The sequence below is a fragment of the Eulemur rufifrons genome, chromosome 8, assembly GCF_041146395.1.
Source record: "Eulemur rufifrons isolate Redbay chromosome 8, OSU_ERuf_1, whole genome shotgun sequence".
Taxonomy (NCBI): Eukaryota; Metazoa; Chordata; class Mammalia; order Primates; family Lemuridae; genus Eulemur; species Eulemur rufifrons.
In genome coordinates this window covers 9,668,127-9,914,731 of record NC_090990.1, presented here as the reverse complement: position 1 = coordinate 9,914,731, position 246,605 = coordinate 9,668,127, and the positions used below count along the sequence as shown (strand labels likewise).

The 246,605-nt window shown below is 49.1% G+C and overlaps 7 protein-coding genes and 1 non-coding gene across 19 annotated transcripts; 3 read left to right on the top strand and 5 right to left on the bottom strand.

Annotated features, from left to right (window-relative positions):
* Window positions 1–15,979: 15,979 nt before the first annotated feature.
* LOC138389176 (small ubiquitin-related modifier 1-like) lies at window positions 15,980–16,293 on the bottom strand. Its single transcript, XM_069477377.1, has 2 exons — window positions 16,141–16,293; window positions 15,980–16,069 (listed from the first exon to the last, which is right to left on the bottom strand). The coding sequence occupies exons 1-2, from the start codon at window positions 16,291–16,293 to the stop codon at window positions 15,980–15,982; spliced, it is 243 nt and encodes an 80-aa protein (XP_069333478.1).
* A 17,981-nt stretch (window positions 16,294–34,274) lies between these two features.
* On the top strand, window positions 34,275–49,785 carry FAM131C (family with sequence similarity 131 member C). The gene is made up of 7 exons (XM_069477376.1): window positions 34,275–34,309; window positions 44,589–44,704; window positions 45,517–45,552; window positions 45,807–45,900; window positions 47,761–47,943; window positions 48,214–48,324; window positions 49,131–49,785. The coding sequence occupies exons 1-7, from the start codon at window positions 34,288–34,290 to the stop codon at window positions 49,409–49,411; spliced, it is 843 nt and encodes a 280-aa protein (XP_069333477.1). The 5' UTR covers window positions 34,275–34,287; the 3' UTR covers window positions 49,412–49,785.
* A 1,126-nt stretch (window positions 49,786–50,911) lies between these two features.
* On the bottom strand, window positions 50,912–62,770 carry LOC138389174 (chloride channel protein ClC-Ka). Of its 2 annotated transcripts, XM_069477374.1 has the most exons (19): window positions 62,671–62,770; window positions 61,705–61,833; window positions 60,739–60,867; window positions 59,623–59,762; window positions 59,231–59,308; window positions 59,061–59,139; window positions 58,295–58,420; window positions 57,879–57,963; window positions 57,697–57,798; window positions 56,956–57,040; window positions 56,506–56,679; window positions 56,012–56,081; window positions 55,746–55,856; window positions 55,186–55,399; window positions 54,122–54,255; window positions 52,261–52,349; window positions 52,013–52,096; window positions 51,328–51,414; window positions 50,912–50,959 (listed from the first exon to the last, which is right to left on the bottom strand). In XM_069477374.1, the coding sequence occupies exons 1-19, from the start codon at window positions 62,768–62,770 to the stop codon at window positions 50,912–50,914; spliced, it is 2,064 nt and encodes a 687-aa protein (XP_069333475.1). The 2 variants fall into 2 exon arrangements, with proteins under 2 accessions (XP_069333475.1, XP_069333476.1); XM_069477375.1 differs by lacking the exon at window positions 60,739–60,867.
* Window positions 62,771–67,433: 4,663 nt separating this feature from the next.
* On the top strand, window positions 67,434–70,960 carry HSPB7 (heat shock protein family B (small) member 7). 7 transcript variants are annotated; one of them, XM_069477373.1, is made up of 3 exons: window positions 67,434–67,700; window positions 68,239–68,357; window positions 69,595–70,960. In XM_069477373.1, exons 1-3 carry the CDS (start codon window positions 67,499–67,501, stop codon window positions 69,772–69,774), a joined length of 501 nt encoding a protein of 166 aa, XP_069333474.1. In that variant the 5' UTR covers window positions 67,434–67,498; the 3' UTR covers window positions 69,775–70,960. The 7 variants fall into 7 exon arrangements, with proteins under 7 accessions (XP_069333474.1, XP_069333470.1, XP_069333473.1 ...); XM_069477369.1 differs by having other exon boundaries at window positions 67,447–67,698; window positions 68,255–68,372; XM_069477372.1 differs by having other exon boundaries at window positions 67,447–67,700; window positions 68,239–68,372; window positions 69,637–70,960.
* Window positions 70,961–83,773: 12,813 nt separating this feature from the next.
* On the bottom strand, window positions 83,774–85,581 carry SRARP (steroid receptor associated and regulated protein). Its single transcript, XM_069477571.1, has 2 exons — window positions 85,500–85,581; window positions 83,774–84,189 (listed from the first exon to the last, which is right to left on the bottom strand). Exons 1-2 carry the CDS (start codon window positions 85,579–85,581, stop codon window positions 83,774–83,776), a joined length of 498 nt encoding a protein of 165 aa, XP_069333672.1.
* A 9,080-nt stretch (window positions 85,582–94,661) lies between these two features.
* Window positions 94,662–123,281, top strand: ZBTB17 (zinc finger and BTB domain containing 17). Of its 3 annotated transcripts, none has more exons than XM_069479388.1 (15): window positions 94,662–94,761; window positions 117,243–117,449; window positions 118,189–118,377; window positions 118,953–119,093; window positions 119,468–119,593; window positions 120,078–120,322; window positions 120,403–120,545; window positions 120,633–120,933; window positions 121,272–121,359; window positions 121,452–121,568; window positions 121,658–121,778; window positions 121,979–122,109; window positions 122,448–122,657; window positions 122,764–122,853; window positions 122,934–123,281. In XM_069479388.1, exons 1-15 carry the CDS (start codon window positions 94,755–94,757, stop codon window positions 123,215–123,217), a joined length of 2,400 nt encoding a protein of 799 aa, XP_069335489.1. In that variant the 5' UTR covers window positions 94,662–94,754; the 3' UTR covers window positions 123,218–123,281. The 3 variants fall into 3 exon arrangements, with proteins under 3 accessions (XP_069335489.1, XP_069335488.1, XP_069335490.1); XM_069479387.1 differs by having other exon boundaries at window positions 122,743–122,853; XM_069479389.1 differs by lacking the exons at window positions 94,662–94,761; window positions 117,243–117,449 and having other exon boundaries at window positions 118,195–118,377; window positions 118,931–119,093.
* A 2,238-nt stretch (window positions 123,282–125,519) lies between these two features.
* SPEN (spen family transcriptional repressor) lies at window positions 125,520–207,973 on the bottom strand. 3 transcript variants are annotated; one of them, XM_069479384.1, is made up of 15 exons: window positions 207,662–207,973; window positions 185,222–185,542; window positions 181,477–181,953; window positions 153,959–154,119; window positions 150,746–150,946; window positions 146,678–146,829; window positions 143,704–143,829; window positions 143,244–143,357; window positions 141,781–141,894; window positions 140,450–140,550; window positions 127,955–136,115; window positions 126,984–127,496; window positions 126,632–126,826; window positions 126,158–126,316; window positions 125,520–125,708 (listed from the first exon to the last, which is right to left on the bottom strand). In XM_069479384.1, the coding sequence occupies exons 1-15, from the start codon at window positions 207,742–207,744 to the stop codon at window positions 125,577–125,579; spliced, it is 11,010 nt and encodes a 3,669-aa protein (XP_069335485.1). In that variant the 5' UTR covers window positions 207,745–207,973; the 3' UTR covers window positions 125,520–125,576. The 3 variants fall into 3 exon arrangements, with proteins under 3 accessions (XP_069335485.1, XP_069335486.1, XP_069335487.1); XM_069479385.1 differs by lacking the exons at window positions 185,222–185,542; window positions 207,662–207,973 and adding an exon at window positions 183,967–184,073; XM_069479386.1 differs by lacking the exons at window positions 181,477–181,953; window positions 185,222–185,542; window positions 207,662–207,973 and adding an exon at window positions 170,592–170,602.
* Window positions 151,136–151,238, bottom strand: LOC138391225 (small nucleolar RNA U13). The gene has a single exon (XR_011234833.1). It is a non-coding gene; the product is annotated as a small nucleolar RNA U13 (small nucleolar RNA).
* Window positions 207,974–246,605: the final 38,632 nt, after the last annotated feature.

Below are 246,605 nucleotides of genomic sequence, written 5' to 3'. Positions count from 1 at the left end.
GGAAGGCTCTGCGGTTTACAAAAGCTTTTTACAGGTTTTGGCTTGTTGGAGCCTCAGCACTGTGTTATGAGTTTTTGGGGTGGCCCCATTTTACAGAACAGGAAAACTGAGGCTGAGCCCAGTGACTGGGCTTGCTCAAGGCCACACAGCGCGTTAGGGGCAGAGGCCAGAATTGAAAGCGGGGCTGGGAATCCCGAGATGCTTCTCTCATAAATAAGGAAGACGGAGGCTCGGAGATATGCAGCGGTTGCCCAGTCACACGACAGAGGCCTGGAGGGAAGCCAGAGTCCCAGTTTCACACCCAAGCCTTCCCTACCAGCTCGCTGCCCTGCACGTCACGTCAGAGTCATTCACAGTGGGAGCTAGGAAGGCGTTGAACCAGGTGAGCAGAGACGATCTGGGGCCCAGGAGGAAGGATCCCTGGAGGTGACCCAGAGCTGAGACCTCAGGGACTAGCAGGAATTAACCACTGAAGCAGCGGGAGGGGCCCATGCAGGTAGAGTGGGATGCGGGGGTGTGAAACCACATGGTTGTGCAAGGGAACCACAAGCAATTTGGTGTTACTAAGGCGTGACGTGGTTTGCTGGAGAGGTCTCCAGGGCCTTGTAAGGCAGGACCAGGAGTGGGGATTTTAAGTTGCGGGAAATAGGGAGCCACTGAAGGTTTAAGCAGGGCGTGGCGTGATTGTTGTCACTGGTAGAGGCAGGCCGGGAATTCGGGCCTCCTGATCCCAGCCTGGAGCTGTGGCGAGATGGAAGGGAGACGCTGGCGAAGGCAGAAAGGCGCCAGCTCACCCTGGGGACTCCAGGCTGGCCTGCCCTGCCCCCCGCCCCTGCTGCTGCAGGAGAGCTGGCTCCCTCTGGGTCCCGCCCAGGCCCCCTGAGCAGCAGTGAGAGGCACCTGTGTCTGCTGGGGCTGAGGTTGGGGGAGGTGAGGGCGCACCTGCCGGCCCTTCCTCCTGTTAGCGCTGGGCCTCCTGGGCATGTGAGGTTGCACGGGCTTGTGAGGTTGCACAGGCCGGTGGGCCATAGACGGGGGTCCGGTGCTCGAAGGCCAGTGGGCAGCTGTCTGCAGTCTCCAATGGACCCCACAACTGGCAGGAGGGGACACTTTATTTTCAAATTAAAGCAAACCCGGATCTGTCTCCTAGAGGGCCTAGATGCAGTGCCACCTGTGTAGCAAGACGCTCACCCAGCCCAAGCCCTTTAGGTCCTGGTTCCTAAAAACCATTCCCCAATAAAAGGGACCAGAGCTCTTTAGAGAAATGGCCGATTCTAGGGCTGAGGCAGGGAACATACAAGATGAGCATCTTGTAATGTCAGAGAGTAAGGAGGCGCTCGAAAAATTAACAGGCGGGGCTGTGTCAGACAGACACAGGAGCCCACCTGCAAGGGCTCCCAGCGGCCAAAGCTGGAAGAGGTTGGGCAACACAACAAATAACCCGGGATTAGACCATGATCCAAAGTATAAAACACACCCGAGTCCATGCTGATGTAAATAAACAAATACATAAATGAGGAAAACTAGACAAATCTTCCTGACCGCTGAATTCCAAGTAATTCCTGTGGATTCTCCCTGCCCAGTAGGTGACACTGACTTTTCTTGCCACCTTGAGCGTGGACTGGTCACCCCTCCGAAGAAAGGAGGTGTGGAAGTATAGAAAGGGTTAAAAAGAAAAAAGAAAAGGTAACTTTACAGAGGAGAAACCTGGCAGACTCCACCGTAAGCAAGTGATCAAAGTCTATCATCAGTGAGAGAACAAAACCACCAGCCCAGAGCACGGGACATGCAGCTGGAATCCAAGATCGGGCGTCAGCAAGCACTGACACAAGGCTCGCTGGGCACCACCCCCCGTTCTGGGTGCTTTGCCTGTGTACTCACTTAATCCTTCCAGGTGGGCGCTGTTAGTCTCCCATCCTACAGGTCTGAACGCTGAGTGAGGGGTTGTGTAACTTACAGAGCCACTGTCGCTCCTCTGCCGTCACGGCCGCCTCCCTAGATAAGGTCTGAGAAGCTCTGGTTCTGGGGAAACGGAGGTGTTATAACCTGCCCACGGTCCCCAAATGCCACAGTGCCCCACGCCCCAGGTACCCAGATGGTTCATTGCTCTGTCCCTTCCCTCAGGGGTGGTTTCCTGTTCTGTGCCAGGCGGGGCCCTGGGCCGTGGAGATGGACACTGCCCCTCCCTGCCTTCATGGAGCTCTCAGTCTGGTGGGGGTGGCAGGGGTGATAGCATGGGACCCAGGCTAGGACAGGACAGGACAGAGCTGGGTGTTACAGGAGCCAGAGTGGGGAACCTGACCCAGCCTGGAAGACCCGGGCAGGCTTCCTGGAGGAGGAGCCATACAGCTGAGGCCCAAGTCCAAGTGGGAGTCCAACCAGGTAAGGGGAAAGTGTTCCAGGAGAGCCTGGCCCTCTCCTGATCTCCAGACCTCTGAGGGTGGGGTCTGAGTCTCCCCTCCAACACTTGGGCCCCCTGTGACTAGGACAAACCTCCTTTGCCTCCAATACCACCCAGCCCTCTGCTGTCACGCCATGAGCAGCCCGATGACACCACTTGCTCCCACTCCAAGCAGAACTTTCATCTCTGACATCAATCTTCTCAGCTGGGACGTGGGCCTGCTGCCCTCTCTGGGCTCTCAGCTGCAGGGGACTCGGCGGCCCTTCAATGCACCCAGCGAAGCCCTGAAGGAGGGAAGGCAGCAAGTTAAAACAGTGTGCGGCACCAGGCTGAGATTTCTAACTCGTTAGCAAATCCTAGAAAACGGCAAGCCCTCGGCCCCTCCTCCCCACTCACACCCCCTCAGCTCCAGCTGTGGCCTGGGGCCTGGGCTGGGGCCTGGTGCACAAGGGATTCTGCTAGAACAGAGGGTGGATGAGTGTGCTCCTGAGGCCTGGAGTCCTTGGCCCGGCTTGCTGCACCTTTGGCCACGATGCGCGTCCTGCCCCGATGGCCCCTGCTCAGAACAGTGTCTGGCATCCAGCGAGCCCTCAATAAGTGTTTGTTGAATAAAGGAATGAGGGGGACAGGGGCTGGGCTTTGGGGACCTGAGGGCCCAGGGGAGCCAGACGTGGGTACGGTGGTAAGTGCCTCACGGAGGGTCCTAGCGCCCACTCTCTGGCCGGGAGGAACATGCAGCAGGGGAGGGGGAGCAACCAAGCATGTCCGAAGACCTACTATGTGTCAGGGACCATGCCAAGCCCGAGGCCCACACTGTCTTATTGAAGGACCCCTTGTGCGTGGGCTTATCCCCATTTCACAGATGGGGACCCCGAGGCTCAGTGAGGCTGCAGTAATCAGAGGCAGGGCCCACAGCCGGAGGTGACAGAGTGGGATCTGAGACAGGGGCCGGCTCATCCCACTGCCTACTGCTGAGTGACTCTTGGGGACTGTAGGGGTTCGTCTCAGGAAGCAGCGGAGAGACCCTGACTTGGCTGAGTGCCCTGGGCATGTCCCTCGCTGTCGCTGGGGCTCAGTTTGTCCATCTGTAGCGAGGCGGCTGGAGGCAGAGCGTCCTGGCTGGGGGGCGGACCCTGCCCCCACACAGGCCGGCGCCCTCTCCCCAGGCGGCTGGGAGCAGGCCGGGCTCCAGCCCTCTGGGTCTGGCTTTCCAATCCAAACCTTGTCAGCCGGTCTCTGTCGGCAGAACCAGACCCGGTTTCTGGGAAGCTGCAGCCACATCCCCCCCCTGCCGGGGGAGGGGGCCCCCTTCCTCCCGCTGGGCCCGGTCCCCATTTCAGCAGCCTCATCACATTCCCCAGTGGCCTCACGGCCTGACGGACCCGATACAGTTTCCACACTGGTCTGGCAGGGCCCAGCGGCTGCCCGACCAGGTCTCCTGCCGGGCGGAGGGTCCTCCCCTAGGATCAGGCCTGACACACCGCCCCCAAGCCCCGCACCCTTCCCTGTACCCTGACTCAATCCAGGCTCCCCAGACTGGGCCTCCGTTCTCCGTCTGAGCCCTCGCCCGTCCCCACACGCATCTCCCCCGTTATTTCTGCCCGTGGAAACTGCACCCTCCCGACCAGACCCTACTCAAATCCCCTGTCCTCCAAGAGACCTTTGCAGAGCCTCGTCTGCTGCCACTGGTGGGGACACATCAGCCCCTCCACCCCCAGGCTCCTATGTCGGCTGCGGATCACAGCGGGCTCGGTGGTGCTCAGAGGTGTGTCTGTCTGTCGCTGACCCTCTCCCCTGAGCAGTGTGTGTGTGGGGGGGGGGGGAGATAAAATGATAACAACTAACAATTATTGGGCACGTGGCATGCGCCCTGCTGATCAAAGTGCTTCCCACGGGTTCATTCATTCAGTCTTCCCAGCGACATTCTGAGCTGGTGCCACTGCTTTCCCATGGGCTGGGGTACAGGGGCTGTATAGCCCATTCATCCAGCACAGTCCTGGCTTAGGCCTGTTGTCCTAGCGTAATTAGCAATCATGTCCCCTTTCACCTTCTGTCCGTATTTGGACAATAATTTATCTGGTCACCTGACCACGAGGCACAGAGAAGTGAGGGTCTTGCCACAGCCAGCAAGTGGCAGAGTCAGGATTCCAACCTGGTCCCTTGCCCCAGCGCTGAGTCCAAACTGTTGCTGGACTTCCAGGGAGCCAGCCTGGGCCTCCCCATCCTCCTCTCATTTCACATCATTCCTGAGAGCCTGCTAAGTGCCACCCACTGCCTGGAGCTCTTCCGCACGACCTTGGCATGACTTGATAGCTCATGTGACCCCAACACCCACCTTGAAGGTGCCCCCACCACCTTTCCTTCATGCCACTTCCGACTCTGCCACTGCAGGCTCTACCACTGCAGGCTCTCTTGCTGCAACACCTAATGTCATTGTCCCCTGTCTCCCGCTTGGTGGAGGCAGCCCCATGAGGGTGGGAACAGGCTGGCTTTCGGTCCTCTTGGACCTCCAGACATGACACCAGGTGGGTGCCCCGCATATTTGATGAAGGAATCAGTGAATGGTGCTCGGTGCTGGGGGGAGAGCAAGGAAGGGGCGGCCCAGGTGGTGGCCTCAGAGACCTCCCAGGAAACATTTAGAACACACAAAAGAGAGATTGTGTGATATGACAACATGGGGGCTTCGGGACCCAGAAAAAGAGCAATGTGCTCAGCCTGGGGAAGAGTCAGGGGAGGCTTCCTGGAGGTGGTGTCTGAGCTGAGACTTGAAGGATGAGGAATGGTGTTGGGGGTGGGGGGAACAGCAGGAGGGAGACTCAGAAGCTGAAGAAAGGCCAGTGTGGCTGAAGGCAGAAGGCAGGGGCCCGGTGGCGGTGGCGGGGAGGGTCAAGGCTGGGGGTGGGGCGGGGTCTGAACCAGGAGGGCCTTGTTGCCAATCGATGGTTCTTAACTGATGGGGGGTGGGGAGATAGGCAAGAGAACTACAACTTGTATTGTTTTTCAAAGCTGCACTGCCCCTCGTGAAAGAATTGTCTAAGCGTTGACTCATACCAAAGAAAAGTCCATTTATTTGCCTGCCCTTCCTGGAGCTGCAGCCAATGCCCGCGTGGCCCTGCCGGCCTGCTCTTCAGAGCCACTCCCAGGGCTCAGCCACGGAGGAGGACGCAGGTGTCCCAGCCCCGCCCCCACGACCCCGTCCCAGCCATCTGTCCCGCCCCTGCGCTGGGGTCTGGGAAGGTCCATTGTGGCGGCCTCTGACATCACGGCGGGGGGCAGCGTGATGTCACAGGGCCCCATTGTGGCCGCGCAGGAGGGTGCCCCCACCAGAGGCCCACTCCCCACCCCCGGACTCCAATCCTATTAAGCGCGGGCTGGGACAAAGGAGGGGGCTTTGTGTTGTAACCGTGTCTGAGGGAGGGGTGGCAAGAGGCTGTGCATTCCAGAGCCTGCCCCAGCCCTGGGCCTCGGAGCCGGAGCCGACTGGAGGCCCCACCGCCACCCCAGGGCTGTCTCCAGGGCCACCTCCCTCTGCAAGGGGGACAACAGAGATAAAGGAGCTCCAGGCCCCGAGCCTCCTGCCTGTGTCACCCTCAGTCTAGGACCAGCGTTCTGCAGGCAGGACTTGTGTGACGGGGGGGGGGGGGGGGGGGGGGGGGGCGGGGGGGGGCGGTCCTGGGGGCCTCTTGGGGCCATGGAGGCAGAGTCAGCGGGAGCCAGAGAGGCCCAAACTCTGAAAGACAGGTCTAGGGGAAGCAACCTCAGGGCACAGATGGGGGACAGAGGCCTGGAAAGGGACAGGACTTGTCACCCAGTGCACCAGGGAGCACTTATTAAACACCTACTGAGAACTCTGCTGGACTATGCCGCGGTCATGTGATCTCACAACCCTGGAAGGTGGTGGCTGGCACCAGCTCTGGCCACCCGGGACACGCACTCAGAGAGGGAGGCCTAGCTTGGGGACAACTCGGTGGCCCCTCCTCCCAGGCTTTGGGGTCAGAGGCCTGACCTGCACTAAATTGTGTGCCCTCCCTTTGCCGAGCCTTCATTTACACATCTGCAAAATGGGCCCAACAACACTCCTGTCACAGGATTGTTGTGGAGACTGGATGAGACAGTGTGAGCACCCGGGATGTTGCTTCAGATCCTTGGCCCCAGCTGGGGTGGGGGTATTTCCATAGTCCTGGCACCATCCCTCCTTGCTCTCCTTGGGCTCCAGTGCTCAGCCAAGCTGCCACCCACCCAGGCTGGCGTCTGCACCCTTGGACGGACCTGTCTGGGCCCCAGGCTGGGAGGAGGACGCAACTGACCAGGGACACCCAGGTCGGGGCAGGCAGCAGCTTCAGGAGAGGCCTGGGCACACTCCACCACCACAGTGTGGGTTTCTCCGGCCTTGGCGGAGTGCCCAGGCATGCAAGGAGGCCGGGGGCGGCTCAGTTTCGGGCAACAAAGCCCCCTTTCTCCCCAGCTTTAGGAATGCCTGGCACCCCCTCTCGCCCCTGCCTTGATCCGTATCTGCTACCTGGACCCGGGCCCCAGTGTTCACTTGGGGGACCCAGGCTGGAGCCCGGGAGGCAGCCCTGGCCCTTTACAGGGTGCGAGTGCCAGCCCTGCTCCTCCGCAATGACCCCACCCACCTTCACAAGCCCCCCCACAGGCACACACAAACACACACACACCCACAAAAGCATGCACACCCACAAACACAAGCACACCCATGCACACCCACAAAAGCACACACACAAACACACACACAAACACATACACACACACAAACACACAAACACTCACACCCACAAAAGCATGCACACCCACAAACACAAGCACACCCATGCACACCCACAAAAGCACACACTCATGCACACACACACATATGCACACACAAACACATACACATACATGCACACACACAAACACATCCACACAGACCCCTGACCTCCAAACAGCCCAGCCCTCGGGTTGCAGCCCTAAGCCCCATCCAGAATCCAAAACGTCCCCAGCTGGCTGTGAGAAAGGCCACAGAGCGCCACGAGGGCAGTGCCCTGCCTCACCTTGGCTGTTCTAAATATCCTAACTCAGCAAAGCAAAAAGTCACAGCCCACCCGTGCCTGCCCCAGTTTTTGTCGGTAATGGCTTGTGAAATCCCAGAGTCTGCCTCCCCGACTCAGCCCAAGCCCCTCATTTTCACCAAGCAGGGTGCAGAGGCCCAGAAAGGGCAGGGTTGGCCCCAGGCCACGGAGCCTGGAGGGTGGGGACTGGACGTGGGGAGGAATGGTGAAGGCCTCACAGTGCTCTGGTGCCCAAACCCGGACAGGGAGGAGCACTCGCCTCCCTGGCGATGCTGCACCCTTTGAACAGACGAGAACGCTGAGGCTCCAGGAGGAGAGGCCCAAGGTTACCCAGTAGGAGCTCCAGCCCTGGGCCCCGTGGGTGGAGGGGGTAGTCAGTCCTTGAGCCACCAGGTCTCCCCCCCGGGCACCACAGACCAGAACAGCCTCCAGCCTCCCTGGGATGAGCTGCTGCCCTGGTCTTGACCCCCGCCACCCAGGTGGGACCTGGCCCTCCTGGGCAGACTCTGCCCAGACACCTCAGGAATGCAGGGCGGGAACCCAGTGTAGATGGGGCCTGGGGTTTGGGGGTGCACAGAACAGCAAAGCCACGGGTCTCTCCCCGCACCCTCGGGCTGGACCACAGGTGGCAGAGTGAGGCCCCTGGGGAGGCTCAGGCATGTGTCCCCCTGTGCTGTGGGACCCTTGGTATACAGCTGCCCATCTCTGGTTTCCTGGGTTGCAAAATGGAGTTCCAGAGCCAGGGCTCCGAGGCAGAGGAGCCGCCGAAGCTCTGAGGTTGGGGTCCTGGCAGAGGGCAGGCTGAAGTGGGGGCCAGCCCCGGCGGGCTCCTCCCTCTGCCTCCTCCCACAGCCTCAGGAATCGCCTTAATTACAGCGTCAGCCTTGCTGCGCTTCCTGCCATAAACCCAGGAATCTAAATTAGAAGGCAGGAGGCCGGCCCCCCTTCCCTCCGACCCCCCAAGTCTGCCGGGAAATTCTCCTAGAGACAGGCCGCCAGCAGGGGCTAACCTCAGAGGTGCCCAGGGCCCAGACAGGGAGGCCTGAGAGGCTGTCCCCAGAACCCTCATGCCTGTCACTGCCCAGCATCCACTCCGTGTCAGCAATACTGCAAGACTGGCATAAAGATTCCCATTTACAGAGGAGGAAACTGAGGCACGTGCCCACGGTCTCCCAGGGTGATGGTGGCTGAGCTGGCTGGACCCGGGGCTCTGGCTCCCAGCTAGGGCTGGCCACCATTGCAGAAGGCAGAGGGATGTGTGGGGGACAGAGGAGATAGCCCCTCTACCTAGGGAAGGGGTCCTGACCTGTGAGTCCCCCCTCGGCCCCAGGGGAAGGTGGGAGGGAGGTGGTTGGGGGTGGGCAGGGTGCATTCTGAGCTGGGCCCCCCCATGGGGCTTTGCTCCCGCTCCCCTGGGACCTGGCTAGCTAGGCCAGGCCTGCACTGGGCCGGAGTGGGACAGGACGGCCTCAGATCCCGGCACAAACCAGCTGGAGAGCTGTGTGTGTGACGGAGCGTGTGCGAGTGTGTGTTTGTTCCCATGTGTATCTGTGTGTGTGTCTCTGTGCATTTTTGTGTGACTGAGTGAGCTTGTGCCTGTGTGGATTCGCGTGTGACCGCGAGTGTGTGCATGTGCGTGCGCGTGTGGTGGGGAGGTGAGGTCATCTGGGCAGAAGGGAACTGAGCGTGTCCAAACCACTGGAGCCACTGGGGGAGAGAGAGACAGACTCGGGAGGGGGGCAGGGGTGACGGAAGCCTGGAAGGCCGAGAGGGAAGGAGACCAAGGCAGGACGAGAGAGGCACAGGACAGAGGTGGGGGCAGACAGACGGGACATGGAGGATGTCGGGGCAGTGGCAAGGAGGCAACGACAGGCCCACGAAATGCCCAGAGAGAGGCTGCTTGAGAAAGAGGGTCCCAGAGATGTGGGGGCTGCTCCCTGGAGGGGGGGGGTCTTCCCAACTCCCCCTCCCCTTCGTGGAGGACTGAGGATCCTTTATGTTGTTTTTTTCTTCTGGTTCGTGGGTCTAAGGCGATTTTTGGAGGCTGTAACGTGCATCGCAGGGGTGGGCCTGCCTGAGGAACGGGGGCTCGGTGGAGAGCCAGGTGGCCCCGGGGCGCGGAGTCGGGGAGCCGTGGGGAGCGCAGGCGGGCCCTTCAGATGGAGCAGCCGCAGGAGGCTGGTGCAGAGCCAGGCCCAGGCAAGACCAGGGCAGGGGCCGGCTGTGCGCTCTCCCAGCCCCACTGGCCTCGTGACCTGGCGTGTTACCACCTCCCACAGGCTCCCTGACCCAGTGGTTTTCAACCAGAGGCAATTTTACCCTCCCCCTGCCCCAACCCGGGGGACATTTGTCTCCATCTGGAGACATTTTTGTTTGTAACAATTTGGTGCGTGTGGGGGGGGGAGGGGCAGTGCTACTGGCATCTAGTGGGTAGAGTCCGGGGAAGCTGCTAAATACCCTACAACAAAGAATTTTCCAGCGTATTCACTTCCCTTTGGTTCCCAGAGCACAGCACATTCGTTTCCGCCTCAGGGCCTTTGCACTTGCGGTTACCCTTGCTTGGAATGCTCTTTCCCCCAAATCATCACGCAGCTGCTTCCCTCTCGGTTTTTTTCAGAATCTGCTCACGTCACTTCCTCAGAGCAGTTTTCCCTGACCCCCACCCCCCGTCCCTCTTGCACGCTCTGTCACAAACCTCTGATTATTTCTTTCCCAGCACTTATCCCCAAATCACGAGGATCTTGTTTATTTGGATTCTCATTTATAGTTCGTCTACCCCTCTCTTGGGTCTGAGCTCCATGAGGACTTTGTTGGCCACTGAGTACTATGTGACAGACTGAGAGCTCAGAACAGCCGGGACGTGTGACTTAGAACTCTTTGCATGTTAACTGATCTCAGCCCTTTGAGGCAGGCACTGTAGTTATGCCCATTTCACAGATGGGGAAACTGAGGCTCAGAGGCATCAAGTGACTTGCCCAGAGTGACATAGCTCATCAATGTGTGCGCTGGGATTTAAATCCAGGCAGGCTGATGCCAGCACTCACGCCCTTGCCCACCCCATGACAACCTCTTTGTGAATGAGAGTTGAATGTGCGTCTGTCTCGGTCACCAGGAAGCATGTCCCGCAACCCAGGTCCCCGTCTCTCCCTCTCTCTGAGAAAGCCTCCCTGCACCCCCAGGTCTGGAGCGTACTGTCCTCAGAGCTGTGGCTTCCAGGAGAAAGGAAGGGGACACTTTCCACTCCAGGTCAGTGGGGAGATAAGGCCCTTCTTGGCAGATTCCTACAATGAGGAGACTCGGGGTTCCTCACCGCAGGGAGCCCAGGTCTTAGTCACTGCAGTGGGGCCACAACCACGCTGTTGACTCTTCCAGGCCCTAGATGTGCCAGCTTGTGACAGCCCTGCCCTCCTCTGGACCCAGAGCTGGGTGGGAGGCACCTGCCTGGGGACAGGGAGGAACATACCCCTTCCTCATGTCCCCCCTCACCGGGTAGTGAGGACTGAGCCCTGCACTGGGGACCCTGAGTCGCCAAGGAGGCCCCCCGCAGCTGGCATCCCCTAATAAGGAACTGCAACCAAGAAGCAGGGTCACAGCTGAGACACCAGGAAGATGTGGCTGCAGGCTGGGGCACCCTTGCCTTTGAGGTCGGGGAGGGACTTAGAAGTCTGCCCAGATTCCCAGCCAAGGGGCTCCAGCCAGCCCAGAGCCCACTGACTGCCCCCTGCCAGGCACGGGTACCCCCAGACTATCCCACCAGCTGCACAGTCCTGTCCCAGTCTCCCCAAAACCTCTTTCCCTGTTCCTGTCCCCTCCCCCAACATCCGTGGTGGCTCCAGTCAAGGGACAGTCCAGGCCTGGGACCTGTCAGGGAAGTCCTAATTCTCATCCATTCATTTACCCGTCAGTTCCAGTGCGGGGCCAAGGCGGAGGCTAGATCCGCACGGCTGTGTCAATGTTTTGCTTCACCACTCACTGGCTGTGTGACTCCGGGCAAATCTCTTCATCTCTCTGAGCCCCCGGTTTCGCAACAGTAAAAAGGGCAAGGTCGATAGATGTTTAGGAGGCTGCACGGGGGTGAGGCACGTAGTGTGGAGCGCAACGCCCACTTGCGGTGCGTGCTCCATCCATGGGAGCTGCTTTTGTTTGGATTTTCTACAAAGACTCCCTGAGGCCTCTAGACATGCAGAAGAAGGGCCTCTCGTGTCTGGAGAACCAGGTAGTGACAGCCAGCAGCAACCCCCGGCCCATGCAGGACCCGACTCTGAGGGCATCGTGGGGGGAGGGGGCTGGGAGGCCCGAGTCCTGGGTTCCCAGCCTGGCTTTGCTGCCGGGTGGTCCTATGACCTGGGCAAGGCCTCCCCCATCGAGTCTCAGGCTCGTCGTCTGAACGATGATGGTTTGGCTTGGTGGTCGCCGAGAAGCAGGACTGTGAAGACTGCCTGGGTTCGAGTCCTGCCTCTACCACTTACCACCTGTGACCTCTCTCTGTCTCAGTGTTCATCTGTAAAATGGAACAATAATAGCACCAGCCTATAGGAGCGCCAAGAGGAAGGAGTGAGTTAATCCATCCACTTAGAACAAGCTTAACAGATGTTAGCCATTACTACTACTAGCTGACACTATCTCTAAGGATCTGTTTTTTATTGAGATATAACTCACATACCATAATATTCACCCTTTTAAAAATATACTTTGGTGTTTTTAAAAAATATCGTATTTACAAGGTTGTGCAACCATCACAGGTGTAATTTCAGAACGTGTTTGTCACCCCACAATGAAGCCCTGTACCTCTCAGTCACTCCCCGTTCTCTGCCCCTCACCCCTGGCACCACTAATCTACTTTTGTCTCTAAGATCTGCCAATTCTGGACATTTCACATAAATGGAATATCCAGTCTGTGGCCTTTGGGGCCAGGCTTCCTCCACTCAGCCTAATGTTTTCAAGTTCACTTGCGATGTGGCCCACTCCAGGACTTCATTCCTTTTTCACGGCTAAGTAATATTCCACTGTACAGCTTGTCAACCGAAAAGTGAAATATCAGGCACTAGACCTTAGAGAAATCACGGTTAGATTTATTCCGAGCCGCGCCCGAGGGAACACACACTCAGTATAGACTGAGAACGTGTCCCACGGTAGGGGACGTGAGACGCTGTGTGTATGTATTTTCTTATACACGGCGAGGAGGCAGGAGGTGCGGGGAGTGAAGCAACAATTCCATTCTTGTGACGCTGCACGGAAGATAAGGCGAGCACGTGCTGGCCGGGGAGGAAGACAGGGCAGGCGTCTGGGGGTCTGGGGCGGGGTCGGGCGGACTTTGTCCCACATCTGATAAGCAGGTTTATAACCAGTGCCTGTCAGCGAAATATTCAACGAACTCCAGCTACCCAGGCAAGAGGTCAGCTGTAGATCACTGCCTAGATTTCATTACCCACACGCCCGACTGCAGCCACTGGGGGCCGCTGCTAAAGTTCCTTGTGAATTTTCCTGTGTTTCTGACAGGATATGCCATATTTTATCGAGCATCCATCAGCGTCTGGACATTTGAGTCGCTTCCAGTTTGGGGCCATTATGAGCAATGCCGTTACGAGCACCGTGGATCGGTGTGTGTTCATGCGCTCTTCGTTCTCTGGGGTATTGCTAGGAGTGGAATTGCTGGATCACGTGGTAACTTCATGTGTAGCTTTTTGAGGAACTGCCAAATTGTTTTCCAAAGTGGCGGCACCATTTTATATTGCCACCTGCAACGCAAAAGGGTTCCAATTTCTCCACACCCTTGACAACACTTCTTGTTGTCTGTCTTTTTGGTTGTAACCATCTTAGTGCGTATGAAGTGGGATCTCACAGTGGTTTTGATTTGTATTTTCCTGATAACTAATGGTAGTGTATTAGCTCAGGTTACTATAACAAAAATGTCAGCTTAAACAACAGAAATCTATTTCTCACGCTTCTAGAAGTGGGAAGTCCAAGATCAGGGTGCCAGTGTGGTTGGAGTCTGCTGAAGGCTCTCTTCCCGGTTCACAGTCTGCCGTCTCCTTCTTGTATCACAAGCTCTTGTGTATGTTCTTTTTTTTTTTTTTGAGACAGAGTCTCTAGCCCCAGGCTAGAGCGTGGATGGCGTCAGCCTAGCTCACAGCAACCTCAAACTCCTGGGCTCAAGCGATCCTCCTGCCTCAGCCTCCAGAGTAGCTGGGACTACAGGCATGCGCCACCATGCCCCACTAATATTTTCTATGGTCTCACTCTTGCTTGGGCTGGTCTCGAGCTCCTGACCTCCAGCGATCCTCCCATCTTGGCCTCCCAGAGTGCTAGGATTACAGGCTGTGTCTATGTTCTTATAAGGGTGCTAATCCCATCTGTGAGGGCTCTGCCTTTGTGAGCTAATCACCCTCCAAATCACCCCCCTCCTAATCCCATCACGTTGGGGGTTAGAATTTCAATATATGAATTTGGTGAAGAAGGGGCACAGGCATTCTGTCTGTGACACTGTAAAATATATATTTGGTCTTTGACCCTGTTTCCTGGCACACAACTCCTAAAATCGTTAGAATTCCAAAGCGATGTCTTTTGGTATGCTAATAAGTTGACTGCTGGCTGGCTGCCTCTAGGTAGCTTTAGGATTGGGGCTGGTCACCAGAAAGGCCAAGGCAGGATTAGAGTGTTGGGACTTTCAGCTCCAACCCCCAACCTTTGGGCAGGAGAGAGGGACTGATGTTAAACTGAACACCAGTGACCAATGGTTTAATCAATCATGTCTTTGTAATGAAGTCTTCATAAAAACCCAAAAGGAGAACTCCCGGACAGCTGCACATGTAGAGGTTCCTGCAAGGTGGTGCACCCAGGGAGGGCGTGGAAGCTGCCCCCCTTCCCCCCACTTCACCCCACACGTCTCTGCACCTGTATCCTTTGTAATATCCTTTATAATAAACCTGTTGGCCGGGTGCGGTGGCTCACGCCTGTAATTCTAGCACTCTGGGAGGTCGGGGTGGGAGGATCGCTCGAGCTCAGGAGTTCGAGACCAGCCTGAGCAAGAGCGAGACCCCGTCTCTACTAACAATAGAAAAAATAGCTGGGCATCATGGTGCCTGACTGTAGTCCCAGCTACTCAGAAGGCTGAGGCAGAAGGATTGCTTGAGCCCAGGAGTTTGAGGTTGCTGTGAGCTGGGCTGACACCACCCACGGCACTCTACTCAGGGCAATGGAGTGAGACGGTCTCAAAACAAATAAATAAATAAAATAAACCAGTAAAGGTGTCTCCCTGAGTTCTGTAAGCTGCTCTAGCCAATTAATCAAACCCAAAGAGGGGGATGTGGAAACCCCAATTTGAAGCTGGTCAGTCAGAAGTTGTGGAGCCCCAGACTTGCAAGATTGGTGTCTCGGTGGGGGACAGTCTTGGGGACTGAGCCCTCACCCCCTGGGATCTGACACTGCCTCTAGCTTGACAGTGTCAGAATTGGATTGGAGGACATCTCGCTGACGTCCACGGCAGAGCTGATTGCTGGCTTGGTGTCAGGGGGACATTCCCTCCCCTCCCAGTCTGGTCACAGAAGTCTTCCGCGCTGATTGTCGTCGTGGTGTGAGAGCAGAGGAAACACGACTAGAGTTTGTCCTAGTGTCAGACAGTCCGTAGCAGATACTGAGCATCTCTTCACGCACATATTGGTCATTCATACATCGTCTCTGGAGCAATGTATTCAAATCCCTTGCCCATTTTTAAATTGGGTCATTTGTCATTTTGTTAATTTTTTTATTTTTACAAATATTGTTTAATTTAATGAAGCTGGTAAAGACAATGTCCATTTAAAACCCATATCCCAGGCCAAAAAGTACAAATAAAATCAAAAAGAGCAGCGTTCTGTTGTGTACACTTCTGCATGAATAACTTTATTAATTGCTAATGAAAATTAGAACTTTTCTGGGATCTTCTGGCAAGATTTTTTTCTTAATCTTAACGTGCCTTCTCTTCAGTGAGGCCACCGTCGGAGTTAGCCATGACTCTCACCTTACCTGTCATCCCGACTCCAACTGGATGTTCCTCTTCCTTTGGTCCAGACCCTCAAATTTTAAAAGTAACTTTGAGTTAAAGAAAGGTCATTTTTCCACAGCTCAGTTGTCTGAAAAACTTCCGTCTCCACGGAAAGTGGCAGGGGTGAAGCAATCGCGTGCTAGCCCTGGGCCAGGGGAAAGTCGTCACAAACACCTGCATCGGTGGGTCCTGTCTGTCACCACAAGCCTGAAAATGCACAGTCCTGGCAACGGTGGCCTCTCTGTGCACACGTGTCACTTTTGAAAAGGAGCTGGCAATGTGAAGGGGACTGAGGCTTGATCACCAAAAGTCAGCACAAGGGACACAAACAATGATGAATGAATAGGGAGCACTAGAATTCAAATTACCAGATGTGCTAAAGACATGGGGTGCCGGTTTTCAATGCCATTGTGAACATCACGTTACAAAAGAACTATTTTTAAAAATAAAAAAGTATTGAGGGAAAAGAAAAAAATATGAAAAGAATATCTAAACTGTTGAGTGACCTCCCCCGACCCCCATTTGTTTCTGATAAACTTCAATCACATCCTCTTCCTCCATTCCCAGTTCCTTTGGAGTCTGATGGTCACCAATTTGCCGACCTCCACAGAGAAACCTGAGTGAATTCATTGGAACTGCCCGTCTTTGACGTCTGATTCCTTGAGTTTCTTGAGTTGTGTTGCCATTTTCACTTTGAAGTGACTTTCACTGCTATCCTGTCTAGTGACTTTGAGTTTAATGTACTCTCTGTCCTTCTTTTCCCCCAAGTCCTCGGTTGAAAATTTTGCCTCCTGGTCAGACATGGTGACGTTGGCTTCACCTGGGGGTCTCCACACAGCAGCGGCCTCAGGTAGGTGGAACCTCGCTCTGGGGTTTACAAATCCGTCTCCCTCCTTCACAACACAATCCTGCGGCTGCCTGTTTTATTGTTGAGTTGTAAGAGTTCTTTACATGTTCCGGGTACTATACCCTGATTGGATATTTGAATTACAAACATTTTCTCCCATGCTGGGGGCTGTCTTTTCCCTTCTCGATAGTGTCTTCTGAAGCACCACAGTTTTAAATTTGATCAAGTCCAATTTGTCTATTTTTTTCTCTGCTTGTACTTAGATGTCATATCTAAGAAATCATTGCCAAATCCAAGGTCACGAAGATTTACACCTGTTTTCTTCTGAGAGTTTTATCATTTTAGCTCTTAGATTTAGGTCTTTGATCCATTTTGAGTTAATGGTGTGTGTGGTGTGTATGGTGTGTGGTAGAGGTACAACGTCACTCTTTTGCATTTGAAAATCTGGTTGACCCAACATAATTTGTTGAAAACCATCCCCCCATTGAATTTCCTTGGCACCCTTGTCAAAATGCAATTGAGTATAAATATATGGGTTTATCTCTGGACTCTCAATTATATTCTATTGATCTATATTTCTATTCTCATGCCACTACCACACCTGTCTTGATTATAGTAGCTTTGCAGTAAATTTTTGAATCAGGAACTGTGAATTCTCCAAATTTGTTCTTTTTTCAAGATAATTTTGGCTATTGTGGGTCCCTTATGTTTCCATATGAATTTTAGGATCAGCTTGTCCACGGGGATCTTTGAACCTGTGATTCTAAGGCCATAATTTCTGATAATTCCAATATCTGAAGTCATTATGGTCTATTTCTGTTGTCTTTTGTTTGTGCTGATTCTTGCTCATTGTGTCTTATTTCCTTGTGTGCCTGGTTATCTGTGACTGTTTTTTGCTCACTGTATTTGAAAATTATTTGAGAGAATAATTGGAGGCTTAGGATGATAACATCTCCCTTCAGACAAGTTTTTTGTTTGCTTCTAACCAGCACCTGGGGATATTAGCAATCCAAGGGAATTTTGATTCCCATTCAAGGCTTGAGTGTCTTGAATCACTTGTGTGACGGGGCTCAAGGCTTGGTTTTCTGCTGGTTCACGCTTATTTAGAGGACGTCTCAACTTAAAGATGATGTGGGTATCAGAGTCCTCAGCTTGGACGGAAGGCTGGGCTTACCTTTTGTCCTGTCCCTCTCACCCCTCCGTGAGGCTATCAAAGCCACAGCTCAGTTTCAAAGCTGTTTCTTCCAGATTGGCAAATGCCTTCAGGGAAAATGTAGCCCTCCACACTGGGATTTCCTCTCCGGATTCTTTCCTTCTCCTAGATTCTTACTGTGGAATTCTTTACTGCCTTGTTAATTTTTTGACAGTCTTAAGAAGATGATTTTTAAAAAATTGGATCTAAGGACTTTAGTTGTCCTCAGCAGGGGTGTTGGTCCAAATTACCTATCTCACCATTACTTGAAGCAGAAGACCCTGAAAAGCCACGATTTCCCACTGGCGTGTCCTCACCTTTGCCCAGGCTGTGCATAGCCCAGGATGACCCCTCTCTCTCCCTCTCTCAGGCATCCTGAAACCAAAGCCCTGCACAGAACTTTGCCACCAGAAGCTGTCCTAACTCAAGGTCTCTTGCTTTCAGCTCTGGTCACTAGGGTTCACATGTCCATTGCTGTGATCATTCATCATCAAACATTTATGTGGCACCTACAGTATGCCAGGCCCATCCCAGGCACTGGGGACTCAGCTGTGAACAAGACAGAGGCTGGTGCTTACCCTCGAGGAGGGTAACAGAAGGTTCAACCCAGTGTGATCAAGGTTGGGAGGGACAAGCAGAGAGAGCCTTGGGATGCATTGCAAGGAGATCCGACAGGGGGCGGCTTCCCAGAGGAAGTAATATTTAAGCTGAGGCTTGAAGGATGTGTAGCAATTACCAGGCAAACAGGGATGTGGGTGGGGAGGGTGTTCCAGGCAGAGTGAAGGACATCTGTGAAGGCCCGGAGGGGACATGGTGCATGAGGACCGAGCGTGGGGGAGGAGGGTGCCAACAGGGGACGGGGGAGGTGGTTCAGCACCCCTGCCCGCCTTACGGATTCTCCTCTTCCCTCTTCCCTCTCCCCCTACCTAAGATGGAGCTGGAAGCGTGGAGGACCCCACGCTGGAGGGAAAGCAAACTCATTTGATCTTCTCTGCTAAACGATCCCTTTTTGGAAAGGTCACCGTCCTTGGCTCTCACGTCAGTCCCTTAGCTTCTGCCTCCTTCCTCTCTTCCTGCCCGGGAGGATGGAGGATGCCACATCCCCTTGGCATGCGAGGCAGGATTCAGGGCTGAATGAAGCTACAGAGACTGTCTTCCTCAACGGCCCTGCCAGGGTGTCCTCCTCACGAGCCCTGAGGCTCTGCCGGGCCCTTCCTGTGGCACCTCCGGCTCTGTCCTGACCATCCTGTTTGGCTTGGATGAGGTCCCTGATCCCAGGAGCGAGGGGGGATGGAGATGGAAGGGCACAGAGCCCCGAGCCCTGAGCCCTTGGAAACGGTCACAAGCAACACTTCTCCCTACCCAGCCAGGGGTCTGGTGATTGGGACCATACAGGATCCCTGGACCTCACCTGTTCCTCAAGTCACCCCAGTGTCAAGACTCAAAGGGGGAGGCTGGGTTAACCCTCAGTGAACCAGGGGTTGAAAGGGAGAGACTAGAAGATTCGTTGTCTGACGACCAAAGGGTTTATAGTGGGGAGTTGAGTTGAGTCCTAAACGAGGAAGGGTCCCTTCAATCATTTATCCCACTAGGCTCCAGCCGAGCCCATTGTCCAGATGGATAAACTGACACTCGGCCACATGACAAAGGAGAGGCAGAGACCTGAACCCGGTCTCCTGACTCCTGACCCAGTGCTTGTTCCCCTCTTCTGTCCCCTCCATGGTGGTGGTGGCAGTGGTGGGGATTTCAAGGCTCACATTTGGGCTGTGGAGGATAGGGCTGGTGGGGCTGCAGGGCCACCAAGGGGTTAACCTTCTCCAGCCCCAGAGCCTTCTCTGGGAGGAGATTCCAGGCTCCTCTCCCACCTGGTCAGGCTTCACTGGAGGCCGACACTTTCCTGGCCCGGGCTCCAGAGGCATCAACAAAATGGGCTGAACAAAACGTGTCTTGTTCAGTTGTTCTAAGACCTTGTCAGTGCCTTGCAGCCAAAGACCACCAGAAACACACCCGAACAGAGTCGGGTTTTCTGCTCTTTGAGACAGAGGAGGATGCACAATCAGAGAAAGCGTGGGGCGTCTAAGTAAGAGGGGGTCGGAGGAATTTGCAAGATTTGGGCTGGTGCTGGAGGCTTTTGAGGAGGGGTCGAGGAAGTGGAGCTTTGCTCTGGATCGGATGCCATTGCGAAGGGGAGATAATTCTGTGATTGGAGATCTCAGCGATTTTTATCTACAAGGGAAGAGGAAGGAACGGAAGCCAAAGCTATGACTGGCAAAGAAGCCACTCATTTAGCCAGGAGAGAGGGACATTTGGTCATTTTTGTGGTTTGGACATGATTGTGCATTCAGACATGATTGCAAAGTGGTCTCGTTTTCTGTCTTGATCATCACGGTCATAGAGTGGCTGTGTCTGTTGTCGGTGATCTGTGAAATTGATTCTGTTTAACAGGATCACACCAAGGCCGAGCCGGGAGGGCCAGGTCCGCTCCAGCTGTCAGGGCTGTTTCCCTGTTTCTCCATTGGAAACGAAACCGCGTGGAGCCCTGAACGCTGGCCCCACCCCACGATGTGCCCATGAGGGGCAAATGTCAGCCATGTCTGTGGGCCCCAAAGCTGCAGGGGAAGCTCGGCCGAGGTCGGGAAGCAGGAGAGCCTTTGACGTCAGTCCTGGGTTCAAATCCTGACGCTGCTCACGGTTTTGGACAAGTTACTTCCCCCACTTGCCACATCATCTCTTGACAAATACTTAGTGAATGACCACTGTATGGCCAGGGACTGGGGACCTTGGGCCAGTGCCTTAACTCTCTGGGACTCAGTTTATTCCTCTCGAAAATGGAATAAACTTCCAAAATAACCCCCAAGGTTGCTGTGAGGTCAGATGACAAGCTGTGTGCAGAGTGTCAGGCTCACGGTTTGGCACATAGGAGTCCTCCAGACCACCCTGACCACCTAGTGGGACCTTTACTAGTAGAGAAGCAGGAGGACCCCATCCCAGATTCCACCTACTCTGGAGAGCAAGTCCCCTGTGCTCCTGCCCAGGGACCTGAGTCCCCAGCTGGTCCCCATGCAGGCCTGGGGCTGCGCACAGCAGGAGGAGGAGATCCTGGGGTTCTGGCCCCCTGCTCTGCACTGCCAGCTGTTCCCCAAGGCTGGGCACGTGGCACAGCAGGGAGATGGTCCTGCATGTTGGAACTGCCTTGCAGGCAGCCGGGCCCCTGGCACTGCCCAGGCACCAGCTCTACCCCCGCAGACACAGTGTTTCCTTGGGCCCAAGTCTGACCCTGCGTACGCCAGGGGGTGCCTTCCAGCAGGGACATTCTGTGGTTCTCTGGCCTTCCCGAGAGCAGTCCTGGTGCCAGTGTGCCTGCTGGGGCCTGGGGAGGCAGAGAGGGCACCGGGGCAGTGGGGGTGGAAGAGGACATGTGCGGTCCTGCCTCCCCAGGCGTGGAGGAGGGGTGGTGACAGAGGAGGGTGTGAGACCGGCACAGGAGGAAGTTTGTTTACCCATCAGAGGTGGCAGGGGAGGGCCCAGTGCATGGGCTTGAGTGGCGTGGGCGGCAGGAGCCCTCCACTGGGGGTGTGTGCATAGGCGTGCCACATGGGTGTAGGTGCCTGTGTGCGGGCAGGACTCTGGCGCAGGCTGAGTGCACACTCGTGTGTGCGTGTGTGATGCCCCCACCTCTGTGAGTGGGTCTCAGAAGCAACCTGGGTGTAGGATTCACACTGGCCTGAGTCGATTCCCAGTTGAGCTTCTTTCTGGCTGTGTGACTTCAGCATGGTCACTTGCCCTCTCTGAGCCTCATTCACCCACTCCACAAGTACACCTCAAGATCTTGCGTGTGCAGCAGCACACAAGGGGGAGAGGGTCCAAGCCCTCATGCAACTGGTGGTCTTGCCTCAGTTTCCCTGTCTTTAAAGTGAGGGTGGCAGTACCCAACGTCTGTAAAGGGCATCAGGTCTAAGTACTCAGTGTAAATCTGTGTTCTTCCTCCTTCTGGAAACCTCAGTGCTGCTCCCCTTCTTCCAAGGGATACAGCTCTCAGCTGGTGGGAACAGGAAGCCAAGGGCCCCCCTCAGAACACGATCCAGCTCCCAGACTGCCCTTGCTCTGTTCTGCTGGGGGGCCCTGGGAGTGAGAGGCAAAGGCATCTGGGTAGGTGAGTGAGGTGGGGGCCTCGGCATTCCAAGAGGCCTGGCACCTCCCCAGTGCCAGCCAAGGGGAGAAGCGGGGGGGTGGTGGCGGGAGTGGAGGACAAAGATTCTCTGTGGGCCCCCATCAGTCTCTCCCACACACACGCCCAGTGTGGGCACAGGTGTGCAATGGAAACTCCTCCAACAAGTTGGGACACCCTCTTTCTCCGGCGGGTGGGGCTCACGAGGAGGGGGCTGGGGATGGGGCAGAGGAGGTGCCAACTTCCCACTGGGCTGCTGTTTACACCCAAGCGATGAGCTGGCTCTTGGCTCCATTGCCTGCTCACCTGGCCAGGTGTGCTAGGTTCCTGCCTGGCCCCAGTCGGCATTCACAGCTCCGGCCCTGCTGGGTTCTGGCAATGGTAGGGGTGGCCAGAGGACGCTGACTCCAGTCCCTTGCTTAGAACCAGACATGAGGTTTCCTTCTCGGGCCCACGACAAGCCCTGAGTGTCAGGAGCGGCAGTTCCCTCTGCAGGGGAGGCCGGCAGAGCTTTAGGGCGTCACCTGGAGAAGGGGTTGGTGACTTGCCTTTTGTACTTCAAGGGGGATCTTGACAAGGGTGGCTGCTGTTCACCAGCCCAGAAGGCAGGTGGCAAGGAAGCATTGTGCAGCCAAACTAGGAAGGACTCAAGTTAGCCCCAAGCGCGTCCTTGCAGCCCAGGGAGGGATGCTGGAGTCGGAAAGGGGTGCTTCCCCTCGGGGCCTGCCTCTGGTGGGGTGGGAGGTGGGAGAGAGGCCAGGAGAGACAGGAGGAAGGGGCTGGGTGCCCTGTTGCTCCTGCCAGGTGGAGGGCGTGTGGATCCTGCACCCACCCACCCTTTTCTTTCCACGCTGCCAGCCATCACGGCCGAGAGAACCCAGGCTCGGGAGTTGCATAGTTGGAATTGCTGAGTGAACATGAGTAAGTCCCTTGAACCTCTCTGAGCCTCAGTTTGCCTCTTCTGCATGTTGGGCAGAGGTATTTGCCCCTCAGGGCCCATGGGAGACCAGAGTGTCACACTGGCAGCCAGACGTGCCAGGCACTGGTAGATGCCACGCACCCTTGCTTGCGGCATCCACGATCCCTCGCACCGGCCCTCCGAGGCAGGCGCCGCCATGGCTCAGTTTTACAGCTGAGGAAGTTGGGACTTACAGAGAGACTAAGGAGGACACGGGGCAAGCTGGGAGATGCCGTCCGTCCCATGGGGGCCCTGTCCTGTCAGAGAGCAGGCAAGGGAGGCACAGTCACAGATGGTGGCTGCAGAAGGAGAGGCTGGTCACTCGGCTCGGGGCTGAGGCTGGCCCATCTGGGGGGAGTCCTTGTAACCCAGGCAGGGTGTCCTCTCCCGGTCACCTTCCAAAGTTTCATTTCCTGAAGCTACGGGTCACAGCGGCAGAGTCGGTCTGCCCTAATAAGGACGTGGGGACATGGGCACGTAGGCCCCAGGTTCTGCCCAATGCCCACCATCCTCAGCTCAAAGGGCTGCCCCCAGGGACACCTGCCCCCTCACTGGCCCCTCTGCTCTCCAGGCGAGAGCTCCGGCCCCTAGTCCCGTGGCTGGTCCCTGCTCCCTGTGCCCACTGCTGGGCTCTGGGCTTCCTCCGCCCAGGGTCTTTGGTGCTGGGGTGTCCAGAGAGAGGCAGGAGGCTCTCTGTTCTGCCCTGGCTCCAACCCCACTTGGGTTTTGTTACATTCAAAGAACAGGAGGGATGGGATCTAATGCACCAGCAGGTACGCGGGGTGACAGGCCACTGGGAAGAGGAGGGGCCAGGCTGAGAGCCCAGGCAGCCGACTCCAGTGCCCGCACTTCCTAGTTCCTTACTTTCCTCTCCCCATCATCCGCTCAGCCTCCGCTAGACCTTATTCCCGCACCCCTCTCCTGTCATCTTGCGATGCCCCAGGTGTGGCCTCCTCCTCTCTCCTGGACTTCACCCACCTCCCTCTGGCCTCCCAGCCCCACCCGACCACCTCCCAGCCCCATGCTGAATCCCTCAGTGGCTCCCCCGTTGCCTCCTGCTGAAATCCCAACTGGTGGGTCTGGCGTTCAGGGCCTGCGCCGTTCATTGGCCAAGCCATGAACCCCCGAGGCCTGTAGGGCCTTCTTCCAGAAGCTTCCCTGCTCTGAGTCAGCCTGTGTGTAGAGGTGACGGCGGCAATGGTTTCGTGAGTCGCTAAGGGGAGCTGAGGCCCACCGTGCTCCGAGTGCCATGGCAGGGAGGCTCCGCAGAGGCCCAGCCCCTCTCCCTCGGGCCTTGCAGCCACGGGCACCAAGCGGCCCTGGGCAGGGCTGAGCCCTCCTTGGCGGTTGCCTGCCCCAATCTCCATAAATCAGAGCTAACAAGCGGGTGGCTCCTGTGCAAATCACCCGAGGTGCTGCGTGTGCCCATTGGCCCCGCTGCCCGCCCACGTGCCCGCCGCCCCCTCGCAGGCAGGTCTGGGGCACCGGCCCGAGGCCTCCTCCCAGCTCCGTCCTGGGGGAAGGCCCACTTCCCCTCTCCGGGCAGCCAGGTCTCTACCCCCGGCCCTGCCCAGGCGGCCCCCAACACGTTGTTTTCCCTGCTGGGTCTGGCTCAGCCTCCAGGGCCTGCCGGTCACGTAGCCAAACTTGTTCCTCCTCTCGGGCCGCCCAGGCTGCTGAGCACAGCAGTTTCCTGCTGGGAGAGCACAATGGAGCCTGCCCCAAGGGACCCGCCCTGGGGAGGCGCCAGCCGCCTCTGAGTGCTGTGTGACCCCGGACGGGACCCACGCCCTCTCTGAGCCCTGGTTTCCTTCATGAGAAGTGAGAGGTGAGACAAGGTCACGTGTGGCCACTCCAATTAGGGCAGCAGCACAGCATGGGCACATGCCAGGCCCGCATCCTCACAGGTCAGGACAGAGGGAGGCTAACTCACCCGGCCACAGCCGAACCCCCTTTTTCTGTCCACCATCCCCACTTCTTCCCAGGCTCCTGCCTGGGGGTCAGCTCTCCCTGTCCCTATCCCACCCCCACCCCACAGCCTCCTCCTCCTCCTCCCAGGAGGGCCCGCTGGGCTGGGGTGGAGGAAGTGTTAAAAGGTACAAATTAGATTGGGGGCACCAGCCAGCTGCCCCCCCACCGCTGGCAGCAGGGAAGGTTAGGGGGCTGTGGGCAGAGGCAGGAGGGAGAGCCACCGAGAGCTGGAGATAAACTTCAGGCCCACGGTGGGGGGGGAGGGAGCCAGCCAGTTTGGGGCCAAGAATCACTTGACAAGCCCCCAGCAAGGAGTTCCTGAGGCTGGGAGAAGAGGCCGTCCAGAGCTCTGTTCCTCCCGCCTGCCCGTCTCCCTCTGCCGTGCCATCAGCCGCAGCCTGGACAACCTCTTATCTCCACATTTGGACTGGGTTCTCCAACCCCCAAATCCTGAGACCCAAGGCCTGACCCTGGACCTCCGCTTCTCAATGGTGGGTGGATGGGGAGGGCCACAGCCCCCTGGGGAGTGACACTTCCCCAGGACGTAAAAATGAGCCCAGATGCCCCTGCCTGCCTGGGCCATGGGTCAGGGTCTGCCCCCAAATAGTGTGTCCCCAAAGGAAGGCCTTCCTCAGAGCACTGCAGAGGTTTCCAGGTGAGAACCGGGGTGATTGGGAGGGTGAGCCCTTCCTTGGCAGGGTCTGGGAGGCTCCCTGGGGTGCGGGGTATGGGGGAGAAGAAGTGGCTACTATTCCCAAAGCCCCATCTCTCCCCTCCCCGGTTCAGTGTCCAAGGCCTGGCAAACACGCCTGAAGCCCACCACCCCAGCCTCCCAGGGTCAGAGGCTTGGCCTGGCCACCACTCAGCCCTGACCTCCGCCCTGGCCCCCCCAGGCCCTGCAAGTGTGGCCAGCAGTCCCACTCTGGAGCTCAGGGTCCCACAGGGAGCCGGCCGAGCCCTCCTCCCTCCTCCCCTCCCGTCCCAGCCCTACTCCGGGTGCTCTCAGGCAGACTAGGCAGACGGGATTTGGAATCCTAGCACTTGCCTCTCCGGGCCTCAGTTTCCTCATCTGCACGGCCGTCCTCGGCTGGTCGCGAGGACTCAAAGGCACAGCGAACACAGCAGGCTCACCCCTGGGAGCTGTGGAGTCACAGGAATCTTCGTTTCTGGAGGGTCCTGCCCTTCTCTCCTGCACTTCCGCCCTCCTCGTTCCACTGTTGCCACCTCTTCGGCCTCCAAGTCTGTGGAAGTTCCCCCCTTCCTCACACAGGGCCTGCCCCACCCCCGCCCCCTCCCCAAACTGGCATCTGTGCTTCCCAGAGGTTCTCAAAGCCCAGTTTGGGGGGCCAGGCGTGGGCCCAGCTATTCAGGAGGCTGAGGCAAGAGGACAGCTTGAGCCTGGGAGTTCGAGGCTGCAGAGTGCTATTTACAAAAAAGCCCAGTTTGGGGACCTCCTACATCAGCTGTCCCTGGGGGGGTTCAGACACCTCACCGGCCTCAGGGAATCGGGACCTGGGTGGCAGGGAGTGGGGGAGGGCTGGGTTCTGATGGCTGCCGCTGTTCTGTGCAGGGAGGAGTCTCACCTCTCAGGTGAGCCTGGGGTCTGCCCCTCAGTGGGCACTACCCCGGCCCCCTCCCGCATCCCTGCTGGGAAAACCGCTTTCCCAGAGTGTCGGTTTCTCCCCGCACCCGCCCCACCCGCTTCCCAGGCTGGGAGGGCGGGGCTGGGCTGGGCAGGGCTGGGCAGGGGAGACCAGCTGGGCTGTGTTTGTTTTTGGGGTTTTCCTCTTAGACTGGTTCTCTAAACAAAAGGGCTGGGTGGTGGTGGGGACAGAGCCAGCCCCAGCCCCTTGGGGAGCCACGGGGGTTCCCATAGACTCCTTAGACTCCTCCCTGGGCCAGGCTGTCTTAGGGAACCTGTGATACAGCAGCTGTTTCCCCAGTTTATAGAGGAGGAGACTGAGGCTCAGAGAGGCCTGGTGACATGCTCAAGGGCACACAGCTGACGAGTGGGGCTGGTGGCCCGGGGGGCAGAGAGGGTGGGACGACTCAGCAGGAGCTTGGCGTGGGGCGGCCCAATGCCGGCACCCCCTCCTCCCTCCCGCCACCGCCACCGGGCCTTGCTCCCCCAAATCTCTCTTCTGCAGGCAGCTCCACCTCAGCCTTGTCCTCGTCAGTCTCCCAGGCTGGGCACAAACCCCTCGTGGCTCCAGCTCCAGCATGCAAAGCCTTGACATCGGCCGTAACAGTGACACTCCAGGAGTTTGCGTGGGCCAAGCTCTGTTCTGAGAGGCGTTACCGAGATCAGCTGACTTAATCCTCCTGATGGCTCGGTGAGGTGGGTACTGACTGTCATAATTCCCATTTGCAGGTGAGGAACCTGAGGCCCAGGGCGGTGGAGTAACTTGACCACAGGCAGCAGAGGCAGAGTCACACCCAGGCAGCCTGGCCCCGGAGCCCACGCACTGGATTTCTCCGTGTTTCGCCTCTGGCTCTCCAGCCTGGACCTCTGACCTGGGCATCAGGTGGACCCCTCTCCCCGATTTCCTGTGGGCTCCCAGGATAAGGGGGTCACTGTCCCTGGCTGGTCCCCACTGTAACTCCCATCTCACTCCACCCTGAGGCCTGTGGACTCCATGTCCCCAGCCCATTGTCTTGGGGCCCACTCATTCATGCCGTGTCCCCACGCCCAGCACTGCAGGTGTCGCACACAGTAGGGCCTCTCAGAGGGGCGAAGTGGATTCCAGCCCAGGAGCCGGCCCCAGCTTCCCCACAGTGCCCTCTGCTGGTCAGACCCGGCACCGCCCCGGGGCCTCGCGGCCATTAGCCAGGGCTTGATCCGGGATCACCTAATAACCCCCTGGGTTTATAGCGCTCCTTTCTTCCACCGAGCTCAAAGCACTTTCCCATCTGTGATCTCCCTGGCCGGGGACAAGCCCCAGGAGTGTGGGAGGGCCCACCATTCATCTCCCCATTTTACAGAGACAGACCAAGGCCTGGAGAGGGATGGGGCGAGCCCCGGCGTGCTGCTGGCAGATGCAGAAAAGAACTAAAAGATCCACTTATCCAGCCCTCTCGGTCACAGACGAACAAACACAGGGAGGCCCAGAAGGGAACCAACTTGCCCAAATGAGCCCTGGGCTAGAACTCCGCTGTCCTAAACACCGTCCAGGGCTTTCCCACGACAGCGAGATCTCTGCCTGCAGAGACACGGAGCAAGGCCTCGGCCAAGTCATCAAACATACCAAGTCCCTGTTGTCCCATGTGAACTTCCCACCCCTGCCTACCTCCCAGGAGGTGGCAGCTGGGGATGGGCTCATGGGCTGTGAAGGCTGTGAAGCCAGGTGAGGCCAGGAGAGACCGAATGAGACCCGGGAAAGCCAGGTAGGGCAAAGGTGGGAAAATGAGAGCATTGGTTCACACTGCAGATTCCAGCAGGACCCTCAGCCCCGCCCGCCCGGCATAAACACCACCCAGCAGGAGACGCCAGGCCAAGGCTTGACCCTCTGAGGGACCAGCATGTCGCATGCCGCCCACATCCTGCCAGGTCATCAAAAATGGGAAGCAACGGTCAACCAGTCTGACCGTAAGTCTCAATCTCCCTGTTGAGCCCCTCCTGGCACTTCTCATGATTTGTCAATTTATATATTTACTCCAGTGACTTGCCAATGTCTGTCTCCTCTGCCAGACTCGAGGCGTCTGCAAACTTTTTCTGTAAAGGGCCGGAGGGGAAATAGTTTCGTCTTTGAGAGCCGAACCATCTCTGTCACAACTATACCACTCTGCCGTGGGGTGGCAGAGCAGCCAGAGCCAACACGTAAACTAATGAGCATGGATGTTTCGATAAAACTTTATTTACAAAAACAGACTGAGGGGCCATGTTTGTCCCGTGGGCTATAGTTTGCTGACACCTACTGGAATTCCCAAGACAGCTGGTCCACATCTGTTTGCTCTCAGCTGTGTCCCATTGTGTGGGCAGACAGCGCACTGTAGGCGCTGCTTAAATCAATATTTGAGGATCAAGAGAGTGAAACAGGCAAGACTCCTGTGGGTAGGGCTGGATGGTCACGTCCGGTGTGGGCTGACCAGGGTGGGAGGGGGCACAGCTTGTGCAAACATCCAGAGGCAGGAATGGAGGGGACACTGCCTGTCCTGAGGCCCCAGGAGTTTCCAGGCTCGGAATCACCCCAGAGGTCAAGATAGAGGGGAATGCTGGGAGGCTAAGGGCTGTCCCAGCAAGGCCATAGCTCGGACCCCCCTCCTAGGGTTACTGGGAGGGTTAAACATGGCAGGAGGGGTAAGGGTCTCTGCCCTGCACCTGACACACAAAAGGGCCTCAGCTGCCATGATTATTTTTGGTGTTGTTATTAACCCGCACACCTGAAATTGCTCCTCAGCCTCCCCCCAGTGGCCCTGCCGAGGTCAGCAGGGCTCTCCCCGCCGGGGTGGGTCCTCACAATGACCCTGAGGATGCCTGTCTCTGCAGCAGCTGGGGACCTCCATCCCAGTGCTGGGGACTCCTCAGCACCTGTTTAGTCACCAGGCTGGAAGCCTCCCCAGGGCAGGAGCTGGTCTCATCCCAGTGTCCCCTGTGCTCAGGTCATGGCCTGGCAAAGTGGCCGTGTCTCCCCCGTCAGACTGGGAGCTTGCCCTCCGTCTCCCCATGCCACCTAGTCCCGCTGGTTGCCGGGGCAGGACACTGACCTGACATCCAACTCCATCTGGCAGCCTCCAATCCCGAGCCTGGAACAGAGAGTGGGCACATTCCAAGGTCAGCCTGTGACTTTCTCAGGCTCCTAGAAAGGCCCCAAGCCTCAGGGACCCCCAGGCAGGGCCAGGACACCAGAAGTGGCACCCAGCGCCTGAAACCTCCAGATCGGAGCAGGGAGTCCTGCTGGCTGTGAGTTCCTTTCCTGGGTCTCAGTCTCCACATCTGTACAGTGGGGGTGAGGACCAGGTGATGTCTGACTCCAGGAGTATGGGGAGTCTATACAGGACTTTGTGCAGATTTTAAAAAGGCCTCCCCTCTGGGTAGAGGCAGCCTTGTGGTGCACAGCTTAGAGATGACACCTTTGTGCTAAGAAAAGGCCCTGTGGTGGAGCTCAGGACTTGGTGACCAGAATATGGGCAGGGTTTCAGTCCCCCTTGCCCTCGGCTGGGCACCTTTGTGCAGGGCATGGGAGGCACACCGTGAGGCATGGCTGGGTCTGAGTCGCCCGTGTGGTGCTTTCTGGGTCAATCGGCCAAGGGAGGACTGAAAACGAACGCAGGAGAGAATAACGCTGTCTCAGGCTGCCCCCTGCCGGCCAGATGCTGCATCACACCCACAGCGCAGAAAAGTCAACTCAGGTGAGCCTTTCTCTGGCCTCTGCCGGGGCCTGCAGGAGCGTCCTCCTGCCGGCAGAGACCCTGGACCCAGGAGTCAGGCTACCAGGCCTCTGCGGTAGTTCTGGCTATCTCGGACTCCGACGTTCATGCCGGTCAGTTCCACACTGACTCAATCCTCTCGTTGTACAGATTGGTGCTCAGAGAGGGGCAGGGGCTTGCCAAAGTCACACAGCAAACAAATGGCAGAGTAGAGACTAGAACCCAGGCCTCCTGCCTGTCATCTCAGCCCCTCTGAGGAGGGGATCCTGTCACGAGGACCAGCCCTGGGCCAGGCATCTTACAGCTGAATCCCGTGAACCTGTTCACTCAGCGGGCTGGAAGCTCCCCCAGCGCCCAGCACAGTGGCTGTGTCTCCTCCATCAGACTTGCAGCCCCCCAAGGGCTTACCCTTCTCTCTCTCCCTCTCCTGTCTCATCTAGCTGGTTGCCTGGGGGTGAGGCAGGGAGAAGACCTGACTCCCAGCTCTAGCCGGAAGCCCCCAACGCTGAGCCTGAGGTCAGCCAGTGGCCTTTTTCTCAGGCCCCAATCCCTGGCCCCTGGGACCCCCAGGCAGGGCTGGGCCTCCAGAGAAACAGGGAGCTGTAAGGGGAAACGCCCAGGCCTCCGCCCCACTGGAGAATGAATGGGAGGGGGCTTGGTGTACAGATGAGGAAAGAGAAGGTGGGTCTTCTTAGTGTTCTTTGGACAAAGACCAGGTCCCACTGTGAGGCCCTGCGGGAGCTGGTTCCTGCCTCCTCTTTCCCTCCTCCTCCTGGGACCCGGCCTTCCTCTCACTTCCAGACGCCGGCCACGGTCCACACTGTTCCCGCTCCCTCTGTCTGCCTAGCCACGGCCCACTGATCTGCCAGCAGTGGGTGCAGTCACTGTCACCTCCGCTGGCTCTGCCCTCCATGCCCAAGACCAGATCAAGTCCCTTTTCCACTCTCAAGGGCTCTTTCCTAGCGCTCCCAGGGACAAGTTCCAAACGTATCTGGGTTACTATTGGGTTAACACCTGCCTCCCCGACCAGACCGTAGACTCCGATGAGCAGGGACCTGGTCCGTCTCGTTGACGCTGTCATCTCAGAATGTAGGAGGCGCTCAGTGAGTATGTGCTGGATGAATGAAAGTTCGAATCAGTCCTGATGGGGGACCTTGGACAAGTCTCACTTTCTTGCATTCATTCAACAAATACTTATTCAACATCTTCTATGTATCGTTCTGGGCATAGGATTCAGATCCGGATTCATCTGGCTGCCAGCTCTGTTCTAGTGTGCTGAACAAGCTCTGCCCTTCCAGAGATGTCCGAGGCCTGGGAAGGACACCCTCTGCCCACCCTCGCTCTCTGCCACTGGTCCCCTGGACGTTGTATATGCCAGTTCGCTGCGGGCCCCCAGGTGTCCCCACCTTCAAACCTTTCTGCACACCAAGGCCCCCCGCCCACTGCCAACAGCCCACTCAACCTTCAGACTCCACTTCCAGGGCCACAGTTGCCTGGAAGCCATCCCCACGGCCCTTGGCAGAAGTGACTCTCCTCTCACTTGGCTGGCATGGAGAGCAGCACTGATCCCCTGACCCCGAGCTATTTATGCACGTGGCTCCTGCAGTGTCCCCGCCCCACCCCCAGGAGTGCCCGGGCAGCAGCGGCTCTGATTCATTGCCGTAATGGCTCCTGTTGATTAATCTCGCTCCGGCCAAACCCTGCGGCATCTCCACGCTCCAGCGCCCACACCGGGGCGGGCACTCAGGGCTTGATGAACAGGAGTAAGGCCGCAGGAGTGGGGGCGCTGCCTGGATCCCCAAAATCATGACAGGCGAAGGGGATGCGAGCTGTGAAGGGCACAGCCTGGACGCTCTGTCCCAAGGCCCCTCACCCACGGTAGGCTCCTGTCCCCTCTCCCCCACGAGTGGGCACAGCAAGGAGGGCGCTGGGGCAGGCAGTGGAAGGTCACAGGGCAGATGGGGTGAGCTGGGAAAGGACAGCCTGCCCCGGGGGAGGACAAGCACACATCTTGGAGCTGTCTGGACACTGTCCGCTTCAGCAGAATTCCAAGGACTGGGAAGGTGAACATGCGCGTGTGAGGGGAGCTGCCGCCCCTGCATGGCCCAGGCCGGGCTGGTGCCAGGGCTGGGCTGACAGGCAGGAGACCTGGGTTCTAGTCCCCACTCTGCCATCAATGTGCTGTGTGACCTTGGGCAAGGCCGTGCCCCTCTCTGAGCAGCAGTCAGTACAATGAGAGGATTGAGTCAGTGTGGAACTGACCGGCATGAACGCCAGAGGCCGGGAGAGCCAGAACCAGCGCAGCCCAGCCCAGCCATATCTCTGAGCCGGTCAGCAAGGGACCCTGGGTGGGTCACTGGCCAACCTCATCCTCCTGTGTCTGGCTTAGGCTGAAGGGGGCACAGTGGGGTCTCCAGGCATCCTCCCCGCTGTGAGCAACCCTGTCTTCTCTGCAGGGGTCCCCCTCTCTGGTCCCTCTGCTGCCAGAGCCACCAGGCTTGCAGCTGGGAACATCAGCAGTCGTGACAGAGTGTCCTGCGTCACGGTGAGTCAGAGCCTCCTTCCACGCCAGATCTAGTCACTCCACCCCAGGAAGAAGAGGAAGGACACCTCTGCTTCCTCAAGCCTGGGCCACACAGGACGGGACCCCAGAGCCTGGCCACAGGCAGACCTGTCTTTCCTTCCCCACACAAGGGCGGGCACACACCTGGCACTGGGCAAGGCACCGGGTGTCCACGGTGATCACAGGCTGTCCCTTCAGAGTGTGGGGGGAGCTCGTCACACCTGTGACTGTATACAGCACTGGCCTGAGGACCTCACACTGGCGCGTGGCAGGCACTTCACACCTACTGAATGGAGGTTCTCAGGACAGGGGAGCTGTGCGGAGGTGATGATAGGTCATATTTATATTCGCTGTCACTACTATGAATACTTATCTTTGGCCCTAAGCTAAGGACCCACTAAGTGCTGGTCATTTCGTGTATGTTATTTCACTGGCCCTCCCAGCAATCCCACGGGGGGAGATTTTTATCTTCACATAACTGAAAAAACGGTGGCTCAGGGAGGTGAAGCAACTTGCCCAAGGTCACACAGCTTGTGTGAGCCAAGTCCTCACTCACACCCAGGTCTGCTGACACCAAGGCCAGGCACAGAACCACGCTCCACCAGGACACGACTCAGCAGAGGACACCTGGCTTAGAGCAAGAAAAAGAGGACAACACCCACCCCCTGGGCCCAACTGCCCTGCAGCCCCCCAGGCCCAAATCCTGCCCTGCCAGGGGCCTCCAGCTCCGCCCCAGGCCCCTGCCTCAAACCCTTCCAAACCCTGCTGGGCCGTTCCTGGTAAACCACGATGCACAGGGACACGTGAGGATGGAGCAAGATGCAGTCTGTGACAGCGAGTGCCGCGGACGCTGAGTGCCACGTGCACGGGAAGGTTGGCTAAGGGACCTCGAGTCACCGTCCCCAGGAAATGGAGTGTGTGTAGAGGCACGTGTGCATAGATGCGTGTGTGACTCAGCGTGTGGGCGTGTGTGTAAGTGTGAGTGTGTGAGTGTGCGTGATCCAGGCCGTCGGGCTTGGGAAAAGGACCCGTGCCTCAGCTTGCTGTGCCCTAGACCAGCCCGGAGAGGCAGCCTCGCCCCTCCCTGCAGCCACTGCCGGAGACCCCTCTTCCAGCAATGGGGCCACAAGTGCACTGTTCCCACCCTCTGCACCCCTACCCCTGGGCCGGTGTCCTCCAAACGAGGCGTGACAAAGTCATTGATGCCCACAGCTAAAGGCTCTCCAGAAAGGCCTCTGACTTCTGTAGCCTCAGTGTCTTCCTCTGCAAAATGGGCCTAATGGAATTATCTTAATTGTGCACAGCCCAGTGCTGGCTGTCGCTGCGCTAAGTTAATGTTGTTTATGCTGTGCCCCAAATGCCAGAACCTCCCCGCCCCCTCCGTCCCCTTCCCTGACCTTCAGCCGGGTCCCCCACGGGGCCCCCTGCCGCCCCGCCCGGGCCCTGGCAACAGGTGCGCCCCCGCCTCCCGCGCCGCGCCGCGCCCGCCCCGCGGAGTCGCCCGCCCCTGGCAGCAGCGGGCGCGGCGCGGGAGGCGGCGGCGCTAGGCGAGCGGGGCGCGCGGCAGCGGCGGCGGGGACGGCCCGGCGGGAGCGGAGGCCGAGCCGGCAGAGCCGAGCGCGCCCACGCCCCTTCCCCGCGCCCGCCGCCCGCAGCCCCGGCCCGCGGAGACATGAGCGCCCGGCGGCCCGACGCACCCCAGGCGCAGCGGCGCGGCCCCGCGGCCCCGTGATGGGCTCCTGCGTGTCACGAGGTGAGGGGGCCGCGGGCGGGTGGGGTCGGGCTCCCGAGACCCGCGCGCGACCTGTCCCCTCGCCGCTCCAGGGGAACTGGGGGGTGAGAGCGGTGACCCGCCCTTCACGGACCGGCCGCACCCCCAAGGGACACGGTTCCCCGAGGGGGACAGGGATGGTGCGGGATGGGGGTGCAGCGCAGAGAAGGAGCGTGTGGAGGTCACCGCATCCCCGCCCCCGGCAGGTGCCACGCAGCAGGGTCCCCGTACCATGCTTCCTTCCGGGCAGCCACACACCCCCTGCCGCGTGCCTGGAAGGGGAGGGAGGCTCTGGTTCTTCCTGGCTTCCCTGGAGGGACTTGGGGCAGGGCCACCTGGAGTGCCAGTAGACCCTCCCTCTCCCACACCCCCACGAGACACAGACCTGCTGGCTTACCGCCCTCCCCCAGCTCCTTCCCGCCCCTTGCCCCGCGGGTTCATGGTGGTGAACAGGTTATAAAGAAGATTCCCCTTCCTCCACCTTTATCCCTAACTCCTCATCCCCACCCCCATCCCTGGTCGGAGACAGGAAGCGACAGAGGACAGCTGATGTTCCCAGTTACCCCTGGACCTTTCTCTGTCTCTGACCTGGCACCTTTTGCTCTCCCTAAGGTGGTCCCCAGGGAGCTGGAGGGACCTGCCCCTGCCTGGGTGCCCGGAGCAGGTTCGGGCCTCTTCAGTCCTCAGTAGGGTGTGCAGAGTCTTACACAGGGATGGGGGAGGGGCAGGTTGGTCTTGGGAGCCCTCTGGCCACCAGCGTCCCAACAGGCTGCTGAGCAACATCCTAGCCAAGAGGTCAGACTGGGCTGTTCTCCCGCTTGGTCTCTTCACCCCACAGTGGGACGGGGCAATGCTGGAAGTGGGGGTGACTTTGGCCTTGGCTCAGGCTCTGCAGACTGAGGCAAAGCCCACTGACCCCAGTGACAGGGTCTTGGGGGACCACCACATCCGTCACCCCCCGTAGCTTACTCAGGTATGAACCGGCCTTGGGAGGAGCTGGGCAGGCCCCAGAGGGGACCTTGTCGTGGGGGGTGTTGAGGAAGGAGCATAACACCCCTCCCCCACCCTCTGGACTCTGAAGGGTTCTGTTCACTAGTTCGTGTGGGGCATCCAGGTAAGTGGCTCAGGATGTTTCTGGAAGGTGTCAGGAGTGGGATCGTGGTGGGGGAGGGGAAGGAACAAGGCCAGGCTGTGTCAGGTTCTTTTACTCATTCCATTCACTGCGCTGATGTTAACATGGTACCTGCTGTGTGCCAGGCACCATGTACACCAGGTGTGGGGATCTGGACGTTTCCTCAGTCACTGTGTCCCTTCCTTATCACTTGGCCATCCCCTGCTGGGCGCTGTGGAGACCCAGCCCCAGATGGACTGGCCTGTGAGCTGAGGACCCACTGAGCACATGACAGAGGCCTGAGAGGAAGACACGCCTACTAAAGTCACCCTGTGAGGCTGAGGCCCGGGTCCTGTGACCCCGCACCTGGTGCCGCTCCACAGCACCCTCTGCCAGGGCTGTTTGAGGTCACACCAGCCAAGACATATTCTCTCCACCCTTCCTTCTGCAGCCTGGGCTTCCTGAGTGCCACCCCCAGATCTAGTTGTGTATCCCAACCTTGTGCCCCTCCTGAGCGGATGGGGCCCCTGAGAGTCTCAACATGCACCCAGGAAAGTTGGATATAAGTTAAAGGAGGTGTGCGGAACCACATGGGCAGAGGACACCCATCGCCCCAGAAACTCTGGGTGGCTGAACCACGGAACCACCCACCCCTCTACTTGTCACTAGTACTCACTCTCCGAGTGCTTACAGCTTACCAGGCACTAGTCTGAAAGTTTTAGGCACAAAAATCTAATTTGGGATATACACTAACATAGTACTCACTTTGTAAGTGGGCAAACTGAGGCACAGGGCAGTTGAGTGGCTTGCCCAGGGCCACATAGCTTAGGAAATTGCAAAGCCAAGATTAAACCCTGGCATACCGACTCCAGAGCCTGGGTCCAGAGCACACAGCGAGCTCTCAGCCCTGTTGCCTGCGCTCGCTCGTGCTACCTTCCTGAAGCTGCATCTGGTCCCCACACCTGCAGCACTCGCTAATGACAGCCCCCACGTGCCAAGTGCGTCCCTGGGCCAGGTACGCAGCCTGAAGCTGAGGCCAGGGATTGTGAGCCTCACGCTGAGCCTGGAGCCTGCACCCAGCTGGGTCCGCCCCGCCAAACCCCTAACTCCAGCCTCAGGCCACAACTGGGAGAGCCAGCCCATCCCAGCCTCCCTCCTCCACCATTCACTAGCTCTGTGGCCTCCACAAGTTACGGAACCTGGTGTGCGTGTGTCTCGGTTCTCATCGCTAAAATGGGAATCGTAACAGTAGCAATGTCATAGGGTTTCTGCGGGGCATTAAGTGGCTGAATTCTTGTAAAACACTCAGAGAGTACCTGACACATAGTAAGGGTGTGTAAATATCAGCTATTACTCTCATTTTTAATTTTTATTGTCACCTGTCTGCCAACAGCTAATGCAGATCTTCCTGGCTGGGAAAGGGGAAGCCACAGAGGCTTCAAGCCCTGTCCTACCTGGGGTAAAAGGAGCAGGTGGCAGGCACTTGAGCTGCAGAGGACATCGGGAAAGTGACCGGGACCAAATTGAGGCAACAAACTCTGTTTCCAGGAGCTATTTTGTGTTCATTATCTATTTTTAAGCCACCATTTGTTTTGAGCACTTATCCCGAGCCAGGCTGAGCCTTTGCTCCCCTGACCTAGTTAGTTCTCATTCAACCCTGGGAGGGGGACATGGGGCTCAGAGATGGGAGGGTCTTACCCCAGGCCACACAGCCAGGCATGGAGAGGCAGGACACGAATCCAGGTCCATGTGACCCCAGTGTCCTCTGCGTCCTCATGTCCCCACATAGAGGCACTGAGGGCGTGGCCAATGCTTAAAAAAAAAACCTTCTGGAATAACTCAAATGGTTCATGTCTGGTTGGGGCCTGGGGCTCTGCCGCCACCACCAGCGGTGGTCTGCGTGGAGCAAAGAGGAAGTTACTACCTGCCCCGCTTCTGTCCAGCTCCAGGGTCTCCAGAGTGTCAGCACCCCCTCCATGCCCTTGGTGCTGTGCCGGCTCTGCCTGCCCCTCCCCCAGCTCTCTCCTGCAGGCCAACCCATCAGCCTCCTGGCCCCACCCTGGGGGTCTCCAAGACACCAGGCACTGGGGGGTTGTGAGAGCAGAAATTAGAGATGGGGGATCTTCTTTTGGAAGGTCAGACATCTGACTATGTCTGGGAAAAAGCACAAGCTCTAGGGGCTGACCATGGCCACCCACCGTACCCACCGTGCCCAAGTCCTGTCCTGCCATGGCCCTGGCCTTGCTGGTGAGCAGTCGTACTCTGGCACTGGGGAGACTGAGGAAAGGGCAGCTGGGACTCTGCCCTTGAGGAGCTCACAGTCCGATGAGAGAGCCACGGCTTTACCCTTGGAGTGGCCTGATGGGGCAGGCAGGACACACGCACACTTGGAAAAATGACTTGAGGACCCTCTCTGGAGATTGGCCCTGGTTAGAGGTCGGAGCACATGCTTTGGAGTTTCCCACTGGCCTAGGTTTGAACGTTGCATAAGTGACTTAGCCTCTCCTAGCCTCAGTTTCCCTATCCGTAAAGTGAGCATGATAGTACCTACTTCACAGGGTCGCCGTGAGGGTCGAATGAGGGATCATGGGTGAAAAGGCCGAGGACAATACCTGACACATAGTAAGTGTTCAGTAAACAGTGGCAGCAATCACTGCAGACCACACCTTGCCCATTAGGGCTGCTTGTGAGGGAGTCACCTAATATGGCAGAGACCAATCTGGGAAGGCTGCCTGGAGGAGGTGAGGCCAGAGATGGCAGAGGAAGTGGAAAGGCGCTGGGGTATGTGGAAGTCCTGGAGAGGAGCCTGTTGTCTGTCTCCGTCCTTGCTTGGGGATGGAAAGGGACCCCTTTGGGCAGCCCTGAGCTGCACCAACCCACTGATGAAGCTACCATCATGGCCCAGGTGACCTGTAAACAAATGTCCTGGAAGCAGGGGACACTTAGTCCACTTGAGGCTTGGCCTCTGCCAAGCTCTGTGGCCTGTGCCCATGGCTGTAACTCACCAGGTAGAGAGGCCAAGGACTCATCCTCAATGGCCTCTCTCTGCAAAGCCCCCAGGGCAAGCTCCAGCCCTGGGGACAGGACCAGAGGAGTGGCTGACCGAGATCTGTCCCATTGTCCAGAAAGAGAAACTGAGGGCTGAGGAATGGAGCGGCTTATGAGCACTTCCTCCCCACGACGACCCTTACTGGACAGGTGTTATGTCACAGATGAGAATCTGCGAGCCACAGCCCAGAGCTGGCAGGGAGAGGCTGTAAACCCAGGGCAGCGAGTGTGAGCGGAACGCCCTGGACACTGCATTCTCTTCAGAGCCCAGGGCAGAGCCTCGGGCAGAGCCTCGGGCAGTGCCCGCGGGGCAGCGGGGGGCTGAGGGACTGCATCGTGCATCCGGCGCAGGTGCCCCGAGAAGCTGGGAGGAGAAGCCCGCGGCTGGCCAGGGAGGCGCATCATAGGGGCCTGGGCCCAGGGTGCTGCTGAGTGACCGCGTGGTTCCAGGAGGTTTCCCTTCTCTGGCTGCTGGGAAGGAGCAGGGTTAAACATGGGCCTCTCTGCCCTCCAGGGCTGTGGAGCCCCGGGAGACACTCCAGGGGGAGATGGCAACCACGGTGACTAATGGGCTGGGACAGAGAGCCCCAAAGAACAGCTCAAGGAGCTGGATGACGCTGAAGCAAGAGGAGCCCGAGGGGTTGTGCTGCAGACTTACCCAAGGAACGAGCTCAGAAGACTAGTGTGGGAGCTTTGCAGCAAGAGGGGTTTGGGTTAGACATCAGGAGGAACTGTCTGGGTGGTCAGGCTCTAAAGCAGATTGACGAGGAGCTGGCATCGGAAGGCGGGACGCAGCCGTGATAAGCAGAGGAGAAGCTCTGGTTGAAGGCAGAGGGATGGAGGAGACATCTGGATGACACCCCTCTCCTTGAAGGATCAAGATGGCCCTCTCCCGGTTGCCATGGCAGCCAGAGGCCTGTCACTCCCGTGGACAGAGGAAGTGGAGGAGGGAGCGGATCTGAGAAAGGGGCTCAGACCTTGAGGTCAGGACAGCAGGGTGTGGACTGGGAAAGAAAGGGGGCGCCCCCGACAGCTCCCTTGGGAGAGGGGCTAGTGGTCTCCTCGGGCTACCCCCCAGCCCCCACCCCACATGAAACTCTGTGTTTTTCCAGTTGCTGGTGGTGACGTGGCCACCGGTCCCAGCTGGGCGAAGAACAGCCTGTAATTTCACCCAGGGCTGGTTCATTACCTGACATCTCCATGGCAACCAGCCTGTGACATCACGGGGCCAAAGTCCTCAGGGGGAGCAGGCGGCTTTGGGGCTTTGGCGGAGGCACCTGCACCCCAACTGAGGTGGGAGGCGGCAGGCTGGGGAGGGGGTGGGAGCCAGGAGTCCTCCAAGCCCACCACCCCCTCGATGACCTTGTTCAGGTCATGTCTTCTCCAGGCTCTGACCTCACGACCAGCCTCCTGCCCGTCAACCTCACTCCCTGGCCTGCGGCTGGAGAGTTTTCAAACAGCTTCAGGTGACAACCAGGGGCCCTAGAAATAGTCCAGCACCTCTGAAAGTTCCCAGGGGCAGCCTGTAGCCAGTGCCACCCTGTCCTCGGTGACACACAACATGCAGAATTTCCAGATTCTCAAGATCGGCGACTTTCAAACTTTTTTGACCGGATCCGTAGGAATAAATGTATTTTGCATCATAGCCCAGTACTCACACACAGAAAATTCTTACCATTTGTGCGTGTGTCCGCACACGTGTGAACATGCTCGGATGTCTGCATAGTTTAAACAATACTTAACCCAGCTCTGCAGTGGGCTCTGATACTTTCCATTCTATTCAATTCTCTCTCTCTCTCTCTCTCTTTCTTTCCTTTCCTTTTCTTTCTCGACAGGGTCTCACTCTGTCACCCAGGCTGGAGTGCAGTGGCTGGATCATAGCTCCCTGCAGCCTCAAACTCCTGGGCTCAAGCAATCCTCCTGCCTCAGCTTCCTGAGTAGCTGGGACTGCAGGGGCACACCACCACACCCGGCTAATTTGTTTTTTACTTTTCGTAGAGACAGGGTCTTGCTGTGTTGGCCAGGCTGGTCTCAAACTCCTGGCTTCAAGCAATCCTCCTGCCTTGGCCTCCCAAAGTGCTGAGACTGCAAGCATGAGCCACCGCACGCAGCCTCCTATTTCACTTTTTAAAGATAAGACCTAGTAAATGTCTTGCATGACTCACTGAAGTGTGCACCCTGCATTTGAGCACTGCCTTGGAGGGGCCTCTGTAGAGAACGTGGCCTTTGTCGAGATGGAGACTCTGGAGCCCAGAGAGGGGCAGGACTAGCTCAGGGTCACACGGGGGGACTTGGGATGAAGATGAGCACGGTTCGGCTGTCCTGGCTGTCGTCCCCCCTCGTACCTGGGTCACCTGCCTTCCTGTTCTCCAGCCCCCACCCAGCCGGGCTTTCTCCAGCCTCCCTGACTGGTCCATCTGTTTACAACCTTTGGGCAGATCCCAGAACTCTTCCCATCCAGTGTGGAGGAGGACGTTAATCTCGCATCCGGTTCAGTGCTCACCTTCTTCCTTCCAGCCAGGGCTGGCCACGTTTCCCTCTGTGCACTCCTTTCCCCTCCGGGGGTTCCTCTCTCCTCTGACCTGTGGGGGCTCTGGCATGCGGGACTCGAGAGAAAGGGCCAAGAGGTTTTTATTTATCGGGTGCTCCAGTGGCCTCGCTTGGCCAGCCCTGGCTCGCCGCTGAGGCCCCTGCGTGGCAGGCACCAAACATTGGTGCCTTCATTCTTAGGACAGATGGGTAGTGAGCGCTCACCACCGGCCAGGCAGGTGCTAGCGCTGTCATGGTGAATTAAACAGATGAGGTCCCAACCCGCATAGAGCGTGTGTCCTAGTGAGAGACAACTAACGAGGAGATGGACACGATGAGGAGAGTGATGGGTGCTGTGACCCAAAGCAGGGTGAGGGAGGGAGACGGGCTCGGGTGTCGCAGCGAGTCAGATGGTTGGGGGAGGCTGGCTGAGGTCACAGCACTTGAGCAGGGGCCTGGGTGGAGTGAGGGAGTGAACCTGTGGCTCTCTGGGAGGAGGGCGCTCCAGATGGAGGGTGGGAACAGCCAGTGCAAAGGCCCTGAGGCAGGGTGTGCTGGCCGTGTTTGAGGAAGCCAAGGAGAGTGATCAGTGTGGCCGTAGTGGAGACAGGGGAGTGTGGTGGGGAATAAGGTGGGCCGGGGGGGCCACGGGTCTCCCAGGTTAGCATGTGTGAGTTATCTGGGGGGCAATTTGGGGGCCTCACAACTACAGAGCCCCTGATCTGGGGGATCTGACCTGGCTTGACCTCTTCCATTCCCTGCCCTACTCACCTCTTCTCCTAAAGTGTTCCACCCTGCAGCCTCTGGGGGCTGGAGACCCCTTGCCGTGCAAGCAGCCCTCTTAGGGGATGCCAGCAAGACCCAAACATGGCCCCTTCCTCCTTGTCCACTTGACCCTTGAAGAAAAACTCCCAGTCCTTGCGGTAGCAGAGGTGGGAGGGCCAGCTGCCTCCCTGCCCAGCCCGCCCCACAGTCCCTCATTGGCTGTGCCGACACCTATTATACTAAGACCTCCCCTCTGCAGGTGGTTCTGGGGAACAGCCTCATTTAGCGTGTGGGGAGAGCGGGCGGGCGGTCTGGGTCAGGAGTGCGGCCGGCCGACGGCTGGGGGAACAGGGCCTCTGCCTTGGAGAGGGGTCTTGCTCCCTCCACCCCATCCACAGCGGCTTGCTGCAAACGCAGGGTCCTCAATGCCTCTTGGCTCTCAGTCTTGGACCCTGCTAGACAGTCGTGAAGAACAGGAACAGTCTCCCCCAGCTGCCCATTTTACAGATGAGGAAATGGAGGCTTGGAGCGATGAAGGCATTCACTCAAGGTCCCGTAGGTGGTAAAGGGCAGGGCCGGGGTTTGAACCCACAGTCTGGCTCCAGATCCTTACCGGGTCTCTGGAGCAGTTGCTCAGATGCAGACCCTGGAATGAGGGTTTGGGCACAGCTGCTAGGAAGGGAATCTCCCAGAGGAAACCAGTAAGGGACGGGGTGAGCCGGCCAGAGGAGACCAGCCATGCGAGGGTGTGGTCTCGGGCACAGTCCTCGCCTGGTCCTGCGGGGGACATTGGAGTGTCAGCAAAGCTGAATTTGCTGATCCCAGACAAAGGAGCTGGAGTCCTCCTGCACCTGCCGGTCATTGGGCCGCTCCGGGTGGGGCCAATAGAGCCTCAGGTATTTTCAGCTCGGAGGCCGTGTGGAGAGAGCCGCAGGTGCTGCCTGTTGTCAGCAAAGCACATGGGTGCCGGGGAGGGGGCACAAAACCAGGAGAAAGGAATTGGGTGGAGCCCCCTGCTGCTCCCTGACCCCGCCCCCTTCCCCCCCCCCCAGTGACAGTCTGGCCTGGAGCGTAAAGTCCGTGTGCTGCCGGGCAGAGAGTGGAGCACAGGGGCCGGGCTGCCCAGGGAGAGTGGGGGTCGGGGCGTGGCGCGGTGGGGGGTGCAGATCTGGAGTGGACGTCGGAGTCGGCCCACAGGAGCTGCCGGCGGATTGGATGGCACCGGGGAGAAGGGGGGGGAGGCAGGACCCCGAGAAGACTCCTGGAGTTGTGGCTGGAGCAGCAGGGTGGACACTTACGTCATTTTCTAAAATTGGGGAAAGGGGGCAAGAGGGACATGGGTTTGGGAGGTTCTGTTTTGCCCGTGTTTGCTTGAGGTGCCCATTGGGCATCCACGTGGAGAGTTGGAAATTCGGTTTCGAGCTCAAGTGAGGAGTCAGGGCTGGAGCGGGGGTGGGGTGCATGTGGGTGCCAAGAGTGTTCAGGGGAGACCTGGGGAGAGACGGTGGAGAAGGGCCGGCACAGAGGTGTGGTGCAGGCCAGCAGGGAGGTGAACCAGGAGAAGCCAGGAGGGGACCCTGGGAGCAGCCAGAGAGGCAGGAGGGGCCGGGAGGAGAGGGCCGGTAAGAGGGTGGCAGGCCGGGCAGGGTCCTGGGCTGCTGAGAGTCCAGGGAGAAGAGGCTACAGCTGTCCCCACTGGACTTGGCCGCACGCAGGTTCCTGGCAGCTTGGCGAGGGCTGTCTCGTGAAAGCCTGCCTGGGTGGGCCGAGGGGAAAGTGGGAGAGGAGGACGCAGAGGCCGTGCACAACTGTCTCTGTAGGTCTGGCCGTGAAGGGCGCAGAGGAACAGGCACGTCGCTGGAGGGAGGCAGTGGCCAGAAGGTTTTTAAAAGTCAGGAGATGCTTGGCTGCTGGTGGTGACCCAGTGGTTTGGGGACTTGCTGAGGACAGGGAGAGAGAAAGCTGGAAAAGGCCCCTGAGCAGAAGAGGCCTCGCGGCGCGGGCGATCCTGACGGACGGACTCCAGGCTGATGGAGTTGAGAGGGAACCCGGGGGACGAGGGAGAGAGACAGAGCCTCGGGTGGAGGGCAGGGCGGGTCCGGCCCCGGGATGGTCTTGGATGGAGCAGGGACGGCTCTTCCTTTGTTACAGGAGGGAATGGAGAGGACATGGGCAAAGGTCAAGCAGGGTGGTGATTTGGGGTGGAAAAATCCAGATGACGCCTTCCCAAGGCTTCTGGGCCCAGGAGAGGCCAGCAGCAGGGCCAGTGGGGCAGCGCTGAGGTCTGGGAGGGAAAGACAAGTGCGGGAAGCAAACCCCGCAGGAAATGGAGACACGGGATTCGGGGCAGTGTCCTGCGCGGCCAGAGATCAGCAGTTTCTCACGAGGCCAGTGACTTTCTCCAGCTCCTGGGTCCGCGCACAGAGCAGGAGGGTTAGAGGCCAGGGCGTCTGCCAGCAGAGTGCAGAGGACAGGCGGGGACAGCTGGGCCGGAAGGGGAGCTGGGACGTGGGAAGCTAGTGGGAGAGTCGGAGGAGAAACGGATTGAGATCTCCGTGAGGTGGAGAACTGCTGGAGTGGGGGCGCCAGAATCAGTGGAAACGGGGTACAAAGAAGATGGGGCCGAACACTGATTCCCACCACCCAGGGGAGCAGGAGGAGATCTGGCCGGACCCCTCCCCTGCTGTGGACTCGAGCGGTTTCCATGGATAACGAGGCAATGCCTGTCTCGCAGGGCTGGCTCGAACGCGCTGTGTAAGCGGGAGAGGGCCGGGCTCTTCTAAGTTCCTCCTGTCCTCTTGTTTCCAGATCTGTTCATAAGTGCCCACAAGGACGTCCCCATGCCCCAGGGCACGGACGCCCTGAACCCAGACATGCCCTCCGGCCACCCACCCTCCATTGCTCCAGACCATGTCACTGGCAAGGTAACAGGTCCTCATCCCTGCTCCTGCCTGTGCTCCGGTGCCCGCCTGTCCCCTACAGCTGTTCACAGGGAACAGCCACCATTCTAACCTCCTCCTTCCCTGCCAAACCCCGCTTCTCCCCGTGGGATCAGGCCCACTGAGGTCTGAATTGAGCACCTTGAGGGTCTGGATAGGACGGAGCATCCAGGCATCGGACCAGGCTTGCTTGGTCCTGTCCAAGTTAGCTCAGCCTAGCAGGCGGCACATTCCGCTGCCAGCCCAGACTCCTGAGCAGCCTCAAGGATAAAAGGAATGGAATTCTCAGTCCAGACAGGTTAGGAAGATGTTGCCAGGGGCCCCAATCCTGGTGCATAATTCCTACCCTTGCCCCAGGGGCCGTGGCGGGAACCCAGCAGTTGATATAATTACTTCCCCGCCCGGCACATACCACCTGCTAAGCACTTCACCTACTTTAAGTCTTTTATGCTTTGCCACAACCCGTGAGGTAAATGGCATTGTCACCATTTTACAGAGGAAGACACTGGTGTCCTGAGCTGTTAAGGACAGTCTCAGGAGACCCAGCTAGGAAATGGCAAAGTGAAAACCCAAACCCGAGTCGGCTCTAAAAGCTGCACCTGCCGCCCCTCCTCGCAGCGCCGCCACTGCCCCCTCCCGCCTCTGCATGCCAGGGACGCCAGCACGTGACCCCTGAGTGGGCAGACCCTGACCTCATGGAGCAGCAGGAGGCCGACCCCACCCCGCCAGGCTCCAGGACGGGTGCCATCTGCGGGCACAGCAGGGCCCTGCCTGACCCTCTTCCCCTCTCGTTTCAGGACAAACAGATGGATTTCTGTTGGGATCCTTGGCAGGTCAGTGCGTTTGTCTGTCCCCCAGTCTGGCCAGCCCCAGCTGACGCCATTACCCCGCCCTCCGCCCAGCCCAGGCACACTGTCCTGCCAGCCCGGGGGAGGGGGTCCGAGGACAACTGTCGGGGGGGCTGTGGGAGTTGGTGGTATCTGCCTGGCTTTACCTGCCCTGTCCCTGCCCAGAGAGGGAGTGGGCCTGCGGGGAGATGGCGTCTGGCGGTCTGCCCCACCCTGCTGTCCCCTCCCCCTTCCTCTAGAGGTGCTTCCAGACCACCAATGGCTACCTGTCCAACTCCAGATCCTGCTCCAGCAACTACAACGTGGCAGCCCTGGCCACCTCGTCCCTCGTGGGTAGGTGCCAGCTGCCCCTCTCGTGCCCTTGGAGTTTGCACGGCCCCCCTGCATCCCCCCGTGCCCCCCACCCACACTAGCTGTGGGGAGAGCAAGGCTGAGTTGCAGCTGGGAGGATTGCAGCCCGTTCCTAAATGCCAGGCTCCAAGCTGGGCTCTGTGGGTCACCGCGGGGACCAGTGCCTCAGGGTTCCTGCTCCATGGGTTACATGGCTGGGTCCTCAAGAAGCTCCCAGGGGGTGGGCCAGAGTGTTGAGATGTCTGTCTGGCGTGGTCTCCCTGCCTCTCTGCCAGCCACGTCACCTTAAGTCGGGTTCCCTAGACGCAGGGGCCGAGACGGGAGTTGTGATTCGGGGAGGGGGGCTCTCAGGAGAAACGCACAGGGAGTGAGGGGAGCAGGGGGCCGGGCAGGGCGCCCACAAAGACGCAGCTGCAGGAGTCTAGCCTTTCCCAGCCTGATCCCTCGGGAGCGTGACCGGCACCACAGAACTGATGGCACTTGAAGGCAGGGTGGCTGGACTCATGTCCCCCACTGGTCAGTCACTGGCCGCCCCTGGGGGTGGACTCTGCAGCACCCATTAGCTCAGGGCAGGTCTCTGGAGAAGGGTGCAGGTGTGAGTCCACAGCAGCGACGCCTGGAGCAGCCGGGCACGGGCACGCCGGCCAGGAGAGGGGATCTCGGCGGCTACCACGGCATCTGCCCCAGGTGGCCCCAACCCGGCCTTCCAGGCCGGCGTTCTCAGACCGCTAGCCTCTCTGCCCTTCCGGCTCCCCCCAACACCCCGCGGGGCTCCAGAGACAGCCCCCTGTGGCCCTGCCTGCCCACGTGGGCCTGTGCCGTTTCCCGCCCCTGAAACACCTTCTCTCCCCTCGCCTGCGGTGACACCGCCACGTCCCCCACACACCGTCTCTGATGCCAACGCTCCCCAACTGGCGGGTCTCCCCCTTCTTCCTCACCCCCATCTTTCCCATTTTCTCAGAGCTCTAGTTTCCCTTGTCAGACCCAACCTTCTTAAATCTTGTCATTCCTCACATCACGGCTTCAGGGACCCTGGTGACTCCCAGTTCTGTGTCCTCAGCCTTGGCTAATGGAGATGTCTCGTTCCTGACAACCCCTGTCCATCTCTGTCCACACCCAACGGGTCCACTCATCCCTGCGATGGCCCCTGACCCTCTAAGTAGGGTGCTCTTCCTAAATGGGGCTCTTCCCTGTCACCTCCTGCTTCCTGGTGGCTCCCTGCTGTAAGAGCATCTGCGCCCTCGGCCTGGCTCTCGGCCCCTGTCCTAGCGCTGCCCCAGGTCCCCCTGGTGGTCCTGGACTCACACCAGGCTCTTCCTCCCTCATCCTCGTCTCATCTCTCAAACAGCCCAGTCTTGCTTCCGTCGGTCCAAACCCAACCCACTTTCTAAGCCCAATGCCAGGCCTCCTCTCCCAGGAAGCCTTCCCTGCCTGCTGCACTCACCAAGGCCTCACCCTCAGCAGGGCCAGCCCCCGCCAGAGATGCACTCGGAGCGTGTTAATTAATGGATAACGGGGAGGGCTGGGGGATCATGGTGGTCCTTGAGTGCATCTCTGGGGGCAGAAGGGTCTGAACTTGGTCAGAAAGGGAGTGAGGGGTGTGGCCGGTCTGGGGAGAAGCACCCGGTGGGCAGGAACACTGACTGGGAGAGGGGCACTGGGAGGGAGAGGCCTGCCAGTGGGAGGGGGCCGTAGAGCTTGGGGGGCACGGGGCAGGGGGTGGGTACGTGGTGCCGGCTGCGCGTGGGGCACTGGGGAGGTGCAGGCCCTTGGGGAGGTGCAGGCATTGGGTGGTGCGGGGCCTGTGTCAGGGTGGTCGCCCGCTGCCCTCTGTGCCCCCAGGGGTGGTGCAGAGCATCAAGGACCACATCACAAAGCCCACAGCCATGGCACGAGGCCGCGTGGCCCACCTCATCGAGTGGAAGGGCTGGAGTGCCCAGCGGTCAGGCTGGGAGCTGTCCCCGGCCGAGGACGAGCATTACTGCTGCCTCCCGGACGAGCTGCGCGAGGCCCGTTTTGCTGCAGGTCAGTGCGGGGCTGGGGCTGGCCGGGGCCCTGCAGGGGCGAAGCTGGGTCCTCAGAGGACCCTGGTCTCCGTGTGGGCATTGTCTGGGCAGAGAAATAATGGCATCGTGTGGACGGGGCATTAAGTGGGCACTCTTGGTCACCGGGCATGGATGGGCAGCCCAGAGAGGGGACCTCCGTTCAGCCTGTCCCGGCGCCAGCCTGTTCTGGCACTAAGGCCCCCCCCAACCGCCTGTGCCACCACGGAGCCGGGTCTTGCTGTCCCCGCAGGGGTTGCTGAGCAGTTTGCCATCACAGAGGCCACACTGAGCGCCTGGTCCTCACTGGACGACGAGGAGCTGCAGCTCGAGAGCAGCCCCCAGGACACCGTCCAGCTCCAGGGTACGGCCCGGCGGGCACCAGGGGCGTGGGCGGAACAGAGCTGAGGCCGGATGCCTGCTCTGCCACCAAATGCAGTGTGACCTTGGGCAAGCCCCTCCCTGCCTTAGTTTCTTTATCTGTAAAATGGGGCCAGTCGTCCTTGCCCTGCCCGTTGCCCTGCCAGGGGGTGCCACGAGCATGAAGGGGAGAGTACTCACCGTGGATAAGTGAATCGAGTGCTCCCTGCGCTAAGGGCTATGCACGTGGTATTTCACACAGTCCTCGCCACAGCCCTGGGAAGTGGGACCCGTTGTCCCCATTTTACAAATAAGGAAACTGAGGCACTGAGAGGTTCAGAAATTTGCCCTGGATTGCACAGCTAGAGACGTCAGAGCCAGGATCTGAAACTTACTGCCAGGCACAACCAACCACCTTTCCAGAACTCGGGTTCCTACTGAGGGCCCCAAGGAGCCTGGGTCCTGGGCGAAGCCTGCATATGCACTACTGTGTTTAACCCTCCCTCTGACCAGGAGGGGAAGGATGGGAGGGGATGGGAGGGGACGGAGGCCCAGGAGGAGCCCTGGTTGTCCCAGTTCTCAGAGTGCACAGGCTGGCTCTGAGCCTACTCCTGACTATTCCACTTACTGTCTGGAGGAGGAAACTGGGCTCAGAGAGGTTCAGTGACTTGCCGAAGGTCACACAGCTCGGCAGTGACATGGGGATTTGGAGGCAGGTCTTCTGCCCCTTGCCCTCCCTCTCACACCCAGAAAGGGTGAGGGGCAGGATCCAGGATGTCGTCCCCTCCCCACACCCCATTGCTTTTCCAGATCTGGAGAGCATCCACCTGCAGGACAGCCTCCAGAGCCGCCCCTCCCAGGATGACAGCCTTCTGGCCTTCTCCTCCCCCGGCCTCTCCCCCGACGCCTGGCCCTCTCCCGAGGAGCCCCCCATCACAGCCGCCGACCTGCAGCCCCCCAGCCCAGCCCAGCAGCACTGGCAGCAGCTGCCAGGAGCCTTGGGGCCTGAGGGTGGGGCCCGCCCACCGGGCTCCCTCCGGTCGGTGGACAGCGGCTCCCTCTGGGAGGAGGACGAGGTGTTCTACAACTGAGGCGGGGGCTGCTGGGTCCGGTGCCTGCGCACGCCACGACCTTGCCTGGCGGGCAGCCCGGGCATGTCGGGACCCCGCGGTCCAGGCCTGGGCATCTCTTGACCCGTCCGGGGCAGACAGAGGGTGTGCGGGGAGCCAGCACTCCTGTGGACCACTCTGTGCCTCCGTGGACCTGCCTCCAGCAGTGGGAGCCACAGCCCCCTCCTCCCTTCGTCACTTGGCTCAGGTGGGTACCTCCCCCAGCGGGGTGTCTGCCTTCAGGCAGCTGAAGGACTCTCCGCAGACACCAGGGCAGCCGGCCCCAGGGGAGCGACAGCCAGGGCCCCAGGTGGACACTTGCAGTGGGCCCTGGAGTGAGGCCTGGACCCTGGGGCTCAGTCACCCCCCACCCCTCTGTATATCTGCCCCCATCAAAGAGGGGGTAGCCACTTCACTTCTGGTAGCTAACTCTCACTCCTCAGCTCCTCACGACGACGTCTGTCTCTCCCAGTGTCTGTCTGTCCCCCACCCTCTGAGCCTGCTTCCTTGGTGCCCGTGTACCCCATTCAGGGAGCCCACTCACCTCCTGGTCCCCTTCCCACCTCCCCAAGGTTCTCTGAAGACATTAAAGTCGTGGATTCACCTGGATGAACTTGGCCTGGTCTCTGCTGGGAAAGGCGTGATCTCGGGCCCCTGGGCAGAGGGTCCAGAGGGACTTAGGGGAGGACCTCAGCCCCCAACACGCACACACAGCTGGTCAACCTGCAACCACCCAGCCAGGAGAGGCCCCATGGAAGATGCCAGAGGCTCTGTGGACTCCCCAAGGAACCATACCAGGGGACCTCACTTTATCAGCTGTGGCTCAGCCCAAGAGGGGACCAGGGCCAGCGTGAAAATCACAGAGCCACAGGGTCCTGCTTATGCATGAGGACATCATAAGACCTGGTGGGAGACCCTCTCTCCCAGACATCTCCCTGCTAGGAGGAGGGGCAGGAGGAAGAGACCAGGGACCCAGCCCTGCAGCACCGTGTGGCCACCTCGGCCCCAGGAGCTGACTCTGGGCCAGCACAGGGAAGGAGCTCAGGTGTCAGGACACCCTTGGAGCTGAGTTGAGGGGACCAGCTTTATTTTTCTCTGGAGCCTCTGGCTGGGAAGCAGACAACCCCCAGCTGTGCCTGCCCTTGGTGACAGCGTACTCCAATCTCTTCATTCACGAGTTGGATGAACATTCACTGAGCATCTGCCTTGTGCTGTCCTTTTTTTTTTTTTTTTGCCATCTCACACTCTGAGCTCTGTCCAAGGTGAGATTTGTTCTTCAAAGCAGTAGCCGTTGTCCCACCCAGGATGGGGCAGAGTGAACACAGCACCCTGTTCAGGGCTAGGTTAGAGCTGCCTGCTCTGCCAAGGAGTGGAGCGGGGCTGGCGGGGAGGGTGTGTTGTGATGGGGGAGGAGAGGCCGGGTCTCTGCCCAGCCTCGGTCACAGGGCAGCTGCGGTGCCTGTTTCGTCTTGGTAGCCTGGCTCACTTTGGGGCTGGTGGATTTGTCAGGTTGGAAATTGCCTTCTTCATCTAGAACAGAAAAAAGAGTTTTTTGTTTGTTTGTTTGTTTGTTTGTTTGTTTTGGAGGAAGGATGTCGAGGAGGTTGAGAGTAGGGGCGTCAACTCCCCTAATAGTCAATTCTGGGTGACTGGGAGAGCCAGTGCCTCCCCATTGCATAGACGGGATCACTGAGGCCCAGAGAGGGCCAGGCTGGCCACTGGCCACAATACAAGGTAGGGATGGCTAGGCCCAGTGGCTACTCTGGGCCGGGAAGTGGGGCTCATCAGAATCCTGTGAGGCCCCCCAAATTTCTATGGGAGGGTGCCGGTGCCCCCCACCTCCCCAGTCTGCTCGAGCAGGGTTCCTCTGCTTCCCTCCGCCCTGGGGACCCCTGTACCTCGGCCCAGGACACGGAGCCCACAGCTCGGCCCCGCGACGTCACGAAGAGCAGCTGAAGGTTCAACAGCTCGAAGAGGTGGTGCGCCTGCAGGGGAAGGTCAGGAAGCACTGGAGGGCAGGGGGCATCCACGCTGCCCCTCTGGCCCGCTGCCCGCGTCCCTGTGCCAGGAGCGGGGCGGGGCCTGGTGTGCGCGAAAGACCGGGGACTCGGGCCTGCGATGCCCAGAGTGGCCACGAGGGGGCGCCAGAGTCCGCGCGAGGGGCTGGGCGGGGCTGGGCGGGGCTGGGGGAGGGCCCGTCAGCCAGCGTCATCAGGCCGCTGAGGGCTGGAGCCACCCCTAGGTGCCCGGCCTGCTTCCGGCCCGAGTGGTTAAGCAGTTTGTGCAAGATCACATAGGGAGAATGTGGGCCGGGAATTGAAACCCGCGTGCGCCTTGATGCAACACCACTCTCTCTCCGCCCAGAGGCTAGTTCCTGAGCCCTCCCCACTGCCCTGGTCTCTCTGCATCACCGGGCGGACAGGCAGGAACGCTACGCCCATTCTGCAGATGAGGAAGCAGGTCCAGGAGGAGCAGGAAGCAACATGGCGAGGTAGGGGAGCTGGAGCCTGGGTTTCCCCGTCGGGCTCTTCCCCTCCACCCCAGGGACCTCGTCTACCTGCACTGCTGAATTCCCCGCATTACCTGATGCAGAGAGGTCTCTGGCGACAGCTGCAGGGTCACTGGCTCTGTGGGGCAGCCCCCAGCCAAGATGTCCTGGAGACACCGCTGGGGATGGGGGAAGGGTTAGGGGCGATTGGGCCAGCCTCCCCCTTCCCCAGGCTGCCCCTCTCAGACCACCTGCCCCACAGGAGATCAGCCACCCCCCTCACAGCCCTGCCGCCTGCCCAGCCCCACCCCAGCCGGTCCCAACACCCCTCACGAGTACCCACCTGGTGTCCTGGAGCCCAGGAAGGGGACTCAGCCTGGAGAGCCTGAACCAGCTGGGCCCTTCCCACGATGCCCACCAGGATCTGAGACTCTGGCAAGTGGAGAGGGAGAGGGAGAGGGAGAGGGAGACAGGCACATCGTGAAGATGAAGGAACTCACATTTCCTTCTATGTGCCAAGAACTGTGCTGGGTGTTCGCACATCTCCTGGGAACCTAACAGCAGCCTACAGGTCTATTATAACTATTATCACCCATTTTACAGGATAGGAAACTGAGGTTCAGAGGCACAGAGAGGCTAATTGTCTTGCCCAAGATCACTCAGCTCCTAATGTGGAGGTGGGGGGTTAGGCTGCAGGGGGCACAAGAGAGACCCTGGCCGCCACTGAGATTCCCCATGTTGCAGGGCCTGAAGGCAGGAGCAAGCTGGGGACACCTGTGTGATGCCGTCTGTGTGTCAGGGCTGGGCTTGCTCCTTTGTTTCCCCACAGGAGGTTCCGTGTCTGGCTCTGCCCAGTGAAGCGTGGGTCCCCCTGTGTGCTGGGGGCTCGGCAAGCTTCGCTCTGGCCCTGGGGTACAACTAGAATTTGCGAGCATTCAGTTTTAAGGGGCCAGTTCGGGGTTTTTGCTTTCTGTTGGGTAAAATAAAAACTTGACCACTAGACATATAAATGCTCCTCTTCTTTTCTTTACCCATAAAGTTATATTTTATATTTTATATTTTTTTATTTTAATACATTTGTGGGTACAAGTTGAATTCTGTTATATGTCTATACCGTGTGTGGTGGAGTCTGGGCTTTGGTGCACCCATCACCCAAGCAGCGTACATTGTACCCATAGGTAAGTTTTCATGCCTCATCCCTTCCCCACCCTCCCCTTTTAATAAACAATTAAATCTGTTTCTTGAGGGAGCAGTAGGGTCCCACAGCCTGGGCCTGCACTGGCTGGGAGCTTTGCTTCCTGTGGCTCAAAGGGTAGAAAAGGACTTTGTCGCTGAGGCCAATTCTCTCTGTGTTCCAGGAGGTGAAGCCTCTTGTTGGGGCCATCCATATGTAAAAGTTTTCAAATGGGATGTTTGGTATGTTCTGTAGCATTAATGCTAAAAGGCCTACATTTGGGGTGAGAGCCTCTGGCAACCCTATACTATATTGATCCCTATCTTCCAGATGAGGAAACTGCAGCTCGTAGAGCTTATGTGATTTACTCACAGTTCTTCAGCTCATAAATGTCTTTATTCCTCTTGGAGTAGGCATAGGAGTGACCTGTATGGTTGTACAGGTTGTTCACTGCAGAAAGTGCCTGCTCAAATGGTAAGCGGGGACCCAGATCTAGCCATGCTATGCTCACCAAATGTGCACCTTGTCTCCTTTGTACAAAGGGGACATATGGGCTGACAATAGCCCTGAGTGTCATTTGTCTTTAAAAAGATGCTTTTCTCATGATCAAGGGCTGGGCACGGGGACTCAGGTGGGGAAAGGTTGAAGGGAAGCCTGAGGGAAGCTTCTGGAAGACAGTAGTGTCCCCATCATCCTACCCCACACATCGGGCCTGGTTTCTAGAATCCCAAGAGCTGTTCCTGGAGTGTATCACAAGCACCCTCGCGTCTTCCATTTAGACACGTCGGCCACCCCAAAGTAGGATCGTTATTATTTCCATTTTATTGATGAGGAGACTGAAGCTCAGAGAGGTGAAGTGACTTGCCCAAGGTCACACAGTTGCTAAGTCACAGAGCCTGGATTCAGATTCCAGTCTGCCTGCCAGGCCCAATGCCCTGCTTACCCTTTCCTGGGCCTGACCCTCCAGGGTCCACGAGGAAGGCAGAGGGACCCCCCAGTCCCCACATCCTCCTCCCTTCCTGCTGGGCACCTGTGCTCTCCACCAGGGGGTACTCAGCCACGTCTGTGGAGGTCACGACCTTGACCACCTCCTCCAGCGGCGTGTCCTTGGCCAGCGTGGTGACGGTGCGGTTCATGAAATGCTCCACAGTCACGCGGTGGGAGCTATGGGCAGAGGGAGGCTCCCCTCAGGTCCTGGGCTGGGGGGATATCGGAGCCCAGGATGGGCAGGGACACCTGGGGGCGCTTTGCTGGGACCAGGGACCCATGACTCTCCAGTGTGGGCAGGGACTGAGAGGTTCCTGGAATGAGGGACTCCCAGAACCTGGGTGGGAAGGAACCTGGGGCCCACCTCACTGATGGCCCAGTTCTGAACCCCCAGCTCCCGGGACCCCGTGCCCCTGGGACCCCATGCCCCAGACCAGCTCCACTTTGGTCTGTTTTAGACACAGCCTTCCCTGGAGAGAATTCCATTTGAAGAAAAGTTAATGCAAAACAAAAAACCCAAAACACTTTAAACTCTACTGGAGTAACCACCCCCATTTTACAGATTTTACAGAACAGGTCTGACAGGGTGGCAGCTTGCACATGTTGGAGCTGGGCCTGGGACCCAGGGACTCCCAGAGCCTCAGCCCTGCTCCTCTCGGGCCAGAAGCTGCCCTGGTCCTGTCTGGTCCAGTGAGGACCTCAGAGCCCGTTTCTAGTTCCACCTCCAGCTCCCAACATCCCAGTGAGAACAGCAGGAGTGGAGAGCGGGGAGGGGACCTCCTAGATCCGGTGCTGACTCTCCATGTGACCTGGAGCAAGACATGGCACCTCTCTGAGCCCCAGTTTCCTCATCTGGCAAATGGGGCCATATCTGTCCTGCTCCAGAGACCATCTGATGACCAGTAAGACATTGAGGCCTGGGGGCCAAGGACGTGCCCAGGGTCACAGGGTGCTGGGGGGAGCAGAGACCAGCTGTATGTCAGCCCTTCCCACTGCCCCATGTCCAAGGTCAACTGCAGTGGCATTTCCTTTGGGAGGGGCCCTCCGACCCCAGCCCACCCTGGACACCGTCACCCCATTAGCCGGCCCGAGGCCAGCGCTGCTCACCCGATCTTGCGGCCACGGATCCGCGGCAGGTACGGCAGCTTCTTAACGATGATGGTGCCATCGTAAAAGGAGGGCTGGCAGCTCTGGGCGATGGCGTTGGCTGCCAGCACCGCCATCAGCACAGGCAGTGAGTGCACAATCTGGCCAGTCAGCTCAAAGGCAAGCAGTGCCGTGGAGATGGTGTGGGTCACCGCCCCCGAGAAGGCCGCAGCCCCTGCGTGGCAGAGCCGGCAGGGAGGCTCAGGCTGGAGGCCAGCCTCACTTGGAGGACAAGGCTGCGTGCTATGGCCAGGGGCTAGGGTGGGAACTGTCCAGAGGCCACACCCTGGGCACTGTCAGAAGTGCCCCAACGCCTGGGCTTGCTTGGTAAGAGGAGAAGGGGAGGGGAGGGTGTGGGGGTGGGCGTCGGACAGGATCCAAGAGTGCAATGGGCTCAGGGGTGGTGGGGCTCAGAGGGTGGCCCAGGGACCGCTCCAGCCCCTCCAGAGCCACCAACTGATCTCCCAAGGCCAGCCCAGCCCCACGATGTTGCCCATCCAGCAGGGACCCAACCCACTCACCTGCCAGGGCGTACGCCCCAGGCACGATAGGGTTGGTGACCCCTCCAGCCACGATGCCCTCGGGGAAGGCGACAGAGAGGGCCTCCCCCAAGAGGCGCCCAGTGGCAGCTCCTGACCAGAGACTTAGGGTGAGGGGAGCCCGGCTGACCCAGCCCCCTCCATCCCTGGGCACCATCCTGACCACCCTGGGGAGGGGGGTGAACCAGGCGCCGTGGCCCTGCCCCAGTGGCCCCAAACCTCTCAGAGCCTCAGGACCCCAGACTCACCGAAGATGAATATGGGCATGAAGTACCCGGCGGGTATGGGGATCGTGGTGGCCAAAATCAGCATCCAGAACTGCGGGCGGCGGGAGACCCGAGGGGCGGAAGTGAGAGACAACTGGGCAAGGCGCGGACAAGGGAGGGGCGGGACAGGGACGGGAAGAGGGAGAGGGTTCCCAGGCACGTGCCCATTACCAGCATCTGGTGCTGGGGAAGGAACCTCACCCTGATAACGTGCCCACTGTGTGCCCGGCACCATGCCAGTCACTTTCCCTCCTCCCCGCTCTGCCCCCCTTTGTGGTGGAGACAGTAATTATTACCTCATATCAAGGGTGAGGAGACCCAGGCTCAGAGAGCTCAAGCAACTTGCCCAGGACCACACAGCGGGCAGAGTGGGGGTGCTGTGTGAGGCCTGGTCCCCTGCTACATGCTGCGGGCAGCCCCGTCCTGACCTAAGCTGGCCTCGGCTCCGTGCACACTCGGGGGCCCACGGTGCCCACCTTCATAACCAGGAAGAAGGCGAGGGTCCCAAAGATGGTGAACCGCGGGTGGTACCATTCAAGCCACAGGTTCTCGGGGTCGGGCTCCGTGGGCCAGGGTGGGGACGAGTTCCTGGTCATCAGTGCCCAGGCATTGTTGTCGAACAGCGAGTCCAGATGCTCACTCATGGACAGCTGGGGCGGGGAGGTCGGAATCGGCACGAGGGGGCTGAGCCTCGGTCCCCAGCCCCCCCTCACTGCCTGACCCCGCCTCAAATCCTACTCTGGCACCTCCCAGCTGGGGGACCCTGGGCACAGCTCTGACCTCGCTGAGCTGTGGGTTTTTTGTCTATAAAAGGAGCCCAGGCATCTCCCCTACGGGGCGTTGCAGGGATAAGTGAGATAACGCACAAAAGGAGGGGCCACAGTGGGGCTCCCGTCTCCCGCCACCCCCGGCTCAGCGCCCCTTACCCGAGAAGCTAGGAAGCGGCCGGCGCCGGGCGGGTAGGTGATGGAGGCGAGAACCAAGGCCGCCAGGGCGGAGTACAGAGGCTTGCTGTTGGGGGGGGAGCTCCAGTGCCGGCCCTCCTCCTCCCCCACCCCACGGGGGGAGACCGGCCCCTGCCCAGGCAGGAGCAGGCCCCCACCCTAGGGCTGACTCCAAGGCAAGAACTGGGGGCAGGAAGGGCAGGAGGGGGACATGGGCTCCAGGCCCTGGGTCGTGGGATCAGTCCCATACTCGGGTGGTGTGACCAGTGCAGGGCCCGGGGGTTGCAGGGGGGTGGGAAAGAGCTCGGGGCAAGGGCAGGCTGGAGGGAGGACAGAGTGGGGCCAGGCTGGGGTGGGGCTTATGCATCCTGGGGCAGAAGGAGGGCTGCCCAACGCCAAGGCCAGGGGGCAGACAAGGTTTAGGAAGGAGGGGGCTACCGAGGGGGCTGGGGCTCAGTGAGGGGTGGGGGCTCAAGGCAGGGGTTGGGGCTTCAGTGAGGTGGGAGGGCAGCCCAGTAAGGTGGGAGGGGCAGTGACCATGGGGGCTTGGAGAGGGGGGTTAGCAATGAGGGCTGGGGGCTCCACACATGGGGTGTGGGCTGGGGAGAGGTTTGGGGGCTCAGTGGGAGGACAGGGGCTCAGGCGGGGGTGGGGCTTTCTATATAAGGTCGGGAGTCCAGGGGGGCTCCCTGAGAGGTCCCCGGGCCCCAGCCCAGAGCTCACCTGGTGGCCAGCAGTTTGGAGAAGAACCAGTTGGTCTTGGTGAAGCCGAGGAAGGTTCGCTGGCAGAAGAGGTAAGCGCAGCTCAGGACACCGCAGATGGCCCTGGGGGCGGGGGGAGGTGAGTCCAGAGCCCTCCCCAGTGCCAGGGCAGCAGTCCAAGCCTGGGGGAGGCCCCGACTCACCCCAGTGCCACAAAAAAGAAGATCTCTGGCAGGTCGTAGGGGATGTCCACCGGGAAACTGGTCTTGAAGAGGCAGGTGATGGTCTCTGGGGAAGGAGGGACGTGGGGAACGGCGATGGCACTGCTACCCCACCCAACCCAAGTCCCAGATCAACAGGCCGCGGTGGAGGAGGTGCCAGGTCCTGACCCCAGGTATCTGTTTCCTGGCATTCGAGGCCCCCACGCCCCCTGCCCAGCGGTTCCGCTCACCCCACCCTGCATGCTCAGTAAGGTCCGTTCCCTCCCAGGCTCCTAGAAGGTGGGGGAGGGAAGAAGGAGGGGGAGGAAGGGAGGGCGAAGGGGCAGGGAAAGGAACGGGAGGCGAGGAGGAGGGAAGAGGGGAAGCGCCAGGGGTTGCGCAGCCCCCGTGGGGCTCACCTTCCTCGCTGTTGAAGACCGACAGCAGCCGGAACGTGAAGGCCCCGCAGGTGGCAGCGAAGAAGCCCCTCCAGTAATCCCAGACGGAGAAGTGGGAAGACATGACCTCGATGCTGAACAGGACGCCTGGGGGCGACACTGAGCTCAGACGGACCCCCCCTCCCCACCCACCGCAATCCCTGGATGCAGGGTCCAGTATCCCCTCCTCCCTGCCCCTCCGCCCTGCTGCCCTACAGCGGGGACACACAGCAGGAGGGAAGGGCCTGGGCCCGGAGGACCCCGCTGACCAGAGAGCAGGTCCAGCCAGCCCTGCCGTCCAATGCCCGTATGTGCCGTTCTCCTCACCATGGGGCAGGGGCTATTATGACCCCCGTTTTACAGAGGAGGAAACCGGGCTCAGAGAGACCAGCTGGCTGGGGTTGCACAGGTCTGCCCAATGTAACCCTGAAGCCCCTCGACACCCCTCACTCCTGGGTGGCTGTGCCCAAGGCAGAACTGAAGTGAGAACTAGAATTAGACCCAGTCCCCACTCCAGGCCTTGGCTGGGCAGAGAGAGGACAGGAGTGTGAGGGGGCCCCAGGGTGCAGAGGGAGGGGTATGAGTGGTCCCAGGGTGCCCGGGAGAAGTGTGAGGGGCCCAGGGTGCAGGGGGAGGGGTGTGAGAGGTCCCAGGGTGCACAGGGAAGGGTGTAAGAGAGCCCCAATAAACAGGGGCAGGGGCGTGAAGGAGCCCCAGGGTGCAGGGGGTGTGAGAGAGAGGGTCTCACCGCTGAAGGGTGCTGCGAAGACTGTGGCCACGCCCACCGCTGCCCCTGCCACCAGCATTTCATTTTGCTTGCTCTTGTTCTGGGGGGATGGGAGTCCTGGGCTCAGAGTCAGCCCCTCCCTCCCCTCCCTCCTTCCCACTCCTCCACGGAAGCCCACCCTGAGCCCTTACCCCAGGCTCCCCGATGGTCTTGGTGCGCACACGGCCCAGGTAGGCAGCAATCATCACAGACAGGTGCACGAAGGGGCCCTGCAGTGGTGAGGTGTGGGCACAGGGCACAGGGCACAGGGACAGGGCACAGGGACGCTCCCTGGGGCCCAGGGTAAGGGGAGCAGAGGGAGCCTCACCCAGAGACAGCATGGCCTCCCCCCTCCTCCATCTCCCCGACCTCCAGGGATGTCCTGGGGTGACTTTTGTCACACTCTGGGGACCTGGCCTGTCTCTTCCCCTAAGTCTGAGCTCCCTGAGGCAGGGATAGGCCTGAGTCCCCTCCGACCCTGCTTTGGTGGGTGATGAGGGAAAGGGGGCAGGGGCAGGCAGGGTGCCCTTGTGCCTGCCCGTACCACTTTGCCCAGGAAGATGGTGCTGCCGGCGGCCAGGGTGCAGGAGAGGCCCACCACCTTGGCCCCGAAGTTCGTGATATCCAGGTAGTCTTCCAGGACCACCCCTGACAAGATGGTCTTCAGCTCTGGGATTCCAGAACCTGGGTGGGGGGCAGGCAGGGGCAAGACAGGGAGAGTTGCTAGATCAAAACTCCTAACACTCTACAGTGTTTTCACATTTTGCTCTGGCGGATCCTCATAGACCCTCTGACACTGGGATTCACAAACTCGTTTTGCAGATGAGGAAACTGAGCTGTCCCTGTTCGTCCAGCTGGTCCTGGCAGACAGCTGTGGCAGCGTGGGGGAACCCAGGATAGAATCTCAGGCCACCCCTGGACACATCCCTGGAGCTCCCATCTGCTGGCCTGGAGCTGGAGGCATTGCTGAGAGGCCTGGGAGAGCTGTGTCCCCTGCACCAGCCCTTCCCTGGCATCAGCCACTGGCGCAGACCCTGCAGGGGAACCTGCCCCGGTCCTCCTGCCCCGGCCCCGAGGAGCCCTTGGAAAGCAGGTAGAGCCAGCAATGACTCAACAATCAGGTTCTGGCTTTTGCTGTGTGACTTTGGGCAAGTGACATGACTTTTTTTCCTTTACTTTCTTTATTTTATATTTTTTCTTTATTTATTTTTTTTTCTTTAGAGACAAGGTCTCACTCTATTGCCCAGGCTGGAGTGTAGTGGTGTGATTCTTCTAGCTCATTGCAGCCTTGAACTCCTGGGCTCAAGCGATCCTCCTGCCTCAGCTTCCTGAGCAGCTGGGACTACTGGCATGTGCCACCACACCTGGCTAATGTTTTCTTTTATTTTCTTTCTTTTTTTTTTTTTTTTGTAGGGATGGATCTCACTATGTTGCCCAGGCTGGTCTCAAACTCCTGGCCTCAAACAATTCTCCCGCCTCAGCCTCCCAAAGCACTGGGATTACAGGCATGAGCCATGGCACTTGGCCTCGACATGACCTTTCTGAGCCTCCTTCTCCAGCTATGAAATGAGGCTGCTGCCTCCTGTCCTCCCGGTCAGAAGCACCATGAGGGATGAAAAGGTTTCGCCCGTGGGGACTGGCGTGACGACTGTGGACTCACCTCCAGAGAAGGGCGTGATGCTCTGGGAGAAGCCCGAGGAGAAGGAGACGAGGGCCACAGGGTACACGGTCCAGGAGAGATACCGGAGCAGGTGGCTGTCCCCAATCTCCCGGTACAGCCACTCATGCGCTGGGGACAGCCAGGTATCAGGGAGCCACCCACAGCCTCTGAAGCCCTCAGGGCCAGACCCTCACTGACCAGAAAATGGAAGCTCAGAGAGGGGAGGCCCAGGGCCACCCGGTGAGTGGTAGACCCTCAAGAAGAGGCGGGATCACAACCCTGGGTCCACATCTTGGTTTTGCCACTTCCTAGCTGAGTGTCCTTCGGCAAGCGACTCAACCTCTCTGAGCCTCTGTTTCCCCATCTATCAAATGGGCTAGTGATGAAATCTCCCTCCCAGGTCACTGACGGCCAAGGGAGACCTACTGAGAACTAAATGAGGCAGGGCGTGGAGCACCAAAGTCCATAGTGGGTCCCCATTAAGGCAGCTAAGAGTCTCCAGAGAAAGTGTCTTGGGCCCTTCCTGCCCCATGTCCCATACCCCATGTCCTCTCCTCCAGGGAGGCCTCAGGGTGGAGACAGGCTGCTGAAGGTAGGGAAAAAAAGATCTATGCTTGGTGGTCTAGGCAAGTGCCCCCCCCACCAGCCCTAGCCCCAGGGTAGCTGAGCTGAGAGCAGGAGGGCACAGGAACAGGGGTGGCATGAGCAGGGCGGGGAGCTCAGAGGAGGAAGTGCTCTCGGCACATTCTTGTCTTTCTCCCTTGTTGTGCAGGTGAGGAGACTGAGGCCCAGAGTGGGGCAGGAGCCTGCCCAGGGTCACACAGCAAGTCAGGAGCAAAGCCAGGGCCAGAGCCCCACCCACAGCCCTCCCCCCGCCCCCGCTGCACCCGAGGCCCACATGGCATCCCCAAGAGCGTGCCGGAATGCCATGGTCCAGAGCAGGGCGTGCGTGCCGGGGAAGGTTACCTTGGACCACACGCCCGATGGCGAAGTTCATGGCGTAGCTGATCAGGGCCATGAGCACCCCCAGGGTCATGAGGAAGTACCAGTCCTCGCCCACGCGGAACAGCTTCTGTTTCAGCCACTCCAGGCCACCTGGGGCGGGAGCATGGGGGGGCACAGCTTAGGGTGGGGCAGGGTGGGGCTGGGACCACGCATGGAGTCTAGCGTGGTCCAGAGTGGGCTCTGCCTCACACGAGGGGCCGAGCAGGATTTGTGGCAGTGATGGTGGCGGCACAGTGGCTGCCAGGCCTGCTGCCCCTGCCCGCCCTCCCTCCCCACCCCTGCCCATACTGGGGCCTTACGGGAGATGACTGGGGGCAGGGGCCTAGGAAGGGGAGCTGGCAGCTATAGCTTCAGCAGGGTCCGCAGCTCAGAGAGCGTGAGGGTCTAGCACGACTCCTGCGTTGTCCCAGGGCCTGTGGCGTCGTCCCTCCTAGGAGCCCCCAGCAACGCCCGGCCCCCTGGCTGCCAGCCCAGCCCGGAAGCTGACCCTCACTGGCTGTGGGCATCAGACCCTGGGGCTGCACTTAGCCTCCTTCTGGGGTCTCTGCCTTCTCTGCCCCTTAGCTAAGGGGACAGCCAGATCTCAAAGTAAACAATGGACGTGGGGCTCCAAAGAAAGATGTCAAGTCCACAGTGGCCCCAGCTGTCCTGGCCGCTGCCCCTCAGAGCCCCTCACTGGCACAGGCGGGTGAGGGTAGAGGCCTGGGTAGAGGGTGGCACAGTGACCAGGCCTTGGGCTGGATCTCCCCAAAGGCAGAGTGCAGACGCCTGGCCCATCTGACCCACAGACAGATGGACAGACAGATCCCTTCCCCCTGTGCCCCAGGGCAGCACGTCCTGGGACAAATGAAAAGAGGAGGTGGGTGCCTGGGCAGGGGTGATGTCCTGAGGGGTCTTCCGTGGGGAGGGAGGGGACCTGGCTCTCACCTCGGATGCCTCGGCGGATGCGGGGACACGGGCCCCACAGCTCCTGCAGAGTCACGGGGTCCCCCGAGGAGCCCTCACGCAGGCCCACCAGCTCCTCCATCGGGTCCCTGGGGGCGCAGACGGAGGGCTGGACCCTGGCGAGCTGCTCAGTGTCCTCGCCCTGCCTCTCGGCCTCCCCATACTCTCCCTCCCAGATAAAAAGGAAAGGCCGTGTCTTCTGTGTGTGTGCGGGTGTGTGGAGTTATCCAGAGGACACGCAGGCCTGCGTGTGCCCTCATCACTGAGGGTCTGCCGCCGAGGGTGAGTGCCTGTGTGTGTCAAGGGGCGGGAGTGGGGGGCTTCTAGGTGTCCCCTGCCCTGTGTCCAGCAGCAGATTGGATCCCAAGCCCTTCTGAGGCCACCACTCCCACCCTTCTGGGATGCTGGCTGCTCCCACTGCCTGGAGCAGTCTCTTTGCCCAGGGCTGTCACTGTCTCTCTGCAGGTCCCCGTGGACGGCTCTGCCTCCCTGTGCCTGAGCACCCTCCCCCGCCACACTCAGGCCACAGAGGCAGGAAAACCCCAGGTCCAGAAGGAGACCCCGCCAAGGGTCAAAGTGAAATGCTGGCTCCTGCCCCTCCCCACCTCTGCCCTGCCCACCCTGGCCCTGGCAGGCCCGTGCCCCAGCCTCAGCCCTGCGCCAGCGGCCCCTCACCTGGCAGTCCGCCCTGCTGTGTCCGGGGCCGGCCCTTCTCTAACACAGCCTCCTTGGCCTCCAGCTCCGGTGCACCTGGACAGGTGTGTGCTCCACCAATCAACAACCCCCCCACCCCCCTGCCCGGGGTTTACTGTGGCCATTAGGAATGTCCTTGACAAACCAACCAGAACTGCCCAGGCTGGAGCGGTACAGGGCGGAGCTGCCCAGGTGGGGGAGCGGGGCTTCCCTTACCCCCCAGAGCACCGCAGAGGTGGGGGCGCCGATGACCCCTGGGCGAGGGGCCTGGGAGGGGGAGCGCGTGCACACAGCAGGGCCGTGAGGGGTCATCTGCTGCGGCCAGGCTCAGGGCACTGGGTTCTCAGAGCTGGACACGAAAGGGTTTGGAAAAGCAGAGAAGGGAGAGGGGAGGAGGCTGGGAGCAGGGGAAAGCTGGGCAGAGGTGAGTGGGGGGCACCATGACTGCACCCCCCTGTGTGCCAGGCCGACATGACCCTCCCTGAAATCACCCTGAGTGCTCAGGAAACCCGAGGTGGGCAGGGTTATCCCATTGTAAAGAAACGGCGTCTTGGAGAGATGAAGCTGTTTATCCAAGATCACAGAGGCCAAGGGCACCGCCAGGGCCCCACCCCACACTGTCCTCCGCCGTCCCGCCTCAGTGGCCCGTCTCGGCCAGGCTGGGGGGAGGTCAGCAAGCTGGAGCGAGGCGGTGGACTGTGGTGGCCGTGGCCCGCGAGGCCCAGTGAGGGACTTGGACTTGATCTTTGTGTGCAGACTCTGCAGTCCCAGGAAACTCAACTCTCGAACCACAGCGTCCAAGGGGCTTCTGCATAAAAGCCACAGAGTTTGCCCCACTCCAACAGAGGGCGGCAGCTTGGGTGTGCAGGGACATGGCAAGGGAACAAGCACGGGTTGCGCGCCAGCTACATGCCAGGAGCTTTACATGTGCAGCTCCGTTCCTCCTCCCTGTGCCCTGTGAGTTGGGGATAGCATTACCATTTTGCAGAGGATGCAGGAGGGTCAGAGAGGTACAGTCACTCACCCACAGTCACACAGCAGAGGCTGAGCCCAAACCTAGAGCTTCCTCTACCGCAAGCTCCTCCAGCTCCTGAGGCTTAATTGGGGCCGTGGTTTGGGCACAAAGCAGAAGATTTGTGTCTTGATGCCACTTCTGGAATATTTGGGCAAGAGATCTGGGGCAGTTGCCCCCCACCCCAGACAAAGCCACCTCTCTGAACATCATGATGACCGGTCAAGGATTTGTTAAAATCTGGGACCATGAGCTACCCTCTACCCCGGATGCCGGGTCAAGTCAGTTGAGAACAGGAGCAGGGGTGTGTGTTGTGGGCGGTGGGGTTGGGGTTTGCTGCTCTCTATGGGCCCGGGCCCACCTCACCTTGGCCACCCCAACCCATCAACTGCTCACGGTAACAGGATAACTGGCTGCCTGTTAACATCCCAAGCCCCGGTCTCTGCTCTTGGGCAGCCACTGGCTACGGTCCCACCCTTTTTTGCGCACCCTGGCAATAAGTGCCAGGAAACTGAGGACCGCAAGGGGGCACAGTGCCCAGGGCAAGTCCCTTCCAAAGCCATTGCCCCCACGTGCCAGCCCCCAATTTCTCCCTCTTCCACATCACGTGCCCAGCAGTAGTGGAGGTGGCTGAGGTGGGGAGACAGCAGGTTTGAAGCCAAAGCAGCTCTGCCACCCCTAACTCCTTCGCCACCTGGACCCTCAGTTTCCTCTTCTGTCCAATGAGGAGAGCCCAGGGGCAGGAGCCTGTCTCTACCTCATTCATCACTGAGTCCTTCCAGAGCCTAGAACAGTGCCCCTCACACAGCAGGTGCTCAGCAAATACTGCTGGACCATGAGTGGTTTCCGGACATTGGCCGTGAGCTGGCCGTGTGGGGAGCCGATGGGAACAGATTCCGGGTCCCTTCCCAAGACCCCAAATCAGAATCTTGGGGTGCAGAGGGAAGAGTCTTTGTTAAAATCTCCCCTGGGTGATTAGGATTCCAGGGATTGGATCATCTTTGAAGCTCCTTCTGTCCCCGTGATCCGAAGGGAGAGACAATGCCCGGAGACAGGGGAATGGCCTCAGTGACCTTTCGAGGTCCCTCCTGGCCACTGAAGCTGGAGGATGCAGTGTTTGTGTGGGTGATGCCTCGGGAATGGGGGGAAGGAGGAGGAATGGTGGGCGGGGGTGGGTAACGGGATCTGACACCCAGGAGCAGTGACTCAGGCCCTCAGCACCATGACTGTGTGTCTGCATTTAGCCACTGGCTCCTATTTCCCTGGCGAGCGGCAGGCTTCTGGGCCCCCCACCTGCCCCCACCCTCACTCCACCTCACCTTAGTGCTGGTGACTTCCCGGCAGCCCTAGGGCCCCCTTGGCCAGGAAAGGTGACACAGCCCCAGACCCGGCAGGAATCTCCAGGAGAGGTGACAGACCCTCTTGTCCCAGGCACCACCCTGGCCCCCAGCTGTGCCCTGCCCTGCCCCCACTTCACATAGCACCGGCACCACTAATACCCCCGTGGACGGAGCCCCCCAAGGATGAAGCTCCAGACTGGGTTCTGTGGGGCCAGACAAAGGGAAAGAGTCCCCACCTCCCCAGTCTAATGCGGAGACAGGTGAACCCTTGCCCCAGGGGAACTGCCAGTGGGATAGGGGAGAGGGGACACATGTCACACTGCCAGGGGCTGGGGATGGCCAGTGAAGTGGGCATCTGGGGGAGGGGGCTGTGTGGGTAGGAGCAATCAGAGAGGCCTCCCTGGGGGAGGGGGAACTGGCGCTGATCTGGGAGGAAGGGCAAGAGTTGCAGGAGAGCAGAGGCCCCACACTGTGGCCCGGGCAGAGCAGGGGACCTGCCACCTCCCTGGCTTCTGCCCCGGCCCCGCACTATGTCAGTTCCAGCTCTGCAGACCAGTGGGCGGGAGACAGGGGCTTCTTGGGTCCTCCAGGCAGTCTGTCTCCATGCACTTACGTTCACTTCACCCGGCCTCTGGGAGGGTTTGGATCCAACACATCCGGGTTCGAATCTCAGCTCTGCCACTTACACAAGTGTGAGCCCCTCCCCCGGCCCCTTTCTGCAAGGTTCCCTGTCTATAAAATGGGCATAATGTCTGCTCCTTCCAGCTGTGTGGGGATCCAAAGGGGCCGCGCTGGACAGCCTGCAGCTGGGAGCCTGTGCCCGAAGAGCTGCAGGAGTGAGGGCTGGAATAACTGGAATAACTGTCTTCCGGAGCGCTCCTCTACGTCTAACCGAAACCCCGTCTGCTGCGGGCCGAGCCATCTCCCCTGAGGGGGTCAAGCAGAGAGTTGCTGGGAACGTAACCTTCTAGATCTTCGAGGACAGTTATTAAATGATCTACCTCCTCCCCCCGAGTCTGGGCCCAAGCCCCAGCTTCGGCTCGAGCTGCCAGCTTTCTCCTCTTGGGACCCCTAAATGTTCCGAGAATCGGTGGGGGAGTGTGAGCATGGGAGCTGGCAGGGGGACAGCTGCACATCCTCAGCCCCCTCCAGGGCTGTCTCACCCCTTCCTTAGAGATGGGCTGTAAACAGTGTCTGCCCTGCGGGAAGGAGCCCCTCACTTCAGTGGGGGCGGGTGTGGAGGGGGCTTCACCTACCCCTGTCCCAAGGAGCTTGAGTCTGCCTGGGGAAGGCGCAGCCCGCAGAGAAGCAGAGTCTGAAGGGCGGGCACAGTCCTTAGAGAGCCCCTAGGCTGATGGGACAGACAGAAGACTCGAGAAACACCAAACCCACAAGGTCGTGGGGCAGGCGCGGGAGTCCGAGTGAGTGGCAGGGGACAGAGTCCAGCCCGCTGCTCGGTGGCGTGCAGGCCCCTGGGGCTGCAGTGATCGGCCTGGAATGCCAGGCCGTGAGCTCAGCCGTCCCGGCCTGCGTGTGTCGGGCTGTCAGCAGGGCCGGCTCACGGGAGAAGATTTCCAGCCCCCTCCGGGCCACGGAGAGGCCTAAATTTAGCTAGTAGACAAGGGGCTGGCCCTGAGCCCAGGGACAGTCGGGCCTTATAAAGCGCCAGCAGTCGGGGCCCGGCACGCTCCCCCGGAGGCCTGTGCCCACACCCCTCTCCTGTCCAGCCCCTGCCCGCCTGGACGGGGCCGGCGCCTGCCCGCGGATGAGCCACAGGACTTCCTCCACCTTCAGAGCGGAGAGAAGTTTCCATTCCTCCTCCTCTTCCTCCTCTTCCTCCTCTTCCTCCTCCTCCGCCTCCCGTGCCCTGCCGGCCCAGGACCCACCCATGGAGAAGTCCTTGAGCATGTTTTCTGAGGATTTTGGCAGCTTCATGAGGCCGCACTCAGAGCCTCTGGCCTTCCCAGGCAAGTGCTGCGGGCTCCGAGGGGAGGGGAGATGCACAGGTAGGGGACATCTGCTTCAGGGCACCACCGAGTGCACTGTGGCTGCAGATCTGCCAGGAACAGGTGCTGCACAGCCCACAGCCACGTGTGGTGGCCCAGACAGATGTGGCCGCAGGGACAGATGTGGCCATGAAAACAGGTGGGGCTCTAAGGAACAGTAAATGCCCCAGGGCTCAGATGGCTCCAGTGGCTACCCATGGCCTGGTCCTAGCCGGAGCCCTGGAGGGCTGGATGGGGTTGAGGGGTGGGGCAGCCCCCAGCCTCCAGGCCCGGGGTGGCATTGTTACAGACTGTCAGGTACACACACACACCACCTGTGTTGGGTGAGGCCCCATCCCCACCTCGGAAAGGTGGGCTGCAAGAGCAAGGAGGGGCTTAGAAGCTAGGGGGGAGGTCGGGCCTGGGGGAGCAGCCCTTTGTCCCAGGGGAAGGAGCCAGAAACCCAGGTCCTGGATGCCAGCCCTGCCCCATGCCCCACTGACAGCAGCCCTCCCCACAGCCCGCTCTGGGGGGCAGGGCAACATCAAGACCCTGGGAGACGCCTATGAGTTTGTGGTGGACGTGAGAGACTTCTCACCCGAAGACATCATTGTCACCACCTCCAACAACCACATCGAGGTGCGGGCTGAGAAGGTGAGCCTGGCCCCGCCCCACCCCTGGGTGCCCCTGCCCTGTTCCTTCCGCCTAGTCCATCTCCTGCCTGTGTCCCCCACTCCCACCTCCCATCCTGGGCCCCCACACCCTGGCCAGTGTCCCTTCCCCACCCAAACTCCCCCAGAGCGAACCAAAGGCCTTGCCCCATGTAGCTCATGGGCCAGGGGACCCCCTCACTGCCTCCCTCTGCCCCAAGGAGCCCAGGGCAGCCGAGGGAGCTTCGGGGAACGTAAGAGGGCTGGAGGGATGTGCAGAGGGAGACCCGAGGGGGTGGGCCCGAGGGTGTGGATGACCGGAGGGAGACGGCGATGGGGGCATGAGGACAGCTGCTCTGGCAGCCCATGGGGGGATGTGGGTAGCAGGGGGACTCACCTGGGCAGCAGTGGAGGGGTCTCCCCCCATGACACGCCTCCAGCCCTGTCCCAGCCCAGAGCCAGAGGCCCAGCTCCCACCCTGGGGACCCAGAATTAGGCTCAAGGCTGCGCAGGGACCCTGCAGTTTGGGGTCACGCACACTCCAGCCCACACACTCCCTCCATTCACAGGTCTCAGGTCACTGGGTCCCCGGGGTCTCTGAGTCCGAGCTCCCAGGAGGCACTGACGCCTCCACCCTGGAGAGGGTGTGACCAGGCCTGAGCAGGGATGCTGCCCTTGGCCTCTCCCTGATCCCCTATGGGCCGGCTTCAGCCCCGAGCATGCGAGGGTGGACTGCTGGGCGTCCCTGCCAGGATGCCAAGGGCTGTGGGCACGTGCCAGCCCTGCCACCCCCGACAGTGACTCAGCTGCCCCAAATGCCTCTGGACACCATGTGCTGGCTGAACTGTGGGGGAGGGGCTGGCGGGTGGACACCGATGTGTCTGGGTATCCAGAGGGCATGGCTCTCCTCTGTGTCATCTTCTCCCGCCTTGCTCGGGAGGCCCAGATTCCAAGCCACTGCCGGAGAGCCTCCTCCCCCCCTGAGTCCCACCCGTCGCCAAGCCCCTTGCCTCCCCTTGGAACTACTGGAGCTCCTGTAGGCACCCTGCCCTGTCCCTACACATCCTGTGGCCATCACCACCCTGGCCAGCCCCTCTGCACCAGAAAGCAGAGCCCCTCAGCAGGTGGGGCCCAGCCAGGAGAGAGTGGGGAGAAGGGGACTCTGGCTTGTCACAAGCAGCACGGGCTGGGGAGCAGCCCATCCTGACCTGTCACCCCTTCCCCAGCTGGCGGCTGATGGCACAGTCATGAACACCTTTGCTCACAAGTGCCAGCTGCCGGACGACGTGGACCCTACATCGGTGACCTCGGCCCTGCGGGAGGATGGCAGCCTCACCATCCGGGCACGGCGTCACCCGCACACAGAGCACGTCCAGCAGACCTTCCGGACGGAGATAAAAATCTGAGGGCCTCCCCTTCCCCTGCCCTCCCCGCTCCCCACTGGCTGCCAGCAAGCCTTCCTAACCCCTTCCCACAGTCCCTAGGACACCAGCCAGGGTTCCAGCCCTGATGCCCCTCAGTCCCCAGGTGGGCCACCGCCCAAACTAGGACCCTCCACTCTGCCCAGGGCAGGCCAGGGACCCCTTGGCCTCCCCTGTGGTGCTCAGATTTCAGATATGACCTCCCTCACTTAATCCAGAATAGAAGGTTGGGGTGGAGGAAGGGAGATCCCAAAGAACCCAGTCTAGGGAGGAGGAGGGGGACAAGCAGGGCATCTGGGCAAATGATCTGCAGGACAGACAGACAGACAAGTCCTTTGATCTCTGCAGTCTCTGCAGGGCAGGGGCAGGGGGACCAGGGACCTGGGACCCCCTTGGCCAAGGGGAGTGGAAGAGGCACAAGGAAGCCATAGGCAGAGGTGCCTATCTAAGTGGAACTGCCCGAGGGCTCAAGGAGGCCAGGAGACAGCAGTGACGGTAACCCCCCTCCACCAGTCTCCAAGCCCCAAACCAGCTGGCAGGCTGCCCGCCAGCCCTGTGCCCCCAGCCAGCCAGCTGTGCCAGGGCAGGGCCATGCTGCATCTGTACATATCGTAGGTGGGGTTTTTCCAATACAGCCTGTTGGTGAGAAACTGTGTGAAACTCCTGCAGCGCGTTACCTGCTGGTGCCTCCAGGAGGGTAGGGCCAGGGTGGGGCTGGTCCTGCTCCCTCCCATCCACAGGCGGGGCTCCTGGGGCTGCACCCACTGCAGACAGGCTCACCCAACCGCAGTGGAAGCCAGAGCATGGATGGGGCTCTGGGTCTTCAGGGTTGGACCCCAGATTCTTGCAGCCTTCTCCTCTGCGCAGTCACCTCCCCCTCCTTCTTCCTTCTTAATCTATGAATCTACAGGTTTAGTGTGTGTATAACACACACACACACACACACACACACCCCATCATTGTCTTTCAAATACTCAGCATTACCATTGGTTGAGGCCAAATGCAGAGCATTGTAAAATCAGATTTACAATCCCCATTTTCATCAATGGGGAAACTGAGTCTGAGCTGTTGAGTGCCTAGCTTTGTCATTGAAGGTTGGATCTGAACCCAGGGTGTCAACAGCTGCTCTCAACCCCCCACTACTGGGCACTAAGGAGGGTCTCCCCTCACTCTGCCTCTCTAGGACTGTGTACCCCCCCCCCCAGGGCTTCCTGCCAGGGGACAGGGAGAATCATCAAAAAGCCCCTAAGCCCATTCCCTCCTGGTCCCCAGTCCGGGGCAGGGAACTCCACCAGCCTCAACCCTGGGGAACACTTGCTGCTCCCAGCAACCGGCTCAGCCTGCCACATACAGAAGGGGTGAGGGGTAGGGGTGGTTTGTGGGTAGACAGGGTCCCCAGGGCAAGTGGCAGGGCCAGCCTCTGCCCTTTGAGCCTCTCTGGTCAGTGTGCTATAGGGTGACCTCTCACTCCTGCTATTCTGGGGCCCTTGGGGGAAGCCGGGGAGCGGGGCCTCGGGAGGTCCCCGGCACTGGAACCTGTACACACAATAAATGACCCTCTCACAGACTTCTGGAGACCACCTGCCTGAAGTTCTCAAGCTCGGGGCAGGGCTGGAGGCAGCCGCTGGGAAACCCCAGGATAAACAAACTCACCTTCCTTGAGATCTGGGGGTGGAGAGGTAGCTCAAGTTAAAGCTTAAGACTTCACAGAAATGTGGGTGTCCTTGGCCTCCTCGGGTGGCTCCCCAGACCCATGGGGCAGGAACCCCATGATTAGTTCTGTGAAGCCCTTGCAGCACCTGTCTTCCGACTGCCCTCCCTGTCCTTCCCTTTCATTCATTCTTTCATCCGAGAGATATATGTCGTCCTGCCACTATGTGCCAGGCATTGTGCCAAGCACTGTCCCAGGCACAGAGACACAAAGGTGGGCAGGCTGCACCAGGTCGCCTGCCTTCCTGAAGCCCTTCTTGTACAGGATGCCAGCGCTGAGGCCCAGAGAGGCTGCATGACTGGCCCAGGGCCACACAGCCCCTGGGGTAGAGCTGGTTGGAATGGGGGGGGAAGGGGGGGGACGAGGCTGGGGGTGTGTGTGTGTGTGTGTGTGTGTGTGTGTCTGCTGGCTGGTTCAGGGAGCCTGGGGGACTCTCTGGAGGGACCCGCACCCCGCACCCCCAGGCGCGCTCCCCAGGGCGGCTCCCGCGGGCTGCGGTCAGGAGGAGGGGGGCGGAGGAGAGGGGGTGCGGTATTTCCAGCCTCCGTGACTCACTGATTCCACTGGGCTATTTGCAGCCCCGACACTCATCAGCGCGAGGTTGGGGGGAGGGGCCGGCTAGCTCCCCTCCTGCGCCCCCCACCGGGGCAGGCTCACCTGGGCGTCCCGATCCCAGCGAGGCCCCGACCTGGCCGGCCGGGCCTCGGAGCTGGGCCGCGGGCAGGCGGGCTGGGAAGGGGCAGCTTCCCCGTGCGGCTGAACACCCCCCCGCCCCAGCCGCCCCTTCCCCAGCCCGCAGTTTGGCGGTGATGAGGGCTGCGCTGGGGACAAGTGGCCGCCGGGGACAGGGCACGTCGGGTCTAAGGGAACCCAAGGTGACCCCGCGGGAGGGGAGGGCGGGACGGCCGCCGGTCTTTCGTCGGCTCCGCCCCCAGGCGCCCGGGCTGGCGGAGGCTCTTTGTCTCCCGGAGCCCCCACCCCTCTCCCGGCTAAATATAGGCCTGGCCGCGGGCCCTCGGCCCGCCCCCACCCGGAAGAGTAATTATAGCAGCCCCATTCATTGAGCGCCTAGTGTGTGCCTGGCGCACGCTCATCCCCACGCAAGCCCTGCAAGGTAGGTACTATTAATATCGCTGTTCCGAGAAGGACAGGGACGTTCAGAGAGGTCAAGCAGCTGGCCCAAGGTCACCCAGCTTGGCAGTGGCACGGCTGGGATTGAATCTTGCTGTGGCTGTGGAAAGCCTTCCACTGGGTCAACACGGATCAGTCCCCACCACTGGCAGCCCCGCAGGGAAAGGGGGCTCCCCCATCTGGAGGCTTTTTGGGCAAGAGACAGGGGAAATTGAAAAGATGCGGCCCTCTGGGGTCCGAGACCTGTGGGAGAGTCCAAGACACGTAAGAGGGGGAGCCACAACTCTTCGGCGTTTTCCTCTTTCGAACAAGATTTCCATACAGTATTAATAAGAGATAATACAAGATTCTGTTTACCTTTTGAGTAAACTGCAGAAAAAAAAAAGGGGGGGGGAGAGTTTTATCAGGTCTTTTGATTGAAAACTGAGTCTCCCGTCTACCCAAGGGTAAAGGTTCCAAGGCAGTGGGTCTATCACTGTCGTCTGGGGCCTGTAGATGCGCCTGGTCTCCGAGAGGCCACTGGGGTTGGCGTCCGCGTCTGGTCTCACCGTAGGCCCGGGCGCCGCTGGGCGCCACCGTGGTGCCCAGGTTGAGAGGCCTGGCGTCTCCCCCTAGTCCCAGCCTGGATTCGGCTGGAGACTGGCGTGCCCAGGAGGTGTGGCCTGAGTTTTTCTTCCCGCGCTTGTGGCTGGCGTGATCAGGAATTCAGACTGAGGTCAGAAGCCATAGAAACGCGCCCCGGTTTCTCAATTTGCTCTGAGGCCGCCGGACACAGTGCCTGGGAGAGGCGGGAATCGCTTTCTAATGCTTAAGTGCTGCTTTTTTTTCTCGGTTCTTTGGTTTCCGATCTCACTGATTCGCTCCTGGGATTAAACAACCTCTGGGGTCGCTGGCTGCGAGGGAAGGCCCCTTAGTGGAGGGATGCGGGTGGGACGTGCAGAGGCGGCGCAGTTCTCCTTTGCAGGGCTGCGTAGCCAAGGTTGGGGCTACACACTCTACACGTGGTCTTCACCTCACTTCGGGGGAAGTGAAAAATGAAGCAGTTCTCTTTGAGGGTCCAGGACTCCAAGTCAAGTGTTCCACTGGGAAGAACTTACATAGACTGGGAAGCTACCTAAGGTTGGTTAATATCACCTGAGTTACACGGAACCCTGTGTAGTTACTGTGAACCCAGTGAGTTGCAGAAGCAGTTTAGCACTAGTGAGGTGGTGCTTATCATCCGGTCTTAGTTGCCATCTTGGGCCAGTTATTGAATCGTTTATGGCTTTGAGTCTCTCATTTCGAACACGATATGAAAAGCAGTAGGCACCACCAAGGGGTATTTGTTAAGCTTTTTGATGCTGAAGAAGGTGTGTAACACAGGTTCTGGTGACTTTTACATCTTAAAGAGTAGGTATGATTATAAATCAGTTATTAGGAAGTTAAGTTTACAGGACAAGTAGAGAGACTTGCGTTTCCAGTTTGCTCTGAGAAACATAATAATCCATTTTATATTTGCTTTCTGATAGTCTGAATCTTTATGCCTTTCTGGTGAATGATGTCTGTAATTAGTTTGTAATTAGTAATGGCCTTACCAGACATGGTTTAGTTACATATAAACTGTCACAGGGGCCAGTTTTGGCTGTTTTAGATCATACTTTTACTCCACGTCAGTTTTTTTCCCTCCAAAAAAAAAACCCAAAGAATAAAGGTTCTTGCTTTTGGAAACCTTTGAATTATCACTTTGGCTAAATGAATGACTATTATTTTACAGTAACCTGCGACTCTATTTTGATCAAGTATTTTATTTTATTTTTTTTTTTTTTTGAGACAGAGTCTCACTCTGTTGCCCAGGCTAGAGTGAGTGCCGTGGCGTCAGCCTAGCTCACAGCAACCTCAAACTCCTGAGCTCAAGCGATCCTCCTGTCTCAGCCTCCCGAGTAGCTGGGACTACAGGCATGCGCCACCATGCCCGGCTAATTTTTTCTATATATATTTTTAGCTGTCCATATAATTTCTTTCTATTTTTAGTAGAGGTGGGGTCTCGCTCTTGCTCAGGCTGGTCTTGAACTCCTGAGCTCAAAGGATCCGCCCACCTCGGCCTCCCAGAGTGCTAGGATTACAGGCGTGAGCCACCGCGCCCGGCCAATCAAGTATTTTAAACCTTTGATATTTGACAAACTTCCCTAAATCAAATTTCAAATTCTAAAATTAAGTATTTTCTAAAAGAAACCCCTGGAAATCTAAGAGAGACATATTAGGCTTATTTGGTATGTTAAAATCATACGGGGAGCATTGTCAAATAAGAAATGGTATTTAACTTTCTTTGAGTTATATTTGTGTGGGTATGTTATTAACATGTGTTTAAAAATGATATTGGCCGGGCACGGTGGCTCACGCCTGTAATCCTAGCACTATGGGAGGCCGAGGTGGGCGGATCGTTTGAGCTCAGGAGTTCGAGACCAGCCTGAGCAAGAGCGAGACCCCATCTCTACTAAAAACAGAAAGAAATTATATGGACAGCTAAAAAATATATATAGAAAAAAGCTGGGCATGGTGGTGCATGCCTGTAGTCCCAGCTACTTGGGAGGCTGAGACAGGAGGATCCCTTGAGCTCAGGAGTTTGAGGTTGCTGTGAGCTAGGCTGACGCCACGGCACTCACTCTAGCCTGGGCAACAAAGTGAGACTCTGTCTCAAAAAAAAAAATAAATAAATAAAAATAAAATAAAAATAAAAAAAATAAAAACTATATGAGATTCCTAAGATTCTGATATGTCTTGATATATGTTGTCAGACAATTATAGTTATTGTTATTATTTTGAGACAAGGTCTCACTCACTCTGTTGCCCAGGCTAAAGTGCAGCGGCACCATCATAGCTCACTGCAACCTCAAACTTCTGTGCTCAAGCAATCCTCCTGCCTCAGCCTCCCAAGTGTTATAGTTGGGACTACAGGCGTGCACCACCATGCCTGGATAATTTTTCTATTTTTTATAGAGGTGGGTTCTCACTGTGTTGCTCAGGCTACTCTTGAACTCCTGGCCTCAAGCGATCCTCCCATCTTGACCTCCTAAAGTGCTAGGATTACAGGTATGAGCTACCTCGCCTGGCCATGGTTATTATTTTAAGTTGTTGTATGCCACAGAAACAACCAAATTTCCTCATCAATTATATCTCTAACCATGGCTACACTAAGTCTTTTATCATCCACAGGCAATTATCGTTTTACTTTGACTCTTCTCAAAAAGTGGTTTATAATCAGCTACAGTTAAAAATTTGCTTTTTCTTGAAGGAAATTCATGAAAAAAGACCCTGACAAGCACTCTTGAATACAGATTTGTGGTGACTTTGGAGATCATATCATTGGACTGAGTAAAAACTTGCAGAACTGTAATGAAAAACTGATGGGTGCGTGAAATCGCTAACCCAGCCTCAAGCACACAAGATTCATTACGTGGAACTGAAGTGACAGGGGACCGAAATGATTTTTATGCCTTTTTGTTTGAAACGTTGCTGATCCTTTTTATATTTTGTTTTCCAGGCTTGAGAAAACTTTTTCTTTTGAGCTATTTGTGGCTAACAGCAATTGGGTAAAAGATACCTTTGTGAACAAAATTGAAACGTTTGCCTTTCTCTCTACCTGATTACTCCAAAATTTGGAAAGTATTTGTGAGTATTCTCATTTTATGGCAATATAATTATTTGTGTACGTTCGATAGGAATCTGTTTTCTTTTGTAACAGGACACGTTGGATACCCTAAGGACACATTGGATACACTCGTTATTTTACCAAGGCTTTGACAAGAATGACATTATTTTGAGATAGGACCAGACTGCTTTGAGGAATTGAGGTTGACTTTATAAAACTGATAAAAAGTCCCTGGAGAAGACTGGCCTGCAGGCTTGTCTGTAAGCTTCCTGACCTTGCAGTAAGTAAAGAATGTTACTTTCTGACAAGCCTGGAAACCGCAGGATATTTTGAGGCCTCAAGAAGACAGGAATTCACCCCATTTGTACAGGTGTTACAGGCAGGTCTAAAGGCAATCCTGGGCGTGGCTTCCTAGCCTTGAGGCTCTTAAAAGTCTAATGTGAAATTCCGTATGAAAGTTCCAGCAAAGGCCACTTACAAGAGCCTATATGACCAATCACTATTGTCGTTGCCCTTTATGGAAGCAACCGGGCCGAGCATAATATTAAAACTTCTTTTGCAAGCAAATTGGTCCTAGTAAGATTCATCTTTGGTAGAAATGGGGAACTGGAGAGAGAAAAATTGCGTTTCAAAGGAAAACTATAGCACACCTGTCATTAGATTCCAGCCCTGACCACTGTGTTTGAGTTTTTATTATTTTCCTACAATGTGGCCTAAATCCTGAATTATTATATTTCTTGGCTACAAATCTCTAAAAGGACTGGGTTTTCATTTTCTTCGTGATATTTGTTGTTGGCTCCTTCATGGAATAGGTTTTTTTTTCATTCTGGTGTGCAAATTCTCTTTTTTGATTATAGTCATGTGAGTTATATTTCTACTATGTATCTCTTGTTTTACATCTTCTGGAAACTAAACTCATGGTATTCTGAAGACTAGAAATGATTCAACAGGGATAGCAGCTATATAAACCAGGGACTTGACTGAGGTCTCATTTTGCCACCCCGTGATGCCATCCAGTTCAGTTTTTGGCGCCCTTAAAATTCCTCCTTGGGACGTATCCTCCTCTCGCCCTCAACGTGGGACGTGAGCTGCCTGAGCACCGAGGGGTGAAGGACGTCTGTTACTCTAACCTAAGCAGCGACTGAGCATCAGTGCTTCCACGGGAAGATTCTTCATCAAAAGGAGGGAAATGAGAAAAGAAAAATAGCTCAGAGCAGTCTGAGCTATGTGAGGCATGCAAAATTTATCAGGCCCAGAGAGACATGAGTATGGGACTTCGGTCACGTCCACCCCCTGTCCCTCCCCCGCCCCAGCCTGGGTTTAAAGGCATGTTTGTTCCTGACTAGCTTCTCCACCCATGATCTTCATGTTCCTGGAACTTGTGGTACAAAGAACAATGTGTAGCCAATCAATAGCTTATGTTACTTTATTTTATTTTATTTTTATAGATTTAGGGGGAACAAGTGTAGTCTGTTACATGGATGCGTTGCGTAGTGGTGCAGTCTGGCCTTTTACGGTAGCCCTCACCTGAATAGTGTCACTGGACCCAGTGAGTGGTTTCTCTGCCCTCACCGCCCCTTCTGAATCTCCAGCGTCTATTATTCCCTCCTCTGTGGCCACGTGTGCGTATGTTATGTTAACGTAAATTCTTGGTAAGCAGTTTAGGAACTGCCTCTTCTTTTCCTTTAAAAATCCACTTGTAACTGCTGCTAATCAGAGTATATTCAGGGCAACTTGAATCTCTGCTTCCAGGTTGCAGTCCTCAAACTTGGCCCAGATAAACTCTCTACTTACATTAATTTGCCCCGGTGTTGTCCTTTAGGTAGCCAAGTGCTCAGCATGTGGTAGCTGACCGGAGCTCACGTGCACCTGCGCTGAAAAATGCCCAGGAGGGCTCAGCTGCTGGTATTTCTTTTATTTTTATTTTTATTTATTTATTTTTTTTGAGACAGAGTGTCACTCTGTTGCCTGGGCTAGAGTGCCGTGGCGTCAGCCTAGCTCACAGCAACCTCAAACTCCTGGGCTCAAGCCATCCTTCTGCCTCAGCCTCCCGAGTAGCTGGGACTACAGGCATGCGCCACCGCACCCGGCCTTGTTATTTCTTTTAGATTTGAATCCTGACATCCCCAGTGTCACCCACACTGTCCCTGGCCCCATCAAGACCTTGCCTTGGGCTGGAGGGGCAAAGGAGCGTCCCCGCTCCCTTGCCTCCCCAACCTGGAAAAGTAGGAGCTTGAAGGTTCTGTCCTTCTCAGAAGATCCTGTCTGGGCCCTGGGAGTGGGGTGGGGAATGGAAGTCCCTGGAAGCCTTAGTGGCCACATTCATCAACAAAGACCAAGTATCATCCTCCCAGGGCTGTTGTGAGGAACCAGAAGGAGCTGGTGTTTCAGTGTGTGCTCAGGGAATGCTAAGCTCTGGTTGAAATTGTTGTGGACAAGGAAGACCAAGATTCCACCCACCCAGCTCTGACCTCAGACAGGAGGGGGAGGGCGTGGGGAGTTGAGTCTGCTGGGCTGGTGCCTCTGGGCAGAGGAAGGGGCGATGTTTATAGTCAGCACAGCTGGGCCACCCCCCAGCTGGCCTGGGCTCCAGGTGGTAGGTATGCTGAGCAGCACGCAGAGGCCCATCCGAGCTCTGGGGCCCTCTGGGGCCTGGATCCAGGGACAGCCTTCTGTGGGAGTCTGGGGGCTGCTGGAAGGGGTGGGGGTCCTCTGGGTGCCTCCCTGAAGGGCACAAAGCCAGGCTGTTGGCCCCGGGGAGCCAGAGAGGAGAGGGCAGGACTGAAGGCCTGCTTGTTCCTCCCTCCCTCCTTCCCTCCTGCCCTTCCTTGCTCCCTCCCTCACTCACTCCTTTCCTTCCTTCCTTCCTTCCTTCCTTCTCACGCCATTTTTGGCCACCTACTATGTACCAGGTGCTGTAAGGCACTGGGGACACAGTCCTGAGTTAAGCACAGCTGCCAACCTAGAAACACATTCACTTATTCGCACTTTCACTCACTGATTCAATAAAGTCTTAATTTATTGATCCATTCCCTCAACTGTAAGTTCCTACAGCGTGGTCAGCAGGTAAAAACTTTGAGGTCAGACTACCTCTGTTTCATCCCTGGCTCTGCCAGTTACTAGTTGTGTGGCCTTGGGCCAGCCACTTAACCTACCTGAGCCTCAGTTTCCTCATCTGTAAAATGGGACAGCACCTTACAGGGTTGCGTGAAAACTAATTGAGCTATTCTTTTGAGAGAGCTTAGAGTGGGGGCTGGCACATGGAAAGCACTCAGCAAATGTTATTTTATTATTTAGTTTTACAAATTGTTTGATTTCTAGAACTTTGTTTCCTTTTGCATTTCTCTCTCTCTCCTCTCTCTCCCCTCCCAGCCACTTTGTTATGGTTTTACCCTACCTCTCGGACTGTACCTCTCTCTCTTTCTTCTTTCTTTTCTCTGTTATAGAATAAGGTAAAAAATAACAGAAAAATGAAATCATGACTCATAAAATGAACATGTGTTAAAGGGTTTTTATTTTTATTATTGAGGTAAAAGCCACATGACATAAAATCAACCATCTTAAAGCACACAACTCAGTGGCATTTAGTACATTTACAATGTCATACAACCATCACTATATCTAGTTTCAGAACATTTTCCGCACCCTCAGAGGAGATCCTGCACCCGTTAAGTAATCACTTTCCACTTCCTTCCCCACCCCCAGCTACTGGTAACCACTAATCTGGTTTCTGTCTCTATGGATTTAACTATTCTGGACATTTCATATCAATGGAATAATATGATATGTGACATTTTGTGTTGGACACCTTTCACTTAGCAGTGAAATGTTTTTGAGATTCATCCACGTGGGTGCATGAATCAGAGCTGCATCCCTCTTTAAGGCTGAGTAGCGCTCCGTTGTGTGGATGTACCGCAGTCCACTCGTCCACTCAGCGAGCGATGGACGCTGGGTTCTTTCCACCCTCTGGCTGTTGGGCATGGTGCTGTGTGTGTTCACATGCCGGTTTTTGTGCGTAGATTTTCCCCTCTTCTGGGTACATACCTAGGAGTGGAGTGGCTGGATAATGTGGAAACACTATGTTTGTTTGAAGAACTGCCAGACTCTTTTCCAGAACGGCTGTACCATTTTACATTCCCACTAAGGATTTTACTTAACTCATGACTAACGAGGGGACCAGTAAGACGTTACGACCAGTTCACAGGAGAAGTCAAAGAACAGATATGTTTGTAGATGAGGGAATATTGAAGGGAATGTGCAAATGGAGGTACAACTGGCATCTTCCACAGGAGGGGAGGAGTCCACTGGGCTTCTATAAGACAGGACAGGATCTGCTTGTCTGTAGACAAGAAGTATGTTGCGTTCCTATCAGTTATTTACAATATACAGGGTTGTAAAATAGCTTGAAGGCAACAAAAGGTGCACAGCCCCCAGACAATCAGACAGTGCATAGATTGTGTTGGAAACACCCAGGGGTATTTTTTGCTTATTCCAAATTTTCTTACACCTCCTTAACCTCGGGCCTGCTGGTCTGGTCTCAGGCCATGCTTTCCTTGAGTGGCTTCAGTCACCAACCTCTCTACCGATGGCTCCCCTGTTGCCAGCCTCAGCCCTGACCAGGGCTCTAGTGGGAATGGGCCACCACCTGCCAGCATCTCCCCGCATGTCCCACAGGGCTCTCACGTGACATGTCCCCTCCTGAACCTGTCGTCTCTCCCTGTCCCCACTCACCTGTGTGCCCCATCTCAGTGAGGCCCACACCCCCTCAGTCCCCAGACGCTCCCCACACATTGCCAGGCCAGGGCTGGGCCCTGGGAAAACACTCATTCGTCACGCACTCATTGCACGCGTGTGACCAGAGTGCCTGCAGCACAGTGAGGGGTACAAACCGGGGTGCGCAGTCACTCTGCCTGGGGTTTGGATTTGGGCTCTGCCTCTTTCTAGTTAGTGACCTTGGGCAAAGTATTTAACCTCTCTGGGCCTCAGTTTCCTCCTCTATAAAATGGCAATAAAATCGTACCCACGGGACGGAGGTGGGGTGAACTGATGTGGCATGTGGTGCATAGAAACAGGTAATGACAACTTCTTTTACCAAGCAAATAAGAGCCTGATGTCTCTGAATCCGTACCGAGACCCCACAGTTAAATTCTGAAATGTCACCTCGATGGGTGCCTGGCGTAGAGTAAATGCTCAGTATTCCGGATGAAAGGCGTGTTGGTCAGAATGAAAGTTTGGCTTCTGAAAACACAGACCCGCTGGGCAGCTGGCCCGGTGGCTCTGGCCCCAGGCCCAGCGGGTCCCCTCCCTCGGTGGCCGGGCCTGGACCCCCCGCCCTGCAGTCTGATGATAGGGCGACACCTGCTGGTGCAGAGGTGGATGTGCAGCCGCAGACCGGCTTCCTGGGGGCCTCAAACTCCCAGTGCAGCCTTGTCTTTGGGGCTCTTCTAGTCCAGTGTTTCTCAACAGAGGGCGGGGAGGGGCTTTCCTGATGGGCACATGTCATCCAGACTTCACTGTCACCTCCCCTCTAGTCCAAACCCTCGCTCCCCTTTGCCGGGATTAAAGCCCACCCTCTGCAGGCAGAAGAGCCGGAGGATTCTCTTCAAAGCCAAGTCTGGCCGAGTCACTCTCCTTGCGATTTCCAGCAGTCTCATCTCAGAATAAAATCTAAAGGCCTCGCCGGCGCCTGCCAGGGCTCCGTGCTGTGCTCCTGCCCCTGCTCTGATCTTTGTTTTGTTTGTGTGCATTGCCTGTCTTCCCAACTAGACGGGCAGCTCCTTCGTGGCTGGGCCTTGTCTGGCTTATTCATGGCTCCATCCCAGGGTCCAGCCCCGAGCCTGGCATACAGTGGGTGCCCAGTAAATACGTGGCGAATAAATGAGTGACTGATCACCCCAGCCAGGCTGAATGACTCTGGTCCTTCTGACTCCCCACCCTGGCTTCTCCCCCTTTGTATAGGGCTCAGATCACTTCCCATGGGAAGCTCTCCCTGGTTTCCTGTCCCAAGTGGGCTGGGCACCCCCTTCTGTGCCCCAACATCACGTTGTGTTGCCCTTAGTGCTGGGCTTATCAGAAGCTGCAGATTGTCTGCTTCCTCTTGTCTCCCCCACCCGGCTGAGGTCCCCGAGGACAGGGTGATGTCTGTGCTCTCTGGGTTCGCTCTGTCGAGAAGAGAACCTGCCAGGACCAGATGCTGCGTGCTCTACAGCTAGGAGCAAGAACTTGGGCCCGGGCTTGCCTGGGTTCTAATCTCGGCTGTACCAGTCTGTGGGACTTTGCCTTCCTCAACCTCTCTGTGCCTCAGTTCCCTGACCTGCAAAATGGGTACAAACATGGTGCTTCCCTATACTAGCGCTGTGAGAGTGTCTTTTCTCTGACACAGAACAAATGGTCGATACGTGTTGGTGGCTAGTGTTTGTAGGGACCTAGTAAAATGGTCATTGAATAAACAAATATTCAACAATTTTTATCTGGGAGCCTTGAGACACGCTTCCTCATATAGGTTGATGTGGAATTTCACAGTGCGGAGCATCTCTTGGGCTTCCACAGCCCCCACACCCAGGCCGGCGACACCACCAGGATTGCCCTGCGGGGCAGGGACCGAGCTCCTCCACTGCCCTTTTTTCTGTACCCCTGGGGGGCAGCATGAGCCTGGCGTCCACGGGCAGTAGATGCTCAGTAAGTACTATCTTGTTTTCTTTTGCTGGAATACGACGTTCTGTCTGACTTCCGGCTCCTCTTCTCCCTGGGAGAATCCCGTTTCCCTCATTTCCCAGTGCCGGGTCCCACCCCAGCTGCCTTCTGGGATGCAGTCTCCTGTTCCCAACCTCCCTGAGCCTCCCAACCCCCACCGCCATGCCCTCGGATCTCCCTGCCAGCGTCCCCTGCCCTGTCAGTGTCCCAAGATGTCACGCTGGGCCATGCTGACCACCCTCCCTGGTCTGCCCCGGGATAAAATGCCAGCAGGTGGCGCTGGGGAGCGTGGATTTTTGCAGGGCTGGGCCCTTCTCAATTTTTGGATCATACTTTGTTCCCTGCTCAGAGAAACCTTTCTCAAGCACTGTATCAGCAAAGCTCTTACCCAGTTACTCTCCAGCCTAGCGTCTTGTTTTAGTTCCCGCACCGCACTCGTCACTGTTCAAAATCATCTTTATTCATTTGGATACTTGTTTAACCCTTGGCCCCTTCCCCTGCCCCCAAGAACAGAAGCTCCAAAAAAACTGTACTGTCTTCGCCACTTTGCAGGGCAGGGCCCGGCACGGAGAAGACTCCATTAGCGTTTGCTGCAAGAAAGAATTAGCCTTATCCTGCCTCTGCTGAAAGGCTGGCAAAGGTTGGGAGGAAGTAGGGTGCACGTGATGGCTGTTTCGGGTGTCCTTTAGTGGCTGCAATGTTCTTTCATTGGCTCAGGCAGGAAAGATTGCCGCTTGGCCGAGGAATCCGGGGCAGGCCCTGACAATTGCAGCCCTGGGCATTAGAGCCCGGTGTGCCAGCCTCCTCCCCTGGGCTTCCGGCTAATCCACCTGCCCACAGACACAGGAGGAGAGAGCTCTGAGGGAGTCCTTGACTGTGCCCCAGGTTGAAGACCTCACAGGCACAGCCTTCGAGGGTCTCCCCTTAGCCTCAGGAACCTCTTGGGGGCCTGCTGGGGAGGAAGCCGGGGCTGCCATCCCTCTGCAGGGCGGCTGTGTGGCCCTGGCCTGGGCCAGGCCTCCGCCACCCAGGGTGGTCTCCTGAGTCAGACGGGGCTGGTTTTCCCCACAGAACACAATGTAGGTCTTCATTGGCGGGGTGACAGGCCCTCGGTGGGGGCTGGAGGCTCGGGGCGGCACAGGTGCTGCCAGGGAGAGGTGCTTCCCACGGGCACAGTCGATAACAAACGTTAGGTGAGCCGTGGGGACAGTCTTCGGATGGCCAGCCGGCTTCCCACCTGGAAGGGAGGAAAAGACCAAAGGTTTGTGCTAGCACAAGCAAGGGACAAAAGAGGTTTCATTAATTCATTTGTTCGTTCATTCAATAGGGTTTAAGCGCATGTTGGTGGATACACGAAGACAGGACAGTTTGAGAGCATGGATTTCAGCATCAGAGAGACCCAGAGTTTCGATGTCCACTTATCAGCCATCTGCCTTCCAGGAGCCCTGTGTCCACTGCATCCGTGCCTCTCAACTTTGCTGTTCCCACGAAACTCCTGGTAGCTTGTTCAAATGCAGAGTCCGATGCAGTGGGTCTGAGGTGGGGCCTGGGATTCTGCATTTCTAACGAGCTCCCAGGGGATGCCAGTTCTGGTGGTCCATGGAATAGCAAGGCCTTCAACCCAAGAGGAAGGCCCTGGCTACCTTTGCAGATGAGGAAACCGAGGCTCAGCTTGCACAAGTGTTGCTGGTCCTCAGGGAGCACCACGCTCCTGTCCCCCTCCCCACATAATCTTGTTCACAGCCTCAGTGGACAAGTCCCATGTGCCCTGGAGATCCCTGTTCTTTCCTGCTTATGTGCCCCACCCCAGCTCAGAGCCCCTCGGAGAGTAGAAGAATGAATGAACCAGGCAACAGATTTATCAGTGAAGCAGGTATCAGAGCAGGTCTGTCTAAATCCAAAGCCTACACTCTTTATTTTTAATATGAAGGGGTTGGGGGCTGAGAGGAGGGGTGTTCAGTTGCCTTGTTTGTTTTTGTTGAGACAGAGTCTCACTCTGTCGCCCTGGGTAGAGTGCAGTGGTATCTTTGTAGCTCACTGCAACCTCTAACTCCTGGGCTTTAAGTGATCCTTCTGCCTCAGCCTCCCAGGTAGCTGGGAGTACAGGCACGCGCCGCAATGCCCGGCTGGGTTTTTTTTTTTTTCCCCCTTTCTTTTTGGTACAGACGGGGTCTCACTCTTGCTCAGGCTGGTCTCAAACCTGAGCTCAAGTGAGCCTCCCGCCTCGGCCTCCCGGAGTGCTAGGATTACAGGCATGAGCTACCACACCCGGCCTAAACCCTGTACTTTTAAAAAAGTAATTTTTTGAGTTACCCAAATAACGCACACATCTGTTCTCTTAACTACGTGCTCTTAACCACGACATGGGCTCAGAAGGAAGCCTGTGTCCTGGGAGGTTGGCTGACACAGGAAATAAACGAAGTCCACCCAAGCCTTGAGAATCCCGGCTACCCCGAGGGAGGGGGGATGTCTGCCATTGGGTCCCGCCTCCCACCTCCCCTCGGCTGGTCTTTCTGCGGGGCTGAGGGACCCTCTGCCACCTCTTACCTGAGCTGGTCCCCAGGTCTGTCTCAAGGCTGGGGCCTTTGCGGCTGGCTCTCCAGTCCCTGGGGTTTTCTGACGGGGCCATGCCACTGCTGTGGTGCCTGCCTAGCTCTGGCAGGAGAGAAGCTGTCCTTGGCCACCTCTTCCAGGATGTAGCTCCCTCACGCTGGGACCAGACCTTTTATATTTACCGGATCCGGATCCGGATCCTCTGAGTGCATTTCCACCAGGAGCCAAAGGAACTGGCCTGGGGCAGTTAGAGGATTGCTTTGATTAACAGGGTTATGTCAACAGGATTTTTGTTGGGTGGCTGGGAGGCAGGCCTCCTACCAAACAGATACTATTTCTTCCAACTCCAGCTACTTCCTGATTGGGGATAGGCCTCTGGAATCTTCTCACCCAGGCCTCAGTTTCCCCACTGCTTCACCAGTTCAGTGGTTTGTTTTTTTCTAAGAACTGTATGTACCTGAACTTTTGTAGCCCCCCATGATGATAAGCTGAAATAAAAAAAAAAAAAAAGACCTGTATGTAATACCACCTACTTAACACATCCTTGAAGTCAGCCAACTTTTTACTGAAAAAGAAATGTACTTTCAAAGGAAAGTTGGTCTTGCTGCATTAAATGGAAACAGGGCCACTTCCATAAATAAGAGGTAACTGTGTCCGGCAGGCAGGTAGGCCACCAAAGACGTTCCCGCCCTAATCCCAGAGCCTGTGAATGTGTTACCTTGCATGGCAAAAGGGATTTTGCAGATGTGATTAAGAGTGTGACTTTGAGATGAGGAGATTATCCTGGATTAGGCGGGGTAGTGCAATCTAATCACAGGAATTCCTACGATCAGAAAACCTTTCCCAGCTGGATTGGGGGAATGATGTGACATGGAAGAAGGCCAGAGAGACATCAAGTGAGAAGGACTCAAGACTTGTTGCTGGCTTTGGGGGTGGAGGAGGGGTCCCGAGCTGAGGGATGCGAGTGGCATCTAGAAGCTGGGAAAGGTCAGGAAAGGGATGCTTCCCTAGAAATGCCACAGGGAACCTTCCTGCCAACACTTTGACTTTAGCCCAGTGAGACCCACATTGGGCTTCTGATCTACAGAGAATAAATTTGTGTTGCTTTTCTTTTTTTTTTCTTTAGAACCAGAGTCTCACTCTGATTCTCACAGGCTGGAGTGCAGTGATGTGATCACAGCTCGCTGCAACCTCAAACTCCTGGGCTCAAGTGGTCCTCCTGCCTCAGCCTCCCGAGTGGCTGGGACTACAGGTGCACGTAACCACACTTGAATAATTTTTTGCATTTTGGTCTTGCTATGTTGCCCAGGCGGGTCTCAAACTCCTGGTCTCAAACAATCCTCCCACCTTTGGCTTCCCAAAGCACCAGGACTACAGGCGTGAGCCACCACACTGGGCTTTGTATTGCTTTAAACTGTTAAATCGTGCTACCTGGGCACATGTGATAGTTTGCACCCTGATACCACATGACCAGAAAGGTACTTTACATCTATCGTGTCCTTTTCCCAAACCCATAACCCCAGTCTAAGCATGGGAAAAACATTGGGCAAATCTGAACTGAGGAAGAGTCTGTAAAATACTGCTATAGCACCCCTCAAACTGTCAGGAACATAAAAAACAAGGGGAGACAGAAGACCTGTCATAGTCCAGAGGAGACCAAGGAGACATGAATACTTACACAGTGAAGTACCCTGGGCTGCACCCTGGAAAAGACATTAGCAGAAAAGCTGGTGAAACCCGAATAAAGCCTGGAGTGTAGACCTAGTAATGTACCGATGTTGCTTCTTTAGTTTTGACAAATGTCCCATGGTCACGTAAGATGTTAACAATATTGTAAACTGGCTGCAGTGTGTACAGGCTCTGTACAATCTTGGCAACTTTTCAATAAATCTAGAATTTTAAAACTATTTTTTAAAAAGGGTGTGGGGAGAACCTTCATTGGCCACCAGTGGAAGTACCAGAACACCTTCTTCTTATGCTGAAAATTATAAATTAAAATAAAATAAACATAAAAAAGACAGACAATAACAAGCGTTAGTGAGGACGCGGAGAAACTGGAACCCTCATAGATTGCTGGTGGGAATGTAAAATGATGCAGCCACTTTGGAAAGCAGTTCATCAGTTCTTCAAAATGTTAAAATGGCTATAAGATCCAGAAATTTCACTCCTCGGTATATGCCCTAAAGAAATGAAAACATATGTCCATGCAGAAACTGTACACAAGTGTTCATAGCAGCACTATTCACAACAGCAAAAGGGAGAACAAGCCAAATGTCCCCACGTGTTGGTCCCCTGATGAATAGATAAATCAATGATGGTATATCCACACAATGGAATATTGTTTGACAATAAAAAAGAATGAAGTATTGACACATGCTACAGTGTGGCTGAACCTTGAAAATGAAGTGAAAGGAGCCAGTCACAAAAGACCACGTGTTATATGGAAGGCCCAGAATAGGCAAATTAATAAATACAGGAAGGAGATCAGTGGTTGTCGGGAGCTAGGGGGGGAGGCAGGAAGGGGGAGTGTGTGCTAATGGATATGGGGTTTCTTCTACAGGTGATGAAAATGTTCTGAAGTTAGATAGCAGTGACAGTTGCACAACTCTGAATATTCTAAAAACCACTGAATTGTGGGGGAGGAGGGGATGGGTATATACACATCTAATGGGTGTCGTGTGCACCGTCTGGGGGATGGACACGCTTGAAACTCTGACTCGGGCGGGGCAAAGGCAATATGTGTAACCTAAACATTTGTACCCCTGTAATATGCTGAAATTAAAAAAATTTAAAAAACCCACTGAATTGTACACTTTAAAATGATGAATTATTATATGGTATGTGAATTATATCTCAATAAGTTGTTATTTTTTAAAAAAAGAAATAAGCTCTATCCTGCTCAATGAACTATATTTCCAGGTAAACACATAGCCCTAGTTGATGTAGGGAAATTCTTGTTTCCAGCTAATAAACGTAGAAGGAATGATAGAATCAGAAATGCATTGGCTGGGCGTGGTGGCTCACGCCTATAATCCTAGCACTCTGGGAGGCTGAGGCAGGTGGATTGTTTGAGCTCAGGAGTTTGAGACCAGCCTGAGCAAGAGCGAGACTCCATTTCTACTAAAAATAGAAAAATTAGCTGGGTGTTGTGCACACCTGTAGTCCCAGCTACTCTACAGACTGAGGCAGGAGGATCACTTGAGTCCAGGAGTTTGAGGTTGCTATGAGCTAGGCTGATGCCACAGCACTCTAGCCTGGTCACCAGAGTGAAACTGTCTAAAAAAAAAAAAAAAGTATATACCAAGGATGTCTGGGAAAAGTTATGGAAACCATTTCATGACAAGCGAGCAAAGGGGAAAAAAGCAGCGTTTATAAATTAATATACTGCTATGTTAGAGCATTCATGATTCTCAAGATTTGCATAATCAAATTGATAAACTAGATTGTATAAATAGCCATTTGTCAATTTAACTACAGCTCTTCAAGTTTACAGCTACAAGATGGCCAACCACTCAGAAAATTCTCCTTATTGGGAAAACGCAGAGCTGCACATAGGTGAATACTAACTGAGCTTTGGGAGGGCAGCAGGCAGCAAGTGGACGAGGTTTAGGCTGGAGAGTCTGCAAATGGTGACAGGCCCCCGGCATCACGCCGGCAGCTGAGCGGGTACACTGGAGGGGAGGGCCTGGGGGCTGAGGGACCTGGTTAGTAACATACTGAAGCAATGGCCCCTAATGAGAAACCAGGCAAGTCCTAACATTCACTCATTCAATCAACACACCTATACTTAGTCCCTGCCCTGTCCCAGCCATCTAGTCCAAATTCTTAGACGACTTCTTCTATATTATTATTCCAAGGAGTTTCTGGCATCTCAACTTCATTTTATAAAGGCCACTGTTGAGTCCGGATTTTAATTAACCAATTGTGCTGTTAGAACCATTTCCAGCTGAAACATCAAAACCCCAAATCTTTGTAATGTGCACTTTTATTTACCCAAATCTAATGTTACATTTTTTTCTTCTCTGACCTAGAACCTCTAGAATCCGATTGCACCCATATTCCCTAGGTTTCAGCTCATTTAGTTAGCTAAGGCTTGTTTGTTTGTTGTGTTGTGTTGTGTAAGCCTGTGGTCCCCAACCCCCCAACCCCCAGGCCACGAATCATTACTAGTCCGTGGCCTGTCCGTGGCCTGTTAGGAACCTGGCGAGTGAAGCTTCATCTGTATTTACGGCCACTCCCCATCAATCGAATCATCGCCTGAGTTCCGCCTCCTGTCAGATCAGCGGTGGCCTTAGTTACAGAAGAACAACTCAGGGCTCCCACTGATTCTGTACTATGGTGAGTTGTATAATTATTTCATTATAAATTACAATGTAATAATAATAGAAATAAAGTGTATGATAAATGTAATACGCTTGAATCATCCCCAAACTATCCCCCACCCCCCAAGTCCGTGGAAAAATTATCTCCCATGAAACTGGTCCCTGGTGCCAAAAAGGTTGGGGACCACTGGTGTAAGCCATGTCCTCCTTGGTTAGACTCTGTGCTTGTCTCCTGTGGCATTCTCCTTATAGATCTGGAAACAACTGAAGGATGTTGGTGCGGTCTCAGGAAATTAGCATCCCCTTGCAAAATAACTTCCTCAGGTGAGATCATTACACACTCTCCGGGGAAAGCAGGATCAGCCTTGCGAGATGGGAGGAGCAGCCGCTTCCATCGTCAAGGGAGTCAGTCGGATTTGGATTTTGGGAGTCAGGTAAGGCAGAGTCATCTGCATCCACCCAGACACCCTCATTTCAGTTCCTGGGTGCTCACCTTCCAGTTCCATGCACCTGGCCAGGCTGTGCGTACAGCTTGTATAGCAACTCGATTACGAACCAGCAACCTGCAGGATCAGCTCCTGTTCAGTTTTTAGCTACATGAGCCCTGTAGCTACAAGAGATGTTACATTTTTTACAGCAGTCAGGAATGGTCCCTGCTTCTCTGACCCTGTCCCAAGCTGAGGATTTAAACCCCAAATCTTTGTTTTTTGAAGTTCTTCAGTGCTTTTATAAACAGCCAGTCCACCCTACAGTCCGTAAAGCCCTGTTGCCACCATAATGGTCAATTGCAGCAAACACTCCACCTACCAAAGCCTTGTCCTCAGGAGGCACATTTTCTCCAGGCAGCAATACTTACTGTGATAGTGACAATTTATTTAGCTCCTTCTTTACCTGCATGAAACAGATTAGATCCGTGTCACCTTTGAATTCAATCCCCTGATTTCTGCCCTTGAGGGTCATTTGCCTGCAGAAATCTCATCCAGTTTTCTTTTCTTTCTTTCTTTCTTTCTTTTTTTTTTTTTTTTGAGACAGAGTCTCACTCTGTTGCCCAGGCTAGAGTGAGTGCCGTGGCATCAGCCTAGCTCATAGCAACCTCAAACTCCTGAGCTCAAGCCATCCTCCTGTCTCAGCCTCCCAAGTAGCTGGGACTACAGGCATGCGCCACCATGCCCGGCTAATTTTTTCTATATATATTTTTAGCTGTCCATATAATTTCTTTCTATTTTTAGTAGAGGTGGGGTCTCGCTCTTGCTCAGGCTGGTCTCGAACTCCTGAGCTCAAACGATCCGCCCACCTCGGCCTCCCAGAGTGCTAGGATTACAGGCGTGAGCCACCGCGCCCGGCCTCTTTTTTTTTTTTTTTGAGACAGAGTCTTGCTTTGTCACCAGGGCTAGAGTGCAGTGACATCATCATAGCTCACTGCAGCCTCAAATTCCTGGGCTCAAGTGATCCTTTTGCTTCAGCCTCCCAAATAGCTGGGACTACAGGTGTGCACCACCACACCTGGCTAATTTTTCTATTTTTTAATTTATTTTTTATTTTATTTTTTTGAGACAGGGTCTTACTTTGTTGTCCATGATAGAGTGCAGTGTCATCAGCATAGCTCACTATAACCTCACACTCCTGGGCTCAAGTGATTCTCTCACCTGAGCCTCCTGAGCAGCTGGGACTACAGGCATGCACCACTGTGCCAGGCTAATTTTTCTATTTTTTGTAGACATGAGGTCTTGCTTTTGCTCAGGTTGGTCTCGAACTCCTGGCCTCAAGTGATCCTCCCTCTTTGGCCTCCCAGAATGGTAGGATTACAAGTGTGAACTACAGCCCCTGGCTGAGCTTTCTTTTAAATTAAACTTTTTATTTTGAAATTGTAGGTTCACCTGCAATTGTAAGAAATAATACAGAGAGAGTCCTTTGTATCCTTACTCAGTTCTCCCCAATGGTAACATCTTGTAAATCTATAGTACAATATCATGAGGACATTGACATCCACACAGTCAAGGTAACAGAATATTTCCATCACCAACAGGGATGCAACAAGGATCCCTTATGTTGTCTCTAGGCTTCTTTTAAGCAGAGAGGAATTTAATACAGAGAATTAGGTTGGGCGAGGTAGCTCACACCTTGAGGTCAGGAGGTCAAGAGCAGCCTGAGCAAGAGTGAGGCCCCCTCTCTACTAAAAATAGAAAAAATTAGCTGGGTGTCATGGCGAGCCTGTAGTCCCAGCTATTTGGGAGGCTGAAGCAGGAGGATCACCTGAGCCCAGTAGTTTGGGGCTGCAGTGAGCAATGATGATAGCATTGCACTTTAGCCAGACAGAGTGAGACTCTGTCTCAAAAAAAAAAAAAATATATATATATATATATATATATGGAGAATTAAGTTATAAAGTTATTGATGGGGAGGGAGGCTGAAGGAATTGTCTCTACCATGGGCCTCCAGTGGTGGTCACCATAGAATTCACCAATCAGGAAATATTGCTTCTGCCACAATCAGGAAGATGGAGAATCAAGAGGCCACCACTAGAATTACTGCATTCAAGAACACATCATCAGAGCAGGGATGCATGCAGCTAGAGTTGGACCAGAAGCTGGTTCCCGGGCACTGGAATGCTGAGTTTGGCTGTCACCCCTGAGCTGTTGCTTCTGAACACTCATGAAGTGGAGACTGGCCACCATACACTGCTACAAACCTCTATATCAGTTATCTCTTTAGACTCTGGAAAGAATGGATGCTAAGTCCTGACTGATTACATCCAACACAGATGGACACAGAGTTAGATTTGTATGCTTAGTATTGGGAAGACGAGAGGGTTCCTATCAGATCTGCTATTATTTTCCCAGTAGAACAAGAGGTAAAAGACCAGTGTGGCAAGGATGTGGAGAAACTAGAACCCTTGTGCACTATTGGTGGGAGTGCAAAATGGTGCAGCCACTATGAAAAACAGTATAGAGATTCCTCAAAAAATGAAAAATAAAACTACCATAGGATCCAGAAACCCCACTTCTGGGTCTTCATCCAACAAATCAGGATATTGAAGAGATATTAGGACTCCTATGTTCATTGCAGCATTACTCATCGCCAAAATGTGGAAACAACCCAAGGTCCATCAACAAATGGAACGATAAACAAAATGTGGTATATACATACAATAGAATATTGTTCAACCTTTGTTTATTTATTTTTTATTTTTATTTTTTTTAGTAGAGTCGGAGTATCACTCTTGCTCAGGCTGGTCTTGAACTCCTGAGCTCAGGAGATCCTCCCACCCTGGCCTCCCAGAATGCTAGGATTACAGGCCTGTGCCACTGCGCCCCACCCAACCTTTAAAAAGAAAGAGGAAAGTCTGCAATATTCAACAACAAAAGATAAACCTCAGCTGGGTGTGGTAGCTCATGCTTGTAATTCCAGCGCTTTGGGAGGCTGAGGTGGGAGGATTGCCCGAGGCCAGGAGTTCAAGGTTGCAGTGAGCTATGATCCCGTGACTGTACTCCAGCCTGTGCAACAGAGGTAGACCCTGTGTCTAAAAAAATAAAAATAAATAAATTTTAAAAAGATAAACCTTGAGGGCATTGTGCTATGTGAAATAAGCCAGTCATAGAAGGACAAATAATGTGTGATTCCATTTATATGAAATATCTAAAAATAGTCAAACTCATAGAAACAGAGAGTAGAATTGTGGTTGCCAGGGGCTGTGTAGGGGGTGGGGGAAAATAGGGAGTTGCTTGCTAATCAATGGGCATAAAGTCTCAATTATGCAAGATGAGTAAATTCTAGAAATCTGCTGTACAACATTGTCCCTACGGTTAACAATGCTATATTGTACACTTAAAATTTAAGAGGATAGATCTTATGTTAAGTGTTCTTACTACAATAATTTTTTTTTTTAAAGAAGGGATTAAGTCAACTGCTGAGCTTTTTCATTTGTCTAGTCATTGTGAAGAAAGGAGTAGTGAGTTGGCCAGACTGACATTTGTTGTAGCCTCACTTAAGGCTAGCGGTCATGAATTTGTAGGGAATGAATGGTCTCCCCACTGGGTACTTTCTCCAGCTGTGCTTGGCTATTTGGATGCAGGTGAAGAGAAAAAGGGCAATTGGATTCACGCAGGGTTGGAATTCTTACCAATCCATGCGACAAAAAGACAAGGGAGCAAAAGGGTATACAGTGGTGGCAAAAGTGTTGTTAAAATTATGGATTATAGAAAATAAACAGGCTCAGAAGCGAAGAAAGGAGAAAACCCACTAACTGTGAGGAAGTAAAGAAGTCAATGGTCTAGAGGTACCCCCAAACCGAAAAAGAGGTCAAGAGGGGCTGTGCAAGTCTGCAGGCACTTGTTTTAGGAGACCTTCTTTCACAACCCCGGCTAATCCTGGATCCGCCTAAATAGGGGAGAGGGTAATAGTTGGTTCAGAAGCTAGAAAAACATAATCTGGATCCGCCGCTTTGGAGCCACAACTGGATTCCCATCTCTGTTTCATCACTTACAAGATGTGTGACTATGGGCAATTCATTTACCCTTTTTGCGTCTCTGTTTTACCTTGTTCAAAATAGGGAGAATAATATTATCTTATGATTGATGTGGGGACTTCATGAGATAATGCACGTAGAGAGCTTAGCACAGTGCCAGGCAGCACACAGTAACGCTGAACACACGAAGCTGTTAGTCGTACTGGGAACAGAAATCCAAGACAGGGTTGCAATAAACAGAAGTACTGTGATGCACAACTTTTAGATAGCTAGGCGCATGCGCCTGTTCGCGGTCGCTTATTTAGTGCGGACGCTATGCATGCGCCGGAAGTTGCAGCCGGGAAGCCAGCGAGGTCGGTTCCGCCCGACTCTAACATGGCGGCGCCCTTTGTCTGCTCTGGAGTGCCGTCCCCGGCCTTCTCGCGGCCGTGATGCACCTCCCTCTGCGGTGGGGTCCGGGACATGGCAGGTGAGGATCAGCAAGTGTCCGGGGCCGGGGGAGTCCCAGGAGTCGGAACGCAGGCGGCGGAGGATGGGGCGCGGCGGAACGCTGAGGACGGTTGTGTGGGGGAGGGGAGGGAAGTGGAATGGGACGCGAACCCAGGCTGAGGGGACACCACAGGGCAGTAGTCTGTGGGGCAGCTGGGCTGGGGGCGTCTCCGGGCGAGAGGGCGAGGAGTGGGCGGCGGAAGCGCCTGCCTCGGCCAGGGGGGTTGGAATCGCCTCCCGGGCTGGGTGACATCCCAGCTGGTAGCATCTCCGCCCCCGCCGCCTGGCTGTCACCGCCCCTTGACCCCGCGCGCCGCGGCGGGTGGGCGTTCTGCTGCCGTGAGGGAGCGAAGTGCCGGGGCCACTCACGTCAGCCGGCCGGGGCGGGAGGGCACAGGTCTGCCAGGGCCTAGGAGGTGCTGGCGGAGTGGGAGCCCAGCACTGGCCTTCTAGAAAATTATTTCATTCATTCATTTGTGCTACAGACGGTGGTTGAGCACCCAGTAGGTCCTGAGGCTAGAGCAAGTGATCCAGGTAGACCCGATCCTGACGTAGTGGTGAGGAGTGCGAGTGAACCGTGAGGCCTGGCGGCGAGGTTCGAATCCCCACTCTGCTGTGTCATTAGGCACTTTTGGCTCTTTCTCTCTGCCTTGGTTTCCTCATCCTTAAAGCACGCATAATAAAATCTGCCTCGTAAGACTGTTACAAAGGTCAAATGAGGTAATAGGTGTAAAGTGCTTGAAACAGTTATTGACACAAAGTAAATGCTGTTAAGTGTTTGCTGCTGCTGTTATTCTTATCATCATGATCACCCAGAGCTCAGAGCCTCATGTGGGAGACATACAGATAGATAAGCAATTCTGATACTGCTATGATGGAAGAAATGCACTCCTTGCTCTGGGAGCACAAAGTAGAGGCACTTCACTCAGTCGAGGTGAATCCAGGGAGGTTCTGCCCCCAGAAAGCTGACACCTAAAGGAAGCTTAGGGGGGAGTGAGGCAGGAGAAGGGGAATATTCTCAGTTGAAGGAGCAGGGGTTTGTGAGAAAGCTCAAGTCTAGGGGGCGGGGGCAGGAGAGATATAAGGCTAGAGAAACAGGCTGTAGTCCCGTCTTAGGGGACCTTGTAAATCTACTTAAGGATTGTACATTTTAGGTTAATGGGAAGCCATTTAAAAATCAGATTTGTGAATTAGAAAGATCACTCTGGCTATGTGAAGAATGGATCAAAGGTACTGAACCTGGAGGCCAATTAAGAGGCTGCTAGAATAATCCAGATGAGAATTGAGGGTGGCCTTGAGTTAGGTTAGAGGCAGAGGGTGGGAAGAGTTGGTTGTGGAGGTAGAATTGACAAAACATGGTGATTACTTTGATGAGAGAGTTAGGGGCAGGGAGGAGTCAAGATTACCCCAGTTTTTTTTTTTTTGTTTTTTTTTTTGTTTTTTTTTTTTGAGACAGAGTCTTGCTCTGTTGCCCGGGCTAGAGGGCCGTGGCATCATCGTAGTTCACTGCAACCTCAAATTCCTGGGCTCAAGCCATCCTCCTGCCTCAGCCTCCCGAGTAGCTGGGACTACAGGCATGTGCCACCATGCTTGGCTAATTTTTTCTATATATTTTTAGTTGTCCAGCTAATTTCTTTCTATTTTTTTAGTAGAGATGGGGGGGTCTCACTCTTGCTCAGGCTGGTCTCGAACTCCTGAGCTCAAAGGGTCCGCCCACTTCAGCCTCCCAGAGTGCTAGGATTACAGGCATGAGCCACCGCGCCCGGCCTCACACCTTGTTTTAATTAGGTATATCCTAAAGTGCTCCAACAAAGCAATCCCAAAATACAATGGCTGAAACAGAAGTTTATTTCTGGCTCCTTAACATTCTGGAAGTATGCAGCCCAGAGCTGGTGGAGCAGCTTGCTCTGTTGTGAGAGATCATCTGAAAGCAGGGTTCCTTTGTTCATGTGGCTTTCCTTGCTCAAATCTGGGCTTCCATTTCGTGGTCCAAACCGTGGTCCAAACTGGCTGCTCCAGCTCCTGCCATCACATATGAACTCTGACTAGCAAAAAGGGAAAGAGAGCAGGGAGCACATGCACATTTATTCTAAGGTTCTAATGTTTAAAGAAACACATTTTTGTACAACATGGTCCCCAAACATAAGCCAGCTACTACACATGGTGTATAAAAAGCAAAGAACAAATCATGACTGTTCCAGTCCTGGAGGAAAAGTTGGCTGAGACAACCTCCTCTGTCCTCTGTGTGACTGGTTTACTGACTTGGGGCGCGATCCCAGCCTGAGGGGAAGTCCACTGAACTTGTGAAAAAGGCAGGGTGTATTGCCCGGGCTGTCTTCCCAAGGCAGGCTGCTCTGGCTGTGGGTGGGTTCATGGTGGTGGGGCCCGGGGAGTCCAGACGTGTTCATGCATTCAGCGTTTTCTGGGCCTAGTGTGTCAGACACTGCTTGGTGCTGGGGATAGGGACATGTGTAAGACTGGGTCCCGGGAGCAAGGTGAGGCTGGTCGTGTGGATACTCACAGTGCAGTGTAAGAAATACCGCAGGTCTGGTCAAGAGCGTGGGTCTCAGAGGGAGACTGACTGATGCTGGGAGGCCTCACTGAGGTGGTGAAGACAGAGGGAATGGCACGGTTTGGATTGATGACTATGAAGTTCCCCTCAGATAGAGAGAGGCAGCGAGGACTCTGGAGTCAAGTGTGAGTCCTTGCTCCCTTGTTTAGTGGCTCTTTGTCCTGAGGGCCAGTTACTTCATCACTGAGCCTCAGTTTCCCCATCTGTAATACAGGGATAACAACATCTACCTTGTGGAATTGTTTTGAGAATTACATGAGGTCAGGCAGGTAATCCACAGGATCTGCTGTGTCGTGTTAAATGTCACTTACCTCCTGCTGCAAGGTGCAGGGTGGTTTGGAGCCAAAGAGGCAAGTTAACATTGCAGTTGAAGAAGGCCTGGACCTTCGGGGCAGCCAGGTTGCCGTCCTTCGGAAGCAGGGATCAGCCGGCTTGTACCTGGAGAGTCAGAGACTGCTCTGTGCCCTCCCTGTTTGCTCAGGAGTTCCCCCAAGCTTTCTCATTAAAGTCATTTAGCTTTGGATTCTCAGAGACCATGCCCTGAGAGAGGCGCATGCTCTGGTGAGGGGCCTTTTGAGAAGGAGAGAATTCTCTCTGCCTGTTTAATTTCTTCAAGTTCAAATGCTTCTGGGAAGCATTTTCTGAGCCCTACCCAGCCTCCCAACCCAGCTGAGTTTGGAGTCCCTCCTCTTAGCATCCCATTCTGATCTCTATTTTCTGTCTTGTTTTTTGTTTTTCTGAGACAGGGTCTTGCTCTGTCACCCCAGCTAGAGTGCAGTGGCAGGATCACAGCTCACTGCAACCTTAGACTCCGGGGCTCAACAAATCCTCCTGCCTCAGCCTCCCGAGTAGCTGGGACTACAGACATGCGCCATCACACCTGGCTAATTTTTCTATTTTTTGTCGGGACGGGGTCTCACTCTTGCTCAGCCGGTCTTGAACTCTTGACCTCAAGCAGTTCTCCCACCTTGGCCTCCCAGAGTGCTAGGATTACAAGTGTGAGCTACTGCACTCAGCCTCTGATCTCTTTTCACACATTTTCACCTCAATTATAGTTGAAGGTTTCCTTGCCTGTTTCCCTGTTAGACCATCAGCATCTTGGATGCAGGGACAGGGTCTTATATATCCTGGTATTCCTACTGTGTAGCTCACTTCTTGGCACAAATCTGGTGCTCAGCAAATGTTGGATGGGTGGCTGATCAGCCTCAGTTGGCTGAAGAGGAACTGGCAGTTGGGGCTGGAGAGAACTCCAGTGTGATAAGGCACTGGGCATGCTGACAGTTTATTGGGTTTCTGGCTGTAATATGAGGCATAGACATGGTGAACTCTGACCTAAACTATGAGGGTTTTGGTCAGAAGATAATTTCTCTGTCTTTTTGTCTTGTTCCAGTATAGCATTATTGATATTTGGGGCTGGATGAGTCTTCGTTGTGGGGGGTTGTCCTGTAGCATCCCTGACCTTTACCCATAGATGCCTGTAGTCCAGCCGAGATGACCAAAAATGTCTCCATACATTGCCAAATGCCTCCTAGGGCAAAATTATCCCCAGTTATGAACCTTTGCAAAATAGGGTACCAGTTAGAAACGTGAACTAAGCCAGAGATGGCTGGGCTGATACCTGATTCTTAGACTTACTGGCCATAAGGCGTGTGGTATTAGTCTTTGGGCAAAGTACTTGACCTCTGTAAGTCTCAGTTTCCTCGGTTGTAAAATGGGGCTAATGGTTACCTTGCATATAACTTTATTGGGTGGAATTATTAATGAGGTAATGCATATAAAGTGCTTAGTTGAGTCCCTGACTCCATAATTGGCAATTAGTATTATTAGGAGAAGACCCTTGAGAGAGTCGAGAAAGAAAATGTGTGGAGTTGAGGAAGAAAACAGTGTTTGGAATAGGAACACATACATAAGGTAGAAAAATCATTTCGTTCTGCTCTGACTATAGTTATTTCTTTTCTTCTGCTAGGTTTGGGGGTGGTTTGCTCTTCCTTTTCCAATTCCTTGAGACAATTCATTAGATTGTTGATTTGTGATCTTTTTGTCTTTTGGATGTGGGCATTTATGGCTATGAATTTTCCTCTTATGACTCTTTTGCTGAATCCCACAGATTTTGATAACTAGTGCCCCCTTTGTCATTTAGTTTGAAGAATCTTTTGATTTCCATCTTAATTTCCTGACAAAGTAGAGAAATCACGAGGTTCTAAACGTGACTCAGTAGTATCTGTGTGCCCTCCCAGGGCCATTCTGTGCCTACGTGTGTTCGTCCACATATACAAGGAAGACCATTTTTTAAGAAAGTCAAATGGCTTGAGTTTGCACATATACAGATGTGCACAGGCCTTTCAAGTGCTTGGCCTTGGCACCATTTTGAACACTGAAAGGGCAGCTCTGTGGGTAGAGCTTCAGAGTTCTGTTTACCTGGAAAAAGACTAGGTGGCCCATTCTTTCTTGTTCTAGAATTCCTCCATGGATGGTGCCTGCGTGGGTGGCACACAGGTGTGCAGATGTGGTGTCTGGCAGGGTGACGCGTTGTTGGGTATTGGACATTACAGCACAGAGGGACCCCAACCTCAGAGAAAACAAAACACTCCAAATATGTTTTGTGCTCAAAGCGTATTGTCCTGGAGATTGTAATCTACTTCTTTTGCTGGCCCCAAGTTTTAAATGATTGAAATAACAGAGGTCTAAGAGTAAGCGTATGGCATGAAGTGATTCAGCACTTGCTGAGTATGTGCGTGGAGTGTCAGCATGTGTGCCTGGCACTTGGAGCTCCTCGTGGACATCAGCAGCTTGATTAGTCCCAGGGTGAATTACGGTCGACCTCAATCATGTAATCAGCACAGGTAAATGTAGAAAACCAAGACTTGGACTCTTGGATTCAGATGTGCTTTTTATAAATTGGAGAGAGATGGTTCTTAGGGCTTGGGCTTCAAAGGAAGGAAGCAAGCAAGCAAAGGCCATGGTTAGAATGGAGAGTTGCTCACTCATGTCTAAACAGCAGCGTGGACAGAGGCTGAGAGGTGGGAATTCCAGCTGAGAGTGCAGACCAGGCCAGAAGCAGGCGGGGTCGGTTCATTGTAACATCAAAACGTCCTCAGCTTCTGGTCTTAAAAGGTCTGGCAGTTGACTCTGTTCTCCACCCCTTCGCCACCCCAGCACCACTTCCTATACTGGAACTATTAATCTAAGCAGTCACCTTCCTGTCCGGTTTGAAAGGCTCTACTCTGGTTTTGTGACCTGCCCCGTGGGAAGCTGTGTCTCTATAGCTCAGAAGCCATGGCTCAGAGTGAAGTACTTCTCATTTCAGTAGTCTCAGGGCCACTGGGCCTCTCTCAGGGATTCCCCCTCACCCCCAACTGCCATGGTTACTGTAGCCCAGTCAGTTGCCCAAGGCAAGCTAATGCTTCGCAACATTGGTTCAAGTAAGAAAGAACATTGATTTTGTAAGTTGTTTCTCTTAACTATCAAGTAGATACAAAAGAACAGGTTCAATATAAAGAATGAGGATCCAGGGCCGGTCAGGCCAGGTGCGGTGGCTCACACCTGTCATCTTAGCACTCTGGGAGGCTAAGGTGGGAGGGAGGATCGCTTGAGCTCAGGAGGTGGAGACCAACCTGAACAAGAGCGAGACCCTGTCTCTACTAAAAAATAGAAAAATTAGCTGGGAGTTGTGGCACACACCTGTAGTCCCAGCTACTCGGGAGGCTGAGGCAGGAAGATTGCTTGAGCCCAGTAGTTCCAGGTTGCTGTGAGCTATGATGACACTACTGTACCCTACCCCTGGGACAGAGCGAGACTCTGTCTTTAAAAAAAAATGAGGATTCAAGGGCCCACCCACGTAGCCATTGGCCCATTCATGAAAAGGAACCTTAGCTTTGGTGTCCCCTGTGTTCCTGTCCTCATCCTGTCCCATCCTTCCCCCAGGTCATCCCTGAGTTTTGCTTTTATCATTCTCTTACTTTTCTTTATAGTTTTACCACGTGTTTGTATTGCTTAATAATTTGTTTAATCTTGCATGTTTTTGAACTTAATATTGCTGTGTTTTTTTTCAGTGACTTAAATTTTTTGTTTAAATGTTCTTGAGATTAATCCATGTTGCATAGGGTTGTATTTCATTTTCATTGATGAATAATGTTCCATTGTCTAAGAATTTATTTATCCTTTCTATTGTTGGTGGACATTTGGGTTGTTTCCAGTATTTTGCTGAGACAAACGGTGCCGCTGTGCACCTTCCTGGGACACACGTGGACGGGGTCTGTAGCTGGGAGTGGAATGAATCATGGGGTATGTGCATCACCAATTTGACCAAATAATGCAAATTGCTTCCAAAACCATTTCCCCAATTCAACAATTCTGTTTGCTTTACATCCCTTAACAATGGTATCATCAAACTTTAAAATACTTTTACTAATTTGTACTGCACCATTTACCAGTACAATGGTTATCTCCTGTGGTTTAGATTTGCATTTTCCTGATTATTAGTGAGTTAGGCATTTTTTCATATACTTATTGGCCATTCAGATTTCAGCTTCTCCGAAACACTCGTTTAATCTTTTGCTCATTTTTTATTGGGTTGTCTTTAGACTTTTTGTTTGTAGCTTTTTCTTATTTTGGATACTAATCCTTTGTCAGTTATATATGTCGTAACTGTCCACTTCCAGTTTGTGGCTTGTCTTTTCACTTGAGGGTTTTTTGTATTTTTTTAATGAACAGAAATTCTTAATTTTAATGTAATTTATCAATTTTTTTCTTTTATGGCTAGCACTTTGTTTCTTTTTCAGAATTTCTTCCCTACTTTTCAAGTTTATAAAGATATTCCCATATATATGTATTATAGTCTTCCAAACATACTATTATTTTGCTTTTACCTTGAGGTCTTTAATCCATTTATAATTATTTTTGTGTGTGGTGTGAGATGGGGGGCTAGAGACCAGTGGCTTCATAGCTCATGCTGCCTCCAACTCCTGGCCTCAAACAATCCTCCTGCCTCAGCCTCCCAAAGTGCTAGGATTACAGGTGTGAGCCACCAGGCCTGACCCCTTTTTCTTTTTTCTGTAAGTGTACCAAATTGTCCCAGTACCATTTATTAAAAACATACACTCTTTTCATGTGGATCTGTAATGTCACCAGAAACCATAAGCATATATCAAGTGTCCACAAATGTGTAGGTCTATTTGTGGGCTCTTTACTATTTGTTCTCTATCTCTGTGTAAATACAACACTGGCTGAATTACTATGATTTTAGAACCACTCTTGGTGTCTGGTAATGCCTTGGCCCTTTGCTCTTCTATCTTTGTTTTAGATCATGTTTGTCAGATGCCATAAAAATTATTGGATGTTTTATTAGAATTACTTTGAATTTATTATATATCAGTTTGAGTAAGTTGACATTTTTATGATAGAGCCTTCTGATCCATGAACATGGTAAAACTTTCAATTTACATAACTTGTCACAGTCTAAATTTAGTCAGGGTCTTTACACCTTACTCTCAGTTAACGATCTTAGAACACTTTAATTCCTGTCACTCCCCCCTCCACTTTTATCCTGCAGGTGTGTTTCAGTTCTTGTTAAACTTTAACAAGACACCATTAGTTCAGTGTTTGTTTAAATTTACTCACTTTCCTTCTCGGATCACTTTTCATCCTCCAGAAGTGTATCTTTTATTATGTGAGAATTTGGGCTGCACACTGGTTCCACATTCTCAGGGAAGATTTTCAGCGCCGAGGTTGGATATAGGCAGTTTTCTGTGTAGTCTTCTCTCCGCTGAGGTCCTGTGATGGGATGGGGATGGGGAGCTCAAGCTTGCTCAGTTCTGCAAATACCCTTGATACCCAACCTGGAAGCTCCACTTGCTGTCTGGATTCCAGCCCTTGCCTGGTTTTCGTTTGATCTCTTAGTATTGCTTACTGACCTGTCAGTTCTTTGATACATTTTAAAACATGTGTTATAACTTTTCTTCAGCCTTTGTAACTATTTGCAGTTGAGAGAGTTGGCCAGGGTACCAGGTGTGCCATGCTTCCAAAATTGAGACATTTTGTAGTTTTAATTTTTTATTTCATCTAGCATCAGCAAACTCTGAATATTAGAACTAAGACTTAGTAATGTTCACTTCTAGATTTTTAATTTTATTTTTAGAGATGAGGTTTCACTGTGTTGCCCAGGCTGGTCTCAAACTCCCACCTCAGCCTCCTGAATTGCTGGGATTACAGGTGTGAACCACTGTGCCCCACTATCTTTGATTTGTTGATTAATTTTTAAGAATAGCTTGAGATAAAATTTATATACCATACAGTTCACCCCTTTAAAGTGTACGGTTCGATGGCTTTCAGTATATTCACAGAGTTGTGCAACCATCACCACTATCTAATTTCAGAACAGTTTTGTTATCCCACAAAGAAGCCCCACACCCATTAGCAGTCACCCCTCATTTACCTCCACCTCCCCCCTCCCCCACCATAAACGACTACTCATCTACTTTCTGTCTTTATGGATTTGCCTCTTCTGGGCACTTTATGTAAATAGGATCATGTAACTTGGTCTTTTGTGAATGTCTTCTTTCACTTAGCATAGTAATTTCAAGGTTCATCCACGTAGCATGTATCAGTACTTCTTTTTTATTGTCAAGTAATAGTTCACTGCATGGACATCCCATGTTTTGTTTTTAATCCATTTATTGTTTGGGCATTTGGGTTGTTTCCACCTTTCAGCCATTGCGAATAATGTTGCCACGAACATTTCTGTGCAAGCTTTTGTGTGGACATAGGTTTTCCTGGCTGATCAATGTTTAAGAGCCTTTTGAATCACGCTATTACCCCTTATTTATCGTACGGACTATAAGTATTCTCCCCGGGTTTATATTTGTATTTGGGAAGTAGAGAAGATAAACGTAGAAATGTAAATGCATCAGAACATTTAGATTTCTGACCAGTCTTTCCCACAGTTAAGTTATGTAGGGTTCCCCTAGGCCCCTGTCCCCACTGGGCCCCTGCTAGCTCTGTCTCCATCTCCGCTGCGCCCCCACCCACCCAGGCTTCCTGTCCTAGGACTGGGAGCCAGGCCGCACTCGGGGGTGGTTTCCAAGTTGCTCTCAGAAGCTCACACTTCAAAGTGGCTGGCTGAAAAACTGCCAGGGCCGCAAGTCATCCATTTCAAGGCTCAGCTTCCGAGCAGCTTTGCTGATTCACTGCTGCTACAGGTGCTGGGGATTGGAGGGGCCGGAGGTCGGCAGCTCAGTTTGTTGAAGGACAAGCCGGGGCCCTGAGCCTCTCCTAATCCTCACAAGGCTGCTGTCTAAAAACTCTCGTGTTGGGGAGCAGGCCTTCAGCATCTGGATTTGAGGAGCCTAGCCGTTTTTAAAAATTACGGAAATTGAGACATTGAGTTCTTGACCACTTTTTATGCAACCCTCATTTAAGGTTTTGAGATCCCCAGAATATTCCTCTAAAATAGCCTCTGACCCATTTAGTTTTTCCCAATGAAGTTTCATAAAATCTTAACTTAGTTTAATCCTATTTGTTATAGTAAATATAAAATTTGATGTTGACTTCTGCCATATATATTTCATAGTTGATGTTCATTGTCCTGTATGTTCATAGTTAGAAATCTTAAAGATGATACTCTAGGAAAAGTTTAAATGAAGAAAGATCTGCCAAATGCTAGGTAGGTAAATCTCTTCTCTTTTTTGGGGGGCGAGAGGAGGACAGGGTCTCACTCTGTCACCCAGGCTGGAGTGCAGTGCCACAATCATAGCTTGCTGCAACCTCAAACTCCTGGGCTCAAGTGATCCTCCACCTCAGCCTCCAGAGTAGCTGGGACTACAGGCACGTGCCACAACGCACGGCTAACTTTTCAAAAAAATTTTTGTAGAAACAAGGTCTCACTATGTTGCCCAGGCTGGTCTCAAACTTCTGGCCTCCCAAAGTGCTGGGATTACAGGTATGAGCCACCTCACATGGCCAACATCTCATTTTTATTGTCATTCACTCTGTATGTTTTATACTTTGAGTACATACATTTGTAATCTAGCAGTCTCATTAATGAAATCATCCATTCATTTATTCAACATTTGTTAAATCTGCCGGGCGTGGTTGCTCACGCCTGTAATCCTAGCACTCTGGGAGGCTAAGGTGGGCAGATCGTTTGAGCTCAAGAGTTCAAGACCAGCCTGAGCAAGAGCGAGACCCCATCTCTACTAAAAAAAAATAGGAAGAAATTAGCTGGACAACTAAAAATATATAGACAAAATTAGCCAAGCATGGTGGCGCATGCCTGTAGTCCCAGCTACTTGGGAGGCTGAGGCAGGAGGATCGCTTGAGCCCAGGAGTTTGAGGTTGCTGTGAGCTAGGCTGATGCCACAGCACTCTAGCCCGGGCAACAGAGTGAAACTGTCTCAAAAAAAAAACAAAAACATTCGTTAAATCCTAACACTAGAAGGGACCTTAACAGTTACCTCATCCTAATGAGGATACACACCTAGAAACAGGCACACGTGAAGTGCTACGTTGAAGTCCAACGACATCCATTTCCAATTTATATTTAACCTACCTTTTTCTTTTGGATTCTTGATTTTCAGTAGTATCACGAGACAACTACTCCTTCCTTTGGAATTGTCATGTTCTATCTTCTTTCTTAATGAAAGCCTCTTTGGTCCTCCAGAGTCATTGTGTCCCTTGTAGAAAGAAGATGGCATTTGCCATCAAGTATTAAGCATTTGTGCCTTTTGTTCTGGTTACAGTGGAGTGGAGTAAGCATTGCAGTGTGTGGGCCTTTCCTGGTTTTGTTTTTCAGGTTGAAACTTCATCTGTGATGGGTGCCTGGCTTACTGATGCAATTTTTATGTCCATTTTTAGAAGATAGGACAAGGATTAGAGCATGAGGCTCCCTTTTTTTTCCCCTGTAATTTACCAACATTGCTGGCACGGGTTTATGTGTGATAATAAGGATGATGATGGCCAACAGCAGCTTTATGAAATGGGAACTTTCATCATCTCCATTTTACAGACAGGAAATTGAGGTGCCAAGATTGCAGTACTCCTGCCCAGGGTGCTTAACTAGCTTTGGGCAGATTCCAAGGCAGGAGTTTTTAACTGGGTCCAGGGAGCAGTAAGCTCCTGGCGAGTGGGTGCAGAATTGTGTGGTGGCCTCCCTGGGAGACAGCGTCCGAGGGCTTCATCTGTGTCTGAAAACGAGGACACCAACTGCTGTGCTGGGGGCAGCCCCTTAAGAAATTTGTGTTCGTAATCTTTTCCTGAGTGATATATTCTCTCTCTGCAAATTACCATAATTTTCCATTTCCCTTATGAGAAATTTTTTCCTTGAGAAGTTTCCAGTCACCAGGTCTTGTAGAAAATGTCTTAAAGATTGTATGGTAGAAACAAAGAACTCAGATCTGACTTGGTGGGCATTTATTCCTCCCTCCTTCCTCCCTCCCTCCCTCCCTTCCTTCTCTCCTTCCTTCTCTCCTTCCTTCTTTCCCTTCTTCCTTCTTTCCTTTCCTCCATCCTTCTTTTTTTAACTTTCTCAGTTTTAATTTTTTAATAGATAATATTTACAAGTGGCAAAAAAAGAAAAAGAAATATAGGAAGGATCTGTAGTGAAAAGTCCTTCGCCAGCTCCTCTGAGGGGCTTTCTGTTTCCAGTTTCGTCTATACCCTTCAGAGATGTGGATATTTTGTTTTAAATTTAAGGAAAAGACATAACTTCTCAGCTTGGGTTTATGGTTGTGGACAAACAGACCGGCCTGGCTTCCACTAGGAAGGGTCAGTGTGAAATGTTGTTAAGGGACCTTGAGCTACTCCAAGAGGAGGCACTGAAAACTCTCAGAGGGTTTTGTAGTTAGTGGGAGGGCACTGCACAGGCTGCTCAGAAAGATCCCTGTGTGTGTGTGTTGGATTCTGGGCCCCAGCTAAACCCTCCCGGGGCCACCTAGGGGTGACATTGGCCCATTTTTCCCCATCCTAAGGGTCCGACGCAGTGGGACTTCCTAACTTGTTTTTGTGCTTCTGCTCTCCTCCTTTAAAACCCCGGCATGGCTCCGACTGTGGAGGATGTCACTGAGTCCTGGTGTGGTGGTCCCTGCCCTGCCCCTGGCCCCAGCCTGGCCCTCCAGCTGCCCCCCTGCACCACCTTCTCCACTCACTCCTCCCCCTGTGGTGCGAGGCCCTCCCCCTCCACTTAGTCCCCCAGCCCTTCACCACTTTGCTGTCTTCTGCCTGACGTTGTTCTTGCCTTTGTGTGTCTTTTTAGAAAGGGCAGCACCCTTTCAGCACTCATCACATTGTCTTCCCTGGTGAAGGTCCCCGAGGGTGGGGCTCACACCTGGCCTTATTCCCTGTGGAGCCGCCAGCTGCCAGCAGGGCACCTGGCACCAGGTAGTGCTCTGCAGTTGACTTTGAAGTAAACGTCCACTACACTAACTCCTCAGCCCACCGGATACAGAGATTGGACCCCCGAATCCGTCCATATTGAACTTTTTTTTTTTTTAGTTTGGAGACAGAGTCTCACTCTCTTGCCCAGGGTAGAGTGCCGTGGTGTCAGCCTCGCTCACTGCAACCTCAGACTCCTGGGCTCAGGCGATCCTTCTGCCTCAGCCTCCTGAGTAGCTGGGACTACAGGCATGCGCCACCATGCCCGGCTAATTTTTTTCTATATATATTTTTAGCTGTCCAGATAATTTCTTTCTATTTTTAGTAGAGACGGGGTCTCGCTGTTGCTCAGGCTGGTCTCGAACTCCTGACCTCGAGCCATCCACCTGCCTCGGCCTGGGATTACAGGCATGAGCCACCGCGCCCGGCCCATATTGAACTTGAGTGGGTGCCCTTCCCGGCTTTCTGCCCTAAGTTGCACAATAACAAAAGCCTGACAGCAGAAGCTTGAAGCCAGGTAGAAATAATACCTGTGTGCTTTTCTGTCACATTGGACCAGGCTGTGGCTCCTTTACCCTCTACCAACTGCCTTCCCAAGGCTTGGACCTCCTGCTGTTGGAGAGGAGCCCCATGCTTTTCTGGTCAAGGGAGTTCACTTGGGATAATCTGGTTTTGTTTTTGTTTTTTAAGACAGAGTCTTGCTCTGTCACCCAAGCTAGACTACAGTGGCATCATCGTAGCTTATAGCAACCTCAAACTCCCGGGCTCAAGTGATCCTCCTGCCTCAGCCTCCCAAGTAACTGGGACTACAGATGGGCATCACCACGCCTGGCTAATTCTTAAAATTTTTTTGTAGAGACGGTGTCTCACTATGTTGCCCATGCTGGTCTTGAACCCTTGGACTCAAGCAATCCTCCTGCCTTGGCCCCTTAAAGTGCTAGCTAGGATTACAGCTGTGAGCCACTGCACCCAGCCCTGTTTTTGTTTTAGTTATTCATCATTTTCCCTTTTGTTTTAACTATGACCTGTTAGACCTGTGTTAGAGAAGTAATATCGAATTCTACTTTTGCCGATATTTGGGCAATACTTCCTATGTGTTGTTTAACTTATTTAATCCTCACAATCGTCATGTTTATGGTGTTTTCCTATTTTATGGGTGAGCAATCTAAAACTCAGAGAAACCTGTCTGAGGTTACCCTGCAAGTGCTGGAGTTGGGATTCTGAGTCCATTGGTCTCGTGTTCTCCTTGTCCAATATCCACTCCCACAGATCCTCAGTCTGTATTGTGCCTTTAATCACCATCTCTACAAGCTGACATCTCGAGGTTATTGGCCAGAATGCAACTCTGATTCCCCCAGTAAATCTTTTCCGCCACTGTGGTTTCTTACCCCACTACGTGGCCCCACCATGAGGCCAGTCTCTCAAGCCAAAAAATTTTAGCATCATTCTTGACTCCTTTCTTTGTGTTGCAACCCACATCTCCTTGATCAGCTACTTGTGTTGGCTCGGCCACACATACCCCGAAACTGACCACATCTCCCTTTTACTGCACCACCTTGGTGAGGCCACCACCATCTCTTGCTGCAGTAGCCTAACTGGTGTTCCTCTCCCCACTCTTGGCTCCTTGCAGCCTCTCTTTGCACCGCAGTTGAGATGGTCCTTTAAAGTGTCACTCTTCTGCTCTCAACTCTCCCAAGGAATCCAGTGTACTTAGAAGAAACTCTACAGTCTAATGTGCCCCGAAGACCCTGGGTGATCTTGGCCCCTGCTGCTGCCAGCCCCCCTGTTCATTCTCCCGCTCACCTGCTCCTCTCCGGACACACCAGCCCCTTTGCCAAGGTCATGCCCATCTCAGGGTCTTTGCATCTGCTCTTCCTAGTGTCTGTAGTGGTCCCTGGGTTTATAGTGGCATGGCTTGTTCTCGTACCTCATTCAGGTCTTTGCTCAAATGCCATCTCCTCAGAGGTCCTCCTTGACTCCTTTCTTAAATACTAAATAGCCTCTGCCTCTCTACCCCCTCAGCTTGCTCTCATGTCTCCACGGCACTTAGTGTAATACCTGCCATTGTATCTCAGTGATTTATTGCCTGGCCTCTCCGCTAGGCTCAAAGCTGTAACACAGCACGTAAGACAGGCACAGGGTAGGTGCTCATTAGATGTCTGTGAAGTTCATTAGTCTTTTCTCTGTACCTATTAATATTTCCTAATTTCTAGGCTGAGCACCCCTAGAGGGCAATGCAATAATTATGAGTAGTTGTGCTGCTATATCTATCACCCCACTGATTTTTCTCTATATTGGGGAAATTTCATAGCCATATACATAGAATTATTTCTCAAATGCATATAGATGCTGTTGTGATTGATAGAATGGAAATTCATTTTTTCATAGTGGCTTTCATCTATTATTTTTTCAGTTAACAAGCACCAAAAGTATGACTGTTATTTCATAAGTGTCTATGGAATATTTTGACATTGAGTTAGTCATATTCAAAAAAGGCCAGAGACCTGTGCTCCCTGCTAGGCCTGTTCCCGGACTTGTTCTGTAACCACTTGAGAGCAAGGTCCTGGGTGAGGTGCTATAAGCAGCTGCAGGGAAAAAATAAGCAGTAGTTCCACCTGGCTGTGAGTTTATTAAACTGGTAGGAGAGAGGAGGTGACATACTATGTCATTTCAGTGTCAGTGTGGACTAGGGGAGTGTTTGTGGTCGGTGTGGGGCGAGTCGGGGAATGGTCAGACACTGCCCAGTCCCATGGATGCATGTTCTGATTTTGTCTTTTTGGTAGGAAGTCCCTGAATTTACCCTGTGTTGAGCCTTAAGAGCCCCTGGAACAAATACTAGCATAATGGACTCTCAACTGGCCTGGGCTGCCTGGGACCCTGGAGAGCTCTTGCACAGGGCCCGCCAGCCTTCCTGCTCAGCCTCAGGCCTAGAGCAGTGGGTCCTTCAGTAGCGTGCCTAAATCTTAGAGCTGGTGGCAGTAGTAGAGTTTGAAAAGCAAAGTCAGTATCATACTTTCATTTTATATTTAGATTGTTTTAGATTTTAAAAAATCTGTTTTTTAATAATATAAACATCAGAAAACACTATTGACCCTTGGCCGGTAGGACTGCGTAGAGGACCGCAGCGATTTTCAAGGTTGGAGTGAGCACTGCCCAGTGGGAGGAAGTACCAGAATCTGGGGTATCAGGAGCTAAGTCAGATTCGTATGTTTATCTGAAGGGGAAATTGCTCGTAAAAGTTTGAGAAACACAATGTTAGTACAAGAAGAGTGTTTGCTGGGCAAGGAAGAAAGTGACTACAGGACTGGTCTCTTTGATCTTTGCTCCTCTGCTGTGTTGCAGTCAAAGGGACAGGTTCTCAAAGCAGGGTGGGTGGCGGGGTCCGGCAGGTTTCACGCTCACAAGGCTGGCCTGGTGTGAACTGCCATCTCGGGCCTGATTTATTTAGGTATGTTGAGCCGCCTGTATTTCTAGAAAATCAGGAATACTGAGCAACTGGAAGCAAAATGGTGATCTCTCACTTGCCCTCAGGTTCCTCAAGATACTGGGACGTGGGATGGCTGTGCTCACGTGGAGGCCCGGGGCCGGGTGCGGGATGTCCCGGGAGCCAGGGCTTGTTGGTGAAGGCCAGCGTCTCCTGGTGGTGGGCCAGTTGTTTCTCCGCTTAATGGCTTCCCTCTCGGTGGCAGTTTGGAAACCTGCCTGCAGCTTAGTGCTTGCTAATAACCTGGGTAATATTTCACGTTTGACAGGTGCCCATTTGACTGTAACATGGAGCTTTGCTCTGTGGGGCCACTTAGTGCCCTGGGCAGGCGCTGCAGCCTTCACCCGGGAGCACCCTTGGGGCTTAACAGAACAGTCGTTCGATACAAAGTGCCGCCCGATCGAGAAAATCACTCTGAGAGGCTTTTTGCTCAGCGCCCCCTCCCTTCCGCCCTCCCGCTCTTCAGGCTAATTGTGCTCTGGGATTTTTCCAGATTGCATTTAGGAGGAATAATGGGTTATGATTACAACTTCTTAACAAGGTCAAGTCACCAAATGGTTTTTGAATGCCCTCTAGGTACCCAGCATAAAATGGTGTGTAGAAATCATCTGGTAAGGTCTTTGGCCTAAAAACCCCTGTCATCTACATGTGCACTCTCTAATGACAGAATTGTTTTGCATAGTTACCATGTGCCCAGCACTGTACAGGGCCTTCACATATGTTATGTATTTTATTTTATTTTTATTGATCTGAACGAAGACGGATATTCGATTTAATCCGGTAACAAATCTGGGAAGTTGTGCCAGGAGCCGTCTGCAGTGGAGCAGCCGTGCTGCAGATCGCTGGCTCGTAGGTGGCGGGCGCTGGAGTCATGTCACGGTGTTAATCTGCGTCCTGAATCCCTGAGTCTTGAAGGCAGCGAAGTGGACTTGGTGCTGGGGGGCCACGTTCTTAGCTGTCAGGTGACCAGGCCATGTCAGGCCGGGCACTGTGTTGCTTGGCATGTGGAAAAGACTGTAAGTGCCATCTCGCTGTTGAATTGAGCAGCGTGGATTTCACAACCCAAGGAGAAACCCTTCCTACATGGCAAGGACGCTTTGGAACTGAAGGACAGACGCGATGGATTGTGTTTTCTGCGGCCAGCCCTTCTGAATCCCGCCCACGTGAGCCTTCGCGACCCTTTTAGCTCCACTAAACCGGAGCTAAAGGAGCCGCATGCTGCTGTCCCTGGGCCATGGGCCTCAGGATAGCCCTGGCGAGAGCAGCCAGGAGCATGGCTGGAAACTACCCCATCTTTGCACATGCGTTCCACGCCATGACCCGATTGAGTCTGGCACCTCTACGTCACTTTTTACTTATTAAAAATTTTATTAAATTTTGAACTGTCTCCATACCAAAGTATATGAAATGTACACGTTTAGTTTAAATAGCAAGTCCAGGCGTATCCAGAGAAGAAGTAGAATGCTCCCAGGACCTTAGACGGCCCTGACTGCCCTCCGCCACCATCCCGAGTCCTCGGTTAAGCATTCCCTTTGCTGCATGGTTCGCCATCTGTCTCAGTTCTCTCTAGCTGTTAGCAAACACCCCAGAATTTAGTGGCTTAAGCCACACGTGATTCAGTATTTCTCACAATTTTGTGGGTCGACTGGGCATTTGTTTGCTCCCCAGGGTGTTGGTTGTAGCTGTTCATGTGACAGCGTGCAGCTGGCAGCTGGGCCGGCGGTCCCAGCAAGCGTCTCTGTCATGCAGAACCTCCGTGCCGTCAGCTGGGCACCTCTGCTCTTCTCCCTGTGCCTCGCCACGTTGCTGTCTCCCCCCGAGCCTCTCCATGTGTTACCCTCTCAACCGGGGGAGCCTGGGCTTCCTGGGAGTGTGGCGGCTGGATTGCCAAGGAGCCAGGGAGGAATCTTCAGGCTGCTGTAGGTCCAGGTCTGGAACAGATGCAGTCCCTGCATCCTGGTGGGTAGAGCTGTCACTGGGCCCATCTAGGTCCCACCGGAAGGGAGAGAGGCTCCGTCTCCACAGAAGGTGTGGCAGACACTGGCAGGGAGGGGAGGCACTGGCCCCACAGCATCCTTGTCCGCTTGCCGAGTTGGGCCCGTCTGGACTCACACTGCAGGTGCTCCTCAAGGCCTCACTCTCCTTCCCCAGTGAATTCCTTGCGAGACGGGCCCGGGCTGTGTGTCCAGCCAGGCTGCTGGTCATCAGGCGAGCATCCCAGCTCTCACACCTGAGGTCAAGGGTAAAAACTGGGCACCTGGAGGTGTCACAGGGAAGGTGCCTGATTGCGGTCAGGACTTTGTGTGGGACAGTCAGCTCGGTGTCTGGGCAAGCCATGTGCCGTTTGGGGGCTTCATTTTCTGCATCTAAAGTGAGGACTCTGGGCTTGATGGGCTCTCTGGTCTTGTTCTGTTTGCATTTTCTGTGGTTCTGAGATTTTAGGGTCTTTCTTGGAAGTGGCTTTGACTAGTGCCCACGTTGTTGCCAGTCCAGGAAGATGAGGTAGAGATGGAGGGATCCCCACCGTGTGCTTGCGTGAAGGGCGCCACATCCTGGGGGCCGGCAGGAGCACTGCTTCATCACCCCCCGTGTCACCTTGCCAGGGGATGGTGAGAGCGGGCTGGCTGGCAGTCCTGTTGTCGTGGGCAAGTCTCCCCAGGCAGCACCCCTTAGCGTGCACCCAGGACGGGGTGCTCCTGAGACGTGTACAGCCCCTCAGCTTCTACGCTCTCGGCTCTTTCTGTACCTGTCCAAGCCTGGCCGTCCTGCTGGGCTCCTATCGCTGGGGGGTACATAAAAGGGGAAACAGGACACAGGCTGGTGATCATTCTAGAGCATTTCTTGTGGGTTTGGAGGTGGGGGGCCGCCTAGTTTTTTAACTCTGCCCCTCTGAGGGAATGACGAGAAACCGTGCCTTGGGCAGAGGGGCTACTGGAGCTTCCTGGCAGGCAGCCAGCTGGGGAGGCAGAGCTGGGACCAGCCTGGGGCCTCTGAGCTCCACCTGCCAGGATGGTGGGGACGGGGGGGTCAGATGTAAAGTCCACAGCGACGATGCAGTTCTGTGGGTGACACCATTTAGTACTGGGCACCCCACTTCTCCCCACTTCGCAGTCCCTGGGGTGGTCGGATTGTGCTGGTGGCCCTTGAGCTGCCGTTTTGCTTTTCTCCCTTCCCCAGCTCTCGTCCTCCCCTCCACCCCTTTATTTTCCCCATCTTCGCTTCTTCCTTCTCCCTATTTATCCTCTCTCCTATTTTCTCTCTTTTCTTTGATTTTGTTAGAACAGATGCCTTGTAGGTGCATTTCTCTGTTGGAGCAGCCTCAGAGGCCTCTGGTTTCTCCTCCTAACACCCACACGTGGGAGGAGCCACCCCTGGGTGGGCAGCTCGCACCGGAAGAGGGCGGTTGGCATGGGCGGAAGACGTTGCTCGTGGGCACACAGCTGCGCTCTCCCGCGTGTGGGGGGTGGAGGTGCTGGGCCACCATGCACTCTGTCGCCGGCCTTTATTGGTCTTCTGGACCCCAAGGGCTTGGGGCGTGAGGGCCCCCAGGAGAGCTCTGTGCTGGGCTTTGCCGTCCTTCCCTGGAAGCTCCAGGGTCTGTGGCTCGTGGCAGCCGTGGGCTCCAGACAAGGCAGATGGATCACCTGGCCTTTGAGCTGGGCCCCTCCATCCTGTTGGCCAGGAGTCTCTTCTCAAGTTTATCTTCCTGGCGAGTCAGATCATTTACCTGCTGGAAGGTTCTGCTTTCGGCAGGCTCCAGCCAAGGGGGCCAGGGAACAACTGTGTGCTTCGAGGGTGAGAGAGTTTGGCTGAAGCTGCCCTGGTTGTTTTAGGGCTGGGAGACACTCCCACCCAGCTTGGGGCTTGCAAGTTCCAAAGGGCCTGATTCCAGAGCTGACTGAGGATTTTGCCCTAGGGGGGCCCTGGTCTTCCCTCCCTTTCTGCACTCGGGAGACAGTTCACTTGGCGCTCCTGAGGACGCACAGGGTGACGGGATTGAGGCCGGGCTGGCCCACCACACTCCTGTCTGCTCACATGACCTTTTCCACAGCAGAGAGAAGAGGGTGGATTTGCCCCAGGCCGGTGCTTGCTCCTGCCCTTGGTTTCTTTATACCTTGCCTGGTGTGTACACCCTTCAGGTCCCAGGCCCAAGTGTGCCCTGGTGTGAGTCTTAACCCACGGACTGGATGTTGGTTTTCTTCCAGAAAACTGCACTGCTCAGAAACAGTGCAGCCAAGATCCTCCTTTGCGTTTCTTCAGGTCACAGATGGGAACTTCTTTTTCCAGGGACCGAAGACGTTAGAGGAAGATGCCTTTGTGAGGTGTGGCCTGCGGCAGCGGCAGTCTTTGCTCTGGGGAGCTCTGCTGCTGTGGCTGGCTGGGCTCCGGAGCGGCACCTTACCTCTTGACCAGGGCTGGCCCCTGGCTCCTGCTCCTTCCCTCGCACGCGAGAGCTCTAGCCACAGGCATTTGTGAAAATAAGTGAGAGGGCTGAGAAGCTTCTGCTCCGGGAGCTTGTTCGTGGACGTGTGGAGGAAGGGAGAGAGAGGGTGTTTCTGGGTCTCGGGCAGCAGCAACTCTGAACTCACGCTCAGAGGCTGGCACGCTGTGACCCACGGCCTGTCGCCACTGCCACGGCCCCCCAGCTCAGCAAATGCATATCCCCACTTGTGAACAGTTTCTAGACGTCACAGGGTGGCTGGACTTGGCATCCTCCAAGGCTGACCTGTGTTGGTGTGAGGGGGCGTGGCTTTCATTGTGGCTCATCCCAGCCCGACAGCCATACATGGTCACTGTGGCTCCAAGCTGCAGCAGTGACTCACCCCCAGGAGGCTGATGTAACAGGGGAGCAGCCAGAGCCAGGGAGGAGCTGCTGACACCTGGGGGTGCAAAGCCCCAAGTGTCCCTCTCCCCTGCCCAGAAGCAGCCGGGCAGCTCTGTGTGCCCCCGGGCCTCAGAGAAGAGGTCCTAACGTGGTTCCAGAGTGGCTGGCAGAGAACCACTGCTGCTTACCAGATTCCGGGCCGGGCGGGACAGCCTTGCCCCTGTTGGCTCTGTATAATATGGTCTGACAGCAGGTGTTGGCTTTTATTTTGAAACATTCCAAAATTGGTTCTTTCTAGAAAGGAAGGCCTGCTTATTTTCCCTAGAAAATTGCTGATCTTAAGACTGATTCTGGAGTGGTGCTGGTGGGAGGGGAGCTGGTTTAGATACTTATTTAGTCATGGCTTGGGCAGTTCACGACTATTCGGCACCGGGCCATGGAATTTTTCTGAGCATTTTCACTTGAGACAGTTGTGGGACTTCCAGGCATTAAGTGAGGGCCTTGACAGAGAACTGTGGCCAGCCCAGCAGCTCCTGGGATCAGGATCAGAGTTAACTGTTTCCCTAGGGACAGCCACCAGGACAGAGGTTTTACTGGCGGCAGAGGACCTCCCAACATTATCTAGGCCCCGGGCCCATGAATCAGGAGAGCGAGCTGTACTTTGGCGGGGGATGAGGGAACTTGCACAGAGCCCGTGGGTGCAGCAGGAGGCGGCCAAGTTCTGAAACGCTGGGTGAGATGAAACATCCACCTTGTCTTCACCCGCCCATGACAGAATGAGAAAAACAACAAAATCAAAAGGTTTTCCAAAAGCCAGCTGTGTCCAATTGAAACATCTGTCCTTTATTCTGAGATTGTCATGTGTTCTTTTGTAAAAAAAAAAAAAAAAAAAGCTAAACTGACCATGTCTTTTGTTTTTTTGAAACAACAGTAATCAGTGCTTTGTGTTTGTTTGCATTTTTGACTTTTTAATGTCATTACCTGGCTAGATAGAAAGGTTTTGTATTGGTGCCTTGATGCTTTCTGGTTTGGGGCACTTTTCCTGGCCAGTAAACCCAGGAATCAGGGAGCTGCTGGTCAGTCTTGGCTTGCAGGGGTCTCTGGAGTTACCTGCCCTTTTGTGGCAGAAATGCCTTAATCCCCGCCGCCCCCCCCCCCCCCCCCCCGCATGTCCCACCGTGTCTGTGCTAACACAAGGCCCTTTGGTCTCCGCAGCCATGGACTTCCCCCAGCACAGCCAGCACGTCTTGGAGCAGCTGAACCAGCAGCGGCAGCTGGGGCTTCTCTGTGACTGCACCTTTGTGGTGGACGGTGTTGACTTCAAGGCCCATAAAGCGGTGCTGGCAGCCTGCAGCGAGTACTTCAAGATGCTCTTTGTGGACCAGAAGGACGTGGTGCACCTGGACATCAGTAACGCGGCAGGTACCCCTTCAGGGCCAGGGCGAGCTTGCTAAGGGCCGGAAGCCATGGGGGGCGCTCAGGCCATAGGCCTGTGTGACAGGGAGTGGAGCAGGGAGGGCTCAGTGATAAGCTCCAGGCCACAGTGAACTTGTCCACTTGTCCGGAGGGACAGAGAGCAGGCAGGCCTCTGGCCTCTGCCCATATCTGGGTCAGTCCTGCAGCCTCTACCCCAGTGCTAACCAGGAGTGGGGAGCAATGATTGGTGAGGGGGATGGCCAGGGTGGGGCTAGGAATAATGTCAGGAAGGCCTGGTCCTGGATTCAGGCTTCTAGGCCAGAGTGGCATGCCATGCCACAAAAGGGACATGCAAGCTGGTATAGATGTGGAACCTGAGACCCAAGGGGGGTCTGGGTGCCAGTCAAATAGAGAGTTGGTTAGCAGAGCCATAATGTAAGCCAGTGCTGACACAGTGGCGTTAGAGCGTCCTTCAGTGGTGAAGTGCAGTGGATGGGTAGAGGGTGTGCAGGACAGGCGTTCACACCCCAGGGCTGGTGTTCACACCCTCAGTGGGTGTACTTCATTTCAGAGGCTGTTGGCTGGGCTGAGAACCCCCAGATTGCCTGCCTCTCCCCCAGCGCGGGAGGTAGAGACAGCCACTCAGCTTTTTCTGAATCCCTGGGTCTTGCTGCCGAGTGGCGTGGGGCAGGCTGCCGGTGCTGGGCCCTGGTGTGGTCTGTGATGGCTGTCCCGTCCTCGGCAGGCCTGGGGCAGGTGCTGGAGTTTATGTACACGGCCAAGCTGAGCCTGAGCCCTGAGAACGTGGATGATGTGCTGGCCGTGGCCAGCTTCCTCCAGATGCAGGACATCATCACGGCCTGCCATGCCCTCAAGTCACTCGCTGAGCCAGCCACCGGCCCTGGGGGAAGTGCGGAGGCCTTGGCCACAGGAGGTAAGCTGACTGGCAGGCCGTTCCTGAGCCGGTGGCCAGAGACCTGCTTTTGATGGGGGCTTTGCCTCTGACTCTCTGGCTCGCCTCTCTGGGTCTCAGTTTCCTTGTCTGGCCCTGCCTCGTGCTAGGGTGCTGGTGAGGGTCAGCCACGGCCAGCTGGGAGAGCAGCCCCGCTGCCCGCCCGTGTCCTACCTTTCCCCAGCAGAGGACCAGGAGCCGTGCCTGGTTCAGCGCCTTCGCGCGAGGGCAGGTCTCCTCCCAAACCCTCCCGCGGCTCTGTTCTCCAAGCCCTTCCCGCACCCCGACACCTGCTGTGGGCTGGCTTCCTTGTTGTACACTTTCAAAGGACCGTGTTCCTCCCTTCCAAGCACTGACCTTTCTAACGTGTGAAGTCTTCTCCCCTGCGCACCCTGCAGAAGCAGGCACCATCACTGTTCCCAGTGCCCGTGGCAGCCTGGCATTTAGATGTATCCCCAGGGAAGATCTGGAAGAGCTAGCAAGTTCTGAGCCACCTCACCCCTGCAAGTGGTGGGCACTTGATGGGAAATGGCAGGTCTGTCCTATTCCATTTCCAGGAGAGGACAAGAGAGCCAAAGAGGAGAAGGCTGCTGCCACCATGCTGAACAGACTGGACCAAGTGGGGAGCAGTCCACCCACAGGCCCAGGCAGGGAGCTCAAAGAGGAGCGAGGTGGCCAGGCCGAGAGTGCAGCCCCCGGTGAGTTGTGATGCCGAGGACCCGCTGGCTGCCCTGGAGGGGGCGGGGGCAGCAGGAAACCAGAACACCTGTCCCATCACCTGCCAGCAGCCTGGGCCTAGGGTATGAGGGCTGCCTCACGGCGAGGTAGCACAGGCACCTGCATTTTTTGAGCTCACGTTACCCAGGAAAGGTGCATTGTTTGTTCCGTGGGGTCGGGGGCGGGGGGTGATTCTATTCCAGCCAGAGCAGAGTCACCAGCAGCCTGAGCTTGGGTGTGCTGGGGCCTCCCTTCCTGGGCCACAGCCACCACCAGGGGCCCGGTCCAGCAGAGCAGTCTGGCCCCAGACAGAGGGTCCTGACTCAGCCTCCGGTACATCCTCATCCTGCCCCAGGTGCAGAGCAGACGGAGAAGGCCGATGCCCCCCGGGAGCCGCTGCCTGTGGAGCTCAAGCCAGACCCCACGAGTGGCATGGCTGCCGCAGAAGCAGAGGCTGCGTTATCAGAGAGCTCAGAGCAAGGTACCCGCCCAGCCAGGGCCAGCTCGGCTCCCACCCGGACCTCCCTCTCCTCCTGCCTCCAGCTGACCCCACTCAGAGCCACCACTCACTTCATCTTCCGGACAGACTTCATCTTCTCTTGTCCCGGAATCTCGAGATCCGTTCCTTGGTTGAACATCCTGGCCACGTTTCTGTTAGCATGGAAGTGTCCTACACAGCTGTGAGCTTCTGCTCCTGCCCAGCTCTGAGCACCGTGCAGGGCGTGCCTTGCTGCCCACGGCACCCCTGAGTGGGACAGGGCCCACACCTGCACCCCCCGAGTAGCAGATACCCAGGTCACAAACCCTTAGGTGCTTTTCCTGGCCAATGCTGGGGATCATTTACTTGTCACTCCCGGACGGTGCCAGAGCCCCTGGGCTCAAGCAGAGAAAGCGTGTGTGGAGGCGCCAGGTGCCCTGCACTCTGTCCCCTCCCAGTGCCTCAGCGCCTGCTCGTCTCTTCTCAGAAATGGAGGTGGAGCCGGCCAGGAAGGGAGAAGAGGAGCCGGAGGAGGAGGAGGGTGCAGAGCCTGCCGAGGTCAAGGAGGAGGGGCCGCAGCTGGAGAACGGCGAGACCCCTGAAGAGAACGAAGAGTCGGCGGGCACAGACTCTGGGCAGGAGCTCGGCACAGAGGCCCGGAGCCTGCGCTCGGGCACCTACGGCGACCGCACAGAGTCCAAGGCCTACGGCTCCATCATCCACAAGTGCGAGGTGCGGGCTGTGGCGGGCCAGCCCTCCCCTTCCCTGCGCCCCGCAGCCCCTCACACACCCGCTCCCTGCTGTGCCCGCAGGACTGTGGGAAGGAGTTCACGCACACGGGGAACTTCAAGCGCCACATCCGCATCCACACAGGCGAGAAGCCCTTCTCGTGCCGGGAGTGCAGCAAGGCCTTCTCTGACCCGGCCGCCTGCAAGGCCCACGAGAAGACGCATAGGTACTGCCCCGGGCCGCCCCCTCGCCCCTGGCCTCGGCCCCCGGGCCCTGCGAGCCCTCCTCTCCCTGTCGCCCTCTGACCATGCAGCCCTCTGAAGCCGTATGGCTGCGAGGAGTGTGGCAAGAGCTACCGGCTCATCAGCCTGCTGAACCTGCACAAGAAGCGGCACTCGGGCGAGGCGCGCTACCGCTGCGAGGACTGTGGCAAGCTCTTCACCACCTCGGGCAACCTCAAGCGCCACCAGCTGGTGCACAGTGGGGAGAAGCCCTACCAGTGCGACTACTGCAGCCGCTCCTTCTCCGACCCCACCTCCAAGATGCGCCACCTGGAGACCCATGACACTGACAAGGAGCACAAGTGCCCACACTGCGACAAGAAGTTCAACCAGGTGTGCGGACCCCTATCCTCCTGGAGCTCCCTCCTGGTGGCACCTAGGGGACACAGGGCAAGTGGGGAGCAGCTGCTGTGCCTGCGGAAAATGACTCTCCCTGGGGTCAGCTCCCAACCGCTCGGTGGAGGCAAGCGGGAGGGCAGGCGGAGTCAGGCTGGGCTGTGCGTGGTTTTACCTTTCTCTGCTGGGATCTGGAATAGTCCACTGGCCCGAGGAGAGAGGGAGCCATCCAAGGGTCCCCGGGAGGCCTGCGCGTTGACCGCTGCCTGGCGGGAGGGCTGGTAAGGGGCCAGGGCTGAGTGTGAACGGCGCTGCTGACCCCTGCCTGGGCACAGGTGGGGAATCTGAAGGCCCACCTGAAGATCCACATCGCGGACGGGCCCCTCAAGTGCCGGGAGTGCGGGAAGCAGTTCACCACCTCAGGTAGGGCCAGGGCTGCCCTGGCTGTCCTCACACCCTGCTCCTCGGCCACCTGGTGGTGCCCCATGCCAGGCCTGCCCTTGTTCTCACCACAGGGAACCTCAAGCGGCACCTGCGGATCCACAGCGGGGAGAAGCCCTATGTGTGCATCCACTGCCAGCGGCAGTTTGCCGACCCCGGCGCTCTGCAGCGGCACGTCCGCATCCACACGGGTGGGTGTCGGCCCGGCGCTGCCACGGGCTGGGGAGGGAGCCGGGGGCGGGGAGTGGGCACCAACGCCTTCTCCTGCCCCCTTCCCCAGGCGAGAAGCCGTGCCAGTGCGTGATGTGCGGCAAGGCCTTCACCCAGGCCAGCTCCCTCATCGCCCACGTGCGCCAGCACACCGGGGAGAAGCCCTACGTCTGCGAGCGCTGCGGCAAGAGGTCCTGCCCACCCCTGCCCAGGCCCAGGGTGCTGTGGGGGTCCAGGCACTTTGCAGTGCGGGGGTCAGAAAACAAACTGGGGGCTCGGTTGGGACCTGGGCAGACTGCTGCCCAAGCCCAGGCTCCCGTCCAGTCGAGATGAGGCAGGAGGCCCCAGGCCGGGGCAGTTCCATGTGAGCCCCTCTCTTGCCGCCCCGCAGATTTGTCCAGTCCAGCCAGCTGGCAAATCACATCCGCCACCATGACAACATCCGCCCACACAAGTGCAGCGTGTGCAGCAAGGCCTTTGTGAACGTGGGGGACCTGTCCAAGCACATCATCATCCACACGGGTGAGCCTGTGCCCGCTGCCCCACCTGTCCCTTCCCAGCCCTGCTCTCAGGTGGGGGCGCAGGGGGAGGGAGGTGCCCCCAGACCACAGCCTTGGGTGCTGGCACTTGCTGCAGGTGGCTTTGAAGGCAGTTTACTTCAAAGGAGGACCCCATTTTCCTAGAGCTTCCAGGGGTGCCAGTGCCACCAGGGGTGTCTGTGCAGTGCTGGTGGCCACCTTAAAGCACTTCTTGCTGGAAAAGACAGGGCTGCTGGGCAAGCTGGAGGCATTGAGGTCCTCCCACCCCCACCCCTGCTGCCCCTTCCCCCAAAAGCAGGAGAGAACCTTGCCTCCCCCCAGGAGAGAAGCCTTACCTGTGTGACAAGTGCGGTCGTGGCTTCAACCGGGTAGACAACCTGCGTTCCCACGTGAAGACTGTGCACCAGGGCAAGGCAGGCATCAAGATCCTGGAGCCCGAGGAGGGCGGTGAGGTCAGCGTGGTCACTGTGGACGACATGGTCACGCTGGCCACTGAGGCCCTGGCCGCCACGGCTGTCACTCAGCTCACAGGTACGGGCTGCGGGCAGCAGAGGGAAGCACGGCCGGTTGCCCCTAGGCGGCAGACGTGGGACAGGTGCTGTGGCCTTCGCCTTAGGCCCTGTGATTGTGCCCACAGTGGTACCAGTAGGGGCTGCGGTGACAGCCGACGAGACGGAAGTACTTAAAGCCGAGATCAGCAAAGCTGTGAAGCAAGTGCAGGAAGAAGGTGAGAGGGGCCACCCAGGGTGTGAATGCTGGTGGACCCCAGGGTCCTTCCCACCCTGACCACAGCCCCCACCTCCACAGACCCCAACACTCACATCCTCTACGCCTGTGACTCCTGTGGGGACAAATTCCTGGACGCCAACAGCCTGGCTCAGCACGTGCGAATCCATACGGCCCAGGCACTGGTCATGTTCCAGACGGACGCGGACTTCTACCAGCAGTACGGGCCAGGCAGCACGTGGCCGGCCGGGCAGGTGCTGCAGGCTGGGGAGCTGGTCTTCCGCCCTCGGGACGGGGCCGACGGCCAGCCCGCACTGGCAGAGACCCCCCCCACAGCTCCTGAATGTCCACCACCTGCTGAGTGAGTGGGCAGCCCTTCTCCTGACTGTTTATTTAAAGATGGATGGCATCCTGGAACTGAGACGGGTGGCTCCATTCCCTAGAGAGAATAAATTTGATTATTTTCTAATGCTGCCTTTAGGTCCCTGTGGGGTGGGTGGGGAGCTGGTAGCTACGGCCGATGCAACAGAAGCACTGCACTACCAAGGGGCTGGCCTCCTGGGAAAGCCCGGCTGTCCCTTCTGCTCAATGGGACTGGAACCGCAAGACCTGTCTCAAGCCAGGCTGGCTGCTTTGCCCTGAGTTGGGCTGTGGGTGGCATTTGGACCCGAGAGACCACAGCAGCATGTGACCCATCTCATCCAGTCTCCTCCTTAGAGGCTTCTCACCTGTTTGACTTTGGGACCCAGCCTCCCCCTCTGCTCCCAGCAGGGGCCACAGCTGCTTACCAGGGCCTGGCAACCCAGAGGGAGCCTGGCCCCAAGGCCAAAATGGCTTTGCCCCTTTCGGCCCAGGCCACTTCTGCCAGGCCCAGCTCAGAGGTCCTTTCAGCCAGAGCAGCGGGCCAGGCCCAAGCCACCAGCCCAGTTCTGATGGGCCCAGGGAGCAGGAGGGCTCCGCACTTGCTGTAATTACCAGTAACCCTGGTCTGAGGACTGAGGCCAAGTCAGTGCCGTCTTTTGGGAGCTTTCACTCGCACTCCATCAGTGCAGTCTCTGCCACCAGGCCAAGGCCCTGGAGGGACAGGAAGAAGCAGCTGGAAGTTTCCCTGGGGAGCTGGGAGCACAGCAGGCAGGGCCGGTGGAGCAGCTTCCTCTCCCCCATCAGAGTTGCTGTCTCGGCCCCTTCTCCACCGTTCCCCCCCAGCAGCTGTGATCCCTCGTTCAGAGGGGACACTTACCATCTTCCTGCACCAAAAGTCTAGGCCTGTTTGTCCGGCCACATCGGTACTGTGAGGGAGACCACCAACTCCAGCCCCATGTCCCTGTTCCCATCCCAATCCACAGCTTGTCGTGGAGCCAGCTGCAGGGCATCCTCCTGTCTGGAAGCAGAAACAGGATTAACCGAGCCCAAGGAGCTCTGCCCCTGGAGCTACGCCGCGGGGTCGGAGCACCTTCCACACTGAGAACCAGTCAGGACCCTGCAGTTTCACAGATACAGCACAACACTAGAAACTGGTTAAGTTCAGCACCCCTGACAAAATCGCTTTTGTACAAGGTAAACTGGTACTTGGGAAGACAGAGGCAGAAAGGAAACAGGTCCCACATACAGACTTGGGGAAGGACCCAAAAGTGAGATGAGGGTTAGCCGTTCTCCACCCAAGTAACAATCACATTCACACTTGACGTGTTTTGTATTTTTTAATAAAGTTTGTAATCCAATGGACACACAAAACAAAACTGCGCTGAGAAAAACAGTTTCATAAATTAATAAGTGTTAGGAAGTTGGGGGAGAGGTCAAGGTAACAGGAAGAGGGGGTTAGCCAGTCTGTCTGTACAGGTGCTGTGTGACACTTCCACATCGCCGGAGCAGGGCCCGTGCTGTATTGAAGCGCATTTATACAAATGAGTGACAATACAAAGTCTGAGTATGAAAATAAGATTTTCTCTGAAAACACATTTTTGGCACAGATTAAAAAAAATGTATGTCAGGGGGAATTTGATTTTTTAAGTCAGTATTATATATATTTATATATATTATATATTTATATATACACACATCCCAAGTTCTGCATATCCCACCAAGAAAGAAAATCCTTCTGTTTGCTCTTTTTCAACCGTAAACTGTACATCCCGGTGAATCAAAACGGTGGCCAGCAGGAGAATTCAGAAAGATGATGCATCCAAGTGAGCAAGGGGAAGGGAGGGGAGGGGACAAAAAAACCCAATGAAATGTTCCTTGACCCCAAGGTCTCAGCAGAAGTTAAAGGTCCTTCCTGCATTAGAGTCCGCGATGTGTGTTCACGTACACCAAGATATCCAGAGTGTCACAGCCTGTCTTCACTGTGCAAGAGTCCAAGTCACTAATTTAGTGCAAAGGCAGTTCTGTTTTCTTGTTTCTTAAAAACAAAAAAAATTCATTCCACTGCCCTGTTCCTTTTCTCCAAAAAGAGGAGAGAGAAACCCAGCCCCAGGTGTCTGCGAGTACGTCGGTTGGTGGTCTGTCCTTGGGCTGAAGCGTCATGTAAACATACAAGGTAGCAGCACCACTGCCCAGAGAAGTCTGTCCGACTGAGCCGGGCAGGCAGGAGAGCAAGAGGCTGGCCGGCTGGCAGTGGAGTCTGTCCCCTTCAGCAGCTGCTTCTCCACATGGCTGGGTTGTCCTGTGTTTATTTTTGCTGTAGAGCCTCGGAAAGTACACTGAGGTGCAGGACCATTCAGTGGCTCACACAGAGGCAATGACAATCATGAGGTGGGGAGAAATGTTGGAGATGCTGGCAAGGAGATCTGGGGCCAGACGGGACAGGTGACTCTCAGAAAACTCGCAGGGCGGGAAGATCTGCAGCACATAGGCAGGCTGGAGATGGGGACGAGAGAGCAAAGTGGGACCCTCTGTCTTCACAGCACCCACCCCACATTCCATTTCCAACAAGGCCCCGCAGAAGCCCAGTGCAGAAAGCCAGGCCAATTTGCCCCGACCAGCAAATACCTCCACAACTACGTCCACCAGAAGACACTTAGCAGGTGTCAGAAAACTATGAACATGAACACCCTGGGGCCCTCTTCATCATTAAGCTCAAGGAAAATCTCTGCTCTCGACGGTTCCCTTGGTTCTCCCCAGAATGCGCAGTGGTGGCCCCTCCCACATGCTCTGCTGGCTTCCTCTGTCCAAAATACCCTTTGGCCCATCTCCTCTGAGAAACTCCTAGACTATTCTAGTTGGCACCAGATTAGCCAGCCTGCTCGCATGCCACCTGTGCGTGCATGTGCAGAGGAAGGATCTGGGAAGGGCACGGGACAACCAACCTGATTGGAGCCAGGGTTGGGGACGTTGATGATCCCTGCTGCCTGCTTGGCCTGCAGGTAAGTGATGAAGGCAGCCTTGAGGGACTCGGTCTGGCTCACAACATCCTCTTGGTCACGGCCACAGGGCAGAGCTAACAGCAGACAGTAATCTGTCTCCACCTGGGGCAGAAGCAGCCATCAGTGATCAGGGGCCTCCTAGCCTAACAGCAACCCATGTCCAGCCCAGGGTATCAAGTCCACAGAAACTCCCATCTCTGAGATGACTTTAAAGTCTACTCTTTGTTGAATGAAAAAAGCCTTGTTTCTGGGTCTGGAAGCATTTTACACTTGCAAATAGAAACACCATGTGCCCACGTCGAGAGTATCAGTCGAGAATATCATTTCTGTGTTTGTTCTATGACAGCCCAGGGAGAAGGGACAGAGGGGACCACCTAGGCCTTCCCTCCCTGTTGCCCACCTGGGCCTGAGTCTTACCGTCATCCTTCGGGCAACCCCTTCCAGCTGCGAGGCCTCCAGCCGCATCCTCTGGGCGATCCTCAGTGGGGGTCCTCCTTCAGAGAGGGGCAGGGACCGATGGGCCAGAACGTTGTTGCCGGAGACGAAGTGGAGCTGCACAGCAGCTGTGTCATTCTTGAGGGCTAGGAGGCCCTGCCACACGATGGGGTACTTCTGCTCCCAGGGAAACAAACAGGAAGTGAGCACGTGGCTGGAGAGCTGGGCCATGCTGCACATGGCCCCAGGCAGCATCAACTGGGGAAATCTTAGGACATTTTTAGCACACCACAAAATGTGGGGGACAGGTGGGGCGCCCCCTGCCCATTCTTACCTTCAGAAGCTGAACCATATCCACAGGTCTCTGGGAAGTCAAGTGTGGAGACCCATCCTGTTTGGGGGTTGGCTGGGCTTCCGTGTGTGGCAGAGCCAGTCCTGGCGGGGTGCTGGGGTCCGGGGTTGTGGGTACAAACAATGGCTGCTTTGGGGCAGCCTGAGCAGGAAGAGGGGCTGGGAGGTCAGGCTTCATGGACACAGCCACGGGGGAAGGGTAGGAAGTCGGGCCTGTTTCCACTTGCGCCCTCTGAACCTGTGCGTGAGGCTCAGGCGGCCTGTTTGCAGGGCCAGCTGGGAGGCGAGGCTGCTCTGTGCCTCCTGTCTGGGTCCCCTTTGCCTCCTGGGAGACTTGAGGCATCTTGCTGCTCGGTGGCTGGCCAGGCTGGCTGAGCTGGGAGGGTGGGCAGGATGGCGCAGGTTGGGCAGGCTGTGTAGACTGCACGGGCGGGGCAGGCTGTGTGGACTGCGAGGGCTGAGCAGGCTGCAAGGGCTCGCCTTCAGGAGGAGGGCCCTGGGGTTGGGAGGAAGGCAAAAAGGGATGCAGTCAGTCTGTTGTGCACTAGCCCCTGGCCCCAACAAATGGCCCAAAGGCCACAGGAAAAGGGTCAGATGTGGGACGTCTCCTCTAAGTCAAGCCCACAGAGGGAGCCTGATCAATGGTGCTGCTCTCAGGAGTTCAGGTAACAAGTCACCTGTTAGCTCCCTCCCCACCCCTGCAGCAGGAGCCACCACACCCGCCCTTCCCACAGAGAGCTCCTCCCCGTATCTGGAGGTCTCTGATGCGATCTGATCCTTTCACCCCAAAGGCTCCTCTTTAAACCCACAAAAAGATAGGCGTATTTTAGGGGCTATCTGACCCATTCATTGCACTGCAACCACGACTTTCTTTGACTGAAAGGCTGGCTTTTGCTTAAAAGCCCGCCAAGGCCCCAGGCATGAGTGGACGGGGGAGACGCCCAGCTCTCTCACCTGCGCAGGAGTCTTGGTCCGGGCAGGCAGGCCAATGGAGGAAGCAGCAGGAAACTGAGTTTGCTTTAGCTGAGCCGGGGCATGGTAGGTGCGGATGTCGCCGTACCTGTATTCTTGAAACAGCTCCCCACTGGAGTGCACGATCTGCACCCCGTGGGTCACCACCACAGGGGGGGTCAGAGGCAGCCCCTGGAGTTGTTTGCTGGGGGTGACTGTGAGGATGCGGGCCTCACCGTGGGGGGCAGGGGCAGGGGCTGCTTTGGCATCTGATGTCTTGGTGGCTTCTTTCCCTGGCTGCGGAGGGGCCTTGCTGGCCACCGGCACCTTCACCACCCCATCTGCTGTCCGGGGCTGCTCGCTGACAGCCGTCACGTGCGGATGCACCATGATCCGCACGTCCCGGGGCACGGTGTACGGGTGCAGCCGGTACTCAGACTGCATGACCAGTACCTCAGACTGCACGGGGGCTGCCGCTCGGGCAACGGGGAGGTGGTAATGCACTTCCTCCTCGGGAGGGTGCTGGGAGGCGAGCGCAGGCACACCAGCTGTGGCCGGCTGGGGGGTACCGGCCCGCTGCGGCGCCCTTATCTCTATTTGCTGGGGCTTCAGGGGGGCCCGAGGAGAGTGAAGCGTCTCTGGCCGGATGCTGTAGGTGATGCTGGGTAGCGTGGGTGTGTTCATTCTCACCTCGCCCTGGGACAAGTGGCTCAGAGACACAGTCTGAGTGATGCTATGGGGTGGCATGATGACAGACTGCTCTGGGTGTATGCTAGAAATGAACTGAGGCACTGGGATGCCTGCAGCCAGCATGACTGTGGCGTTGGTTGACAGTGCCGTGGACGTGGTGCTGCTGGGGTGGTTTGCCCTCGGGAACGGGGCCGGAGCAGGTCCGCTGGGTCGAGGAGCATGTGCATCTGGCTTTGTGGCTGCCAAGTGGGAGACGGTTCGATCCGTCGGGGTGCTGGGCCCTGAGGGGACGTGGTTCACTTCTGCAGGCAGTTTGCTGGGCAGAGCAGGAGGGTGGTGCGGTGTCAGAGTGGACCCCAGGTTAGCCGGCTGGAGGACCTTGGTCTCGATTTTGAGGGTGACGGGGTCAGCAAGCTTTTTATTTGTGGTCACTATGCTTGGGGTGAGGACCAATTGGTTGTGAACCAGCACTGGGGGTGTGTTTATGCCCTGGGTGAGAACCTTCACTGTGCCCCCCTGAGTGACAGGTGTGGACACTGAGAGGTGTATGGGCTCGGGCTTCTCCAAGGATGGGCGGTCGGCCTTCACAGACGAAATCACGGGAGACGCGTTGTACGTCTGGGCAGTCAGTACCAGCGTGGAATGGGTGGCCACGTTTGCGTAGCCTGCAGGGGCCTGAGGGCCTTTGGGTGGAGGCTGTGATGGGGTGACAGAATCGGGTTTGACCTGGGACTTGGACACTGACTGCTGAAATTCAATGTCCATCGCACTGGCTGGGGGGATCTGGCTGATCTTTGCACTGATCCTCTGTGGGCCTTCGGTCTTCTGCCCCGAATAGCTCAGGAGCACGACCCCTTCTGAGGTGTTCACGCGTAGCCCCGCACCAGAGCCTGCGTCTGCCGGACGATCGTCAATCACAGACATAGACCCCGGAGGGAACCGACTGTTTTCGTTAGTGCTCGATCTCTGTTTGCACTTTGCAATCACTGCGCCTCCCATAGTCACTGCACCTGTTGTGGCAGTCACACCACCAGATGTGGCAGCAACTGCACCTGCAGTGACCGTCACTGCATTTGCGGTGGCATTCACTGCACCTGCTGCAGCATTGACTGTGCCCGTGGCAGCACTCACCACCCCCGTGGCTGCGTTCACTGTGCCCACGGTGGCGTTCACCGGAGTAGTGAGAACGTTCACTGGCCCAGTGAGAACGTTCACAGGCCCCTTCAGGACGTTCACGGGCCCAGCGGGGGTGCTCACCAAACCTTTCAGCGTGGCCACCGGGCCCTTCACGGGGCCTTTCAGGGCATTGACTGGGACCAGGGAGACGTTCACCAGGCCAGTCAGGGCGCTCACCAGGCCGGTCAGGGTCTGAGGAGCTGGTTTTGCCAGGGTTATCTTTTGCGAGTTCTCCAAATCAATACTGACAGGCATTCGACTAATAACAGAAGTAATTTTGGGAGCAATGACTGGAACCACTTTTTCTTTGTCAGGAGCTGCTGGAACCTCTGAGGCTTGTGTGTCAGAGGAGTTTGTAACTGGAGCTGTTTTTTCTTCTAAAAGAGGCTTTTTAGATTCAACTGGAGGGGGTGGTGCCTCATGCAGGCAAGGGGCCGCGCTGACGGGCTCTGCAATGGCCGTGGTGACACTCGTGGAAGTGACACTCGGTGCAGACACGTACTTGGGATCCATGAGAATCTTCCTCAGTGTGCTGGAGCTGGTGTCTACATCAGAGGCCTTTGTGTCTGGGGGAAGAGCTGGAGACGGGGTGGACTGAGCCCGTGGCTCCTCCTGCCTTGTGATCCACTCTGTCACCTTGGCAGGGGGGCTCTGGTGTGGGTTGCCCCCAGAGGTGACAGGGGTTGGGAGCTTTGCTGCAGTTACAGAAGGAAGCATGGGTGTGGGCATGCTGAGATCGCCGGGCGGTGTCACTGGGTCACTCTCAATGACGGAATGCACCCTGAAGCTGGCTTGAGGATCACCATCTACTGGTGCCGGCTGCGAGGAAGCGGGCAGGTCTGGGGGCACAGACACTTTGGTTGGAGTCTTTTCTTCAACTCTGCTTTCTTGGGACACATTCTCTGCACATGCAGTCTTGCCTGGGTCAGGAGCACACGGCTGCGGGGAAGGGGAATGCGGTTTTTCGCTCTGCTTTTCTTCCTGTGGAGGTTCTGGGGGTTGCACCACTGTCGCCTCACTCGCAGCAGGACCCTTGCTTTGAGCCTGGTCAGATTCTGGTACATGGGGCTCCACAGGGGCCCCCGCTTTCTTGCTCATATTGCGTTTGCGGCGTGACCGGGTTGTCTTCTGGCGCCCTTTGTCTTTTCGAACAAGAGCAACTTCTGCGTCTTTGGACGCTTTGGCTTTCTGCACCGAGTGAGGGGTTTCACTGCTACTCTCTCTGGCTTCCTTGCTATCTGCTGGGCCTGATGAGGGGTCAGGGGCACTGACTGGCGGCCCAGAAGATTCTGTAGCAGCCTCGGTTTCCAAGAGGCCAGACACAGCCTCGTTGGTCTCAGGCTCCATTCCTTCCTCAGGAGGCCGCAACGGTTGTGCGTGGGGCTGCGTGTCTGTCTGAGATTCTGCCGGGTAAGGTGCAGGGGCCGGGAAGTTTTCTGGCTCCCCCCCAGAAATGTCATTGATGATGGAGCCAATGGCTGCAGCCAGCTCTGTTTCACTTGCTTGGTGTGCAGGCTTGTCCCTGTCCTCTGCGGCGAGGCCCTCTGCTGTATCCGCGGTGGCCGCCTTGTAGGCTGCGTTGGCGGAGGTTTCCGTGAGCTTTGCGATGTTCTCCACTGCCTGCTCCAGCTCCATCTGCTTGGCTAACTGAGTGGCTTCCGGGGACAGCTGAGAGGCAGACACATCTTCCTTCTCTGCTTCCTTGTCTGGATCAACTGGATCACTTTTCAACTGGGATGATGAGCCACCTTCTTTTTGGGGACTCTCACTTTTCTCGGGGGAGACTGCCACCACCACGGCTTCCTTCTCCTCTGCCTGTCCTGCTGCTCCAGCAGCCCCCCTGGGGCTGACAGCAACACCCACATTTTCCAGACTCGCAGATTTGTCCACTGCTGATCTCGAGTTTCGAGATCTTCCTCTTTTTGATTTGGAGGGTTTCTCGGGGGCTGGCTTTTTCTCCACCACTTTAGCGGGGGCGGTCGCAGGGGGATGCTTGTCTGTGCCGGCTTCTTTGCTGTCGCGTTTCTGCTGGCTCCCTGCCTCCTCCTCCCCAGACTTAGCTGCTGTGTGACTCTCTCTCCCACCTGTTTGGGGGCCCACCTCAGTGGTGGCCTCAGGACATGCAGCATCAACCTTCGGTTCATTTTTCCCCTTCTTCCCCTGGGGACCACCAGTGGCTGTGTTCTTTTGAGATCGGGGAGATCGCCACCCCTCAGCTGGCTTGACTGTTTCTGTGGGCTCTTTGGCCTCGTTCTCATCCTCTTCATCAGCTCGACGGCGTGTTTTTGGAGGCCTTCCCCTCCGAGGGGTGGTGGGAGCTGCCGCAGCCTCCTGGAGCTCTCGCTCCAACCTCTTTCTGGTCACTCTCAGTTGCTCGACAGGCTCCTTGACTGGAGAGCGTCTCTCGTGGTCAGCCATGGTCGCATAAACACTCCTTACGTTCCGCCGCCTCGTTCGGCTGAGAGGCAAACTCGGTTCGGGGTGTTCAGGATCCACAGCAGAGTTTTTAGAAGCAGTCCTTGTGATCTTCTCTGCCTCCATCTTCAATTCTAAAAGCTTCTGTGCTTCCCCCCGGGGAGAACTAGACCGCTTTAGTTTCTCCCGGTCTATTCTCTCGCTCTTCCTCGTGACGGGCTTCTCCACGACACTTGCTGCAGCTGCCTGAACTGAGGACTTGGAACGCTTACTTTTGTTGGGCTTTTTATCTTTTGTAGTAACTGGAGGATCGACTTCCAAATCTTCAGAAGCTTGAGGCTGAACCTCAGGGGCAACTTCAGCTTTCTGATGTGCAGTGGACTCCGCGTCAGCAGCTGGGTCCAGCTTTTTGGCTTGTGGCTCATTGGCTTCCTCGGGCTTCTGAGTTGGTTTAGAAAGTGGCTGGGTGCTGTCAGGTTCTGGGTCTGTGCTGCTCTCTGCCTGGGAAAACGAGGCGCCAGGAGTTGGAGGCTTGGCATCTAGATAAGGCAGCTGGTCACTCGATGAACCTTCTTCAACAGCTGAAGGGGCTGTGGCAGCATCTTTACTGGTGTCCCCTCCTGGGGGCAGGTCTGCTTGCTCGGGCTGTTCCACGGGGGCAGCAGCCAGTTCAGCCGCCGGCTTGGCTTCTTCTGAGACGGAGGCCGGCTCCACGGTCCCCTCTTCTGTTACCGGAGGCACCTCCGCTGTTTTGTCACTAGTCATCTTCTCCAGTGCTGATGACACTGAGTCTGGAGTTACAGCTATGACACTAGGAGGCCCAACTGAAGGTGGCGTTTTCAGTTCTGACTCTTTATTCTCAGAAGCAGATTCCGGGGTCTTAGGATGATTCTCTGTATCTTCCTGTTTCTCAACCTCTTTGGGTTTTTGGTCTTTTTCCTTTTCTTTCTGTTGCATTCGTGTGAGCTCCATAAATCTGCTATGGAATAGAACTACTGGCTCTTGAATTAACTCAGCCGTGCTGTTTGCTCCGTCAGACGTCTGCCTACCATATAATCTACCAGAAATGAAGTCAGAGTCTTCATCTTTTCTCTCTAGATGCTGCAGTCGCTTGGAGTCCTGTTCAAAGATTGAACTGTGCAAGAAACGAGAAGCAAATAGTTCTTGCCTTTCCTGCTCTTCTTCCTTGTGATCATCTTTTTTATCATCCATTTTCCCTTCTGAATCAGTCCTGATTTTCTTCTTTTTCATGTACCAGGAAGGAATAGGTCTCGGAGCAGAGTCGACCTTTTCTTTATCTTTGTTGTTCCGAAAATTAGCAAATCGAGAGTCCCAATCAAGAAAAGACCAATTTTCTTCTCGAGATGAAGAGAGGGATTTCGCTCTTTCAAGCAAAGCTTTAGTATCTGGTGTGATTGTCTTATCCAATGCAAAAGAATAAAATTTGTTCCTTTCTAAAGAACTAGAGAGTCTTTCATCTCGCTCACGTAGTTTGTCTTCTCTGTCCCTCAATAAAAAAGATAATCGGGAACTTTCAAATAAAGCAGAGGCTCTTGGTGAGTGGGATTTGTGTTCACCATCTTCATCAGAATCAGAAGGCACCTCCCCAGGTTCCAGATCTCGTACAGACCTTTTCCGAAGGCTGTCTCTCTTAATTATGCTGTTTGGGAAACTCACGTCAAATCTGCTGGCATCTTGTTTCATTTGAGAGTCCCAACGATTTAGTTCATCTTCAGAATTCAAGACAGACAGCTTTATTTTGGCAATGTCTGCCATCTGTTCTCTCCTACTAGAATCATAAGGATTAAATTTTAAAGACTCTTCCCTCACTGTTATGTTAGAATAGGGGAGACCTTTTTCATCTACTTTAGGAGACCCTTTTACTGACATTAGCCTAGGGGAGCCTATGGGATCATCGTCTTCATGGAAGGAACCATGTCGTATACTGGGGGAACAACCAGTCCTTTCAGAATCTTCGCTGATTTGGCGTGAACTTCTGTAATTCCTCTCTCTCTTGGTGCAGATATCAAAATCAACGTGATCCATCCTTTTCTTTTTGCTGGGAGGCGAGTCATCGGTGACATCTTGAGGGGGTTTGCCTACCTCGTGAACAAGGCTGCGTCTTTCATATTCATCTACATCCTTTTTAGGACTGCCAAACTTCTCAGACTTGGCTATTTCCATCTCCATCTGCTGTTTTCTACGACTCTGCTCCATTTGTTTTCGGTAACTCTGTGTGTGATCAATGTCAATGCCAATTTTTTCTTCAGTATTTACTGAATGTGATTTCTCTTGGCCTGATTTATGTTCAGGTGTTTCATCACGAAGACTGCAATAGTTTTTCCTAACATCCTCTCTCTCTGATCCTTGATCATCTAATAGCTGTAGCTGCTTGAGCAGCGGTTTTGAGTGGATGGGTTTTTTTGATTGGATTTCTTGATTTTCCACAGGTTCACCTACTGGCTCTCCCAGTCTTGCTTGTAGGTCTGCACTAGGCCTTGAGCCAGAACCCACAGGAAGACTGGTAAGCTCCTGACAGTCTTTGGGGCTGGGAATAGCATTTAGTCTGTCCAGTTTGATTTTTTTGGATTCTCTTTTAAGAATTTCTTTCCTCACAGGCTTTCTTTCAGACTCTCCTTCCCTCAGCAGGATGACATCTCTAGACGATACGTCAGGCTGTTTTTTTAAAAGCACTCGAGCATCCTCCGTCTCTGGACTGCTTTTCTTGACTTCTGGTTTTTGCCTCTCTGCTTTCAAATTGGAATCTGCAAAACGCCTTTTCCTTGCTTCCAGCTTCTCCAGATCCACAGCGCTCACCCCGTCGGCAGGCTGCTCGGGTTTCAGGTGCTTCCTGGTTTTCAGCCTGCTGTCCTTGTCTACTACTTCAATGTGGCTCGAAAGCCCCTTTTCCTTTAGCACTTTCACTCTAACAGATTCCAGTTTGGACGAGTCAGACTTCGCAGGCTCAGTTTGAGAGACCTGAAGTTTCTGATCCAGGGCAGACGACTTGCCAGCGTCACTGTCAGGCCTGGCTTTCAGCTTTTCCACAGGAGCGTGGTCAATGACCTTTCCCTCTTTTTCTTTCACTCGGGTCAAAACCACACAAGGCATGAGTTCCAGGCGGTTTCTTGCTATTCCTTCTTTGTCAGCTTTCTCTCTGCTCAGTTTATTAGAACTCCTTGGCTTTTCAGGGCTCTGTTCTTTCTCGTTTTCTTGGTCTGTTTCTGAAGACTGAGAACTAGGGGAGTGAATTTTTGCTTTTCGTTTCTGCTTCTCAGTTTTGTCCTTTTCCAATTTTTCCTTCCGTATTAAGCGTCTCTCTCTCTCCACTCTCTCAAGATCAAAAGTTCGTTCTTTTTCTGTCTTTTCATTTTTTGTATAGCGCTCCAGACGAGATTTGTCAAGTTTATCATACCTCGGAGGAGAGAGTGAGCTACAGCTGCCACTCCGGTCTGAGGATCGGCTGTAGAGCCTCCTCTCGGAATCGCTCGGCAGCCGCTCTGACTGGGAGGGAGAAGCTCCGGGACTCTGTGGCCGGCGCAAGTGCACGGGACTCTGACTTCGTTCAATTGGCCTCCTCTCATGGTCTCTGTCCCGGTCAGACTCAAATCTTTCGCGTTCTCTTTCCCGCTCCCTTTGCCTGTAACTGTATTCCCGAATATCTTGTTCATAAGGATCATTCCTGTAATCCCTGTATTCCCGAGGATCATCATAATAGCGTGATTCGTAGTAGTCTCCTTGGTAAGTTTCCCATTCTGAATAAAATTCTCTCCCTCGAGCTGGATAGTCCCGCCTGGAATCCTCAGGGTATGTGCCCGGAGTCCGCACATTCTCATAGTATGTACGATCCTGGTTATAGTCGTAGGATCCCCTTCGCTCCTCTCTGCCAAAAAATAAAAGACCTTAGTAGTTCTTTTGTTTCTTTATCACTTATGCCATTACATCATGTGCGTATAAACATTTTTGACATTATTTCATCATTTGTTAACTGATTAAATCACAGCGACTGTCCAATACAGCAGCCACTAGCCACATGCGGCTACTGAGTGCTTGAAATCTGGCCAGTCCAAATTGAGGTGTAAGTGTAAAATACACGCCAGATTTTGTAGACTTAGTTTAAAAAAAAAATAATAATAATTTATTTAGATTGACTATATGTTGAAATAATATTTTAGATATATTAAGTTAAATAAAATTAATTTCACCTCTTCCTTTTTATTGTGGCTACTAGAAATTTTAAATGACATATGTATCTTGCATTACGTTTCTATTGGCAGTGGTGGCTCAGGCTTTTTTCATTCTTTTGGTTGGTGACTCTGGTGTAGTGATGAAACAGACACCACTAGTTACTGAACAGTATCAGACCCCCTCATTTCTAAATCTTTCATTACTTTTATACCAAAAAATATTCTTACCACAATGTAGGAAATAAATGCACTGTTTAGAAAAACAGATAAAATTTTTAATGAAAATCTCACCACCTTTGTGACCTGTATGATATTGTTAACACCTCTATCTCAATTCACAATTAAAACAATATATTTTGGGGGCTGGCTAAACTCTCTGAGCTCAGTCCCTTCACTCATAAATTGATGGTAGCTTCTCCTCAGAAGGCTCGTAGAAGGTTAAGATAACATCTGTAAAAGCCTTCCTAGCATAATCCTAGGCACACACTCGGCCCTCAGTAAATGTTGTCACTTTCCCCCAACTGCGAACTTGCACATGAGGCAGGACTGCAAGCACTGTGAGAGGACTCCTCCACTGCAAAGGAACTCACCACAGTTTGCTCTCACAAGGACCTGTCTGGTACACTTAAAACATGATTAAATTTATACACAAGAACACATGTGTTACAAAAAATTAAATACACCTGTATTAGAAGCCAATTAACTCCTTCACTTGTTCATTCACATGAATTTTTGTTCTCTCAGGTACGTGTGGCATATTCATTCTAGACAAGATTGCCATTAGTAGCTCATTAAAACACAACAATACTAAAAAACTTAAGCCGTTTAAACGAACAGGCTTTGTCTTCTTAGACACAATTTCTCTAGCTCTTACAACAGTGCTTGTTTCATAGTAGGCACTCAAATATTTGCTGAAAGAATGAACTTCAGAAAAATACATCAAAACTGCTACTAGGTGATGTTCTAACCCTTTTAAACAGCAAATGAAGCCTCTAGACTGACCATTCAAACACTGGAAGCATCAATAACACATTATTACATGTATTTATACTGAACTTTCTCAGTTCAAAGTCAATATTTTATATCTATGATATTTGGTTTAATCGAATTCCAGATACTCTTTCTACAGCTCCATAGGAATCACATTCTTTGCCTAAATAGTGACCAGCCATCTTGTAAATAAATGTTACTGGGCATGGAATTAGGCTAATTTAACTCATTACCACCATAAATACATACTTCAAGGAAGTACCATTTTCCTATATGAAGGTGGACACATGACATGCCTTCTAATATCATAAAGCGAATAAGATGCCTAAAATGGGCACATCTCTAGTCTCCGGCCCACATTAAAATATGAATAGTAACATTCATATTTTAAAAACACAGTATCAAGATATCTTTTAAAATTAAGCAAACTAAAACTATATCCGAAAGCATGAAAAAACTTGCAGAAATCACAGATATTTGTGTAAACATTTGTGCTAAAGCACTGTTCAGTTTAATGAATACTAATTTTGGCTGTTGGGTATGATGGCTCACACCTGTAATCCTAGCACTTTGGGAGGCCAAAGTGGGAGAATTGCTTGAGGCCAGCAGTTTAAGACCAGCCTGGGCAACATAGTGAGAACCCTGTCTCTACAAAAAATAGAAAAATTAGCCAGACATGGTGATGCACACCTGTAGTCCCAGCTACTCGGGAGGCTAACACAAGAGAATAGCTTCTTGAGCCCAAGAGTATGAGGTTGCAGGGAGCAATGATCTCAGCAATGTTTTCTAGCTGGAGTGACAGAGTGAGACCCTGTCTCACAAAACAAAAATAAGTAAGTATGAATTTTGCTGGGCCTCATGACCATAAAAAGAAATGAGCAGTCCTGCCCTCAAGGAACTCAACAACTTAAGCAGGGGACAACATAACTGAGCACTTGAGCTAGAGGGGCTCTGGCAGGGGTGTGTACAGAGGGACACAGAGGAACTACAGAGAGTCAGGTTGGGGAGAGGATGCTGTTCACATCACTGCACAATATCCAAACTACCATAAGTAGATGAGAAAATCACCTAAATCATAATGGGATCCTGTAAATTCATCTTGAGAATTACTCTGGTAAAACGTAAGCTCAATGCACTAGTGGGTAGTAACCATGGGTTTATCCTCGGCCCAACCATTTAGTAGCCTGTGACCTTATCAGCAAGTCATCTGATCTTCAGTTCCCTCCATAAAACAGAACACAGTGCCCTACCTGACAGAGTATTTGAGGGATCAAATGAAATACTACTTTGTAAATGGCAAAGCCTTGTGAAAACAGAGTTATTGTTTGCATTCCTAAGCTTAATTATCACTAGAGTTAAACCATTTTTGTTCATTCATGCGGCAACTATTCAGTGGGATAACTTCCTCCTGCTCTATGCAAAAGGCATAGATCCTCAAGTTCTACTGCCAGGAATGCATTCCACAGGCACTGCCACCTGAAACCCGACAGGCCAAACCTGGGTCCCAGCAAAAGCCCTCCTGCTTCCTACATTAGGAGATAACCACCATTCAACAGAGATAAATTACCCTGGGAAAGAACCAAATAACAAAGCCAGAGCCAGATCATCACGGAAATGAATGAATTTTAAGTAGTAATATACAAAAATTAACACCCACACTATATTACCCAATCCTCACAAGACACTGCTTTTTAAAAAATATTTAAGGTACACAGAGGATTTTAATGGATTTTTTCTCTCTTAGGTACAACCAGGCCTCCAACACACTTTCATGCACTTATGGATAAGAATTCCCCTAAGCACTTAATGTATTAACAATGACTTCAAACTGCTACTTGGGGAGCCAGGACCCAGAACATTTTTTTCCTCTCCCAACAGACACATACATTCTCTTGCATGTGCACACACAGCTTCATGCTCAGTCTCACTCTTATATTCACACAACTGAGACGCAACAGCCTATCAACACTGATGACCTGTGATCTTTTAGGATTTGGATTCTGATATACTAGTGAGAAACAATCGAAACCTTAGAAGTTAAAGCTTTTGGGAATCTGACTGTGGGGGACATTGTTCATTTAAAGAGCTCCAAGTATTCAATGATTACTACACAATACTGCACTACAAAATGACTCAAAGTGACATACACTCTCTATAATTTAAGCAAAAATGAACTTGTAAGGACAGGCAGTAGGAAGGGAATGCGTTCAACAGGATCCCAGCAGCACAATTTGGCCTTGGCTAATCCTGGTCAGAGAGCCCTTTTCATACTAGAACTGAAGTGTCTAAAGGCATTATTCACACAAAGCCTTCTGTCTAACACATGGGGACAGGGGTGGAGACCTGCTGGTAACATTCTAGGAGACTTAATCATAGAGGTGTGTCTGGACAAACAGCTCGATCATATGGACAATAGCTTCCATTTTCACATGTAATCAGTTAATTGAAGAAACTGGTGACATTATGTTAAAATGTTTTAATATATTTGGTCTATTTGGCAGAAAAAAATATCAAATACTACACTATCGTGACTGAAAATATTAACAAGGGGAAATGAGTTTTGCCCAAGTCACCAACTTATGTATATACTTTGGCTTATTGAGTCACAATGTATTTAAGAGATTCAAATTTAAAATAAAGCTCTTGATGTTCTTTTGGAAGTTTTTGTTTTTTCGTTAAATGTATGAGGACATATGTGGTGACATCCTGGATGTTGTCATTACTAAGGCATTTAACAGTTCATAATGTACTCTAACATATGTTATCAAATTTATTTTAAACTGTAAAGCAGAATGATTTATATTTATAATTAATGGTACATAAAATTATACTCTGGCAAAACAGTTAACTCTTTCAAATTGTAGGAGCTTTCAGTAAGAAATCTAAAAACTGGCTTCATAAAAATAAACCTGTGTTTCCACACAAGATGTAAGTTTTTTAAGGGGTGGGAGTTGCGGTAAGGGCTAAAAAATAAAACTTCATCCCATCTAAAGTTGATGTATTCAAACTCCAGCTACACTGATAGGGTTAAAATACATACCTTCTTTCTATTAAGGTTTCATAAAAGTCTCTGATATCTTGACCAGATTTCTCCATGCAGTGATAAAATGCCAGCTGGCTTTCACGATTTGCAAAATCCACCTTAAGAAAAAAAAGGACAGCAGGTGTTTGTTGCAAGTTTCAGATTTTAAAGATGGAAAATGTTATCAAATTTGAAAATCCTTCACAATATAGCCCTTCTGGACAAATTTCAGGAAAGAACAATCTATCTCAAGTGAAACAGTCCTCATAACGAAACTATATTGTGTTAACCTGAAATTTCCCAAATTCTATGAATACACAAATCCTGATAAAGAAATGTAATTTAAAGTTTCAGACCCAACCCTGAAGGAGTGAAAAGGCAAGATGGAAAACTGAAATGGCAATTAAAAATCAAATGAAGTCAGGCATGGTGGCTCATTCCTGTAATCCCAGTGCTTTGGGAGGCTAGGGTGGGAGGACTGCTTGAGCCCAGGAGTTCAAAACCAGTCTGGACAACATAGCAAGACTCCCATTGTCTACAAAAAAATAAAAAAGTTCGCTGAGCATGGTGGCAGCATTCCTATAGTCCCAGCTACTCAGGAGGCTGAGGCAGGAGGATCACTTGAGACCAGGAGTTTGAGATTACAGTGGGCTATAGTCAAGCCAAAAAACAAACAAACAAACAAACAAAAAAATCAAATGAACTAAATCCAGCATCTCTGATGAGCATAATAAATTTGCTGGAACCACAGTTAGAACATAAAATATGGAAGAACATTAAAACTTCACTCACAGCTGGGCTTAAAAGTCATTAAAACATATGACACCCATCAATCAATCTTATTTCATTTTGAAAAGAGTTGTTTCAATCTAACCATCATAGGTATTAAGCATATAAATTTCTTCAAACTACCATGAATACCAAATTTTAAAAACATACACCAGACCAAAAAAAATTCAGCTTTCGGTGGTTACCCACTCTTTAGAAGAGGAAGACAGGATCATTTGCAAAGCTGGACTGATACTTTCAGCCCCTGGGTGTGCAGATACCGACAGGTAACAGTGGGTGGGCCTGTACTGAGAGTGTCCACAGGTACCAAGAGCGTTGAGAGGCATACTTCTTTGAGGAGATTTTTAGGGAAGGATCTGTGGCTAATGGTTTTTAAAAAAGACCCTCTGCCCATAAGTAGCTGAGCACAAAAATCATAATATTCCCCTTAAACACTGCAGACATATACTGCATGTCTTGTAAACCACTGTCCTTGCTGGCAATCTACAAATGCCAGTTACTGAGACGGTGAGATTTGAATACGATTTTGTTTTGTTTCTCTTTAAAGTCATTCTGCACACCTTAATTTTATTCCCACCGATTTTCCTCCCCTTGGTCTCTTTTACAGCTGCTTGTGCATATTCAATTTCATTGTAGAGAACCAGGGCCATGCCTTTTAAGCGATCAAATACCACCTGTAAAAAACAAAACAGAAACCAAATAAGGGCCTCATCCACTGGACTTAGTGTCAGTCCCAACAAAATCCTAAGTCACAAGGACAATGACAAGAAAAAATATAATTTTATGTACTTTATCCTAGAAAAAATTTCAAGCCTTTTCTGATGATGCACGTTGCAGTGAACATACACTAAATATGCAGGGACTGTTTAGAATCATGGAAATTACAGCCTGAGGTATATTACACCTTTATTTTATTTTTCTGTATTTTGTTTGTTTTCCATGTTGACTAAGTAAAAGCATTTTTTTTATTTGTTTTGGCTTTAAAAAAAAAAAACCGGCCAGGCGCGGTGGCTCACGCCTGTAATCCTAGCACTCTGGGAGGCCGAGGCGGGTGGATTGCTCAAGGTCAGGAGTTCGAGACCAGCCTGAGCGAGACCCCGTCTCTACTAAAAATAGAAAGACATTATATGGACAACTAAAAATCTATATAGAAAAAATTAGCCGGGCATAGTGGCGCATGCCTGTAGTCCCAGCTACTCGGGAGGCTGAGGCAGTAGGATCGCTTAAGCCGAGGAGTCTGAGGTTGCTGTGAGCTAAGCTGACGCCACGGCACTCACTCTAGCCTGGGCAACAAAGTGAGACTCTGTCTCAACAAAAAAAACAAAAACAAACAAAAAAAAAACCTTGAAAGGGAGAAAAGAAATGTAAAGAATACTGAATCTACAAAGAATGTCAGTAAATTGTGATTGTAAGTAGCACTACTGTCCTAAAGCTGGATTTTTTATTTTTAAGATGTATATTTCTCCAAACAACAGAAGCTACATTTAAAGAAATGTCCAAGTTATGCAACATACCCATCACTGAGTAAACAACATGCTTTTAAGGAGTTAAAGTTTTACATTCACATAATGGAACTGGGTCCAAAGACCCTTTTCCTGTTGTTTGTGGGTGTGTCATACAATAAACATTGGTTAGATGCATACTCAGTTGTGTGACTGTCCCTTCAAAGTCACCATCTTTTAAAAAAAAAAGTCTAATTACATATTTTGTGTAAATGTAAATAATTATATAACTAGGCTAATTGTGAGATAAAATTATAAAAGTCCCTAAGAAACATTCTATTTAATTCTATTTAAGTGTACTATGAGAATAATTTCAAAACCAATCATCCCAGATGGTTCAAAACAATTTTTCAAAATACTAATATCTTAAGGTAATAAATGCAAATGCCCTTGTAGACCAAATTTCAGCAAAGATAATTTTAATGTGCGAGTTACTAAAAAAATTGGGACTGAAAAGATGGAATACCAAGAAAAAGGAGTCAGAAGTAAAGTTGAAACACATATCAAAACCTCCCACCTACCTTTACTACAGGCCCGTATCGGCAGAAATGACGTGTTAAATACTGATCTGACACATTTGAAGAAAGCCCATCTAACCATACGCAGTTTGTAGGCATGCTCTTTCCAAAACCCAGCTGAATATAAAAGGCAAAATTTCTATTAGTAAAATTCACAATTACTATTCAACTACAGAATTCTCAGAAAACTAGTTTTCTTTTGTAGGAATCTTAGCAAATCAATATCTTAAATGCGAACCATTTGGTTAAAATCAAATAGAAATTTACAAAAAAGCAATCCTGCCTGGCTAATCAAGTATTGATTCAGATTATAGTATAATTGGATGGGGATACAAAGAAGTGTATCACCTTTATGGTTGATACACTTACTGCGATCTTAATCAGATATATGCATCAAAAAACGCCAAATCTTAAAAAACAATGCAAATCACAACAGCACAATAATTTATGCAAATACATTTACCTTGAGGCGATTATTTCCAAGGTATTCCCCATCCATCTTCTTAATAGCTTTACAAACACTGGCAATATCACAGTATTGCAAGAATGCATACTGAGGAACTCCATTTACTTTCTTAATATCAATATCCTGAAAAAGCCAATCAACACCACTTAGTCATATGCCAACAAGAAAATAAATCAGAATAAATCAAGTCCATACAGGTATTTATTTCGCAAAAAAGCTGTATTTCCAATAATCATTTTCTTAGTTAAAATTATACATCTTAATACATCTGAATATTAGTAGTTTAAATGTGCATAGCACAGCATTTGTAGTCACAAACCATGAAATCCTTCCCATATGAGGCTCTTTGCAGAGGAAGAAACTGTATTGCAACTCTAAATTCAAAATTTTAAATCCATAACATCAGTATTAAGAAAGAAATTTATCATAATAAAGAAAAGGTAGCCTATTTAATGAAATCCTAAGAAATAATTCTCTTCTGCAATATCTAAAATCTGTATTGGGGCCATGCCACTTAAAATGTAATAGCTGAGAAGAGTAAGAATGATAAATCAAGTTTTCAAAAAGTAATTTAAAACATGCAATCTTGAATGAGAAGACTCATTCTATCAGTATATTCAACTGAACCAAGGCTGGTGATTGATAAATATGATAATAATCTCTCATATCCAGAATGAATAGATATATAAATACCTGAGCTACTCTGTGAAGACCCACCAGAACAGCATCCCTGGATTAAAGAAACACTTATAAAAGAAACCCCTATCTCTTCTGGAAAGCACAAAACCTGCAGTTGTACCTGACACTCCCATCCTGCCTACTAAGAGGAGGCGGTGAAAAAACTTGGCTTAAACATAAAAATGGTCCAGAGAAACCACACAGTTAGATGGCAAAAATCTGTATTTAAAAAATAATGACCTGGGCCATGTATTGCAGAATCAAGTATTGTGAGATTATATAACTATCCTTAAAGGTCGTCACAAGCCAATAATCAAAACTCAAAACAGCAAAATGAGTAATACATTTAAAGAGCTGTTCAATGGGTACTAAAAAAAGCAATGACCTATACTCAAAATTACTCAAAGTAATGCTAAATAGGAGTTGATTTTCACCATGATATAGAATATAAAAACCCAGGATAACTCCACTTAAGAGAATATCTCCAAAGAAAACTGGTGGGTAGACTCAATAACTAGGTTCTTTTGGCTATGGCTTAATCTGTTATCAATAAGCAGCAGGGCATTTTTCCAAAGCGAATGTGTCATTTAAAACAGTGACACTCATCAGCAATTGCTACCATGATGAGATTACGATTTTCAAACAGAATACTGACATGTCTACATTATTGAGAACCATAGCTCTTAAAACACAATCATTCCATTTTTAGCAATCTTCATGATGAGATGCATCCATGTACCCAAATTACATCTTCTCACACTGCTCCAAAATTTGAAGTAGTAGCCACATTCAAATAAAAGTATGTCTGAAAGTTTTATCAACTCATAAACTTATGAATGCCAAACAGCAAATTAAGTAATAGATAACTGTGTAAAGACAAAAGAAGCTAGGGGCCAGACAGGTTAGTAAACTCCACACCACCTGTCTAGGCAGGCAGCAGAACTGAATGGAATTACGGTAGCACTACTCTCACAAAAGAAATTGAAAAATCAAAATAACTGAAAAAGAAAGGAAGATGAATGTTTTGCTGGTATATTTCTCTAAATATATAGCTTTTCTATTTTCTCCGTCTTTTCTACCAACCATTTCTATTTCTTGCCCCTAGCTCCTATATGATGAGGTTGAGATCAGCCACAAGCACAAACAATATTTTAAAAGACTAGATTATGTCATTAAAAAAAAAACCAACAATCTTTTGCTTAGAGCAATGATACATAAACAAGAATGGATAGACAAATGAACAGATACATGGACACATACTCACACCCATGAAAGATGAACTATTCCTACTCAAAACATTTTTTACTCCCTGAAGTCCAAATATATACTACAGCACTTTCTGCAATGTTTATTATTAACAAAGAGAGTATCAGAAAGACAGAATTTCCCTATTTTTTCTAACACAGCACAAAATAGTATACCCCAAATATAAAGCTGTGATCAAATATCTTCACTATAAATTGACTCAAGTTTTAAGTCACAGGGAACAGAAAAACCATTGTATCCCTAAATCTAACAATGACTTGTATAACATAAAAAGTGATTCGGGCTAGGTGTAGTAGCTCATGCCTGTAATCTCAACACTTTGGAGAGCTGAGGTGGGAGGATCACTTGAGACCAGGAATTCAAGACCAGCCTGGGCAACAAAGCGAGACCCCCATTACTAAAAATAAATTTTTTTCTTTTAATTATTTGAGCATGGTGGCATGCACTTATAGTCCTAGCTACTTAAGAGGCTGAGGTGGGAGGATCACTTGAGCCCATGAGTTTGAGACTGTAGTGAGCTCTGATCACACCTTTTTACCACTCCAGCCTGGGCAACAAAGCTGGACTCTGTCTCTTAAAGAAAAAAAAAAAAAAAATGATTCAAATTAAAACTTCCAAACAGAATTGAACTTAACTTCCAACACACAACATCCAAATTCTAGTAATCCTTGACATATTTCTGATGGGTATTGTGATTACACAATAATCATATACTAATTTGCTGCTTCTTTTTTTACAAACATGTTTTTCTCTTCCAGACTGTTCTTTCAACCCACAGCACTAGAGAGAGCATTAAAATAGAAATCGATGGACAAAGAAAGATACAAATGTATAAAAATATATGTATGTACAAACAAAATAGACAAACATATAATATCCAATGGGCTTCTCTAAATCATCTTTTAGCAGGAGTAAAAACACATAGAACACTACACCATTATGTGCCATATCTCCAAATATAATCTGTATTATGCTTTAGGTTTTATGACAAAGATCTAAAATTGTTTTCTTTGTAAAAGAAACACACCACAATCTCTCCAAAGCGCTGGAAGATGTTGCGAAGGTCATGATAAGTAGTGGTTTTCTCAAGGTTGCCAATAAAGAGAGTTCTTGTTGCTTTGGGGTGAAATTCATCTATCCTTTCATCCAAGGGGCGAAACTCATTTTCACTTTCTGTTTCTGTAAGCGGGATGGGGACAGAGTGAAAAGAGAAGACAGGGTTTTAATTTATATTTATATACCATGGGAAAAATCAACATTTAAAAAATAAAATGTCTGAAATAATGGGCTTGAATACTCACAAAAACTGAAATATCATAAACACTTTCAGAAATAGCTGACCCTTGTTAACTCCAAAGCAAACGAAGAATACAAAGGCTAAAGAAACTTGTCAAAAAAATTAAGGATAAAGTAACACTTTGTTTAACTTTTAAAACAAAAATGGGTTGAATTTAAATATACTAAGTTGATTTGGTTTAAAAAACAATCACTGACAAAGAAATAGATTTTAAGCCCTAGCAAAAATAATTATTTGAACCTAATCTTAGGTTACAAAATTATGTAGCAGGCTCTCAATTTAGGGTATAAAACTACAATCTGAAATAGACATAAAAACTCACCTGAAAATAGTCCAGTTTCATTATTTAACTTCATTTACTTTTCAACATTTTGCAAGATATTTAGCATTTCATGTTTATCTAATTAACAACTATCTAAATGTAGGAATTTTAGATTCAAGAATACTGTATGAAAACTGACCGAAGCAACATTTATCAAATATCTTCTTTTGGTATTATATGGTCCCCACTGACAAACAAAAAGAGGTTAAATGATATTTAAGATTTCTATTTTTTATGATCAAAAGCCCTGGCTTAATTTCTAATTCAATCATAGCCTTTCTCTGAAGCTCCATTTATGAACTTGGTCTAGGGCAGGGACATATAAGGTTTTGTTGATAACAATTATAGCACAGTAACTGCATGTTCTCTTGTCTTTTTTTTCCTTAATGTAAAACAAAGCCATCCCCTCAAAATTAATATTTAATCAACTTTACTGAAACAAAGTGTTTAGTGCCAGCTATTGAACATTACTGATGATGTCAATGCAACATTGGTATTAAAAAGCTCAACTTCAGAACCACTGAGTGAATTTGGCCAGAATATACCCCACTTCTGACTCCAGATTGATGGTTCTAATGGTAGTTCAGCTTAATCTTAACCAGTTTCATCAAAGAATATGTACTTTAACAGAGTTAGGACCCAGAAACTGCCCAGAGCTCATACTAGCTGTCTCCATACTTTCACCATATCTCAAAGGGGTATATTTTACTTTAAGTTCAACTCAGTCTTCTTGAAACTATCTAATAGTGGGCATTTAACAATATTTCCAAAAAAAAAAATGCAATAGAAAAAATAATTCAGATGCATCTTGAGGTTTATACTCTGAAGGGCAAAATAAGAAGGGAAAGGCATGATTTGCAACCATTAAGACCTGTCATGGCTTCATTCCCACCAAACAGCTTGGTAAATTTTCAAAATCGGAAATGCAGTGAGCAAAGAAAACAAAGGTGTTTTCCACAGGTAGTCTATTTAACCTTCGTGACCTGTCAAAATCTTAATGGCTACACGTATTTGGAAAAACCTCATTTATCCTGTAATTTCACGTTTAGGGGATTCTAATGCTAGGCATAGGATTAAGAAAGTAAAAGTACAATCTTAGAAGCCACCAGGTGTCTATCAGCAAAGTTAGGTTCCTTGGATTTGGATCTTTTTAAAAGGTCCTTGAGGGCTGCCCAGGCAACAGAGAGAAAGACCCTGTCTTTATTTAAAAAAAAAAGAAAGAAAGAAAGAAAGAAAAGTCCTTGACCTGAGCAATCATTTCAATATAACATATGCAAGTGCTTTCAAATATCCCATTAAACTGGTATTTAGTGTTGTCCCATCTGAGAAAAGTCTTCAGCTTTCCAATGCTTGAACCAACTAAACTTCCCAAAATCTTCACTAGCAAGTGGTTAAAAGCTCAACTATTTCCTGGATGCTAAATAGTTAGGTGAAAAGCTTTTTACAGTAAAAATCTCAGGCTAGCCCTATCATTTGGAGACCAGAGTCACCTACTGAATGCCCCTGGATAAGATCTTCATTACTCAATTATGATTAGCTCTAAAAACTTCCATAAATTATATGACATTCTAAATAGTCCTCAAGCAGTTCTGACCCATTCTGTATGTGTTAAATTTTAAGAATGAGAGTTGTCTTAGCGCAGTGTAATTTAGGGTAGAACATCTCAAAACTTGATAGAGGAAGGAATGTGAAGGCACAACCTACAAATTCCTTTGAAAAGATAATATTCCTTTGAATTCCTATGTTTCGTTGTAAAATTAGGCACATTCTGCAGTATTCACTCTAACTCTGTGTCTATTTTAATATATAAATAACATTTACGGCCGGGCGCGATCGCTCACGCCTGTAATCCTAGCACTCTGGGAGGCCAAGGCGGGCAGATTGTTTGAGCTCAGGAGTTCGAGACCAGCCTGAGCAAGAGCCAGATCCCCGTCTCTCCTAAAAATAGAAAGAAATTATATGGACAGCTAAAAAAAAATAGAAAAATTAGCCAGGCATGGTCATGCATGCCTGTAGTCCCAGGTACTTGGGAGGCTGAGGCAGGAGGCTTGCCTAAGCCCAGGAGTTTGAGGTTGCTATGAGCTAGGCTGACGCCATGGCACTCTAGCCTGGGCAACAGAGTGAGACTCTGTCTCAAAAAAATAAATAAATAAAATAACATTTACATGTCCTTATCAGGAAAATTATATTTTTCCTCTTAATTGTCAAATAAAATGAATATTTCAAGAATATTCATGTTTACTCTATAAATGGGCCATGTTTACACTATAAATTCCACCCAAAGTCTTAGTCTTAAACCTCAATTGTCTCAGTTTCATAAGGTACGAGCAGAATTTTAATGTTTTTGTTCATTCCTTTACAAATTTACCCACAAGTTGCCTTAAATAAGGGGTTCCCAAACTTGAGTGTGTAAATTCTCAATCAGTAAGCTGAAGTAGGGTCAGTAGACCCTGCCCTTTTTTTTTTTCCCTTAACTCACCACTATATATTGGCTAGGCGCGGTGGCTCATGCCTGTAATCCTAGCACTCTGGGAGGCCGAGGCGGGCGGATCGCTGGAGCTCAGGAGTTCGAGACCAGCCTGAGCAACAGTGAGACCCCGTCTCTACTAAAAAAAGAAAAAAAAGAAAAAGAAAAAATAAAATAAAAACAACTCACCACTATACAAAAATGAGGAATCTGCATTTTTAAATAAATATTACTGATGGTTCTGAAACAGGAGAAACACTGACCCAAGCCATGCCTGAAAAGACTTCCTGCCTTGCAGTATGTCTTACAGGTAGGTTCAAGCTAATTAAAATGTTTCCCTGAAATTCTCAATGGGTTGCACCCATAAGCCTTAGTCCTACTTCTGTCACCATCTTTTAAGGTCACACAAGCTAGAATAACAGATCCGATTTATGTTGGGCATAACAGAAATAAAACAGGTCTAATTAGTCCCTCAAAATGATATTAAGAGGGGGGTGGGTGGAAAAAAATGATATTAAGAAGTCATCTGCTTTCTAATTCAGGATAATTCTGTTGTCATTGTCCAAGGAACTATCTCCTAATTTTAACCAATTCAATCCTTTTGGGAAGGCTGGACTCAACAAGGGCCTCAAGCTCTTCCTTTCAGACTCTTAAAAGAACAGAAAAATCCTTACACCCTACCTCACTAAAATAATGTTTTTTTATTAAGTTGAACAGTAAGTCTTAGTCTTAAAGCTCAATTGTCTCCGCTTCACAAAGAGCAGAATTTTAATGTTTCTATTCATTCCTTTACAAATTTACTCATAAGTTGCCTTCAATCAGGGGTTCCCAAACTTCAGTGTGTAAATTCTCAATCAGTAACCCTTGAAAATAGAAGACACTGGAAGTACGACAATAAATAAAGCTAGAATAGGGTCCATATTCAGGATAATGTGCTACCTCTTCTCATAAACTACAATAGAAATAATGTATGTAATTTGTAATTAAACTCGGCTTCCACCGCACTTACCTGGTCCTATCCATGCTGTTACTTCAATCTGCATGCCAAAGAAAAGTTTTCCTTTTGATGCAGTCAATGCTTTTTCTTGGTCCTCTTGCTGCCGAAAAAATACCAGACCATACCTCTCTTCTGAAGCTCCATGTATCTGCACTGAAGTCACCTTTCCAAATTTCTTAAATTCATGAAAAAGGCCATCTTTAAGGCTTGTATCTAAAACCCCAAACAAAAACAAGTTATTTGTTTTTCTAATAAATTACAATTCAATCGAGGTTATATAGTGAGCTATGACTGTGCCACTATACTCCAGCCTGGGCAACAGAGCAAGACTCCGTCTCCAAAAAAGAAAAATTACAACTTTGTAAGCAAGCTACTAAATCTTTAGCCTGATTTTTTTTTTCACATCAGACAGGTAATGTGCCAGTGTCATAAGAAGGTTAGAAGGAGGCATGCTCATATGTTAGTGTGAAAACCCAATCATCACGCTTATGAACCACAAAAGTTTCTAGCCTGATTTTTGACCTAAGTTTTGTTATCATTAAAACATTACTTTTGGCCAGGCGCGGTGGCTTACGCCTGCAATCCTAGCACTCTGGGAGGCCGAGGCAGGAGGATCGCTCGAGGTCAGGAGTTCTAAGACCAGCCTGGGCAAGAGCGAGACCTCATCTCTACTAAACAATAGAAAGAAATTATCTGGACAACTAAAAATATATATAGAAAAAATTAGCCAGGCATGGTGGCACATGCCTGTAGTCGCAGCTACTCGGGAGGCTGAGGCAGAAGGATTGCTTAAGCCCAGGAGTTTGAGGTTGCTGTGAGCTAGGCTCACGCCACAGCACTCTATCCAGGGCAAAAAAGAGCAAGACTGTCTCAAAAAAACATTACTTTTTCAAATTAAGAAAAAACTCTAAAGACATTTTGAAGATTACTACACAATTCTGCAAATAAAGTAAGTATTATATGATGGTATGGATTATATGTTATGTAAGAATGATACTGTGGCTATCCAGAAAAATGCCCTTATATTTTATGGATATATACAAAAGTATGTATCTTTAAGTAGGTATGAAATGATATAACATTGTGGATTCAATTTAAAATTAAAAACAAAAAGACTCAAGAACAGGAAAGGAGGAACACAGGAGACAGTTGAAGCAAGAATGGCAAAATGTTGATAATTTCTGAATCTATGGTAAGGGGGAGTTCATCTTGCTAATCTGTCTACTTTGGGGTATGTTTAAAACTTAATAAAATAGGCTGGGGGCGGTGGCTCACACCTATAATCATAGCACTCTGGGAGGTCGAAGTGGGAGGATGGCTGGAGCTCAGGAGTTCGAGGCCAGCCTCAGCGGGAGCAAGACCTCATTTCTATCAGAAAAATAGAAAAAATTAGCCAGATGTGGTGGAGCACACCTGTAGTCTCAGCTACTGGGAAGGCTGAGTCAGGACGATCGCGTGAGCCCAGCAGTTTGAGGCTGTAGTGAGCTATGATGACATCACTGCCCTCTAGCCTGGGTGACAGAGTGAAACTCTATCTCAAAAAAACCAAAAAACAAGACACAAAAAAAAAGCCTCTTAAATATAAAAATTTTACATATGGATTTATCATAAAACTGTGTTAAACAATTAAGAAGGAAAGCCATATTTCTAGCTTTTCAAGTATCATCTCAATGATAAAATTGTGTAAGAAGTGTCATGTAGGCCGGGCACGGTGGCTCACGCCTGTAATCCTAGCTCTCTGGGAGGCCGAGGTGGGCGGATCGTTTGAGCTCAGGAGTTCGAGACCAGCCTGAGCAAGAGCGAGACCCCATCTCTACTAAAAATAGAAAGAAATTATATGGACAGCTAAAAATATATATAGAAAAAATTAGCCGGGCATGGTGGTGCATGCCTGTAGTCCCAGCTACTCGGGAGGCTGAGACAGGAGGATCACTTGAGCCCAGGAGTTTGAGGTTGCTGTGAGCTAGGCTGACGCCACGGCACTCACTCTATCCGGGCAACAGAGTGAGACTCTGTCTCAAAAAAAAAAAAAAAAAAAAAAAAGAAGTGTCATGTAACATGCTAAACAATTTTGATATCTTTTACATATGAATCATACTATCTGGGGGGTCCTGTGTTAATTTGCTTCATTATAAAAATGAAAGGTATACAAAAAGGCAAGCTAATTTTACCCCTTCTCCGTTTCTAAATTACCCATCTAAATCAAAAGCTCATCAACTTTTTTTTTTTCCTCTCTTTTTTTTTTTTTTTTTTTTTTTTGAGACAGAGTCTCGCTTTGTTGCCCAGGCTAGAGTGAGTGCCGTGGCGTCAGCCTAGCTCACAGCAACCTCAAACTTCTGAGCTTAAGCAATCCTACTGCCTCAGCCTCCCGAGTAGCTGGGACTACAGGCATGCGCCACCATGCCCGGCTAGAAAGCTCATCAACTTTTGTATCTTATTATCTCTATTCGCAAACCTGGTATATAAGTTTCATAGGCAATTTTAACAAATAATTTAAATTATCACTGAAATACCTACTTAGCCAAGAAATACTTAATTTGGTCTTTGTTGGTTTGACTGTGTACTGAGAGTTCTAGCTTGTGTACGTGGTTAATATGCCCCATGTAAGAACAACGCATCTACTGTCAACTGTCAATTAAAAACATCATGAGTAGAGACTACAGAATAGTTTTTAACTGGACTTTTACATTATTCATGGCATTCCTCATTTAAAATGCTAGTATTTTAAAATGGGTTTCCTATAAGAATTTTATGTTGGAAATTCCTTTCATGTAAGGCAGGACTTTAGGCCAACATAATAAATCTAACTGAAAATAGTAGCAGTATTTCATCATACCAAATTTCCTCCAATACCAACATATTTAATCCAGAAACATTTATTCAAAAATAAACAATGCTTTCTTTATATATCATCCATGCTCATACAATCCTTATATGTATATACATATGCACATAATAGATAAACAATGTTTATGTAGATATGTATGTGTATATAGTATGTATAAGGAAAATATCTACCATGGTATCTTTATATATGCACATGGACAACAAACTAAAACTACATAAAGTTATAATAATCACTTCCTTTTTCTTACATTGAATTAAATGTTAATGAATCACTAAAGGAAAACTTGTTTTCACTACAAAGTATAAAATTCAAGTTGCCCCATCTATCTCATTCCTCAGCACTAGCACTCAGGTAAGTACAGTCATACAAAATTTTACCTGTAGAGCGTACTGGAAGATTCTGAACCTTGATCCCAAAACTTTTACGGGGCTCATCTTTTTCCAAAGATGAAAGCAACTGGGAAGTGGGTGCCGGTACTGCTGCCGACTGAACTGATCGTGCGGGAGAGTCATCACTTGAACTACTGCTGGAATCAGTGCTGCAGAAGGGCAACAACAACAAACTTTAGTGAAAAGACAGAGAAAACGGGCAGTATATTAAACTTCTTAAAATTGACAAGTAGCAATAACTACCAGGCTAAACTTTAGGACTAGGATTTCTGGAGGCCCTATATTCTCCACATCTATCTCATACTCCACCTTGAGAGATGGCAGAGACAGTAAAAGTGGAAGCAAAAGTAACATTCTTTTACCACCACAGGCCATCTAACAGGCAATTGTTGCATTCTACAAATAATTTTTTTCAAATGAAATAATACTAGTGAATGCAATTCAATTAGTATAATAATAATAGAATAGTGGATATATTGGTTTTGGATTCATAGATCTAGATTCAAATCTTGGCTCCGACATAAAACACGTGTCCTTGGACAAATCACTTAACCTCTTGCTAAGCCTCAGTAAAACTGGTTTCCTATCATAATTTTATACCCAAAGTTATTTCATGTAACAGGACTCCAGGCCAACATAATAAAACTAAATGAAAATAGTATTTCTAAAATTTCTTCATACCAAATTTCCCCTAATACTAAATGTATAAAATCTCTAACTGCACAAAAGTTTGAGTGGCAAGAACAAAAAAAAAATACCAAATGTATAAAATAGAAATAGTAATAATGGTACCTATATCTCACAGGCTTAAGAATTAAATAAAACAACCCACAGGTTTAGAGAGTTTGGAATATGACAGGGACTCAATAGATGAAGGAGCACTGCTCTGTTACTATTAGTTGTAGTAGTAGCAATACTACTACCTCATGGGTAAACTGATTTTTAGGAAAACAAATATCCAAAATAATCTTCCAGGTAATTATAATTTTTAAATCTTTAAAGGACTAATGAAGAAATATTATTTAAGTTACTGGAATCTTGTTAGTTTAGGCTCTCTTCCCTGTGGACAATGTGGGAAGGGAGAGTTAATGAAACGGAATTTATTACTCTTCAGTTTAATAAAATAATCAAAGGGGGAGACAGTCAATTGAAAGACAGGAAGAAAATGTAACCTACACAATCAGATTAAGAGAGGAATTTATTTAAATAAGTTCATTATGCCTAAGAACTACATGAGAACATAAAATTCTCTTTTCAGCACTAGATGTGCCAGACTGCTACGGTTTTAACTTCTTTTAGGGCATTCTCAAATAGATTAATAAAAAGCTATTTACAGATGATGATGCTGTCTTTCTGAAATTTTGTTTCATACCCTCCTCCCCACTGTGGAAGTCTTATCTTACAAGCAAATAACTCTGAGTGGTTAGTCCATCTTAAGCACACAAGCTAGAGGAAAAGACCTATGGTGGTTTTTGTCATTTGTACTAAAACTACAAGACCTTATAGCCAAGACAATCACTAATGCACCCAGACAAATGAGTCTAAGCCTAGGCTGAGAAAAATTTGCTACTGCTTTTTTTTTTTTTTTTGAAGAAATAAATACTGCAAGTGTTTTCTTATTGAAAACTAAAGATGTTTCTAGAAAATTGAGAATTTACACAGCATTTTTATTTAGATCTCACAAGCTAAGGCAAAAAGGATGAGAAAAATTAATGAGGTTATCAGAACCTTCTGCAGTTTAAAATGTAGGGAAACAAACCTGGGTCAGTAAGAGCCCAAATGAGGTAGCTGAGGTACAAAAATGCAAACTACTGGGGATAAAAACCTTGAGACAGAACCACAAGCTATCATTGCCAGGCCTCTCATAATTGACTGGGCTTCAGTTTTCCCATCTATAAAAAGAATTTTTTTTTTTTAGATCATCCAACAAAAGCAATATTACTAGTACTAAGTAAATAGAATACTATATTATCATTGAAATTAAGGGTTAACAAAATTAATCTCTTGTTTTTAACACAGAAGAAAAAAATGCTTGTTATATGTGTTAAATACTCCAAGTAATACAAGATTATTCACAAGACTACCAGATGACTACAATATAGAATATGTTGTATGACTTATCAACTTAGTATATGCCAACAAAGTAAGCATTAAGGAAAATATTTAAATTACAATACTACCAATACCGTATACACCAAAATTCCTTAGCAACAATGGTAAAGAAGTAAACAAATATGGGCAAAGCCAGAATTTCTGGTTACTGAAATAATTAACGAGACAATAAAACAAGTTTGATACAAGTTTGTGTTATAAAAATGGAGAGAAAGATGATCAATGGTAATAACGATTTTAAAATAAAGCACAAAATAGCAACAGAGATTAGATTTGTTATAAATGTCATCACACTCTTGGTGAATACCACAATTTTGCAACAGGATGTAGAATTTAACTGTCAGAATAGACTGATAACCAATTTGAAATGGTAACTGGAAGGGGCAATAGGTTTTAAAATGAATCATGAAATGATAAAATGGTACAAGTTTTGAGTTTGCATTCTGACATACTAACCTAAACTGCAATGTACATCTCCAATACAGTATATTAATATTAAATGCACTATGGATTTAGAGATCCTGAATCAAAATAAAGACACAAATTTTAGACCTCCAAATACTTTTCAGTCCTACTAAACTGACAGAAAGCCCAAATGCCCAGAATGTGTCAATATTTGTTTTAAAAAGTCAATTTTTACTTTTTAAAAATTTTTTTGTTTTCACAGTTTTATTAAAACTAAAGAATCACAACAGTTCATCAAACCATGTGATACAGTATTCAATTGTTTCTAAGGCCAAAAATAGTTAACATGCTGGGTGCAGTGGCTCATGCCTGTAATCCTAGCACTCTGGGAGGCTGAGGTGGGAGGATCACTCAAGGTCAGGAGTTCAAGACCAGCCTGAGCAAGAATGAGACCCTATCTCTACTAAAAATAGAAAAAATTAGCTGGGCATGGTGGCACACGTCTGTAGTCCCAGCGACTCGGGAGGCTGAGGCAGGAGGATCCCTTGAGCCCAGGAGTTTTTGAGGTAGCAGTGAGCTATGATGACGCCACTGCACTCTAGCCAGGACTGTATCTCAATCAATCAATCAATCAATATAAAAGTAAAAAATACATGAGCAATTAAAGCAATTAGAAAACTTTGCAATTAAAAGAGAGGGCCCATTTGTTAAAAGCATACATAATCTCAAGTGACAATTTTCCAACAAACTCCCTTAACATAATCAATATCTAAGCTTGGGTCAAGAGGAAAAATGTTCATATTGCTTTCCATCAGGCTTGGGCTATTCAAAATGTGTCCACTAGTCCTTGGTGCTTCCCTCACATGAGAGGGGAAAAAAATCTCCTAATTTCTTGAATGGAATGCATTACCACACCAGGTAATAATCCCTCTAGATCCCACTATTTTACAAGTCAAAATCAGTACAGCAATCCTCTAAGTGTGGTTTGAGGAACTGTGAGGACCCAAGATCCTCTTACGGGATCTATGAGATCCTCCTTATTTCAACTACATTATCTGTGTGAGGCCAGATTTTCTTCATATACTTTGCCCAAAAAACCTTATAATCACAGTGTAAATACAGAATTAGTCACTAGTTATTTGGGCCCAGGAGTTCAAGACTAGCCTGGGCAACATAGTAAGACCCTGTCTCTACAAAAAAATTTAAAAAATTAGCTGGGCTTGGTGGCACATGCCTGTAGCCCTGGCTACTCAGGAAGCTGAGGCAGGAAGATTGCCTGCACCCAGGAATTCAAGGCTACAGTGAGCTATGATCATGCCACCACATTCCAGCCTGGGCAACAGAGTGAGACCCTATCTCAAAAAAAATTTAATTTAATTTAAATTAAAATGCAAAAGGGTCCTGAACCTAGAAAGTTTTAAAAACAAGCAAAAAACTGGCCAGGCACATCACGCCTGTAATCCTAGCACTCTGGGAGGCCGAGGCGGATGGATTGTTTGAGCTCAGGAGTTCGAGACCAGCCTGAGCAAGAGCAAAACCCCATCTCTACTAAAAAAAAAAAAAAAACAGAAAGAAAGTGGGCCGGGCGCGGTGGCTCACGCCTGTAATCCTAGCACTCTGGGAGGCCGAGGCGGGTGGATTGCTCAAGGTCAGGAGTTCGAGACCAGCCTGAGCGAGACCCCGTCTCTACTAAAAATAGAACGACATTATATGGACAACTAAAAATCTATATAGAAAAAATTAGCCGGGCATAGTGGCGCATGCCTGTAGTCCCAGCTACTCGGGAGGCTGAGGCAGTAGGATCGCTTAAGCCGAGGAGTCTGAGGTTGCTGTGAGCTAAGCTGACGCCACGGCACTCACTCTAGCCTGGGCAACAAAGTGAGACTCTGTCTCAACAACAAAAAAAAAAAAAAAAAAAAAAAAAAAAGAAAGTGGCTGGACAACTAAAAACATATATTAAAAAAAATTAGCCAGGCATGGTGGTGCATGCCTGTAGTCCCAGCTATTTGGGAGGCTGAGTCAGGAGGATTGCTTGAGCCCAGGAGTTTGAGGTTGCTGTGAGCTAGACTGACGCCACGGCACTCTAGCCCGGGCAACAGAGTAAGACTCTGTCTTAAAAAACAAAAAACAAACAAACAAAAAAAAACACCAAAACACAAGCAATAAACTACTAGTTTAGTAGACAGTCTGTGACACCACTACCATTTGCAACTCCACCACTTCTGATGTAAGCTGAATTAAGTCTCTCCAACTCCTGGGCTCAAGTGATCCTCCCACCTCAGGCTCCTGAGTAGCTGTGACTACAGGTGTGTGCCACCATGCCTAGCTCAAACCTCTATTTTTTTTTTTTTAATCAGAAAAATAGGAAGGAAACACTCAAGTGGGTAGCCTAGTAAGGCACCTCATTTTTGCCTCTCTAAACTTCAATCTGCCTGGTGGATTATCAGACCTCATGATCCTTAAAGGTCCCTACTAACTCTAGCATTCTACGACTCCCTTCCTAACTCCAATCCTCCATCTCTGATAGCTCCCAAATACTTACAGAATAAAGTCCTCATTTCTCAGGAAGGCAGACAGGACCCTTTACAAGTTGGCCCCAAAATAATCTTCTAGCCACTCCTTCTCATGACCTTCCAACCCAACCTGCTAATGATCTATCCACATCAGTGTATACCAGTTTCTAATCATGGGCACCTTTAGGTCTTAATATATGAGCCTTGGTTAAATTACTTTGTCTCTAATCCTAATTTTCTTGTGTGTAGGGATGGTTGTAAAGACTGAGTGAGTCAATGATTATAAAGTGCCTAGTACTCAGCATAGCACATAAGCAAGCATAAGAGAGTTCTCCGTATCCATTCCTATTGAAGGTACCTTCCTTTCCCTCCTTGCCTGCTTTTAAGGATTAGCTCCAGTATTAATTTCCTGCTGTGTAGCTGTTCCTGAGATCCTCACTCCACCCAATCCTATAAAATTCATTGGTTTTTTACTTTTTTTTTTTTTTTTTAAAGAGACAGGGTCAGTTGCCCAGGCTAGAGTGCAGTAGCTATTATAAGCATTGTTATGGTGCACTACAACCTCGAACTCATGGGCTCAAGCGATCCTCCTGCCTCACAATGTCCAGCTTAAATCCTTCCACTCTGTATTGTAACAACTCATTTACCACCTTTGTTTAAAGTCCAATACTGGATTCATCTTTGTAAATACAGAGCCTAGTATGGTACCGGATATATAATAGCTGTGCCTCAAAGAAATTACGGGTCTGAATCGTGCAAGAGATGGAGATTAATACCTAGGAAAGCATATAAAGCTCAGTAAAATGGAAGTATTTAAACTTGATATCCAAGATTGAAATGAAAATTTCTGATAAAACATTACTTGGTTGCAAACTGTACAGTTTTTCTTTCTTGCTAATTCATCAATTAGACAAGAAAAATAATGGCTATTCTGAGGTCCTAGGACTTTAAATGATACATATTAATAATCTGACTAAAAAATCACTGATATTTATAAAAATAAAGACACTTCATGGATCCTTTTGTCTAGAACTTTGCAGAAAATGATTTTTAGAAAAATTTTCTGCGATGAAAGCTGAAGCACAATTAAAATACACATACCAAAAAATGTTTTTAGCCAGGATCAGTGGTGTGTGCCTGTGACCCTAGCTACTTGGGAGGCTGAGGTGGGGTGGATCACTTGGGACCAGAAGTTGGAGGCCGCAGTAAGCTATGCTCATGTCTGTGAAAAGCCAATGCACTCCAGCCTGGGCAATACAGCAACACCCTGTATCTAAAAAAACAAACCCACAAAAACATTTTAAATGTCTAACAAAGATGCTGTCAGACATTTAAAACATTGGTTGGCTATGATATTTCATTCACAAATCCTATAGCTGTGAATACCTATAAATCAGTGGCTCTCAATGGGGCTGAGGGGACGTCTTGGCTCCCAGAGGACATTTTTGTTGTCATAATGGTGGGAAGTGGGATACGGTTACTGGCATCTAGTAGGCAGAGCCGTGGGATATTCCTAAACATCCTACGGGGCACAGGACAGTCCCCATGAGAAAGGATTCTCTGGTTGTCAAATGTGGCAAGGCTGAGAAACCCTGGCCCTACATTATTGCTTTGACTGCTTTCCCTTCTTTTAAAAAACTAACATGCTAATTTCAAGCTGCAAACCAAACACAGGAGCCTTACAATGACTATTCTTCCTTATTACTAATGTATCATTTCATAAAAATCTTTGAATAACTTCCAAACTTACAGGAAGAAAGAAAAAAAAGTCAACTTCCAAAAATCAGACTACTCAAGGGAAAGTTGGGATCCAAAGCACTCTGGTGTCACTTGATTTGGGAAAACATGACAAAAAGGTAGATGGCTGTTTACAATGTGTACTTTGCCATGTCGATATCAAGGTCAAAGTACTTTGTAGATAAAACTGATTTAGTAATTTTTAAACAAATAACCCATATTCTAGTAAGGTTTACCTCAATGAAAACTATTCTATCCATGCTAAGTGGTTTTTAGTGTGCAATAGCTTTCTTACCCTCAACCTAAGGATTTAAGGTACTAGTTTGGTATCACAATTAGATTTTTCCTCACCAAAGTACAATGTTCAGAAGAAATTAATAGAACTTCTATTTTGCATAAAGATGTTAATGGGGTATCCTGCTTTATAATTTTAAGATATTTTAAATTGGCCTTTAAAAATGATGATACAACTCAACAAAAAAAATAACCTGACTAAAAAATGTGCAAAGAAGTTGAACAGACATTTCTCCACAAAGATATATATATAAATGGCCGATAAACACATGAAAAGATGTTCAACATCTAATTTTTAGGGAAATGTACATCAAAACCACATGAAGGGCCGGGCACGGTGGCTCACACCTGTAATCCTAGCACTCTGGTAGGCAAAGGCAGGAGGATTACTCGAGGTCAGGAGTTCAAGACCAGCCTGAGCAAGAGTGAGATCCTGTCTCTACTATAAATAGAAAGAAATTATCTGGACAACTAAATATATGTATAGGAAAAAATTAGCCAGGCATGGTGGCGCATGCCTGTAGTCCCAGCTACTTGGGAGGCTGAGGCAGAAGGATCACTTGAGCCTGGGAGTTTGAGGTTGCCATGAGCTAGGCTGACGCCACAGCATTCTAACCCGGGCAACAGAGTGAGACTCTGTCTTAAAACAAAAACAAAACCAAAACAAAAAAAAAACACATGAAGGCCGGGCACGGTGGCTCATGCCTGTAATCCTAGCACTCTGGGAGCCCAAGGTGGGAGGATTGCTCAAGGTCAGGAGTTCGAGACCAGCCTGAGCAAGAGCGAGACTCCATCTCTACTAAAAATATAAAAAGAAATTAGCCAGACAACTAAAAATATATAGAAAAAATTAGCCAGGCATGGTGGCACGTGCCTGTAGCCCCAGCTACTCGGGAGGCTGAGGCAGGAGGATTGCTTGAGCCCAGGAGACAGAGCAAGACTGTCTCCAAAAAAAAAAAAAAATCTGATAAAAGAATGTAATGATTAACTAAATTAGTAGAGTGAAACTGACAACAGCAAAGCTTTCTCTTGTTACACAAAGATAGAGGCACAAAGAAAAACATAATTCACCACCAACAGTAATATTTCTTCTTATTGTAATCAACTTTTATTGCTAACATAAACAATTAGCAAAAATTTATTTCCTGAAGATTTTGTAGTACAAAATCTAGACCTCAGAAATTAACTTTTAAAGTTCTCCCCTAGTTTCCATCTAGATTTCACCTGAGTATTTATAAATAACAAGCGCATTTAAACTTTAGATAGGTACTGGCTACAATTCATAGGTAGGCAAGATTAAGACTTAACTAGATTTAGGCCGGGCGCGGTGGCTCACGCCTGTAATCCTAGCACTCTGGGAGGCCGAGGCGGGTGGATCGCTCAAGGTCAGGAGTTCGAGACCAGCCTGAGTGAGACCCCGTCTCTACTAAAAATAGAAAGACATTATATGGACAACTAAAAAAAAATCTATATAGAAAAAATTAGCCGGGCATGGTGGCGCATGCCTGTAGTCCCAGCTACTCGGGAGGCTGAGGCAGTAGGATCGCTTAAGCCGAGGAGTCTGAGGTTGCTGTGAGCTAAGCTGACGCCACGGCACTCACTCTAGCCTGGGCAACAAAGTGAGACTCTGTCTCAACAAAAAAAAAAAAAAAAAAAAAAAGACTTAACTAGATTTAATGTTCATGGTCACTAAAGTGATGGTAAAATCAAACACAATAATTAAAATAATTGGTTTTATTTCTCTTCCTAGTCTCAAGTCCAATAGTTTACATAAATGAGAGGGGAAAAAATCATTAAAGACTGCTTTTTAAAAAATGTCTTATTTTGGCAGAAAACGCTGCTTAAAATTAAGCTTAAGTATACTGCATGTGGTTAGCTTGCTCACAAAGGGTTAAGTGTAAGTAATTCTTTGGAATGCAGATAGAACTGTAGTTAATTTTTTGTTTGTTTGTTTTTTTAAGAGCCAGGGTCTTGCTCTGTCCTAGGCTGGAGTGCAGTGGCGTGGTGACAGCTCACTGCAGCCTCAGCCTCCTGGGCTCAAGCAATCTTCTCACCTCAGCCTCCCAAATAGCTAGGACTACAGGCACTGCCACCACACCCAGCTAATTTTTTTTTTTCCTTGTAGAGATGGGGTTCTCACTATGTTGCCCGGGCTGGTCTTAAATGCCTGACCTCAAGCGATCCTCCTACCTTGGCCTCCCTAAGTGCTGTGATTACAGGCGTGAGCCACTGCACCTGGCCTAGTTAATGTTTTTAAGCTTATTACTCTTTGGTTAGAGTTAAAATTTTTAAAATCCCTATTTTTTTATAGATCCTATAGCTGATCTATAGGATAACTACTAGATAATTAAAGCTTACCAAAAAATAATGAAGGAATATTATTTAGCTTTAAAAAGGAATGTAATTACGATACATGTGACAAGATGAATGAATCTGAAAACATTATGCTAAGTAAGCCAGACAAATATAGTCTGATTCCACATCCATGAGGTATCTAGAGTAGTCAAAAATTCATGAAGACAAAAGGGCAGGCATGGCCGGGCACGGCAGCTCACGCCTGTGATCCTAGCACTCTGGGAGGCTGAGGCAGGTGGATCATTTGAGCTCAGGAGTTTGAGACCAGTCTAGGCAAGAGTGAAACCCTGTCTCTACTAAAAAATAGAAAGAAATTAGCTGGACAACTAAAAATATATAGAAAAATTCAGCCGGGCATGGTGGCGCGTGCCTGTAGTCCCAGCTACTCGGGAAGCTGAGGCAGAAGGATTGCCTGAGCCCAGGAGTTTGAGGTTGCTGTGAGTTAGGCTGACGCCACGGCACTTTAGCCTGGGCAACAGAGTGAGACTCTGTCTCAAAAACAAACAAATAAACAATATTAAAAAAAAAAAAAAGAAGAAGAAGAAAAAAGAAAAAAAAGGCCAGGAATGGTGGCTCACACATTTTCTTTGGGAGGCCAAGGCAGAAGGACCACTTGGGGGCCAGGAATTCCAGGACCTGGGCAATATAGCGAGACCCCATCTCTACAAAAAATAGAAAAATTAGCCGGGCATGGTGGTGCACACTTGTAACCCCAGCTACTCAGGAGACTGAAGTGGGAGGATCTCTTGAGCCCAGGAGTTAGAGGTCACAGTGAGTTATGATCATGCTGTTGCACTACTCTAGTCTGGGCAACAGAAAGATCCTGTCGTTAAAAAAAAAAAAAAAGGCACCATCAAATTGGTTTCACGGATCAACACCTAAGTGCACATATAGGAATAACATTAATCGGGCGTTGGGCAGATGGTGGGAACGGGATGGGTGTATACATACATAATGAGTGCGATGTGCACCGTCTAGGGGATGGACACGCTTGAAGCTCTGGGGGGGCGGGGCAAGGGCAATATACGTAACCTAAACTTTTGTACCCCCATAATACGCTGAAATTAAAAAAAAAAAAAAGGCAGGGCAGTTAAAATGGTAAATTTTATCCTGTACATATTTTACCACAACTTAAAAAAAGTTCTTTTTGGTTGGACGTGGTGGCTCATACCTGTAATCCTAGCACTCTGAGAGGCCAAGGTGGGAGAACTGTTTGAGGCCAGGAGTTCAAGATCAACCTGAGTGAGGATGAGACCCACTCCCCAACCCCATCTACAAAAAATAGAAAACTTAACCAGGTGTGAACACCTGTAGTCCCAGCTACTCAGGAGGCTAAGGCAGGAGGATTGCTTGAGCCCAAGAGTTTCAGGTTGCAGTGAGCTGTGGATAACACCACTGCATTGTAGCCCAGGTGACAGAGCAAGATTCTGTCTCAAAAAAAAAAGAAAAACAAGAAGTTGTTTTTAGGCCGGGCGCGGTGGCTCACGCCTGTAATCCTAGCACTCTGGGAGGCCGAGGTGGGCGGATCCTTTGAGCTCAGGAGTTCGAGACCAGCCTGAGCAAGAGCGAGACCCCATCTCTACTAAAAATAGAAAGAAATTATATGGACAGCTAAAAATATATATAGAAAAAATTAGCCGGGCATGGTGGCGCATGCCTGTAGTCCCAGCTACTCGGGAGGCTGAGGCAGTAGGATCGCTTAAGCCCAGGAGTCTGAGGTTGCTGTGAGCTAAACTGACGCCACGGCACTCACTCTAGCCCGGGCAACAGAGTGAGACTCTGTCTCAAAAAAAAAAAAAAAAAAAAAGAAGTTGTTTTGTTTTTTTTTTTTTTGTTGTTGAGACAGAGTCTCACTCTGTTGCCCAGGCTAGAGTGAGTGCCGTGGCGTCAGCTTAGCTCACAGCAACCTCAGACTCCTGGGCTTAAGCGATCCTACTGCCTCAGCCTCCCGAGTAGCTGGGACTACAGGCATGCGCCACCATGCCCGGCTAATTTTTTCTATATAGATTTTTAGTTGTCCATATAATGTCTTTCTATTTTTAGTAGAGACGGGGTCTCGCTCAGGCTGGTCTCGAACTCCTGAGAAGTTGTTTTTAATGTGACTGTTTTCTGGTGAGCTTTACTGGGCCCTGAAATTTTCTAGTTAACTTTAAGAATTATAGCATAATCAACTAGTAGAGACGCTCATTACCAAGTGCTTTATACCATTTTATATTCAAATTTTTGTCAGATATGCAATCAGATTCTGCTACAAAAAGATTTTGCTAAGTACAAAATTCATAGTGGGTAAAGCAAAAAATTATTTTTCTACATATTTTCACTGTCCAAAACAACCTTGGCCCTAGAGTACTTTTAAATTACAAAGAGTCTGGGCCAGCCAGGTCATTGCAATGTTGGCAATCCCTTAAGACTCAAAAAACCTGCTACTCAAGTAACTCAAAGCGAAAAGCATCAAACGTGCATGCTCCCTGAAAGTAGGGCAGATATACCATGTCTGTCTGAGAAAGAAGAAAACTTTCTGCACAGCAGCAGTCTTTAGAACATCCTAGGGATGCCTTACTCAAGAGACAAAAAGATGAAAAAATCTAAACTGTCAATTATAATACAGAAGGATTTTCTGATTCCCTTTATCACATAGTATATAAAATCAGATATATTTCTTGTATGAACTAATATGTTTCAAAAGGTATAAGCCAAAAAACATACAGATCAAGTGAAATGTTTTTTAATTACAAATGGTTACATATAACAATGATTGTAGCCTTTACCAAACTCACAAGCAAATTTGAACTGTGAGGTTTTGCCTTTTTTCAATTTAACTCTGGTGCTAATTATATCTCCTTCCTATTTAGAATGAAAAAAAAGCTTGTGATCTCCCACTTCTGAACTCTCTATTAGGGCAGTTCCAGGCCCAAGAGGTTAGAAAGTCACCTAACATGCCACTAGGAAGCCTAAGCCACCGACTATTAGGTGCACTTGTTCATTTATTTGTAAATGACTACAAATTACTCAGTAAGAAACCCCAGCCTAAATTTATTCTGCTTAAATACAACTATTTCTTTGTAGTTTCCTCTAGTGACAGACACAAAGCTACGGTCCAAAATGGCTCCAACCACCATGACACAGCATATTCAGGAGGCTAGTCTGCCCCTCCCCTCCCACGATTGAAAATACTAAGAATCACAGAACAATCCCAGTTTGGGTTATATAAATTATGTCTAGAAGCAACACAGATGTCTATTAATTATGTGTGTGTCTTCTAATTCCAACACTGGAATTCCACTGTATTATTATACACATTTGAAACCTCTATCAAAAGTATTAGCCATCACTTAAAAATGATCTTCAGATTAAAGTTCTTTTTCTAAATTTAAAAAATAGGCCGGGCGCGGTGGCTCACGCCTGTAATCCTAGCACTCTGGGAGGCCGAGGCGGATGGATCGCTCGAGGTCAGGAGTTCACGACCAGCCTGAGCAAGAGCGAGACCCCGTCTCTACTAAAAATAGAAAGAAATTATCTGGCCAACTAAAATATATATATAGAAAAAATTAGCCGGGCATGGTGGCACATGCCTGTAGTCCCAGCTACTCGGGAAGCTGAGGCAGAAGGATCACTTGAGCCCAGGAGTTTGAGGTTGCTGTGAGCTTGGCTGACGCCACGGCACTCTAGCCTGGGCAACAAAACGAGACTCTGTCTCAAAATAAATAAATAAATTTACTCTGGTTAAGATAGTTTAATTTTCTTCTTGGGGAATTACACTAATTTATTTAGAGGCTTAGATATTAAAGTTTTTTCAAGTGTCGAGACATTCCCTGGAAACAAGTATGCATTTTAGCCTGACCAATATTAAATATGAAATCTGGGATAGTTCAGTTTATATTTTAGGTATATGAGTCCCAAGAGCCCTTTCCATTAATCCGTAATTTCCAAGAGAATAGAAGAGTTTGGGGAATTTAGAAGAAAGGAAAAAGAAAAAAACTCCATTTGTCTTTAAACAAAATCAAAAGCACTATGACATTATAGCTTGATAGAGCTTGCTTCTAGAATGGTGCTGACCAACAGAAACTTAATAAGCCACAAATATAATTGTAAATTTTCAAACAGCCACATTTTTAAAAGGTGAAATTAATTTTAATAATAATTTTATTTAATCTAGTCTATTCAAAATATTATTTGAACACATAGTCAACATAAAAATAAACTTTTTAAAATCAGGTCTTCAAAATTGTATTTTTTAAGACAGTTCTACTGAAATATTATTTCATACCATAAAATTCACCCATTTAAAAGTGGACAATTAATGCTCTTTAGTACTTTTACAGAGTTATGCAACCATCATCATAATGAACTTTTAGTACATTTTCACGACCCCAAAAACAAACCTCATACCAATTAGCAGTCTCTCCCTAGTCTCTCCCACCCCTAGCCCAAGGCAACTACTAATCTCCTTTCCGTCCCTGTAATAGACATTTCACAAAACAGAACCACATACTATGTGGTCTTTTGTGACTGGCTTCTTTCACTGAGGATGTTTTTACAGTTCATCCATGTTATAGTATGAATCAGTACTGACGTATACAACAGCCACATTTCAAAAGCACTCAACAGCCACATGTCGCTAGTCGCTGCAGTTCTAGAAGCCTAGTTCTAGAAGCAAAAATCTTCCCAGTAAACAAACATATCATCCTTTAAATAAGAGAAGATGTTAGGACATCACAATGTTGAAAATGCTGAAGCAAAGCCCAGGATATATGTGGGGGCGCTTAACAAATTCCATTTATTGGAGGTAATATTTTTAGAGGTTTAGCATTTAAACTTAATTGTTTTTCAGTCTAAAAACTATTAAGAAAAATTTACGTTTCATCTTGACAAATCACACATATTCCCCCTTGTAATTCCAGATAGCTCCAACAAGTAAACAAATTGATTCTTAAGAGCATAAATTTCCACTTTAAAAGCAGAGAGGCCAGCCTGAGCAATAGTGAGACCCTGTCTCTACAAAAAATAACAAATTAGCCAAGCATGGTGGTACATGCCCATAGTCCCAGCTCCTTGGGAGGCTGAGGCAGGAGGATCCCTTCAGCCCAGGAGTTTGAGGCTGCAGTGAGCTATGATGCCACTGTACTCTAGCCCCCACAATACAGCAAGCAAGAACCTGTCTCTACCCACCAACCCACCCACTAAAAAAAAAAAAAAAGAAAAAAAGAAAAAAGCAGAGAGGCATCACTTAGAATTGTAAAAAACAGAACTTTGTTTCAGAGTATTTATCATTTCAAGCTTTAAAAACTATCTTTGTTGATGATTAAAAAAAAAGAAAAGCCAAAAAAATCATCCCTTATTTGGTATAAGATGAATTATACCAACAATTCACACAAGAAAAAATTGTTAATTTTTAAAAAATTTAGTGGCATTAATACAAAGTCAAATGATTAACTAAGCCAAATTCTAAAAACTTCCAATGTTATTTGATTGAATTATGTTACATGTAATGTTTTCCCACCTATGTAAGAAAATGTTTTACTGCCTTCATCTTAGCATATATTTCTAATCCCCTCCTCTCCCACACAAAGAAAAATTTTGAGAGTATGAGCCTGAGATTCTTAGAAAACAAACTTTGCTTTGCAAAGGAATTTCACTTACTATTTTGTCTCCCTGGAACGAGAAAGCTTATTTACTGTACAAACTAGATTCAAAAATGTGTCTATAGAGAAGACTTTATACAATTTCTAGCATCAGTAAACTACAGCAGCATATAATTTAATGAATAACTAAATAAGTAAATAAACTACCAGAGGGCGCTCTTTCCATTTTCTCACAACGGATGCAACCAAAGAATACCTACCCTTTTGTAGAGAAAGGCAATCACACAGTACATCTAAGACACAGATTTTTTTTTTTTTTTTTTTTTTTTTGAGACAAGAGTCTCACTTTGTCGCCCGGGCTAGAGTGCCATAGCGTCAGCCTAGCTCACAGCAACCTCAAACTCCTGGGCTTAAGCAATCCTTCTGCCTCAGCCTCCTGAGTCGCTGGGACTACAGGCATGCGCCACCGTGCCCGGCTAATTTTTTCTATGTATATTTTTAGTTGTCCAGATAATTTCTATTTTTTTCAGTAGAGACGGAGTCTGGCTTTTGCTCAGGCTGGTCTTGAACTCCTGACCTTGAGCGATCCTCCTGCCTCGGCCTCCCAGAGTGCCAGGATTACAGGCCTGAGCCACCATGCCCAGCCTAAGACAGATTTTAAAAAAAAATTGGGGTGGGGGGTGCTTGTAATGAAATCTTGGCTAATTTGAACTTCAGCAAAGGTTAATATTTATTTTTAAATGAGAATGCCATATTTTTCTTTATTTCTGGACATGGATGATTACTTGTTTGGGGCAAGGAGAAACTGTGCCTTGGCTTCTGAGAATGACCACACAAAGCCTCCAAAAAGCTTACAAAATGGTTTGTAAAATAAAAGACTAAGGCCTGGGCCAGTGGCTCAAGCCTGTAATCCTAGAACTTTGGAAGGTGGAGGTGGGAGGAACACGAGGCCAGGAGTTCCAGACCAACCTGAGCAACAGAGCAAGACCCTGTCTACAAAAATTAGAAAAATTAGCTGGGTGTGATGGTTGAGTGCCTGTAGTCCCAGCTACTCAGAAGGATCCCTCGGGCCCAGAAGTTTGAGGATGCACTGATCTATATCATCTAGCCCCAGCAACAGAGTGAGACCTTGTCCCCAAAAAAGAAAAGAAAAGAAAAAAAAAAAAAAACAAGAATAAGATCACCAAAACTGCACCGAGTAGTTTTACCATTAGTAAAAATGATTGACAGAGGTTTCAATCTCATTCCAAAAGTTTAAAAGCAAAGCTATGGAAATTTACATGTTCTATATATCCCAGCTCTGGCATTCAGTAACACAAAAGAAACGTACTCCTTTATTTGGGGCTTTATTCCAACATACATATCTTATAGTAACTTCTGGGTGTTCTCTGATCAGAAATTAGGCCATGTTCAATCATCAAACTCCCTTATTTCTCAGAGGCTCCTTACGCACAAAGTAGCCATGACATTAAAATTTGCAATGTAAGCATAATACCGGTTTTAAATATTTTGTTTCCAAATCAAACAAACACAACTTGGCATAGCATTTTTAATTTTAAATTTGTTGTTTAGAACTTTAACCTGCCAAGTTACTTTGCTAAATTTTTTTTTTAAATGACTCACCCAGGCTGGACTGGAACTCCTGGGCTCAAGCGATCCTAGCTGGGACTACAGGCATGCATCACCGTATTGGACTTTCTATTAATTTTTACAGCAATATTTTTAAAATCTCTTCATCAAGATTAAATTAAGATACAAGTCACAACTTTACCCTCAAACCTATTTTATGACTAACAAACCAAAATAAACCCCAGCACAACCCAAACTGAAAGAACGAAAAGGGGTAAGAGAAAGTTCTTCAAACAGACTAACTTAACTAAAAGCAAAGTTCCTAGGGACTCTGGTAGTAAACTCCTTGTCATCAAATGAAGACCATGTTGTGCTGTAGCCAAGCAGAGAGAGGGCAGAAGCAGTTTTTGAAGGCTTAGCTCTAAGGGCAGAAAACCAAAAGTGACCATTAGAGCAAGGAGTTAATAACAGAAAGAAGTTCTGAAAATAGCAAAGTTCGCACCAGCTCCAGTCGAGGGCGTTCCCCCTTGCTAGATCAGAAACACCTCCTCTCAGGAACAAAACCCGGGTAATGGACAGCCGCGCGGCTCCTCCCACCGCCTGCCCAGTCGCGCGCCGCGGCCAGCCAGGGCCCCTCGCCCCGCCTCTCTAGGCTGGGGTTGGGCAGAAACTCTGGCAAAACAAGGAAGCCTCTGGGAGGTGGCAAGCAGCCAACCCAAACTGGATGGCTCCAGTTTAGGCTGGTTCGAGTCACAAACAAGCAGTTCCTCGCTTCCCCCACAACATTCAGACACTGGGGCTGGCTAGCTAGCCGTACGCGGTGAGCTCTCCTCATTTGCTCTCAGAATTCAGTCTACCTGTTTGTCATTTCCATAGCAGCGGATCGTCTAAAATGAAAGCGTTCCCACTAGAGCAAATACGGGTCGGTCTAGCACTTGTAAATGGAACGACTATTCTATACAGGACGCTCGCTGACAACACTTACATGTCTTCCCCTACACCCCCCCGCCCCAAAAACCTTTATTACTAAAGTGCTCTATTTGACAACAAAGGAAAACCAGGAAGGAAATCGAACTGTTTATAGGTCTCCATAATGAGAGCTAAGCCCCCCAGAACAATTAGTAAGCACTTTTCCACGTTCCATATTTAGCGCAAAAAAGGCTTGGATGGCTAATATGACCCCCAAAGACAGAAGGTTGTGTGTATCTTATTGCACAATAACAAACAAAGCAAACTATACAGCAGCCCCCAAAAAAGGAATGTGCTTCAAAAATGTGGACTCTTCAGTGACCTCTACAGTCTGTCACCGTCAGGAATGAGAATAAAAGGGTTTTTTTTTTTTTTTTGGTGTACTTCTCTCCAAAGCACACACTGCTAAACATTTATTCCAAGCTGCTAAACAGCCCCAAAATAGCATTAAGCAGGGAACGAGTAAATGCTTATGCTTTTGGAAAGTAATAGGTATTTAAGACAACTATTCAAAATGAGGCAAGACCTAATGTTTCTGAAGGATTATGGACACACTAAATGGCTACCCGTTCTTTTTTTTCCCCCAACAACCCCTTCCTCCTCTAAGTAGTTAACGTTTTAAAATAATTTAGATCCCAGTATTTCAAGGAGAGAGAATATTTAATCATATAAAGTCAATAAAACCACTAGTTGGCTTTTACTGGATTCCATCACAAGTAACAGTTGTAAATTTCAAGATAGAAACTTTACTTAACAGTTGGAAAGGTCCAAAGCAATGAATATATTTTATGCATAACACTGATTTTCAGCAAAACATTCTCTCCCTTTTGAAACCTCAGATAACAACTATTTAAAAAAGTAAAAATGAAGTAGAACTAGTAACAGTGAAAGAATGGTTGTGAAAGCCAGAAATAAATAAATAAGCTATTTGAAATCCAATACATAGTATTTTACTTAGGCTTAAGAGTGCAAATATTTTCATTTTAAGGAGCACAAAGTAAATTAAGAAACATCTCTCCTAAGAACATTTATTATCCTTGACTTTGGACTCTTTAATGAAAGAACTCACTAACCTTTACTGTTCCTCCTCAAAAATCCTCTAGAATAATCCCAAAACATATACTCTGTTTGCTGTTATTCCAAAGAACAGTATATACCTAATCACTAGTTTTCTTTTACATATTAGTATAATTTTTTTTTAAATTCACAATTTATGTTTTCAATAGTCTCTTAGCACAGTTACCTTCTCTTTACACACTCAAAAAACAAACAAAAAACCCCAATGCAAGTGATTTATTTCAAACTAACATGTATAATCAGAGTAACGGTCGGTGCTATGCAGCAAAACCAACCTTATAATTAATTCTACTTTAACCCAATCCTATGTAGCTACAAGCAGAATAGCCAGGGAAAAAAGATCATGGTTTCTAACTGCCAACATCCCAAACAAGGTTTAAGCTTCAGTTAAATGATTTTTTCTGAGATTAAAAGGCACTGATTTTAATGATAGTGACTTTCCTCTGTTTTAAAAAAAAACCCAATAAATACAAACTATTTGACCAGATAAAATTTATCTGAAAATAAGGAATCGCAATGCAACAAAATAAAGTTTTATCTCCAACTGAATCCAGAACTTATTTGCCTAGTCGTTATCATAGATAAAATAATTTTTTTTTTTTTTTTTTTTTTTGAGACAGAGTCTGGCTTTGTTGCCCTGGCTAGAGTGAGTGCCGTGGCGTTAGCCTAGCTCACAGCAAGCTCGAACTCCTGAGCTCAAGCGATCCTCCTGTCTCAGCTTCCCGAGTAGCTGGGACTACAGGCATGCACCACCATGCCCGGCTAATTTTTTCTATATATATTTTTAGCTGTCCATATAATTTCTTTCTATTTTTAGTAGAGATGGGGTCTCGCTCTTGCTCAGGCTGGTCTCGAACTCCTGAGCTCAAACGATCCGCCCACCTCAGCCTCCCAGAGTGCTAGGATTACAGGCGTGAGCCACCGCGCCCGGCCGATAAAATAATTTTTAATGATAAAGTCAGATAAGTATGTTTTTATGATGAAACATGGTAACACATCACCAAAAAACCACTATTGATTCCTTTAAGAAACTTTTATTTCATATGTGTATTAAAATTGCTGCCATTTCCTGCACATATGTATCATAGCCAATTGTATAGCCACATCATAAAACGAGCATTTCTTCTTCCCAATTAACACCTGAATAAGCATACCTATAATAAAAGAGAAATGGAAGGCACACTTTGTCGCTTTGATACATGCCATTCCCAATGGTTTCTCTCATGTTTTCAGTCAGCCTAATCCACATTCTTTCCCAAGGCTACAAAATGATAGCATTTTAGACAATTTTCTACTTGAATTTGGAAGAAAATCCTCTCTCATAATTGAAATAAATGAACTACAAAATCTCCTCATCAAATGACAAAAGAATATTTGGTTTTTTTTTTTTGAGACAGAGTCTCACTCTGTTGCCCAGGCTAGAGTGAGTGCCGTGGCGTCAGCCTAGCTCACAGCAACCTCAAACTCCTGGGCTCAGGGGATCCTCCTGTCTCAGCCTCCCGAGTAGCCGGGACTACAGACATGCACCACCATGCCCGGCTAATTTTTTCTATATATATTTTTAGCTGTCCATATAATTTCTTTCTATTTTTAGTAGAGATGGGGTCTCGCTCTTGCTCAGAGCTGGTCTCGAACTCCTGAGCTCAAACGATCCGCCCACCTCGGCCTCCCAGAGTGCTAGGATTACAGGCGTGAGCCACCGCGCCCGGCCGACAAAAGAATATTTGAATAAAACTTCCCCTCTACAAAAGAAACTATAATGTTTAACACATCTAGATTGTTCACAATTTGCAGATTTAGTCTTTATAGGAAAAAATGCTTATTATGCTAGGAAATTTTATGCTGATTTTTCTAGTTAAAAGGGTCAGATCCTTTTATAACTGTGTATCTGTCGTTATAATCCAGAATTCACTCAATATTCTAATTACTGTTTACCCATAAAAGAATCCTAATTGTCTAACATTAGAAAAAAAGTAATACGGTTGTAGACAACTTTTGACATAATAATTTACTCAGAACATGCAATTTTAAGGAAATATACAGGTAAGTTCTGCAAATAGTATCACCAGTAATAAATATTTTCATTTCCATGTCAATAAAAAATAATTGTTCTAATTAGAGAATTCTAACATACTGGAGAAAAGAGGGGCACAAACCATTCCTGTCTTCACATGGCATAAGAGCTGAAAAGTCCAACTGCTTTAAGTTCTACGTGCTTTCCTTGTTACTTTAAGCAAACACCACGAAAGGCTCTTTCACCTAGCTGCTTCCTGCCCAGGAACTGTGTGTGTGGATGTCTGTCTTTCCCTTTCTCTCCCTCTTCCTGTCCTCGCCCTTGTATTTTCTGGCTTATGATTATTCAAAAGAAATCTTAGTAATGTAACAACTATACAATGAATATTTTGAGAAATTTAATCAAATACATTTTTTAAAAAGCAGCACATCCTCATTTTTCAGATGTATTTAAGAAGAAAGCTTCGGCCGGGCACGGTGGCTCACGCCTGTAATCCTAGCACTCTGGGAGGCCGAGGTGGGCGGATCGCTCAAGGTCAGGAGTTCGAGACCGGCCTGAGCAAGAGCGAGACCCCGTCTCTACTAAAAATAGAAAGAAATTATATGGACAGCTAAAATACATATAGAAAAAATTAGCCGGGCATGGTGGCTCATGCCTGTAGTCCCAGCTACATGGGAGGCTGAGGCAGAAGGATCGCTTGAGCTCAGGAGTTTGAGGTTGCTGTGAGCTAGGCTGACGCTATGGCACTCTAGCCCTGGCAACAGAGTGAGACTCTGTCCCAAAAAAAAAAAAGAAAAGGAAAGGAAAAAAAAAAAAGAAGAAGAAGAAAGCTGCTCTAAAATTCTGATTTCTTCAAACAGGTATCTAAAGCATGATCTAGGCCACATGGTTTCTTGAAAGCCACAGACAACAGAAACAACAAGATGTCACCCACTACACAGTTATTTTTATGTAGTTCTCTTTGATTATTACTATATTCATCTTAAGAATTTCTATTTAAATGTTTATTTTTATGATTAGAAAGAATAAAAGTCTGTAGTTACTTGACATACCCTCCTTGAGATGAACTTGGTTCAAAGGAAAAGGCTTGACTAGGAGATAAAGTTTTAAGGGGACCAGAAAATGGGGCTACCTTTTATAAAGCCAGAAAGATGTACCTAGCCATAGACAACTAGATTAATTTAATTACATGTTAATTCTTAATTAGACATGTAGAATTTCTTTTCTGGATTAGCCATAGCCAGTATTTAATCCAAACTGGCTCTATTCTTTTCTCTATTCAATCTGCCATTAGGTGCACAAAAAAGGCATTACTTATTAAATGAGTGGCCGAATGTAAACTCAAGTTAACTTCAGCCTAAAAAGAAATTAGGGAAATTAGGGAATTTAAGGAAATAACCTGTTAGAGAAGACGGATGGAATAAGAAAAGGTTTTGGATTATTCAAATCTCAAATCCTTTCCATTACCTTCCCATTCATTTTCCACTATGCATTCAATAAGCTTTTATAGGGCTAACTGGAATTACAAAGGTGCCAGGACCATTTTTGGCAATCTGATGAAGTCTATGAACCACTTGTCGGAACAATGTTTTTCAATGCATAAAGTGAAATAAATAGGAATAAAAAGGAAATGAATTATATTAAAAGTTATTAAATGTTTAAATTTTTGCAAAATAGTAGTAAATGTTCCTATTAACATTAAATAACAAGAGCTAACATTGGGATTAATAACTATCTTAATTTGAAAGTAACAATGAATATAAACTCAAATGAGATATCTGGGACTATAATATTAAAATACCTGTGGATTTATATTGGTAACAAAGTAATTCATTATTAATACTACTGTTGCCTATACTTTGTTGCCTACTTTCATAATGGAAGGCAACACTTAATTTCAGTTTAAAAAGATGTTATTTTCTTTTTTCCCCATTCAAGTTTAGAAACCCCCTAAGCCAGTCCAATAATCTTTGACTGTGATCATTGGGAAACAAAGCTCACTCAATATTACTTTAAGATATTAGGAAAGTTTATGAACTAATTTAACCTCAACAAATACTTCAATTATTTTAGCCTAAATTAAAGAAAATTCTTACAACCCGACAGGGGAAAAAAACTAATGACAGGGAATTATAGAAACAAAATACGTTCAACCTCAATAAAGAGATTTTAAAATAAATGCTTCTATGAAATTCATACACTTAAAATGTTCTGTTGAAAGGGAAACTGGCTCAATAAATGGCCATGACAGAGAAAGAAAGAGACCTACAGCAGCATGGGGTAGTACATGGGGCCTGCAACCCCAGTTCTCACCAGTTAAATACTGTGAATGGTTTTGCAGAAACCGTAGATGTGTAATTTATAAGAACTTCACAACTAGACTGCTATTAATCCCATGTTTACTCATTTAAAATGCGCTGCTAGGAATCTGTTCACCAAAGCTGTAACAATTAAGGAGGATGGAGGATGATTAATTTCCCAGTCAGTCATGGGGACAGAAACTTGTCTCTGTAGGTAAAACCAAGCTATATTTTGCATACTATACAAGTGTTAATTTTAAACATCTTTAAAGGACTTTCAGAAATGTCAGCTTCGCACTTGTAACGTGTTAAGGATTACAAAAAAGAATTTATTTCTTTCAAAAGAAAACCGAACATTGTGAATTTACATACATGTGAAAATACTACACTTTGAATTCAATATAATTATAGAGGAAAAGAAGACAGCTGATGAAGGGAGGCTGAATCCAGGGATACTGGATAAGCTCTGAATACCAGAGGATTTTTATTTCTGTGTGCTTGCTTCAGTCACAATTTAAATTACCAAAACTTTTAGCTATCTACCTCAATTTTGCCTTATCCTTCATGTTAACTAAGAACTGTATCTAAGTACTTCAACCATTTATTGAACATGTACTCTGAGAAAGGCGGTATACTAGGTCCTATGGTATGCACTAAGACCACCTGCTCCTGTCCTTTTATTCAGTGATATCACCAGTTAATTCTGTTTTTCATAAATCAGCATAATCTGATTCTTAATATAATGTCTTTCTCATTTGTCCCAAGTTAGGCACCCTCACAGTCCGAGTTTTCCTTCTCCAAGGTATTAAGATAGATGGCTAAGTCATCAGTTGCACAGACGTCAACAAGCTATCTCCATTCTAAAATCCTTTAACAGCACATCTCTGCATATAGAATAAACCCCAAAATCATTAGCATGGTTAGATCATTCTAAATTATTTGCTGTTACCAAAACATTCTTCCACTTATTTGTATCTCTTCAGGTTTTTCCTTCTGCCCGCTATGTTCCCTGTCTATCCTAAAACTCCTTTCTTCTTGTTGAAGTCCTACGTATCCTTCAGAGCCCAACTAAATGCTGCCTCTTAGTAGTCAAAATCATCCTCTTTCTGTTCCCCCAGTTCTTTTTATGTATAAATACAAAAGTTGTCATTATTACATAGCTGTCCCATCAGTAAAACCAGAGGGAATCAGTAAATTAATGAGGTTCAAGTAACCACCTAAAAGCAATCTGTAGGCCGGGCGCGGTGGCTCACGCCTGTAATCCTAGCACTCTGGGAGGCCGAGGTGGGCGGATCGTTTGAGCTCAGAAGTTCGAGACCAGCCTGAGCAAGAGTGAGACCCCCATCTCTACTAAAAATAGAAAGAAATTATATGGACAGCTAAAAATATATATAGAAAAAATTAGCCAGGCATGGTATTGCATGCCTGTAGTCCCAGCTACTCGGGAGGCTGAGACAGGAGGATCGCTTGAGCTCAGTAGTTTGAGGTTGCTGTGAGCTAGGCTAACGCCACGGCAACTCACTCTAGCCTGGGCAACAGAGTGAGACTGTCTCAAAAAAAAAAAATAAATAAAATAAAAAATAAAAGCAATCTGTAAATAATATGGTTGAAATCTGAGTCAGGCGTGGTGTCCCACACCTATAATCATAGCACTCTGGGAAGCCGAGGTAGGAGGATCACTTGAAGCCAGGATTTCACGACCAGCCTAAGCAACATAGCAAGACTCCCCACCCCATGAAAAAATGAAAGGAAAAAAAAAAAAAAATTGGCCAGGTGTGATGGCGCACACCTGTAGTCTCAGGAGGCTGAGGCAAGAGGCTTGCTTGAGCTCAGGAGCTGGAGGTTGCAGTGAGCTGTGACTGCACCACTGCACTCCGACCTGGACAAGAGAGCAAGATCTAGTCTCTTACAGAAAAGAAAGAAAGAAAGGAATCTGTTAGCTCTAGAAAATATGACTATTTGTGAAACGAAACCAATAACCTAAGTAAATGTACTACAACCTCTCAGAAGAAGAAAAAAAAACATTTTAATACAAGGAAGAATCTACACAGACATAGGAAAGTGGGAAACAGCAAGATTCTGCCAGTGATTCTTCCCTAAGCCCACAGGAAGAAGTTGCCTTCAATCAGCAGATTTCAGTGTTCTTACCTCCTTATCAGATATGGTCCTACAGTACAAATCAGAGGGAAGGAACACACTAGGAGCCCAAATCTGGGCTTGCACATTAAATTCCAAGTTTTTAAACACTGGCAATAATTTAAATTTAAAACACTATGCGGTCGGGCGCAGTGGCTCAAGCCTGTAATCCTAGCACTCTGGGAGGCCAAGGCGGGTGGATCGTTTGAGCTCTGGAGTTCGAGACCAGCCTGAGCAAGGGCGAGACCCTGTCTCTAATAAAAAAAAGAAGAAAGAAATTATCTGGACAACTAAAAATATATAGGAAAAATTAGCCGGGCACAGTGGCGCATGCCTATAGTCCCAGCGACTCGAGAGGCTGAGGCAGAAGGATTGCTTGAGCCCAGGAGTTTAAGGTTGCTGTGAGCTAGGCTGATGCTCTGGCACTCTAGCCTGGGCGACAAAGTGAGACTCTGTCTCAAAAAAAAAAAAAAAAAAAAAAACCACTATGCAAGGCAAATTAAACTTGTCTGCTGGTCAGATGTGGCGCTCCAAACCTCCAGGTTGCATCCTTTGGTATAAGTGGATAAATCTAGCCACCATAACTTGATATAATAATCATCAAAAGTCCTCTTGCTCACCAACTTTTTTATTGCAATTTAGTCCTCAGTTTTCTAAGCGCATACTGCTCTTCTGGCAGTTATCTTTCTGACCGTAAATATTCAGAAGCATAGAGCTGCTTTTTTTTATTACGTGAACAGCGATTAGCTCCATCAAATTCATCAGATCACCTCTGGGCTCAATCTTTTGGGCCCACAATTCTGAAGGACAGATCCCAAATCACTGTAATTCTCACCAAAGTATATAATGCCACTCTAAAGGCCTTGCATCATTCTTCTCTAACTTTTACATCTCCTTAACAGGTTGTCTTTTCAGTAAGTTTTGATCTAATGGAATGTAGCAGCACCATTAATGAGACAGGTTCGGGGAAAATGACTAAAACTTCAGTATTTTAGAGAATTCTATGCAGGACAAAGCGAAACAAGATTTTATAATCAGCTTATCGGGTTCAAATGAATTTCATCAATCATTTATACAGCATACCAAATGAAATCCAAAAAGTTAAAGGTTTTCATCCATGTCACAGAGCTGCAAAACTGAAGCCAGAAGCTAACTTTCCTAAACTATGTGCTTATTTCATTTTAATATGCGACATCTTCCAAACTGTTTGTTCTATCTAAATAGGCAGTTAGATATACAAAATGTTTCATTATTTTTTTTTCCTTTTTTAACCCAAAGCGCCAGAAGAATGTTTCATTACTTTGAATTAGAAGATTTAGAAAGCCTAAAAACAGGCATTCAATTACATGACCATTGCTTTTCTTAAATTGATTTTAAGCAGTTAATACTGAAAGAAAAATAATCTGAGCCTTTTAATCAGGTCAAAGAATTTGAATACTGTAAATTTAAAATAAACACCACCTAAATTTAAAACTAAGACATGTGAGATTAATAGGTTGAATAACAATAACTGGAAATGGGAAATGCCCAAAGACTATCACCATGTGGTAGTACTAATAGCTAGCAATTATTAATGGCAGTATTTATTTAACATGTACTGGGTATTACGGTAAGCACTCTACATGAAGTTTTCATTTTAATCTTCACAATGACTTTATGAAGGTCCTTATAAAAAATGAGAAAGCTGAGGCGTAGAGAGCATAAGTAACTTGTCCAAGATTCCTAAAAGTAATCTATACCATCCACCTAGATCTGTGATTTCAAAACCCATATGCCTTGCTTCTAAGTTTCCTTATTAAGATAACCTTCAATTTATTATTTTCATTTTTCAGAATAAAACTTCTTTGTAAAGAAAAAAAAAAAAAACCTAATGAAATGAGTTTACCCAACCTTAGAGAACAAACAGTATAGTTACAACATGCATTTAAAGAAAGCTTTTACACTCAAGTTTATAAACTGACTACCACACCTTGGTGTTAAAATTAGTTAAAATGTGTTAAGTTGATTTAGTCATTGATAACAAATGTGTCAACAATGTATTTCACCAATACACATTTAACCAAACAGCTTTTACAAATGCTCAACCAAAATAATAGAATTGGTATTATATACCTAAGAAATTAAAAACTTTAAAGAGATACTACATTTTCAGTGTCACAAGATTTGCCTGACACAGTTAAAGTCACCACTTCTCATCCTTTTTGGCAATTTTTAAATATTAAGCATCTGGAGGATAAAACAGCACTTGCAAATAAATCACTTGGCTTCAAGTACTTGACAGAATGATCAATGGCCACATGCTAACCAGTTTCTTTACTTTTACATACATATATGATCCAAGATTACTTTCTTTAAAAAAAAAATTACTATGCTAAAATCATTGCCATTGATGCCATTTGTTTAACAGCTCGTCTGTTATAACAAAAGGCTGTTGTTAACCTACCTGTCACTGCTGGTACTACTGCTGCTGCTGATTGAGTCACTACTGGAGGATCTACTTCTAGAGCCGCTGCCGCTAGGGGACCTTGTAGGTCTAGACGCTTGGCTAGCCAGTCTCTGAGGAGACTGATTTCTAGACTGGGATGAATGTGGTGAACGACTCCTGCTGTGCTGGTAATTCCGCTCTGGCCTTCTGCCTCGTACCTCCCGGGTAATATCATCCCTGTAGATATCCCTGTGTACCACACTGGGCAGTGTAAACTGCTCCCGGGCCCTAGGTTCGTATCGGGGGTCATGAGCATCAAAGCGATTTGGACTTCGACTCCGAGAAGTATAATAGAGCCCATGTTGTAAAGTCCGCTCTCGAGGATCTCTATAGTAATCCTGATCGTAATGTCTTGTCCGATCAAATCCTCCCGTCCCCCGTTCATGGTGTCCATAGGCACTATGTTCATAAGCACGCTCCCTGTTATCTGAAGCCCTGCATTTAGGAGGGGGGGAAAAATATTTAATCAGAAAGGAGCAAGCAAAACTAAAAGCAAGTCATGCAAACATTCACTTCAGCACTGTCTTTGTCTTTGCAACTGGTCATTTTCTAAACAGCATTAACCTACTTAGTAAGCAAACACTAACAAGCTTAACATTTTACTTGACTCCAAAAATTATTTTCACAGCTGAGCAATCATTGTTTTAACTGTATACTGGGCTTTCATGACTAGTGTTCTGCAAGTCAGTTGCTCATTTTATTAGGGATTTTCTGACTTGTATGAAGAAATATGCATATACTATCTCCTTTTCATTTTAAGTTTAATGGAACAAGAAGACACTGTCATTTTAATATCAAAGTTTTTTATACTTTCATCTGATTAAAATATATACCAAACTTTTATTTACTCACAAATTTACTTTAGGCCACATCTCCACACTACATTTCAACATAGACATGAAAGCCCCACTGCAGAGCACGTCCCAAAGTAGGAAGGACTTTCAAGGAAGCCCAGAAAAAAATTGTAAGTATAACTTTTTCTCATTAACTTTTGACTGCTTAGGTAATTATAAAAAATCACTAGACTACACAGCAGTGCCCAATTACATTTAATAATAAAAATGAGGCTGGGCACGGTGGCTCACGCCTGTAATCCTAGCACTCTGGGAGGCCAAGGCGGGAGGACTGCCCGAGGTCAGGAGTTCGAGACCAGGCTGAGCATGAGCAAGACCCCGTCTCTCCTAAAAATAGAAAGAAATTATCTGGACAACTAAAAATGTATATAGAAAAAATTAGCCAAACATGGTGGCACGTGCCTATAGTCCCAGCTACTCAGGAGGCTGAGGCAGAAGGATTGCTTGAGCCCAGGAGTTTGAGGTTGCTATGAGCTAGGCTGATGCCATGGCACTCTAGCCTGGGCAACAGAGTGAGACTCTGTCTCAAAAAAAAGAAAAAAAAAAAAAAAGAGCCAAGATCCCATCTCTAGTAAAAAAAAAATAGAAAGAAATTAGCTGGACAACTAAAAATATATAGAAAAAATTAGCCAGGCACGGTGGCACATGCCCATAGTCCCAGCTACTCGAGAGGCTGAGGCAGAAGGATTGCTTGAGCCCAGGAATTTGAGGTTGCTGTGAGCTGCGCTGATGCCACGGCACTCTAGCCTGGGCAACAGAGTGAGACTCTGTCTCAAAAAATAAAATAAAATAAATAAAAACTAATTCTAATCCTATAAAGAAATCGTAAGTTCTCTATTTCTGTAGGGAACTAGAACTCAGCTCCTGAGTTCCTAAAAGACCATTTTACTTGAGTTTGTCTTCAGCCTCATCTTTTGATCTTCTAACAAAAGAGATTAAGGAATCATGAAAGACAAAAAAAAATTAGAATCTCTTGAAAGACGAATATCTGGCAAAATCTTAAAACAATATGTCCTTAATACATGCCTACATTCCAAATATCTTTCCACTAATATTCATTTTCACCCACTATTTCACTTAGTAGCAACATGACCTTCCCAGGCTAATTTTGCTTTTTTGCTGCTATTATGGAAAGCAACTGGCATAATAAAAAAAATTCAGTAATAGCTTCCCTACTTAAAGGTATTAAATGACTTTCTCATTTTTTATTCACTACAATTCTAAAATTTGGATATTTCATTGTCTAACAAATAAGGAGGATTCCTTTGAGACTTAAGAGAAAATTTCATAAGTAATTCATTTAGCACCCTATCAAATGTTAATCAGTGACAGCCATTATTAATGATAACAGAAGCAACAGGCAAAAGTTCTAGGAGAATTACTGCTACAGCTGCTATTTTATAAATACGCAAAAGTTCTTATCCATTATGAAGATACAGAAGGCAGGCACACAGAGCTAGCAGAGCTGAAATCTAATGGCTACTCTCTGATTCATCTATTAGTACTAAATACTTCTAGAGTTAGTGGGGTGGGGAGAGAGAGTTTGACTTGGGTTAGGAGAGGGGCTAATATACACAGGTCAGGACATACCAACCTTTTCCAAGTGTGGAAACACGACCTATAATCCCAATTAAAATCTAGGGAGAGAATTGTGAATATAACTTCCCCAATTTTGGCCCCTCTTATAGGGGTAATCCACCTTCTTAATGGGCAAGGGTGTCAAATGATATTTAGATGAACCACAAGGAAAAAAAAATCTTAGTGACCAGACAAAGTAATTCCACTGGAAGCAAGAAGTCCCAGACAAACTGTAACTCTCAAACCCCCAGACTTCTTTCTTGAGACAGTAGACAATTATAAATTGATCCACATTCATAAAAGTCCAGCCCTAAGTATAAATCAAGCAGCTGGCAGAAGAGGAAATATTCTCTAGAATTCCAGCAAATGAGGAAGGCACAGTGGCTCGCCAACAGTTCACTTTTGTAGCCATCCAGCTTAGTCAATTTTGATTGCTGTATCCACAACCGATCATCACCATGTGTTCAAAGCTAAAGTACCTTTAACTGGACGGATACTTGCTTTAAAAAGATATAGTAATCCTCTTCCCCTGGACTAATGCAGTCTTGACAGCATGACATCCACACATTCCAGCAATTAGAAAAGGATGGCTATATTCCAGGATTTAGGAAAGTCCATCATCTCAATTTTCCCCCATTCCATCAAGGAGTGTAATTCCAACAACATAGAAATTGTGTAGATCCAAAATGGAAAAATCAAGCATTGACTTCTCTCTTCTTCATCCAAGCACACATTTCCATGCTAAAATATTGTTTGTAGAATCCAAGTGGTTGAATCACTATGATATGCTAGAATTTTTTATGACAATCCAATTCATTTGTACACCATATGTGGTGAAAGTGGAGAAGCAGATATCAACCCTAAAAGAATCTGTAGGCTCTAATATTCCGGAAATATTCCATATAGTACGACCACAAAAGCCAAATAACTCCATCAGGTAGAAAGGATATATCCAAGAAAGGTCTTAACATTATCCAGAAGAAGGAATAATTAATTCTAGAAGACAGGTAACTCCAAAAATGATGCTGCCATAGGAAATCTTCCACCATTTTATATCTCAGGAGTAGATATCCAATCAGCTGCAGGAAATATCCTCTACGATTCCATAAGATACCAGCCATTGGGATAGAAATCACTTCCGTTTCCAACCCAAAATAGGAAACATTGAGAATGCCCAAAATTTTAAATCCATCTGGGGCCCCTAAATATGAGTTTCTGTTTCTCACCATATCAAATACAAAATACCTGCCTAGAGAAACCTTGGAACTTACCCATCAAGTCTCCGCTCATAACGTCCTTCTCGTGCATGAAGTGACGGTGGAGGGCCATAAGCAGGCCCTCCACCACCTCCTCTGAACCCAGAAACCTCTCTACTACGAGATGCTATGGAAACTGTATCATCCAATCCCCGAGCAGCACTCGGAATGGTGCCTGGTTCATTATAATCCGTGCGTAGGTCTCTATCTCCCATTTTGTTGACTGAGTTGTGAGCTTTCTGTGCACTTTTGATGTCCACAAAATCCACAAAGGCAGCCACTCCTCCTTCAGATCCCCTCTTGGGGAGAATTTTGACACTTTCCACGCGGCCATATCTGCAAAAAATAAAGTCAAAATTATTGTTGCATGTCAATAATTTTCCAAAACATGTTTTTAAAATGTTGTTTCTTATTTTTAGACTATTTAGAGGGAGGGGCTGCAAAGTGACTTGTAAAATGGCTCTCTTTTACACTTAAAATTTCTCTCTGGGGCAAAGGGCTGTACCACATTATTTTATTATTCTCATTTCTTAAATATTTACTAAACTGCCCATAATCTTTCCAGAACACTTAGCTGAAATCAATCTTCAGGTTTCTAGGAATTTTTATATTCTAAAAAATTACTGAACCTAAGATAAAATCAAAATAATTTAAAAATCTTAAAAGCCTTCTATTAAAATAAAAAATTGTACGTAAATATAGCTATTTTAGAGATTTCACTTTAATTCATTAACTGACAATCTTAGTGAAAAAAAATGAGAAGCTTTCAAACACTCCTTAAAGGCAAAATAAATCCAAATATTTTGTGTCTATTTGCAAGTGACAGTATAATTTTTTTATTTGCTATTCAATTTTCTTTTTAAAGGAGTTAAAAGAAAACTTAAAATTTATAATTTTGGTATAACTAAAGTTATTTTTCATAAAAAATAAATCTGAGAAAATATTTTGATAGATTATATGTTCAAATTTTTATTCCATAAAAACGTGTCCTATATCTGTAAATAAAAATTTCAGGACACTAAAAAAATTTCATGGCCAAGCATGGTGGCTCACACCTATAAATCCCAACACTTTGGGAGGCCAAGGTGGAAGTACTGCTTGAGCCCAGGAGTTCTGGGCTGCAGTAAGCTATGATCCTCCCACTGCACTCCAGCCTGGGCAACAGAGCAAGACCTTGTGTCAAAAAAAAAAAAAAAAAAAAATTCATGAAAATTCTACACATTTCATTAGGAGTTAATAAATTATATTTTATGTATTTATAATTTGGCATTTTTGAAAGGCAAGCACAAGCACTTTTAAATATAGCACTCTTATTTGCTCACAATCCTTGATGATAATTCTATGCTTCCCTTGAAGAAGCTGACATTGTCCGAAAACAGAAGTTTTCTTTTTTTATATTCCCTAGTATGATTTAACTCATCACCCCTCACAGAGAAAACATAATCCTAAAATCTAATTTCATCAGGAAACTGAACTACAAGTAACAAAACTATCTGGCATAAATTAATTGATGAAAAGGACCTTTTTAATTTGGAAAACATTGTTAAAAATTGAAATGGTTCTTTCCATATAAACACACACACACACACACACACACACACACACAAAATGCCTTCCAATGTATTTGACAAAGGACTTCTATCTAGAATATAAGAAATCTGGCCGGGTGCGGTGGCTCACGCCTGTAATCCTAGCACTCTGGGAGGCCGAGGCGGGTGGATCACTCGAGGTCAGGAGTTCAAGACCAGCCTGAGCAACATAGCGAGACCTCATCTCCAAAAAAAAATTTTTTTTTAAATTAGCCTGGTGTGGAGGTGCACGCCTGTAGTCCCAGCTACTTCAGAGAGTGAGGCAGAGGACAGCTTGAGCCCAGGAGTTCAAGGTTGCGGTGAGCTATGAGAGTGTAACTGCACTACAGCCTGGGCCACAGAGCAAGACTCTGTCTCTAAAAATAAATAAGTAAAATTTTTAAAATCAATCTTCATATCCATGAATACTCAGCTGTGAGTATCATTTCCTGATTTTGTCTACTCTTTCCAGAACAACACAATTCCTTAAGTATTCAAGTATCCCTCAGGTATTCAAGATGAAACATCTGCCTGACATTTACTCACCAAAAAACAGCAAGAATAATCAAATCACATTTAGATACATTTCCTTTTGTAACAACATCAAGCCTTAGCTACAGGTTTCCGGGAAACCTATAGAATATTCTCCAGTAGTAAGCACAAAATATCAGTTTCTAAAATTACATGGTCACAGGTTGTGATAATAAGTTAGCTCGTTCATAATTTTTAAAGAATAAAGAAAACCTAAATTTAAAAAAAATGAAAACAAAAAGCCAGGATATTGTACTTGATTCCTACAAGCTGCAGAATAAAATAATCTAACAAGTTTGTCTTAAAAAACAATTTAAAAACAGTACTAATTAGTTTTGTTCAAAAATCTTCACTATCATTAAAAATTGATCAACATACATTATATTCTTCTAAGTTTTCAAGACAGCATGAAAATTATTCATAATAATGCCAAGTTTCCTAAATGTCTGACCTCCTTTCAACATTTGACAATTTATATAGTAAGTATTAATACTAACAGTCTTTGGAAATTCCCTAAAGAATATAATTTCAGTATATTAATGGCCTCCGATTCTACATTTGAGAGCAATGTGATATAGTAGAGGAAATACATGAGATTATGAGAAAAGAGAAAATGGTTCCGATCCCAACTCAGTTATTAACTATATGGTTTTAAAAGGCATTTGATGCACATCAGGGACCAAAGCAAAGATCGATAGCCTCATCGAATGTATTTACAATTTTCAGATTCCTGATATGTGAAAAGAAAATCCCTCCTATTCTAAAAATGTTTTCATCAACTCCACAAGAAACTCATTCCATAATTTCCAAAGCAACATCAATTATACAAAGCTTATAGGTCATTAGTATGCTAAAACCCAATTAATTCTCTCAATACCCCTTCTTTAAAGAAGAGACTACATTCAGCTTTTGTTGGCTGGGTTATCAATAGGAATGCAATGATTAATTTTAATCCCAGCTTTTGGAACTGATCTAATAAATAATAGCCAAGAATTGCCACATACTTCATTTTCACACAAGTCCTCCTACTACAGACCACAATCCTGAGTCATTCTTGAAATAAGACAGCAGAACTACAACTAACCAATGAAAATAACATTCAAATTTTGCATTTTTTTCCTCTTTGCCCAGTTAACTTCTAGAACTACAAGATCATGTCTCAGTCTTTTATGATCACTAACATTACCACTTTATTTTTCAGGTAAAGAGATCCCTTCTTGCCGGTCGCAGTGGCTCATGCCTGTAATTCTATCACTCTGGGAGGCCAAGGTGGGAGGATGGCTTGAGATCAGTGAGTTCGAGACCAGCCTGACTAAGAGCGAGACCCTGTCTCTACTGAAAAAAGAGAAAGAAATTAGCCGGACAACTAAAAATATATAGGGAAAAAAAATAGCCAGGCATGGTGGCGCATGCCTATAGTCCCAGCTATTCGGGAGGCTGAGGCAGAAGGATTGCTTGAGCCCAGGAGTTTGAGGTTGCTGTGAGCTAGGCTGACACCACGGCACTCTAGCCCGGGCAACAAAGTGAGACTGTCTCAAAAAAAAAATAAAATAAAAAAATATAAAAATTAAAAAAAAAAAAAAGAGATCCCTTCTACAGAGGCTCTCAATCTTTAAAATCCTGGTATGCAAAGAAGAGCTGCGGGATTGTAAATGAGGAGATTGTCAACCCCTTTGAAGATGCATGCAATTAACCACCCACCCAAAACCCAATATATCACTTTCCAAAGATTATATATTTCATCAAACTACCAATGGCTTTGTGTATTGTCCACTTTTCTACCCTTCCATTTCACCATCACCAAGTGGTTCCTTATTCAAAAGCAAATGATCAATAACTATAGACAAACAGGAAGCAAAGAGCAAATGAGCAGGCCACAGGGGATTTTTAAAAAAGGCCTAAGAGATGAATATTAAAGTTTGGTTGTTCTGCCTACAATAGAGACAATAAATATTTGTGGTTGTTTTTTACATTATAAAAAGATTCAGGCTGACCAAGGGTGGCTCACACTTGTAATCCTAACAGTTTGGGTGGCCAAAGCTAGAAGACTGCTTGAGGCCAGGAGTTCAAGACCAGCCTGAGCAAGAGTGAGACCCCCCCCCCATCTCTACAAAAAATGGAAATATTAACCAGGCATGGTGGCACAGGCCTGTGGTCCCAGCTACTCCGGAAGCTGAGGCAGGAGGATCGCTTGAACCCAGAAGTTTGAGGATGCAGTGAGCTATAATGATGCCAGTGCACTCTATTTGGCCCAGGCAACAGAGACTCAAAACAACAACAACAACAAAGCTGTTACTTGTTATCAACAGAAGTAGATATTAAAGCTACTTAATTAGCAATTACTGATATCCCTATCCCCATGTATCAATACAATAAATGTAGTGTAGAACTCAGAATTCAGATTATAAGATTCCTACAATCTGGACATAAAATAAGATGGCAAGATTTGTAATACTTCATATGTATCATATCAGTTAAAATAAGTTAAAACCAAAAGTAAAACTCAGGTTTTAACAATTATCTAGCAAGTCAAATAAATTTAAATAGCTAAAATGACAAGATAAAACAGTTAATAGTTTTATTCTATCCAAAGACATATCAAAAACAGACACAAACCCATGCAACGGGAGAAAATACTTGCAAATTATATACCTGATAAGGAACTCTTACATCTCAATGAAAAGCAAACAATACAATTTTTTAAATGGGCAAAGAGTATAAACAGACATTTCTCCAAAGAAGTTATACAAATGGCAAGAGACACGTGAAAAGCTGTTCAACTTAGTTATCACTAAGTTGACTAAGTCACCTTAACCAACTTCTCGAATGACTAATTAGGAAAATAATAATCCCCCCCTAATATGCTGAAATAAAAAAAAAATAGTAATAATAATAATCAAAACCACAAGATACCACTTCACACCAACTAGGGTGGCTAAAATAAAAAAGACAATAACTAGTGATGATGAGTATGAGGAGAATTCTGAGCCCTCATACATTGCTGCTGATATTGTAAAACTGTGCAACTTTAGAAAACCATTTGGCAGTTCCTCAAAACATTAAGCAAAGAATTACCACGTAGCCCAGCAGTTCTACCCCTAGGTATATTCCCCAAAAAGCTAAAAACATGTGGCCACATAAAAAGATGTACAGAAATGTTCATAGCAGCATTTTTCATAATAGCCAAAAAATGGAAACAACCCAAATGTCCATCAACTGATGAATGGATAAAAAAATGAAGCAAGTCCATTCCATGGAATATCACTCAGCAATAAAAAGGAATGAAGTTCTGATCCATGGTACAAAATGGATGAACCTTCAAAACATGCAAAGTTAAAGAAGCTAGTTATATACTGTATGATTCCATATACATAAAGGGTCCAAAATAGACAAATCCATAAAAACAGAAAGTAAGATTAGTGGCTGCCAGGGGCTGGGGAGAGGGGAGAATGGAGAGTGACTGCTAATGGGTATGGGATTTCATCCTGGGTGATGAAATCGTTCAGAAGTTAGATAGTGATGATGGTTGCACAACTCTGTGAATACACCAAAAGCAACTGAATTGTATACATCTTAAAAGGGTGAATTTTATGGTATGAGTTATACCTCAATAAAACTGTTATTTATAAAAAGATAGAAAATAATACCTGTCCACGTCCTTCAATGGAAAATATTTTATATCTCCTTTAGTCACAAGCTTCTACCTTATCTCAATATAAATCAACTGTATGCCATGTTTCCTATACCTAGGCACACATGGAAGGCATTTTTCTATTTCAAGTATGCCTGATTAGGAAGGTAAGTGACTCATGACTGTCGATAGCCAAAACCTGCTATCTTAACTTCATGGTGACACAGAACTTACAGGAAATCTACTGTGAAATGAATTTATGTCTAAACCAGACTTACAAACTGTTCTTAAATAATATATTCCTCTTTTAATCACTCTACTTTTTTGCACGAGTACAAACAAGGTACTAAAGATGGCAAAAGACAGACTCAGAATCCCTAAACCCAGCAACAGTCAACCAGAGAGCCCTAGTCTCATTTTATTTTTTTTTTTTTATTTTTAATATTTATAAATTTCTTTTCTTTAGATAGGGTCTCACTCTGTCGCCCTGGGTAGAGTGCAGTGATGTCACTGTAACTCACTGCAGCCTCAAACTCCTGGGCTCAAGAGATCTTCCTGCCTCAGCCTCCCCCGTAGCTGGGACTATAGGCACACAACACCACATCCAGCTAATTCTTCTACTTTTAGTAGAGATGGGAGTTTCACTCTTTCTCAGGCTGGTCTCAAACTCCTACGCTCAAATGATCCTCTCACCTCAGTCTCCCAGAGTGCTAGGATTAGAGGCATGAGCCACCTCACCAGGCCCCTAGTCTCATTTTAGAAAAAGCTAACACCCTGAGATATTTCTGAACGTGGAGGGGCACGGGAGGATTTAAATAGTTTGCTGATTTGTATTATTTTTCTGCCAAAAAAAGAAAAAACTATTGGTGGGTTGTATCATTTTGAGGCTAGGAAAGACTCAGCATGACATATAATCCCTAAGTCATAAAGGAAAAGACCACGTAACTGAAAACCACACAAAAATTAAAACTTCTGTATGGAAAAACATAAAGTCAAAAGACAAGTGAAGGGCCAGGCGCGGTGGCTCACGCCTATAAATCCTACCACTCTGGGAGGCCGAGGCGGACGGATTGTTTGAGCTCAGGAGTTCGAGACCAGCCTGAGCAAGAGCGAGACCCCGTCTCTACTAAAAAGAAAGAAATTATATGGACAACTAAAAATATATACAGAAAAAATTAGCCAGGCATGGTGGCACATGCCTGTAGTCCCAGCTACTCGGGAGGCTGAGGCAGGAGGATCTTCTGAGCCCAGGAGTTTGAGGTTGCTGTGAGCTAGGCTGAAGCCACGGCACTCTAGCCTGGGCAACAGAGTGAGACTCTGACTCAAAAAAAAAAAAAAAAAAAAAAGACAAGTGAAGAAAAAAATACTTCCAACACTTGAGAAATGGTTTCCTAAAAATACAAAGTATTCTTACAAACCAAGAGAGACATACGCCCTACTGAAAAACAAGCAAAATACCTGAATAGGAAGTTCTCTATAAAATATACACCCACACACAAATGGTAGACAAAGCAAACACAGTCAAAAAACTTGCTCGATTTCACTCAAAATTTTGAAAATCCAAGTTTAAAAAAATGGTACCATGACCAGGTGTCCAGTGACTCACACCAGTAATCCCAGCACCTTGGGAGGCCAAGAGGAAGGATCACTTGAGGCCAAGAGTTTAGGACCAGCCAGAGTAACACAGGGGGAGACCCATTCTCTACAAAAAACTTAAGGCCCAGAGTTCACGATTACAGTAAACTATAATCAAACCACTGCACTCCAGCCTGGGCAACAAAGCAAGACTCTGTCTCTCTCTCTCTTTTTTTTTTGAGACAGAGTCTCGCTCTGTTGCCTGGGCTAGAGTGCCGTGGTGTCAGTCTAGCTCACAGCAACCTCAACTTCTGGGCTTAAGCAATCCTTCTGCCTCAGCCTCCCAAGTAGCTGGGACTACAGGCATGCGCCACCATGCCCGGCTAATCTTTTTCTCTATATATTTTTAGTTGTCCAGATAATTTCTTTCTATTTTTACTAGAGAAGGGGTCTCGCTCTCGCTCAGGCTGGTCTCGAACTCCTGACCTAGAGCGATCCTCCCGCCTCGGCCTCCCAGAGTGCTAGGATTACAGGAGTGAGCCACTGCGCCCGGCCTCTGTCTCTTTTTTTAAAAAAGGTGCCATGTAACACAAAGACCTAAAATCTTAATAATACCTAGGTTTTACCCAGAATATAAGAAAGCAGGCACTTTCATAACACTGTTTGCAGGGATACAAATTAGAGAAACCTCTTAGGAAGAAGTACACATATCTAGAAATTCCATTCATGGGAATTTATCATACACATATAATAGCACGTGTCAGCAAACTGTACAGAATTGCTTACTGCGGCACTGCTTAGGGTAAAAAAGCAAAGCAACTACTATTGTACTTGCTGTCTCTGTGAAGTTGACTACTCTAGGTACCTCACGAAAGTATATCATACAATATTTGTCCTTCTGTGACTGGCTTGTTGGCTTGTTTTACTTAGCACAATGTCTTCAAAGTTCATCCATGTTGTAGCATGTGTAAGAATTTCCTTCCTTTTTAAGGCTGAATAATACTCCATTGTATATATTCTGTTAATTACACATCTGATAAACATGTTCTGTTCATCCATTCATTGGTCATGGACACCAGGGCTGCTTTCACCTTTCGGCTATTGTGAATAATGCTGCTATAAACACAATGGATTACTTTTTTATATGAAAAACCATTTATTGGTTCTAACTACAAACGGTTTAAGAAAACTTGAAGATTGAAAATAAGTTTAATTTGACCAGTAAGACTACACCTTTGGCCAGGCGCGGTGGCTCACACCTGTAATCCTAGCACTCTGGGAGGCTGAGGTGGGAGGATCGTTTGAGCTCAGGAGTTCAAGACTAGCCTGAGCAAAAGTGAGACCCCGTCTCTATTGAAAAAATAGAAAGAAATTATCTGGACAACTAAAAATAAATGATAGCGCATGCCTGTAGTCCCAGCTACTCGAGAGGCTGAGGCAGAAGGATTGCCTGAGCCCAGAAGTTTGAGGTTGCTGTGAGCTAGGCTGACGCCACGGCACTCACTCTAGCCCGGGCAACAGAGCGAGACTCTGTCTCAAAAAAAAAAAAAAAAAAAAAAAAGACTACACCTTTTATCTGTTTATTGAATCCATGGTGAGTGCCCAGATTCCTGAACATGAAAACTTGGTAACTCTAACTCTTGGGAAAAGACATCTGTTTTCTTTTCTTTTCTGAGACAGAGTCTCACTTTGTTGCCCGGGCTACAGTACCATGGCATCAGCCTAGCTCACAGCAACCTCAAACTCCTGGGCTCAAGTGATCCTCCTGCCTCAGCCTCCTGAGTAGCTCAGATTACAGGCATGCGCCATCATGCCCAGCTAATTTTTTCTATATATATTTTTATTTGGCCAGATAATTTGTTTCTATTTTTAGTAGAGACGGGGTCTCGCTCTTGCTCAGGCTGGTCTCGAACTCCTGACCTTGAGCGATCCTCCTGCCTCAGCCTCCCAGAGTGCTAGGATTACAGGCGTGAGCCCCCTCGCGGCCATCTGTTTTCAGTGAAGCCCTGAATGTGAATATTCTTCGCAACTGTTAAAGGAAACATTACCTCAATGGGGAAAAAATTATTTATACACACTTGCACACATTATTTTATGTCAATCTAATGAGAAACTATTTACTAAGTAAAATTAACTCTTACAAAAGGGATAGTGCTCAACTGACAAGCTCTGAAAAGACTGTCCAATTATGAGGAGAGAAAATTTCAAAGATTTTGTGATCTTTATATCCTATTGGTTAGATCAATGGAAAGCCTGAATCTTTTAGACAATCTCAGAATTCATAAGGCGCTTCTTCCCCTGAGAACAAGACAGGAGTCTATACTGCAAGAATCAAAAAATATAGTGCAGGAACATAGATAATCATGATGACTATTAAGTTAACATTTGGACATTTGTTCTCACAATTCATGAATAAGTTCATAAATGTGTCTGATTTACACAGTACTTTTCTGGGAAGAGCTCAAGTATAACTGTAAATAGAATGCTAATGATCAACGTTAACCATTTCTTAAAGTAATGGCAATACACAAAGCAGTTCCATGAAGAAAAAAGGTGCAAGGTAAGCTGACACAAAAGGAAGCCTGCAGAGAACGAAGCTGAAGTAGCAAAAGCCAAGAAACTAAATAATAAATTAGCAAAATTCTACATCAAGAGTCCCTGGTGGGAATGCAAAGGACTCTATTTGGCTTACTCAGACTGTTACTTATAGTACAATTGCTGAGAAGGAAATTAACTTCTATCCTCCTGACTTACTTTTTAATAAAATAATTTTTTGAAAACTTGGGTAACATGAATATTTTCAATATATCACTTAAGTAGTGACTTTTATCTTTATTTCATAATATGATTGCTTCGACAGAACAGAACCAAAACAAATGTGATCCTACTTACATAAATTCTGTATTTTTTCACATATCACTCTAAGTATTTTTGTAAAATCTTTGGTACCTCTACCTCCAGATTAAGGAGGATCATGACACTGCACTCCAGCCTGGGCAACAGAGTAAGACCCTGTCTCCAAAAAAAATAATTTTTTAAGCTAAAAAAAAAAATTATCCATTGGAGGGGAGCAGTGGCTCATACCTGTAATCTCAGCACTTTGGAAGGCCGAGGCAGAGAACTGCTTGAGAACAGGAGTTCGAAACCACCCTGGGCAATGTAGCAAGACTCCCATCTCTTTAAACAAACAAACAAAAAAACCTGTGGAGCATGTTGCTGTACTGAATACTGTAGGCAACTGTAATACAATGATTTTTGTACAAAAATATAATATAAAGGATTTTAAAAAATGATACACCTGTATAGGACACTTACTGTGAATGGAGCTTACAAAACTGAAGTTGCTCTCGGCGAGTCAAGGAGTGAGTGAATGAATGTGAAGGCCCAGAACATTACTGTACACTACTGTGGACTTTACAAAAACACTGTACACTTAGGCTACACTAAATTTATTTTAAAAAATTATTTCTTCAATAATAAATTAACCTTAGCTTACTGGAACTTTTTTACTTTATAAACTTTAATTTTTCAAAACTTTTTGATTCTTTTTTAATAACACTTAGCTTAAAACATACACACATTGTAAAACCATAAAAAAAAAATTTGTTGGCCAGTGCAGTGGCTCACAACTGTAATCCTAGCGCTCCGGGAGGCCAAGGTGGGAGGATTGCTTGAGGCCAGAAGTTATAGACCAGCCTGAGCCAAGAGCAAGACCCTGTCTCGGCCGGGCGCGGTGGCTCACGCCTGTAATCCTAGCACTCTGGGAGGCCGAGGTGGGCGGATCGTTTGAGCTCAGGAGTTCGAGACCAGCCTGAGCAAGAGCGAGACCCCATCTCTACTAAAAATAGAAAGAAATTATATGGACAGCTAAAAATATATATAGAAAAAATTAGCCGGGCATGGTGGTGCATGCCTGTAGTCCCAGCTACTCGGGAGGCTGAGACAGGAGGATCACTTGAGCCCAGGAGTTTGAGGTTGCTGTGAGCTAGGCTGACGCCACGGCACTCACTCTATCCGGGCAACAGAGTGAGACTCTGTCTCAAAAAAAAAAAAAAAAAAAGACCCTGTCTCTACTAAAAATAGAAAAATTAGCTAGGCATTGTGGCACGTGCCTATAGTCCCAGCTACTTAGGAAGCTGAGGCAGAACTGCTTGAGCCTAGGAGTTTGAGGTTGCAGTGAGCAGTGATGACACCCCTGCATCTAGCAGGGACAAAAGAGAGACAGATAAATAAATAAATAAATAGTCTTTATGTCCTTATTCTATGAGCTTTCTTCTATACTTTTTTTTTAAGGTTTTACTGTTAAAAACTGTGACACAAACACATACATTAGCCTAGGCCTACACAAGGTCAGGACCACCAATATCACTGTCTTCCACCTCCACATCCTGTCTCACTTTAGAAGACCTACACCACCACTAGTCAACAGGAATTTTTCAGCTCCATTATAATCTTACAGGACCACTGTCATATATGTGGGCCATAATTGATGGAAACATGGCACATAACTACACATTTTTCAAATCTTTATAGCATGTGCTATGAGAATGACAGCTGTAATAAGCTCTCTCAAACTGAAAGACCTTAAAAATCTTATAGTCCAATCACCCTCAATTTATGAGAGAAATTAAATGTACGTACTTTAGATAAATATATTAATACAGAGTTAAAGTTTTTTATTTTATATACTGCATCACATACTAACTGAATTTTAGGAGCTCTCTGTAAACTTAAGATTTTCACAAATCTTGGTTTCTTTAATTAAAGTTGCGCCCACCCATAATAGAAGTCAGTATCTATTATGGCATTTAATTCTAACCATGGATGTGCTTGAAACTCATTTCACTAAAAGAATTCGAGATGACTAAAAAGAACAACCTTAAAAACTAAAGACTCCATGATTTCTAGGATAATACTGGGGGTGGTTAATAACAGAAATAGAATCCCTATGATAAAAACAGTAGTGCTAATCATATCATTTACAATGAGGGAAAAGGGTAGGGGGCAGGGAATGAAACTGTTCATAAGACACTTTAGTGTTTAGTTTTCTTTCTAGCCTTACATTTTTTCTGGTGATTTTTATTTTTTCAGTTTAATCTTTATATGTCAAAGCTAAAATCAGTACTGAAATATGCATCTGACATTTTATTCTTAATCTAACGGTTTATCTAAGGCAGTGATTCTTAACCTTTTTATGCCATGGACCTTTTTGACAGTCTGGTGAAACTTAAAAACCTTTCTTAGAATAAGTGTTAAATGAACTTTGGTAGGTTGACGTGGCAGGATCACTTGAGGCTAGGAGTTCTACAAAAAAATTAAAAAATTAGCTGGTTGTTGTGGTGCACACCTGTAGTTCCAGCTACTTGGGAAGCTGAGGTGGGAGGATCACTTGAGCCCAGGAGTTTGAGACTGCAGTATCATCGTACAGACTCTAGCCCAGGTGACAGAGCAAGACCTTACCTCTAACTAAATAAATAAAACAAAAATTTTAAAAACAATAATTGGGCCGGGCGCGGTGGCTCACGCCTGTAATCCTAGCTCTCTGGGAGGCCGAGGTGGGCGGATCGTTTGAGCTCAGGAGTTCGAGACCAGCCTGAGCAAGAGCGAGACCCCATCTCTACTAAAAATAGAAAGAAATTATATGGACAGCTAAAAAATATATATAGAAAAAATTAGCCGGGCATGGTGGTGCATGCCTGTAGTCCCAGCTACTCGGGAGGCTGAGACAGGAGGATCGCTTGAGCCCAGGAGTTCGAGGTTGCTGTGAGCTAGGCTGACGCCACGGCACTCACTCTAGCCTGGGCAACAGAGTGAGACTGTCTCAAAAAAAAAAAAAAAACAATAATTGTTAAATGAGTAAGATAAAATGCACAGGGTTACAGAGAAAACCAATAACAATGAAATATAATTATCAAAATATTTTAAGTCCACTTAAGAATATACAGAAAATACAGAGGACAAAGGGTGATACTAACATATACCACAAGACAGGAATGCAATCAGCAAAACCCATACTGTGAGAAAGAAACTATAAAACAGTCAACCTGGTTGCCAACAAACCATAAGAGAGAAAGATTACACCTACAGATTAAAAAAGACTTAAGACAAATTATGGTGCCTTACTGTGCTGGTAGTTACAAGGATAACCACATTTCTCAAAATTCCACAAACCCAACATTTAAAATGGGTGTGTTTCATTGTATGCAAATTATATTTAAAGTTTTTTATTTAAGACACACCACCAGGCCGGGTGCGGTGGCTCACGCCTGTAATCCTAGCACTCTGGGAGGCCGAGGCGAGTGGATCATTTGAGCTCAGGAGTTCTAGCCCAACTGAGCAAGAGCAAGACCCCATCTCTACTAAAAATAGAAAGAAAATTAGCTGAACAACTAAAAATATATAGAAAAAATTAGCCGGGCATGGTGGCACATGCCTGTAGTCCCAGCTACTTGGGAGGCCGAGGCAGTAGGATTGCTTGAGCCCAGGAGTTTGAGGTTGCTGTGAGCTAGGCTGATGCCATGGCATTCTAGCCCAGGCAACAGAGTGAGACTGTCTCAAAAAAAAAAAAAAAAAGACACACCGCCAATCACAATTCAGGTACTTCGTTTAAAGAAAAAAAAAAGATACTTAAGACAATTACAAACTTACACTGACTATTTGAAAACAGGAAGAATTATTTTGGTGTGATAACAGTTCTGTGATATATCTTTAAACAGTACCTACCTGCCTTTTAGAAATAAATATTGAAATATTTATGGATAAAAATAAGATGTCTGAGATGTACTTCAAAATAACAGTTATACAAACTCCAGCATTTTGGGGCTTATGCCAAGGAACAGGGTGTTTTTGTGTTTTAAAGAGACATGGTCTCATTATGTTGCTCAGGCTGGACTTGGAACTGCTAAGCTGAAGTTATCCTCCCATCTCGGCCTCCAGAGTACCTGGGACCACAGCAGCCAGTGCACCACTGTGCTGGCTGGAATAAGGGTCTTAATTCATTAAGGACTCCTTGGATGGAGGCCAAGAGTTGTACAGGGGTAGGAGAAATAGCAATAGATTCAGGTCAATAGGATTTGGGGGAGGTAGGGCCAGGGCAAAACTTTATTTAGCTACCACACAAAGTGAATGGCTGATACCCAAATACATGAAGCAATGATTCCTAATACTATTCCTGAGAAGCAAACTCCCTTCTCACTACCGCTTCTGCCAACTCAGAGTATGATAAACCTCAGACTGATCCAGTGATTAAGCTCATGCCACACACAAAGTCAGTGGTGCAAGTAGAACCAAAACTAAAATTTTAAGAGTGCAATTGCTCTAAATCTGCTTTAAAATGACACCAGAGGCAGATGATCCCTTCATCCACAAGATCCATTTCTCTTACAAGAGAAAAAGATGAGGGGCAAGAACATGCAAGTTGCCTCTGGTCCCACCTTCCTTTCCTTTCCTTACCCCTCCCCATGTTAGTGTCCAAGGAAGAGAGTAGTTGAGAGAGAGGGGATGCTGTGCAGAGACAACAGGGGCAATGTGCCCAGAGGTGGCAGAAGCAGAGTGGTTGGGATATTACTTACGCTGAGCACACATGTGATTGAGCAAATAAGTAAATGTACCCAGAATAATGGGAGTCAGGTTTCTCATTGTCTGAGAAGGGATTTGCAAACATGGAAATGGGGAGGTAAGAAAGAATTCTTACGTATTCCAATATATGTAAGCCCATTGTTTTTAAATACATGACATATAGGTATGTTCATGTGTATATACAAACGCATGTACACACATAACACACATCTCAGCTCTGTAGCAATGGGCAAATCAAGCACTGAGATCTTGGTTTATAAATACCTATACTAAAAGGAACCAGGGCTTCTTGGAAAAATGGTTGATTCAAAGCCTGGGACATGGAAAGTACAAAATGAGCTTTTGCTGTGCCAGAAACAAATATGCAAAGAACATAGCAGCTAGTCTGAAGGAGCTCCCACTGGTCAAATCTAGGATGATTTGGGTATCAAAGTAATAAGCAATGGGTTAAAACCCATTAAAACAATGGGAAAAAAATGAGTCTTCAAACAAATAAGGAGTTCTTGCCTGCAGTAGAATGTAGAAGGAATCACACAGTAATAAATAATTACCATTTGGCAACAATCCCAGTGGCATATAATACAAGCAAGAGTTAACAATGGATGCTAAGGCTGGTGGGTGGAGGCTTGGTGTAGTATCAGAGTAGCTCCCCACAAAACGCTAATCAAATATAAAGGGGGAACAACCAGGTTTGGTGGCACATTCCTGTAGTGCCAGCTACCTGGGAGACTGAAGTAGGAGAATCTCTTGAGCCCAGAGTTCAGGCCAGCCTTGGTAAACATCACCAGCAGTAGCATAGGTTGTTACTGTTTGCCTCCTGACACAATACTCCGAGAAGAGCATGGCATCACTTCTGTGATATTCCTGCCAAGAATGCATGACTTAATCTGGTCATGAGGCAATACCCGACAGAGCCAGGTGAAGGGTCATCCTGCAGAACAAAGACCTATGTGCTTTAAAAATGTCAAACACGAGAATCAGGGAAAAACTGAGGAACTGTTCCAGACTGAAGGAGACTGATGACACATGACAACCAAAAGCAACATGTGGTACTGGCTAGGATCCTGGACCAGAGAAGGAAAAGAGACATTGTTGGGATGGTCAGCATCACTTGAATGGGGTGTGTGGATTGGATGGTAGTGTTGTATCAATGCTGGATTTCCTACCTGGGAAGACTATAGGGTAGCTATACAGAAAAGTGTCCTTGTTTTGGAGATGTACACACTAGAGAATTTAGGATGGCAGGACATTACACCCAAAAAAGAGAACAGAGGGTAATGAAGCAAATGTGACAAAATGTTAACAACTGGAGAATTTAGGAGAAGGGAATGTGGAAATTCTGCTCCCGAAGCTTTTTTTTTTTCTTCATTTTTTTAAATGAAAAAAATAACAATACAGGAAGGAGAGAAGTAGATCTGTCCTTCATTCTGGTGTAGCAAATGCCATCTTTTCAAAGAGAAGATCACCTTTTCACTACCACCTCCATTACTCTCTGTCCCCTTCCTTTGTTTTGTTTTTCCTCAGAAGACAGGACAGTCCATGGTTGATGGTTGTTGGGATTAAATGATAGATACTGGGATTTATTTACATATTTTGTCTATTTTTGCATGACATTTATATGTTCAAAATTCTCCTAGATAGAACTTTTAAAATATATCTAAAACACTAATTGGTCATATAGTAATATATATGCTTTATTAGTGTATTAAATAGCAGATCTAACAGCTACTGTAATTTCCAAGTTGTGAAGAGCATAAATAATGAGGTATTTGCAACATGTGTAATGTGAAATATGAAAATGTGTATGATTTATATTGGTGACAAAAATCACAGTACTACTTACACTACGACGCTGGTTTTTTCCCTATATTGCAATTGAAGGAAATATTAGATCCCACTGAGAAGTTAGTGAAAACAAAGATATTATCTTCCCATCCAAGTTTAGCACTTTCTCCTGAATTCTGATCTAAATGGTCATTAAAAATTCTAATATCCTTTGACATAATAAAATAATAAACTGTTCTTTCACCTCCTTTCCTTTAATCCAAGGTGGCTTTTAAATAATCTTGAATGCAAAGGAGCCTTTACTGCAGATAGTATAATTTTTAAAAATTAATGGTTTAGACAAAAAATGTCTACTACCTAATCAATTTACTGATTTATGAAAGACACAAATCACTATATATCAAATATAGTTTTGTAAAATACAAAATGTTTTTGAGTACATATGCCCCATTTTTTAAATCAAAGGAATAAAATGATGGGGTAAATAGTCAAAAAAAAAATCACTGAGTAAAACAATTTTGGGAATCAAAGAAAACTATAAATGTACTGTATCTGTAAAAGCACATATGGTATGTGTAAACATGGTAAGAATGTAATAATTAAACTCAATACAGGGTGTAACTAGAAAGTCTTCCTTTGGTTTGTCAATGTTCTCGAATGACCCAAATAGCATCTAACACAAAGACAAGTACTCACAACGATAGAGTTTAACACTGGACTAAAAATCCAGCACCAGATATATATGATAAGAAAGTGTTTCCCATTTAAATTTTTCCATAAATATTCCTTAAATGTAAAGACTGGTGTAGTTCCTTATATTATATAATAAAAATATTTAAAATGCTACAGTTCAATTCATTTCTATACTCAAAGTGAAATCATAAGTAATTAAGTCCAAGAATTCACTAAATTTAAGTTAGGATTTTATGAAGCCATTCCACCGTAGTTTTTTTTAGATGCTTGTAATCTTCAACTTGGCAGTTGAAGGGGGAACATGTAGTGGGAACAATCTGAATATTACAATACTATAAAATTATATCAAGAAATTTTTTCACTGCAAATCATATTCCCATACACTGAAAACCAGCTAGGTATCACACAAAAATTACATGGTTTCTAATAAAATTATTAACATTCTAATTGGTTTCTACAGGAACAGCAAGCTATTTTCATTCAAAACGTGAGTAGCTATAAGACAAGTAAAATACATTTAAAAAATGTTTATAACCAAATAGCAAAGAGGATTGTTAATTTAACTACAGATAAAAGTCACCTTATTTAGTCTCCTTGTCCAACAAACTAACATATGTCTATTTCAAGAGAGTGAATAAACCCTTATTTCAAATCATCCAATAAGAAAATTCAGGAGCCCAATTTTAATGAATATATACACCCAAAGTATTTTCAGATTATACTGTTTACTCTAAATACTGTGGACTGGTTAACTACAGCTCAAACCAACACTAGAGACTTTTTAAAATAAAAGCAAGGAAATATACAATCTTCAATTGAATATGCTAGTTTTCATGAAATATTTTTTTTAAATTTAAGCAAAATTTCAAACTAAGGGGAAAGTGAGACTTGAAAGACTATTTGGAAAAGGCTTCACTCACATTACCACTTTCTTTATAACTTCTACATAAATTTTCCCAAAGCATTAGTGTTCACAGGATTAAAAATGTCTTATAATAAATTAAGCCTGAAACCTCTTCCTAAGCACACCCAACAATACAATCCCAAGCAACCAAGGGTCTACAACAAAGTTAGCTGGAAAAAGGTGCCCTCTACACAAGTCAAACACCATTAATTCTTCCTGGCACTGAGCCCTATATTTTCCTCCTATCTGCCAGAGGCATTCTTCTCAGGAAATAAAATAATTTTAAGCATGCTGTATTAATTTTTAATGCTATTTCAAGAAAACCCTCAATTTTATTTTTAACATGCAAAAGCCTAACATGAAAACAGATATTCAGAATCATAATTTCAAAACCAGAAGTCATTTCATAGATGAGATCAGGAGCATTCAGGGTGGTATGGCCAGACAAGAAACCGTCTGCTCTCAAATGAACAATGTAGCGATGATGTAGGCTATGGAGACTCAAATTTGTTTAAGTCTAAAAATATCTCTAAAAATAAATAAATAATAAATAAATAAATAATACATCTCTAGTAATAGAGTAAGGACAAGGAAACTCTTCCATATTATTTTATATTGTGTCCCAGAGGTAAAGATATTCAAATATACGTAACATGTAACATTTAGTCAGCTAGTTAAAAACTCGGGAAAACCACTGTGATAAAACATTTAAAATTAGCAAAAACAAAATACATTTTTAAATGGGTCTCATTCTTTGACAAAATTTTCACATGAGGGGCTTCTTCGTTCAACCTCTGCATAATCTTTTAACCTAGACTCTAAAACTGGGGGATGGATGGGAAGAACCTAAATTATGTGACTTACTTAAAATCTAAAAAGATATAAAAAAATGTTTAAATCTTTAAACGGTTCTATTCATTTGCTCATTCTAAATCAAGGAGTCGCCTTTGCACACACCTCTCTCCTCTTACAACTAAAAGACAGCAACCAATTGTTGTATAACTCCTCCCTTCCCCCTTCAACCTAGCTAACATACAAAGGAAAGGACTTTTTCTATTGTGCCCCTGTAAGGAATCTTTGTTAACTAAAACGCCATTCAGAAACAGTCCTCATTTCATTGTTTTAAATTAGCATATTGAAAGCTATAAAGATAACGAACAATAGATTTATTATTATTGCAAGAAGGTAAAGCCAATCTTTGAAACCGCTCTGATTAACATTTTTAAGAATTTGGTCTTTCTTTGGCACTGAGAGGATCAGCATCCTTCCCTCAATCTATTGTCCACCATAAACACTGATCAAAATATAAATAATTTTTTAAAATTGACTCTGACCTTTTTTTCCCCTTAAAATATCACTAAGCTGCCCTGCCCCCAAAGCTGCTGTCTGGTTTAAATTTTTTTTAAATCCAAACACTTACTACAAAAGCCTAATCACTGTTAAGCGAACATTCACCTTGAAAACGTTTTATATAATGTATTCCCAGCGTACACCTCTTAATCCCATAAAACAGTTATTAGTTAATGTAATCAGCTAGGGAAAAGGGCAAACGCAGGCACTTAAAGCTCAGTTTTAATATTGCATGGTTTTTCTCATTCTGACTTCAAGACACAAGAGGTGAATACCGTTTAGTTTTCTTGCAGAGCCACCATTCTGGTACAATTACCTTTTTATTCCTTTCACTTAAATTATTCAGATTAAGTTTTCCCTCCCAGTAGCAATCACATATTTTACAAAACATATTCCACAATACGGATAAAAGGCCTTGAATTCCTCCAAACAAAGTCCATTTAGCTCCACAGCTGGATCAGCAAGAACATTTCTTGTAAATGCAGAAAGATAAACAAGAAACCAGAAATAAGATTACCTGAATGGGGGTGGGAGGGGGCAGAGTGTGGGAACTGGGAATCCCAGGGTCGGATTGAAGGGGAGATCTTTCTCTTGTATACCTTTTAACGCTTTTTGAACCCATAAAAATGTGCTATACATTCAAAAACTAAATAAATTTGTTTCAAAACGGAAAAAACCTCCTTTAAACAAAAGTTTCAGGGACACACGATCTGTCTAGATTTAAAATAACCTGCTTTTATCAGTAGCATCTGCTTTTACTCTGCAATAGGTAAGATACTCCTTTAAACGCAGTCGTGAGCAATGTGCCAGCTAAGCCATCTTTAATACAGTAATGTTCCTCCAGACTGCCGCTTTCCAAGGCAGCTCGCATCCTCCGCCCGCTCCTCCCTCTGTGCATTCTGAGATGTGCTCTGCTGATTCCCACATAAAGTGGGTCCTGGCCGCCATTTTAGAAAGTCACTCACACAAGCCGGACCGCAGCACCATCCACTAAAAAGCCTCCCGAAACTGTCTTGGACGGTTTCCTCTTTCCTCTCCCTACACTCTTATCTTGCAGAGGGCTCAAACTCTCCGCCACAGGCATGCAATGTCCCTGGAATCTGCATAATGCCAAATGACAACGTCTGGCCACAGAACAGAGAGGAGCGAGCGAATGCTGCAGTGCACGTGTTTGCACGTCGGTGCATACCAATTTCCCAGGCAGAGACTCACAGAGAAAGTCCACAAGGGGATTAAAGTGAGCACATCTAAGTAGTTTTCCACTCCAATAATCTGCACCTAAACGATTTTTCCACCAAAACACTGAAGATACTGGGGGCGGGGGTGGGGTGGGTAAGGGGTGGAGCACCGCCGAGGAGAGAAAGTTCCCAGCTGCTTCCCACTTCAGTCCGGGTCTCCCCTTTCTCCCGGCGCACAGAGGCGGATCTCTGCTCCCTGCCTCCCCTCGCCGGTTTCTCAGGCGCAACGTAAACACCGGAGCGTCCCTGGGAGCGCGCACCTCCCCCCGGCCCGCGCAGGACAGCTCTCCAGGTTATGAATGGCCACACTCTTCCCGGCTCCTTTTCACACGCGGGCACGCGCGGACGCGCGCCCCGGCGGCGAGGGTTTGGTGCCCCAGTAACAGCAACCACCAACAGAATCAATGCTCCTCCATTTGAAAGACGGGAGCGCCGCCGCCGCTTCCATTTCCTCATCCCGGCGGCTCGAGCGAGCGACGCAATCTATTTTTCCCATGGTGACTCACTAATAAGGACGCTCCATAATTTCCTTCGCTCACTAGATAGTGGGAGGAATTAAGAGTCGGCCGAACTTACAACCTTGCGGAGTCTTAAACATCGGCACAAACAGTCATTTTAGAGGACAATCCCAGATGTGCTACGGTCCTGCTCAATCTGCACCCAGTCCATGCCATCGTCACGTTAAGGGTCTCAAACTGAGACCCGTCAGTTAACGTGCATTTCACAAAGAAGACACGCGCTGAACGCTACAGAGTGAGACGTATCGAAAACATTTACTCTTGTAATTCGCAAAAATATTCAGGAAAGTTTAAAAATAGCCACATCTTTTTAACCATTTGATCAATGAATTCGGGGTAGGGGACACCAGTATTTGAAGGCGGGGACGCGACCCCCGGCCAGCGCGGCCGCCGCCTGTCGGAGCCCCCGGCCCCCGCGCCAAGACGCGGAGCAGGGAGGCCAGAGCGCCGAAGCGGGCGCGTCCGCGCCCTCCGACATCACGCTCTCCTCGGCCCCGCGGAACCAAGAAACACTTGCCAGTTCCACCCAGGTTCAAGTCCGTGGGCCCTCCGTGCGGGGTCCCTAGAACGAGCAGCGTCTCCCAGTTCGGCAAAGTGCCTACGTTACCCACCGAGATTTCTGTTTCTGCACAACCTTTCCCCTCGCACGAAACCCTCCCGAGCGCCCCCGGAGCGGAGCGGGGAAGCCACGGGACTCCGGGGCTGACCGGGCAGGCTCGAATACCGCAGCCGGGGCAGCGGCGCGCAAAGACGCGACCCCGCTGGCAAGCGCGGCTGCCACCGGCTTCGGGCACCGGCCACGCCGAGGCCGAGCCACAGCCTTCTCCCGCGGCCGGGCGGCGGTAGCCGGACCCCGCGAGCTCGTCGAAGGCGGCGCGGCCGGCTCCGTCAAGAGCCGAGGCCCAACGCCGCGACGCGGACCGAGCGGCCGGCAAGGGCAGCCCCGGCGCCCCCCACACTCGCCCATGGGGCTGGGGCTGGGGTCTTCCTCGCCAGTTCCGCGGTCGGGGAGGGGCGGGCAACGGGCCGGAGCGGGAAGCCGCGCACCAAGAGCTAGCGCGGTCCCGGGCCTCGTGTCACTCACCGTTTGAAATGCTCGATGATCTTCTCTTCCCGCACAGTCTCCGGTAAGTTGCCCACCCAGAGGTGCCTGGTTTCCCGGACCATGCTGGGCGGCGTGCCGGCGACCGCTGTTGCTGGCTCCCCCTCGCCGGCTTCGTACGAGACCGTCAGCCCCGGGAGGCGGGCGCCGGGGCGGCGGCGGCGGCGGCTGCGGCGGTGGCGTCGGCAGCGGCGGCGGCTCCTCCGGCTCCCCCCCGTGCAGAGACCATCCCTCTCCCCCAGGTTCTGACTCTCGGGCCCCGCAGCTCCGCTCTGCCGCCACCACACACCCGAAGCCGACCCTCGCGCTCCGGCGGCGCATGCGCCCGGGCAGCGGCAGGCGGGCGGGCGGGGGGAGCGGGAGGAGGGGCGAGCGGGACCCGGGCGGCAGCGACTACGACGGAGCTGGCGCTGTGGCAGCCGGACGCTTCCCACCGGCGCGCGCGGCCCGCCTCCCGCCGCCTGGCCGCCTCCCCCTCGCCACAGGCGCGCGCGCGTCCGCCTGCCCGCCGAGGCCGAGACGCCGAGTTCCTCCCAGCCGGCGCGCAGGCGCGCGGGGCCGGGCGGAGGAGGCAGGAACGCGGGGCCGGGAAGGAACGCTCGCGCGGCCGGCCGCGGTGCGCAGGCGCGCAGCCGAGCGCGGAAGCTGGCGCCCGGGCGGGCTCTGGGCGGTGGAGGTGGCCTGCAGCCCCTCAAGCGAGTAGTCCTAGGCGCCTGCCTGGTGGAAGAATAAAAGAAATGGAGTTGGTTTTGACAGGATTATAGGTCAAAGCGGCTGCCAAGGCCTCTCTCCTAGCAGCCAGGACCCCCTCTGCTCACCCTACGGCCACCTCCTGGCGTTTTCCAGGCACTTGGATCTCCGCCTGCTTGGGAAAGTGGTCAGAACAAGGCTGCCCTTTTCACCGCCCAGCTAAGCAGTGACGGCTTCAGAAACCCATCCCTCCCAAGAGTCATTGGCTTGTAACATTAAGCAACTTTTTTATATAGGATCTTGCGAAACCTTTTGCAATATATCTTTGCTAATCGTTACGGTATACAAGGAATAGAACTGAAATGAGACAGTCTAATGTTGTTCCCCTTAGAGGGTTTACCATAATTTAATCTTATTTAAGCAGAGGAAGGAATTAGACCTCTGGCCTTTCTAGGCCTAAGGACTTCTGAAACCTGCAGTTGAGTTTATATAGAAAGGCCAACTTACGGAAACCCAGGGGAAGGCCACAAAGTTAAGGTAACTGTATTGAGTAGGGAAAAGTGGAATTGTTTAGAATAAAATAGCAGCTCAATTTTCTTTTCCATTTTTTATCCACAGAAATATCGGAGGTGTGGTGCTTCAGCGACAGGCCAGATTTTAAATATTTGGTCTCACTCATTGTTTCCTTAAATACATACCAACTCAAAGTCAAACTACACTTTTTTTTGGGGGGGGGGGGACAGGGTCTCCCTCTGTCGATGGGGCTAGAGTGCAGTGGTATAATCATAGCTCACAGCAACCTCAAACTTCTGCGCTCAAATGATCCTCTTGCCTCAGCCTCCCTTAGCTAGGACTACAGGCGCCACCAACACGACGGGCTAACAAACTACACTACTTTGAATTGTAAAATATTGTCACTATAACCAATGGCATAAATATCTGGGGTCACCTGTGTATAATTAAATTGTCTCCAGCTACACAGAATGCTCAGGCTGAAGAAGGCACACGTCCATGAGTGCCAGGCTGTAATGCCCAATGATCATGCCTTGTGAATGGCTCATGCACTCCAACCTGGGCAACATAGTAAAATCCCCATCTCCAAAATTTTAAAAAGTAGAAGTGGCCATTTATATTTGGCCATTTTTCTATCACAACAACTATCACATAACGAAAGTCAGACCAGCATTCTAATACCTAAACTCATTAACTATATAATACTATGAATGTGGCTGCAGTTAGTGTTAGTGCAGTTAGTAACTGACATGCATTTTTCCATGAAGCATGAATTTCAATACAAGCACCCACAGTTTGAGGTACATTTTTTAAAATGATGTAAATTAAACTACTCATTTAAAACCTAGCCTCTTCACACCTGTAATCCTAGCGCTATGGGAGTCTGAGGTGGAGGCAGGAAGATCACTTGAGCTTCGGAGTTTGAGACCAGCCTAGGGAAGAGAAAGACCCATCTCTACTACAAATAAAAAAATTAGCCAGGCGTGGTGGTGCACCTGTACTCCCACCTACTACGGAGGTTGAGGCAGGAGGATCGCTTCGGCCCAGGAGTTTTGAGGTTACAGTGAGCTATGATGACGCCACTGCACTCTGGCCAGGGCAACAAGAGTGAGATTCTGTCTCAACAAAACAAAACAAAACCACCCAAAAACAAACAAACAAAAAAACCTTTATGCTCTGAATTAGCTGAAATCTCTTGGGAAAGACCAAAGTGTCATCATGAAGAACAGAGGAGGCTCACCTCAATTGCATTAAAATGGACAACTGATAAAGAAGAGGATTCAGAAAATAGTATCGTACACTTAGAGAAATACAGGGCCTATCTCACCTTGAATGCAGCCTTCTGTTAAAATTATGCTTAAAAAAAAATTCAAGGGCTAAAAAAAATGTAAAGGCCTTTTAGAAGCAAAATCATTAAAAGGGAGACTAATCATTAAATATGGTATTTTGTATCTAAACAGCAATAAAAGGGTAAATAATAAAATAACAATCAATTAAGTGTTTGTTATACTTTTTCCATGACACAAGAAAATGGAAACATTAAGTGAAAATAAGCAACTTGCTTACCAATTAAATTTTTTTTTTTTTTTTTTTTTTGAGACAGAGTCTCACTCTGTTGCCCAGGCTAGAGTGCCGTGGCGTCAGCCTAGCTCACAGAAACCTCAAACTCCTGGGCTCAAGCAATCCTACTGCCTCAGCCTCCCAAGTAGCTGGGACTACAGGCATGTGCCACCATGCCCGGCTAATATTTTTCTATATATTTTTAGCTATCCAGATCATTTCTTTCTATTTTCAGTAGAGACAGGGTCTCGCTCTTGCTCAGGCTGGTCTCGAACTCCTGACCTCAAGCGATCCTCTCGCCTCGGCCTCCCAGAGTGCTAGGATTACATGCATGAGCCACCACGCCCGGCCCAATTAAATTTTTTTTAATGTAGTTCTCCTAGATTAGCCTAAAGGTCTTGTCACAGTAGTGTTATTTCCCCATGTGACTAGCAGAGTACATACTTAATTTTTATAATTTAATTTAAAACCGGCAAAGTTGTTTACAAATACTTTGAAGCTCCCCACCTTCCAGGAGCAGCAGAGGAGAAACTGTGGTAGAAGATTACAAACATACAAATTGTTAAACAAAGTTTAACATTCTCTCCAAGACCCTTAGAGATCATAGAATGTCAAAAAGATTAGGAACAAATGTCATATTAAGATATTATCTTGGCCGGGCGCGGTGGCTCACGCCTGTAATCCTAGCACTCTGGGAGGCCGAGGCGGGTGGATCGCTCAAGGTCAGGAGTTCGCGACCAGCCTGAGTAAGAGCGAGACCCCGTCTCTACTAAAAATAGAAAGAAATTATCTGGCCAACTAAAATATATATAGAAAAAAAAAAAATTAGCCGGGCATGGTGGCGCATGCCTGTAGTCCCAGCTACTCGGGAGGCTGAGGCAGGAGGATTGCTTAAGCCCAGGAGTTTGAGGTTGCTGTGAGCTAGGCTGACGCCACGGCACTCACTCTAGCCCGGGCAACAAAGCGACACTCTGTCTCAAAAAAAAAAAAAAAAAGATATTATCTTACCAGAGATTTATCAAACAACTAAGAAACTCTAACAATTCAAAGGCAAGAAAAATTCCATTAAACATCATTTTTATAGCACTTTGTACTCAGATTCTCTTGAAGTCTTAGTTTCATCAAAATACCTGTTTTCAGAATTAGAGGCACCAAAAATAGCAACAGAAGTATTCATTTTCTCCCTTCTAAGGTGAAGGATAAGGAAAAAAAAAGTATTCATTTCAGTTTTGATTTTAAATGTAATTATACCTCTCAAAAATGAGAATTCTCAATTTATAAAATGTCAACAGACATCAGCCTAAATAGATATGCAGATTATTTCATGAATAAAACAAATTTTAATTATTTTCTGTTCAAATTTTTAACGTGCACCTATGGTACCAAAAACAAGTTACTGTAATTTCAAATAAGCAAATTCCTTTGAAGGAAAAATAGTTCACATATAGATGTTGGGTTAAAAAGTGCAGTTCAGGCTGGGTGTTGTGGTTCAGGCCTGTAATGCTAGCACTCTGGGAGGCTGAGGTGGGAGGATTGCTTAAAGTCAGGAGTTTGAGACCAGCCTGAGAAAGAGCAAGACCCCACCTCTACTGAAAAAATAGAAAGAAATTAGCCAGGCAACTAAAAATATATTTTAAAAACATTAGATGGGCATGGTGGCGCACACCTGTAGTCCCAGCTACTCAGGAGGCTGAGGCAGGAGGATTGCTTAAGCCCAGGAGTTTGAGGTTGCTGTGAGCTAAGCTGATGCCATGGCACTACAGCTTGGGCAACAGACGAGACTCTGTCTCAAAAAAAAATAAAATTAAATTAAAATAAAATTTTAAAAAGTGCAATTCAGATGGGAATTCTACCCATTCCTATAAAACTTAATATCTCTGGGGGGCAAGGAGGAGGAGGGGGAGGAGGGGATGGGCAAAAACCTATCTAATGGGTAGAGTGAACACTATTTGGGTGATGGACACACTTATAGCCATGACTTAAGCATTACAAAAGCGATCCATGTAACCAAAAATATTTGTGCCCCTTAATATTTTGAAATAAACAAAAAAACTAAAAAAAATTAATGTCTCTGGGTTAAAAGTAATGTCCATGTTCCTTACTGATTCTTTCAGCATAACAAACACTACTTGACCTTGAACTTTGGAAGACACTGAAAAACAATGATGGTGTGAATTAGAGACATTATAGTGTAATGGAAGTCCTGTGTTGATAGTCAAACTTCCAGTTCCAATTTTGTCACTGGCTATATGGCATAGGCAAATCAATTAAATCCACAGAGTCTCAATTTTCTTACCTACAAAATGAGGATAAAACTATTTGTTTTTTCTACCCAGTAAGGTTGCTAAAAGTTACAAATGAGAAAATATATGTAAAGTGTTTGGAAGTAACATACCATGTAAATATCATGAATACCATAAGTTTACAGTTAACTTCACATTGATATCAAAAGTAAGCATCAATTGAAGTTAAAAACACTACATTATCAATTTATAACATTTTCATGATATAGTCAAGTCTTGTAGTCGATAAATCAATATACAGTGATTGCATGTCAAGTATAGAGTTCCTTGCTTTTTTGTTTTTTGTTTTTGCTGACCTTTTCTATTGCAAAAGCTCTTAATAACAAAACCGATAAGTACATGCCCTTTGCACAGCCACAAATCAAGTGTTTGATTTTCTCAGTGCTTTTCATTTTTGCTGACAATGCATCAGGAAATACTGGGAAAGCTTTTCTCTATTTCTATCCTTGTTACAAATATTTACAGGGGCAGAACATCTTTAAATCATGTATATTTGTATGTTTTCAATAGAAAGGCAACCTACTCTGTTATTCTCTGATGATTTTTTATTTATCTTAACAATTAATAATTGATGCTCATTGAAAAGATCAAAAAGTAGGTTGTGATTTATCTATGATAAATGGATGGTGAAGTGAATTTCCTCATTTGTGTATTGAAGATAATTCAGAAAGGTGACATTAAAGCAGAGCCATTAGCAAACGGGAATTAAAATAGATTTGTTTTTAATCAGGTCTTATTTTCACGCTGTGAGAAGCTGCTGTATTTAGCATGCTAGACATGCTCAAAGAGTTCAGTCATGCGTAATGGAAGCTTAGATGGGGAAAGCATCTGAGCCTCAAACTCAGGCTTTGCATGCTACCGCTAGAACAGATAAACTAATATCATCACCGTTTACCAGGAGGACAGAATAGCTATTAGATAACAAGCATTTGGTTACAAATCAGGTCCCAAGCTATTAAAATTAAGCTGTTTCAGGAGAAAACATACACTTACAATATAAGTATTTCTTCTTAATGGCATCCTATAAAAATATATTAACCAGTTCTAAAATGACTAAAGTACCAACCACATGAAAACTTGACAATATTGATAAATTTCTACTATTAAATAGGGTTTAAACAAATAGGGAATAAAACAGACAATACCACTATATTATCATCAAAGAGTGTTTGACACCTTGCTGTTTCTGACAGTCAGATGGTGAAAGAGAGACCAGTCTATTAACAGACTTATATTGGGCTGGGCATGGTGGCTCAGGCCTGTAAACCTAGCACTCTGGGAGGCCAAGATGGGAGGATCACTTGAGATTAGGAGTTTGAGACCAGCCTGAGCAAGAGTGAGATCCTGTCTCTACTAAAAATAGAAAAAACCTAGCCAGGCTTGGTGGGGTACACCTGTAGTTCCAGCTACTCAGGGAGGCTGAGGCAGGAGGGTCACTTGAGCCCAGGAGTTTGAAGTTGCTGTGAGCTAGGCTGAAGCCAGGGCACTCTAAGCTGGGCAACAGAGCAAGACGCTGTCTCAAAAAAAAAAAAAAAGAAAGAAAGAAAAAGACTTATATTGATATAGCAAACTTACTCTGGTGAAATTATGCATTAATTATCAGAACTCCAAAACATTGAAAAATATTAGCTAGCTAGTCCTCTAGCTCCTCCCCTGCATCCCCGCATCCCCAGTGGAAACTTTGTCCTCCATGAAACCAGTCCCTGGTGCCAAAAAGGTTGGAGGACCACTGCTTTAAATCATTCTTTCAGCAAGCTAACATTGCATAATCTACTTTACTGTTCAACTCTCTAAGAAAGCTAATTTTAAAAAAATTTTTTTGTAGAGGCAGGCTGGGGCGGGGCAGGGAGGCTATCTTGCTATGTTGCCAAAGTAGGTCTTGAACCCCTTGCTTCAAGCAGTTCTCCCACCTGAGTCTCCCAAAGTGCTGGGATTACAAGTGTAAGCCATCAAGCCTGGCCAGAAAGCTAAATAATTTATTCCATGTTGTTTTTAGTTTTCCAGAAATGAATGGCTACTTTTTTCTTTAATCAGTTCTTAAGTTTCTACCATTCTTTATCCCTGGAAAGTTGCTAAAAGTAACTTTTTTCCTTCGGTGAGGAAATACTGGTAATATATCTAATATTTAGAATTATTAATGCAAATTACTAATATGTGTGGAATTGAATAGAAAATAAAGTGGAAGGATATTTGCAAATGTTAATCATGTCTATATGGTAGAATTTGAATTTTTTAAAAATTGTATTCCTCTATATTTTCTAACTTTGTTATGTATTGCTTTTATAATTAGAAGAAAGGTTATAATAAAATGACTTTTGGAAGTTAGCATCTGGACCACTTTAGTTAAGCATTTGTCTGAAATGTTGATACCTGACTACATTAAATCAACATATTTATGTTAACAGACCCCACATAAACAAAATGTTATTATTCTCCATGTTGATTCAAAGATTTCAATCTTTTAAAAACCCTATTGCTAACCCTCATTTGAGAAAAAAACTCAACCTCTTCACTGTAGGTAATACACATTAGCCAAAACACCCAGGTTTCCTCTTAAAGCATCAGGAAACAAACAATATAAATAATGTAAATCGAGACTTCTGATTAATCAGAGAAGACTATCAAACTGCATTGATGGGATCTCAAAAACAATAATGCCAAATAAAATGTGTTTAGTAACTTATTACATATATATTGAAAATTTCAGCAGATTTAGGGTTTTATTTTTTGTTTTTTTACAGTTGCTTAAAAGGTTAGACAGATTTAGGGTTCTAAGCTCCCCTACCGCTACTCTCAGAAGTCTGGCTATAGTTTGAAGTAAAGAATTCAAACAAAAAATCATGTATATACTCATTCAAAATGTGTTTTAAAACTGTTTCAATTTCAATTCAATTATTACTATTTAGTCATAAATCTAAACAGTCTGTAGTCACATAGTCTCAATTTTTACACCACTAATCTGCAGGACGGTAATGATTTCTTTCTTTTTTTTTTTTTTTTGGAGACAGAGTATCGCTCTTTTGCCCTGACTAGAGTGCTGTGGCGTCAGTCTAGCTCACAGCAACCTCAAACTCCTGGGCTTAAGCGATCCTCATGCCTCAGCCTCCCGAGTAGCTGGGACTACAGGCATGCGCCACCATGCCCGGCTAATTTTTTCCATATATTTTTAGTCGTCCAGCTAATTTCTATTTTTTTAGTAGAGACAGGGTCTCGCTCTTGCTCAGGCTGGTCTCGAACTCCTGAGCTCAAATGATCCACCCGCCTCGGCCTCCCAGAGTGCTAGGATTACAGGCATGAGCCACTGTGCCTGGCTCAAAAAAAAATTTTAAATCCACACCTTATTTAAAAACAAGGTAGGACATGAAACATTTCTGAATTAAATGTTATAATTATTTTTAAGGCTCTAAAAAGTTAAATTTCAGTATTTTGATAAAGGAGATATAGACAGATTTTTTTTCATGCCATATACTACAAAAGTCCTGAGAACCATCCACCTTATATTTGGAAAATACTTTGGCTGAAAAGAATGAGTGCCTCAAGATAACTTTTGAAGATGCTATATTAATTTAAAATAGGTTTTCCTAAGAAAGAAAACAGAACCAGTAAGAGTCACAAATAAAGATTTCATTGTATGCTAATATCTGGTGGGTTGGCAGTAGAATGAATAATCTGTGTTTTCCCCAGGAGTGCTAATTTTAACACACACCCAGGCACACAAACCTTTTACTTTTAAAAAATTCACCTGAAAAGTGGCTTTAAACCAGGATACTTTTGTCTGTCACAGTTCTCAATTTAAAACGTACTGCTCCCCTCAGTTTCCAGTGATTCTACATGTTAGCACTTAAGAACTTTTATATGCCTATTTTAAATTGTAAAATGTACATTCAAAATTTTCTTCCTCTTAATTTAGTACTGTTATCATTACAGTAAGAATTCTGATTTTAAAGACCCCTTAATCATAATTTATATATACCTATGTGTGTATACATATTATATATATATATTTTTTGAAACAGGGTCTTTCTTTGTTATCAGGACATGAGGGCAGTGGCATGATCACTACAACCTGAAACTCCTGGGCTCAAGTGATCCTCCTGCCTCAGCCTCCTGAGTAGCTGGGACCACAGGTGCACACCACCATGCCCATGCCCAGCTAATTTTTCTATTTTTCGTAGAGACCGGGGTCGAGTTATGTTGCTCAGGCTGGTCTCCAATTCCTGACCTGAAGCAATCCTCCTGCCTCGGCCTCCCCAAGGGCTAGTATTACAGGCGTGAGCCACCATACCTGGCTTATAATTTATATTAAGACAGAAACTATAACAAAAATTCTGCGAATTCAAGGGACACTTGATCTGGTTATTTCCAAGCTTCAGGTTATAGCTTTGTTAGCAGGGGAAGAATTCTATCACTTGCTAGTACTTCAACACCCCCAGGTAAGTTTTATACACGGGGAGTTCCTGGTAGGAATCTGGCACCAACTGAAAATTCCCACCAGGAAGCAAGCTCTCCCTTTGTTAGGGCCCACCGAGTGGCTCCGCCCACAGCCGCCCTGGTGTGACCTCGGGCTCTGCGCGGTCAATTTTGCACCTGCAGGCCACTTAAGCACCCGCCCAAGAGCTGCAGGGCTGGCGTGTGGTTCCGACCCGAAAAGGCCACGACTGCGACTGCCACGTCAGTCCCTAGGAGCCCCCAATGTGCTTTCTTCACGAACGAGCTCATTTCTTAAAACCTTGCACCTACAGGGATCTGAAGGTGCGTCACAAGACAATACGTTGAGGGAGGCAATTACTCCACCTGGGAAACGACGGTACTTCACAGGGAAGCCTGGCAAGGGCAGAGTGCAGACGGGAGGGAGCGGCAAGCCGCCATTCCCGGCCAATGGAATGTAGCTGCAGGGCACACATGGGGTTGGATGGAAGTGGGTTACATGAAGCGTAAAGAGGGTTTTTGGTTTGGGTTTGGTTTTTTTGTATTTTTAAGAGCCTACAACCTTTACAATAATTTCCACCACACCCGTAAAGGAAAGGGGGAGGGGAGGCACCTAGAAAAGAGCGCGGTCACTATGGTTACCACGTCCAAGCTCAATTCTGCAAAGAGAGACGCAGCCGTTCGCAAGGCCGCGTCTGCATCTACACGCCGGGGTGGTGAGCCCTGCTGCCTGAGCAGAGGATCATGGCGAGCAGTGAGGGCCGCGTTCCAACGAAAGGACACCTTTATTTTGACCTAGTGAGCAAGAACTCAGGCTGCGCCTGACGTAAGCCGGCCGGGCACCACCCACTCCCTCGGCCAGGGCTGTCTTCCCAAGTTTAAAAACGGCTCCACTACACTCCACGGTGACCCAATCCAGTCAGAAGCCGCTCCAGACGTGGCGCAGGCAGGAGTGGAGGGGAAGCCAGACAGCCACAGTCCAACCTCACCCCCCGGGCACAAAGGGAAGACATAATCTCCAGCAAACTCGTGGTACGGAATCGATAACCCCACAAGGGGCTACAGTTGCCGCGACTGAGAGTTGAGGAGACAAGGCAGGGCACAAGCAAGCTGCACACACCCGCATTTCAAAGGTGCTGCCACAGGCAGCGCGGAAAAGACAACGCGACGAGGACCACCCAGCACGCAGGCGCGGAGCCACGACTGGAGCGCTTCAGCATTACCCCTCCCCCTTCCCTTAAAGGTCAGGGAAGGGGCCCCTACGCGCTTGCGCGACGACGGAAGGCTGGGGGAGAGGGATAAACCTGTTCCCCTCCTTGGGAGAGGGAACTGCCCCCGCACGGCGAGCGCGTGCGCGCCCTCGTACCACTCTCACACTCAAGCTCGCACGCGCGCCCGAGCGTTCGGCCTTGTCTGTCGCGCATGCGCCGTGGGAGGCGGTGGCGGAGCTTGGGGCTTTTTGCTGAGTTTCCCTGAGAAGTTTCTGGAAAGACGGAGCCAAAGGGAAGCTGGGGGATGGGAAGCGCAAGAAAGCAAGCGTTTGAGAGAAAGCGAAAAAAACCAAAGCACACCGCCACCGCCCTGCCTCCAGCCACCGAGCCACGGCCAAAGCAGAGCCCAAGCCCACTGAGACCCTCACGCCAGGGAAAAAGCATGGGGACTGCAGCAGCTGCTCCTTCCTCTGCCCGTGCCCGGTTCCCGAGACCCCTCACCACAGGGAGGGGAGAGGGCAGGGGGTAGCGGTGAAAACCCTAGAGCGCTCACTGGATGTTTGCAAGGTGGAATGGGAGCCGAAATCCGCCCTCTGGAGCTGCCTGAGCACGCGTGGGCCCCGGGACGCAGGGCTGGAGTGGGCCCAGTACGTTAAGATTCAACTTGGCTGCCGAAGCATTGTGGGGAGCGGCCTTTATCCGCCTTTTCTTGATTTCCCCTCATCTGGGGGGGTCTTCCGGCCCTCTCCCGCCTGTCATCACTTCGGTGACCTGGACCTAACGCCGCGAGTCTGTGGGGACCGTAACAAAGGGGTTCTCCCCGCGTCCGACGACCCCGCGCGGGCCTGAGGGACGTCCTGGATGGCATTGCGCGGCGGGTGTGCGACGCTCGGTTCCTTCCATTTGTCACCCCTTTACGTAAAACCCCCTCGGAGAGGGGCAGTCAGGGAGAGCACAGGCCGCGCGCGAACGAAGGCGCTGCGTGGTTCACGGCTTCGGGACGCCGCCGGTTCTGCCGGTAGGCCGGGCGGCACGGGAAGGCCAGGGCGCCGGGTGGAGCATCATGCCCGCGGCCGCGGAAGGCCGGGGCTCCCGACGGCGGCCAAGACAACGTCGGCGCTCGCGTTCACTGGCCTTGCGATCCCCCTCCCGCCCGCTCTTGGCCGGGCCGGCTGCCATTTTGTGGCACGGCCGCCGCCATTTCGCGCGACCGGGGGGGGGGGGGGGCGGGGCGGAGGCGCGCGCGGGCTGCCCCCGGGAGCCGCGGGCGAGCGCGTCCCCTTTGTTCTCCCAGTCCCTTGTGGTCGTGAGGCCCGGGTCTCCACCGCCCAGCGCCCGGGGGACGGGCCGGGTGCGGCGCGCGCGAAGCCTGACACGCCGCCGAAAGGCGTACGCAAGGCCCCGGATCTGCCCTGCCCTTTGTAAGCGGGGCTTCGCGCCCCACCCTCGCAGTGCGGAAGAAATACGTATTACGAGGGGGTGCCTAGAATCCGGCGTGGGAAGTTGCGGGAGGTTGCTTTCTGCGGCAGCGGCGAGCCCGCGTGCCTGCCGGGCCTCGCTGTGCAAGCAGAAACTGCAGAGCCCGCCGGGAGGCCTAACAAAGGTGCTAAAACCCTGTGTGACCGAGTGGGTGGCCTCTTTAAAAAAAACGGAAAAAGGCTGTGCCTCTTTGATGCGCTGTAAGGCGTAAGCGAAGGGGACGTCGCTTGTCATTGGCTGGCCATTAAGCACGCAGTGCGCAACTATTTTCAGATAAGGGTTTATAGCCCATTATTTATGTCGGAGCCGTGAACTTGAACAATAGATTAGAATATCTTATTTCTGTCTGTTGGGAGCATCTTCCATTTAACTTCTTTTCTAAAATCGTTTATGAGTATGTAAATAACACACCAACTCAATAAAGTCTATTGTGTGCCTTCCAGCGTTATTTCAGATCCTGAAAGCGGTATTGTTTTTGTTTTTTATTTCAAGGGACATATTTAAGTGTGAGCCTTGGTGTTTTAATGTTAACGTTGTGGCTCCAGTCAACAAAGCCAGGAAGTTATAGAGTAATGCCGCTAAATTTGTCTTCCAGCTTTGCTTTTGTGCAAGGTTTTTTTGTTTTTCTGTTTAATGATTTTTTTTTAAGTTTGTTTTTCTTCACAGCAGCATGAGTTCTTAAAAGAGCCAGCACTTTTTGGCTCGTCTATCAGCGTCTCAGCCCCAGTAGGTGGTGTTTTTTTGGTTTTGTTTTGTTTTTGTTACTGTGTATAATTAAAAAGGGAGGTGGTTATCTGTGTCAGTAATAGGGGATAAAGTTCATAATGATAGGGTGAAAAGGTAAAAAACATACTTGTTGAGGGAACCGATCAGGATTTGATGGCTTCCAGATGAAAGAAATAGGAAGTTTTTGGATTCCAAATTTTGTTTTAGTACCATTATGACTAAAAGCACTGCATAGAACTTTAAATTTTTACACAGTCTCTTAAGATTCTGTAAATCATTTGAAGTGAACTGTACTTTTTGGCAGTGAGAGCTTATGAAGCATGTTAAGTATTTTTTAATGCTGGTTTGTTATTGCTGTTTGCACAACCAAAGTGAAATAGTATAAAAATATTTTATTGGGAAATTAGGACATAGTACAGTATCCTAATAACTCAGGCAAAATAACATTCCCCTAATTGGGCAGTTGAGATTCAGAAAATAATTGCCCAATACTTCTTCATACAGACTGGAGAGATCTATCTAAACAATCCTAATTCCTAGGGTTTGTTTTTATTTATAAAGAACACACTTTATACCTTTAACCACTGCATTTAACACAAAAAGCACATTTTTTTTTTGTATAAAAATGGTGTCAATTTGTATTTTCTTATAGTGCAGGTGGTTTTGACAGTGTTGACCTCTCCCTTATGACTGATGGCATACCTTTGCAAAACAGTTGAACAGAAATCTAGGGATAACCTCCTGCCCCCATCCTAATATTGACCTCAAAACATTTTCCAGCTTCTTAAGCTGGAAAGCCCAAACACTGTTGAACAGGTGAACTTTAAATATGCACAGAGCCATGTTCAAATAAACAGATTTTGAATCACACTGTTGAACAGGTGAACTTTAAATATGCAGAGAGCCATGTCCAAATAAACACATTTTGAATCACCACCATCTCATGATCTGCCCCAGGAGTGGAAAGGCCTTTGTGTATACAGTCCTAGATCTCATTTGAGTTTATCAAGCCCCACAGGACTAGTGAATTCCAGAATAGCAATTCATTGTTCCTGTAGTTTTTTCTTTCTTATTCTAAAACTGAGTTATCTGAATTAATTTGTACCACATTTGTGTTCCCCTAAAAGAGGGTAGGTGTTAACCAAAACCCTTTAATTACACCCAGATCCTTAAGACAGCCAGTGCAGAATAGAAATGGTATGTGCTGGGCCCCTTTGTCCTTGCCTCCAGATTTCTTTTTCTTTCTTTTCTTTTTTTTTTTTTTTTTGGCATTTAGTGAAGTTTGTGTGCTGAACAATAGAAACACTAAATCTTTCTATCCATTGTTCCAGGAAAGCACAGCTTTTCACGCCAAATTCTGGCACAGGAGAGAATTTAAAACAATGACAATAATGACATGAACTCTTTTAGAGACTTTAGTAATATGGGAAGTCCTTCAAAATATTTTTGGCAGCAGTTAGCACTCCCACAGACTGTAATAGTTTTTCTCTTTTGAGGCAAAACATTCACATAGTTGGTTGTAAAATGCTTCCTTGCACTCAGAAGTGTTGGAGTTCAAGGAACAAATCTTTGTAGCCACCAGTGTGCGGCTTAGAAAAATAGACATCTATAAAAGTAAAAGTAATCCTGGGACAGCCAGCATTTGTTTGTCCTGCCAGAGTACAAATGGCCATCCCTAAAGCAAACTTCTATCCTGACAACTGTGCAGATTATATGAAACCAGACTTACCATTTTGGCATCATAGTTTAAATGGCCTAGTTAGTACATCAAAAGATCTAAAAGTCAGGATTCTTACTCGTGTTAACTTAACAATTTTTGAGCATCAACCATATGCCAGATACTATCGCAGGTGTTTAGGATACATCCTTGAATAAAAACAAAGATTCCTGTTCTTATGTAACTTATCCTGGTAGGGGATGGATGGGGGAGGCAGACAATAAATATAAGTGAGGCAATTAGATAATAGGAGTGGCAAATGCTATGGTGAAAATACAGAGAAGGATAAGAGAGATGAAATGTGTCTTGCGATTTCAAATGGGGCGGTCAGGGTAGGCCTCATTAAGGAGATACTAATGAGCAGAGATTTGTAGGAGCTAAGGGAGCAGACCATGTGGGTATCTAGGGAGGAGATTACAGGCAGAGGGAACAGAAAAATTCAAAGGCCCTCAGGTAGAAGCATTACTAGCACATATGAAATAGAGCAAGGAAATCTACGTGGTTGAAGTAGAGTGGGTAAGGGGGAGGGTACAGGATATGTTTGTCAAAGCAGCAAGGAGTGTTGCAGATCTGTAGAACCTGGTAAGCTGTTATGGGAGGACTTCTGGCTTTTAATTTGGCATGGAGGTATTGCATGATATGATTAGGTTTTGGAAGGATTGGTCAAAGAATTGAGAATAAGAGCTTTGGGAGGCTGAGGCAGGATTGCTTGAGACCAAGAGTTCAAGACCAGCCTGGTGGTGGTCTTGTGAGACCCCCGTTTCTACAAAAAAAATTTTTTTATTTTTTTATTTTATTTTTTTTTTTGAGACAGAGTCTCGCTCTGTTGCCCGGGCTAGAGTGAGTGCCGTGGCGTCAGCCTAGCTCACAGCAACCTCAAACTCCTGGGCTTAAGCAATCCTACTGCCTCAGCCTCCCGAGTAGCTGGGACTACAGGCATGCGCCACCATGCCCGGCTCATTTTTTCTATATATATTTTTAGTTGTCCATATAATTTCTTTCTGTTTTTAGTAGAGACGGGGTCTCGCTTTTGCTCAGGCTGGTCTCGAACTCCTGACCTCCAGCGATCCACCCGCCTCGGGCTCCCAGAGTGCTAGGATTACAGGCGTGAGCCACCACGCCCGGCCAAAAATTTTTTTTGATTAGCTGGTCATGGTGGCAGACACCTGGCCTGTCATCCTAGCTACTCCTCCTGCCTCAGCCTCCTGAGTTGCTGGGAATACAGGTGTGAGCCACCACAGCCAGCTAGGAGTTGTATGTTTTTATGTATGTTCTTTTTATATATTATGTATGAAATATATCTTTCTACGTGTGTGTGTGTGTGTGTGTATACAGCATATATATGTTTGTGAATGTGTATGTTTTGGGGAGTTGTCAGCCTAAAGGTAACATTTAAAGCCTGAAACTGGATGAGATCACCAATATAGATACAGAAGGAAATGGAATCAAGGAAGCCCTGGTGCACTCCACACTTAGGAGGTCTGAGAAGACCTGCAAAGCAGACTAAGAAGGAACAACCAGTTAGGCAGGAGGAAGACCAGGAATGGGTGGTGTCTGGGAAGTCAAGAGGGGAAAATGAAGAGGAGCAAGTGATCAACTGGGAATCCTGCTGAGAGAGAAAGTTGAGGCCTGAGACTTGACTGTTCTGTTTAGCAAGTGGAGGTCAGTGGTGACCTTGACAAGAGCACTTTTGGTGGAGTAAGAGGGCAAAAGCTTGATTGGAATGGATTGAAGAAAAAAATCAGTCTGATCTTTGGAAGAGTCTGACAGGAAGACAGACTGTGAGGTTGGAAAGTACCTGCAGTTTCAGGAAGTTCTTGGATTTGTGCAAGAACTAGGAACTCAAAACCTTAGGCTTCTGGAGGAATTGTTGAATTGTTATACCCTCAGGATGTGATCTCCTTCTAGCCTCATATCTGCTCTGAGATACAAGTTGACACGAATTTCTTTGGAAAAGAATATCTCCTATAAAATCTTCAAATTCTAACAGGGACTGGTGGCATGCCTGTAGTCCCGACTACTCGGGGGAGGCTGGGGCAGAAGAATCTCACTCTTTTTTTTTTTTTTATTTGAGACAGAGTCTTGCTCTGTCACCCAGGCTAGAGTGCAATGGCATCATCATAGCTCCCTGCAGCCTCCTGACATGGGTGGGAGAAGGTGGAAAGAATTGACTGGATGACTCATGTCCTTAGAGAGAGAGGTGCTGGGTAAGCGAAGGAATTAGCTTTAGGTAGGAGTATAAATGGTTCAGCCAGTAAAGGGCTGGGAGAGAAAATATTCGGGGACAGATGCTGGCAAGTAGATGTGGTTGAGCAAGTCTATGCAAGAAATGCCACTAATCTACTAAGAGACAGAGTCGAGATAATTATGCTTCATTTTTCCAACTTAGGAATAATGATATACTACACCAGTCAAAAGGATTTCGATTCATTTTCTATGTTCTTGGGCAAGTTACATTAACATTTTTGGCAGGATCTTGCTGTGTTTTATTTTCCACCGAGTAAGTCATCATCTAGATTAGTGCTTTGCAAACAGTAGTTGCTTAGTAAATATCCATAAAATTAATGTTAGAAATGAATATAGGCCGGGGGTGGTGGCTCACGCCTGTAATCCTAGCACTCTGTGAGGCCGAGGCGGGAGGATGGCTCGAGGTCAGGAGTTCAAGGCCAGCCTGAGCAAGAGCGAGACCTCATCTCTACTAAAAGTAGAAAGAAATGATTTGGACAGCTAAAAATATATATAGAAAAAAATTAGCCAGCATGGTGGCACATGCCTGCAGTCCCAGCTACTCGAGAGGCTGAGACAGAAGAATTGCTTAAGCCCAGGAGTTTGAGGTTGCTGTGAGCTAAGCTGACGCCACGGCAGTCTAGTCAGGGCAACAGAGCAAGACTCTGTCTCAAAAAAAAAAAAAAAAAAGAAACGAATCTAACTAATATATGCCACATCTACCCCACAGGGTTATTTTGAAGATCCAATCAAATGAAGTTATAGATGTAAAAAGTGCTTTATAATCTGAGAAATACTATTTAATATTTAAATCTAAACTCTTTTTTTTTTTTTTTTTAATGAATGTGTCAGAAGTGGGATTCGGAAAATCTAAACTCTTTACGTTAGAGTGAGGATAAAGTCCACTCAGTTTTTTGACTCCTTAAATGGATATATTTTTAGCTTATACATCAAGACCGTAAAGTTCTGGCTGGGCAAGGTGGCTCATGCCTGTAATCCTAGCACTCTGGAAGGCCGAGGCAGGAAGATCGCTTGGGCTCAGGAGTTCGAGACCAGCCTGAGAAAGAGTGAGACTCTGACTCTACTAAAAATACCAAAATTAGCCGGATGCAGTGGCACATGCGTGTAGTCCCAACTACTTGGGAAGCTGAGGCAGGAGGATCCCTTGAGCCCAGGAGAGTGAGGTTGCTGTGAGCTATGATGACACCACTGCACCCCAGCCCGGGCAACAGAGCAAGAGTCTATCTCAAGAAAAAAAAAAAAAAAAAGACCCTAAAGATTCTGTCATGTCAACTGGTTTAAAACTTGAGGATGGAGTACAATATTTCTCAAAATATTTTGGCCCTAAAAGCCACATACAAAACTGTCAAAAGTATACAAAGCTGTGAATAACCACTGCACTCCAAAAAAAAATTTAGTATACAAAGGCTGTAAAATCATCTAAGTCAATTAGCTTTATGTAAATGTTAGAAATTAAATCCCAAGTAACATTTACAATGCTGTGCACATGAGTGTTATGTTACCTCTTCTTTATTTTATTTTATTTTATTTTTTGGTAGATTAAATTTCCCAAAGAAATACAGTATTAGAGTTGTGTGTTTATGTATCTAGATAACAGAATGAAGTTTTAAAGTATGGCTATTTCTGCCAGGGATTCCTTAATTTCTTCCTAACTAAACACACCCCAAGTACACTGCAGTATTTATTTTCATGATAAATCTATATGGGCTTCCCAAATATTATAGGACTGATCTGGACCAAAGTTCTGGCTGATAAAAATTACTAAGAAGAAAAATCTCCTTCAGTACATTTCCATTTCTTATGCATTCTAGGGGCTAAAGTCAGTAACATACTTGATTGCTGAAGTTTGAAGGCAATTTCCTATCTGCTGAGGTTTTACTCCTAGGAGAAGCCCTTGTCTTTGTCTCTGATGGAATATCTGCAAGAAGTTAATCAACTCATGCCATCATTTTCACATTTTTCATCATCATCACTGGAGATTAAAGATATTACATAATTAGCCAAGGTTGTACAAGAGGATTCAGTGGAACAAATTAGGATTAAATTTAGGAATTAGACGCTAGGAACTCATTGGGATTCCCATATGTGTTTTTGAGTTTTGCAATGTGGGGATGCTTAATTAGGCTACCAGCCTGGTTCCTGCTGTTACCCAGCACCAGGCCTCTCAAAATTACTTAGAAAAAATGCTCAGTTTTCAGAGAATCTTCGAAGCCAAGTTCAGGCTGAGGAAAAATATTTGCTGAGTAATGCAACTTAGTCCCCTTCCTTGTAAAGCCGGAAGTACCATATGTGTTTTTCTAATTAGCCCCACCAGATTTTTCTCGGGACAGTTGTGCACCATGAAGCTAACCACTCTGCCTCTGGAGATTTATGCATTCCCGGTGAAATTTCTCTGCACCATCTGATGTGACAGTCTGCCTGTACAAGTTTCCTGTGGCCCAGTTCTGGGTCACGTTGAAGGATTGTGCCACATGATCTTAACCTACATTTTTTTCCCCACTGCCTCAGTAAACAACAACAATGGTGACACCTACGAAATATATCTGCCCTCGCAATAACACTAGTCCATCTTGCATCTTGCACAGGACATTTTTAATATGGAGGATATTAAAGCCCTTTGTACACATTAATTATACTTCATAAATGCCTCGTTGATACTAGGCTGCGAGCCCTACTAGCCCCATTTTATGACTGGACCTCCCAGAATAAAGAGATGGAACCTCTTCTTCAGTTTACTCAGAACAAGGAGAGATCTGGGTCATGAGTCAGCTCCACTCACCTACTTAAAAATATCCCCTGGGCTCCATGAGAACTAATTTGCTCTCTCTCCAAGTTCTTCCAGTACCCAGGAAACACTTAAAAGTATCTGTGGGTGCTTCTCTGCAATGCTTGGCTTGCTTTTGCCACTGATTCGGCCTCTGTGCCTTCCGGTCCAGCTAAATGTGGGGATTGTTTGTGCTTGAATTCACCTTTGGCAATTTGTCCAAAAAAAAAAAAAAAAGGATTTATACCAGTATGAATGCATATGTCATCACCAAAAGCAATTCAAGCCCTTTCTGACTCATTCTTTTCTTCCTTTCAGGACAGGAGTATGTTTCTGTTTGGGGTCGTGGGTGAGAGGTCGTACTTTGGAGCTGTCTTAGCCTGTGCTGGCCCTCCCTAGGTGAGAGATGCAGCTGTGCGTGCTAGAACCCAGATTAGACAGTGTGAGAAGGAGGAGAGATAAGACATATAAAAGGAGCAAGTGGTCCTTGTCATGATGAAATGAGAAACCTCATCTGCTTTTACATGGTAATGAGGTGGGAAGAGCACTAAGAGCTGTTTCTGACTTGGTCTCGCCAGCCACACTATTCATCTTCTCTCTCTGTGCAGGTTCCCCATCCACAGAACGGGAGCTACTGGTCTAGCCCAGGGCTCAGCAAACTTTTTCTGTAAAAGGCCAAATAAGTATTTTGGCCTTGATGGTGAGCACTATTTTTTTTTTTTTTTTTTTTAAGAGACAGGGTCTTGCTCTGTCACCTAGGCTGGAGTGCAGTGGTGCAGTCATAGCTCACAGCAACCTCAAACTCCTGGGCTCACGTGATCCTCCTGCCTCAGCCTTCTGAGTAACTGAGACAACAGGTGTGCACCACCACGCCTGGCTAATTTTTCTATTTTTTTTGTAGAGATGGGGTCTCACTGTGTTACTCAGGCTGGTCTTGAACTCCTGGTCTCAAAGGATCCTCCTGCCTTGGCCTCCCAAAGTGCCAGGATTATAGGCGTGAGCCACCACGCCCAACTCCAATATAATCTTATACAGTTTTAAAGGCTGACGTAACTAACAATATATTTCCGTTTCATTTCTTTGGGGGGGGGCTGACAGTACATGCTTATTTAGTGTGATATGAGGGACGTTATAAGGCACCTTACTCAAAAAGATGCTTGCTCACTCCACACTGGTAGCCTCAAATACTAGCAATTCTACTTTTAGAGCTGCCTTGTCTGAAATGTAGCCACGGGTGGGTATGAGCACTTGAAATGTGGTTAGTCTAGGCCAGGCATGGTGGCTCATGCATGTAAACATTTTGAGAGGCCTAGGCGGGAGGACGGCTTGAGGCCAGGAGTTGAAGACCAGGCTAAGCAAGATCGAGACTGTCTCTACAAAAAATAGAAAAGTTAGGGGCATGGTGGCACTCATCTATAGTCCCAGCTACTCAGGAGGCTGAGGCAGGAGGATCACTTGAGCCCAGGAGTTTGAGGTTGCTGTGAGCTACGATGATGCCACTGCACTCTAGCCGGGATGACAGCGTGAGATTGTCTCAAAAAAAAAAAAAAATGTGGTTACTCCAAATTGAGATGTGCTGTATCAAATACCAGATTTTGAAAACTTAGTTTAAATAATGTAAATATCACTAATATTTTTATATTGATTACATGTGTTAAACAAATTTTGATATATTGAATTTAATAAAATATATTATTAAAATTAATTTTACTTGTCCCTTTTTACTTTTTAAACGTGGCAACTAGAAAATTTAAAATTAGATTTGTGGCTTATTTATTGGACGGCGCGCCTCCAGAAGATGACTTCTTTCACTGATTTAAGATTTGTTCCTCGGCTGGGCGCGGTGGCTCACGCCTGTAATCCTAGCACTCTGGGAGGCCGAGGCGGGCGGGTCGTTGGAGCTCAGGAGTTTGAGACCAGCCTGAGCAAGAACAAGACCCCGTCTCTACTAAAAAAACAGAAAGAAATTAGCTGGACAACTAAAAATATATATAGAAAAAATTAGCCGGGCATGGTGGCGAATGCCTGTAATACTGGCTACTTGGGAGGCTGAGGCAGGAGGATTGCTTGAGCCCAGGAGTTTGAGGTTGCTGTGAGCTAGGCTGACGCCACGACACTCTAGCCTGGGCAACAGAGTGAGACTCTGTTTCAAAAAAAAAAAAGATTTGCTCCTTATTCAAATGCAACATCCTGGCATTTTACATAGTATGTTTTTCCCTGCCCCCCATAATATATTAAACGTCATCTTTGTGTGTGTCTGGAAATGGAAGGTAGGGAGTAGAGGTATGACTAAATACATAAATTTGGGGTGAGACAAGGCAGAAATGGGCTTTTCACCACTCATCAGCTTTTTAGAGTTCTCCCCCTAATGTCTTGGTGTTCCCTTGACAGTCTTTTAAAAGGAAAGAGCACTTGCTCGGGGATGAGGAAAACTGGGGCTTAGCCCAGCCGATCGTTACTATATAACTTGAGTGAGTCATTTCCCCAGTTTCCACATCTGCAATATGAGGATCAAAACTGTCCTGGGTATGTCACAAAACTGAGTGTGCGCGTGTGCTTCTGAGCACTGCATGCTTTATTTGTCTTTTTTTTCCTTAATACCTCACGTCATGAGAAAGAAGCATTTGTCTTGTTGGATCTTATTAGCCGACTCTAGGCTCACGGTGACTAGCAAGCTGTGCTTGTCCCCTTCAGCTGCAATGCTGCTGTCATCAGTGCCCTAAATCTCTTTACTCCAATTGGCAGTTGCAGACCAAGGACCCACCCTTCCTTCAGTAACAGCTGGCCTAAGCCTTCCAACTTTTGTTGTCCCAAGGCACGTAGGCTGACTTACAAAGTCATACCTGTTCTATAGTCCGCTCCAAGGGAGTGCTTAGGTGGTTAAACCCACACAGTTCACCCAGTGGAAAAATAGTCACCATTCCTTGCAATGATTGTTCGAATACACAGCACTTACTCCTCCTCAGGCCCTGTCTGACCGCCAAACATCCCTTCCCCATTACCCTTTATCTTGCCCTTGCTTTATTTTTCTTCCTTATACTTATCTCCCTCTGCAATCTCTTGTTTACCTGTTTTTGTCTACATCGACCACTGAAATATAAGCTCCAGTGCCTAGAAGCATTTCCAGCAATAGGCACTCAGTAAAATGAATCTCCCCCGCCTTCCCCTCTCAGCTTAGTCACTTCCCCTCCCCCAGCATCGCTGCTCCAGCCAGACCAACATCCGTGCCTGCCCCCTGCGCGTTCATGCCTCAGGCGGGGCAGGGGCTCTTCTGGGTCCCCTGCGCCTAGTGCTATCACTCTGTAACACATTCTTTCAATTACCCATTTGTTGGATGCTCTACTGGTCGGAACAGTTAGGAAGAACAGAAAATGGTCTCGGTAGTCTGGATGGAAGGGGATTTGCTGCCGGGCTGAAGGAGGGAAGGCAGGAGTGCAGAGTGGGTCCTGCGGGTAGCTGCGGGTAGCTGCGGGTAGCTGCCCTGGAGCAAAGAATGGCCCAGCCCTGCGGCCCAGAGACCAGGCCAGTATCAGCTGGGAGAGGAAGTCACTTGACTGACGTGTTCAAGATGTGAGTCAGAACTTCCTGAGGACTGAAATTCTGACTTATCTTTGTGTCCAGCTCAGAGGCACGCTGAGTGAATCGCTGAGTGGAGTTCCTAGCCATGGCGAATACTGTCCGCCGCCACTGCCCACGAATGTGTTTTCCCTTCCCTTTCACCTTCCCAACTCTACGCACCCCTCCAGCTCCACGACCAGGGTCACCTCCAAGAACGTGTCCCTCTCCCGCCTCCGCTGGTCTCTGGGGTCCGATACGAAGAAGCATTTTCTTCACTGTCACTCTTGTTGGCCTTTCTTCCACACACGTTCGTGTTGTTCACGTCTTACCTCCCTATCTAGATAGTACACTTCTGGAGGAACTCTGCATGTAGAACTTCAGAGTTGGAGGGGATCTCAGTGCTTAGTGCAAACCTCTCACCTAGTGTCTGAATCCCCTACACGACGTCTCTGACAAAGTCTGATTGGGTCTCCTGAAGACGTCCAGGTCTGGGGCTCTCCCTTCTTAAAGAAGCCTGGTCCAGTGCGGGAATAGAAGATGCTAAATACAATGTGCTTGAATCCATTAAGACCGAGTCAGTCCTTGGCCAGGTGCAGGACACAGAGGGAGAAGGCTGAGAACTGAACAACTCTTGGGCTAAAAATGTTGGGGAATGTTTCCAACAAACTTATGTCCAGGCTGAAATGTATGTATTGAGATTCAGCTCTTGCCTGTTGTTATTTAGGGTAAGTGAATTACAAAACTTCGACCTTTTTTCCTCCCTTAGGAAAGGCTACGGACGGTAATTCTTCCGGACGACATTTATATGAGGGCCAGACAGACGTCTTGTCCATACAGCTAACACTTGGTAGGAGCTCTGCGGCTAACAAAACCCTTTCCAGTACTTCCGCTTGTTCGATCTTTGTGATGGGGACAGTATTCTTACTTTATTGAGGAGGAAGCTGAGCTTTAAACCAAGTCTTCAGGGTGGCAGAACCAGCACTCAAAACCAGGGCTTCTGGCTTCCAAGCGCCTGGTACCCTGTTAGTAGCCACACATCTGAAGAGCCCTGTCACGCCCAGAAGAGTTTGCTCTGCTGTGCAAAGGCCTTGGACAAAGAATCAGGGTCAACCAACACGTATTGGGATGGGTGCAGATGCCTCAGACGCCAGGAGTCCCAGGATAAGCGGCAGAGCCAAGCAAATACTCCTCTAGTCTTCCTCTCACAGACGTCCTCTGTCCGTGACAGAAGTAAATAGATTTCTCAACAGAGTGAGACTCTCTCTCAAAAAACAAACAAACAAACAAAAAATCAAGATATTAAGTATGAAAGTGAAACTTTAAAACTTTCAGAAAAAGGTAGATGATTGTTAAGAGCTTAGGGTAAAGAGAAATTAAGAGAGATTTCTTTCTTTCTTTCTTTCTTTTTTTTTGAGACAGGGTCTTGCTCTATTGCCCAGGCTAGAGTGCCATGGCGTCATCATAGCTCACTGTAACCTCCAACTCCTGGGCGCAAGCATCCTTCTGTCTCAGCCTCTGGAGTAGCTGGGATTACAGGTGTGCACCACCATGCCCAGCTAATTGTCTTTTTTTTCTTTTTTTTTTTTGAGACAGTCTCACTCTGTTGCCCGGGCTAGAGTGCCGTGGCGTCAGCCTAGCTCACAGCAACCTCAAACTCCTGGGCTCAAGCAATCCTCCTGCCTCAGCCTCCCGAGTAGCTGGGACTACAGGCATGTGCCACCATGCCTGGCTAATTTTTTCTATATAATTTTAGTTGTCCTGTTAATTTCTTTCTATTTTTTAGTAGAAACGGGGTCTCGCTCCTCTTGCTCAGGCTGGTCTCGAACTGCTGACCTCAAGCGATCCTCCTGCCTCGGCCTCCCAGAGTGCTAGGATTACAGGAGTGAGCCACCATGCCCATCCCCTGAGACCGTGGCCTTATTACCCCAGAATACTCAGAGAACACAGCCCAGCCTTCTCTCTCCAAGGGGTTTGTTTATCCTGTCCTGTGTGTATGAGCTGAGGGCCCCTGAAACCTGAGAGAGAGAGAGCCCGGCTCCAGAGGCAAGCCCACACACGGGGAGGTAATGGGCTGAGCAGAGGGACAACCCCCTGATAGCACTGGGGGGTTAGGGAGGCAGCAGAGAGTTGGGCATTTGGTCTCCAAGGCAGATCACCTATTCTCCACTCTCAGAACTGCCAGACACTGTTTCCACTGTTCCCGGGGAGTGTGGAAGAAAAGACAAAACCAGCTCAGCCAGGTACAGGGCACCTGGACTGTGGGCCCCAGGGGAAACTGTGCTGGCTGCTGTCTTTTTTTTTCTTTTTTTAGAGACATGGTCTTGCTCTGTCACCCAGACTACAGTGCAGTGGCACTATCGTAGCTCACTACAGCCTAAAACTCCTGGGCTGGAGCCCTCCGTCTGCCTCAGCCTCCCAAAGTGCTAGCGTTACAGGCGTGAGCCACCTGCCTGGCCTGGCTGCTGTCTTTGTTACAAGCCAGCTAGCCCACACATCGACCTCTTTTTTGTTTTCGCTTTTCTTTTTCCCCCAATTTTACAAATGCGTGTTCATTATAAAAAATTAAAACAATATATTTTAAAGTGAGCACGTGATAATCTCCAAACTTTTTGCCATTATAAATAATGCTGAAATAAACATACATCCTCATGCATACATAGAAAGGAGTCTGGATGATTATTTTTTAAAAAATATATCATCACTAAAGAAATGCATGCTCATAATAAAAAAAGTCAGCGGGAAAGAATTGCCCACACCTAATCCCCAATCCCAGCCCCTGAGATCATTCATATGTGGTCTCACAGACTTTTTTCTACTTGCATTCAAACATTTTTTAAAAACAAAAATGGAATCATTCTATGCATACCCATTCTGTCATTTGCTTTATTACTTACTATCTCAAAATGTTTAGGTTCATTCATTCAACAAATATTTAGTGAGCCCCTAAATGTGTGCTCAGCTGTTAGGGACCCAGCCACGTTCTTGTTGGCAAAGGATTTCCATGCTAGTGGAGGGGACACACAGTAGACAAGAAACAAATAACAAGTAGTAATGAAAGCCGAGAAGGAAATGACCGGTGACGAAAGTTAAGATGAAGGCAGTGTACACGATTCTATGTCATCTTTTAGCAATTCCATGGTGTGCAATAGAATTTCCAGGTTTTCCCTGTGACAAACAGAAACTACTTTGTCACAAATTTACATATCTATAGAAGCCGATCTCAGATGTCTTAAACATTCCCCCCACCTTTTCTTTCTAGGGCTAGCAACTGTTGCCATAGCCAAGGCTGCAAGGTGGCTCCAGTGAACATCAGGACTTGGGGGACAGAGAGAAGTGGGGGGTGCAGTGCAGGGGAGGGCACAGAGGACTGGGTTGGAGTCCGACTGGAGAACAAACCTCAGTTCTGCCCTTTGCCTGCACTCTCGGAACCTTCCCATTTGCAAAGCAGAGGCAATCCTCCCATCACACAGGGTTATTGCAAGAATTCAATGACATCATTTATTCTCACATTCTTCCTGGAACAGGGATAAGCCTTTTGTTCTTCCATGCACCTGCTCTCCAAACAACCGTGAGAGACCCCTTAAAATACACCCGATAGGAGCAGATTTGCCTAATGACTAAACAGAAAGAGTGTGAAGTACCACCCGTTCCTTTGGGTAGCAGGGAAGTGCCTTGCTGTGTGACTCGCAAGCTGGAGGCCGGCATCCCGGGAGCGTGTTGGAATTGCAGAATCTCTGGTCCCAACTCAAACCTATGGATTCACCGTTTGCATATTAACAAGGCTTGGCTTGAGAAAGTGGATTACAAAACAAAACAAAACAAAACATAACAAAACACCCCCAAGAACCGCAAGTGATTTGTATGCACATTTTAGTTTGAGAAACACTGGTTTAGAATGGAAGATAAAACGGCAGATGAAGAGTTAAATACCTGTTCAGCTCCATGAGGGATCTGAGAGGGTGTAACCTAAAACATTCTTCTGGGTTAAGTTTGCCCTAGTTGCCTGGACTACCAATATTGTGGTATTTATCCTCTTAGGGAGAGAAGTCAAAAGACCGGAGCATTTCCTTAATCTGCTTCTCTAACCAGGTGCGGGGAGTGGAGGGAGGGGCCTGAGATTTCCTTGGTCCAGCTCAATCCTTAACCGCTGCCCTCCCCGCCCCACCCACGCCCATTTCACAGGCCCCGAGAAGGGCAGTGGCTTGCGCAAAGTCACACACCAACCCGGTGGTGGCCTCAATCCTGGCTTCCAGCCAATCCCATCTTTTCCCTAAATTTAGGTCCATTATGTTTTTTCTTATGGACTGAGCTCATCTTTTTAGAAAAGTGAATTTTTAAAAAAAGATGGCAGTTTATTATAAAAGTATTAACGTGCTTATTGTAAAGGATTCAAAAAGTACAAAAATGGTGAGCGTTGCCGTATGACCCAACAATTTCCACTCTTAGGTATACACTCAAGAGAAATGAAAACAGGTGTCCACCCAAAGACCTGCACATGAGTGTTCATTGCAGCATTATTCATAACAGCCCCAAGTGGAAATAACCCAAGTGTTCTTCAGCTGCTGAAGTGGATAAACACAATGCAGTACATTCATACAATGGAGTATTCAACAGCGAAAAGGAATGAAGTTATGCTACATGTTACAACCAGGATGAACCTTGAAACCATCATGCCAAATGAAAGAAGCCAGTCACAAGAGATATTTTTTTTTTTCCTGCAAAAAGCTTTATTTCCGTTTGGTCCAAGGCTTGGGAGAGGGCTCCAGCAGCCGAGTGGCTGGGGACAGAGGCCCCAGCAGAAGCCCTGATACCGGGAGATGTAGAGGGGCCCCTCAAAGGCCGTGGGGTTCTGTGGCTCCCGGTCATGAGATACTTGCCCTCCGGCCTGGGGGCCAGCCTGAGGGGTTGGTCCAGTGGTCGCCCATCTTCTCAATGACCTTCACCTCCTCATCTAGGGTGTGGTTCTCTAGGAAGTCACAGAGCCAAAAGAGAAGAGGAGAAATTGGAAATCTAATCCCTGGGAAAGAAGGAGGCAGAGCTGCCACTTCTAGACAACAGTGTGACAGATGTGGAATGAGGCTCAGAGGCAATCTGCCCATCAAAAGGAGCCAAGGTGTTTTTGTTTTAATACATATTTTTTATTTCAGCATATTACGGGGGTACAAATGTTTAGGTTACATGTATTGCCTTTGCCCCGCCCGAGTCAGAGCTACAAGTGTGTCCGTCCCCCAGACGGTGCAAACCGTACTCATTAGGTGCGAATACACCCAGCCCCTCCTCCCCCTCCCACCTGCCCGACACCTGATCAATGCTACTACTATATGTGTACATAATTGTTGATCAGTTAATACCAGTTTGATGGTGAGTACATGTGGTGCTTGTTTTTCCATTCTTGGGATACTTCACTTAGTAGAATCGGCTCTAGCTCCATCCAGGATAATACAAGAGGTGCTAGGTCGCCGTTGTTTTTTGTGGCTGAGTAGTACTCCATGGTATACATATACCCCATTTTGTTAATCCACTCATGTATTGATGGGCACTTGGGTTGTTTCCACATCTTTGCAGTTGTGAGTTGTGCTGCCATAAACATTCTAGTGCAGATGTCTTTTTTATAGAATGTCTTTCTTTCCTTTGATTAGATGCCCAGTAGTGGGATTGCTGGATCAAATGGTAGTTCTACTTGTAGCTCTTTGAGGTATCTCCATGCAACTTTCCATAGAAGATGTACTAGTTTGCAGTCCCAGGGAGCCAAGGTTGACGGGGCAGGATGGGTAGCCATGGATGACGGGGGCGCTTGCGTGGGGTCTATGTGGGCAGAACCAGGGGCGGGAAGATGCAGAAGGCCCTAGTTCAGGTTCTTCTCCAGGGCCGTGGCAGCTTCTGTGGGGTCAGAGTTTCGTACCATTCGTCTGGAGATGGCTTCTGCATGTCCTGTAAGAAGGCATGGCCGCCACGCTGGTTTTCCATCTTCAAGGGATGCTTGGTGCCCTCGCTCTGGCCAATTCAAGACGACGTGGCTCTTGCCTCCCAGAGGCCATTGCCTCCCTTCTATTTCTACATTGCATGGTAGAAATAGAAGCCCAGAGAGCAGCAGGCAGGAGGCCACAGATGCAAACTGACCAGGCAGTGGACGGTGGCCTCCACCTGGGTGGAATCATGCTGATGAATCTGGGAGCTTGTGGGTGGTGGCAGCCAGGAGTCAATCACCAAAACTGAGGTGGCTGGTCCCAGAAGCAGGAGATGGCCAAGAAAATGGCCTGGAGCTCACAACCAGACAGGAGATTAGAGGGCGGTGGAGACTGGAAGAGAGGAAGTCCCCGGGTCTGTCCCGTCCAAACATTGCCAAGACCACATGTTGTATGGTTCCATTTATACGAAATGTCCGGAAGAGGCGAATCCACAGAAATGGAAAGTAGGTGAGTGGTTGTCGGGGCCAGGGGACAAAGGAGTGGGGAGTGACTGCTGAGGGTGTGGGCCTGCTTTTGTGGGGTGATCAAAATGTTCTGAAATTAGATAGTGGTGATGGCTGTACAACTCTGTGCATGTGCCAGAAGCTATTGGTTAAAAAAACTTTAAAACGGTGAGTTTTGTGGTATATGAATTACACCGAAATAAAGCTGTTATTTTTTTTTTAAGAAGCTAGAAGGAAGAAAGTAAATACCCTGTGAGTCACCCTATCCTGGACTCCCCCCAAGTGGCCACTCATTCATTCCATAAATATTCTCTGAGGGCCTGTTCTGGGCAGGGGTCACACCCTAAGAGCGACGGCCACCCCAGTATCCACACCCGAGACCAGTGACCGCACCTCCTCTGTAATTTCCACTGGCTGAGCTCTCTGACGTCATCTCCTTTCTCCCCTGCAGTGCCCGACGCCAGCAGTCCAGGGGTCCTGCCTCTTCCACTGTCCCTTGCCCCCTATCCTCTGCGACCTTCCTGCCCCATGCACATTTCACAGTCAGTCTCCACCCCTCTCCCTCCCTCCCTTCTCACATCATTGTCAACCTCACCAGACAAAACCCCAGCCAACTCCACACCTGCACCTGCACCTGCACCTGGGCAGCTAAATGCAGCTGGAAAGCACACTGCCTCGCCAGCTGTCTCCCTTTCAACTCAGGACACAAAGCCCGAGCGGGCCCTTAGTGGATGTCACAGTCATTCACTCTTCCCATGACCATTGCTCACCCTCTCGTCTCCTCTCTATAAAATGGGGACGATAATATTTCTGTCTCCTGGGCCTCCTGGCAGCATTAGCACCCAGCACGTAGTAGGGCCTCGATTGGTGGTAGCCGCTGGGGTTATTTTCTCTGGTCCTCAGTGCAAGCGTTCCTTGGTGACTTGGTCTCCACAGAGCCCCACCCTGTGGTTCCATATTTTGTTCCACTGGTTGGGCGGGCATGGGCTCTTTGCCAGATCTGATCATCCCCCCAGAGAGAGGGGGGAGTGGAATGTGGCACCGGGCAGTAAAACGCATGGCTGAGCTCGGCAAAGGAGAAGGGCAGGTTGCAACTTCCTGCAGGGAACGTCCTAGGTGATGGGTGGAGCCTGACTCAGCCCTTGGGGCCAAGATGGAAACTTACCAGGGCCTCAGAAAGGGCGTGTGGGTGTGTGGGGGTGCTCAGAGGGGGGTGCAGACAGCCGGCATCCAGTCTGCACCCACAGGGCAGCGAGAGGAGAGCGGCCCCGCCCCCAGGAATCCAAGCGGCACCTCCCTCCAGGGAACTGAGATCAAAGCCGGAGGAAGGAGGAAGTGTGAACCTTGCGCCCAGTGACTCACTTCATCCACGGGGCAAGTCTCACCCCTGCAGGAAGTCTGCCCTCCTTCCCACCCCGCGATCATCCTGCCCTGGGTCAGCCCAGTCATGACACTGACCCAGATTCACCTGCACGTCTTCATTCCTCCACCTTCGTTCCTCTTCCCAGCACAGAAGTGTGGGGAGGTTTGCAGGCGCTCGCCTACGGGTAGGGGTTGGAAGATAAATAGACAGTGGGAGGGGTGGGAAAAGCCTTGTTCTGGAAGTCAGGACACTGGGCCTTGGCCACTAGCTTGCTGTGTGAGCGTGTAGGTTTCACACCCTCTCTGGGCTCTAGTCTCCACCTCCGTGATTGTGGACAGCTGGACTCAGTCAGGTTCATCAGCTCTACTGGGCTTGGGGTTCCTCAGTAGCACCGTTGCCCTGATGGGGGGAGCCCCAACCTCAGCACGCAGCTTAGGAGGCCTTTGCTGATTTCTTCCTGCCAGAGGCTGGACCTCACCCCTGCCACTTCCTCACCCAGCTTGGACATCACCTTCTCCACGGCCTGCTCTCCTGGCCAGCCGTGTGCCTCCAGATGCGATTCTCTTTTCTTCCTTTTCCATTAAACTCTGTGCCAAGGGCAGTGAGGAAGGAGCCAACTAATATTTTATGAATGAACAAGTGAATGAACAATGAATGAATGAAGTGGAAGTTCCAGGGCACTGGAGTGCAGCCATTGTTTGCTTCCTGCCCCTGGGACATGATTATTTCAAGCCATCCCAGGCTGGACAACAGGCAGCTCCACCCTGCTGAGGAGTGGGTGCTGGAGGGAGGGGTGGGGGAGGAGCCCACATTAGGGAGGGAGGCTCCAGCTGGGCTCCCCAGCCCCTGACCCCTCCCCCACGCCTCAAGGCCCTCTGGGTGAGCCTCTTGGGTTTCTGTCCTGCTCCATTCAGTCCCTCCCCCTGCCCCCCCCACCCCCAGCATGGTCTGAAGTTTGCAAGATCCCACTGGCTTTAAAGGACCATTTCAAGATTCCTGGGCCACATCGTGGTTTCCTAAGGAATCCTTGCTCTGTTTATGGAGAGGAAAAAAATCACCACCCACAGTAAGTAAAGGTCATTCTGATTTTCTGAGACCTCTCACCATCTTCCCCTGGTTTGGCATCGTCTCCGAGATGACATGGTACTGGGGCAAGGGGAGCCAGCACTCCCCGGCTACCAGAGGCGTCCTAGGTGACAGACTGTGAGCCCCAAAGCTCTTGTCTACATTGGCTGGCAGGTGAACAGCTGGGGCCACCAGGCCCTCACTCCAGTCCTGGGAACAAGTAGAAATCCACAGAAATTGGGTCAGGTCCCCACCTCCCCTTCTCTGCCTGTCCTCAGTTGTGGACTCCTCCTCTTGTCCAGACGTGTCTCTCCCCCAGCGCACCACCCCTGTGAGCAGAAGAGTGTCTGTTGGCCCCCTCTGTCCTCATGCCAGTGAAAGGCACATCCGGCGCTCAGGGCCACAGGCTTTCCCCATCATCCTGTTACTCAGTTAAATTGTTATTTTGGTCAGGTGTGGTGGCTCATGCCTGTAATCCCAGCACTTTGGAAGGCTGAGACAGGAGGATTGCTTGAGGCCAGGAATTCAAGACCAGCCTGGGCAACACAGAGATCCAGGCTGGTCGCATAGAGAGATGGGGTCTCTATAAAAAAATAATAAATTAGCTGGGTGTGGTGGCATATGCCTATAGTCCCAGCTACTCGGGAGGTTGGGGTGGGAGGATCCCTTGAGCCCAGGAGTTGGAGGTTGCAATGAGCTAGGATGATGCCATTGCACTCCAGCCTGGGCAACAGAGGGAGACTCTGTCTATAAAAAACTAACAATAAACTTTATTTATTTACTTGAGACAAAGTCTTGCTCTGTTGCCGGGGGATGAGGACAGTGGTGTCATCATAGCTCACTGCAACCTCAAACTCCTGGGCTCAAGCAATCCTCCCCCCTCAGCTTCCCCAGTAGCTGGAAGTACAGGCATGCTACACCACACTTGGCTAATTTTTCTATTTTTTGTAGCAACGGGGTCTTGCTATGTTGCCCAGGCTGGTCTTGAACTCCTGGGCTCAAGCGATCCTCCTGCCTGGGCCTCCCAAAGTGCTAAGATTATAGGCATGAGCCACCATGCCTGGCCATAATAATAAACTTTTCATTTTGGGATAACTTTAGATTTACAGAAACATTGCAAGATCGTGGAGAGTTCCTTTCCACCCTTCACTACTTTCCCGTGTGTTATCATCTCAAAGTATGGCACATTTGTCAAAACTAAGAAACCAACAGTGGTACAGTGTCACTCACCAAGCCCTAGACTTGACTGGGATTTCAACAGTTTCTCCCCCAAGATCCAATCCAGGAAACCACGTTGCATTCGATCATGTGCTATTGCATCCCTTTACATGTGATGATGAAAGTCATAATTCTGTTTTGCAGGTAAAGAAAAAAGAGGTTCAGAGAGTGAAGTTGAGGACTGAACTCTGATCTTTTTCTTTTGCTCAAAATTCTTTCCTACGGGGGCCAGATGAGTCACCCTCACAAATGGTAAAATCCCACTAAGCAGGTTTTGTTAACCAAATATAATGTGGTTTATTTCCCAACCTGATTCTGGTATAGCATTAGCATCACCTAAAAGATAGAAAGCCCCATCGGAACTCAAGCATCCTGGGAGATCCTTATCTTAGCTTGAAAGATTCTCCTGGACCTCTCAGAGTGCTCACACCTTTATCTTAAATTAAGCATTTCCTTTCTGGTGTTTTAGATAAAGCCTACCTCTCAGCCAATTGTCACCCAAAGAATCTTTTATTTATGTATTTATTTTTTGAGACAGAGTCCCGCTCTGTTGTCTGGGCTAGAGTGTCCTGGCGTCAGCCTAGCTGACAGCAACCTCAAACTCCTGGGCTCAAGCAATCCTCCTGCCTCAGCCTCCCGAGTAGCTGGGATTACAGGCATGCGCCACCATGCCCGGCTAATTTTTCTATAAATATTTTTAGTTGTCCGGCCGGGCGCGGTGGCTCACGCCTGTAATCCTAGCACTCCGGGAGGCCGAGGCGGGTGGATCGCTCAAGGTCAGGAGTTCGAGACCAGCCTGAGCAAGAGCGAGACCCCGTCTCCACTAAAAATAGAAAGAAATTATCTGGCCAACTAAAATATATATAGAAAAAATTAGCCGGGCATGGTGGCGCATGCCTGTAGTCCCAGCTACTAGGGAGGCTGAGGCAGTAGGATCGCTTAAGCCCAGGAGTTTGAGGTTGCTGTGAGCTAGGCTGATGCCACGGCACTCACTCTAGCCTGGGCAACAAAGCAAGACTCTGTCTCAAAAAAAATAAATAAATAAATAAATATTTTTAGTTGTCCATATCATTTCTTTCTATTTTTAGTAGAGACGAGGTCTCGCTCTTGCTCAGGCTGGTCTCGAACTCCTGAGCTCAAATGATCCACCCGCCTCAGCCTCCCAGAGTGCTAGGATTACAGGCATGAACCACCATGCCCGGCCAGCCAAAGAATCTTTAAACCCACCTATAACCTGTAACCCTGCCCCTTGAAATGTCCCACCTTTTTGGGCCAAACCAATGTATGCCTCCCATGTATGTATTGATTTATGAGTTTGCCTGTAACCCCTGTCTCTCTGAAATGTATAAAACCAAACTGTACCCAGCCACAGTGAGTCCACTTGCTCAAGGCTTCTTGGGAGTGGCTCCCGGGGCCATGCTCCTCAAATTTGGCTCAGAGTAAACCTCTTCCAAATATTTCAGAGTTTGGATTTTTCCGTCCACAAAGTGATTGCCCAGTTATGTCTAAGAGGCGAGGTGGAATAAAGGGCTTAGGACTTGGCTAAATTTAGAGTCAGAACCCACTAGTGGTGTGACCTTGAGCCTTCGTCCCCCTGTCTGAATGATGGGATCACAGATGGTTACTTCCGGGCCGCGGTGAGGACTCAGTGAGGTAATACATGTGGGCTCACGCATGCCCAGGAGGTGGCAGCAGTAGCTGCCGCCGCTGCTGTTACTGTTACCGTCAGTGTCGTCAGCCCTAGGGAGCCTGGATCGCAGGCAGGAGACCCCACCCTGCTGAAACCCAGCTCCCTGTCCAGCACAATCAATCCATCATCCCGCCTCCCCAGCCTCCCCGAACAAGAACGCAGGCAATGGCGGTGCTCACTATACCCCTCCTTACCCTCGAAGCTTAAAGAGGTTGCGTCTCGAGGTGAAGTAGCCGGTTAGGAGCTTAACCAGAGGGAGAACCTAGGTCTTGCTAAGACCTTGTCCCATCCACCTGAGGAGAGCCCCTCCCCGTCCCCTCCCACATGGAGACTGCTGAGGGGGCCAGAGCCACCTGCCTGCCACTCGTAACTCCATTTAACAGGATGACCACAGGGACCCCACCTCCTTTCCTGTCCATAAACACCTGATGGGAGGAAGTGTTCCAAGATTACTTTCATAAAAAGGTAAAATCATGACCCCCCCCAGATATAAAATGAACAGGTATGAACCATTTTATTTAACACATAAGGAAACCAGCTCAGAAGGGCAGCCGGAGAACACACATTTATAGAACAGGAACATTGAAATGAATGTGCAAATGGAGGCAAAACCAGTTTTTCCACAAGGGGGTGAGCGGGAGCCTCTAGCAGACAGGACAGAATTTATGGTTCAGTTCATCTACAATTTACAGAGCTGTAAAATAGCCCAAAATAAGGAAAGGCTAGAATCTGACAGCAGGGAAGGGAGTGCTGTGTGTGAAAGGTGCATAATTTCCCGCTGAAGCACGCACATTTTTTTCTGCAGAAGGAAGGTCATGAGCAGGGTACACTCCGTAATGTCGTACTCTGATGATCATTCTCCAGAATTAGCTCAATTCACACATGGGAGGCAAGGTCCCTTCTGGGTGAATTGCGAAATGATTTCTCACTTGCAGGCAAGAGGCCTGCAGTCTAAACACAGCAGCTCTTAAGATGCAGGGCTCAAGACATTAAAGATTTTTTTCAGTTGGATTTTGGCACCTGTGTTATATGATGGGTTCTGGAACATTCTAGAATGTGGGTATTTCTGAAATGGGTCCCCAGACCTGCTTTGATCCTGACTCTGCTGTGCAGCCTTGGGCAGTTACACCACCTCTCTGATGCACAGCTTCCTCGGCTTTGAATCAGGGATGTTAATATTACCTACTTCATAGATTATTTTATGTTAACTGTATGTTGAACTGAGAAGACCATTTCTTGAAAATGCCCAGTGGGCCCTTGGAATTCTTCCTTATCCATCCAGCCTTCTCCCTCTCCCCACCAGCATCCCTGCCTGCCCTCCGTTAATTCCCCATTTCCACCATTTGTGTCCCCAGCAGGGTAGGGAGCTGGCATCTGGTTGCCCTGGAGGGGCGGGCCCCTGCTGGGGACAGTTCACACCTGCAACACCTGGGGACAGGGTGACCCAAGGCCCAGGGCCCCCCAGTAACCCCAGGCTTTCCTTTGTGCCACTTCTGACTCTGTGCCTACAGGTTCCCAGGTATGGAACTGCAGGGCAGCAGCATGGGGGCTTCCAGGTGGACCCCTCCTTGCAGTTGGGAGTTTGAGGCAATGAGGAATCTGGTCTCCTGACATAGGTCTCCCTCCAAGAGGACACCGCCCGGGGACAGTTGCAACAATTCCATGGCCACGTCACTCACTCTCTAGTTTTGCAATGCGTTTTATCCTCTCAGCCTCCCTGCAACCAGGTGCGGTGGGCAGGCATGAACCGTCCTTCCTCTTGCGTTTGGAGAATCTGAGGACCTGGGGACAGGCTGAAACCGGGGGTGCCAGGCGCTGCTCCCGATTCTCTGGCCCATGCTGCCCTCTAGTGGCTGTGTGCGCACCTGCCTTCAGGGATCGGGGACAGCCAGCCGCAACTGGCTGGGCTTGCGGGCAGTAGTGGCCAGCCTCCCTGGGACTCCCGGCAGGCGACCGTCCCCCTCCGAGGACTCTTACAGCACTTCAGCTCCTTGCCAGCCCCTCTCCCTGTCTCTCAGCATCTAATTTAGGTCGCATATTTATATCTTAATTGTGGTAAAATATACATAACATAAAATTTACCATCATAACCATTTTTTTTTCCTGAGGCAGAGTCTCACTCTGTCGCCCCGGGTAGAGTGCAGCGGTGTCGTAGCTCACAGCAACCTCAAATACTCGGGCTGAAGCGATCCTCCTGCTTCAGCTTCCCGGGTAGCTGGGACTACAGGTGTGAGCCACGACACCTGGCTAATTTTCTATTTTTAGAAGAGACGGGGGTCTCACTCTTGCTCAGGCTGGTCTCAAACTCCTGAGCTCAAGCGATCCTCTTGCCTCGGCCTCCCAGTGTTAGGATTACAGGCCTGAGCCACCGCGCCCGGCCGCTGTCATAACCATTTTAAGTGTGCACTTCTGTGGCAATGAGTACACTCACATCCATCACTACCATCCGTCTCCAGAACTCTATTCATCTTCCTACACTGAAACTCTACCTGTCGAACAATAACTCCCATTCCCGTCTTCCCCCCGCACCTGGCAACCTCTCCTCTACTTTGTCCCTATGAATTTGACCATTCTGGACACCTCATGTAAGTGGAATCACCCACCATTTGTCCTTTGCGCCTGCTTGTTTCACTTGGTATAATGCAGTCAGGTTCCTCCGTGTTGCTGGCACGTGGCAGAACCTCACTCCTGAAGGCTGCATCGTGCTCCGTGGTACGTGCAGACCACATCTCACCCTTCCATTCTCCTGCCGACGACCACGTGGCTGCTGCCACCTCTTGGCTCCTGTGAGTAACGCTGCTATGAACATGGGTACAGAAATACCTCCCTGAGACTGGACAATACGTTTTATCTCTGCCAGGGGACTGCACCACCGGGGAGGAAAAGCACCTGTGCCCAGGCGCTCTGACTGTGCCTAGCGCTTGGCAGGCGCCCTCCAAGTAAGAGCAGAGAGAAGGAAGAGGAATGAAGGCTGGTGGGGGGCAGGTGGGGGGAGGTAAGTAAACACACTGCAGAATGCTCCCTAGAAGTGTCCCCTTGTGGACTGACAGCCAAAAAGCAAAGGCATCGCCCAGACTTTCATCAGGTAACCCCTCCAAACCCAACCAAACAGAGACACACTGGGACATGAGGAATCACAACACAACGTTACCTTTTTTCTTTTTACTAGAGATGGAGTTCTTACTATGTTGCCAAGGCTGGTCTCAAACTCCTGGCCTCAAGCCATCCTCCTGCCTCAGCCTCCCAAAGTGCTGGGATTCCAGGTGTGGCCACTGTACCCAGCCACAAGGTTACATTTTAATGGTAGGGAAAACCAAACCAAACCAAACTTGGTGACAAAGAGAGAAAAGTGTCCCTTGAGAGCTGGGAGCTGGCCTGGCCCCCACAGCTGGGTGTGGTATGCTCCAATCTCCTAGCTCACCCACACTGGGCAAGGTCACTCTGTGACCATGAGGAAGTGAGTCAAGGTCAAAAGCAACACCGCTCAGCAGCTGTCCTGAGCACTGCGTCTCTGGGCCATCTGCACAAATGACCAACGCCCCCCTATCCTGAGCCACTGCTGCGTCCCTCCCAATCACAGCTGCAGCATCGACCCAACTGTGTTGGCTGCGGGCATGTCCCTGGGGGTCTGACTGACGGGCATCAATACAACTGTCGAGAGCAATGGCTGGAGAAGGCTCGTGAGCCGGGCACTTCCTGAGCCCGACACTTCCCTCTCCATCACAGCAACCGCTGATGACACAGGTTAGTATTGATCCCAGTTCACAGACAGGACGTTAAAGCTCAGAGGGTTACTCACCTGTCCACACCTGAGTAGAGGCAGGTCTGAGACCTGAGTTGTCGCCCCCAAGCCCAGTGCTCTTTCCTGCCACGCACCCTTTCCCTGGGGCCTCCCTGCCCAAGCCAGCCCCGTGGTCAGGCCAGCGTGTGATCCCACAGGGAGAACGTGCCCTGGGGTGGGTGCTGATTCTCCTAGAGGACT

Bases quoted from the DNA above. Each gene is read 5' to 3' on its own strand.
- HSPB7 (XM_069477367.1), top strand. From the start codon at position 67,499: ATGAGCCACAGGACTTCCTCCACCTTCAGAGCGGAGAGAAGTTTCCAT. The intron at 67,701-68,223 runs GCAAGTGCTGCG...CCCCACTGACAG, and splicing joins AGAGCCTCTGGCCTTCCCAG to CAGCCCTCCCCACAGCCCGC. The intron at 68,373-69,594 runs GTGAGCCTGGCC...CCCCTTCCCCAG, and splicing joins TCGAGGTGCGGGCTGAGAAG to CTGGCGGCTGATGGCACAGT.
- LOC138389174 (XM_069477374.1), bottom strand. From the start codon at position 62,770: ATGGAGGAGCTGGTGGGCCTGCGTGAGGGCTCCTCGGGGGACCCCGTG. The intron at 57,964-58,294 runs GTGAGCCCCACG...CTCCTTCCCCAG, and splicing joins GGTCTTCAACAGCGAGGAAG to AGACCATCACCTGCCTCTTC. The intron at 56,680-56,955 runs GTAAGGGGCGCT...TCCCCGCCCCAG, and splicing joins GCCGCTTCCTAGCTTCTCGG to CTGTCCATGAGTGAGCATCT.
- LOC138389176 (XM_069477377.1), bottom strand. From the start codon at position 16,293: ATGTCTGACCAGGAGGCAAAATTTTCAACCGAGGACTTGGGGGAAAAG. The intron at 16,070-16,140 runs GTCAAAGACGGG...GGTGACCATCAG, and splicing joins AGAAACTCAAGGAATCAGAC to ACTCCAAAGGAACTGGGAAT.
- FAM131C (XM_069477376.1), top strand. From the start codon at position 34,288: ATGGGCTCCTGCGTGTCACGAG. The intron at 44,705-45,516 runs GTAACAGGTCCT...CTCTCGTTTCAG, and splicing joins CAGACCATGTCACTGGCAAG to GACAAACAGATGGATTTCTG. The intron at 48,325-49,130 runs GTACGGCCCGGC...TTGCTTTTCCAG, and splicing joins GGACACCGTCCAGCTCCAGG to ATCTGGAGAGCATCCACCTG.
- SPEN (XM_069479384.1), bottom strand. From the start codon at position 207,744: ATGGTCCGGGAAACCAGGCACCTCTGGGTGGGCAACTTACCGGAGACT. The intron at 141,895-143,243 runs GTAGGTGGGAGG...TGTTTTTTACAG, and splicing joins GATACGGGCCTGTAGTAAAG to GTGGTATTTGATCGCTTAAA. The intron at 136,116-140,449 runs GTATGTATTTTA...ATTTTTTGGCAG, and splicing joins GAAACCTTAATAGAAAGAAG to AGAGGAGCGAAGGGGATCCT.
- ZBTB17 (XM_069479387.1), top strand. The intron at 121,360-121,451 runs GTAGGGCCAGGG...TTCTCACCACAG, and splicing joins GAAGCAGTTCACCACCTCAG to GGAACCTCAAGCGGCACCTG. The intron at 122,854-122,933 runs GTGAGAGGGGCC...CCACCTCCACAG, and splicing joins GAAGCAAGTGCAGGAAGAAG to ACCCCAACACTCACATCCTC.
- SRARP (XM_069477571.1), bottom strand. From the start codon at position 85,581: ATGGCCCCGTCAGAAAACCCCAGGGACTGGAGAGCCAGCCGCAAAGGC. The intron at 84,190-85,499 runs GTAAGAGGTGGC...CCTCCCTTCCAG, and splicing joins AGACCTGGGGACCAGCTCAG to GTGGGAAGCCGGCTGGCCAT.